The sequence below is a fragment of the Dreissena polymorpha genome, chromosome 3, assembly GCF_020536995.1.
Source record: "Dreissena polymorpha isolate Duluth1 chromosome 3, UMN_Dpol_1.0, whole genome shotgun sequence".
NCBI lineage: Eukaryota > Metazoa > Mollusca > Bivalvia > Myida > Dreissenidae > Dreissena > Dreissena polymorpha.
This window is the reverse complement of record NC_068357.1, coordinates 81188752-81477109: the sequence shown is the minus strand read 5'-3', so window position 1 is coordinate 81477109 and position 288358 is coordinate 81188752. Positions and strand designations below refer to the sequence as shown.

Below are 288358 nucleotides of genomic sequence, written 5' to 3'. Positions count from 1 at the left end.
GACCCATGTTCAGCTATTGACCCATGTTCAGCTATTGACCCATGTTCAGCTATTGACCCATGTTTAGCTATTGACCCATGTTCAGCTATTGACCCATGTTCAGCTATTGACCCATGTTCAGCTATTGACACATGTTCAGCTATTGACCCATGTTCAGCTATTGACCCATGTTCAGCTATTGACACATGTTCAGCTATTGACCCATGTTCAGCTATTGACCCATGTTCAGCTATTGACCCATGTTCAGCTATTGACCCATGTTCAGCTATTGACACATGTTCAGCTATTGACCCATGTTTAGCTATTGACCCATGTTTAGCTATTGACCCATGTTCAGCTATTGACAATGTTCAGCTATTGACCCATGTTCAGCTATTGACCCATGTTCAGCTATTGACCCATGTTCAGCTATTGACCCATGTTTAGCTATTGACCCATGTTCAGCTATTGACACATGTTCAGCTATTGACCCATGTTCAGCTATTGACACATGTTCAGCTATTGACACATGTTCAGCTATTGACCCATGTTTAGCTATTGACCCATGTTTAGCTATTGACTCATGTTCAGCTACTGACACATGTTTAGCTATTGACTCATGTTCAGCTATTGACACATGTTCAGCTATTGACCCATGTTAAGCTATTGACCCATGTTTAGCTATTGACTCATGTTCAGCTACTGACACATGTTTAGCTATTGACCCATGTTTAGCTATTGACTCATGTTCAGCTATTGACACCTGCTCAGCTATTGACCCATGTTCAGCTATTGACCCATGTTCAGCTATTGACCCATGTTTAGCTATTGACCCATGTTCAGCTATTGACCCATGTTTAGCTATTGACTCATGTTCAGCTACTGACACATGTTAGCTATGACTCATGTTCAGCTATTGACCCATGTTCAGCTATTGACCCATGTTCAGCTATTGACCCATGTTCAGCTATTGACCCATGTTCAGCTATTGACCCATGTTCAGCTATTGACCCATGTTCAGCTATTGACCCATGTTCAGCTATTGACCCATGTTCAGCTATTGACCCATGTTCAGCTATTGACCCATGTTCAGCTATTGACCCATGTTCAGCTATTGACCCATGTTCAGCTATTGACCCATGTTCAGCTATTGACCCATGTTCAGCTATTGACCCATGTTCAGCTATTGACCCATGTTCAGCTATTGACCCATGTTCAGCTATTGACCCATGTTTAGCTACTGACACATGAATGGCAACTTACAAGATGACCTCTTCCAGCTCCAGTATGTTGCCATGGTTTGCCAGTCGCCTCATCGCCTGGATCTCACGCAGGTGTTCACCTGCTCCAAGCTGAAACAGAGATAACCCTTTACCACTTAGATGCGTATTTTGACACATTTGTTATCCCTTAGAAAGTTAAATTTAATTAAATACCTTTCTTACTAGATTCAAGTTTTAAGGCTTTATTTCCAACTCCTAGATACTGGTGAAGAGCAAACAGCATAAAACCTGAACAGACTACAAGTTACTCGCAGGCTGTTCGGTTTTATGCTATTTGCACATTGCCATTTTCACTTTGCTTATGAGTGGGAAAGGTTCACAAAACTTTAATTGAACCTCTTATAGAGTGTGCATTGATGAAATAACGTCCACTGGCGTGAATCTTGATTAGAGCCTTGCTTTACGAAAATAAGATTTAATGCATGTGCATAAGTCGTCCAAAATTAGCCGGTGCAGTCCGCAGGGGCTTATCTGATATGACACTTTCTGCTTAAAATGGATTCTTGTTTTAAAGAGACTTCTTTTAAAGGAAATATTCCCTTCCATTAAAGTGGAAAGTGTTGTCCCTGATTAGCTTTTGCGGGCTGCACAGGCTAATCTGGGATGACACTTTACACACATGCAGTAACCCTTTCAGTGCGGGAACCAAATTTTAAAGGCCTTTGAAACAGTTTGGATCCAGATGAGACACCACAGAACGTGGCGTCTCATCAGGATCCAAACTGTTTGCTATTCAGATAGTATTATTGAAAAAAAATATAAGAAAATGCTTATTTTAGAAATTCAGCAGACGACATTTTAGCAGACGACAAATTACCCAGCATGCAAAGGGTTAAGCCCTGTTTTCCCAGAGCAAGGCTCCTATATTTTTACCTGTTTTGTACGGGGTGGGGGTTATAATTTGTTTTGCTTTACTTATTTTCAAAAGGTAGAAATGGATGGAAATGAAGACAACAGTTTTTGTTTTGCATACATAGAGCTTTGTCTTTCTCCGACATCAGAATCACTTGCAGAGGCGTGTCTTCAAATAATGTTCAAACATTTAATTTCTATTATCTACATTCACATTTACTATTCTTTTGGGGCAGACAGATCATATATATTTATATAACTGTGATTAAGGGCTTGTAAGCGACCATCCTTATGTGAATTAATGAACATGTAAACTTGTATATACAATTCAGCGATTTTTTTAACCCACATGAGGAAAAGTACCGGTACCAGCCCATTAGGGAAAAATTAGCTAAAACCCGGACATTGGGAAAATTTGCGCAGGGAAGTCTTCAGGTTGGAATATTTGATTTTTGCTCACAATTTCTTTAAAACTGATAACTTTGTGTTGTCAAGTTGTCAATATTATATTTACTTAGGTTCAAGCCATAAAGCTGCATAATGAAATCAACTTAATGCTATATTTAATTAACAAAAAAAATGTTTTTTTGAAACTTTAAATTGTACAAAAAATTGTGAAAGTGACGTTTTTTAGTACTTTATAAAGAAGTAAAAAAAATCGCTGCATTTGTAATTTAAGTTCAACAATCCTTGCGTGCAACAGAAGCAATGGAACTCACATATACATGAAATATTAAGCAAATTTTAACAAACTTTCATGTGTTAAATATGTTTTTGCACTTGGAAAATGCATTTCAAACATAATGAATGTATTTTCAATAACCATCATGATATTTAATTTTAAAACTATGCTTTTACTCTATTGATTCTCATTTTCTCCCCAAGGCTTGCAGACTTAGTCTTGTCAAAAATCATGCTAGCTAATGACATAATGTATTTGCTAAGGATATATCAATGTGATAATGTATCAGATAACAATATCTTAAATATCACATACACAAATCCATTTAACGCTACGCTAACAAACTATTTCTTAAACACTCGCAAACGTTTAAAAAATAAAACATGACACTCTTCAAAAACAATTACGCTGATAAAATGATGATAAACGACACTTGCTGAATGAGAATTTGTTTTGCTCATTCAATAAATGCATTCAAATGATTTTGTTTCACTCTTTTGATAAATGTATTTTAATTAAATTGTACCACCAAGATGTAGGCAATCACAATTTACATAACAATTCAATCAACTTCAAGCAGAAATACAATAATGACAGATCGATTTTTACAATGCACATTCAAATTTCAATTGCCTCTTCAAACTAAATTGCTTTTTTCTGAAGTGCTACTGATTAAAACATAGTGTTTTAATGTTGTAAAATATATATTTAGAACATATGAGAAACAGATATTAAAATAAAACTCAAACTTCCAAAAATGTCAGAATTAGCCATAAAAAACAAGACTATTGCCAAGCAATATATGTCCCCTACCGGCTCCACCATTGTCAGAAATTTCCACTATTGTCATATTTTTTTGTTTTTTTTTGTTGTTGTTGCCACAGCAACCAGAATTTTTGACGTAGGAACAAAATGAAATGATGTGCATAATGTCCATGTTGCCATCTATCCATGTTTCAAGTTTCATGAAAAAATATGAAGAACTTTTCAAGTTATCGCAGGATCCAGAAAAGTGTGACAGACAGACCGACTGACAGACTGACTGACTGACAGATGGAGCGCAAACCGTAAGTCCCCTCCGGTGAAACCGGTAGGGGACAATAACCAGCATAAAACCACTTCACATTGTAAGTGCTACATTTGTATTAAAAACAATTTTATCTGAAAATGGAAAAGTTATGCAATATTAGAAACTAGCCTACCATGACTACAGTAAGGAACAATTAACCAGCATATTATGAAACAATTTTACAATTGTCCATCTTAATTTTACCTTGTAAGTTAAAATGGTAACGCCATTCACAATACTCAGATAAAGTTGACCAAATATAGGTTTGCGTCAAACAGTGAAAAAGAAACCACAAAGTTCTTTCAATTGCACACAAATCATTAGACAAACAACCTTAGACAAAGGAGACTGTGGCACATTCTAGGGTTTTCAACGGGTGAATCAATGTACCACACATGTCACTTCTCACCTAAACTTTCTGCTTATGCACGTTGTCTGATGAGCAGGCACTACTTTCAAGATGGAGGCAACCACAGCGGGAACAGTTTATAAATATTCAGGCTGTCAAGTGACCTTTTTTCAAAAAGTAGGAAAAAATAGGAACTACTTTTGCAAGAAAAATAGGAAAAAAGTAGGAAAAAGTAGGAACTTTTCCCTCAAAAGTAGGAATACATAATACTTATTTTTTAGACACAGGTCCAGGAAACATAGCTTGAAACAGAGCAGGAGTGCCATCACATGTTCTGTATGGATACCCACTTGAAGCTACCTTAAGGGCCCAGAAGATTTTAGCCTTTTGTACCTGTTCCTTGTGTGATGGATGTACTTGCATACAGATAGATTTATCCCCACAACCCTGAGAGCTGCTTGGCTTTTGGGCACTTCCAAACAAACGCTTTTGTGAATTATCATGCATGTATTTCATGTTTTCCTTGTGTTTTCATCCATCTGCATGACTTATAAGTTGATTAGCACCAGAATTACTACAAGATGGACTTCATTCAGACAGTACAATATCTTGCAAACTCATTGCCGGTATCTCTCTTGCACCATGATCCCAGTGTTTTTCCACTGTTGTCCAACTTCTCCATCCATGAAGGGTTAAACTTTGTTTTCCCACTAGGAATTTTAGCACTTATAGTGTATCTATGATAATTAAGTTTCAAGCAAAGCTACCCTGATAAAGAAGTATACATGTAATTAGATGCTGTTCATTTTGGTGTATCATCAAATAAGTGGTTAGAGGTCTTCTGTGTATCGATATAAAAAAGTAATTATATTGTGCATGTTATATCCTTAAGCAGAAGACCAAATTTATTTAGTGATACACCAACTTGTTGTACAAGATTAATACTAGTATATAAAGCAGTGTAAATGCTCTGCTACAGCTACATTGTGAAACCTTTAAATTGACAATAGGGTGCAGTTATAATGACTTAAGTTACATTCAAAATGACTGGTCATTGCAGAGCAGATTATGCAACTGGAGATAGGACCTTATCACCTGATATCTTTTATGACAGCATTGATTGGGCAATGAAACAGTTGCACTACATTGTTTATTCCAGTTTCAAATAATGGCTTTTACATTATTGATGACTTTGCGGGAGTGTAATAATGCCGTTTAATAATTTTAATACTTCGCTTTAACACCTTGAAGTTACCTCACTAGCTATGGCATCATTAGACAAGAATTGTGTTTGTCCGAAACACAATGCCCGTGTGTGTGTGTTTTTCGTTTTTATCGAGTGCACCGGGATTGTCTCCCATATGGCCATCGCCCCCAGAAAGACGTGTTAGTTGGTTACGGGGGATAGTGCAAGATACAGGAGACACCCCGTTCCAGGGGTGACCCTGGGTCTTTTAGTGCCCGGTGTATAGCACCTAGTACACTGCACCTCGGTTTAACGTCTCATGCGAAAGACGAGTTAGTAGGTTAGGTGCAGCGGGGGATCGAACCAGCGATCTCTGGATTGTGAAGCCAGTGTGTTACCACTAGACCACGGATCCGCTACAACACAATGCCCACTATTGCGCACAATGCCCACTATTGCGCAGCTTTGAAATAAAATTTCAATATATCATTTGGCAGGTTTAGAAATTATCTCCCTTTTAAAGCTTATTACTTCCCTTGGATTGTATTTTTTAACTTTTGACCTTGAAGAATGACCTTCACCTTTCACCACTCAAAATGTGCAGCTTCATGAGATACACATGCATGCCAAATATCAAGTTGCTATCTTCAATATTGCAAAAGTTATGGCCCATATTAAAGTTTTCGGACGGACACACACACACAGACAGACAGACAAACGGACTGACAGTACAACTGCAATATGCCACCCTACCGGGAGCATAAAAATGTATCAGGGCATTTAGGCTCTGTGCATTTATCTTTAATTACTAAAAATGATGTACCTATGATATCAATAGAACATCATATCCGTTGTCATGTAATACAGAATTTATTACATTATATTTGTAAATGATGAAAACTCGGCAAAGCATCAGTTTTATCTTTTTTCCAATAACTTGTGTAATAAATTCCATATTACATAACCACTCATACAATACATGTATCTCTATATCTCTTCATTCCCAACAGCAATATCATGTAAACATGCATAAGGTTTGGTCAAATTGTTGTCAACGGAAACAAAATAAAACTGGAATAAACAATGGGTTCCCTCAGCTCTTGCATCACTGGGAACTGTGTAAGGTAGTGAAGTCTGCAGTGTACAAATGCTAAGGAAGTAAACAAGGCACTATTGTTACTTCAAAAAAAAAAATGTCAATAATTTTAAAAGTTACATAAAAAATAAATATTTATGCTCCTGAAGAGGTGCTAGCAGACAGTCAGCATGGGTTGTCAGGTCTCATCTAGATGAATGCACATTAACAGGGATACAGTCATGCCATAGATTCATTCATCCTGCAAGTTTACTAAATAAACTCTTTAAAAAAAAAAAAATCTCCATTGAAAATGAAAAAGTAGGAATAGTAGGAAGATTTGGTAAAAAAATAGGAAAAAGTAGGATCCTGATGAAAAAGTAGGAAATAGTAGGAAAAAGTAGGAAAAAGTATGACCGCTTGACAGCCTGAATATTTTATATTACTAGTATTAGTTGTTGTTTTTTATCAAATTATTGAGCTTTTTCATGATTTGGGATAGGAGCTTTACCTTCCAATTTGGGGTAAAAGGTATCTACAAAACTGCTAAAAGGATCATTTTAATTGTCTGCGGATCACATGTTAGTGTATGCAAATTTGAGAATTGTGCTAACGCATCCTTACACAGATGACAGTAACATATTTTATTTAGTGATGACATGGTATGTATATAATGCTGATTAATTACTATTGACCATTACTGAAGACACCGTTAGTTTCCTTTGTGTCCAAACTTTATTACCAGACCACCTTAGCCTTAATATAAGTAATATAACAATGCAAGATAATACCTTATACAAAATTAGTAATATTAATTTCACCTGCAATAACAATTTTATGAATGGATTTACAACATATCTTCAGTGGAATAAATCTATAATATAAATTTCCAAATAACTCCTATTGAATTGACCTGTGCATTGACCAGTTACATGCCCCAGCTTTTTATCAATCAACCATTTACCGTAACAGGATTTTCTATTATGTCTAAAGTAAATTAAAAATTCTATACCTATAATGCAAACAAAACTTCCATTGAATGTCCAAATATTGGATCGAGAATTCATATTTACAGAATAAATGTTTTCTTCGTATAAGAACTGGTGTAAATGCTTTCATTTAATCTGTGAATAGCATTTATGAAAAAAAAACACACACCCATTTGCATTTACTAAAATTACATAAAGTACATGGGTCTGAACAATGCATGCAATCTGATTGCTACCGGTATTAATAAACCATGATGTTCAATAATTGGAGTGTTGTTTGTTTAACCTTTGGAGGACAGGTAATACATGTACCATATTTATAGGCTATTTTGTTATAAAACATTAATTTAATACTTATTGCTACAAATGCTCAATTGTATTACATGTATACATGAATTTGCTTTGATTAAAATATAGCTGAAAAGAAGCCCAAAACTGCCTCTAACTATTTGTTTTCCAAATTTAATCATTTGCTTAAAATAAAGCTTAAATTGAGGGAGAATTTTTAAGTCATTAAAGTGGAAAAATATATACCTTTTGAGCAAACAAATCACTGAATTGAAAAGATCTGATTATTGATTTCACTAAATGCAAAAAAATACAGACATTTAAGCTGCTTCATTTTGCTTCATTTAACTTTCTATTGTTACATTCCAATATCATGTGGCAAAAATGGCTAAACATAACTGATTGTATCTTTCTGTTAGATTCCAGGCTAAGATAAAATGTGATCGGTGTCATGCCATAATGTCTATGTCATACGTGTCCAGCGTAGCATTCTCGCAGTCTGGTCAGTGCTACCCTGTTCTCTAACGAGACCACGAAACCCTGCGTGACTTCAAAGCTGCTGAGGAGCTCCTGACCAGGCTGCGTTAGCAACATATGGCATAGCACCAATTTTTGCCTGAAGTGAGTCATGTGATGAGTGTCTGTACATTATGATGCACTGTTTTCTCCTCTGTTTCAATCTAATAGGGCCTTGCTCTTTGAAAAGGGGGTTTAATGCAGATGTGTAGTGTGGTCCCAGATAAGCCTGTGCAGTCCACAAGAGGCTTATTATGGACCATACTTTACGCGTTTATGATATTTTCTGTTTAAAGAAAGTCTCTTTTAGCAAAACTCCCATTTAGGAGAAAAGAGTTGTCTCTGATTAGCCTGTGCAGACTGCACAGGCTTATCTGGGACGACACTTTACGCCCATGCATTAAACCTCCTTTTCACAAAGTGCAGCCCATATTTAAATTACCAGTACCACCATCAGATCATTTATTGTCTGATCTTGAGCTTATAGTTATATGATATCATATGATCCATGCTTATAGTTATATGATTTCATATGATCCATGCTTCCTTAAAATTTGATAATGTTCTCACTAAAACTTCTAAATTCATTATCAATTATAGGCAGGGCTTAGACAAACTAAACACATGTCCAACCAGAGAAATTTTATTTATGGAAAATTTATTGTTTTTCTGTCCACCTTTTCTATACACAAGTACAAAGTCTACAGTACAATGTCAGGGTTGAGTAAGACTCAAAACTCAAAAAGCTCATGTGAACACCAAATTGAGCATGATGGACAAACTCATCTCAAAAATTGAGAAAATACACAAACTTGAGTGAGAATATTGACTTAAGTATGTTCCTGATAGTAGGCCAAGACTCATAACTTCTGCTGGTATTTCCCAACATACAATCCTGTTGCATTCAATACGGGAGCAAAATTGAATGGGGCTTCAAAGAGATCACCATGGCCTATTAATTATGCAAAGAATTACAGGTAAATAGATTAATAGAATCCAATGAACTGGTATAAATATATTGGTATAAATATATACATATCAGTCTATTCATTAGAATCAAAGCATTTAACATAGGTGAATTTTCATTTACAAGGAAATGAAACGTTAGATTGCTGAATTGTCGAGCAGATTTTCAAGATTTGTGGTTGGCTTATGAAGTGGTAGGTGAAAGAAGGCCTGGGTGTAGAATCAGTTTGTTTTTTTCCACCATTTTGGGAATGGGGCCATGTCCCTTTGAATTGTGAAAATTCGGGGCGTTTTGACTAAAATTGGGAAATTAGTGTTGTTTTTGTTTTGCAAAAAAATGCTTCAAAATTGAGAATCCAAGTATTTATAGTATTATATTTACTAAGGTTGAACTTATAACGATGGGAGATGTACAAAATATTGTGACCTAAAAAGCTTCCATTGGAAATTTTTAGCTCTCATTTGGGAAAAAAATATATACTTTTTTCCATTGGGAATGGGTCTGATTAGGGGACCCGATTTTGAATGAAACAATATGTGTTTGTGAAACACTATGTCCCCGTATATGACATTTGACCTTGAAGGATGACCTTGACCTTGACCCTTCACCACTCAAAATGTGCAGCTCCATGAGATACACATGCATGTCAAATATAAAATTGCTAGCTTCAATATTGCAGAAGTGACATTACATGAGCAATTTTGACCCATATATTTGACCTTGAAGAATGACCTTGACCTTGACCTTTCACCACTCAAAAAGTGCAGCTCCATGAGATACATATGCATGCCAAATATCAAGTTGCTATCTTCAATATTGCAAAAGTACTCATAAAATGAGCGATTTCGGCCACATATATTTGACCTCTGACCTTGAAGGTTGACCTTGACCTTAACCTTTCACCACTCAAAATGTGCAGCTCCATGAGATACACATGCATGCCAAATATCAAGTTGCTATCTTGAATATTGAAATATTGCAAAAGTGTACATTAAATGAGCGATTTTGACCCATATATTTGACCTTTGACCTTGAAGGATGACCTTGACCTTTCACCACTCAAAATGTGCAGCTCCATGAGATACATATGCATGCCAAATATCAAGTTGCTGTCTTCAATATTGCAAAAGTTATTGCAAATGTTAAAGTTGGCGCAAACCAACAGACCAACATACCAACAGACCAACAGACAGGGCAAAAACAATATGTCCCCCACTACTATAGTGGGGGACATAAAAAATCTACTGAAAACCATCTCAAATATTAGAAGAGTCTTATTTATGCGAATATATATATATATATTTATGCCTGATTTGGGAAAATGTGGCTTAATGTATGTGCGTAAAGGGTCGTCCTTAAAATATCATAAACGAAGCTTATATATGTTGATAAATTGTAATTAACAGTTTCATATTAAGCATTTTAAACTACATTTACATGGGTGGCACACTTTATATCGATGCACAATTTCAAGACTTAATATTTACTTTCTCATTGCCAGGAAATGATCAGAGGAAGTGTATTCAGGAAGTGTATAAAAAGGGAATATTTAGTTAACATAAGAGAGAAAATATTGTTCACATAACCTTATCTGAACCCTTTGCATGCATAAATGAGGTATTTTTCTGAATGTCATGGTAGCATTCCAATATGAGTTCATCAGGCACCATTTTACATATACATGTAGATGTCTTTTCATCTCTTACACATTTCTAGTTTACATTCAAGGAGCTATTTTTCCAAAACGAAGGGTATTCAAATTGCATGCTTGAACTTTTCAATGAAATACAATAAAGATGTCTAAAGCGAATTATATCAATCATTCCCCACTCTTGTAAACCAAACAGCAAAACAAACAGTTGTTGAGTGGATGTAAACATTATTACACGAACATTTAAACCTCTTCAGGCTTAATAGACTTTCAAAATGATCTCAAGTTAAAATTTAGAAGCTCTCCATTCGTATAAATTAAACGTTTTTGTAAAATTTGTTAAACAGAGATTCAAGAGTCTTCTCCTAAGATTTTAGTATTTTTACATCGTGTCACAAAATGTATTTGCTGCCAAAAACTAAAAGTTGTTAAAATATATCCCCTGTGACTGTCTGTTGAGTTGTGTATCAAGTTGTAACAATAATACAAATTCGACCTAACAGGCCTTGTCCAGGTGTATCTATGAGTCACATAAACGGTCCCAATAAACCCAAAGCAAAATTGTAAAAAAATATCCCAATTTGAAACAAGTGTTGTTTGACAGACAAAACATGGACATTTAGCACAGCATGTATGTACCAGTATCTTGTAATTGTTGCTACACATAAAGCCTAATTCAAACTTGTGATATTGAGTGACGATTAAACGTTTACCAAAGATTTTGCATACAACATGATTGTGGTCTTGAAATTATAATATAAATTTACAATGCATCATAAAAGAAATAGTCACATAAACATCTACTTTCACTTTAACCATATATACTTTCACTTGAACTATATAAGATCTGTGCACGAAATTCAAGAGTCCCCTGTTACCTTGACCTTTAACCTTTGACCACTTAGATATGTATTTTGACACTTTTGTAGTCCTTTTAATTAGAAAGTTCAATTTAATGAAAGGCCTTTCTTACTTAATTAAAGTTTTAAAAGCTTCATTTCCAACCCTTTGATACTAATGAACAGCAAACAGCATAAAACCTTTATAGACTGCGAGTTACTTGCAGGCTGTTCTAGTTTTATGCTGTTTGCAAATAGCTAAGGGTGTCACGATACGCTCACCTTACGATACCATACGTAACGCGGTACAGTGTGTATGATACAATACGTATCATGATATGTATCGTCGGATGGAAACAACATACAAACCATTTAAAACCATTTAAAGACCTCTACATATGAGTCATACAATATACAAAAATACCATATAATGTCATGAAAGTACACAAATTCACAATTAGTTATTATTATTTACAAATCTAAAACTTTGATTAAATATGAACACGAAATTATGAATATGTTTAAACAAGAGCACCGCATAACGGGTGCCAACGCTCGGCTGCGAAAGCTTGTCAGATTATTTTTTTTTAGAGGTCACGGTGACCTTGACCTTTGACCTAGTGACCCAAAATTGGGTGTGGCGTGTAGAACTCATCAAGGTGCATCTACTTATGAAGTTTCAAAGTTGTAGGTGGAAGCACTTCAATTTTAGAGCCAATGTTAAGGTTTTAGCACGACGCCTATGGCAGACGGCTGACCGCGGACCACGAGCTGGCTATGACAATACCTCGGGTTTTCCGAAAACAGCCAAGCTAAAAATGGTTGTAGCGTGTAGAAATGGGGAAGGTGAATGTACATATGAAGTTTAAAAGTTGTAGGTGGAAGCACTTTTATTGAAGCAGCTATGTTAAAGTTTTATATTAGAGGTCACAGCGACTTTGACCTTTGACCTAGTGACCCAAAAATGGGTGTGGCGTGTAGAACTCATCAAGGTGCATGTACATATGAAGTTTAAAAGTTGTAGGTGGAAGCACTTTGATTTTAGAGCGAATGTGAAGGTTTATGTTTAAGTTTTATATTAGAAGTCACAGTGACCTTGACCTTTGACCTAGTGACCCAAAAATGGGTGTGGCATGTAGAACTCATCAAGGTGCATCTACATATGAAGTTTCAAAGTTGTAGGTGGAAGCACTTTGATTTTAGAACCAATGTTCAGTGATTTTTTTTGCCAGAAATTACAACCGATATTCGGCTGCCTCCCAATTGCAAAAAATGACGTTTTTTCCCAAAAATTTGATTAAAATTTCCCAAAAAAAGACAAAATTTTCCGAATAAAGCCAATAAGATTACAATGTAATTTAGCAATAATTTCGAACGAGTGCCGATCGAGTTGCTGAGTCGTCGCCGAGCAACAACTGACTTACGTATTTTTCGCGAATTTAGCCGAATACGATTTTACGTTGCTATCCACATCTCTCTCTATATTGCGGAGGGTGCCGGTCAACTCGTACCTAAGTCAACTCGCACGGTAGTCAACTCGCACGTTTTTTGGTCAACTCGCACGGCATTTCTGGTCAACTCGCACTTTTCAAAGTCAACTCGCACGCCTCGAAAAAATATATAGAAATAGATGAAGGATGTAATATGATCAGTAGTTGATAAGAAGTTTATAAGTAAAAATAATAATAATTATGTCCTTTTTCAATAATCTGAATATACGGTTGTCACATTTAATGGCTCTTTTACTCTTGTGGTCGATGTTTTTCACGGGTTATATGAATGTTTGTAATAGGTGTGAAAGGTCTTATATACAACTCACAATTATTACAATGGCAAAGCATTAATCAATTAAACTAAATTGGTATGATAATAAATCAGTGATACTTTAATGTTTGTCACAAAACGGAGAATGTTAATTGAGCTTGTAATTGTTTTTCTTTTATAATCAGGTGTGAGTTAAATTAAAGAAAATTAAAACGAAAATTAGGTGATGTTTGTTGCATGCGGTTATTTCATAATAGATCAAAGTTTTTGAGTTATGTATATAAATCGACTAAATTAAGACTAGGTTATCATTATCAACATATATGTGCTACGGAATACATATTATAGTGAATTCATGCGTTTTGTGTGTGATGGATTATCCGTGTATATTGTGTTCAAGGAATGTGGGTCCAAGGCAGCAAGCAATTGAATGCGATAGTTGCCAAAAATGGCAACACCGAACATGCGAAACCGGTAAATACCATTCATGTCATTGTATACTATACAGGGGTGTCAATTGGCCAAAATCTAAAATCCTGAAAATAAGCCTATCGTTTTGGGGCCAGAGCAAAAAAGGGTTAATAATTCATGTAACTTTGTAAACTAGTGTTTATAACTTTGTAAACAATATGTCAAAGTAAAATAATTTGTGTTTAAAATAACATTTTGTGACAATAATCTTAAAATTCCAGAAAAAAATCCTCTGATTTATATCAATATCAAAATTGGTCCTTAAGGGCCAAAATCCTGATTTCAGGAATAATCCTGAACTTTGACACCTCTGACTATAATATTTCAAACAAGTGGAAAGTGATACTCATGTTCAATAGCGTGTCCGTTGCAAAACTTACATTTTCTATTTTCGTGTATTATGTTATTATAACGACCTCTTAAGATTTCTAATTAATGTGAAGATAATCGAAATCGTGTTAGTGGTGTGTTGTATTTCTTATTTCTGATTTGTCATAAAGTCAAGTAGTTATCTCAATATACCAGCTTTTCTCAATATACCAGCTTTGCTTGAAGTTATTTAATAACGTTGTTTATTTGTATTGTATTGTAGATGAATGTTTGTTTTTGTGATACTGTTATCACTCGATCCAAGTATTTTTAACCAATATCGGAATATATGTAATTTGCAATGATTAATTCAAATAATTTTAATTGTTCGCGCGTTGATTTATAATAGTGGAAAGTATTAAATTATTTGTATTCTAATTTCTATTTAATTGTTATAAACTTTGTATAAGCTTATATTTTTTACCTTTAATGAGCTATGAAAGATATTGAAAACAGCTGTCACCTAATCAGTAACAATACCCTATTTCTCACCACTAAAATTACAATAAACAGATAATATGTCAGTCATTCAGCGCTGATGAGGGTACTGATTATCGAGGAGTAGATAAGGCTATTACTGATAGGGGTTGTCTAGAGATAAGGCTGTAGTATGGAATACTTAAATAAATATTTTTTATTTTTTCATGCTATACAATTTAATATTTAATTAATTGATGTAGAACCGTAACTCATGTACAAATTTTAAAAATGTTGGTAAATTTTATTGAAGTATTAAATAAATAAATATTTGAGTCTTGTAAAATTGTATGATTGAGAATTATTGTAAAATTAATCATTGTTTCGTACAACCATGTTTAAATACGTGTAGGTATGATAATTATATATGCGCGGTTTATATGATATTTAAAAAAAATACTTAGATGTATCTCTCCTTGTGTATATATTGTAAATCTTTGATTGTGTGAACATTTTGAAATAAGTATTAAAACAAAAGTATATAGATGTATGTCTTCTTGTGTATATATTGTAAATCTTTGATTATGTGTGAAAATATTGAAATAAATATTTATTTTTTTTATATAGATGTATGTCGCCTTGTGTATATATTGTAAATCTTTGATTATGTGTAAAAATATTTAAAAAAATATATAGATGTATGTCTCATTGTGTACATATTGTAAGCTTTGTTAATGTGTGTTAATATTGAAATAAATATTAAAAGATAAGTATGAAGATGTATGTCTACTTGTGTACATATTGTAAAGCTATGATACTGTGTGTAAATATATTGAACTAAATATTACAATAAAAGTATATAGATGTATGTCTCATTGTGTACATATTGTAAGCTTTGTTAATGTGTGTTAATATTAAAATAAATATTAAAAGATAAGTATGAAGATGTATGTCTACTTGTGTACATATTGTAAAGCTATGATACTGTGTGTAAATATATTGAACTAAATATTACAATAAAAGTATATAGATGTATGTCTACTTGTGTACATATATAAAGCTTTGATAATGTGTATTAATAATGTTATAAAAATTAAAAAAATTGTTAAAAAATATATTTTTAAAAGTACTTAAAATGTCAGTTTTAATGTGCTGATAACGTTACCATGGTATAAACAATATTTTGTGATTTTTTTTGGTTATTTTGTAAATATTTTTCAATAAAAAGTATTAACTAAACTCTGAAAGTATTAATCATTTGTTTTTATGCATAATTTACTCATTTAGAACCCAATAATACATCAATATTTTGACTACCGTGCGAGTTGACTTAGGTACGAATTAACTTCCGTGCGAGTTAACCAAAAAACATGCGAGTTGACTACCGTGCGAGTTGACTTAGGTACGAGTTGACTGTAAACCATTGCGGAGGATACCGACGATAGTCGATGTATCCCGATTGTAAATGCCTGTTTTTTGTTTTTACACACGCCCAAGATGGCGGCAGGCAGACGAGAAATTTGCGATGCGCGTCGAAAATGATAAATAACATTCAAATTAACAACGGATATCATATGGTTATTACGGAATAATTTAATGCGTGTGTCAATTAACGCAAAATATAACGTTTAAGATAAAAACAACAAATATTGATTACAAATCTTCACAGTGAATGTGCATCACGGAAATCAGTGTTGGGAAATTGGAGTTAGCATACCGTTACTCACAAAGTTAATGCATTTAAGATGAGTATCGTTCGAAAATGGAAAGAGACAAACATGATATGATTTATATGTTAGTGGATCTGTGTAAAATCAGATTCATATGCATATTCTGCTTTATTATGTTTGTCACGCTTTACAGTTTACTGAAATAGCATTGAAGTGCAAGATGTTGAAAGGTAAAGAAATTAAATAAATTATTTTAACTCCATATAATACATCATTAACATAGCAAGACCACTAAAGCGTTTTTTTTATAAATATGTGTTAATGTTTTCACCATATCATATTTAATTTAAAAGAATACTGAATTAAATTCTTACTGTTAAAGAGGTTATGATTAAATGATATATTTAAGAATCTATATAGATTATTGCAAGTTCAATATGAATGTGGAAGGATATTAACTTAACATTGTCTTCATTGTAAGAACACATTAAATTAGTACTTTATAATATAAAAATGCTGTCAAACATACTTTAATAATTTTAATTCTGTTCTTATAATCATATTTATAATGTTTCCCAATTTCATGGTTTATCGCGCTATTTTTCCCAATTTCATGGTTTATCGCGCTAATTTTCCCAATCCAAAAGGCACAGGCTGTAAGAAAAAAAAGCAAAAAATCACTGATGTTAAGGTTTTAGCACGACGCCTACGGCGGACGGCGGACGATAAGCTGGCTATGACAATACCTCGGGTTTCCTCCGAAAACAGCCGAGCTAAAAATATGGACTGCTTTATGTTTCTTTCACTTCGATAGATTATTTAAGTTAAAAGTAAAACGAGTTTTCCAACTAGTCAAACTGGCTATCTTTGCTTGTGCCGTAAAAAACTCCAAGCGCAATTCATAGAACCAGTCAAATATTGCACCTTGTTTCTTGACCAAGGCAACACAGCACATTTTTTTAGCGTTTGAAATTTAATTTTAATGGTTTCAAAGAATTTGCGAAATTCTCACTGAATCACAAAATTACAGCTCCTGCTTAAGAAATTCGTAGCGACTAAAGTCGTGATATAAAGCAAAATAAACGCCTACCACTTTCTTACTGATAACACAAAATGCTTCCATATTTTTTATTAGAAGCCCGCTGGAGGTGATTTCAATTCAACTTCCGCCATTTTTTGGGCGAATTACAGTTACTTCCCTTGAAATAGGTCATGGAAAATGCTGTACTGTACCGTACGGACTCGGAGGCGTATCGTGAACCGTACCGAGGGAGACTATTACGATATACCGTCCCACGGAGACAGTGACGGAGTACCGTGACACCCTTACAAATAGACAGATTAAGTCACCTAGTTTCTACGTTGTGTGTATTGAATGTCGTAAAACCAGCATTTGTAAACTAGAGTTCAGATACTTGCAAAAAACAAACATGATTATTGTTCGAAAATGTAAAAAGACAAACATGGTTTGATTCATACATGTATAAAATGTGGCTATGCGTGGTAGTTTTAATTTATCTGAACCCTAATTGTGATCATTTTTTGTGTTTTTTTTGTTAAAGCATGTGGATTTTTACACTACATACTTTTAATATTTAAGGACTAACTAATAGCTATGAATAAAAACATGCAATTCATTTAAAAATAAAATTTAGATTATTATTCTTATCATTACCATGGTAACCATGGTAACATATTTATAATTAATTATATTTAGTTCAGTCAATTGATAGGTTGTCACATACACATAACACAGTTCAATTTTCATGCTGATTATGCATGTATTCATAATTTTACATCTGTTTCAGTAAACAAATAGTATAACTTCATTTTATCATAAAACAATTCAGCACTGGCAAATAATACAGTTGAAATCAATTCAGCATGTTAAGGGTTAATGTTGTGCACATTTGATAATGGAATATCCCATGGAATTATGGCTATCGTGTAGTTATATTATTAAATTATTTACACAAACAAAACCTAGAAAGATTATTGAATTCAATTCAAGCATGTAATTTATTCTACTTGATTAAAAAAGCATCCTGTTTGTTTAACAGTTTGCAGAAATTGGAATCATAGGCGTTAAGCTGTCATTATTTACATGTGGCATTATGTTATACCAATAGTTTATTAATCATTATGTAAAACGAAACTTTTCCATTAAAAATGCTAATACATTTAATAATTTGCTTTACAATATACAAGGTATTTACCCAGTAAAGCCAGTTGACAGTGTAAGATTAACTCTTTTAAATGGATTTTAATATTGTCAGAAAAATTATTCTATATTTTAACATGATGAAAAATGCTGTTAAGTGTTAAATGTTAAATTCTTTTGGGCAGTATCTGTTTTTGACAACCAGTAAACATTCATTACAATCAAGACTTTTTTCAAATACAGTTCTAAAGCGTGAATATTGATTCAGTAAATATATGATAACATGAGCTGTGACTTCATATTACAGAGTTTACAAGTCAGTACACTGTCTTCAACAAAAAAACAACAGCAAATGTGAAGCTAAATTAACCATTTTTCTGGATAAATGCTGCTGTCAATCAACTGGCAATCAAGGTTGGTGTTACCAACCAGATGTATACCAGTACATTTTCCTAGTAAATAATTCTTTTCATAATAAAATCAATTTATTTCAAATCCTTGGCCTCACAAACTTAAAAAAACAGAAAGGTAGTTGTTGTGTGTATTTTTTCAACTGATCACTTTTGTTTCAGTTATAATGTATAAGACCTCCCCTGCAAAAAAGCTTTTATTAGTTCATAACTGTTTGTGTGCAATTTGTAAGAACTGTTCGTCAATGTGTTACTGAAATATATTAGCTAAAAATTCCATGAGCTTAAAAGTACATAATTAGAGTACTTTATGATGCAGGTTTTTTTTGGGCCCGAGTTTATAGCCGAAATTCAGCTATGTTCCTAATCCCAAAAAGTATACTTTTTTCCCAAAATGTGGCAAAAAATTCCCAATTTCCCAAAAAAAAAAAAAAAAATTTTTTTTTTTTGAAAGAAATCTAATGTGTATTTTATCTCAATTTTAATTCAATTACATCTAACAAAGTAATATATGATTTTGTTCTTTTAATTTGAATGATTATAAAGGGTTATATAAAATTTAGTATTTCTCTAATCAGTGGACTTTTCGTGTGGAAAAAAAAGGCTAATGAATTTATTTTCCCTATTTCATGAAAATGCCGATAAATTTCCCAATTCCAAAGCCATGGGCTATCTTCCGAAAAAGTGGAAAAAAAACCTGTGATGTGAATTCAATAGTTCCAAATTACCTAATTCATTCTGTTTTTATATAAAAAAAATTGATTTTTAACAAGCAACTTTGTTTAATTGTTTTTCCCCCGCCTTCTGTTCATTAATATCTTTACAACTATGATTTATGAAGTTTCAAGTTGACATCTTATATAGTTTTTGAGATATAGCGCTAAAAAGTTTTGACAGACAGACGGACGCACTGACAGACAGACAATTCCAAAACTGCATCCCTCCACCTTCGATGAGGGATGAAAAGAGGTATAGCTTCATGCACTTTAAAAATTATTGTGAATAATTCTAAATTAAAGATCTTTATCTCTTTTTCTATTCATATAAATAGCATACTAATCGTTCATTAACTATTAGTTCATTAAGTTATGACTGATATAATTCATGAAGATTTCATGGATAGTTCATGCGCAACAAATGGCCACTTGTGTTCCTGACCTTAAGTTCATGAACTGGTTCATCTGCTCTTGAACTTCAGTTCATGAACTGAATCAAAAATGAGACTTGTTGTGGTTCATGGACCAATCATGAAATCAATTTCACGAAAAAACCATGACTCAAACTTAATAAACACATGAACAATGCAGCAATTGTTGTGCATGAACTGTTTAGAATTGGTTACAGCAAAATGATACTCTACCTGTCATACGTCTGTTTCATCTTTTTGCAGGCCCAATATGAGCCGTCTTTTATGTTTTGGCATTTTAGCACCTCCGAAAAGGTGCCTTCACCTTTCTTGCCGAGGATGCGGTATTCTGAAAGAAGAAAACTCAACGATGAAATGAGCATCGCTCTGTGAAAATGGGGCTTAATCATACATGCCATAATTTTTCAGACCAATTCCGGGACATTGAGTTAAATTGTCCGGGACTTTTGCAGATTTTCCGGGACATGTATAAAATGTAGCGATATTTATAACATATGCAATTTTGGTACGTTTTTTTTTTGTTTTGCATCGTTAATTGCAAAAGTTCGAAAGCCTATCCGAAATGCACTTGATCTATTAACGTCAAATTAAACATTACTTCTTCCGTTACTAGATACAAACCACTTGTTTTCAGTGTAAGCGTTCTAAACATAGATGTTGACGTCACTGCGTTATTGTTATTAAGACCGGTGTGTAACGCGTAAATGTGGACAAATCTGCTGGGCGTTTTGACGTGGCGAACGCAATTCAAATTCACTTATTATTTTTAACGTTATGTTTACTGGGGGTTTAGAACAAGACAATAATAAACCTAGTGAGGATGACGTTTTTATATGCTTACTTTTTTACTCGACTTCTTTGTCGGTTAAACGTGCGAACATAAACTGCTTTTATTTTTTTACTCAGCGATGTTGGACTTCAGATGTGTGAACAACTGTCCTTTGCCCTTACGCAGCGGGAAATAACGACGTAGTAGATTAAAGTCAATTAACAACCACATTAAACAATGCCGCCTTTTCGGTTTGACCGCGAATGTGAGACAATTGATATGATAACAGGACACCTGTTAATTGATCGATTTTGACAGGTAGCGTAGTCTGCCTATTCGGGTAGGCATTGTCATGGAGACGCTGCAGATATACACAGATTCGAGGTGCAGTTAAGCCTAAGATAAGGTACATGTATATATGGATTTTGTAAATTCCGGGACATTTGACAGATTTCCGGGACAGTGGGACAAGTTCTTCATTTCCGGGACTGTCCCGGACAATCCTGGACGTATGGCATGTATGGCTTAATTCACTGAGTAAAGTGTGATTCCTGTGAGAAAATGGGACTTAATTCACTGAGTAACGTGTGATTCCTGATTAGCCTGCGCTGTCTGAAACTTTTTCTAACATTAAAATAAAACACTCACTAGGGTGAGAAATAACACTATGGATGTAGACCCATACTGAAAATACTTTTTTCCATGAGTAATCCTCATTTGAAATTTTTTACATTACACAGCTTTACAACACAAAATAATGCAATCATGTGAAGGAATCTTTTTGACATTTTATAATTGATTTCTTAACAACATGTGTGTATCATATAAAGTATAAAACATAATTGTATATTCATGCATACATACATTCAATTCAAATGTGCAATAAATGTTATGTAATAATGACGTTGAATATTATTTAAATATAACCGAGAATCTTACTGTACCTTTGCATTATTTACAAAAAACAAATTAACAAAAAACACAACAGAATTACGTTAATCAGATGGCAAATGGAAAATATATATCGGATAGACATTTTCTGATATTCTGTTTAGTTACTGATATCTATCCGATATTGGTGGGCTGGCTGCTTTATGCGTCATCCTCATCATGTACAGTACAAATGAAAATTGATGACACTTAATTCATATGTGTGATTTTTGTGATTTTTTTAATTATTTTACTTATTATTTAAATATTATTCAAAAGCCAAATATTACATTGTAAAAAGTTGAAATGAAGCACAAATTTCCAGTCACTGACAACCAAAAATGTGTATCAATGTTGACATCTACTTTGGACTGCTTTCAATTCGACGAGCACCTGCATGACAATCATCAACACTTACTTTGTAACAAGATGTTCATTCAGACGACATATAATCATTACTTCCGCTTTCACTGAAATGTAGTATATTCGCTTTAAATCCTAAAGTATGTAAACCGTTTTCAATCTCCCTTTCATGGTTTTAAGTTTAAGAAAATCGTTTTGTCTAAACCACTGAATTTTAATCTAACAACTATGTCCACATTTTCGGAATACCTCGGATCTCTAGCGTTCATTCGGGTCGTTTCGGTGTTCCTTACCACACCGTATCGTAATTGAGGCCCGTACGTGAGATCGTTCTTGACGCGCATCATTCATTGACATCTTAATACAAGTGTTTAAGATATATGTTCATTTTCAAAATATTCATACAAACATGACAAATATGCAATAAAATATAAATCGAGTTTCACCAAAAGGAAAAACCTATTTGATAAAACAATTACACACTGCATCTAGTTAAGTGGCAATTAAATAAAAATAGTGTCAACTTTAAAAATTGTTTTCGCCAACATAATTCAACGGTCATATATATTCTTCTCCAAACTTAAATGTCTGTTTTCGAGACAAAGCAATGAAATCAAACTAAGCCAAAAATAATTGACAATTTATAGTTTTCGTGAGAATTTGTATTCGTATACGATAATAATATGTAACGCCACGAATCACATTCATACGATTTCTTACATCGCTCACATATATGTGTATGTTTTTGTTTTCCAAATTTCGTGCATGAGTTAATGGCAAAAATTAACAAATTTGATTGCATCAATATAGACTGTGTTTTTAAAGCACTATGTGATTCTTTTATAATGTACGTATGGATACACAAGTACTTTTCAGTTATTCTTACTAAACAATGTAACCACAAACATGTTGTTTCTAGTGCACATATACGTTTACTGAATATGTGATATTGCCAAGTCAAATATTCATGAAACTTTGTTAAAACATTAATTTTGTTCTAATGAAATCTCGGCCAAGTTCGAAAATGGTTCCAGTTCGTAAAAAAAACCTTACCAAACAGATTAAACCATTGATGAAATAATGATAGTGTGATGTTGAAGTTGTTTTATGATGCTAATTGGTTCAGAAACATGAACAACAATTCAAATGTCTAATTATATTGCATTACTTCGAATTATTATATTTACATTTCCAAAAATCGCGTAGTGATAAATCCAGTAAAACAACAGATGCATTTGAATCTTATTTGACCTAGCTTTCACATAATATACATGGTATGTCAGGACAAGTAATTGAAATGAATGATTCACACGTGACCTATCGAACTTTGTAAAGAAAGCATTTTTGCAGGAGAGACAACCAACTACTCTCTAACTGTTCCAGTAGATTTGTCCCTCACATACTGATATAAGGTTTTGATATTTACCGGTATACATGGTTATTTATCATATTGCGCAAATATTATGGTGTATTTACCTCGGGCATGCGTCTCCCAGGTTTTATAACCTTAATCCGTTCGTAAAACCCAATGATCAAAGTGTCAAAAGAGAAGCGAATACAGTGCCAAAATCTGTTAAAATAGCGCTGTAAAATATACTGTCCGAAAATTTATAGTCATTAATGATAGACGAAATCGCGCTTGTCAAAAATTAAGAGTCACGAAAAATAATTATTTTGGCCAAAAATGGGGTGTCCGAAAACCTAGACTTAGAGTGTCCGAAAACTTAGAGTAGACCGGTATCCAGAGAGGCGCCCTCCCCCCCGAAAAGAGGTGCTCCCAGGAGAGGTGCCCCCTAATTTTAGGGGGCGTAGAGGTGCCCTCCCATCAAATCTGGAGGGGCGGGTAAGTGCCAACTGTCAGAATTAAGAAGGCGGTAATCTGCCCCCTCACAATAATTCAAGGGGCGTTTAAGTGCCCCCCCCCCTTGGAAGTATCGTCTGTTCAAGTTTGTGTCCGCTTCAACAACCATGAATCGTGGAATGCCTTTATCAGTGGGTAAGGTAGACAATTGTCCGCTAACAGATATGTAGGCATCCGTTTTGCCACGTTTTGCAATATTTAGGACTTGAAGAAAAAGGAAAAAAAGGCATAAGATTGTACTAAATTGCATGCTAATTCATGTTCTTTTTGTTTGAACTACGGGGAAATATGAAATAGTTCAGCCGCAAAAACTTTTTATATTAGCATAAAAGGATTTTTTTTCTTTGGTCACACACGTGCAATGAAAAAAAAGATCCCCTGAACAGACAATCAGGATCAATCTGCTCAGGGTGCTTATAAAGGGGAAGACAATATTTAGGGGGTACTTATCCGGGTCATCAATTCGGAAAAGAGGGCACGTCTCCGCCCCCTAATTTTCAGCAGGAGGGCAGTTCTCCGCCCAATAAAAAACAGTGAGGGGGCCACTATCCGCCCAGTGAAAAATCTTTGAGGGGCACATCTCCGGGGGGGGGGGGGGGTTGCTTATCCTAGAATCAATTACGGTACCTATGTATTCAGGTTTTGTAATATTTTCAATTAACAAAAGTATTTAATAAAATAATACACTTTATAGTTATTTTTGTTTTGTGGATGAAACATATTTACGATCTTTCAAACACGAAGTTTGTTTGACGAATTTCTGCATAAACATACCTAACATAATAGTTTAATATATTTTATAGATTAACCCTATTTCTTTGTTTAGTTATAACTTAAAAACCTACCCGCTAATCGTTTAAATAGATTTCCTATACCTACAACACAGGTACACTTAAATTATGTGTGTAATATTCGATCAGTGTGTCAACGTTTGGCATTCGTGTTTTCATTTTCTGAACGCGTAGGTCCATTTGATTACAAACGTTTTAGATGCGCGTTTGGTCTTTTATTAATTATGAGGTAAGTGTAGGTGGCGTAAGTGTAAGTGTTGACTAGCATCCAAACCAGTTTCAACACACATAACAGTAGAGGATGACACAGTAATTTATCTTCGTATGTAATTTCGGGAGTTTTATAGTTTGCTATAATAATGCACATATAAAACAATTGTTTATGTTTGATAAAGGGCGTCTATTCTTTGGAACTCAGCCTTCTCAAATAAAGTTTAGATCCTTAGGATCTACCGTGAACGCATCAGGGCCCATGTCTCTCGCGTTTTGTTATGTTGTTTTGTTTGTTATGTACAAAGTTTTCAAAACGTCAATGTTAGGTGTGACAAGCGCTTTATTTTAATTGAATCTATGTCTATTGTTGATTATCCAGTAACAAAATGAGTTTATAAAATATTTCTTAGGCATTCGTGTGCATTTGATTTTTCGAATTTATACTTTTAAATGAACCTTTTTGGAATCAATTACAAAATTTGAGAAAAATATTTTGCCGATATTTGAACAAATCTTTTAATTAGGAATAATACACACACGCGCGCACTAAAAAGACAAAAAAATAAAAGGCGCATTGATATTTTTCCTTTTTTAAAAATTATATAGCGTATTTAACGCGAAATGAAGGTTTAGATTTTAAAACTTGCTGAAAACAAGAAGGTACGTGTTGTCTACATAGTTTCCAATGTTACACTGCAAATGTAATACGCATTATGTTTTGGATAAAGATAACAGAATTCGAATCCAATTTGGACACACTTTTTCAATCTGCAATTTATATATGTTTGTTCTCAATATTATACCACACACGTCAAAATATACCACAATATATTAACAAGTTCCTTTAAAGCCCATAATATATATCGAGATTGTTTCAAATAAGTGTTGATTGTTGTTGTGAATAAAATGTTCGTAATATTAACGCACTTCAATTGAAAGAAGATTAATTAAATAAAATATAATAATTACAAGTAACCGACATGTTCGTAGTCTATTTAGTATGTATATACACTTTAAAACATTTTTGTATGATGTGCTAACGTGCAGTAATGAGGCAGACTTGATTTGTTGACTTAAATCGATGTGCAAAAAATACAGAATAATTGCTATATAAAACGGAATATAACTGGTTTTTGAAAATCTATTTTGTGTAAACGTACCGTAAATAAAAAAACACACTAGAATACAAGAATAGTATCGCGTTAATGACAATACAAGTTAATGGAGGTTTAGATCCAATGCATCGATCAAAATCAAACACCCGTTTACATACTAAAACATACTACTTGTGGAGACCCCTACCTCCTTTCCCATACAAAATATCCTTTCTGCGTTTCTCTGTCGATGATTTCGTGTCAGGAACCGGTTCTGTGTCGTCTGTCACATTTTCATTGTCTGCACCTTTGTCAGACTTAGCCATAGTAAAATAAAAAAATACCTCCACGGGTTCAATTATTTTATCCCATCCTTTTCATTTTAAACACAACAATCGCGTTTTCCTGTTTTAGCAGTCATTACCTCATGACCGCTTATTGTGGAACTGTTTCCAAAATCATACATTTAATCCGATGGTATATTAGCTGAAACTAAATAGATTGGCTAATTCCATTATAAAAAACGGATTAAGGATTTTAATCGCCGTAAATTATAATTACCGACATACATGCGTCGTTTTAAAACACACTATTCAGAATTGGTCTAGATCAGTTTTGCATATTTTAAAATTGGGCCATGGAAGATATAAATTAGTTACAAAATGTGCACATTCGCATGTGTATTTGAGTATTTAAATATTTGCAGATAAATTCAATATTACGCCTTGTGAACGATCCAGTAAAATCGTTCCATATCCTCTGCAAAACAAATATTTACATAATTGTAATTAAATTGATAGTAAAACTCTTATAAACGGGACCCTGTGTTTTTTGACAGGACGGTGACATAAACGTGCATAGAACTTAAAGGGTGGGCATTACAGGATTAAATTTTCAGAACGTTAGGAAAAACATAAAAAAAATATAAATGCACTCAACATTTAACGGACTTATTTATACGAATTGGCCTTTTTTGGAATTCGTCATATAATGTTATAAATTCGTAAATGTAAACAGCGTAATAAAAGCGTACTAGTATACATATAATTACAAATGCATAATTTTACAAACAAAGAGAAACACTTTTTTTTACCAAGGCTCGAACCAGTGAAAACTGGCTAAAAAAAGGTTAGCAGCTTAACCATTCGAATATTCGAACACTTACAATACGAACTGCATTTTGTACTTTATATTAGCGATAAACATATTAATTGTCACAAAATAAAGCGAATACAACAGACACGATCAAACTATATCAATCGTTGTAAAGCTTTGACATTTTCTCAGCTTCAAATGATGATTGCTTATAAACTGATGTGTATTTATAAGTCTACATGATTGATGGTATTTCGCTTCCTGGTGTACAGCGTTCTTTTTAATTTGGAACATGTGACAAAAATGGAAAATTGTCATTTTGACAATCTGTTTACATAAGTACCGTAACCATTTGAAATTGTTATAAAAATCGTTGGTAACAAAAAACGATTCAATCAATATGAATATGTATTCATATATTGTTGTCGTTGTTCACAAGGCGACTCACATTACTAAAGGAAATTGCTATATATAGTTTTAACATGATATTTAATGATCATCATAATTATTATATACAAAGCACACGAATATCGTTATAAGGCTACTCGTATCAAGTCGGATTTTTCTACATTTAAATGCATGCTATTTTCTTCTATTTGAATAACTGAGATGATTATTTCATTTCGTTTTATGTACCGTAAACATGGTACTTTAAAATAACAAAACCAGCAAAAACATATTACCGTAATTACTCTAAGTTTTCGGACACTAAGATTTCGGACACCCCCTTTTTTTGCCAAAATAATTATTTTTGTGACTTTTAATTTTAGGACATGCACGTTTTCGTCCATCATAAATGACTCTAAATTTTCGGACAGTATATTTTACAGTGCTATTTTACCAGATTTCGGCACCGTATATGCTTATCTTGTGACACTTTCATCATGGGGTTTTACAAACGGATTAAGATCATAAAACCTGGGAGACGCATGCCTTAGGGCAATGGACCATAACATTTGCGTAATTGGGTAAATAACCATGTACACCGATAGAAAACAATCGCTTCATCCAACAGCATTTAAAAAGATTTTCCTATTAAGGAAGCAGTGTGTTTAATGTCTTTGCTTTTTTGTTCTGTATCATTTCAGGCAAGAGTAAGCAAAGCTGTGGAGTTATTTTTATTTTAAAGTAGAAACACTATTGTGCATTGATTTATTGATTTTATTTAAACATACCGGTATACATGGGCATGGAAAGTTATGAACCAATATGAAATTGATCTTGAAAATCACAAATTATATCAGCCATTGTGTCCTTTCTTTTTCCCGTGTACATTTTGCAAAATAATTATATTCCGTACGAATATACGTGTTTAGCCAATACGTTTGTCACTCGACATTATCTTACAGATTCCGGACTCCAAATACCGTTAGACATAAAATGTACGTCTTTTGTAGTAAATATGCCTGCCTAAAACGGTTATGAATTTACGTGCAAAACCATTATAATGTGAATTGAACTAGATCGAAAATTGGCATAAACTTCATAGTTTATGGAAAATCATCTCTGCCACAATCATCCCAACCTCAGCGCATCCAAAAAGGCAAGTTAACGATAACAGTTTTGTTAAGGTTATGCATTAATTGAAACGCAATAAGGCCTCTGGACCAGAAAAAAATCCCTTGACCGTTTTTATATCAGAATTTCAAGACTGAAGTTGATTACAAATAGCTACAAGATTACATGGAGAACCAACAAGATAGTGAGGGAATAACGCTCATGGACTCATATCCATACAAATATGAGGTATTTCACTTTTCAATAAAGAGAAAAAAAAAACACGTACTTCATTCTTGGTAAACAAATGTCCAATCAAACGTAAAATGCTTGGAACCTATCTTTCTATACAAACGTTTTTGGTACCAACTCATCTACATGAAATGCAAAAACAACGCCATGCCGCTTGTTAACTACGACCTATCCACATAAAAGAGACCATCTTACGAACATCCGTCCTGCAACAGGTTAAATACGCTCCAACTAAATGGGACTCACATACCATCAACCGAGAAAAGGGGCGCTCAGATGCATCTCAGGAGAAGAAGCAGGGTTACTGTATTGACGAAAAACTTGTGTTGGTTTGTTGTTTTGAAGGAGTCACTTAATTCAACGGTCAGCAAAAAGTAGAATAATATTTTTTAATGCTAGAATACCACAACTTCAAGCATTCATTGAAGGGATTGCTAAGTTACATATAACGCGAACTCTTTTTTTTAATATGTAAAGTGTCTCTTCTCAATGTGTAAAAATCTTTAAATTGTTTGCGACTAAACTTGTGCAAGTTTTGAGCTCATTCTTCTAAAGAAGTACTTTGTACGGACGTGGATATTATAGCCTTGTCCAAGCCGGAGGGGGGGGGGGGGGGTCATGAGACATATACATTTCTGAAACAAAGCAACATTTGTTTTATCAAACACAAACACAGGTTGTCAGTGTAGGCATCGCCCTGCTGCTAGAGAGCCTAGCGGAATTATCCTACTATCCTTCAGTTTAATCATATCCTACAGTTTCATCATATAATACAGTTTCATCATCAACTACAGTTTTATCCTATCCTACAGTTTCATTCTTTCCTACAGTTTCATCATTTCCTAAAGTTTCATCATATCGTACATTTTCATTCTTTCCTACAGTTTCATCCTATCATACAGTTTCATGATATCCTACAGTTTCATTCTTTCCTATAGTTTCATCCTATCCTACAGTTTCATTCTATATTACAGTTTCATACTTCTATAGTTCCATCATATCATACAGTTTCATTCTATCCTACAGATTCATCCTTTCTTACAGTTTCATCCTATCATACAGTTTCATTCTATCCTACAGTTTCATACTTCTACAGTTTCATCATCACCTACAGTTTCATTCTATCATACAGTTTCATCCTTTCCTACAGTTTCATCCTATCATACAGTTTCATTATATCATATAGTTTCATCCTGTCCTACAGTTTCATCCTATCGTACATTTTCATCCTATCCTACAGTTTCATCCTATCCTACAGTTTCATAATATCCTACAGTTTCATCATATCCTACAGTTTCATTCTATCCTACAGTTTCATTCTATCCCACAGTTCCATCATATCCTACAGTTTCATCATTTACTACAGTTTCATCATGTCCGACAGTTTCATCCTGTCCGACAGTTTCATCCTGTCCTACAGTTTCATCCTATCCTACAGTTTCATTCTATTCTACAGATTCACCCTGTCCGACAGTTTCATCATATCGTACAGTTTCATCATATCCTACAGTTTCATCATATCCTACACTTTCATCCTATCCTACAGTTTCATCATATCTTACAGTTTCATCATATCCTACAGTTTCATCACATCCTACACTTTCATCCTATCCTACAGTTTCATCATATCTTACAATTTCAACATATCCTACAGTTTCACCCTGCCCGGCAGTTTCATTTTGTCCTACAGTCTCATCCTATCACACAGTTTCATCATATTCTACAGTTTTATCATACACTACAGTTGCATCATATCCTACAGTTTTATCCTATCCTACAGTTTAATTGTATCGTACAGTTTCATCATACCCTACAGTTTCATCATATCCTACAGTTTCGTCATATCCTACAGTTTCATCCAATCATTCAGTTCCATCATATCCTACAGTTTTATCATATCCTACAGTTTTATCCTATTGTAAAGTTTCATATCCTACAGTTTCATCATATCATATAATGTTAGCTATTATCGTAGTATTTGTATTTGTACTTAACATGTTACGATATTGTAATGCATTGATTATATTGAACTGTAAAATGCTTGACATGTATACACAAATAAAATTAACTAACTAAAATCCGTCAGTTTCATCCTGACATACAGTTTCATCCTTTTTGTACAGTTTCATTGTATCAAACAGTTTCATCCTATCCTACAATTTCATAATATCATACCGTTTCGCCATATCCTACAGTTTCATAATATCCTGCAGTTTCATTCTATCCTACAGTTTCATACTATCCTACAGTTTCATTCTATCCTACAGTTTTACCAATTCTGAAAGATTCATCCATCTCCCCATATTTTTTAATTTATGACATGTGGTTTATCAAACTTTAGTTTTTAATCTTAATTTAGAAATTCTGTCATAAATTGTATTTTCGGTCCAAAACATATGAGTTTTCTAGTGCTTGTAAAATTATTAAAGTATATAAAAGTTTGCTAAAATATAGCAAAAATTGCTATAAATGTTGTGTATATGCCAATAATTATGAAAATATTCCTTTTTTACATTATGAAGGTGTTTATAAGCATATCATAAGACATATTTAATTATAAACATGTATATCAAATTTAAATTTAGTATGTTCCTATCAGACTGATGACAAATTTTTTGGAGATATATGAACAAATTAAGGATGTTAGGGAGTGTTCCTATAAAAAAAAATCTGTCACTAAGGAAATATCTGATATGTAAATTGTGTTGCCTTTGTGGCAAAGACATCACATTTTATTTGTGTTAAAAGTTGTTTCATTCAGTATAAAACGTAAAATAAACAATAAAGTATTCGAGTATAGGGGAAACGAGCTTAATTGCAAAGCAATTTAAATGTTATCATGAATGTTAGCATAAGATTATAAGATTATTTATAATATTAACGAACGGTTCAATTTGAAAAAGTATTTTTTTATATAGCTGGGGTTTACTTTGTCCAGAGTACGCTGTCCCTCATACTAACTTTTCAGCGTTAAGTAGGACGGGTATCAGACCAGAGCGAACTATTGTTATGTATGAGTGTAATGTAACCAAATTGTAATATTTCACGAACCAATAATTTTCTAGATAACCGGTATGGAGGTCAATTCATTTTGACCAATGAAATTTCTCAATTGTGAACGACCTTGAACTCAGTTAATTAAAGATAGCGATGGCTCTGACAAGAATCTCCCCAACTTTTCAACGGGTTTGTATTATGTTATTTGTTATAGCGTGACAACTTGCTTGCCGTTATTATACAATTATTATTATTTGCATAACTGTTCGCGCTGTCATCGTGTTTATGTCGTGAAAACTGTTAACCCTTGGCCGTGTAATGTTAGCCCTGATTCCTGGACATTGATCACATAAGAGTTTTAATGAGCAATTGGCAATTAAATCTGCTTTAATAATGGAATCTTGACAAATGAACTAAAATAAAATAATGGGATTTTCTTCAATATATGCATATTTGCATTTAGTTAGTGTGGGGAATAATAAAGCCATAATTGATTCCTGTGAATTTGTACACTTGATAAGCAAAATGTGTTCTCGTTTGCATTGTGTTTGTTTATATAATTTGACCAAGATACATGTATATGGGTTATTGGATGCTCTTTCAGTAAAGCATCTGTTAGTGCAAAGAAAGAAACATAATACAGTGCCTTCCACAGGAATTTAAGCCCCGGGGCTTATTGGGGTGTCCTCGGGAAAGATGTCACCTGACGTTGATTAAAAAAAAAATTAACGTGTCAATTGACATTCTGTTGTGCGTTATAAATCTAAGAAAAACAGCTTCAAAAGACGTCCTTGGTGCGCTATAACTCTTCCTGAAAACCCTCCAGCTATAAAGTCATTTATAAAGACATTTTTTAAATAATTGTTTTAAAACTTTTCCGCAAGGATAGTAAAATCCCGACTCCAACGATTTCCAATACACCCGTATCAATCTGACTCTATTACTGCATACTTACTATATTTACTTTTCAAGTTTCTATTCGTTACCGGTTTTTAAAAGAACTTTCTGGTAAATATTGACAATAAAAGTGCTCAATAATTTCTTTTACAACAAATGTTGCCATTTTTCGAAAGTATCAAATACATTTTGGCATAAGTGACTATTTATAGATTTTATGAAATATTGCCACTAGACATGTGTAAATCGCTTGACATGGTGTGTGCTTGTTAATGCAATGCTCAATACACCCACACAAGTTCAGCTTCTATGCACATGATGCGAGTAGTTCATGCTGCATAATTTTCGCGCCCTTTTTATTGAGACAAATGGTCAACACGAAATAAATTATCACTGTTTATTTGAAGCAAGAATCTGTTAACGTAGAGTTAACATTTACATTTGGATGTGGGTTTTGGATTGCAAATTTAATTATGCTCATTTGAGACTTCAAGAAAACCTTAACTGTTGCGTAATGAATTCAACGATAATTCGTTATAAAAATGCTTTACGAGCCAAGTAAATGTTTTGACAGTATTATTCATGAAATGTACAACTTACACTAGGATTACAGCCATCATCAGTCTTCTAAGTAACTGGCCAAGATTTCTGTGGCAATGAGATGTACGTCACGAGTCGTCTGCATGATTTAACTGCAGGAAATACGTGCCTACAAGTGCTGTTGCTTATACAAAGTGTACGCTCTGATTGGCCAATATTGATTTTCCAATGCAGCGATGCTCCGCCCTTAAGCGGGCTTTAGTTGGGTAAAGCGTTAGATGTAGTTGACAAAGGATCGTAAATCAGCATTAAAATTTTTCAGTTAAGTCGATATCGCTAGCAGCTTTGATTTTAAGAATGGTTAGTTGCAGTAACAGCCAAAATACACTGATCAGGTGATGGGACTCTGATTTCGAAATGCAAGCGCCCTGGTGAGGGAATGTTAAATGGCCTGTGGAAAGCACTGTAATAAGAGAAGCTATCTATGCATTTTAATAAAGCAAAAATACAAAGATGTATTCATATTAAATTGTATGCCTCTAACAAGGAATTAGTGACTATACAGACCATAGACTTAGTCAATATAAAACATACTCCCAGAGCCTTTGATAATTTTTGCTATGGCCCCTCTGGGAGTACATATGGACCCCTTCATAAACACAATCGCAGTTATGCTCACAGATTTCATGTGCATCACTAACAGACGTCGTTCGTTACCAATTAAGGAAAGTGATTCATAAACTTCAAAAACATTAAATTTACCTGCCTACACACTATTCTAGCTGACATTTCTATTTTGAAATTTAGAACAGTGTAAATTATTTTATTTGTATGATGTCATGATACACCATTGACGAAACACAGATATTTGAGGCTCATATCCTAAACGAGTTTGAACATGATTTTTTAGGTATGATTTTGGAAAATATATTTTTTAGCTCGGCTGTTTTCGGAGAAACTTCGAGGTATTGTCATAGCCAGCTCGTCGTCCGGCGTCTGCCATCCGCCGTCAGTGTCGTGCTAAAACCTTAACATTGGCTCTAAAATCAAAGTGCTTCCACCTACAACTTTGAAACTTCATATGTAGCTGCACCTTGATGAGTTCTACAAGCCACACCCATTTTTGGGTCGCTAGGTCAAAGGTCAAGGTCACTGTGACCTATAATATAAAACTTTAACATATGCTCTAAAATCAAATTGTTTCCACCTACAAGTTTGAAACTTCGTATGTAGTGTAGATGCACCTTGGTGAGTTTCTACACGCCACACTTAAATTTATTCAAAACTGCACCCACAGCCGAGCGTTGGCACCTGCTATGTGGTGCTCTTGTTTCTGTTTGGAATGTGTCCCTCTACCCGCCTCAAATTGTAACAAAAAAACACTGCATGTGTCCCACTGTTTTTATTTTCACCATTTTAGGAATGGGGCCGGGTCCCTTTGGATTGGGAAAATTCACTGCACTTTGACTAAAAATGGGAAATAACTTTTGTTTTTGTGTTTTGCTAAAAATGCTTTAAAATTGAAATATAAGTGTTTTCAGTATAATATTTACTAAGGTTGAACTTACATGGATGGGAGATGAACAAAATATTGAGATCTAAAAAAATCTTTTTTGTTTGTTTTGGAAACCTTCCATTGGGAATTTTTTATTACCATTTTGGACAAATATATACTTTTTTCCATGAAGAATGCGGCCAATTACGGGACACGATTTTGAATTAAAAAAACACACTTGTGTCCATACAAACAACTTTTGTTAAAATTGATTCTATTGTTTGAATTTGCAGGCTCTTCAGCAGTCCTGTAGATATTACGCGACTAAAACGGTATGCTGATAAGTTTTGTTTATAATGCGTACAAATGTAATGCCTTTCAAATCATCTACCTGTAGTTGAATTCTATATGTCTATATTGTAAATTAGCAATAACGTTGATTCAGCTTCAACAATTTTCTGTAGTCCTTGCATGTGTATGGTGAAGCACATTTTGCTAAAAAATTCTAGATTGATGGAAATAACTGAAAAACATATGTTATTTAAATCCATGTGTATTTTATTATAAAGAATTTAATGTACAATTGTAAAGTGTCAAATTAATATTGACTCAATATGTACCTAATTATGCCCCCCTTCGAAGAAGAGGGGGTATATTGTTTTGCACAGAAGAGGGGGTATATTGTTTTGCACATGTCTGTCGTTCTGTCGGTCGGTCCGTCCACCAGATGGTTTCCAGATGATAACTCAAGAACGCTTAGGCCTAGGATCATGAAACTTCATAGGTACATTGATCATGACCTGCAGATGACCCCTATTGATTTTCAGATCACTAGGTCAAAGGTCAAGGTCACAGTGACTCGAAATAGTAAAATGGTTTCCGGATAATAACTCAAGAATGCTTACACCTAGGATCATTAAACTTCATAAGTACATTGATCATGACTGGCAGATGACCCCTATTGATTTTCAGGTCACTAGGTCAAAGGTCAAGGTCACAGTTACTCAAAACAGTAAAATGGTTTGCGGATGATAAATAAAGAATGCTTACGCCTAGGATCATAAAACTTTATAGGTACATTTATCATGACTGGCAGATGACCCCTATTGATTTTCAGGTCACTAGGTCAAAGGTCAAGGTCACAGTGACAAAAACGTATTCACTCAATGGCTGCCACTACAACTGAAAGCCCTTATGGGGGGCATGTATGTTTTACAAACAGCCCATGTTTTTCATTGTAGTATACTGGTATCATTGCAATTTAAAACTTTTAACTACAATCCAAAAAAAAAGATTACACGACTTATAAAACTTACTTATATTTATATTAAGGTGACGGTATGTTTATATCACATTTTGTTTGTATCACATGTTCAGCCCACAACAAAGTTGTTCATTGATGGCAAGTTTTTGGACTCAAAGACAGACAGATGGATTGACCTCCATAATCCAGTGAGTATATTATCTTTTATATTCATCTCTAAAGTGATTTACTTATGTGTTCTGACTTTTTGTGTGTTTAACCAGAATGGAATATTTGTAGACAAAATTGATCATTCCTAAAACAATACAAAATAATGATTTATGAGTGAAATCCAAACCTAGGGTGCAGAAACTATTATTGATAAGGTTCACTTTTCTGAAAACCGTAAAAAAAGATTAACTGCTTATTTTAAAGCAGCAACCGTGTTTAACTAGTTTAAAATAACCAGTTTAATCAGTATTTTTCTTAAACATTGTAAAACCTGTATGGTAAATAATGTTTATTTTAAACTTAAATATCAATAGAGTTTGTAACTTCAATATTTTATGAGTCTTTCACTTGGTGATTGAGTGCTATATCTATGGAGAGCACACACAAATGCCAGATTGTATTCAGCGCTTATTTATTCTAGGCTTGAGATAGAAAGCTAACACTTTCAGATACACAAATCTCACTTAACTTGGCTTCAGCTTAATTGTACAAGACATGTTTGTGAATGAAAATTACCTGCAAACTTGTTTGCATAAATGAAGTTTTTACCTGCTGTGTTCAGCATGTTCAGGTCTGGTTAAGTATGAAAAATAACTCAGTCATTTTCTTATTGGTATTTTTGTTCAGTTGTTCTATTACCTCAGCAGGGCTATAGATAACTTTTTGGGGTATATTGGGTAATTCACCCCCTGTTTTGACAACAATTGGGTTTTTGTAAATTTAATAGAGTTTTAGCAAAAATTTTCACCCCCTACTTTTTAGCTTAATTGGCTTTTATCACCCCCAGTTTTTTAACTCCTTTGGGTAATATTAGGGAATGACATTATAATATAATAATAATCTACTACGGTTACTATATTATTTATACAAATGGAAGTCAAAAAGGTACCTGTACATAACAACAAACAATTACTGAATTTCTTATCAAAGTTCATTCATTTTTGCGTTAAGACCAATTTTGTCGTGAAAATCGCTGCACAATTTATGAAGTTATGGCTGTTCAAAGCGATGCACCCTGTTTTCAGGTCATTTTCAGTTGAATACCTTGAAAATGAAAGTAGAAATCGGACGGGTCTACGAATAATTACAATAATAGCCCAAAAATCGATAACCGCTGGAAAGACTGCCTTCTTTTCTTCATAGGACGGCATATAAACTATCGCAAACATTTTTGTACAGAAAATAAACAGTCTAAACAGTCTAAAAAATACGCCTGCATTAATGGTGTTCGTAAGAATTGCGTTTCGAGACGCAAATTTTTTTACGGGAATAACGTTATTAAATTTGTATTTGCGTTTTTGTACGCTTTATTTTGAATTTAATTACGTTTTTGGTTATTTTAATTGCGTTATAACGCAACAACGCTTGTTATCTATAGCCCTGACCTCAGTCATTTTCTTATTGGTATTGTTGTTCAGTTGTTCTACTATCTACGTTTTAAACTGTTCCAGTGTTCTTTGTTTACTACCACTATTACATACTTGTTCTTAAAGTTTTGCACCTTTATTGGTGGATATTTCTAAAGATTGTTTATCTTTCTGTGTTTATACTTGATTATATAAATGTGTATATAGGCATTTTAAACGATGCATAATGTATTCACTTGAAAACATCGGTTGATATATATCTCAAACATACTTTAATTAGTTACCTTCATATTTCCTGCCTCTGAGTTGCTATTATTACCCCTGCCAAAGGCAGAGGGAACAAGAATTGACGTTATCTGTTAGTCCGTCAGTCCCTCTGTCATTCATTTTTTTACAACAGTCTTAAATGTCTTTTGATGGCCAGTAATTAATTATAAAGCAAGTCTTAGTATCCATACTAAACATATGATCCTTACATAGAAAAAGTGTTGGAGGGTAAGAAAAACACCCTAAACTGAATATGAAAATTGACAATTTAAAAAAAGAGATCCAGAAACAGTTGCTTTACACAGAAGCTTGTTATAAAACTTTTTTCAACATCAAAACTTTTGAGGTTTTCTCACTGATTTTAACCTCAAATATTTATTTTATTTTATTCTTTACCAAAGTGAACCTCAAAACCGCAGGTTGTAATCCAAGGCAACCAATTTAAACCTCAAAACCTTTGGCTGTCATCACATACATTACTGTTATTTCAGCAATCTCACAGTCATCCCTTTCCCCATCAGAAGCAAAATAATAATTGCCATATGCAACCAGCATAAAACCAGCCTTCAATTAACACTTAGTATGTTCAGGTTTTATGCTGTTTGCTGCTCATCAGTATCTTAGAATGGAAAAGAACTCTTTAAAACTCGAACAAAGGCTTTTAATTTTATTCAATTTTCTAAGGGACCTCAAATGGACTTCAGCATGAATATCTGAGTTGGAAAGGGTTCTAATGGGATACATACCGGCTAACTGCTGCTACTGTTTTAATGCTCAGTGACCAAGGAGGTGTTTTAACTGGTCCCCCGTTGAATATAGCCGTTGACTCCGTTGACTATAATATACTATATAGAGAGTAGCGATAGATAAGGGGAGGTAACCAATCTAGAAGGTGATCACGCATGTGCCCAGTCGAGTCCTGGGTAAATGGGCCTTAATTTATGTGCTTAAAGTGTTGCCCCAGAGTAGCCTGTGTAGTAAAGTGTTGTCCCAGAGTAGCCTGTATAGTATGCAGAGGATAATCAGGGACAACACTTTCCGCTTTAACTAGTGTTTTGCTTAGAAGAGACTTCTTTTAACGAAAATGCCATGAAAGGGTAAAGTGTTGTCCCTGATAAGCTTGCGCAGACTTGTGATTTTTTTTGCGTTTCTAGGCCACCAATGAGGTGATCACGCGCGTGCCCCAGGCAACTCAGGCTGAGATGCAAGCCGCAGTGGACTCGTGCAAGAAGACGTTCAAGACCTGGTCCCAGTCCACAGTGCTCACGCGCCAGCAGTGCATGTTCAAGTTCCAGCAGCTCATCAAGGACAACATTGTAAGTAGCGTATCCCATATGGAAGGACCGCATAAACTTCACAATACACACACACACTTTGAAATGATTCTGTTCTATTTGGAAAAATATGGTATTTGACATAAATGTTAAACAGGTATGAATTGTTGGTGTGAGGATCTAATAAATATACATGATAGAGCTTTTGGGCTTACGTCTTGCATTCATGTATGAATAATTGCATGGATTTTTATGTCAATGCTGCATTTTGATTTGCGAATATTCACATGTAACCACTTTCTAATTTCTCTATGAACCTTAGTCCTACTACCTGTGTAAATTATCATGTAAATATTAATGTTCCATACTTTTTTTTGCAAATGACGTTAACAAGTGCTTCTTATTTAGGCATAAATATCTTATGTGCAATTGTGCAAATGTGGGGTAGTTTTCTGACAATCCATACACGGCTGAAAAGGAGCAAAAAAACCTTTTACTTCTTAATGATATTTTTGTCACAGAAAGAGCTGGCTCGTCTGATCACCTTGGAGCAAGGCAAGACGCTGGTGGACGCAGAGGGAGACGTGATGCGAGGGCTACAGGTGGTCGAGCACTGCTGCAGCATCACTTCCCTGCAGCTCGGCGAGACCATGTCGGGCATCGCTAAGGACATGGACACCTACACGATACGGGTCCCACTGGGAGTCACTGCTGGCATCACGCCTTTCAACTTTCCAGCCATGATCCCACTTTGGGTAGGTGCATTGGTGTATTTAATTATACATTTGGGGGGGGGGGGGGGGCGATGGGGCTGGGTTTAATGCAAGTGTGAATTGGCACAAAATTTTCTGCTTCAACTGGAAATTCGTTAAGTAGAGACTTCCTTTAAGCAAAAGAATCCATAAAAGAAGAATATGCCAGCCGGTGTGAACAGGCTAACCTTGGATGCACTTTAAGCACATGCATTAAACCAAGGACATGGACACCTACACAATACGGGTACCGCTTGGAGTCATTGCAGGCATCACTCCTTTCAACTTTCCATCAATTAACCCACTCTGGATAGGTGCTTTTGTATGTTAAAGCCACATTACATGTTAAACATTCTATGAAGACCATGATATTGCAGGCATACATTGAGCCTCATTCTGGTAAAACTGGGCTTAATGCATGTCAGTAAGTGTAGTCCAAGATTAGCCTGTCAAGTCCACACAGGCTTATTGTGGACCACACTTTCTGCATTGACTGGATTTTTGTTTGAAAGAGACCCTCTTTTAACAAACAAAATACCATACAATCGGAAAGTGTCGTCCCTGATTTGCCTGTGTGGATTGTATAGTCTAATCTGGGATGACACTTAAAGTACATGTACATGCGTTAACTCCAGTTTTCCCAAAAACAAGGCTTATTTGATGACTAAAATATCATGGTGTTTATTACAAAACAAAAGTATTGTAGAACAGTTAATATTTAGATGCGTTATTTTAGTATACACATTTTGTGGCACATGACTTTAGAAAATGTGCGCAGGAATTGCACATTTTTTTCAAAAGTTAACATATTAAGTGCAGCATTATGCACCAAATGAATTGAGCATGAATTCAGTCGATATTCAATAAACAAAAGGTGTCAGTTTGACACAATGTGATAACATTTATCTATGGTCTATGTTTAATCATACAGAATTGGACTTGTGAATTACTGCCAATATTCTTATATCAGATATGGCTTGACTTTATAAAAGCCAGCAAATCTCTAGGTACAAATAAATCTGGCACATTTTATCCCCTTATGATAGTTTCATTCAATTTTAAAAGTGTTCACTTTTCCCCAAGCTAGCTTAATCTGGAATGGGTCCCTTAAGAGGCAGTCAAATGTTTATTGCCATCAACAAGCTGTCTTTATGGGCCATTCCACTACCTCTTTGCACACTTAATGTTTTCTGTTAGTAAAATACAACAGTTTTTTTGCAATTGTTATTTTTAAAATGAAAAAATTGCGGGAGTATCTCTTGGATTGAAATCACTTGACATTTATGCCCTGCATATTTAAAGGGACCTTTTCACAGATTTTGGCATGTATTAACGTTTGTTATCAAATGCATATATTGATGAATTTAAACATTGGATCTAAAATTCTCCAGTAAAATCTAAGAATAAAATAAAAAATAAAATAAAAAAAGCAACCCTCAACTGGGCTCAAACCACTCACACCTGGAGTAAAAGTCTAACGCTTAGACCACTCGGTTATCCATGCTCATACAATGAGTGATGTATTTTATACTTTCTATAAGCAATCCCTTTTTAGTGTCACAAAGTATAACAACAACAACAGAACTCTCTCAATTATTCAATCATTTTGCGTTGCAACACTTGAACATTTTCAGGTTTTTAAATCGTCAAAATATGCATATAATAGATATTTTAGAACATGGTAAATGTTCAGTATTACTGTTTCCTCACAAATATCATAACTACAATGAAAATTCGCGAATCTGAAACAATTTTTGTTATTTTGTCAATTTACCAAAACGTGAAAAGGTCCCTTAAAGAGAATCCTCAGCCTTAATTTTTTGTGGCTCTGTTTTGCCTGAAACTATTAAAAGAAATTATTATTTTGTACGTTTACTTTCATGCAAATTATCCATAACCATTGTATGTGTCTTATTGGTTATCAACTTAATGTTTTGTTGGACCATGCATGTTAATTTGACGATTGCTTTTTTGTTTTTCAGATGTTCCCAGTGGCGCTGATTACAGGTAACACGCAGGTTTTGAAGCCCTCAGAGCGTGACCCTGGTGCCACCATGTTCCTGGTGAAACTTGCGCAGGACGCAGGCTTCCCTGATGGAGCAGTGAATGTTATTCATGGCGCTCACGATGGTAGGCTTTCTTAGATATGATTTTCTTATGTGAATGATGGGTAATGAATTACCAGTGGATGTTGTTTTGAAATGAAGCATAGAAAGGGAAGGCCTTACAGGTTTCGAATTAGGTTTAGATGTTTATTTGCCATGATGGAGGTTTATTTTTACTGAAAGTTTGACTGTGTTTTCCATTTAGAATTTTCAAAATTAATAGAGTCCAAAGTAAAAACATTATTTGTATTTAAAAGTAAATATTCATGCAATTTTGATTTCATATTCTTCAATAAGGCATTCCAAAACTTTATTTATTCATAAAGCAATTTGATATGAAATGAAATGCCACTTAACCTTCAACACAATCAACCAACATGTTTCTCTGTAAATTTCTTTTCAATTAATTATGTTTTATTAACTTCGTCGTTTTTAAGGTAAGGTGAATTGTAAGTTTTACTAATTTAATTGATTTGCAAATTTGTAAACTCTATAATAATAATTTGGTGTATTTGTTTTGTCTTTCATTACACAGCTCTTTGTTCCTTTTTTCAGCTGTCAATTTTATCTGTGATAATCCTGATATTAAGGCCATCTCATTTGTGGGATCAGATCAGGCAGTAAGTAACTTTTAATAACCTTTAAGGTTTAAAAAAAATAAAATTGAGCCTTGCTGTGGGATAACCAGGCTTAATTCATGTACGTAAAGCGTTGTCCCATGTCGCACAGGCTAATCAGAGGTGGCACTTTACGCTAACACTGGATTTTTGTTTTAAAAGAAAAATTCTTATAAAACATAAAGTGTCATCCCTTATAAGCCTGTGACAATGACAATGATGTTTTCCTAGTCCTTGCATCCGTCTGTCAGTCCCACTTTTTAAAACCACTTACAAAGAAACACAGCTTGTCTTAATTGTGCAGTTAACGCCCCTTATCTTTTCAAATAAATTTTTTAACGACATCACAAATATATTCGCACTAAAATTATGTTTTTGTTTTGACATTGTTACTGAAGTTTGTATGGTTGATCTTCTAAATATGAAGCCATTGTCCTTATCACAAGAAGCAAGTACTTAATTGTACTAGTCGTAACATGTTATGCTATATTTTACAGGGAACACATATTTACGAAAGAGGGTCCAAAAATGGAAAAAGAGTACAGTCAAACATGGTAAACATTTTGTACTTTTTTAGCTCACTTGTGGTTGTCCTATTGAGCATCTCATATGGGTCATGTGCATCCAAAAACTAGGTAACCTGGTCAAATTATAGGAAAAGCTTGTTGCCAGTCAAGAAGCAACATTTATGTCATAACCCTTTCCCACTTAGAAGCAAAGTGAAAATGGCTATGTGCAACCAGCATAAAACCAGAACAACCTGTGAGTAACTGGCAGTCTGTTTAGGTTTTGTGCTGTTTGCTGCTCATCAGAAACTAAAGGTTGGAAATGAAGCCTTTAAAACTTGAATCTAGTAAGAAATGTCTTTAATTATATTTAACTTTCTAAAGGACTACAAATGCGTAAAAATACATATCTAAGTGGTAAAGGGTTGACACATGATCAGAATGTGGGTCTCGCTGTGATTTTGATGAATTTGAAATGAACTTTTACTTGTTTCCTTCTCTTTGAAAGAAATATTTACTGCAAATTGTGTAAATTGTATCTTATTATGCATTTCATGCTTTTCAGGGAGCGAAGAATCATGGAGTTATAATGCCAGATGCAAACAAGGAAAACACTCTCAACCAGGTAATTATGAAATATTCAAACACCAAGCATGTATTTGTGCGTTGAGAGTTTATAGGTCAAAATGTAGCAACCATAGAAAGAACTTAAATTATATTTGACAGGAAAGACCTAAAAGTATCTAAATATCTGTAAAAAAGTAATGCAATCAAGTTGAAATAAATAGATTTAAAAAAAGATCTGAAATAAATACATTTTCATGTAGCTTCAAGAGTTCTTGTAGAATCTTTAAGAAAACAGGTCCCAGCCAACATAAATTTACTTTTATGCTTAAAAATGACTAAATGCTCACAGATATCTCTTACAAACATTCACTTCTCACAATGGCAGCTGGTTGGTGCAGCCTTCGGCGCTGCGGGTCAGCGGTGCATGGCGCTGTCTACGGCGCTGTTTGTGGGTGAGGCCAAGAAGTGGATTCCAGAGCTGGTGGCGCGGGCAAAGCAGCTCAAGGTCAACGCGGGTGAGGTGCATGTAATATCGGGGTACTTTATGGGAAACTTGAGTGTCTCAGTGATCACTTTTGGTATTTTTGGCCTAATCCTCATGTTAAGATCATGTAATGAGCACTGCAATATGTACCGTTATTACTCTTATGTTTTCGGACACTTAAATTTTTAATTTTTTTCGTGTCCGAAAACTTAGATGCAAAAAATATTCATAAAATACAGGTGTCCCAAAACTTAGAGTCGAAAATTGAAGTGTCCGAAAATAGCATCAGTTGTATCAACGACTACCGGTAACAACACGCGCTTGTAAAATACCATGCTGTATAGTATAAATTACAGTTATATATGAATGCACTGCATTTTAAATAGTTTTAAATGCTTAACTTATTTGACAGAAAGTTACAACAATGTTGTACTTTGACCAACGAGTTCAAAGATGATCATGTGATGTACCGATACTCGCTAGTATGAACCTGTAATTAACACAATAAAAAAAGCAAACTATGAATGCTTTGTTTGTTCATTTCCGATAGTTGTTGTCTAACACCTTCCATTGTTCGTAAAACTTGCAATAGGGTGCATCACACTTTGAAGCGTTTAGTATTTGTCACGGTTATTTTACTGAGAAGGGGTAGTACCATTGCGGTAGATAATTGAACTGTTAATTGGCACTACCCCTGGTAATTGTCATAACGCTTATGCTATCGGGCGAAACCATTGTTTAATACCGATTTACAAGGATATTTACCCAATAAGGCAAATGTAATGGTCCGTTGCCCTCAGGCATGCACCTATCATGTTTTATGATGTAAATCTGGTTGTAAAACCCCATGATCGAAGTGTCATTAAATAACGAAAATAGGACCGAAATTTGGTAAAATAGCGCTGTAAAATATACTCACCAAAAACTTCGAGACATTAATTATGGACGAAAACTCGTGTGTCCGAAAATTAAGAGTCACGAAAAAGGGGTGTCTGAAGACTTAAGAGTGTCCGAAAACATAGAGTAATTACTGTAATACAAGGTGGTTGAGCTTTTTAACAATGGTACATACTTAAATAACTGAAATATAACAAAATGCAGATTGACTGCCATCATAATATATCTTCATCCTCATAATGATGTAATCTTTCATCATATTGGCAGTTAAAAGAACATTCATTGCTTGATAGATTGATTCTGATTTTGTATAAATGAAAAAAAACCTTTTCATGTGGAGCTGGATTAAGAAATACAAACAACCTATTTCAAACTTAATATTTGGCAACTAGGTCATGAGCCTGATGCTGACCTGGGTCCACTTATCTCCCCTGCCGCCAAGCAGCGCGTCTGCAGTCTCATTCAGTCGGGTGTAGACGAGGGGGCCCAACTACTTCTGGACGGGCGCAACATCAAAGTGCCTGGATATGACAAGGGGAACTTTGTCGGACCCACCATTCTTCATAATGTTAAAGTATGCTGTAGTATGGTTGATATATGAAAATAATATTTAATTTGCATTGCTGTATACACAAATGGCAGTTTAGAATGGCATAGACATGTCTGTTTACAGTAACCTCCTTTCAGCAAATACAATCAAATACGGTGAAAGATATAAGTTGAATAAGTTTCTTGGTCCATCAAGTTGAAGGTACAATTGCAAATGTTATAATGCATGCTATCTTTTCTAAGGTGGATATCACTCTAAATCACACCATGCATTTAGGGTTTGAGTTAGCTTTAGTTGGCTAGTTAATGTTTTTTGCTCTTTTAGGATCTCAGCAGAATTTGGCAAATCTCAATAAATAGATGCTTGTTTGCAAAATATATGGCTAATGATGAAAAATATAGAAAATGATCGTTCAATTTACTAAAATTGTTTAAAGTGTAACTCGCACACAGTTCAGGTTTTATGCTATATGCTGCTCATCAGTATCTCAGGGTTGGAAATGAAGCCTTTACAACTACAATCTAGTTAGAAAGGTCGTAAATTTAATTTGATTTTCATAGGGACTACAATGGTGTCAACATATGAGCTTTGGTCCAAAAAAATAATGGGCCTAAAGTGTTGTCCCAAATAAGCCTGTGCAGTCTACACAGGCTGATCCTGGACGACACTTTCCACTTTAATAGAAATTCTCGTTTAAAGGAAGTCTCTCTTAACAAAAAGCAATTCTAATCTGAAAATGATATCTCTGATAAGCCTGTGCACACTGCACAGGCTAATCTGGGACAACACCTAACGCACATGCAGAATGAGGCTGATACATGTATATATCTGTGTGGTAAAGTTTTAAACCACTCAGGTAAAAGGTATATATAGCCCTGGTCTGATTTCAGCCTGAGATGAAGTGTTACCAGGAGGAGATCTTTGGCCCCGTGCTGGTCAGTATGGAGGTGGATACACTGGACGACGCCATCAAGGTCATCAACAAGAATCGCTATGGTAATGGAACTGCCATCTTCACAACCAACGGGGCTACAGCCAGGAAGTACACTCAGGAGATTGATGTTGGTCAGGTGGGAACAATGAAATATGTTTTGTTTGATATTGAATTCAAATGATTAATGTGATAGGTACTATGGTTTGAACAATTTATTTATTTTATCAAATATAATTTACTTATTGAATACATTTAATTAATAAATATGAATGGAAAGTTATACAGTGGAGTTCTTGACAGACTCTGCATTCCATACTCCACATAAAGTGGGTCCTGACACTAACAGTTTGACACATCTTGCTATTTCAGATTGGTGTCAATGTTCCTATTCCTGTCCCACTACCAATGTTCTCATTCACCGGATCCCGAGGCTCCTTCATGGGTGACACAAACTTCTATGGAAAACAGGTATAGGCCTTGACACAAGTATCTCCAGTGAAACAAGTATCTTCAGAAGTGTTTTGTGTATCAAAGCAGAAAGGAGTAGGGTGAAGCCATTAAGCTTTAACAATTCTGCAAGGACTTTAAACTGTCAATATGTGGTGCCTAGCTATGCAGTTAATCCCCTTAAAATATTATGTAATCAGAAAATCCCCATTTTCCTCCCATTTCAGGCTTAAATATACTCTCTGATAGAAAGTTCTCCAACTTTTATGGCCCCTTATCCAATGATCTGGGGTATAATGTTTTTGGCCTCTCTGTCTGTCATTGTATGTGTGTGTCTGTCCCAAAACTTTAACCTTGGTCATAACTTTTGCAATATTGATAGCAGCAACTTGATATTTGGCATGCATGTGTATCTCATGGAGCTGCACATTTTGAGTGGTGAAAGGTCAAGGTCATCCTCAAGGTCAGCAGTCAAATATATGGCTTCAAAGCGGCGCAGTAGGGGGCATTGTGTTTCACAAACACAGCCCTTGTTCTTTATGATATGAAATTGTGAATGTGCCATTTTAAACATTATTTCAGAAAAATTAGTGGTATTGCTATAGATTTAATTAGTAAAATATAAATTCTATAAAAACTACAACACCCTGATGTTTCTTATTTGGTTTGTAGCATTGTATGTTGGGCCTCTACTTAGTTTCATCAAATTGTGACCTTAGGATCAACACTGGCTGCACCCAGGCGTGAAATAGATAATATGAACTTACATAGTAAATAAACATTAAAAACTCTGCCTCTGAAACTGCAAGGTCCAACGATTGCCTTGTAACATATTTGTGTGGTTCTCTAGAAAAGTTGTTTAAAAATAATGCCCGTTTGGTCTAAACTTGATACCCACAGGGTCCAATTTTTCATTTAACAATGTGGAGGGGGGATTTTTTTCAATACTGTGATTAGGGCTAGTTACATATAAGTAACTTAATGAGATAATACTACTTATGTGTAAGGACTGACAGAGTAGGAACTCTTGTTAATAGTACTGGGTTTAGCTAATTTAATTAGATTGGACATCTCAACATTTTAAGAAATTGATGATGAAAGCTTAACATGTTTGGATGTTTGTTGTATTTCAGGGCCTCAATTTCTACACGCAGCTCAAGACGGTGACTCAGATGTGGCGCGGGGAGGATGCCACAGTAACCAGACCTGCTGTCGCCATGCCCGTCATGAAATAAGTGCCGAAAAATTGTCATGAAATTTAGCCCCGTTTCTGGGAAAACTGGGTTAAATGCACGCGGGTAAAGTGTTGTCCCAGATAAGGCTAATTAGGGACAAAGCTTTCCGCTTTCATGAATTTTTTTGTTTACAGTAGGTCTTCTAGCCGGAAAATTCAGTTTATGCGGAAAGTTTCTTCCCTGATTAGCCTGTGCCTTTTAGCACAAGCTAATATGGGAAGAAGTTTAACACACATGCATTTGATCCAGTTTTCCCAGAACCAGGCTCAATTAGTTGTCAAATATGCGGCGTATGTTCTGTTCACAACATGAGGGAACAATCATTTTTGAAGACTGGCTGTTATAAGAGTGCTAGATTGTTGTGAGGAATTTTGTTGGCACATTTTGCACAAAATTGCAAATTGTTGAAGATCATGGACAAATGTTGCTGAACAAAAATAAATTATAAGCTTTATTTTACGTTATTCTGTTAGTTAAATTATCAACTAAAAATCTTAGTTTAAAAAAATTATGTTGCATATTAAAATTGTTAAAATAAGACCTTGTTTAAAAATAAATGCCATACATAATTTGTCAAATGTTTGTGTTTAGCATATTGCAACAAGAATGTTTAAGATTTTTTTTTGACATACAGTAAATGATACAATAGCTTCGCTAGCTCTTCTGTTATAGCAAAGGTTCTTAGGGACTTTTTGATTGGTTATTATATATAGATATATATGGCTTACTTGTTTCTTTATTGTTTTGTGATAATTCTTGATACTTCTTATGCCATGAAATTTAATCTGATTGTATAAGCAAGGTTCCAAGTATTTTTCTATTTATATCTTTGGGCATTCCACTATTTCATGGAAACATCAACAGTTGAAATAATGTTAATATTTGTTCGTTTAACCTGATTTGTAAATAAACTTGCTACGATAATGAGGTTGTGTTTTCCAAAATTTCATAAAATCCTATATTACAGTTTTACCAAAGGTTTGTGACCTGTGCAACAATAGTATCTATAAATCTGTTTGGATGCATCCCCAATAATGCACACATGTTAAATGTAAGAGCCAAATCATGCCAAAATGGGTCTTATACCATATGCAGCCAGTGAAGATCCAAACCAGCCTGCGCATAAGTGCAGTCTGCTCAGGAGCTTTTCTGTCTGCTATAAAGCAATGCAAGGTTTGGTGTTTTCAATCGTGAACAACTTGTCTTCTAACCAGTCTGTGGGACTAGACAGGCTGGTCTGGAACTTGGCTGGCCACATATGGCATAAGACCCATTTTCGTATGAAGTGGCTCACACAGGGAGGAAATTCAATGTACTTGCAAGACCCTACCATAGTGACACCAACATGCAGTCAAGACCAAATTGGGTAGCAAAAAGCTAGTTCCAAATCTTAAAAAAGAAATACATAATTGTATTTTCACCATGTTTTTGACATTTTTTATCAATGACAGTATCCATGAAGTTCAGAGAGCACACTGATACAATTTTTTTTATAGTGTTAGGTAATATTGAAATACTCTATGGAAAATTATCAATTGAGAACACCGTTACAATATGCTCCCAAGTGGTAGTCTGTGTTTTATGTGATGCTACCTGGACATGAAATGTTCACCAAAGCGTGAAAACACTAGGTCCCAATCAAGACTTCATTATAGGCAATCAAAAGTGAAGTTTTGAAATAGGACATATATTATGAACACTAAAATACTGGTATTTTAATAAAAACAAGTGAAATTGAATAAATATATATAATTTAGATTTAAAAAAAGAGCAAAATTCTGAATCAACATAAGTTTGCAATAATGATGTTTCCTGTGAAGTTAAAGAGAAATTTGCTCAATACATTTTTTTTGCATGAAACGAGTTCAGCAGGAATGGGCAAATTTAAGACTTTGTGTTCCACCAGGATTGTTAGGCAAACATAATGATATGATGGGTTTTATGTGGAGTATAATTGTTATTCACTTTGCCTGTACATTAAATTAAGAATTTTGATGTATCTGTATATTGATTTTACTTACCTTTGTAAACCTTGTCATATTTTTGAAAAGTTTAGTTTTCATAGCAGACATTTACCTGGATTTCAAATCTTTGCATCTTCTATACAAATTCAAGTAACATTTTGTATACAAATGACAGAACAAGCATGTTAAAACAACAAGCAAAATAGGTATATACCTTTTAATTTTTGGGGGTTAAACAAGAAATTTAACAAAAGTGCATGTAAACAATTCATAGAATGTTCTCAAAGTTTGATGAACTGGTGAAATAATAAAGCTTAAACTTAACAACACACAAATCAGTGAATTATGGAGTTACCATGAGTACAATGAACATAATGAATTTAATACCCGAGGGCCCTATAGGTTTGCCCTATATCTGCGTGTCAACAAAACGTGGTCCTGCAATTTCTCAAAAAGAAATTGAGACACTTGGATGAAACTTGGTACACTAAGATACTGCGATATTCTTTTTTTAAACTTTTTGTATTTTTTACTAGATGCCTAGGCAAAGGTCACTGTTACTATAAAATAAACAAAACTGAATATCTTTTATAAATCAAAAGACATCGTAACGTAGTGACAAGACAATTTAATGTCAATATTCTGACTCAACTTTGATTGTTTTCTCTTTTTTTCTTTGAGGCGAATAATCATGCTAAATTTTGTTTTCACGGAAGAGTTTTTGAGTTTTGAGACAGATGAACAGATAAAGGGATATACAAACTTTTTACAGCATTGCATAGTCTTCAATTGATAGGTTTTTATTTATGGTACGCAACTCCGGCTTTGCTTGCAAAGCTGTAAAGGCCTTGCCACAAATAGTGCTTAATTTAACTGGCAAGTCAATTAGAACAGAGAAAAAACAGTGGTATCACAGGCAAAATATCACAGAAAAATATTCCTGATTTAGTAATAAGTAAGCATATTATTACTTATACAAGATTTCAATATGCATAAAAAAGAATAACTTTCAGCAATTATATATTATATATATATACTCGCATCACAATCTTTACTGGCTATTGTTCATTTTTTCCTATTAGAAACTGAACTTGAAACTACACTTTTCAATACTGCTGATGGTTTGGAGGCAGAAGAAATTTGATTGCTGGATTTAGATACAGCAGATGGTTTAGAAGCTGAAGAATTTTGTTTGCTGAATTTTGAAACAGTTTTTGAAGGCAATTTCTTTGGGTTATCAGTATCAACACTTGAAGTTGATTGCTTTGGTGGCTGTGGTAGGTCTGTCTTGTTGGCCTCAGGAGGTGGATACACCACGCCTCGTTTTGCATTTTCCTCCTTGACCATTGTGCGAAACTCCTCCTACATAAGAAATCAAAACATCATTTTCTTTAACATAATCGCTTAACCTATACCACTCAGATAACCATTTTGGCACATTTGTCATCCCACAGAAAATCTAAATCAAGTAAAAACTTTTCTTTCTCTATTTAAGTTTTAAAGGCTTCATTTCCAACTATAAGATGATGAGCAGCACACCATATAAAACCTGAACAGACTGCTAGTTACTCGCAAGCTGTTCTGGTTTTATGCTGGTTGCAAAATCCATTGTCCCTTGGCTTCTGAGCAGGAAAGGGAGGGTTAACCCTTTGCATGCTGGGAAATATGTCGTCTGCTTAAATGTCGTCTGCTGAATTTCTAAAATTAGCATTTTCTTCGTTTTTTTCAAAGAATATTATCAGAATAGCAAACAGTTTGGATCCTGATGAGACGCCACGTTCTGTGGCGTCTCATCTGGATCCAAACTGTTTGCAAAGGCCTTCAAAATTCGGTTCCAGCACTGAAAGAGTTAAGGTCAACAAATCTGTTACAGCTAAGATTTTATACTGTAAATACTGATTGAATGCTCTAAAGTGACTATATACTAATCAGGAGCAATATTCAACCACTATATCCACTACATTGTTATGTTTAAAACACTATTTTGCCTTATTTTAACATTGTGAAAAACACATGAAGTTTAATCACCTCAATTTGCTGACTGTCTTGTAATGTTTAATTAAAGTAGCAGTACTTCGGGTACATAGATTAGGAGCGATAAAAGATATGTGACCATGAAACATGTCTTAACCAAAGAGTTTGAGAAGTAAGATGGAATGAACCATCACATATTGATAGAGGAAATTAAGAGGACATATTTCCACTATTAATATAGGCAGGAACACACACAATAAGTCTTTTTTTAGTGTTTAAAGAGATATTGCAATCTACCAATATTTTGCAAAACATAATTACCTCCTGTAACTTTCTTGTGCAAATTATAACATTAAAATGGATTCAAATGAAACTTAATATAATGATAAATGGCTTTATTCAATATTTACAGAGTTAATTCCTTATGTTAATACTCATGTGCTTTCTATAATTCCATTTCAATTAATGATCTTAAGATTAAACTTCATGTATCTAAAGAGAAAATTGTTGGTAAGTACAGAGTGCAAGAACTTTAACTCTCTTTTCAATGTTTTGGGACATATTTATTATCAGTATTTGTCATACTCATTGCCCAATTACAAAGAATCATTTAATTGTGAGGATCACATATCAAACAGATTTAAAGATTAAAAAAAATCATACTAGTATAATAATTGTAGACTTATAGAAGAAGAGTGAAATACAAGAACCATAATTATTTCTTCTATACATGTTTTCACTGCTTTTAAAAAAAAAATCTGCACATTTTAGCTATTTGTGTAAAATTGATTGTAATTAAATTCATATTAAAACATATAAGGACATAACAATTTATTTTGTTCAATAAATAAATAACACATTTCTGTTTTCCCCTCATTTGAAATTCTATATGACACTTATGGGTAAAAACGAAAACTTGTGGCATTTGCCACTTACAGTGACAGAACTAGAGAAGAAAGCAAAATAAAATCATGCACAACACAACTATTTGGTTTAAGCAGTTTTCACAGAACTCTGTTTGAACAGGTTTAACTGCAGTTCGTGGCTGGTTCCTACTTACCCCCCACCCTAATCGCTCTGCCAGTGCAAACACGCCCTCATCACACTGGCCTTCCCAGAATACATCCCTGAAACAAGGGCAACAAAAGACGATTTTATCCTATTACCAGATGAAATTGTGTCGTGTTCTGAGAAAACTGGGCTTAATTCATGTGCGTAAAGTGTCTTCCCAGATTAGCCTGTGCAGTCCGCACAGGCTAATCAGGGACGACACTTTCCGCTTTTATGGTATTTTCAGTTTCAAGGAAGTCCCTCCTTACCGAAAATCAAGTTTAGGCGTAGTGTCGTCCCTGATTAGCATGTGTGGACTGCACAGGCTATTCTGGGATGACACTTTACACACATGTGTTATGCCTAGTTTTATCAGAACAAGACACAATTGATAAACTTGATCTTTGTCCAAAACTCACATAATGTTCTCTATATCTACTACAATTTTTTTCCTTAGTTTGGTATTTAACCAAGTTTTAGGAGTTTCATGTAAGAAAATGATTAAGAGTAAAATTGAATAAAGATAATTTAGCGAAATAGAAAACCTGCACCATGAGTCTAAGAAAGTTAAAATAAGTATGTGGAGTTAACAAAGGTGTTTTGAATGAACATTTTAACATTAATTCAATTCTGAGGGTAATTTGTAAATTAAAATATGGGAAAATATTGTCTTTTTAGCAAGAGAACTTTGGTCATATGTTAATCCTAAATCACTGCTGTACATGTCACAGTGGTGAAATTATTCTCCACGAGTACATACCTTTTGTTATCTGGATTGTCAAAGTCAAAGCTACACCCAAAAAAGAGAGCTGACATGGGATGCTTTGGCTGTAAGTGAAACAAAGCACATGACACATGCAGTAAACAATCTGAAATGGAATGCTTTGCTTAAATTGTTAGCAGAACAGAAAATGTATCACATACCGTGTACAAACTGTCAAAGCTGTTTTTCAGGTACTAAGCAGAACAGAACATGTAACTCATGCAGTGTACAAGCTGTTATGGGATGCTTGTATGCAGAACAGAATATAAGATACATGCACAAGGGGGAAAAGCTTTCTGTAGACATCTTCAAACACGCACATAACTCAGAACCATGGTACATCTTCTAATAAGGTGATTATGATATTAGTGGTAAGTTTATATCAACAAGGTTATAGTCTTGCAGTGATATTTAGTTTCTGTTATCTAAATGATACAGTCAAATAATATTCAATTGGAAAAGCAAACTGATCAGACGAGTTAATACACCAACATGCAGCTTTTAAATTAGATATGTGTCCATAGGTCACAGATCCCCTTACATTCCACTTTTGTCTCCAATTTCAGCTTATGTCACAAACAAGCTATTTATGGTCAAATTTGACATTTGACCTTCAAGTGTAAACTTTACCTCTGAGGTAATGTGGCAGGTGATACATGACAAACTCGGTCTCCTACTTGTAGTTGTTTTAATTGCATGATGAATGACAAAGTTAAAGCCCATAACAAGCTGTTATATGGAAAACTATGACCTTTCCCCTCTAAGTGACCTACATGTATCAGGTAGAAAGACAGGCATGCACAAAATGCTGTTTCCGCATAGCGGTCATTACTGGTAAGTTATTTCAAAATAGCATTATTGGTGACACAGCTACAGTCCGGAGAAGCTGTTTTATGGCAAAATTTGACCTTTGAACCTTATGACCTAGACTCTTGCTGTAGAATGACAAGTGCCACACCCAACACATAGTCTTATGGAGAATTGCATTTGTGATTTCAAACTTATTCTAAAATCAATCAATTATGGCAAAGATGTGGCTGAAAGTTATATGGCCCAATTTAACCTTTGACCTAGATAATTGACCTTGACCTTTGAAGTGGGGAGACGGTCGAACTACATGAAATAGTGTCTTATGATGGTTTACATTTAAATTTAAAAATCCATCAATATAGGGCAAAGTTATGGCTGAGACATGAATTTTCAAACTGTTGTATACCCTAATGACCTTGACCTTTGCGGTAGGGAGATGAGTGATACATACGACATATTCTCTTATGATTGTGGACATTTGTGCTAAGATATTTTTAAAAACCATCAATAAATGCTATGCACATTTATGGCTAAGACACAAAACTTTGCACTGACAGACAGAGGGAAAAACAGACGGACAATGTGACATCTATATGATAATGTTATTAAAAACATTTAGAAGTTATCAAGGGAAACAAACTAAAATTACTGATTTCTATGTAACCTCACTCTGTAACAAAGTGACAGAGAGAAACTTTATATACTGGTCAGTGTTTTTTTTCCCAATTGAAAAAAGTACCGATACCAGCCCAACTGGAAAAAATGTGCGCGAAAAACCCTGAAATTGGGAACATTTGTGTCCTGAAGTGTTCAAATTGGGAAATTGGTGTATTTTATTTTTTGCTTACAAATACTTTAAAATTGATATCTTGGTGTGGTCAAGTTATCAATATTATATTTACTAACTTTAAAGCCATAGAGATGCATAGGGAAACTAAGTTAATGTTGCATTTTATTTATTAAAAAAATATTATTATTTTTTGTAAACCTTCAATTGGGAATGTTTTGGACAGCAATTGGGAAATTTGTATTTTTTTCCTAATTAGAAAAGTGCCATTTTCCAGTACTTTATAAAGAAGGAAAAAAATTGCTGCAGGTCACGTACCCCAACTACCTTCTCCATGTTAATTAACAGTCTTGGAACATTGAATTTGGTTCTGAAATAAAGAAGAGCAAACAATTAATTAAGAAATACATTTATTCAGTCTATTTATGACCCGCTTCATGCAAAAATGGGTCTTATGCCATATAAGGCAAGTGTAGCCCAAGACCAAGCAGCTTAAGTCTGATATTTTATCAGTCAACTAGATATGTCAAAGAAACTGATGCCTCAATGACACATGTTTGAACACCGCCATTGCCAAATATCAGACAAAGAAGACTTGCTTCTACCTTACAAGAGCACTGCATATACATGTATAACGGGTGGCAACGCTCGTCTGCGGGTGCATTTTTTAATAAATGAAAGTTTGTCAGAATTTTTTAATTCTTTTTTAGAGGTCACAGTGACCTTGACCTTTAACCTAGTAACCAAATATGGGTGTGGCATTTAGAACTCATCAAGGTGCAGGTACATATGAAGTTTCAAAGTTGTAGGTGGAAGCACTTTGATTTTAGAGCCAATGTTCAATACCTTGAAAAAATGTTAAGGTTTCAGCTCAATGCGGATGGAGGACGACACGACGACGGACATGACACGACAAGACAAGCTGGCTATGACAATATCTCGGGCTTTCTCTGAGCTTAAAATTATCCTTATATATGTAATACATGATACATGTATCAACCACATTGCCATCATTCAATGAAAATTATATAAACTGACTCCATCACAAATTGCTCTAGCCCAATGTTTCAAGTTCTTGCATGAACAATCCTTCATTCTCATATTCCTCTTTCAACACTTTCCATATTTATCACATATACCGGTAATTCTTATTTCTGGCATATCCCCTGTAAACTACTCTTAAAACACACTCATTTGTTGTGTAAATATTTCAGGAAGGAGGGAAACTATTTATGAACAAGAAATTTCTTTGAATTGATATATACTGCCAAAAATATATTGTGTGACAGACTGACAACGCTAATTCTTTATCCCTCCGCCTTTGGCTGGGATGATAAGTCCATTTGTTTCAATACTTTTCTTATGCTGATTGTATTGTGCCTGATTGATGTACACTGTATTTGCCAACAAATAAATATGCTGAAACTAAAATTATATTTATAAATAGTTGCTTATTGCACTACCCCTTAAAGCCCTCTCAAGTTACATGGAGTTTCATTTGAATCCCTACAGTAAGTCCAAACAAGAAGGGTGACAGATGGACCAAAGGATCATGTGATTACTTTATGCCTTTCTTGACGGGCATTAATATTGAGAAATTTAGACCTGGTAATAGCATGAGCCTTTATCACTCGGATACGTGTTTTCACGCATTTGTAGTTCCCTGAGAAAGTTATATTTAATATAAGACCTTTCTTACTAGATCCAAGTTTTGAAGGCTATATCTACAAACCTTAGATACTGATGAGCAGCAAACAGCATAAAACCTGAACAGACTGCGAGTCACTCACAGGCTGTTCTGGTTTTATGCTGGTTGCAAAAGCCATTTTAACTTTGCTTCTGATGGGGAAAGGGTTAAGACTAGTATCCAGGGGCCTTCCTGAGACTATTTCAGCTATACCCACGATCGATCAGTGAAGCTGTGAGTGGGGGGGGTAGGTGCTGGAGGGGGTCTCACCCTCTTGCTAGGAGCAGGGTTGGGGGTGGGTCTTCCCCTCAAAATTTTGGAAAATTCATTGCGGATTGTGCGTTTTGGTGTTATCTTTCAGTCACGTTTTGGCAATTTTATTCATCAATTTCTTGCTTGAAAAAGACCAATAAAAGGAAATATTTCATTAAACATCGTCAACAGCAAATATACTTTCGACCATAATTTATTTGCTAAGTTTAAATGTCAATGCGTAAACATCAAGAAGCCTTATTGCAAGGGAGAATGGATCCGTAGCTGCATAGGTGTGCGAGGGTGTTCAACTCTATTGCTCGTGGGAGTATGGGGTCCTCCGCTAGAAAATTTTAGAAATTTCTTTGCAAAAAGTGTAATTTGGTGTTGCATTTCAGTCACATTTGGCAATGTTTATCCTCGAATTTTAGCATGAAAAAAATGAGAAAAATATATATTTTCAATAAACATTGCCAACTGCAAATATACTTTTGACCATAATTACCCCCGCCATAGGCGGAGGGATATTGTCTTTGCGTTGTCCTTCCATTCATCTTTCCGTCTGTCCGTCCAGTCAGCACTTTTGTGTCCGAAGCCAAATCTTGGAAGTGCTTTGGCGGATTTCATTGAAACTTGGTATGAGTATATATATGGATAAGAGGATGATGCACACCAAATGGCATTGTACACCATCTGTTAATAACGGAGTTATTGCCCTTTGTATCTTGAAAAAATGCTTTTTTGAGTGTCAAATATAACACTTTTGTGTCCAGAAGCATATTGGTGGGGGATATCAATTCAACAAATTTGCGTGTTTATTAAGTTTGAGTGTCAAGGCTTTAAATCAAGAAGTCTATGTCTGAGAGGAAATGATTGACTCTTGCTTCCTCCCCTAGAAAATTTTGGATTTCATTGCAGAAAGATCGTTTTGTTGTTATCTTTCAGCAACATTTGGCAATTTTATTCCTCATTTTTTTCCTCTAAAAAAGTAAAGGAGTTAGCATGTTTTCCATGAAAACCTTTCCCATGTCCGGGTATTTGTTGCGACTCTGTAAAAATGTAGTGTCACGCCCACAGCGTGTGTATTTGTTTTGACGAGTCATCAAACCGGGTGCGACGTGGCTCCAAAAACTACGCCCGTCATTATTATCTGCTGAAACTGATTTTATTTGGGGAATTTGGTATCTCTCAAAACATCTGGATAAAACAGAGCGCTTGCCGACTTTTTGAAATTTTAATTTTGCGCCATCTTAACATAATCTGGTACCCATGTCCGAATATTGGTTCCCAAAAAATTGAACGTCGACAACACAGTCGTAAAACAAGTAAAGTCTACAGTGATTACTACCTCTCATCAGTGAACAAAGACTTAACTTCGTATGTTTGGCGTTATAACTGTGTTGTGTTTTGTACCCATCTTTATTTTCTAAAAGTGGACGTCTTGTTTGCTTGTTTACATAATCATACCCCTAACCCCCTTAGCCCTCACTTTTTATAGCATTTTTCGAATTTAAAGAGTTTTCATTTTTTTAAGTTTGAAACTGAATTATACACACGGGCGTACTGCCGTATGCATAGGTACGCCCCTGGTATCATTATGTTCTTACCTGATTGGTAGCTTGTTGAATGGCGGGACTTTCAATGATGTGCCCAAAATTATCATCATATCACATTTCTCTACATCCTGAAGGAATACACATACAATTTTCATTATTTATTATTTCAGGTAATATTTACAGAGCTTTAGGGTTTAATAAGTTCCTGCTGAACAATCAATTGACCCACATCATATAAGAATAAGTCTTATGCCATAAGCGGCAAGGGTTGTTTCAGACCAGCCAGCACATCAACTCAGTCAATCTAGAGCTACCCTGTCCTCTTATAAGACAACACAATCTTGCATTACTGTAATCTTGCAGACTATGCGAACCATCATCCACCAATAAATTCCACATATTTATTTAACTGTATCAACTAAATAATTACTTGACAGTTGAAATGCAAACAAAGTAAAATAATCATTACTTTCACTATAGGCTGTTTGAACAATTTATTGCTTGGGACATTTTAAATAAACTTTACTACTACCATTGAGGAAAGGCTTTTCATTTTGGAACTACTTTTTCCTTCAGGGCTTTTAAAGGCACTACTTTTCTTAGTAATATCCTGCTTACCTCAGAGTCGACTGCAAATGATGGTTTCATATTCTCTCCAAACATGACAATGTCTGAAATGAACAGCATCCTTTACAAACTAAGGACAAATTACCTGTTTCATTGTTGTTGTTGTTTCTTATAAATAAATTGCAGTGAGACATTCTGTATTGTTTGCTTTTTGAAATTTAAAGCATACTGGTAATAACACAGGTAAAATATTACTGAATTTAGTACTCTTACAATACAAAATAAAAACATACATTCATGTGAAATGAAAATATTTTAAATAAAAGTGAAAACACTATATTTGAACATTTTTACCACATTTTAAATTCATCAACTAAACAACATTAAAATGTATTCAATTGAGCCACTTTCTGGGAAAACTGGGCTTACTGCATAATAGTAAAGTGTCATCCCAGATTAGCCTTTGCAGACTGCCAAGACTTATCAGGGACGGTACCTTTCCCTTTAATGGTATTTTTTGCTTTAAAGAAGTCCAGTTTAGGCAGAAAGTGTCATTCCTGATAAGGCTAATCTGGGAAGACACTTTTACAAAAATTTCGCAGAGGGAGACTCAATGATGTTAAAGCCGCCCCATGGTACCCGGCTTGATGACCCCGCCACAATCCTCCTCAGTGCAGTATGGGACAAGATTGTCCTCGGCAACAAGCATCTGGGCTAGAATAATCAAATCATGAACTGCTAGAATTATAGAAAGCCTATCAATGATAAACAAATAGCAAGTACAGAATTTTTTGTTGTTTATATGAGCAAAAAGTAGTTTCGATTAAATAAGCAAGCACAACCAGGCCCCATATATCCAAATATACAATATACACTTTAAAAGCTTCTATTTTAGTTTTATTTTATCTATCTTTTTTATGCATTTTTTGCTCTTTGTGTATTTACTGGAAATATCTTTCAGAAATCATAATGGCTTGATGTACAAATAATGTTAGCTTAGTTCATCATCATCAATAGTATGGTTATTTCATTTACTGAATCAAATCTGGGAAAATATTGTACAAACAAAATACCAATAACAATTTTATCTTGTTGGCGTTTATCATAATTCTATAATTAAATGAGTGGCGCTCTGAGAAAACTGGGCATAATGCATGCTCGCAAAGTGTCGTCCCAGATAAGCCTGTGCAGTCTGCACAGGCCAATCAGGGACGACACTTTCCGCTTTAATGGTATTTTTCGTTAAAAGGAAGTCTCTTCTACACGAAAATCCAGTAAAGGCGGAAAGTGTCATCCCTGATTAGCCTGTGCAGACTGCACAGGCTAATCTGGGATGACACTTTACACACATGCATTAAGCTATGAAAACATGGCCTAAAGCTTGTGCATATAAGGTCATCCCAGATAAGACTGTGCAGTCAGCATAGGCTAATCAGGGATAACACTTTGCACATTAATGAAATTTTTCATTAAAAGGCAGTCTCTGCAGACTGTACATGCTAATTTTGGATGACACTGTATGCCCATGGATTAGGCTTGGTTCTAAGGGAGACTCATTAGTTAACCTTTCATCTCTTCCTTTGAGTATTGCTTCTCACAGAAGGTACACGTTGCTGTCTCCATTGTACCATGGGCCTCTGTCACTCTCCTAGGGTCCAGCCCCACCTGACGATCCAGGCCATCTATGTTCTGTAGGGAAATGGAGGTCAAGTAAAACTTGATGGATCTTGCAACGGCAGTGTTATGCTGTCCGTTGTAACAGTCATATTAGTTTTTATTGCCTCATTTATGCAGATGGTTGCTCATGACCAGACAGCGCAGATATGAAAGGCATGTTTGGAGTTACGTCATTTTAGCCGCATATGGTTTAATACCCATTTTTGCATGACATGGATCGTAATCCATATAAATGTAATTTACTTTCTATACTCTATAGAACATTTTAGATTCTGTAAGTCCAAGTTGCTCTGTTGCTATTTTTATGATAACACTTCCCAGACCTTAAAATTGTGTTAAAACTCTTCGCAAGTTTTCAACTTACCTGAGTGAAGTATTGCAAGTGTCCAACTTACCTGAGTGAAGTATCGCAAGTTTTCTACTTGCCTGAGTGAAGTATCACATATTTTCCTACTTACCTAAGTGAAGTATTACAAGTTTCGTACTAACCCGAGTGAAGTATTGCGATTTACATACAAGTTTACCTGAGTGAGGTATAGCAAGTTTCCTACTTACCTGAGTGAAGTATATCAAGTTTCCAACTTACTTGAGTAAAGTATTGCAAGTTTCCAACTAACCTGAGTGAAGTATCACAAGTTTCTTACTTACCTGAGTGAAATAACGCAGAAGCTTGTTTTTGTTCTCCAGAAGCTTGATGAAGTAGTGTGTTGGCGTGGGCTGAAATAACGCACATGAAATCATGTAAATCACATTTTAAGTTGATGGTGGTATTTGTTTGGAACAACACTTACATGGGAACTCTCATTGAAAAACAGTAAGTTGATAGTTTTTCATGTACTGATAACTACATTCTCTGTTGCGTTTAGTCATTAAATAAACAATCCAAACTGAGAACAAATCCTGCAGATAACATCGCTCACCCCGACAATTAGCGGTGTTAACATTTCCCAACACTAGACATTCATTCTGCTGATGAAGTCCGTAGTACACAGACGAAAGCTTCAGGTATAGCTTTCAATAACTAGTGTAGGTAATTTGACAGTTTAAAACTTTATTGGATTATCATGGAAACCACACAGTCAAATTTTCATCGAAGATTCCTGCAGTTCTGTTTACTTGTACATAAATAAAATTTGTTTCAGTAAATATTTTAAAATATATTTTAAATAAAACATAACAGACACAATGGTATAGAAAAAAAAGGCATAACTTTTTACATTAATTACCTTATAATCTCCTTGAAATTTTTCCTTGCGTATTTCAAAGAAAGGTTTCGGGTCAGCCTAAAAATAAGCAAAACCAGATCTATGAGCATTTTTATTGTGTTTTTCTGCTATCTTCACTCATAAAACAACAATAATTGTTGTTTAGATCTGGTGCAAAGTAGTTACACATAAGAGCATTAAAAGTAATTAATTTGTAAATTTTCAACGCCTATTTTTTTTTGTGGCTACATAAATATTAGCTGAAAAGGGGTTTCAATGCATGTGCATAAAGTGTCATCCAAGATTAGCCGGTGCAGTCCACACAGGCTAATTAGGGACGACAAAAAACAAAAAATATAAAAGCAGAAAGTGTTGTCACTGATTAGCCGGTGTGGACTGCACAGGCTTATCTGGGACGACACTTTACGCACATGTTTTAAACCCCCTTTTCACAGAGAATGGTCCATATAATCATTCAAACAGTCACCATAAAATAGTTCCAGTCGAAAGCCTTTTGGGGATCATCCATTTTGTATTTGTTCTTCAACATATCGTACAACCCTGTCCCTGGGGTACGGAAGTCCGGTATACCAGCAGCTGAAGTAGACAACATACAGAACACTGTTGAACATAAACCTACTCTGAATGTCTGAAATAACAAAATATTTGTTTGGGACATGTTATTAAAGAATTTGCTAATACAATGGGGAATGTTAAAATCTATAAAAGAGTTTGCTCATATGATGGGGAAATACGAATCTAATTGTATTTTAATTTAAACTTCTTTATTTTAGCTTTATTGCATGAAAAGCATGAGGCTTATAGAAAGACATTTTAGTATGTCAATAGGGAAAAACCTGTACTAAAATAATGTGAAGAGAGATCAGAAGATAGTGAGAACATTCCTACAGTGGATCAAAATCAAATTAGCTATGAAACTGTAAAATAAAATAAACAATGAAATCATACAATTTAGGCAAACAATAAAGAAAATGAACAAACTAACAAACAAATAAATAAATATTCAAAAATCTTACACAAATCTAGTAATCATACATCATTAAGACAAAAAAATATGGTGATAATTTACAGTTTTACAAAAATTGGTAAATTACAATCACAAACTGCTCTAAACTTTATAATTGTTTAATGGTCATTAGGATTTATACATATATATATATAATAGAGTTTTACGATTATGGGTACCATACAGGATAAATTAACATTTACAACATTCACACATCCTACTTACAAGTAGAGATACCAGCCCCAGCAAGAACAACAATCTTTGTGCATTTGTCGCTTGCCATGTACCGAGCGATTCCCTCAAACGTGACTTCATCCAGTAATGGTTCACTTTGTGGTCCAAAGTAGATGCCCATGGAAAAGGCCATGTAATCTTTGAACCACTGCTCTAAAGTAAAAAATATGCCATGAAAGATTTAACCTCCTCTGAAGAAGTACAGCAAACTTTATGTAACACTTAAACCACTGCCCTAATGTATGCATAAGAGATACCATTCTTTATAAGGTCCAAAATTAAATCATACAGCATTTCTTCATAAGCCATTATTTCTTCAAACCCATTCACTGAAGTAAAGAAAAGGCCATGAGTTTTTCAAACCAGTGTCCTGCAGTAAAGCATAAGCCATGATTTTGTTAAACCAATGTCCTTAAGTAAACCATAAGCCATAATTGCTTTTAACCAATTACCTTAAGAAATGCAAACAAACCATGATTTCTCAAAACAGATGTCCTGAAGTAAAGCATAAGCAATGATTGTGTTAAATCACTGCCTTGAAGTAAAGCATAAGCAATGATTTCTTCTCACCAACGTCCTGAAGTAAAGCATTTAAGCCATGATTGTTTTAAATCACTGCCTTGAAGTAAAGCATAAGCAATAATTTCTTCTCACCAATGCCCTGAAGTAAAGTATAAGCCATGATTGTTTTAATTCACTGAATTGAAGTAAAGCATAAGCAATGATTTCTTCTAATCAATGTCCTGTAGAAACGCATAATGCATTATTTCTTCAAATCACTTCCCTGAAGCAAAACATTAGTTATGAATTCACTAACAAATGTATTGAATTAAATCAAAGCCATGTCCTAAAGTAAAATATAAACCATGATGTGAAAAGCACAAGCCATGATTTCTTCAAACCACTGCCCTGAGGTAAAGCACAAGCCATGATTTCTTTAAACCATAGCCCAAAGTAAAGCACAAACAATTATTTCTTTAAACCATAACCCTAAAGTAAAGCACAAGCCTTGATTTCTTTAAACCATAACCCTGAAATAAAGCACAAGCCATGATTTCTTTAAACCATAGCCCTGAAGAAAAGAACAAGCCATGATTTCTTCAAACCACTGCCTTGAAGTAAACATAAGTTGTGATTTCTTCAAAGCAATGACCCGAAGTAAAGCATTATCAATGATTTCTTCAAACCACTGCCCTAATGTAGAATAGAAGCCTTAAAAAGAACTGTCATAAAATTATGAGTTGGGCATAAAACTGTTCATGGGCATTGTTTACAGTTTGGCATTAAAAAAAAATGTCAAAGATTAAAAAAAAAGAAAGCATTATAATTATATTCAAACAAGCAAAATAACAGTTCTTGGTTTAAAAAAATTGTTAGAAATATTGATTTGCTTATTGATAGCTTTCAAGTAAACCCAATAAAATTATGAAGCTTTTAATGTAGCATTTTTAACTCTTTATACTGAAAATTGGGAAAATAGAAATGTATTGCAGAAATAGCTTTCAAAATATGCTGTTAATATCGAAGCCTAAGTGATATAGATGTAACCAGTTAGCTTTTGCTGTTTCAGGTCCTAGGCTTAAATTTCAACGAAGGCAAATGTTTTATTAAACTTTTTTCTGCAATAATTATTATTTAAGTCTCTTCAAAACAGATTTTTAAACAAGGGCTGTTTGTAAAACATGCATGCCCCCCATATGGGCTGTCAGTTGTAGTGGCAGCAATTGTGTGAATACGTTTTTTGTCACTGTGACCTTGACCTTTGACCTTGTGACCTGAAAATCAATAGGGGTCATCTGCCAGTCATGATCAATGTACCTATGAAGTTTCATGATCCTAGGCATAAGCTTTCTTGAGTTATCATCCGGAAACCATTTTACTGTGTCGAGTCACCGTGACCTTGACCTTTGACCTAGTGACCTGAAAATCAATAGGGGTCATCTGCAAGTCATGATCCATGTACGGTGTACCTATGAAGTTTCATGATCCAAGGCGTAAGCTTTCTTGAGTTATCATCCGGAAACCATTTTACTGTGTCAAGTCACCGTGACCTTGACCTTTGACCTAGTGGCCTGAAAATCTATAGGGGTCATCTGCGAGTCATGATCAATGTACCTATGAAGTTTCATGATCCTAGGCGTAAGCGTTCTTGAGTTATCATCCGGAAACCATTTTACTGGTTCGAGTCACCATGACCTTGACCTTTGACCTAGTGACCTGAAAATCAATAGGGGTCATCTTCGAGTCATGATCAATGTACCTATGAAGTTTCATGATCCTAGGCGTAAGCGTTCTTGAGTTATCATCCAGAAACCATTTTACTGGTTCGAGTCACCGTGACCTTGACCTTTGACCTAGTGACCTGAAAATCAATAGGGGTCATCTGCGAGTCATGATCAATGTACCTATGAAGTTTCATGATCCAAGGCGTAAGCATTCTTGAGTTATCATCCGGAAACCATTTGGTGGACGGACCGACCGACCGACCGACGGACAGACCAACATGTGCAAAACAATATGCCCCCTCTTCTTCGAAGAGGGGTATAATTAAAAAATATGTGAGCAATTCCCTTTAAATGCTTACTTGAAGTAAAACATACACCAGGATAGAATGCCCATGTCTGTAATAATTGCACAAAGTTACATCTGTTAAAAGTTAGAATGGCATGTCAATGAAAGCATTCAAGGCACTTGGAAGCCTTGATGCATTTGAGCCTAACTCATGAAAAACAGGGCTTAATGTATGTGCATAAGGTGCCATAAAGGACGACAATTTCTGCTTTTTGAGATTTTATCTTTTAAAGAAAATCTCTTCTGAGTAAAAATTCAATATCGACCAAAAGTGTTGTCCCTGATTAGCATGTGCAAACTGCACAGGCTAATCTGGGATGACACGTTTGCCACATGCATTAAGCCCCACTTTCCCAGAGTGATACTCATTGCAAAGAGTTCACTTGTTCACCTACTGTCTTTCTCTGTCAATTCTGTTGATGTGGTGACCGTTTCTTTTTTCTGCTCTTCTAGCCATTCTTTTTCTGTAATGTCAGGAAAAAAAATTCAAGTCACAGCTTTGCAATGCAATAGAACTTGCATACGACTTTTTCATTGACGCCCCATAATAAATGTCACAATATTTATCAGTATGTAACTGTAGCACCTAACAGATGCAATACATTATTTTGTGTAATGTAAACTTGCACAAGTAACTGATCAACTGATCAACAGTTGCATGTAACTGTTCATGTTAAATTACAATTAATTGATCAACTGATCAAAAGTTGCATGTTAAAGTAGAATTAATGATTATTTACAGAAATACATTGCCTCAAACTATACATGATCAACGCCAATTTTTTTGACAACTTAACAAAATTAATATGACTAAATAATTTAGTAAGGGGTAAAAACATTGTATTAATTTCACATTAGTTTTAGTTTTATATTCAAAATAAAAGTCTTAAGGCTAAAACTTCAAACTCAATAAAAACAAGAGATGTGTTTGTCAGAAACACAATGCCCCCTATTGCGCCGCCTTGAAATAAAATTTCAATATATCATTTGGCAGGTTTAGAAATAATCTCCCTTTTAAAGCTTATTACTTCCCTTAGATTGTATTTTTTTACTTTTGACCTTGAAGGATGACCTTGACCTTTCACCACTCAAAATGTGCAGCTTCATGAGATACACATGCATGCCAAATATCAAGTTGCTATCTTCAATATTGCAAAAGTAATGGTCAATGTTAAAGTTTTCGGACGGACGGACGGACTGACGGACAGTTCAACTGCTATATGCCACCCTACCAGGGGCATAAAATGCATGCTTGGAGTTTAGAAAACCATCATACAACAAATTGTGTACTTTTACTTACCGCCGTCATACAGCTCTGTCTCAAAGCACTGATGGTCTGCATTAATTGTTACATGAAGTTCTTTTTTCGGTGACTTTTCTAAATGGTGAAGACATGACTTAGGCACCTTACCTGAAAAGACACATTTAGAGAGCAAATAAATACTATTGGGCTCAAAAAGAGATTTTTACTCATGCAGTGACTGTGCTGTCACTTCTTTGCCAACTACAAAATTAAATCTCATAGCTATTTAAGCAAAACATTTTGGACTGTTTGCCCAGATTTTAAGCAAATATGATCCAGATGAGAGGGCTATATACACTTTCAAGTTCAACATTTGCTCAACAGAAGTTGTGGGTAAAGGGTTAAAGTATCCTTTAGAGAAGAGTGCCAACTTGTCACAAAATATGTATACCAAGCAATTTAAAAGACTAATAATTCCCTATATGAAGATTTCATGACGCCAATTTTCCCAATATCAGGTGTTTTTCCTCTAATTTTACCCCAATCGATACAGTATCAGTACTTTTTCGAATGGGGAAATAAAATTAGCTGATCAATAACGTATTTTTTTTTTAAATTTTAACTAACAATCACATTGACCTTAATCCGACTGACTGGCCAGAAAGTCCACGCTAGGTCTGCATGTTGTAAGCAACCAAGGCACATTCCACATAAAACTCAAGTTATGTTTTGTCAAGTTTTTCTCTATTTTTAGTAACAGTGACCTCGACCTGGATGTCCCCAAAATCAATCCAATTCTGGGTATGCATGTATGCTACCTACACACAACATTGAAGCTTATACCTCTGTCCAAACTGAGCTAATTCAGGAGAAACTGTTTTTGTAGTTTTAGCATCAGTAACCTTGACCTTTATCTTAACTTGCCAATATGCAATCCCAAGCTTAGTCTACATTTAGGCAACCAGTGTAAAAGCAACTATACCTCCATACAAGCTAAAGTTATTAATGGAAACATTTTTGTCTATTTAAAGTTACCTTGACCTTGACCTGACTGCCCCAAATGAAATCCCAAGTTAGGTCCGCAGGTATCTATCTATGTATACTGCCAAGCGCCCTTTTGAGCATTATAGGCAGATGTGGACATTATTGAGTCTGTTACCTGGGAAGAACAAGTACCTGATGTCTATGGAGGAGATAATTAGAACGCTCCCCGAGTAGGGAGCGAACCCACAAACTCCCGATCGCTATATGGACACCTCATCCACAACACCACCGCGACCTCTAAGGTAAGCTAACTACACACACAGTGGATGCCCTTGTATCTCTTTTGAGTAAAAGTGACCGTGCCCTTGACGTAACTGGTACTGAATGCTATAACATGCTTGGTCTCCATTTGAATTGCCTACACACAAAAGTTGAATGCAATACCACCAACCAAAATCAAGGTATTGAGCAGAAATAGTTTTTCAATTTTTAATAAAATCCAACTTGACCCTTTAACATAAACTGTGGTGTTCTGGTATTTAACACCAACTTAAGAGTACATAAATTAATTAATAATTAATTTAATAAAAAACAAATGCCTTGACTGGAAGCCATTGTCAATTTCTATGGCATTGTTTTCTAGTAAGATTCTTGCATACCATCATCCGTGCGACGGCTTGTTTTAAAAGGTGCTTAAAACTCTCAAATATTGGCCAACGAAAGTAATATCAGCACTCATTCCTCAAAATCAGCTGTTAAGCACTGAGTGATTCCATATTTATGATCCATTTTATGATAATGATACGGAAGTGAAAACGAGTTCAGTGCTCCAGCTAGGCCTAAATTGTAGGGCGCACCGCCCTGCCCTCCCGAACCTCCGCCCTACCCTCCACCCTGCCCTTCCTAGGGCCCCCCCCCCCCTGCCCTTAAAAAAAAAACACTCAAAGTGCATTCCAAAAATTTTTTTTACTTATACCATTGATTTATTGCATTTTTGTGATGTTATTCGAAAATCGCTTTTATCCCTTTTATCAGACAATGGCAGGTTTTAAAATGTGAATTATTGCAGAAAAAATGTATCAAATAATTTTATATGCATACATAAATCTGGCTACCATAACTTTAAATGTCGCTTTTTATGATTTTTGACTGGCGCGACTTTAAATACTATATAAACTGTACGTAGAAGAACTTAAACTGTACGCTGAAGTTTACTTATGCATACAAAACAAATACCTTGACTGGAAGCCATTGCCACTATGGAATTGTTTTCTTGTAAGACCCTTGCAAAACGTCATTTATAAATGGCTGTTTCCAATAATAATCTATGAAATCGGAATGGGAATTTTATATAATTCATTGTTGACAGTTGTTGACAACAAAGTTGATTAATAATCCTATCCCATTCTGACTCAGATCTAAATTTAGTCTTAATCACTTAACGGCTTTAAATACAAGTGTGTTTTGTGTTTTGTTTCAATTCAAGCGTCTGTTGAAATCGAAAGTAGAACGGAACAAAGCTTGGAGTAGGAGTTGGAAATCTTTGCAGTATGTCATCTTCCGAGAAATCAAAAGGTCTGTTTGTTCCTTTGCATTTAACTGTCATGTATCTGTCATATGTCATGAATGTTCTGCTATAACCTATTGCTGTCAGTCGTCGATTGCATTATTAGATGTTCGCTTGCAAACAACTAAGGTTAAAGGGGCATTTTCACAGTCTAGATTTTGGCATGTTTTGAAGTTTGTCATAAATTGATTTATATTGATAAATGTAAACATTAGATATAAAAAGCTCCAGTAAAAATTCTAGAATAAAATTAAAAAAAAAAAAAAGGTAACCCTCAGCAGGGCTCTAACCACTGACCCCTGGAGTACAAGAGTAAAAGTAGTACCCACTTAGACCACTCGGCCATCCTTCCGGATACAATGCCAAAAGTATTTTATACTTTATATAAGCAATCCTCGTAGTTTTACAGAATATTACGACAACAACAGAACTCTCCAAATATTAATTCGTTTCGCCTTGCATCGCTTTATAATTTTCGGGTTTTTAAATCGTCACAAGATGCATATAATGGTAATTTTAGAGCATGGTAAATGTTCAGTATTACTGTTTCCTCACAAATATCATAACTAAAACAAAAATTTGCGAATCTGAAACAACTTTTTTCAATTTTGTCAATTTACCCAAACATGAAAAGGTCCCTTTAAGAGCAAGTTTTGCAATCCAGTTTTGATCATTACACTTAACCTATTCACTGCCTGCAGCCTGCAAACGCGCTGAGAAATAATTTGCGGTGTTGTTTCAGTTCTTGAACTACAATCTTTTACAAATTGAAACGTTAAAGCGGGTGCTCATAATTCTGAACATCTAAGCAAAGAAATCTACAGTTCGGAAACGCAACCACACTTCCGCAAATCAACGCTATTTTTAGAAACAACAAAGCATATGGGACCTTTTAAAAACATCGATTGCGTGTATGGGTCATCATACACTATTATTTTTGGGTTAAAGGAAAGGCAGTAATGTATGCTAAATCCGAACACTGGTTTCAATTCCGAACATTGGTGGATTTAATTCATTTAACACTCAAAGTGCATTCCAAAAATGTAAAATATTCAAAGAAATGAAACAGTCAGACTAATTTATTCCACGAACAATCAAAGCAAGAACATATTTCCAACAATTGGAACAGTTATGCACTTTCAAATTTCAACAATATTTGCATTCGAAAGGAAGTTCATCGCAAATCAACTGATTTTCTATGTCAACACATGCCAAATGAAATCTCCGGCCACAGTTAGTGCATTCAATAAAGTTGTCATACGTCTTCTCACACGCAAAACATTTGTCGGCCTCAACTTGACGTCGCTGTCTGATAATGAATAATTGATTTCCCGAAGAATTGCCTCCTCGTTCTCCTGTTTTCTTCTTTTCATGGTATGTCTGCGTTGTTTTTCAGCCTTTCTTGCCTCACTCTTTTTTTCCTGTTCAGCATATTTTCGTTTTTTCTCTTCCTCTTTCCTTTTCTTATTTTCTTCTTTTCTTCTTTTTCGTTCACTTTCCTGTTGCAGTTCTTTCTCTTTCTTCTGTAGATCTATCTTTTCTTGCAACAGAGAGCGATAGGTAGACCCTGTGATGGCTTTAGGCATGAGAACCCGTTGGACCTTTGGCCATCTGAGTCTTGTCCGAGTTGCATAAAATGATAACGACGGGGTCTCCTTTTTTTGCAACAACTTTACTACTCTTGTGTGCACACAAAGAGAAATCGTCTCATCTGCGTTATAGATTCTACTAGGATCAAGCAGCAGAGTTTCATCTTTGAGCTCATCCTTAACGTAGCGATCAAATTCGGCAAACTAACGCTGAATTTTCTCTATTGTGATGATAGCTCGTTTCTTCCCTAATTGGATAGTTGTGCGGATGGACAAATACGGATGACGCTTAAAAAACCCACGCATTCATCGCCGTCCCGGATTGTTTTCGAGAAAAGGGGTTTCTCTGCCAGCGTCATTGAGAATCTTCTGGATAACCGTACACAGCTCATGTCTTGTTCGACTGTAGCCAACCCTACTCATATGGACCACCCAGTTGGCAATTCGTTGCTCTTCGTCAGCACTGAGGACGGTCTTCGCACCAATATGGTCAGTTGCGTACTTACCACGGACACAAATCATGGAGTGTTGTTTTGGGTATATTATACGTTTTGGAAGCTTGGCCAAGCGTCATTGTACCCGATTTTATTATTTCGACTGCGCGACCAACCACTTCTGGGTCGTACTTTTGACGTTTTGCTTGTAATTGACGACTCATATCTAAAATAAAACGAATTCATGTGTCAAGAGATTAGCCTTTTATTTTAAGTTTTTGTAATTTATAAAACACTATTCTTGTAAGTCTTTGCTTTCTTGCAGTAAACTTCAATGATAAACACTTTTAAAAAATTTGTTCGGAATAATGAACATTGTACATATATGGGTTGTAATTCCGAACACTTGATTTTTACCTTTTTTGTTTGTGAAAGCTATAAGTAGAACATACACACTAGTTGGGAAATGCCTAACTAACAATAGCATAGCAAAACCTGATCGGGGAAATATTTAAATGATGTTATGTAACCTTAGGAATTAGTGAAGGTGAAATTGAGATTTGTGTAATTCAACTCACTTGACTGGTTGGTGAAACGACTTTCCGAGATTCTTCATTAGACGATGTTCGGAATTATGAGCACCCACTGTATATGAATATCGTGTTAAATGAAATAATTGTGAAAGTATCATTTATATAAAAAGTCAAAAGTTTTTTTTGCTATACATTTCGCAGAAGAGTAAGTTTATGAATGATTAAAATAGTTCTGGTAGTACAGCGGAAGGGGGAGGAGGATCTGATATGGCTGGGAAATGTTCGGAGGTTCACAATAGACGGATCCCGGAATTCGCTTGAGTTAAGAAAACCCCACTTATCAGTGTTTTTGAAAGAATTATAAACACACATGCAGCCCATTCCTTTTCTGATCAAAGGGAGACAAATGGACAAACTCAATACCATTTTACTAAGTGATCAATAGAACCATTATTTCATTATGTAAAGCAAAACAAATGTTAAAAGGACAATGTTTTATTGTAATATGCTTATAAATTCTTTTTCATTATGTTTTACAATGATGCATAATACGCTGTTAAATAAGAAAAATAGTGACAATCAGAAATAAATTATCCATATTCACATAACACACATTTCATGCGGTGAATATACGACTAACAAGTGACAACAACAACAATTTCAACCTTTTTGTAAATTGATTTATTTAAAAACGTTATTTTAGTACAAATATTGGTGACGGGGTTGGGGTAGAGGTGTTACACGTTAATGTCAGTACATGAAAATTAATAAAGATGAAATGGAAATAAATTAAATGAAGCATTTAATTTATTGCGAAAAATGTTATAAACAAAATTAATATGGTTTGCTTGAACACGTAGTTTTCTTTCCAAACATTTAAATCACTTTTTCATAGCCGCGTCATGCAAAAATTGGTCTTGTGGAGTTAGGCCAGCTTAGCTCAAGTTTTAATGTGATTTGCTTGAGAATTCAATACAATGCTGGTTAATACCAATACATTTATTATTATAATTATGTTGTGGTTCATTCTTTGTTAGACTCAAACCAAGCGACGGGTAAACTCACGTAGCCAGATACGATAGTTAACATCACAACTTACACTCAACCTGCATTCGCACAAAGTAAAGATCAACTAGGTGCTATATTTCCCTTGTTTACTTCATTTATAGGTAAAATCTTTACATAATTCCATTCATAAGGCCCAGGCTTCTGGATATGTACAGTTTCATTGGTTGGTTATTAATAGTAGTTTACAAAGGCTTCATAGAAGTTTTTGCAATTATTACTTCTCGCGTAAGTGTATATTTTTTTGCATAATAAAAATACGACATCATAGTCGCATGGAGTTCACCAATAACTACAGGTATAATAGAGACAACGACAAAAATGCTTTATAATCGCTTAAAACGATTATATAAAAAAAAAACTATAAATAATAAGAAATATTCTTTAAAAACAAGGACATGCTGACTTTGAAAAAAAGTTTGAAATTTATGTTGCTTAATAATTAAATTGAAAAACAAAAAATAAACAATTGTGTGTTGTTTTTTTTCACATGTTGCATATTCACCACATGAAATGTGTTTTATTAGAGTCAAACCACCCATTAGTGTCAGTAGATTACAAATTATGCTTCAGGAGTTCACATCATATGTGTACTCTCATGGCTAAGTATGAGTTTATTTCTCCACCATTGAAATATATATCGTGCGTTAATATGTAACACGCAGTTTTCTTTCGAAACATTTAAATCACACTTTCATAATGGCGTCATGCGAAAATGGGTATTATGGCGTTTTGTCTGGCATAGCTCAAGCCAAGCCTGTGCATTTGCATAGTCTGTTCAGAGGCGATGCTTTCCGCTATAAAATCACTCAAAGTTTTATGGTCTCATTATGTATCTTCTTACCGGACTGAGACATGCGCAGGCTGGGTGGGCTATAGCTATGATGGGCGCATATGGCATAAGACCCATTTTTTCATGATGCGGGTCTTTTTAAATCTCATGGCGAGTTTCAATTGGTTTATTTTAGCACAATGCATTTCGATATAAAATTGAATTTAAAAAAGCAAATGCAGCAAACTGACAAATAAGGGTAGCCTATTCAGGCCTTCAGGACAGGAACAATTTTCAGACGTGCTGACCGAGTACGACAAACATTTGTGGTTAGATAATTAAACGATTTTCCTCTTAATGTGACACTATACTATTTCTGTAGTGTTTTTTCTCATCTTGAAAGCAAAATTGTGTTTTTATCGATATTCAATTATGTATTACCCTGATGATTTAGTGACCGAGTACAGACTCTGAAATTCAAATCCAATCAAAAATGGTTTTGGATACATTACAAAAGCTGCTCATAGCAGTTCAGTTCCTCGAATTCTCAGATGAGCAACCTCGGGCCTATGGCACTCGTTTTTGCATGATGTTGTCATTATTTTTTATTTATTCAAATATATTATTATTATGTTTATATATGTTGTAAAATGTAATTTTTTAAAAGCTGTGAAATTCTTTGAACCAGTCCCTGAAAGGATACTAGTAAAATATAACTGAAGAAATTAATCAAATTATGTGCCAGCAGCCCTCTTTTCAAATATGCTGATACTACATTCTAGCAATGCATATTTGATATGCACTTGTCGAAAACTTCAGCAAACTTCATATTTCAGAAAAGATACCTGGGACTGGAGATGAAGAGAATGCCAGGAATAAATTTGATGGAGATGCTACTAGCCACAGTGAGGACAAAGCAGAGACGTCTTCATCAAACACAGGTACAGCAAACAGAAATTAATTGCGCTGTGAAAATGGGTTTAAATGCATTTGCATAAAGTGTCGTCCCAGATTAGCAAGTGCAAAGGCTAGTCAGGGATGACACTTTCGTCTTTTATGATATTTTTTGTAAAAGAAAGTTTTTTCTTAGTGGACTGCACAGGCTAATCTGGTACATATAGAAGGTTCTGCTGAATAGCAGATTTTTTTTGCAAGGTTTAATTTTTATGCCCCCCTTCGAAGAAGAGGGGGTATATCGCATTGCACATGTCAGTCGGTCGGTCTGTCGGTCGGTCGGTCCGTCCACCAGGTGGTTTCCGGATGATAACTCAAGAACGCTTAGGCCTAGGATCATGAAACTTCATAGGTACTTTGATCATGACTCGCAGATGACCCCTATTGATTTTGAGGTCACTAGGTCAAAGGTCAAGATCACTGTGACCCAAAATAGTAAAATGGTTTCCGGATGATAATTCAAGAACCCTTATGCCTAGGATCATGAAACTTGATAGGTAGATTGATCATGACTCGCAGATGACCCCTATTGATTTTGAGGTCACTAGGTCAAAGGTCAAGGTCACGGTGACCCGAAATATTAAAATGGTATCCGGATGATAACTCAAGAACGCTTATGCCTAGGATCATGAAACTTGATAGGTAGATTGATCATGACTCGCAGATGACCCCTATTGATTTTCAGGTCACAAGGTCAAAGGTCAAGGTCATGGTGACCCGAAATAGTAAAATGGTTTCCGGATGATAACTCAAGAACGCTTATGCCTAGGATCATGAAACTTGATAGGTAGTTTGATCTTGACTGGCAGGTGACTCCTATTGATTTTTAGGTCACTAGGTCAAAGGTCAAGGTCACGGTGACCTGAAATAGTAATATGGTTTCTGGATGATAAATCAAGAACGCTTATGCCTAGGATCATGAAACTTCATAGGTACATTGATCATGACTGGCAGATGACATCTATTGATTTTCAGGTCACTAGGTCAAAGGTCAAGGTCACAGTGACAAAAAACATATTGACAAAATGGCTGTCACTACAACTGAGAGCCCATATGGGGGGCATGCATGTTTTACAAACAGCCCTTGTTAACTTTTTCTTTTCTGATACCACTTCTTCTTAGATGTTATTCTAGTTTTTTATTCATTACCTTTCTATCAGTTGTGAAAAAAGCAATAAAGCATGTTTATTTGGTTTAAAATCCAATATTTTAAATCCAATACCAACCGGTTCATGAGTTTACAATGATAAACAACATGCTTGTATGAAAAAAAGACACTTGACTTGTTCTACATAAAAAAATCAATCCTTAAATAAACAAACATTAAAATGTATTACTAGTTTTGTAAGTTTTTAGCAAGTGGGTCCTTTTTCATTTTAAAACATGTTAGTTTTGTCATTTTCAGACAGTGACCTGAGTCACATGTTGGAGAGCAAATTGAAAGTGGAGGAGAAGGTGCAGGAAGACAGCCTGCTGGATGAGGTGACCTTTGAGGGAATAGCGCGCTACATACTGAGCGATAGGTGCAAGAACATTGTGACCATGGCGGGTGCTGGCATATCCACATGTAATTGGCTTGAACTTGTTGTGAGCCTCGCTCTGGGAAAATGGGGATAAATGCATGTTCGTAACATGTCGTCCCAGATTAGCCTTTGCAGTCCACACAGGCTAATCAAGGACAACACTTTTTGCTTTCACTTGATTTTTTATGCTCAAATTTATTTTGGGGGGAGCATATAGTCGCCGCTTTGTCTGTCCTTGTGTGCGTCTGTCTGTCTGTCTGTCAGTGCACTATTTTTGTCCGGGCTATTTCTCAGCAACTAATGACAGGAATTCAATAAAACTTTATGGAAAGCTTCACTCCCAAGTGGAGATGTGCATATTTTCAGCGGGTTCTGGTCGGATGATTTTTCACAGAGTTATGGCCCTTTGAAATTTTTGAAAATTTCCATTAACTGTACATATAGTGCAATTCTTGTCCGGGCTATTTCTCAGCAACTTATGACCGGAATTCAATGAAACTTTATGGGAAGCTTCACTACCAAGAGGAGATGTGCATATTTTCAGCGGGTTCTGGTTGGATGATTTTTTACAGAGCTTTGAAATTTTCTATAAAAAAATATTGTCCCCCCAACTACTGTGCCCTTAAGACGTTTCCTTTTATCTGAATATATAGTGCAATATTGTGACAAAAATTCCTTTGGGGAACATCACCCGTCTCCGACGGTTTCTTGTTTATTTAGGAATGGCATTGAATACCTATATCGGTATTCGAATATTCGCAACTCCATTTAATCGAATATTTGAATATTTGCAAATACGGCTGGATTGATTTAACATCTATTATTCAGTTTCGTATCCAGTAGGGATATTAAATTTAAATGACACAAAAACACATTTTAATATACAATGTTGTGTTGAAAAATAGAAAGAAAATGTAGCTTAATTGTAAAAACAAATTTTGAAAAAGCCTATTTAGGCGAAATATATGAGAAAAGAGTGAAACTTATTCTGTGTTAACTTCCATTGTTTTGTTAGTTATATCTGTTTGCTGAATACGAGGCTGTTTATTAACGTCGCTATCGAATAATTGTATCCCTGTTGGCTAATACTAAGACCGATACTGTAATTGGGCTCAAATAGAAGGAAAAACATCATGTCATAGAATTTTATTTTTATTTGAAATTTTAAAGAAGACGGCGGTCTACTATGGCGATGCGAGGAAACTAAATTATTATTCGATAGTCATTTGAATCCTTAATTGGCACCTAATTGACATACAACAGTTCAGGCCCTTTCTTAGAGTCTGTATATTGCATTGCGTATTTTGAGTATGTCACACATTTTTATGGCTGTTCATACTGTGATAACAGAAACTTAATTAGTATTCGCCAGTCAATTGAAGCCATTATTTGGCACCCAATTGACAAACCATTCGGGCCTTTCTTAGAGTGTGTATATTGCATTGCACAATCAGCGCTGATACTGGCCGCGTTATCAGTTTGACACGAAGAACGTCACATCAAACATGTTAATCCCAAATGATTTTGGGTGCCAATTAGTAAGCGGCTCGCAGGTCATTTAATATAAGGGCAATGACGTTTGAAAAAAAATGTGAATATCAATTCTGTTAATCGAATACTGACCATTCAATCGAATATTCAAATATTCCAATAACTTTGCTATCCCTATTTTTAATAGAAGAGACCTACTTTAAGAGAAACAATACATTAAAGCGAAAAGTGTTGTCCCTGATTAGCCTTTGCAGACTGCACAGGCTAATCTGGGTTGACATTTTATGACCATGCATTAGACCCTGTGTTCCTAGAGCAAGGCTCATATGTGTTATTTTAAGCTCATCTATTTTTTGAAAAAAAATTATGAGCTATTGTCATCACCTTGGCGTCGGCGTCTGCGTCCGGTTAAGTTTTGCGTTTAGGTCCACTTTTCTCAGAAAGTATCAATGCTATTGCATTCAAACTTGGTACACTTACTTACTATCATGAGGGGACTGGGCAGGCAAAGTTAGATAACTCTGGCGTGCATTTTGACAGAATTATGTGCCCTTTTTATACTTAGAAAATTGAAAATTTTGGTTAAGTTTTGTGTTTAGGTCCATTTTATTCCTTAAGTATCAAAGCTATTGCTTTCATACTTGCAACACTTACTAACTATCATAAGGGGACTGTGCAGGCAAAGTTATGTAACTCTGACTGGCATTTTCACAAAATTATGTGCCCTTTTTATACTTAGAAAATTGAAAATTTGGTTAAGTTTTGTGTTTAGGTCCACTTTATTCCTACAGTATCAAAGCTTTTGCTTTCATACTTGCAACACTTATTAACTATCATAAGGGGACTGTGCAGGCAAAGTTATGTAACTCTGACTGGCATTTGGACGGAATTATGGGCCCTTTATACTTAGAAAATTGAAAATTTGGTTAAGTTTTGTGTTTTGGTCCACTTTACCCCTAAAGTATCATAGATATTGCTTTCATACTTGGAACACTCACAAACTATTATAAGGGTACAGTAAAAGGACAAGTTGCATAACTCTGGTTGTCATTTTTACGGAATTATGGCCCTTTTTTGACTTAGTAACTTTGAATATAATTATGGTTAAATTTTGTGTTTCGTCGATCCAGTTTACTTCTAAAGTATCAAGGCTATTGCTTTCAAACTTCAAATACTTTCATGTTATCATGAGGTTACTGTACCTGGCAAGTTGAATTTTACCTTGACCTTTGAATGACCTTGACTCTCAAGGTCAAATTATTAAATTTTGCTAAAATTGCCATAACTTCTTTATTTAGGATTAGTTTTGATTGATACTTTGACAAAACTACTCTTACCTGACATACCACAATAGACTCCACCCAAACCATCCCCCGTGACCTGCCCCCCGAATCCCCCCCCCCCCCCCCCCCGAATCCCCCCCTATTTTTTTTTTTTTTTTTTTAAGATCATCTCACAAATGACCACCACACCCTCACACTATACCCCCCCAACCCCATCCCCCAAATTATTTTTTTTGAAACGGTTAAAAAACACAAATATTTATTATTATTATTTTATTTTTGAAATACCGTCCAACCATCGCACCCAAGAATCCCCTCCCCCCCACCCAACCCCCCCCCCCCCCCGCCCCCGATTTTTTTTTTTCTTGCTTTTTGTTTCCCCATTTTTTTGCATTTTTGTAAGATAATGTAATAAATGTCCACACCCCCACACTATACACCCCTCTTCACTCCACCCCTCCCTCCTTTGTGATTAAAATTGAGAGTCCCTTCACCTTTTAAAAGAAAATAGATGAGCGGTCTGCACCCGCAAGGCGGTGCTCTTGTTAGCTTGACTTTTCACCAATTCAATATTCTTGCTATTGAAGTGAGGAGCTGTAATACTTAATACCCATTTTACAGCTTTGGCATCACAGTTCAGGTTTGCATAATGCTCTGGTTAAGGTAATCGACAGAGTTCTATAATTCTGTCTTTCAATTTAGCAGAATTATGCCCCTTGTTAACTTTGGAGACTCTTTTTAATGTTTGCACTCAACAACTCTATATATAGTACAGATATTGAAATAAAAATTTACATAGGTATCCATGATTTTACTGAACATTAACTGACCAAGACTTAACTGTGACCAGCTGTCTGGACTTTGCCCAGTTGTGTACTTACAAAAGCCTAGTTAAGTTTTTTTTGCAAAATGAAGTAAGGTTGTAGTTGACATGTATCAAAGTACATAATTCTGTAACTATAATTACAGATATTTAATTGAAACTTAACACGTGTCTTTAGGATCATCATGTGAGGTCACAGACCAAGGTCCATTACTCTGACCTGCAATTTATCAGAATCATGGCCCTTTTTGTACTTATAAAATTCAGGTTAAAATTTTTGGGCGACTTATCAATATCTCAATATCCACCACAGATTTTGAAATAAAACTTTACATATGAGCCGGGCTCTGTGAAAAGGGGGTTCAATGCATATGCATAAATTGTGTCCCCAGATTTGCATGTGCAGTCTGCACAGGCTAATCAGGGACAACACTTTCCCCCTAAACTGGATTTTTGCTAAGAAGAGATTTTCTTGAAAAATATCATAAAAGCAGAAAGGGTTGTCCCTGATCAGCCGGTGTGGACTGCACAGTCTTATCTGTGACGACACTTTACGCACTTTTTCACAGAGAAGGGTCCATATAATAATCCAAACAGTCACCATGAAATACGTCCAGTCGAAAGCCTCTTGGGACTGCACAGGCTAATCTGGGAGGACACTTTACGCACATGTATTTAACCCCCTTTTCACAGAGCATGGCTGATAGGTGTTCAGTGCCTTCATAAAGAATAAATGGCCAAGGAGTATAGATGGGACAGCCTTCCAAAAGGATTATGCCCCATTTTGTTCTTATGCAATCAGGTTAAAGTTTATGGCTTACTAATTGTTGAATCAGTGTAAATAGTATCTCTGGTTATGGTTCTCAAGCGCTGTGTGAATGTGACCCTATTTCAACCCCAAATTTACCTGAACTTTAAAAAAACTAACATCTAAAAAACAACATAATTAATTGAGCCTCATTTTGGCAAACTGAGCTTAGGGCAGGTTTGTAAAGTTTCATGGCTGTGAAGTCTGCACAGGCTTATCAGGGACCAAACTTTCTGTTTTTATGGAATTTTTCTTGTAATGGAAGTCTCTTAGCAAAATCCAGTGTATGTGGAAAGTGTCGTCCCTGATTAGCCAGTGCTGACTGCATAGGCTAATCTTGGAGGAAACTTGACACACATGCATTAAGCCCAGTTTTCCCTTATCAATGCTCAATTTGTTTTTCTGTCTTTCAGCTGCTGGAATTCCTGATTTCCGGTCGCCAGGTACCGGTCTCTATGACAATCTGGAGAAATACAATCTTCCTGAACCTCACGCTGTCTTTGATATTAGCTACTTCAAGGTTAAAACTGTGATATGACCCCCTGCTCTGGAAAAACGGGGTTTAATGCTTGCATTATGGTCTTTTTGCCTGTTTACAAAGTCTCTAAGTGATAATCCAGTTCAGGCTAAAAGTGTCCTACCAGCCTATTGGGACTGAACAATCTGATACAACACTTAACATATGTGCTTTAAGCCCTGTTTTCCCAGAGCGAGGCTTATATGTGATAAGTTGTTGCATGATGGGGCCAAATGTTTATGTGTTTGCAAGTATTAACCCTTTGCATGCTGGGAAATTTGTCGTCTGCTAAAATGTCATCTGCTGAATTTCTAAAATTAGCATTTTCTTCGATTTTTTTCAAAGAATACTATCAGAATAGCAAACAGTTTGGATCCTGATGAGACGCCACGTTCTGTGGTCTCATCTGGATCCAAACTTGTTTGCAAAAGCCTCCAAAATTCGGTTCCGGCACTTAAAGGGTTATCCCAAATCAGCCCGTGAGTACAGGTAAGTCCAGGCTGACTGATTCCATTTGCATGGTATTCTCTGATTGAAGGCTGTCTTTTATATGCATAAAGTGCTGTAAGGTTTTTGATGACACCCTTAAAATTTCATTAGAATAAATGTGTGTATTTTTATTTGCATGTGTCAGTCAGTCAGCCGATCAGTAGGTGTGTAGGTCGGTCCATAGACCTTCAGTTGCAATATTTTAGAACACTTTGACTTACAACCATGCAAATTGTTTTGATGGCTATTTGAGAGGTAAAAAACGATTTCAAGATCAACAGGTCAAAGGTTAAAGTCACAGATGCTTGTCACAGTTAATTTGTTTCTACACCATATCTTTTAAGATTGTTATGACCTTAGATCATTCATATTGGTATGGTAGTTTCTTCTGAGGAATGAGAGACGCCTCTTTATTGAGGTCAACCCATCAAAGAGTTCAAGGTCTCAGGGTCTGGTTACAGGAAATTATTTTCATTTTTGTTTGTTTTAGAGCACTTTGACCAACAATAATGCCTTTGGTATTATGGTTACATGAGAAGAAAAAATTGCATTTTGATTTTCAGGTCACCAGGTCAAATGTCAATGTCACATGAATTTTATCAAGACATTTTTTGTTCAAGATAACTAGTGAATGTTTGGACCAAGGATCATTCAAATTGGTATGCTGGTTACTTAGAAGGAAAGAATGATGTTGACTGATTTTGAGGTAAACAGTTCAAAGGTCAAGGTCACAAGTACTTGTAAGAGCAAATCGGTTTCCGCTCAATATCTTTAGAATGCTTTGATCTATGATCATGCCAAGTGGTGTAGTGGATAATTGGGGAAATTTTGGATGTCTAAGTTAGAATTAGGTCATCAGATCAATGGTCTAGGTCACAGAGGCTTGTATACTGGAATTTTGGCATAATATCTTAAGACTTCTTAGGCGCATATAAATAAGTTTAACAATTGGTCTTGACTAAGGATGACGCGAAATCGTTTTCAAATCAACAGATTTAAGGACAAGATCACAGGGACGCAAGTGCAGGTGGCAGCACAAATGTTTTACAAACATGTTTTGTTTATGTATGAAACTACAACTATACTTACAACAATGTTTTTATTGACAGAGTTATTCATAAATTTTTCTATTGAGTTTCCATTGTATTTCAAACAAATATGCCTTGAATAACATACGCTAAAAAAAATCTACTAACAATAAAAGACGATCATTTTAAACTTTTGATTCACTACATTAACTACATAAACTGCAAATAATCCACAATCTGCTCAAAATGTTAATAATATAACCAGATTAAGAAGGTGTCCATGTTTGTACACATTGCTCTCATTTCAGACCAACCCAGAGCCTTTCTTTGTCCTTTGTAAGGATCTCTATCCAAAACAAGCCTTCAAAGTAAGTGTTGTATTTGTTCGGCACCTATTCACAGAAAAATCCGAGCTATGCTTCCAGTGATTTTTATTCCCCCCTTCGAAGAAGAGGGGGTATATTGCTTTGCTCATGTCGGTCAGTCTGTCGGTCCGTCCACCAGGTGGTTGTCAGATGATAACTCAAGAACGCTTGGGCCTAGGATCATGAAACTTCATAGGTACATTGATCATGACTCGCAGATGATCCCCTATAGATTTTGAGGTCACTAGGTCAAAGGTCAAGGTCACTGTGACCCGAAATAGTAAAATGGTTTCCGGATGATAATTCAAGAACGCTTATGCCTGGGATCATGAAACTTCATAGGTAGATTGATCATGACTCGCAGATGACCCCTTTTGATTTTGAGGTCACTAGGTCAAAGGTCAAAGTCACGGTGACCCGAAATAGTAAAATGGTTTCCGGATGATAACTCAAGAACACTTATGCCTAGGATCATGAAACTTGATAGGTACATTGATCATGACTCGCAGATGACCCCTATTGATTTTCAGGTCACTAGGTCAAAGGTCAAGGTCACAGTGACAAAAAACATATTTACAAAATGGCTGTCACTACAACTGAGAGCCCATATGGGGGGCATGCATGTTTTACAAACAGCCCTTGTTTTTTGTTTGTTTATATTTTACAGCCTGTGCCTTTTTTATTGGAAAAAAACGCAATAGACCATGAAATTGCGTAAATGTAAACATTATTAATAAAATAATAAATAACAGTATACCTATTGTTTATAAGTGCACATTTAACTGCAAGCTAAAATTTATATTATAAAGTGCTAGGGAAATAAATTGCTGTATAATTAATTCAATAAACCAATTATTAAGTTAATTGGAAAAGTTTAGCATATTTTTGGGGAATTTTGGTCAGATTTTTGGGGAAAAAAGATGACTTTGTGCCATTTGTAAACAGCCTTTTTTTACTTCTTGCAATTGGTAAACAGCCTGTAAGAGGCTGTAATTTTGGGCAAAAATGGCTTCTCACCCAAATGTTTGAATTGGCATCTTGTAATTTTCTGGTAAAGGTACAATGTCTCCATATCGCTGCTACAGGTATTGAATGGAAACTTTACATATGTGTTCTGGGTCATTGTGTGAGGTCACTGACCATGTTCCATAGCTGCTGCAATTTGGTTTAATTATGCCCCTTTTTGTTTGAAGAAATTCAGGTTTACGTTTGTGTGAACATTCCATATCTCCATCCCTACTTGGCATGTTATAATAAAGCTTTACATATGTGTTGATGGACTGTTTTTTTTTTTAAAGTCATGAAGACCTATAACTTTCAGACCTTTATTTGATATCATTATGCACATATTTACTATTTTTGCTATTGCTTTATATTTCAGCCAACACCCTGCCATTACTTCATAAAACTGTTGGAAAAGAAGAACAAACTGCTTACTCATTTTACACAGGTATTGTCTCTTAACATCAACTGGAATCAAAGCAAGATCATTGCTTGCTTACTAAGTAAATTTGCTGTCAATATGTTCATTAATTAATATATACCATTATTGTTTGCAGAATATTGTTTATTTATCCTAAATAATCATCCAAAAATATAGAGGTTATTTGATGATTTCAGTTCATTTTCGTTGTTAATTTACTAGTAATCAATTAATATTTTCACAAGCACACTCACTAGTGAAAATATTAGTTTTCTATCATCACCAGTAAAGAAAAATTGATAATTCACCAACATATTTGATTTTACTTAAACTTTTTACCGCAGTTTATTAAAATGTTAAGAGTTTAATATAAAAATTGTAGTGGAATAATGACGTCACGACATGAAAAATCAACGTCATTTCACAATAAAATAGTGAAAATTATCACAAAATTGATCTCAACTATTTTCCACATATTGTAACAGTGACTTACAGTTTTTGAATCACAGATATTTCAATATAAACCGCAAAAAGACATTTAATAAAATGATTATATTTTTGCAGAACATCGACACACTTGAGCGAGTCTCGGGGTTAAGTGACGGGAAAGTTGTTGAGGCCCACGGTTCATTCAACACTGGCCACTGTCGCAAGTGCAACGCACAATATGAGCAAGAATGGATGAGAGGTGGGTATAATCACTTGAGTCGTGTAATGCAAAAATGGGTCTTATTTCATATGGGGCTAACGTAGCTCCAGACCAGCTTGTGTATCCCGGCAGTCTGGTCAGGAGCTGCATGGTCCGCTATAAAGTCACACAAGGTTTTGTGGTCTTTTTAGTAGACAGGGATGCACATGGCTTAAGACCCATTTTCTTATGCTGCAGCTTATATATATATCTGTACAAAGTATTAAATGATTAAAGATAATTAACGGTTCAATCCCAGTATAAAGCATAGATTTGTTGGCTTTAGTTTAATATCCATTTTAAATCACGAGTGATCATAGAAAATATATATTTCTATTATCACCAGTGAATTAAATCAATATACCGGTACAATGTATTCCACCAAATCCAACAAATTTTCTTTTTATTTCATGCTTACAAATGATTATTTTTGCATTTTTGCTGAAATCATCATGTCCTAACAAAATGAATAAGATGTCATTTCATAGTATAACTGTGAAAATTATGGATAATTTTCACTGTTAATTTTCACTTTTTGAAACAGTGAATTATCAGTTTTAATTCACTGATATTTCTCTTTAAACCACCGGGAAGCATTAAATAGAACTATGTTAGACCACCTGTTGATTAGTTGTGTAAGAAGAATCTAGGATTACATTGGACATGGGAAAATATTGTGCATTATAAGCCATTCATAAAACATAAAGTGTATTATTTGATAGAGATGTCCCGTAGAGAAGCAATTACACTCATATACCTTCAAACGGTCTTTGACAGATTTTGCTGATAATAGATGTAGTCATAAATCTCAAAATTGTTTCATCAAATACTTTTGACTTTTTACTGATGTCTTCTGTGTTCATTTTTATGATGATTAAATCTCCATTATCTACAGGTATATCTCATATGATGTAGAACATTTATGTGTGAAATTATTTGGTGATTCCCCTTTTTCCCCCACACACACACTTGGAAGTAATAATTCACAGAGAATGAACACAAATTTTATCACTTATGTACGCTTTGTTTTTCAGAGCGTATTTTCAGTGAAGATGTTGTCCCTCGATGTACACAGAAAGATTGTGATGGAATTGTGAAGCCAGGTAACCACTGTTCATCTGGCACCATTAATGTGTATTTCACACATTTAGAAGTTTTACATCTATGGATTATTTTTAAGGCCCCCTAGCTCAGTTGGCAGAGCACTTGACTACAAATTATTTCTTGGTTTCATCTCGTGCCTGAGCAAGTAAGTTTTGTGGGGATTGATCATGAAATCATTTCTTTTGCCATCCTCTTCCTGAGTGTTTTTCGTCCGGGGGGATTCCAGACTGACCGTTGTCTGCAGGTGGCCGTTAATTTCAGGTGGCCGTTAGGTCAGTTTCGACTGTATTTCTTTGCTCTAGTCCACCTGTCTGCCAGACTTAAATTTAGTTGTACACTTATTGGCAGCTATTTGTGTCCTAATTGTCAGGCTTATAAGTAGTAGTATGGTTATTGTAAGGCTTATAAGTAGTTGTATGGTGATTTTCAGGCTTATAATTAGCTGTATGGTTATTGTCAGGTTTATAAGTAGCTGTATGGTGATTGTCAGACTGATAAATAGTGGTATGGTGATTGTCAGGCTTATAAAAAGTTGTTTGGTGATTGTTAGGCTTATAAGTAGTTGTATATTGATTGTAAGGCTTATAAGTAGTTGGATGGTGATTGGAAGGCTTATAAATCGTTGTATGGTGATTGTAATACTTATAAGTAGTTGAATGGTGATTGCAAGGCTTATAAGTATTTGTATGGTTATTTTCAGGCTTATAAGATGTTTATGGTTATTGTCAGGCTTATAAGTAGCTGTATGGTTATTGTTAGGCTTATAAGTAGTTGTATGGTTATTGTCAGGCTTATAAGTAGTTGTATCATTATTGTCAGACTAATAAGTAGATGTATGGTTATTGTCAGACTTATAAGTAGTTGTATGGTTATTGTCAGACTTATAAGTAGTTGTATGGTAATTGTCAGGCTTATAAGTAGATGTATGACTATTGTCTGGCTTATAAGTAGATGTATGGTTATTGTCAGACTTATAAGTAGATGTATGGTTAATGTAAGACTTATAAGTAGTTGTATGGTTATTGTCAGACTTATAAGTAGATGCAGAGCTCCAGATAAGGATTTAGTCTAAATGGTATTTTACCCCTGATATTATTAAAGGGTATTTTATTCCGTTGTTTCAGCCATAAAGGGTTTTTAGGAATATTGAGGGGTATTTTCCATTTCTATAAAAAACTGACATGGCGTGTTTAATCTAGAAATATTATTATTCGTTATTAATAAGTGCAAACAAAATAAATATTAAATGATGATATTAACAGACTGTTTTTAAAATATTCAACTTACATGAGTTATATCTCTGTCTTGATTGGGTCTTTCTTGCATATAGTATTCATATAGTACACAAACGTCATTTCACAATTAAACTAAGTTATGGCACTGCTTGTACAATTGAAAATAAAGTCACACTACATGTGGTTCTATAAAGTTAATTATAATCTTCTTCAACAATAAGATCGCTTAAAATTCTAGAAGCATCATTAGATTTATTTCTGTTAGCATATTGTAATATACATTTACTTCCTGCAGGAGCCGCTGTTCGCTTAAAATGTCCCTTTTTCGAACTTAGAACACGATGGGCTGCCATTTTGAGTACATTTGTACAAGGTTCTTTTAGTTAACTTACTTTTGATTGAAAGGTTAACTTACACTAAACACTAAACTAGATTATTGGTTAAACCGGTTACGCACTTTAATCGATCACAAATACGTACCAAGATTTGTATTGTGTAATGTCAGACTTATAAGTAGTTGTATGGTTATTGTCAGACAAATAAGTAGATATATGGTTATTGTCAGACTTATAAGCAGTTGTAATCTTATTGTCAGGCTTTTAAGGAGTTGTATGGTTATTGTCAGATTTATAAGTAGCTGTATGCTTATTATCAGACTTATAAGTAGTTGTATGATTATTGTTAGGCAAATAATTAGCTGTATGGTCATTATCAGACTTATAAGTAGTTGTATGGTTATTGTCAGGCCTATAAGAAGATGTATGGTTATTGTCAGGTTTATAAGTAGCTGTATGGTTATTGTCAGGTTTATCAGTAGCTGTGTTGTTTTTGTCAGACCTATCAGTAGTGGTATGGTTATTGTCAGGCTTATAAGTTGTTGAATGGTTATTGTCAGACTGATAAAAAGTGGTATGGTAATTGTCAGGCTTATAAGTAGTTGTATGGTGATTGTAAGGCTTATAAGTAGTTGTATATTGATTGTAAGGCTTATAAGTAGTTGGATGGTGATTGTAAGGCTTATAAATAGTTGTATGGTGATTGTAATACTTATAAGTAGTTGAACGGTGATTGCAAGGCTAATAAGTATTTGTATGGTTATTTTCAGACTTATCAGTAGTTGTATGGTTATTGTCAGGCTTATAAGTAGTTGTATGATTATTGTCAGACTTAAAAGTAGCTGTATGACTATTGTCAGACTTATAAGTAGTTATATGACTATTGTCAGGCTTATATGTAGTTATATGACTATTGTAAGACTTATCAGTATATAAGTAGAACTATGGTTATTGTCAGGCTTATAAGTAGTTATATAGCTATTGTCAAACTTATAAGTAGTTTTATGGTTATTGCAAGGCTTATAAGTTGTTTTTTGGTTATTGTAAGACTTATAAGTAGTTGTATGGTTATTGCATGGCTTATAAGTAGTTGTATCTTTTTTTGCAGACTTAAAAGTAGGTGAAAGGTTATTGTCAGACTTATAATAGACCAGTTTCACAATACCGCCGCTGTTGCTATGTTTAGATATCATGTGAAGCGTCGAATTTCAGAACGAGGCTGAACGTGTATAGATCTTTGGCGGATGATATTTATGATTATAAACCAGTTGATTTTTATGAAATATATTAGTGATTTTCATGAGTACTGACACTAGTAACAATAATTAACGGAAAACATGCATGTGTTGTTCAGTCAATAAATTGATGAGGGGTTATAAAATAAACATTCTTGCACCTATGTCATATTTTAAAGCCATAGTATTAAGTACCACTAGTATATACATGTATATACATTTTATTTCATCTTTATTAAAATTCAAGACACGCATGATCATCAGAGCAAATGTGGTCTAAAGAAAAAACATTGATAATTGCACAAAACAAGTATATACATAAGTCGTATAATACAAAACATTCTGTGTTCGTTAGTGTATAGAAGAACAAAATTAAAACAAGCATTTTTGTTGACCACAACAGGGTTAAACAATGTTTCAGAAAAATACAGACTTAAGAGATGTATGCCATAAAGTGACATATATTTATCACTCATAATCACGTTTAAAGAGAAATCAAGTGCATGCATAGACAGTTCAGTTTGCTCCACGTTCGTTTTTTTACCTGTATAAAAGAATTTTTCAATATTGTCTTTCACTGTAAAAGAAAATTATTTCAAGTTAAAAGAAAAAGACATAACACTTACATAGTGTCATGTGCTTTGCATTTTATATTGCTTTTTCTTAGAGTCAACACACATCTTACACGGTCGATCGTTCATGAATAATAGTACAGACCAACAAACATACTTTTGAGGATTTAAGTTTTATAAATGGATTTATAAGACTGCGTTATGACGAAGTTTAATGACAGAGTTTAATTTTACCGGTACCCGCTAAATAGGTTTCGTGTTAAGCATAAAATTTTATAAATATTTCATATGCATAGGTATTAAGCACTTATTTATGTATCCGAACATTATTTAACAAGGACAATCGTTCCTATGATAGTTTTGACAATGCGGACATTTGTTCATACGTTGTCCTAACTACCCGGTCATTCATTCCCACGCTATTTAGACATCTGGGTCAATCGTTCCAACATTATTTAGAAAGACCGGATATTCGCTCCTACATAGTTTTCACGCTCCGATTTCTGCAAAGTTTCGCAAATAACAGATCTCAGTGTAAGTCAATTTTTAACGTTATCATTCTCATGATTACAATTAAGTCCCACAACAGTATAAAGTATTACAGAAAATATGATATTTTTTTAATAAAAAAAAAAACTATATTAATAACGACACATTAAAATACCAGATAAAATTCCTGTCATATTATTTTGGAAAAAAATGTTATAATGATGACCGGGATAGCAATTATTCAGGGACATATGTCAGGGCAGTCACAGTTATGTGCAAACCATTATCCGCATTGTCAAAATAATGAAGGCACGAATGTTCAGGTTGTCAAAAAACATAGGAACAAATATCCGCCTGTGTGAAAAATAGGCTAGGACGAATGTCTAGCAATCATTGTATTGTTATGATAAAACTGGCTTATATCTATACTGTTTTTAGTTAGAGTATTTGGCGTAACATTAGTCTTAGAAATTACTACGTAATACTACTATCACCACGATAGACATTGAGTATCATAAATGATGTCAAATGACCAGGCATCTACCACGGGTGGTTTATGACACCATGCTGTTGTTTAGTAATTTGTCTGCACAGTATCTGATCATAACGAGATAATTGGTTTGTGCTACAGGGGCTATTAAACCACAGATGAATTAATAAACAAGATAGATCTTTATTCAAACAGCGGGGAAAAAAAAGCTCTAACAAAGAGTGTCAAATGTGTGCAAAAATTAAGTAAAACAAGTGCTTTAATCAAGTTTTTTTTATAATGTTTTGACACTTAAACTGTGAAGTACATATTTATTACTTATTCTGACAATATAATACTGTGTTTTCTAAATCATTACATCGCCCAATGTTCAAATTAAGAGTGAAAGGTTGAAATCAGATGCGGCGTTGCGTGGGACTATTGTAAATGGTTAAACGTTCAACCTCGTTCTGGAGTTCTGCGAGTCACGTGACTTTGCGCTCTTATCTATTTAGGCCTATTGTGAAAAGAGTCTTATTGATTATTGTCAGACTTATAAGTATATGTATGCTTATTGTAAGACTTATTAGTTGTTGTATAGTTATTGTCTGGCTTATTTGTTAGACTAAAATGTAGATGTATGCTTATACCACTTTTTTAAATTGATACACAATATATGATTTTTTTATTGCATCCAGCCATTGCATTTATAACTAACCTTACTTTAATGTCACATGAATGCCTTAAAGTATGGACACATACATCATATATGTGTACTATGTGTGTGTACACTATAGAACATTATATTGATTATGAAACAAATAAGCACATATTTCTGTTGTTTTTTTTAATTTGATAAGTTTTAGTCCTTCCTTTTTCTTATATATTGTCTTGTTTTTGTGTTTCAGACATTGTTTTCTTTGGGGAGAGCTTGCCAGACAAGTTTAGAATGCATATCAAGGTTTGTTTTTAACGTTTATCAAGATTAAAAAAATATTACAGAATTACATTTTTACCAGTAAACTGTATTTCTGTGAATGTAGCATTTATTTAAATTATTGAGATATATCTGGGGTTTTCTTGAACAGAAATAAGGATAGATTTTAAAATGTTAATAATTTGAGTTTAAATTGTTTTCTGTAAGTAAGTAATGATTTCTTGGGCTCTTCATATAAATAATCTTACAACAAATTTAGTTAACAACTGAATTTTAAGCTCACATGTCAGCGAATTTTTCGTTCTTTGTTAAGTTCCCGTAAAAGGCATTTTTTCATTTGAGAAAATATTACAAAAATTTCCAATTGCAGTCTGGAATTTTTTTTAAATAAAGGAAATTCGCGTAAATTTGTCTAAAAATGCAATATCTGAGAGTAGACAAATACAATTAGATATGAAACTGAATAATTAAAGTAAAAAGGGGTCTAATAGAGTATTTAAATGGATTTGTTCAATTAAGTACCAAGCAATCAAAGAGACCTGTAATTCCCTATCTGAATATTTCACGATACAAATTTTACCAATTTTCAGATTTTAACGCGAATTTTTCCCTACCGGTACTTTTCCCGATGGGACAAATGAAATCGCTGCATATTATAGAAAATGGTCAATATGCACCTAAAATATGTACCTTGCAAAGGATTGAAAGGGAGTAAATAGAATACAGACATTTACTTGTCATAGAGCTTGATACTTAGCTTTTACCAATTTTGTGGCATTGTGTTTAATGAGATGGGATTGATGTGTGAGGACATGTAAACAGAACAGGACAACAACATCAACAACATAAGATAGTTATGCCCCACTTCGAAGAAGAGGGTGTATATTGTTTTGCACATGTCGGTCGGTCCGTAGGTCGGTCGGTCCATCCACCAGATGGTTTTCGGATGATAACTCAAGAACGCTTAGGCCTAGGTTCATTGATCATGACTGGCAGATGACCCCTATTGATTTTCAGGTCACTAGGTCAAAGGTAAAGGTCACAGTGACTCAAAATAGTAAGTTGTTTCAGGATGATAACTCAAGAATGCTTAGGCCTAGAATCATGAAACTTCATAGGTACATTGATCATGACTGGCAGATGACCCCTATTGATTTTCAGGTCACTAGGTCAAAGGTCAAGGTCACAGTGACTCGAATAGAAAATGGTTTCCGGATGATAACTCAAGAATGCTTACGCCTAGGATCATGAAACTTCATAGGTACATTGATCATGACTGGCAGATGACCCCTATTAATTTTCAGGTCACTAGGTCAAAGGTCAAGGTCACAGTGACTCAAAACAGTAAAATGGTTTCAGGATGATAACTCAAGAATAATTAGGCCAAGGATCATGAAACGTCAAAGGTACATTGATCATGACTGGCAGATGAACCCTATTGATTTTCAGGTCACTAGGTCAAAGGTTTAGGTCACAGTGACAAAAAACGTATTCACACAATGGCTGCCACTACAACTGACAGCCCATATGGGGGGCATGCATGTTTTACGAACAGCCCTTGTTTGATTTAGAATGATTAGCTGGGAAAACTAATGTACTAGTATTTAATTACAACATACTTTAAAAATGCGCTCAAAACGTTGTTTTGTCAGTTTCCAAACTTTTTTCAAAGAGTTTATAGTTTAATTAAGCTACAAAAATTTATTTATTTTTATTTTTTATTATTTGCTATTCTTATAAGGCATTTTTCTTTTGCTGCACAGGACATGGAAGAGTGTGACCTACTCATCATCCTGGGGACTTCACTCGTGGTTCAACCGTTTGCCTCCCTGACCGGCAGGTATGAGGAAAAATGAGCCTCGTTCTAGGAAATCTGGGCTAAATGCATGTGCATAAAGTGTCGTCCCAGATTAGCCTGTGCAGTCTTATAAGGGACGACACTTTCTGCCTAAGCTGGATTATGGATTAGAAGAGACTTTCTTTTAACGAAAAATTCCATCGCTGATTAGTCTGTGCAGACTGCACAGGCTAATATGGGACAACACTTTATGCACATGCATTAAGCCCAGATTTCCCAGAATGAGGCTCAAATGTTAAGTTCCATGTTTATTCTATCTTATTTTTAATCACCCCCAAAATTGGCTCTTAAGTCAATTTTTTTGTCCCCTACAGGTTAAACCAGAGGGGACTTATGGTTTGCGCTCTGCCTGTCAGTCTGTCAGTCAGTCTGTGATTCTGTCACACTTTTCTGGATCCTGCAATAACTTTAAAAGTTCTTCATATTTTTTCATGAAACTTGAAACATGGATAGATAGCAATATGGAGATTATGCACGTCATTTCATTTTGTTCCTACGTCAAGAATTCTGGTTGCTATGGCAACAAATAGACTAGAAATATTTCTGAAAATAGTTGATCCTGCGATAACTTTAAAAGTTTTTCATATTTTTCCATGAAACTTGAAACATGGATAGATGGCAATATGGAGATGACCTTACGGCCACCTGAATTTACCGGTCACCTGCAGACAATGGTCAGTCTGGAATCCCCCCGACGAAAAATACTCTATATTACACTTGAATTTAACGGCCACCTGGCCATAACGGCCAATGGCCACTATATTCCACTCCGAAATTCATGTTTGACCTGAATTCAATGGTCACGCGTCATTTGTCTCGAGTCGCGAAAATAAAAACACAGCACATCATTTGTCCGTCTATTTTGCGGTTAAAGCGTCTGAAAGCGGTAATTGTCTTATAAAAGCACCCCGCTGCAAGTAAACAAATAATAAGGTGTTGAGACGGTTTGTTTTCCGGGGATAATTGTGGGGGTGTCTTCAAAAGAAAATATGTCAGAGTTTGCGACACATTTAAAGTAATTATCGCTATTTAAATGACCGCTTATTAGTACATGGTACTTTCAATGGTACAATTACACCGTACTATCGGTTTATGACAGCGAATCCGCTTTTTAGACTTGTACGGACGTGACGTCAACGGCACGTGACAAACTTTATTTACTGAATGAACGAGATGCATGAGTAAACAATTGTTAACGGCAATGAGCCATCGTTTTACACTGTATGCAAACGACCGGGTGGGGGTAATGACGTAGCAATATTACCAACTGACAAACCATCTTAAAATTGTGATCCGAATTCAACAGTCACCTGTGGACAACGGTCACTTTAGTCATTTCCCTTGACTGACGGCTGTTCTCAGGTTTGACTGTAGTCTTGTTGTATCCATGTTTTTGGAGACTCGCAGAAAATGAATGAAAAGAGTTATATGTTTTTTAGCACACTTATATCGGCATGAAACACCCATTATCATTAACCCTTTGCATGCTGGGAAATTTTGCTTCTGCTAAAATGTTGTATGCTGAATTTAAAAAATTAGCATTTTCTTCGATTTTTTTCAAAGAATACTATCAGAATAGCAAACAGTTTGGATCCTGATGAGACTCCACATATTGTGGCATCTCATCTGGATCCAAAGTGTTTGCAAAGGCCTTCAAAATTCGGTTCCAGCACTGAAAGAGTTAAATGTCTCATACCATGTGATGTTGGTTTTCTTACATATGTTAACTGAACACTTATTCCAATATACAGAAACAGGTAATTAATTGCCACTAAGTTTAAAAAATGGCATATGTGATTCTTGTTTTTGTTTGTTTTTTGCAATATTACATACCATATCTTTTAAGACCAAGCTTGATCAATTTTGTGTGTGACATTATATATTTATATTTTCCTGTCTGAGGTCTTTTAAAAAATTAATGTAACTGAAAATATAATTTCTACTCCAGAACCAGAAAAAACGTTCCAAGACTGTACATAAACATGGAGAGGACTAAAGGCGGTGGTGTATGTTTAACTATGAATTTGACCCCACAAAAAATTATACGAGAAATGTTGGCTTCTATCTTGAGTTATTTGTTGTTAGAAGTCATGTCAGCAGTTTGTTGTAAGAAAATGCTTGTGTTGAAATAAACATTTTTCTGGAAGTAGAGTGGTTTTAAAATTAGTAATGCGATAATGAACCTGCCCATTGTAAGTAATAATATGGTTTTGTAATTTTTAGGGTTTTGGGACATGTGAAAGGATTTAAAAATTAATTATTTTTTTAGCATTATGTTTTCACTTGCAAGTGAAAATTTACTGAATAAGTTGAAATTAATGTTTTCAGTGCTGTAGTTTATTTTAATTAAGTTTTACAATATGTTTTAATGATTTTAGACTTACTAGTGTGCTCTATTGAAAAATGATTTTTTTAAACCTTTTTCCTGGTGTATTGAAATCATAATATATTTTTTTGTAGGGCGACTTTTTTTCCATGCTATTTGGAGGAGGGAGCAATTTTGACTTTGATAATCCAGACAACATAAGGTGAGAAAAATGTCTTTATTGTAAAATCATGTTTGTATATTTCTTCATTTTTCTTTATTTTTGTTTCCATATATATATACTTAATACAGACTACAGTTATGTGTATTTTGAAAAATCATGTATGTATAGCCAAACTTGAACATTTTTGGTTATCCATACAATTTTAACAATGACAGACCTTTTTGGACCACAAACACAAAAGTTGTTTTCTTATTTTATCCATAAATATGCAAGAAAAGGTGTGTGCAATTAAAAAAATGCTTGTGCTAAACTGTTTTGTATTTGACCAAAAAAAACACGAAGTCATTGCCCCTTTTCATGAACAAAAATAATCTGTTTTAAGATAGTTTCTTAAGTTGTTAAACTATCATGGTTGAATGATAATAAAATCCCTTAGTTTTCCTTGTCATAAAGTGTATTCCTCCTTGCACTGCAGGAATCTAGATAATCTAAATGAGCAGTTCTCAGGGAAAACTGGGCTTAATACATGTGTGTAAAGTGTCTTCCAAGATAATCAGGGGAGCATTTTCTGCTTTTGTGGACTTTTTCGTTTGACAAAAGTCTCCTCCAAACAAAAATCAAGAAGTATAGGTGAAAAGTTTCGGCCCAGATTAATCATTGTGAACTTCATAGGCTAATCTGAGATGATACCTACACACATGCATTAAGCCCTGTTTTCCCAGAGCAGGACTTATATACATTCTCATTCTTTATGCAAAAAACACTTCATTGGTTACCACTGGTCAATGGAACATGATGTTCATGCTCATTTGCCCTTCTCGCAGTTTTGATAAGGTGGATGGTTGGCCAGTATGCACGTGTCTTGTTTTGTTGAACCTTTTCTCCCATAAGAAGCAAAGTGAAAATGGCTTTTGCAACCAGCATAAAATCAGAACAGCCTGCAAGTAACTCACAGTCTGTTCAGGTTTTATGCTGTTTGCTGCTCATCAGTATCTGAGGGGCGGAAATGAAGCCTTTAAAACTTGAATTTAGTAAAAAGGTGTTTAATTAAATTCAACTTTCTATGGGACTACACATGCATCTTAATACTTATCTAAGTGGTAAAAGGTTAACATACTTTCTCATGTCCTGCAGGGATGTATTCTGGCAAGGCAAGTGTGACGAAGGATGCCAGGCCCTTGCAGATCTGCTTGGATGGGGAGTAAGAGATTGTTACGTGACTCGAGGCTTTAGTTTGAAATTATTGTATCTGTAACTACAATATTAGGCGGATTACTGCAGTTTAATGCTAAATCCTAGATGTATTCACATGTAAAGTCACAATTGTGTAGTGTAATATGGCATCTGCCTAGCAACCAGGAGGATAACAGGTTTAATCCCCACAAGGTGCATTTTCAGGATCTTTCTAAAACAACTCAAACTGGTTCTTCTCAGGACAAAAAGAATCTTTTGATGCATTTAAACTGAAATGAATTATTATGTTAGACCAAACATGTAATTGTAAATGCTTTTGAATGGTGTTGTAAATATTGTGTATTGAAAATTATGTAAATATTGATCTCTATGATGATCAAATGACGATAGTTATGTAAAAAATTTGAGGAAAGCATTAAAAAGGCTTATGCTTAGTACAGTTGAATATTTCTATGAAAGATGTTGTTGCATATGGGAAAAATATTTTGACACAGAAAAGTTGTAAACAACAATCTTAAATTGTTCTCTAACTAACTTATATTTTAAAGTCGTAAAATCCTTTGAAATACAGCTTCAACTCAAGGTGTGATTCAATTGATTTTCTCTATAAAAAAACGTTTTTTGGAGGTTTTTAACACGACTCTTTTATATATTTAGCTTATTTTTATGCCCCTGGTAGGACTGCATATAGGAATCAGACTGTCCGTCCGTCTGGAATTTCATTTTCCGGACTTTTCTCAAATGCTTTAAGATATTGACCTGATATGTGTTGTGTGAGTCTACCTACATGACTTGACATTAGATGATCTGTGAAATTCATATGTGTTTCATTTCGATCCATTGATTTTTGGCGAAGTAATGGGCCTTGGACAAATACAAAAGAACTTATTGGTTGAAATTAATGATGATTACCCAAATCTCCTCTGTAATTGCCTCCAACATTATTTGTTTTTCACAAATTATTCACATCAGCAATATTCAGACCTTTGACTTCCTGTATCAGTTGCTTCCATTCGCTGCTTCTCTTTTCTTGGCCAATTCAGACTTGTTTCATCAACCATTGATAGATGAAGCATTCCGGATCAAAAGGGGATGTTTGTACAAGGCCATAAGAAAGCATGTCCTCTGGCGAGTAGATTAGCGCTAATCCCCTTGTTTATCCGGGACAATATAGGACATCTGCCTTTTGTTTTGAGGGAAAGTGTACTGTGGTCCCTTTTATGAGAGAAAAAAAATCATTTTATTTTAAAAATTCCGAACTCGACAGCCAGCTGGTGATAAGGGGACCCGGACCCCCCTGGGTAAGAACTCGTGACAGTTAATTAGAAATAAAAACAGATAAATATGTGTGGCATAAATGCAGTCTGGACTTAAATTTAAGTTTGAAATAGATATGAATTTTACTTAGGCATTTATAATTAACCGTGCATTTTCAAGTCAAAAAAGAAGGAAAAGAATTGTGGCAGAGAAAGTAGTTTAATATAGTGATACATTCGAATAAATGTTGTTAGACTGCACAGGCTAATCTGGGACAACACTTTACGCACATGCATTAAGCCCCGTTATTCCAGAGCAAGGCTTGATATATATATTGCAAAACTGGTCTCAAATTGTATTCAACTTTTTCTTCCAAGTTTTTCTTCTATTATCAACAGGAGGAGTTGAAGACGCTGGTTTGTGAAGAGCATGCTAGGCTAGAGCTGGAGATGAAGGCTACAGCATCCACCCAGCCCAAGGCGAAGGTGTGAAAACAGTCTGCATAATAAACGATGGTCTCTGTCCACAGTTGGAGGTAAACTTGAGGGTCACCTAAAATTTTCCCACTCAGAAGAAAATAAAACATGGCTATGTGCAAACAGCATAAAACCAGAACAGCCTGCAAGTAACTCGCAGTCTGTTGAGGTTTTATCATCAGTATATAAGGGTTTGAAATGAAGCCATTAAATTTTGAATCTAGTTAGAAAGGTCTTCAATTAAATTTAACTTTCAGATGGACTACAAACGTGTCAAAATATATCTTTTAGTAGTAAAGGGTTAAGGGTCACTTGAAATGATAATATAGTGCCAGGGTTCATAACATGATGTTTTCTTTTGGTACCTTCTACTACATGAACAAAAGTATGGGGAAGCCAATTAATGACAGTCAGTTACTGGAGCAGATGAAGCCAGTGCAAACATGACCCAAGAGCATTGTTTGTTATCATATCATTAATGGGGGGTACCCACATTCATTGTCCATGACGGCTAAATGATATGCACTAACATTTATTATTATGCAATCTTTTGCTCAGTTTTCACAAATTGTTATTTTTCATGACTTTATTTCAGGTACTTACTGATCCTTAACCGGTGTTAACCTCACCTGAGCATGACATGCACCATCTCCATATCTCTGTGTCTGCTACAGATATTCAATTGTTAAATTGAAATTTAAGGCATGTTTAAGGGTTTATTGTGCAGGTCGCTTGCAGAATTTTTACCTGCAATTTAGCAGAATTATGCCCCATTTGTTATGCCTCACCCCCATTATGAGAGGAATTAAGAATTGCACTTGTCCATCTGTCCGTATGTCTGCTTATGTTTTGAAATTCTCTTTATTTACTGGATGCTTCTTACTCAATTTTTCATAGTTGAATGACCTTAATGTGTAGATGATCGTAATGGAATGAATTTTGGATGGAATTTGTTTTGGCAGAATTATGACCTTTTTTATGTTTCCCACTATAGAATTTATAGTTGTCTGAAGCCTGTGTTTTCAACTCCTTTATAACTACTAGGTGGATTTGGCTCAAACTTTTGCAGATGTGAAGATGATGTTAATAAAATGAATTTGTTTACTGAATTATGGGCCTATTTCTGTCGCTTTTTTACTATGGACTATGTAATATCCAAAGTTTATGTTTTCAACTTGTTTTCAATTCTTCGTTTATAACTGACTTGGATCTTGCTGAAACTTTCACATTTTAATACTCTCAATGTATGTGATCAACCAAGAAGAAAGGAATTCTGGCTGCAAAGTTTTTGGCAGAAAAATTGCCTCTTTTGTATTTCCACTATAGAATATTCAGTCCCCTTATGTTTTCTATTTCTCTTTACTTATTGTCTGGATCTTGTTGAAAATATTTTGCAATTGAATGACCTGAATGGGAAGATGATCTTAAAGAAAAAATTATGGTCCTTCGTCTGTTGTATACTATGGAATATATTGTACCAAAATTTGGTGTTTTCAAATCCCCTTTAACTACAGACCGATTCTTGCTCAAACGTTCACTGTTTAACATGATTTACATTTACGTGTATGTGACCATAAAGACTTTTGACTATGTCTAGTTTTGACCTTTTTTTCTTATGTTCAATTGTAGAATAAATAGGTGATATGTCTTTGTCTAAACATGTGATGTGGGGGCATTAGTGTCTGAGACACATGTCTGTTTATTTCTTCTTTCATTATTTTGTTTCAAGAGTAGACATAATTATGCAAACAAAACATTTGTAATACATTTCTTTTAACTAAGCACTTCTTCTGAAAATCTTTCTATTGGTTACCTTGGCAATGACCATGACCTTAGTCAAGAATACTCTTTTGTTAATGACCAAATGTTCAACTATTTCCAATTAATTTAATTATATTGTATTTGTATAAAGAAATGGAATATATATTAACAATATTACCAATACCCTTGCCTACTTGTACTATTAAACACTTGTATATGTTGCAGTTATTTTCTTGAGAATTTATATTAAATAAATAATATTTTATATATGTGTTTATCAGACGATAAACAACAATATTATGTTTGGAGGTGTATGAGTCGCATTCTTGGAAAACTGGCTTAATGCATGTGCATACAGGGTCATCCAGGATTCGCCGGGGCACATTAATGAAGCCTGGTTTTCTGAAAGCGAGGTTCTTATGTATGAACACCCACACATTAGTGTGACAAAGAGTGGTTTATCTAATTAATACAGGTAATGAAGTATAAGCAGAGTATGCACGCTGCTTTATTGTATACCGGTAATCTGCCCATTACAAGGACTGCCAGTTGGGTTGATTATTACATAGTTAAACAGGTACATTTTTGTTGTTTGTCACCAAAAATCACTGAGAATCATGTTATAATTGATGACAGTTTTCATAAAGTTTACTCAGTATTCATTAAACTTCTTGTTTGCTTTTAATATTGATGCATGTACACTTTGGATAGCTATTACTCTAGATACTTAAATTATTTTGATTTGTGTTACACTTAGTGATTTGGTGATTTACAGCCTACATCTCTTTTGCTTACAATACTTACCACCTTAACTGGATTTTTGCTAAAAGACTTCCTTCAAACAAAAAAAAACATAAAAAGCTGAGTGTTGTCTCCAATCAGCCTGTGCAGGCTAATCAGTTTTCCCAGAACGAGGCCAAAAAACAATAATTTTAAATTTGATGATATATTATTTGTAATTAGTGTGTACATGTAGCCACAAAAACATGTTGATACAATAGTTAGAGATAGTTAGAGATGTGAACAAATGTATTTTGTATCTACTATTTGTGTCTTTCTAATTTTCAAAAAGTACTGTCTTCATACATTATTTTTTTTTATGAAATATAGTTCAAACATGATACAAATATGTGCAATTTTTGTATTTAAAATATGACATTCTGTTCTTGAACTCATCAGTTTGTGTTAATTATTCATACAGTAAATTATCTGTTTAAGGTACGTGTTTCCAGGAGATAAAATGAGCAAGCTACTTCATTAGAAGATTAATAATGATATTTACTTACCAAATGTTAACATGTGTTTAGTTATTAACATCAAATTGCATATTCCATATACTATTTTACAATTTCTTTAGATGTGTTTACCTGACTGTAAAAAAATATAGTTTTGTATGTAAATTTAACATGACCTTTCGTTTTTTTCAACATAATTGCTGCTGTGCTAACAAAGTAGGGGTAAATCTAAAGAAATTATTTACAGCAAATAGTTAACTTAGTAATTTGATTGTTTGAACCTGCTCCACAAACACATTTGTCGTTTACAAGGAAAATTCTACTTCAACCAATTTTAAAGGGCCATGTATTATTTTGCATAACATTATTTCCATTGATTTTTATACCCCCATGGAGTGGGTGTCATTGAGCAACGTACATTTCTGTCTTTCTTCTGAAATAAATTGTCAAAAAAAAAGATCATTATATAAAAACCATATGTCACATGCAAAGCCAGGTTGTGTACTTAAAAGTCATGGTCACAGTTGAAACAAAGCTAAAACAAATTGTTGATATTTATTACTTTAATGAATTCATGTGTGCAATAAAGACTTGATTTGATTTTCACTATCAAGATTGTCATAAGTTACTGTGTTAATGGCTGTTGTAGTATTTAAGGGAATCAGAAGAAATATAGGCACACTTTTTCCTTCTTTTCTGATAGAACATTTATTTTAATGACTGTATTATAGTTTTATCATTATAGAACTGTACTTTGTTTGATATATATTAATGTTTTTATTATAGTTTTATCATCATAGACAATAAGCTGTGATTAGTTTCATATGTTAATGTTTGTATTATAAATTTATCATAATAGACAATAAACTGTGATTTGTTTCTCCAGACTCATCTAAATTTGCTGCATCTGAGGACGTCTCTTATTATGCCCCTCTTCAAAGAAGAGGGGGTATATTGTTTTACCCATGTCGGTCCGTCTGTCCGTCCGTCCACCAGATGGTTTCTGGATGATAACTCAAGAACACTTAGGCCTAGGATCATGAAACTTCATAGGTACATTGATCATGACTGGCAGATGACCCCTATTGATTTTCAGGTCATTAGGTCAAAGGTCATGCTCACAGTGACTGGAAATAGTAAAATGGTTTCCGGATGATAACTCAAGAATGCTTAGGCCTAGGATCAGGAAACTTCATAGATACATTGATCATGACTTGCAGATGACACCTATTGATTTTCACGTCACTAGGTCAAAGGTCAAGGTCACGGTGACTCTACACAGAAAAATGGTTTCCGGATGATAACTCAAGAACGCTTACGTCTAGGATCATGAAACTTCATAGGTACATTGATCATGACTCGCAGATGACCCCTATTGATTTTCAGGTCACTAGGTCAAAGGTCAAGGTAACCGTGACTCGAACCAGTAAAATGGTTTCCTGATGATAACTCAAGAACCCTTACGCCTAGGATCATGAAACTTCATAGGTTCATTGATCATGACTGGCAGATGACCCCTATTGATTTTCAGGTCACTAGGTTAAAGGTCAAGGTCACGGTGACTCGAACCAGTAAATTGATTTCCGGATGATAACTCAAGAACGCTTACGCCTAGGATCATGAAACTTCATAGGTACATTGATCATGACTTGTAGATGATCCCTTTTGACTTTCAGGTCACTAGGTCAAAGGTCAAGGTCAGGGAGACTCGAACCAGTAAAATGGTTTCAGGATTATAACTCAAGAACGCTTACACCTAGGATCATGAAACTTCATAGGTACATTGATCATGACTTGCAGATGATCCCTATCGATTTTCCGGTCACTAGGTCAAAGGCCATGGTCACGGTGACTGGAGCCAGTATAATGGTTTCCGGATGATAACTCAAGAACGCTTACGCCTAAGATCATGAAACTTTATAGGTACATTGATCATGACTCGCAGATGACCCATATTGATTTTCAGGTCACTAGGTCAAAGTGACAAAAACCTATTCACACAATGGCTGCCACTACAACTGACAGCCCATATGGGGGGCATGCATGTTTTACAAACAGCCCTTGTTCTTCCTATTTAAGCTCATCTGATAACTGAGCCTTTATGTCCTTTTTCTGTGAGATGACTTCAACATTTTAATTTAATGAATTACTTAACTCATTCCCAGATTTAATTTTTAGCTCATCTATTTTTTGAAGAAAAAAAAGCTATTTTCAGCACCTGGGCGTCTGCGTTGGCGTCCGATTAAGATTTGTGTTTAGGTCCACTTTTCTCATAAAATATCAAAGCTATTGCATTCAAACATGGCACACTTACTTACTATCATGAGGCGACTGGGCAGGCAAAGTAAGATAACTGGCTGGCATTTTTAAAGAAATATGTACCTTTTTACAACTCTGACTGACATTTTGACAAAATTATGGCCACTTTTATACTTAGAAAATTAAAAATTTGGTTAAGTTTTGTGTTTAGATCCACTTTACTTCTAAAGTATCAAGGCTATTGCATTAAAACTTCAAATACTTTGTTACTATTATGAGGGTACTGTACCTGGCAAGTTGAATTCGACCTTGACCTTTGAATGACCTTTATTCTCAAGGTCAAAGTATTATATTTTGATAAAATTGCCATAACTTCAATAGTCTTCATTATTTATGATCAGATTTGATTCATACTTTGACAAAACAACACATGACATACCACAATAGACTCCACCCAAACCATCCCCCACACCCCACCCCAGAATCCCCCCCCCCCCAATTTCGTTTTCCAATTTTTTTCTTATTTTTGAAAGATCATCTAATAAATGACCTCACCCCACTCTATACCCCCTCTTACCCCACCCCCAACCCCCCCAAACAAAAACAACAACAAGAGGGCCTGAAATGCCCAAAGTCGCTCACCTGGGATGCAAATGAAATGAGCTGTTCTGTGTAGCCCAAGATATTATTAGAACAAATGTTCCGACCAAGTTTCATGATAAGTGAACTATAAATTTAACTTTTATAGTGCTAAAAAGGTTTTTCTATAGCCATATAAGGATAACTTCCCCGCCCCCTGGCGGCCATGTTTTTAAACAAACCGGAATTATTTTCAAACTCATCCAGGATATCATTAAAATAAATATTTTAACCAATTTTCAAGATCATTGGAAAATAAATGACACTTTTAGAATGTTAACACGTTTTTACAATAGCCAAAAAGAAATTGCCCTGCCCCCCTGACCACCATGTTTTTCAAGCAACCAGAACCATTTTCGAACTTGCCAAGATATCATTGGGACAGATCATCTGACCAAGTTTTACGAAGATCAGACAATAAGTGTGGACTCTAAAATGTTAACAAGGTTTTACTAAAGCCATATATAACAATATAAAGAAAAATGCTCTGCTCCCTGGCGGCCATGTTTTTTCAACCAACCAGAACCATTTTGGAACTCTTCCAAGATATCTTTGGCACAAATCTTCTGACCAAATTTCATGAAGAACGGACAAAAAAATGTGGCCTCTATCAGTGTTAACATTGCAAATGTTGACGACGTACAATGGACAAAAGGAGATCACAAAAATAAAAACTAGTGTTATAACACAAACATCATAAAATCTTCCTATTGAAGTTTAGGTGTCCCAGGTGAGCGACCTTAGGTTAAGCCCTCTTGTTTATTTTATTCATTCATCCATTTTCAAATAATCTGTATTTTTTATTGTAACATAAGATTATAAATGTCAACAATTTGTCACTAATAAATGACCTGAAATAGGAAATAATTGTGTGGAGGTCCTGTTTTTTTGAAAATGTGTTTATATTTTTGAGTATTACACTACTAGAATTTCAGGAAATCTTTGAAGAGTTTATAGAATGTTAAAGAACACCCAGAGGCAGTGCAATGAACACATATCTGAAGTATGTCTTGAGTATTTCAGTGCTGTTATTATTTGTTAATCTGTTTTTTTAAATATAAAACTTGTCTAATTTTGACCTTCTTTGAATGTCAATATAACACTTTTCATTCAGAACAATACCTTGGGGGCAATTAGAAGTTTCAGTAACAGTTTTTGTTAAAGCATAATGATTTATTTATGTTATAAGTAAAAAATATGGACTTAGAAACAAATTGCAAAATGCATATTAAATATTTTTATACGCCCGTTGAAAACAGTACGTATTATAAGATCACCCTTGGCGGGCGGTGTCCACAGCAGTGTCTGCTCTCTAATTCAAATAGTTTTCATCCGATCTTCACCAAACTTGGTCAGAAGTTGTATCTAGACAATATCTAGGTCAAGTTCAAATATTGGTCATGCTGTGTCAAAAACTAGGTCACGGGGTCACTTAGTGCATTTCAAGGATTTAGCATGGTGTCTGCTCTCTTCATCGTGTTTCCGGCAGCCATTTTGAACAGAGCTCATTTTTTGTAAATAAAGATTAACCGCCACTTCAAAGAAAAACAAAGAGAAACAGACGAACCAGAGAGCCACAACAATACCAGAACATCTATCCACTTCGCCGCACTGTCCCTTACCCGTCCATTGATTCTTTTTTTTGTTTTTTCGTAAATTTCTAAAACTTGCAGCATTTCGGACGTCATTTGGTATTCGGAATTATTTTTGGCTTCTTCATCGTATAAACATTACCAAATGACAAATTAACTACCTTATTTACTTATATAAACTATATTGGGTTGTTTACCGGTGCGGTGCCTGCATTTAGTGTTTTACACGTATTAAAAGCTGTGTCAAATAAAAACCATTATTATATCACACACATAACATCTAAGATTCCCACGAAACTAGCGTTGTTCCTTCTTTATTTCATTTTCATTTCTACAATATGTCGTCCTACAAAAGAGCATCCATCTACCCATCTAAGGGGCAATGTCAAAACCTGACCCCTTTACTAGGGGAGGCACGTTCAGGGTCGGATAGGCATCACCTATCTCATAACACCATGCCCTTTAAGTGCCTCCTCCAGTCAGCTGGAAGTGTAGCCCCCATCATGTCTCTTCTTACCATTTTTCAATTGGCCTCAGGTTTGGCGGGGGTACTCCCCGGACTAGTTGAGCGGGCGGTGCCCCTGGCGTCTGGCTGCGTGCTTTTGCAGCTCAAGTCCGCTCAAGCGCTTGCCACCCTCCTTTCTAGGGGTACTTTCTATCTTGGCAAAGTCGCGGTCCGGGCCTTATCCCCGTCGAACATGAGGACGGTTCATGGTTATATAGCAGGGATCCCGGAAAGCCAGGATTTGATGGAACTTCAGACATCTCTTTCTTTTAAACCTGCAATCTCTATCTCTGATATCCTCATCACTAATTTGGAAAGGGTTGAGCCTTATCGCCCTGCCCCACCTGGCTTTCCGAGACTGGTCGAAATCTCTTTTTTAGCGTCCGTACCAGTCCCAAATAAAATCTTAGTCAAGGACACCAGTATCACCCTTGACATTCGTCCCTGCCCCGTCACACCTGCCCGTTGTTTCAATTGCCAGGGCTTTGGTCATATAGCCAGCAGGGGAAAATGCTCTAATACCACCTCTTGCTGCGTTGCGCCGGCGCTACTTGCCAAAGAAGGTGCACAAACAAATTTCGTTTGTGCGCCAACTGTGGCGGCCAGCACTCCGCATCCTACCAGGGGTGCCCCTCCTATAAGAAGGCTATCCATATAGCCACCTATGCCAATTTTTATGGGGTCACCTGGTCCGAGGCGGAGAGCAGGCTACTTGCACCTGACACTGTCAGCCACAGCGTGGGCGCCCTAAACACCATCATCACAACCGGTTCCGATTTTTCACCTAAACATGCCTCTCCCGGTTCTATCTCGCCCCAAGCCGGGAGGACATGCACCACAGTTGAGGGGCTAGTGGGTAAGAGTACCCCCCCTCAACCTATAAATAGGGAATCCCCCCCCAAGGTTACCTTTGCGGAACCGGTAACCAAACACACCCCCGACTTATGCACCCCCCCCCTGTATCGCCTATCCAGGGGGATCCACCCACTCAGAGACGCCTTCCTGTGGCTACCAGGGGGTCCTCCCCTTCCACCACGTTGACGGACGGTGCTAGCGACACCACCTGTAGTGGTCCTACACTGTCGGACGACTCTATGTTTGATATCACGGGGAGAGACTCTCTGGTGTCAGTGCACTCCAGTATATTGGAGAACCTTTCTATCTCTGGTATCTGTGAAATAGAGGAGGAACCCTGAGTTAGTGTCCCCCCTAACCGTCCCAGAATGGTCGACTCCCAGACATCCCCAATGAGCTCCCCTACCGACAACACCAGCAGACGTAACTCGTTTGCTGGGGACTCATTTATTAAAATCAAGGATCCGCCAGCAACAGGTCCCACATATAGGAAAATGATCCATCATCCAAGCTTTAGTGAAGGATGATGGGCATTATTTGAGTAAAGCCGGAGGCTGAGCATGTATACTTAGCATATCGGGATGACGATATCGAGTGATCCGCATTTTAAATAACGCGCTTAAAAACACCACGTGACTCACCTACATACCCGGATATTCAACCAGATTTTACCATTCTTTAAAACTGTTTTGTTGCTTCAAAATCGTACACAAGCACAAAGGGAAGGGAAAAGAGTTGATCAAACTTCAATCAACCGAAAAGCCATATATTAAATTATATTCTCAGAATACATAATATAATTTCATAAAGAAGGGTGGGAGTATACATGCTCAGCCTCCGGCTTTACTCAAATAATGCCCATCATCCTTCACTAAAGCTTGGATGATGGATCATTATTTTCCGTAAAGCCTCCGGCTTTCACATGTATACTTAGCATCTTTAAATCTAGCAACAAAACCGAACACAAACAAAAACAACGGTGAGTATCTTTAACTAAAGACTTCCATCATAACTATCATTATCAATCATTTATGGATGTAACACTACAGACATTTTCACAGGAGATTCAACCCTGTTAAAACAAATCAACACAACATTTTTGGATATGCTATCTTCATCAACACATTTCATTACTAGTTTAAAATAATAATTATTAACTACCTAACACAGCGTCATTAATTGACACTGATTTCTGTACTCCAGTTATAAAAATTCTTGTCAAATTTCCAGTCTGGAGTTTTGAAAAATGCCCACTAAGGATCATCCTTTATTATATGCTGCAGAAGTAGCTGCAGATGTAAACACACAAGCCTTAAAAATACCAATGTCTATACCAGAAGTAGTAAGACTTTCCTTAGCCATCTAGCCGCAGTACAAGTGGTAACTGTCTTATAGGTTACATAAAACACTAACAAATAATATACATTTCTAAAGGCTTCAGGACATTTTACATAAAAAAACACGGTATGCATAACATACAATTTCTCATAATGAAATTTTCTAAAACTAACAGATAATTATTATGCTTATTAGTGATTATGAGATGATTAGGAAACACAAAACACACATTATTATTACTTGTCTTCATATAGCCTAAGTGTGTTAAGTAACACTAAAGTCTAAGCCCTGGGACGCAGGATAATGCTATTAAAGCAGACACCTAAAGTGTCATCATTTTCATAGTCAGTTTATTTAATGGATACAAAGACCATAAAACTTGAGAACAGTACTCACACTCCATGTGAATATATATATCTAGGAAGAACTGGACAAATATTAAATATTCCTACATAAATTTAGTTATAAAAAATATATTGGAACACCAAATGTAACCATAAAATTGCAATTTCTACAATAGCATTGCATAATGAGTATTTAACACTAAATAGGATTTCTAATCCTCATGGAGGTCATACACCACTACACCTTCAGTCATTTGAAAGGGACTGTAAAGCCATTAAACCACACCATAAATACCACTTTTTCCAGGTCAAACGATATTGATTCCTTGTCCATGGTATATAGGCTGACAGGGCAATTTCTGCAGTTCTTTGTGAAACTCCCCAACTCGACAATGATTGCCGGATATAGTCACCACGACCATCTTCAATGAATGACTGAGAGGATGCACCATGCTGCTGTGCGGATGAAACAATAGGTCCAGATGTCTCAGTAACCTGACTGGCAAAGAAATTATATTAGACAATACCAATGGATACCATGATTATATTAGACAATACCATTGGATACCATGATTATATTAGACAATACCAATTGATACCGTGATCAACTTTTCCAAACAGGACAAACTAAAAATGCCTGTTCTACTTCATTAGAAATAATCATATTGCATATTTTGCCAATCAGATTAAAAGGTTGAAAATATAAGGCTACATACCACTACAAGACATATAAAATACATCAACACCATAAGACCCTAGTTCTGGGAACCATTAAACAAATGTATCTATGTATTAAGCCTAGACGCAAAAAGGTCTGTATCTGTCTAAAACAGGTGTCTTCAACTTCTAGAAAAATGTCAGATTTAATATCCACTATGTGGAGTTTGAAAAACTTTTTAGAATAAAAATCTGCTTAAATATTAGTATTTCCTGGAATATGAATTGCTGAAATAAAAAATATTTGTGTATATTAAAACACCAAATCCAAATGCCTTATACCAAGCAATCCATAGGACCTTAATTCATTGCTCCCATATCTGTAATATAAGACACAGAAGTAACATTAACACTTTGTATCTTAATATGAATATCACAGTTTTAACTCCTCCTTACTTCCATTACTCAAATATGTACCTTTATCAAAGTCATTAATATCCCCATGACCTCTAAACTTATCGCGCTCTAAGCTTCTATAATACAAAGGCGCCTCTAGAATAGCAAAAAATGCATTAACTACATGGTATCTGCCTGTGAAGGAAGCAATTTCTCGTACTCTCACATGCCTTGTATGCAATACAGTTTCATTATCAGTCACAATCCTCTGTGCTATGCCCTCTGTTAAAACACCATAAACCAGACGGTATCAATGACAAAACCAAAATGACTACTAATCACTATTATCTGCGAAGGCTGTAATACAGATATTTAATTATTTATAATTAATCCTAAAAATTTCACTATGTCTAGAATCCAGTTTGAATTTTGTAAACAGGTCTCTTTAATTTGATGCATATTAACTGAAACATCTAGATATAATATAAACACATGATTTCCATAAATCTAAACCAAGCATGTATTGGCTGTAAATTTTATGTTAACAATATTGGAGCTGGCGCTAAACTAGGCGTCAGGCAAACAAACTTATAGAGTTCCATTCAATCCGAAAATAAATTCTTTGATCATGTTCATTCCAAGGTACTTAAAGTATATGTATCCTGCAGATCTATACTCTAAAATAATCATTCTTCTGAATGAGATCCAAAAACATTTATAACATTTCTTATTTACAGTGCTCACAAACAATTAATTCATTAGATATTTCAAATTAATTACTGGTCTATAATTCTCATTTGCTTTAGGCACTATAAAAATATTAGAAATAAACTGATTGTCTTCATCACTTGACTGTACAATCGCTTCTTTTTTAAGTAAAAGATTTACTTCCTCATTAACAAATAATATTGGATCAAAACTAAATGGAATTTCATTTGAAATAATGTTTAGCCAGGAATAGTAAGAAAAATCCAAGAGTCTAGTAAAAATTTCTCCCATTTTTGCACGTGATACTAAATTTTCCCTCAGTGCATACCAACAGTCTATTGACTGGTCAGCCATAGTAACAGTAGCATTGGGAATAGTCTACTTATCTAAAGGCACCGCATGATCGAGTTGCCCCTATGTATGAACCCCTTTGAGGGTATGGTGAACCAAATGGCATTAGGAGGTTCAAAACTACCAATGAAAGTTGCAGGATGAAAAAACTTCTACCCAGAGAGCGTCTTAAGGGTATTGCATAGAACGCTCACATTCTCATATCATTCACAAAGCAACACAATTGTCACAGTTTAGAATTTCTTTGCTAATATTATCACCAAACTGCATTGATGAAACTGGTGTGTTAACATTACACAGATTTGAATACTTTTTGTTTACATTTGGTCTTATCATATACCTGCGCCTAAGAGATAGATTATATAGTACATTATGGTCATATAAGAGACTGAATTAATAACCTCAGGACTATTAGCAATCTGTGTCTTTACCATATTGGCCAACTTAATAATAGGCACAATCCCTGTTGCCACGGCGCTAAATTCTAAATCTCCACCATGTCCTGATTTTGTGACCTTGCCCTTTTTCCTAGGACTTTCCAAATTTCATCGTTAATCAAAGGTGCACCCAGATACAAACAATTCTCTGGTAATTTATATTTTAAAAAACAATTGAATCAGTGTCACACTGAACAGAACAAACGGTGTTAATCAAATTAGCCAAATATTGGGGAATGGCAACTTCCTTTTCAAGTGCCCTTAAAATTAGGCAAATCCCCAAAAACCTCTGAGGTGGGATCATTGTCAATACCATCAAACACGTCTGCTGAGAACTCAGCCCAGTATCCTTTTTATTATAATTATATTATTTTACTATAAGTGAACATTATTGTCACTATCATAATGGTCCATTTTCAAATGGATGTTTGGTCAATTGTATAAATTATGCCCATAATAGTGGGTAATGTCATCATTTTCCGTGACTACGTCATCGGAATTTACTCCAAAAGCAAATTTCAAATTGTCAATTTCTTGCTTGGACAATTTAGAAAAAGAAAACACATTGGAATTCATTATTGGATTGATGCACGTGCTCATAGAAGCTGACGACATATTTCTGTCAGTCTTTTAACTTACTTTTTGAATAAATTACACATATATATAAGCAACCTTTTAGCAAACAACTGCCTTGCCTTTCGTTTTATTAATAACTACAAACTTTAATGTCCTTCTGAGAACAAATGACAATAAAAAATCATCACATCCGAAATCCGAAATTTCGGACAGTATTTTCCGATGCACGTGCTCATAGAAGCTGACGACATATTTCTGTCAACTTACTTTTTGAATAAATTACACATGCATTATAAGAAACCTTTGAGCAAACAACTGCCTTGCCTTTCGTTTTATTAATTACTACATACTTTAATGTCCTGGGAACAAATGGCAATAAAAAATCATCACATCCGAAATTTCGGACAGTGTTTTCCGCGAGCAAAGCTCGTCAGATATTTTTGCTCTAATTATTGCCAGACAAATTAAATACTAGGACTACGTCCTTAGTAAGGCAGTATTAAACAATAAAAACAATAGATACAATCAATTTCAACAGGTATTTACCTACCTGTCCAGAGAACGAACCACTCGACAGAACGCCAAACCGAAGAATGGTAAAATCTGGTTGAATATCCGGGTATGTAGGTGAGTCACGTGGTGTTTTTAAGCGCGTTATTTAAAATGCGGATCACTCGATATCGTCATCCCGATATGCTAAGTATACATGTGAAAGCCGGAGGCTTTACGGAAAATAATATATCTCAGCGAGCTGGCGGATCTGGTTGCTGAGATAATAAAGGACCAGAAAAGGCCCACTGGGAGTCGAGTTATATCTTACATTTATAACAAAATTGATTCTTGATTCAAAAATTGCAGAGAATCAATAACAAAGGTCATCCCCCCTGATACAATTTTAACTAATAAAATCCATTCTGGAACTGGGGATCCTCCAATAGTAGTAGCAGATCCAGGATGCCCCCCCCCCCCCCGGCCAGCGGTACCCTCCCTGCAAATAAGAAACACGTTAGGCTTGCCAGGACCCCCGCGAAACTCAAAGGGGCCTGTGCAGGCCACAAACTAGGAGTTAAATCTCCTCACCACTCAATAAATCAGATTAAACGCAAGTTAATTTCGTACCACTATGGACAGTAACCTGCAAATAATTTCATTCAATGTTGGTGGTCTTTCCGCCAACAAATTTACATAATTAAAATATTTTATTGACTGCAACCCTAATACCCATATCATATGTTTACAGGAAACTAAATTTTCAAATATTTCTGTAAAACAAATACCAGGGTATAACTGCGAATTTAAGAATTATGTTACTTCAAACCAAAATGTTGCTGGTGGTCTTGCCATATATATTAAAAATACAATTAATTATGAACACCTGGGAGTGAACAACCAATTTAAATCTGATGGTAGCACTGCTATTGAGGCATTAGCAATTAAATTGGTTATTGACAAGAACCGGCCTCTTATCCTGGTCAATTTATATTCAAGAGGATGTGATCTTGAAACCCTGAACGGCCTCTTTAAGGAATTAAGGACCATTAAAGGACCCTTTGATGTAATATTCACAGGCGACTTTAATGCACATCACCCTGCTTGGGGTTCCATAAATTCAGATGCAGAAGGTCGGGCGGTAATAGAATGGTTGGACGAGCAAGATCTTATACTGCTCAATGACGGTTCTCCAACCAGGCTTAACCCCACTGGTTTAAACTCCCACATTGACCTTACTGCTGTTAATGCCAGGATAGCAAGTGCGTCTGCATGGGCAACTGTTAAAGATACCATGGGATCTGATCACCTCCCACAACAGGTTACCCTGCTCAACTATATTGCACAGGGAACTGAGGCCCAATGCTCAGGAGAGCAAAAGTTTTTATTGGAAAAAGCTAATTGGGCTCAGTTTAGGGACCTCTGCTCAGATCTCTCCCTTGCAGATGTTCACTCCCAGGATCCAAATCTGTTTTGTATTAACTTAACCAGCAGGATACTGTCCATGGCGGAATGTAGCATACCGGTCTCCTCCGGCAAGGTCAAAGCCAGAAATAGGGTCCCGTGGTGGAATGAGGCATGCTCCAATGCGGTACAGGATCGTAAAAATGCTTTAAAAATTCTTAAAAAGAACCCCGCTGAGCATAATCTTCTTAATTATAGGTCCCTCGAAAATCAGGCAAAGCGGGTTATTTTGGACGCAAAAACTCAAAATTGGAAAGAATTCTGTGAATCAGCTATCATTAATAAGAAAAATACTAGGGATTTTTGGCAAAAAATTCACAGAATTAAAGGAAATTCATTCACCCCTGTACCGCTACTTAAATACAAAGGCGAAATTGCCACTAACCCAAGGGACAAGGCTCAATTTTTGGTACGACATTTCCAATCTGTCTCCAGTGACTCAAACCTTCCCGTTGAAACTTTGAATTATCAAAAGCGGTTTGAGACTGAGCACCAAAATATTTTAAATGAGCCTGGGGATAACAGCACGCCTCTCAATTTACCATTCACTATTACAGAATTATTAAGTGCCATTAACAGCAGGAGCAACACCGCCACGGGGCCTGACAAGATAGCATATTTAATGTTTAAAAATATGCCAGCCATAACTCTAAAAATCTGGCTTAACCTATTCAATCAGGTGTATAGGACAGGCAGGATACCACCCGAGTGGAAGCAGGCCACAGTGATTCCAATTCCTAAACCCGGTAAAGACAAAAATGATCCAAACTCATATCGTCCAATAAGTCTAACATCACATGCAGGTAAATTACTAGAAATAATGGTCAAAAATAGATTAGAACACTTATTGGAATCAAATAATATACTTAACCCCTTCCAGTCTGGCTTTAGGAAGGGGCGATCTACTCTTGATCAGCTAGCTAGATTACAACATGATATTCTTTCTGCAAAAAATCAAGGGCAATCAGTATTAGCAATTTTTTTGGACCTTCAGGCCGCCTTTGATTTAACATGGACCTTCGGCATACTAAAAAAGCTAGCTGACTATGGAATCACTGGATACTGTTTCCACTACCTCAGAGCATTCCTAGAGGGCCATAAAATCCAGGTCAGGGTCGATGGGGAGTTATCAGAGGTAGCCATAACTGACCGCCGAACCCCTCAGGGGTCCGTAATATCCCCAACTCTGTTCTCCGTCATCGTAAACGGTCTACCTGATGCCGTAAAAGACTCAGGAATGGTTATCTCCCAGTTTGCCGATGACTCAGGCACTTGGTTAAAGGGGTCTAACATGTTACGCCTGCAAAAGAGGGCTCAAGCAGGCTTAGACTCCATATGGAAATGGGCAATTGAATGGGGATTCAAAATTTCTCCAACCAAAACAGTAGGAGTACTATTTGGCGAACAATTTCAGCACTCTTTGGACTTAAATTTAGGCGGCACCAAAATTATCTTTGAAAAAGTGGTGAAATTTCTAGGTATGTACCTAGATAAACAGTTAACTTTTACTCACCACTTCAAATATTTGGCAGAAAGGTGCGAAAGGGACCTAAATTTAATGAGAATGTTAAGAGGCACATGTTTCGGATCAGATAAAAATAGCCTCTTAACACTCTACAAGTCCCTTATACGTCCAAAGCTAGATTATGGAGCCCAAATCTATGCATGTGCTAAGCCAAACGCCCTAAAAATGGTTGATGCCATTCAACACAAGGCCCTAAGGATAGCTCTGAGAGCCCTAAACTGTACACCGGGTGCACTGCTAGAGGAGGAGGCCGGTGTGTTACCTCTTGACTTGCTTAGAAAACAACAGTCCCTCAATTTCTGGGCCAGGGTTAAGTCTCGGCATGGTTCAAACCCCGTTAACAAACTTGTCGGGACTGGCACCTTCGTCAAGGGGAAAATACTTAAGCGTAAGCATGTCGCCCTACCTTTTGGTGCGAGTATTAGGACCCTGGTTGAGGATGCCGGTCTCGACAAGGTACATGTAGCAGACCTGAGGCCCTCCAAGGCCCCCCCCTGGACGCTTGGACCCATTGATGTTGACCTATCACTCTCTAATAAAATAACGAAAACTGACTTGCCACAACTCATCAAGTCAGAAGCTCTCTCTCTTATAGATAATATGTATGCTGAGCATCTAAAAATTTACACTGACGGCTCCAAATGCCCTAACTCTGGTTTGGTAGCCAACTCTTTTGTAATCCCTTCAAAAAACATTAGTAAAACGCACAGGCTCAGCAACAATCTCTCTATTTTTACAGCAGAACTTTTGGCAATTAAATTCTCTCTGTGCTGGATATTGGTCAATAAACCTACTAAAACTGCTATTTTATCAGACTCAATGTCATCTCTTGAGTCCATAAAAAACAGAAATAGCAGATCTAGGCCTGATATTTTAGCTAGCATTTTGGAACTTCATCAACAGTGCCTAGATAAATCTTTAAAGGTCACATTAGTATGGTGTCCAGCACATGTCAACATCAGTGGGAATGAACAGGCCGACAGGGGGGCCAAAGAGGGCCTCTTGAGGGGGGCCGTAGATGTTGGGGAACCCCTGGCACCTTCTGAGATCTACTCCTTGACAAAGAAATTTGTTTTGGGCGAGTGGAATCTCTGGACCGACAATTTGTCTTCCCGTCGACATACTTTTACTAGACCTGCGAAAACCCTCAGGCCGCCTGACAGATACTCAGCAAGCATTGTGCTTGACAGAGCCATCACGCGCCTGAGGATGGAAACCACCCTATTACCCGGTGGCGCAGGAAAGTATGTCCTCGGTATAGACCCTGCATGTCCTAGGTGCCAGGAACCTCTCACTGCGCCCCACATGCTGCTACACTGTCCTAACCATAAGGCGCAGAGGGACCACCTCGAAGCTGCATTGCACTCCCATGGACTAGTTTTAACCTTACCAACGTGCTAGACCCCAAGGGAGCAGCTAGGGGCCCGGTCTTCTCTGCCCTCGCCAAATACTTACTAGCTTGTCAAATAACTGACAAAATCTAGGTCATTGGGGGAGGGAGAGCAGCCAACACCCACCTAATTATACAGTCTTGTGACTGTTTTCTTTTAAAAATGTGTAATCTCTGCACAAACCTGATGTAATCAAATAATTGTGTTGGATTTGTGTCGCTTTTACACAACCTTTATTTTAGTTTTTAATGGGTTTATTGTTCTACCCCGCCCTTTCTAAATCAGGCCAATGGCATTGACCTGGTCTTCTTTATTTTAATACATTTTTTATAAGAGTATGACGTTAGTCCACCATTTACATTTTTCAGTTTTTTAATATAATCATATTTTATGGCATTTCTTACTACAAAAAAGGACGAGGCTGTCCAGTAACCTGGGATTGTTGGCTGCATTGCACCCCCTCCGTTCCTCTTTGACACCCCACCCTTTCTCCTTCAAACTCGAAGAACCATGTCGGACTGGAGTGCACGGTGCAGGGCCTTATACCATTATAAACACCTATTTAGCCCTATCTAGGACAAAGTATTGTCGACCTTGTTGAAACTACTAATTTTGTACCTTGGAGTACATTAAGGATTATTATAACTGCTATCTTGTGTAGCAATTTCCTTATTTTTGTGAAAACTGCTATTTTATATAGCAAATTGCCTTAATTTTATTATTATTGCATTAACTCATGTTAAAATTGCTACTTTTATAGCAAATATCCTAATTTTTATATTAAATTGCTATTTTATATAGCAAATTGCCTCGGTTTTACTGTCTAATTGTCATTTTGGATACCATTTAAGGTACTTTAGTATTATTTCCTCCAATGTTATCATCAGTATACTAATAATATTGGATAGATTAGAGCTTTTTGGGTTTATCTTAACGTTTCTAGGTAATATCTGTCTTTTTACCATTTTACATCTTACCATTATCAATTTTCCTTCAATAGTATACAAACTATTTTTTATTTACCGTGCACTCCCTCTGGTCCAGGGGAAACAACCATTGCAGACTCCATCATCACAATTACCTCCCTTAGTACAACTGAGTGACACCACCTCTGCTGGCTCCTCTTTTCCCCCACCCACATCGGCCTACACTTCCAAAAATCTCTCCTTCTTTCAACCCTTCAGGGTGGCAACATGTATTTTAAATATATAAATGCATATAGTCCTGTACATATTGTAAATATTGTACATCTTGTACAAATTTAGCTGTCTTTGTCTCATTTTTAACTGTAAAGTACATTGTCTTACCCTTAATTTTTATGTGGCCCTATGAAGGTGACCGTTTGGAGACACGTAAGTTATTGCCCTTAACATATAAGGGTTTATTACTAAACCCACTTTTAAATATTGTTTTAATGCCACTCTGGGGGGACCTCTCTTTTCCATAGCCCAATCCTCCTTAAGTTCCATACAGACAGGGTCTTATGTTGGAGCATTACGGCTATATTCCCTGTCTGCAAGTGTTCAACATTGAGCCACATACATAAACTTGTACTCATTATTTTTTTTTTTTTTAACAACTCAATACTCAATTGCAATATTAAGATATAATTGAGAGTTACACTCCCTATGTGTTATCATATATTGTCTTTTTTCCTTCCTTCTTATATAATTGCATTTACACATGCAACTTCACTCTACATTTGAGAGCTGTTTAATCAGGCTCTGGAAATCCCTATTAATAAATATTCTTAGATATAAACATATCTCTCCTATGATTAGATCTTGTTGTTTGGCGTTCAGTTTAAACTTTAAACACACACATAAAAATGGTACTTGACTATGCATGTAAACATATTGTGGCAATGTTCAACCACTTTGTGATCTGGAAAACCCTCAAATATTATTATTTTGTTACACAAACATATTACACATCTGTGTATCCCTTTTTCTATAAGTATTATATTAAAATAGTCCTATTTGGATTCAAACATTTAAAACACAGATCACAAAGTCTAAAGACTCCAACAAACCCATTGCAGTATATACTGAACAGTGGGTCTGGTAATGATGCTGCCACATACAACAGTATGTGTGTTTTCACCATCTTTACTTATTAAAATTGGGCTATTCTTTCTCTCTCTCCTCCTTAAAAAACAATACAAACAATAACATACAATAACAACATCATATTAATGATAATAATTAATAATAAGTACAGTAACATAACAAAAACATAATAATCTAATACTATAAAACAACTCCAATTTCTTTTGGATTAACTCATCCTTTTCTTTCATTTATATCTTTGCATATAAACTATTATTGTTTACTTTTTCTTAAAGTACAAAGTAAGCCGTGGGAAAATCTATTTTAAAACGGATTGACCTACTGGCAATCCTTAATAAGAAATTTCGGCCAATCAGCGCCATTGTTTTATAAGCGCATCAACCAATTAAAACGCCGCTTTTTAACAGCGTTAGGCCTATCCACTGTAAAGCACTGCGTCTTTTTAACGCTTCATATAAAGGATATATATTTTTAAACCAATAGATTTTTATTAAGGCACCGCACCAACACTGCAAAGTTTTATATTTATACCAATGGTACAGCCCAGTAAAATCGGGCTGTCCATTTTATGGCCGTTTTCGGCTATTTTATACAGAGTTCTATGTTAAGCAGTGTGCTCGGGCAATGGTTTTTAACCGAAGTCCCGAGGGTAAATAACCCCATTAGTCTGCTCTCTTATTGAAGTAGTTTTCATCTGATCTTCACCAAATTTTGTCAGAAGTTGTATCTAGACAATATCTAGGTCAAGGTCGAATATGGGTCATGCCGGGTCAAAAACTTGGTCACAGGGTCACTTAGTGCATTTCAAGGATTTAGCATGGTGTCCGCTCTCAATTGAAGTAGTTGTCGTCTGATCTTCACCAAATTTGGTCAGAAGTTATGTCTAAATGATATCTAGGTCAAGTTCAAATATGGGTCATGCCGGGTAAAAAACTAGGTCACGAGGTCACTTAGTGCATTTAAAGCATTTAGCATAGTGTCGGCTCTCAATTGAAGAAGTTTTCATCCGATCTTCACCACCATATTTGGTCAGAAGTTGTGTCTAGACACATTTTGTGTGTCAAGTTGTCCAAAACCTTAAAACAGGCGTATCTTGTGACAGTTTGGCACTCTTATTGTAAAATAATTCTTATTAAAATGGTATAATAACATAATATAAGTCATAAGTTATAACATATTAATGGTATAATATTGATAACACTCATTTACAAATCATAAATGTATTACATTATTGTTTTTAATGTCAGAACCCTGTTAACTGATGACAAATGGCACATATATACACAATTGAAATACTGTTTAAATCATCAACTTTACTGATGTACATCTAAATTGTGTTTCATCATCCTTGTCCAACAGTCACTGTGCCTTAAACACCATAATGTTTTTGCTATCGTACATTCCCATAATGAGTGACCCTGTGCGTTTGCTGAAGAAGACAGATAATGGTACTTTTTTCTTACTTTTGACCACCTCTGTCAGTTTCTGTCTCCCATCTCTGCCCATCTGGTAGATTATTCTGCAAAATACTTCACATACCAGAACTTGTCCTGAATCTGTCACATGAAGGCCAGGTGAAAATGTAACAAACCAACACAGTGCAGGGTCAGTCAGTTTGGCGATCACTTTACCATCCCTGGACAGTGTGACCAGTTCTCCAATACATTGGCTGGTCTTGTACAAATAGGTCTTGTAGGCCACATATATCCTTTCTCCATCTGGACTAACTGCACAGGAGCTACCTGCGTCAAGGAAGGTACCGTAGTGAAGATTAGGTGATTATTCATAAAACAAACACAATAAACCCAAATACATGTAGAAGCTTATTACATTTTAGACAGAAAAACACATTTTACTATAAAAAGTCCCTTTTAAGTGTTATTTATCAGTTTTTGTGATAAAAATCAATTAAGAAAATTTGAAAGTACAAATCACCATAAATACAATTATTATCATTTTATTCGGTCAAACAATTTGTTTTGATAATATAATACTTCTGTGTATTTGAATATACTTATAGAAAATGAATTGGGTTATGTGAGACATGATCAGTTTATTATTTACATGTAACAAAACTTAAATTTCTTTCATATTTATTTAAAAAAATATGCAATAACTTTCAAATTGTTGATCATTACTTTCCAAAAGACCTGATCTATCGTCATTAAACTTGTTCAACAGTGTCCCATCTACAGTGTACTGGTACAAGGCTGTTCCTGATGTTATGTACAGGTTGCCATGGTGATGGGCAATACCAGAGCATTTTTGTTGGAGGTTCAGTGTCCTGTCTAGTACCAGCAGACCATTGGTTACTCTAATGAAGAGAATCACACTGCTTTCAAAAGTTATAACTGCTACCAGACTGGAGTCAATGCTGCACATGGACACTGGATGATTAGGCAACTCATAGTGATCCACCACCTTGTAGGTCTGATTCAGCAGCTTCACTTTACGGTTGCTGAAGTCTATGATAAGGAGTTCTCCATTAGATGTCTCACAGACACCATTTATATAACATTTGTCTGAATCACCCTTAATGTGAACATTGAACTTCTTACTACTGGTCACTTTTATTATTGGATCAGGCTTGCTAACTGAACCTGGTTGATATTCCTCGACCAGCTGGTCAGATGAACTTGATTGCTCTTGTGCATCCACGCTGGTCTGAGGCCATTGGCTGATGTTTTCTTTCCCAAAAGTGACATGCTTCATGACAAAATAGTTATGGTACTCCATACATTTACTGCAATAAAATTTGAAACATTCCTTGCAGTAAAATTCAGCTTCTGTGTTTCTTTTCTTTTCGTGGCAGATGGAACATGAAAAGTCGAAAAATATATCTGATCCATTATGAAGCGAGCTCTCATCATTGGAAGCCATTTCTCTCACTCTGGTATTTGAAATATAAGTGGATGAATAAAGTGAACTATAACATCAAGATGCCTACTCACATGGTCGTTTTCAGTAATACAATATTGTGTAAGATAAGCTACATATTTATGACCAGATATTACAGACAGATAAGACATCATATAGTTTGTGTTCTAGATTGCCTAAAGGGATGGTTGATTGGGACAAAATGTTATCACAAATTAGCTAAATGGGCTTGCAAGTGTGTAAATAATGAATGTTCTTCACTTGAAGCTGCTATTTACATATTTTTAAGAGGTTAAAGACAATATTTACGACAGTTTATCACAGATTTGTCCATTGAATATAAAAATCAGGTTCACAACGACTTTTTGTTAAAATCACATGTTTTCATTATTATCAGGGAACTTTCTTAACCATATTTTAGCTGGGTTTCCATCCTCAGAAAACTGCCAGCCATTAATTGGGGCATTTTTTTTACAATGCTAGAGTGGCATAATTCTATAAAACCTAACACTATTTATCACTTTAAACAGTTTAAATCACTAAATGAATATTTAATACATGACATTAAAAAATAGCCAACTAAAAGCCTTCTTGTTTGACTAGCCTTTATAGCACATGGTGAGGTCTGGCCCAGTTCCATGTATTGTGGGACAAAAAGAGTATATTCTACTACCCCTTTTTATTTTTTATTACATATATAAATTGTCAAAAAATGATCGTTACATAAAGACCATGTCACATGCAAAGTCAGGTTGTGTACTAAAAGTCTTGTTCACAGTTGACACTTAAAGTTTGAACATATTCTTGATATGAATTAGTTTAATTAATTCATGTGTGCAATAAAAACTTGATTTGCTTTTCACTATCAAGATTGTCATAAGTTACTGTGTTAATGGCTGTTGCAATGTTTAAGGGAATTAGAAGAAATATATAGGCACACTTTTTCCTTATTTTTGATAGAATATTTATTTTAATGAATGTATTCTAGTTTTATCAGTATATAGCTGTGCTTTGTTTCATAAATATTTATGTTTTTATTATAGTTTTATCATTATAGACAATAAACTGTCATTCCTTTCATATGTTAATGTTTGTATTATAGTTGTATCAGTATAGGCAATAAACTGTGATTTGTTTCTCCAGACTCATCTTAATTTGCTGCATCTGAGGACGTTTCTTATTATGCTCCCCCAAAATTTATTTGTCTGTCCGTGTGTGTGTCTGTCTGTCTGTCCGTAAGTGCAAATGTTTTGTCCGGGCTATTTCTCAGCAACTAATGACCGGAATTCAATGAAACTTTATGGGAAGCTTCACTACCAAGAGGAGATGTGCATATTATCAGCGGGTTCTGGTCGGAAGATTTTTTCTGTGCCCTCAAGACGTTTCCTTTTATCTGAATATATAGTGCAATATTGTGACAAAAAAAGCCTTTGGGGAGCATCACCCGTCTCCGACGGTTTCTTGTTCTTCATATTTAAGCTTATCTGATAACTGAGCCTATATGTCCTTTTTCTGTGAGATGACTGCAACATTTTAATTCAACCAATTACTTAACTCTTTGCCAGATTTAATTTTAATTTATGGGAATGTTCCTTGAGCGACAAATAGTAAACAATTTATTCATTTGGTTCACCCGAGTTAAATATTATTAACTTGTAGAAAATCCCAAGGCCCAAAATCTTTTATTTTGTATTTATACATTTTACAAAGAATATTTTATTTTGTACTCAAAAACTACAAAAATGTCAAAGGCCCAAAAACTACAAAAATGTCAAAGGCCCAGGTCCTCATACTCCGGTACGAGCTACAGGGCAAGGCGGCCATCTTGCTTTTGTCTGCTTGTTGACTATAAATTATGTACCTGTAGATGGTAAACCTAATGGTATTGTATCTTTTACATGTTATATTAATGGATATTTTTCTTGTGTTGTTTGTCTGAGTATTCTTTGTAATTACTTTTTGCACTTTGATAGTTTTGAAAGAAAGTGAACATTATTTTTGCATTATACATTACCCAGTACTGCTCAGTAGTAATAATTGTGAAGATTATGATGAAATCATTCAATACAGCTAGTTAACTGAAGTCAATTTTGTAAAACCGCAGCGATTTTCATTTTTATTTATAAATAATATTGCAAAATCAGTGCATTATATCAATGTACAAGTTAAATACAAAACAAATCTTTAGACATATATAAAATGTGCGATAATTTTTTAAAGTGACCAATAGACAGCCTTCATGATTAAGATTCTAATTTAAAACAGAGTCAGATCCAAAACATGAACATCCAACAACATACAATTTCTTAGTAACAAGAAGGATATACATTGTAAAAATGCCTCGGCAATAATAAACGAGGGAGGCTAGCATAAACAAGAGATATTTTTAAAATGTCTGCGCCCCTGACTTGCAGCAAAATCATTACTGTGACTTTAACCTTAGATATCTTGATTTGAAAAATCTCAGGCCATCCGTCTCTGCAAGACTTACCAAAAAAAATGATTTGAATGATCCTAAGAAAAATCAAGGTTGTTTGGAAACCAATGAGATGACACAATCCCCTGTGACCCTGACCTTTAACAGACAATTGTATTTCCACCTTATGAACAACTACATTAATGTGCATGCATGTAAGTCAAAGGATTCTGGAGATATTATGCATTAACACATTTTCCCTGTTGCCTTGTGACCTTGACCTTTGACATGTCAACCTCAAAATCAATAAGGCGTCATTCTTTCCTCCAAAGTAACAAGTTTAATAATTTAAATGATCCTTGATCAAAGCATTCTCTAGATATCATGAAGAAACCAATTTGTTGATACAAGCTCATTTTGACTTTGACCTGGTGACCTAAAAATCAAGATGTCTTTTTTTCCCCCATGTAACCACAAGATCGATTTGAATGATCGCACATCAAGGAGTTCTCAAAAGAATAGCAAAAACGAATGTTATTTACAATACCCTGTGACCTTGACTTTCCCCAAGATATCACTCGGAAATAAAAGGTCTCTGGACCAACCTACCATTGACGGACGGACAAGTGCTTACCAATATACCCCTGTTTCTTTTTGAATTGGGGAAAAATTAATATTTGAAAAATGTATTCTTAACAAAGCACATAGAATTGAATACAGTTCAGTCTCAATAGTGATTATACTCATACATGATGTTTATATATTCAAAACTGACAATGGTTATACTAAGATTAGTTTCACAAAGATGTTTTTGCAAAAGTAAACTGACTGCATGACACAATTAAATCAAGCAAATGCACAGCGTTTTTTTCTTTTTTTTCTCTACTTGTATGAGATTTACCTACATTTCACCTCCTACAAAAATGACCTAATCCGATTGGCTGAGAGCGGTCTAATGCCCATGGTGAATATTCCATACACCCCAAGTAATCGAGTAGTCGGTTGAGATATAATGGTTAAACAGTTAGTAACTGATGGTATATAGACACTCAGTACTTTCATACCATTCAAGAGCTTTGCTCTCGTATGGTATGAAATTACTGAGGGTGTATATCCCATACACCATCAGTTACTCGCAATGTAACTAATAATACTTTCTTCCTAAATGAAACACCCCACAAGAATGAGGGTACAAAAACACATTGCAAATAGGTTAACTTCCTGATTTGTGTTATAATCCTCATTGCTAGTGTTACACACTTTGCAGTTTTGACTAAAACGCTGCTATTATGTTAAAAAAAGAATACATAGACAATACAAACGTCTGTTAACTATAATAAATGTTTTTCTTTTGCCTACAGTTTTTGGCACTACCCAACAAGAAGTGTGTGTTATCCGTAGAGACTTGCTTAAGGAAATAAATCTAGGAGGTCCTCCATAATCACAAATACTTAAGTTACAAATCGTCTGCACAAACATTTGAGTAGCACTTTGGGAAAACTGGGCTTAATGCATGTGTGTAATGTGTTGTCCCAGATTAGCCTGTGCAGTCTGCACTGGTAAATCTGGAACGAAATTTTCCGCTTTTATGGAATTTTTGTTGAAAGTAAGTCTCTATTAATTGAAAATCCAGTCCAGTTTGAAAGTGTTGTCCCTGATTAGACTGTGCTAATCACTAATCTGAGACAACATTACGCAGACATGCATTAGACACCGTTGTTTCCAGAGCAAGGCTAATTTATCAAAACATGTGACAATTAAACATGTGACAATTAAACATGTGACAATTAAACATGTACTGTTAATGAGTTTTATGTATATACAGTTTTCCAAACCGTTCATGAACTTGGTTAAACAGCACTTGGTTAAACAGCATGTATAACACAACAAACAGTTCTCACCAACATCGTAATTATAATAATTAGATCAGCAAGATGAATTTAAATGTACTTCATAGTGCATTATACAACCTTCTTGGTCTGTGTCGTGCTTTAACAGATATTGTTTACAAAACGTTTCACCTGAAAAACAGGTTGTCATATTTAAAACATAAACATGATTCTGTGATGTTATGGATTAAAATGGTTCAGATCTGTATGTTAGCATATGACATGTAATATGCAAATGAGACTCAAGTCACAATAGTGGTTTTGAAAAAAGAACAAGTCGCTGAATAGAAATATCATGTGGTGTGTGTGGTTAATTATAGAAGGCTTATATTATGACAATTAATGTAAGATTGAACAAAACAGGTGATTTAAAAACAAGACCATAATTTAGAAATAATGCTTTAACAATCATGGGGTCTCTCATTATTCGGCAAACATGCTGTAAACCACTTTTGTCAAACCTGATCAAGTCAGACAACACAAGATAATACTATTTGAGTTGGGTTCTGAGAACACAGGGTTAAATGCAAGTGCATAAAGTGTCATCCCAGGTTTGCCTGCAGAATCCACACTTTCTGCTTTAATGACATTTTTCATTTAAAAAAGTCATTTTTTTAGGCAAAATTCAGGTTTGACAGGAAGTGTCGTTCCTGGTTAGCCTGTGGGGACTGCACCAGCTTATCTGGGACAACACTTTATGCACATGCATTTGACTCTGTTTTCTCAGAGTGAGACTTTGTTTGATTTGGCTACCTACGTGACCTAACACACACAGCACTTAACCCTTTGCATGCTGGAAAATTGTCGTCTGCTAAAATGTCGTCTGCTGATTTTTTTTAATTAGCATTTTCTTCGATTTTTTTTCAAAGAATACTATCAGAATAGCAAACAGTTTGGATCCTGATGAGACGCCATGTTCTGTGGCGTCTCATCTGGATCCAAACTGTTTGCAAAGGCCTTTAAAATTCGGTTCCAGCGCTGAAAGGGTTAAATATAAGAGGATTTTATTCCACGTCATGACTTGCTCAGCATTAATAATATATATATTAAAATTATGGGAGGTTGCTACAGTCTCATGACCAATTACTGTACACTTTGGGGACCAGCCTCGTATAGCACAAGATATGAAAATGTTCTGGGAAAACTGGTTTAGATGCATGTGCGTAAAGTGTCGTCGCAGGGGGACAACACTTTCCAGTTTTATGGAATTTTATATGAAGTCTCTTCTAAACAAAAATCAAGAGTAGGCAGAACGTGTTGTCCATGATAAGCCTTCAAACTGCACAGGCTAATCTGGGATGACCCTTTACGCACATACATTAAGCCCATTTTCCCAGAACTAAGCTATTACAGTCTTGTCACTTCATTTGATTTGGGTGTCAATAGCGTTCTTCTCAAGTCATGAAGTGTTACACTTTCTTTTTCAAATGACCTTAGACACAGTAACGAGGACATCATTATCCTTGTATACAATTAAGACTATTGTGTAACGTGAACTAAATATTTCTCTATTCATTTCCTATTAAAGGAAACATGATGGATCACACGCCACTAACTGGATCATTATCATCGAATATTGCTCTATTCATTTCCTGGTTAAGGTCACATGACCTAAGGTCACACAGCACTAACAGGATCATCATCGTCATCATCATCAGACTTGTATCCCTGCAGGATGTGTGAGGCTGAGTTAGCTCGTCTGCTGGCAGAAAGGGGATAGAAACCGAGTTCATCGTCCACCTGTTGGAACGAAGACTCTGGCACTATAGTCACATGATTGTTGTATTCTGCATCGGGGTCATACGAGTTGCCGTTATACAATTTCGACTTCTTCCTGAAATTGTCATTGCAGTCTCAATTATATTTACAGTTAAAAGAATAAAAATAAATATTAATATAATTTGTGTATGCATATAGTTATATCAATTTTGTTATACATAAATACTTTAAATAATCAAATATTCGAATGTGAGGCATGCGCAATTAAATTAAATGGAATCTACTCTTATTGAATGCAGATTAAAACAAAAACTGCTTAACAATAATAAAGAAATGTTTAGTTTTACACATGACATAATATTGTACAGAAAATAAAAAGAATTTCAATGAAACTGATGGACGTTCCCTTAGCTGTTTTGTTGATATACGGGTTAATTGTGTGGACGACAAGTTATTACTTTAGAGGCCATAACACTCTGAAAAATCACTGGAGCGTAACAAAATGACAATATGGTCATCTCCACTATGTTAGGATACTGCATATTAAAGTTCATCAAAGTCAAATCATTAGTTCCTGGGATATGACATAGAGGCATATATTTAATTATAAAATGTCAGACTTTTGATCAAAGCGCAATAACTTCCTGAAAAATTCTAGAAGCAAAACAACCTGAAAATATATGCATGTCAAACCAATAGAGATGCTGTATATCACATGTTATACAGTTTAGAACATAAGTGTAAAAGATCAAACGCAGTAAGGAATTATTAAAGGGCAATAACTCCCTTTAAACCCAAGAGCGATAATGACGATATGAGCCCATGTCCACCCAAAAAGGAAAATGCATATAACGTTTTATAAAATTCAGATCATTACTTTCTGTGATCTTTCAAGGAAATTACAATTTCATCACAAATTTAAATGAAACAAGAGTAATTAGTAACCTCATGGCCATAACTCCATTAAAAATCATGGGACTGGAACACTATGACATGGTTATGAATGTGCACCTTGTAGAAAGGCTGCAGATAAAATTTCTTCAAATTTGGATCATATGTGTCAGAGATCTCATGCAGAAATGAAAAGTAACGTAATAATAATCAAAGGGTAACAACTCTCCTATTTGTTTTTTGGACTGGAACAAATTGACAAATACTCAAAGGGTAATAACTCTCTAAATTTTTTTTGGACTGGAACAAGGATGCACATGTCCACCATGTATGGATGCTGCTTGACAAGTTTCATCAAATTAACCCTTCCAGCGCTGGAATTTTGAAGGTCTTTGCAAACAGTTTGGATCCAGATGAGACGCCACAGAACGTGGCGTCTCATCAGGATCCAAACTGTTTGCTATTCTGATAGTGTTCTTTGAAAAAAATCGAAGAAAATGCTAATTTTAGAAATTCAGCAGAAGACATTTTAGCAGACGACAAATTTCCCAGCATGCAAAGGGTTAAGATCATAAGTGTCTGAGCTGTCTCAGACTGTGTGTCGGACATAGTACATTAATTATCAAAGGGCAATAACTCAAAGAGTGACATACGGACAGATATCAAGATAGATAGAGACAATTATTGCGAAAAATAGGTTTAGACCCATGCAAAGTCATATCATCAAAATTAGAATTAAGATTGATGGACAAAGCGGCGACCATATGCTATCCCTGCTATTTCAAGGAACATAATAAAGAGTAGTAACAAAATTTAATATTTGTTTTGATGAAAAGAAATGTTCTAAAAATTTAATACAAAAAAGCATATTAAGCAGGAAAACTACCATCAAAGAACGTATTTTTTTTTTTTGAATATTTGACGATATATCACAATCATATTAATCAGAACATGTCTTTGTCTCATGTCACATAGATAAGGATTCAGACAGATTATAAGAAAATACTTAATCAAATTTCATTAGACAAAAGTTCATTCGTAGTTTATTACACTTTTATTCTGTACCTGCTTTTATGTTATTAAACATATACATTATGAACAATTCCTTATTTTTGAGATGGCTTTCGGGAAATTCTGGCTTAATGCATACGCAAAAATTATTGTCACAGATTAGCCTGTGCAGTCAGCAATGGCATATCAGGGATGACACCTACCCCTTTCATGGAATCTTTGTTTAAAGTAAGTCCCTTCTCAACTAAAAAATCCAGTCTACTTGGAGAGTGTTGTACCTGATAAGCCTGTGTGGACTGCTCATGCTAGTCTGGGATGATACTTTGTTTTCCCAGGGACATGCTAATTCAAATTTTTGCTTTACATTAATTTTACCTTTCCATTTCCTTAACAGTTGTATGACTTTTTGCCCAGATCCAATTAATTAAATCAAGGCATCAATGAAACTGAATTACTGTAGAAATAAGGCAGAAAACATGTTTAGATAACAAGAAAAATTAAAACATTGTGAGTCAATATACAGTAGATAGACAAAAGTTAATAAATAGTTAGTAGTAAAAGGTATAAATATAAATATCTAGCCACAAACATGCCAAGCTATGGACATGAAAAATCAATGCTACAAGTGATTTTTATAGAAACAGCATTTTGAGTATTGTCTTGTTGTAGATGAGAATTTGAGCCACCTCTTGCAAATATGAATTATGCGTAAGGCTATGCAGTACCATTTGGGTCAAAAGTACAAATACACCAACAGCTAAAAATTGACAATTTGTCACTGCTGTAACAATTTTGTCACCGCGATGATATCTATTTTGTCACTGGGGTAACAATTTTGTCACAGCGGTGACAAATTATGACTGTTGGTATATTTTTATGCCTGCTGTTACATTTATTTGTTTGGGTCAGTTTTCGACTAATCATTTTTCCCCGTAACAAACCGATATTTTTTTCAAGAAAATAATTAAATATTTAACAATAATTTAACATAAAATCAATACGGATGAGTAAGGATAGTTGATAAGTTTATTCATATGTTTTTCATATGTTTTTGTCATTTTTTTATTTTATTAAGTAAAATAATTTGAAATATAAATATTGACCCCAGTAAATATTCGCCGATTTGCCATTTTGCAAGACGTTATTTCATTGGCCAGTTTGATTTAGCTCTTATCAAACTCTTTGGGTCAGACAAAGTATCACCACAGTTACAAATATATCACTGCAGTGATACATTTATTACCGCAGTGAAAAATATGTCACCGTGGTGACAATGTTGTCACCCCGGTGATATCTATTTTTAGCTGTTGGCGGATATGTACTTTTGACCCAAAGGGTACGTCATATAAGGCGGCAAGCATAGCTCCAGCTACCATGTCAACTATTGGGACCATGAAACCTAGTGTGACATCAGAAGGCATAGCTGGATCAGAATGCACAATTACAACTCTGAAGCTTCACTGACCGCAAATGACATAAGACCCATTTTCACATGACATGGCTCATATTATAGTTGACAGCTAAGTTAAAAAAGCTAAGTGGGCAACTGAAACATTAATAAAATGTGGTCTGCAAAGGGCTTTGATCTAAAAAAATACTTTAAGGCTTCAAGGTTTGTGAGAATATTTTATTTTTTTTTCACAGAAATAAATATCGTTTTCTTTCAGCTGGTAGAAGAATAAGTAATGCGAAAACAAAATAAAATTATTAATTAGAAAGTCATTAGAATAAATATCAATGAACAATTGCATACACAAATTCACAGTCTAACATTAACAATGCAGTATATGATGATACATATGTTATTTACTGATAATCAAGTTGCAGAAAATCAAGCAAGGGATAAAATTCGGGGTAGAAATACAAACTACATATAGACTGGTTACAAAGTGAGGCAAGCTGGATTAGTCTGGTTACATCTTGGATTTTCAAACTACAGGAAATACATACAGCAGAGTATGGGGGTGTACTCAACATGGATCGACTCAAAATCACTGGCGGCCTTTGGAGAAAAACACAAAATGCATACATATGATGATATGATGTACATTCAATTGCATTCCAGACCTTTCATTCAACAATTATTAATATAGCGCTATATTCCTTGTAATGTCTGTAACATAAAGACAGCCTCACTAAATTTGATTTTAGCACTTTTTGTGCATAATATTTGTTTTGAATTTTTAAACCTTTCATAAATTTTTAAAAAGTGTATATGCAAATACTTTCTACTTACAAAACAGCTACTAGTAAATTGAATCTTATGGTAAAGAGTCCGTTCCATTTTTTTTTATGATATCATTTTTTGTTTTCAACCAGATGGAATGGTTACGATAATAAAGGCATTTAAAGCTTTCCATAACAGAAAATACAAGGAGACACATACAGTAATTATATAATCAGTTGAATGCAATGTCTGATATTGAGAGAGTTGCATTGTGGGAAAACTGGGCTTAATGCATGTGTATATAGTGTCATCCCAGAAAAGCTTGTGCAGTCCGCTTCGGCTAATCAGGGATGACACTTACCGCTTGAATGGCATTTTTTGCTTAAAGGAGGTCTCTTCTGAACAAAAATCCATGATGATGGTATGCCAAAAAGTGTTGTCCCTGAACAGCCTGTGCAGACTGCAGAGGCTAATCTGGAATGTCACTTTCTGTATATGCATTAAGCCCTGTTTTCCCAAAACGAGGCTTAAAAAATGAAATGTGAACTCATATTAGTCTATGAGAGATTACAATATGACATTTGAGATAATATCATTAATATATTTAGGACTTTTGCAATGATTTGTTAACTTGATGCAGTCTAATAATTGGCTTTAAATGTATTGAGTAGTGCTTGAACATTTGTGTCCATTCATGCATGTTACTCTACTCTATACGGAAAACTTTAACAATAAAGATGTTTTTTTAAAAGTTCAGTCAGACATTATAATATTTTGATAAAGGAAGACTCTAAATGTCAGACATGTAAATAACATAATTAAATCAAATTAAAGCAGCATGTAATAGATTGAACAATAACTGAAATAATCATTATAAATTTTCACAAAATACTGAACAACACGGATACAAAATACCCTACAAAACTTGCCTTACCCCTGCGGTAATGAAATGGGTCAGTAGTTCTGCTAATTTCATAAAGTTTTATTTAATAAAACTTAATCTTCAGAATTTGTATGCTTTCAATAATTATTGGACCTCTAGGGTCGAGGGAAAAAACATTGCTGAATCTGCTCCGGATTACAATGCAAGATACAAAGGCTTCCGTTTCAACCCATTTTTGGGTGTGAAGGAATTTAATGCTTTAATTACAACATAAATGAACAAAGTACGACCCAATAGGATGTTATGTAAAATGCATTAGTAAAGATTTTGAAATGAACTTAAAAAAGACATACTGAATGTGAGTGCAGAAAACAATACTTAACAATTTTATGAGATATGAAATGGTAGAGATTTGTGATTTGCACAACTTTGACATAAACAACAGCATGCAAATTTCACACTTAAATACCTCATGTGGAAAAGCGGTAAGATTTCTTTCTGTTGTTGCAAAAAAACAAGTATTTTAATTTAACTTATACAATATAAATATTTTCTTTTCAAATTCCTGTCACAGATTTTGTTACCATTAACTTAAATGACTTCATAGAAAATAGAATATTAAAAAGTAATGCTTACCTAACATTAAATTATATATTTTGAAACTACACAATACCATGGACATTATATGGGCAACTATCTAACAAATGATAACAGTTTTACTAATAATACAATAAATGTGTTTATGCTACCAAAAACAGAAAACCCATTTGGTGTATTGTGAACCCATAGACCATGTGAACAAATAGGATTGCAAATCAAATTAAGGCCCCGCATTCATTGATTGCCAACACAAAAGGCAAAGAAAAAATGTATAATTATGAGATTCCATCATACTTACTTTTTTCGTCCAAAGATATTTTTCAACTGGTCTTTAAATGGCGTTTTCTTCTTCAATTTAGAAATATCTTCAGACGACTTGGACAGCATTCCCCCTGATGATTTCTTCAAAACTGGAATTTTGGTTTCCTTCATTGCACTTTTGAGGTTCTGTCCATCACTCACATCGTGATTCCCTTTTGTAAAATCTGTCGTGGACTTTGGTCTCTCACGTTCTGCAGAGCTGCGCGTTGGACTTCCGGATCGCTGAGGGATCAAAGACGTTTCGACTGAATGTCTCTGCGGACTGGTTCCTTTGCCTTTTGGACGAGCCAGATTTGAAGCCTCTACCTGACTTTTAAACTGTTCGTACGGGCTGTTCATGTTTATAGGACTTGGAGTTCTACCTGTTGGACTCGCAGCCCGTTCAATTTTGTGCTGAATTTGTCTGGCCGAAGCAGACGCATCGTAAGAAAATTTCAGTTTATTCTGACTGGACTTCTTGTAGAGTCCAGATTTCGTTTCCTGTGAATCAGTTCCGTTCTCTTGGATGGGAGCAGAATAGAACGTTGGAAGTGAACCGTTCTTGTTCTCACTGCCCTGAGAGGTCACCGTAAGGTCATTGAACTGTTTCTGAATGGACGATGCAGACGTAGGACTAGTAGGGGATGCCATTTGCTGACTTTGTCGCCTTTCTTCTGACTTTTGCTTTTTCCGTTCAAAACTCATTCTTAACTTATCAACCTTCATCAGGACCCGTTCTTTTGCCGGCACTTCACCCTTGGCTGTGGCATCCGCTCCACCATTTGAATCCATTGATTTACTGGCAGTTTCTTCATTAACTGCGTCTTCACGCACTAATCTTCCTGACAGTTTTCTATTTCCATTGTTGAATGAGTCACTTTGATTTGAAGTTTGGAATGGTTTCTGTTCTCTTACAGGAGTAGACGTTTTATTCACACCCAAAAATACGGGAGATCGCTGCGAGTCTACACCATTAGTTATACCCTGATTCAATTTATCACGATTTTGAAAGTAGAAAACAACACTGTCAGTATTCACTTTCTTACTGGGCTCGTTACTAGTTTTATTGTCAGAGTCCATATGATCATCTGCACTGTGTTCTTCTGAAGAACCAGCATTGTCGACTGAGGATACCTTCATGTTGGTATTTCCTAAAATGTCCAATTTTGTTAGTTTTGCACTCTGACCTTCTGCTGATGCCTTCCTGGGCGATTCAACTTGATCACCATCGTCGTCGTTTGTAAAATGTTCATGTTTTTTCAGCTCATTGTTTTCCAAGCAATCAGCTGTGTATGCGATCACATCTGAAAGTTTTGTAATGGAATTTCGTTTTGTCACATCTTTGTCAGACTTGGTCACTGATCTATTTCTCTTATTTGAACTTGAGGCCCCTTCGGAATTAATATCCAAGCTGCTTGGTCGATGCGGACTCACATCAAATGATAAACTTTTTGCTGCACTTTTACCCTTTGAGCCATTTGACATTGGACTCTGTCCAGCAGACGACTTTCTTGGTGATTCTATAGTTATCGTCTGTCCTTTACGTTTCAAGCTAGCTGTCCCTTGAAAGTTATTAGTATTATCTTCACTAGGCTGTCGTTGATGGTTGAAGCTTTTGTCTCTTGGAAAACTGTGATGTTTATTGTTCTCAAACAAACTCTGTGCAAGAGAGGAAGCCAGGTTTGCATCATGAACATCATGGCCAGTTAACTTCCTGTCACCGTTAGTCACGCTTTGGTTATAACTGGGCGGTGATGCAGTTTGGCGCCACCTAGGGACCATGATCTTTGGTCGATGAGATTCTGGTAACAGTTTCATGGGTGTGACATTCTGAGTATCGTCAACATCATTGTCTTCATCTTCAAAGGTGCCATAATCATCCTGGAGCTGGTCAAAGCCCCCGTTGGCAGCCAGTTGTTCCTTATGCCTGAGAATTTTATTTTTGGTTGCCAAAAATTGTTCGTGATAAGACACACGCCCCTCTTGCAAAGTCTGGTCATGATCGCCTATCTCGTCTTGAGTGTGTCCAGTCTCGGCCAGAAGCTTTTGCAGGGAAAGCTGGAGATCCTGTCGGGACCTGTCACTAGACGTGGAGTGTGGAGGGGAAAACTCTAGACCTGCCTGCTGAGCAAGCATGGCCAGATACTCATCGTGTTGCCCATGGAGACGGTATGAATACTCCATCGCCGACTGTGGTCGCTGACTCATGATTTCAGCAAGCTCCTCTCGTCTCCTCACATTCTCAAAGTTGTGAGTACCTGAATTCGGAAAAACCTGCGGCGTAAGAGGTCTTAAATAATGAGGATTTATCACAGGTCGTTGGTTTTCAAACTGCTTCCGGGATCGTGACTTGTGACTGATACCATTCTCCCTTGGCAACGGCAATTTGGATAATGATGAGAACATCCTAGACTGAGGCAACGAAGCAAGGTACGGTGAAATGCGACCTTCTGCTGTGGCGTTGAACTGGTTATGGAGGTCCGGATGGCTACCGTAGCTTGTCTTTTGGCCTCTAGGAGTTGAAGGCTGACCGTCTTGTCTCTCCTTTGCCCGCTGTTCACGCTGCTCACGTTTCTCCTTCAGAACCTGCAGCAAGTGCCTGAAGCACAAGTGTGAATAGGTCAAAGGTTGATAATCATCACATGCCTATGCTATTGTGTATAAGAGCAAAAATTCTAGGTCAAAGGTCAATAATTATAAATCTCATATTATATTTTTGATTTAAATGAATGCATTCAAAACACAGCATATTCAACTTAAAAACAAACAGCAACACAGGTACTAAATAAAAATATTTCTTTTGGCTATTAATTTATATCCATAACAAATGGAAAACATATGGCTTGTTTTATAGCATTTAATAACAAAAGCATTTATAAGAAAACATTTTTACTGCAATGTAAAATTACACATTAACAAATGATTTGTATGTCAAAGAAAGTTCAAAGCAAATATTAGACAATCTAGACATTCTTCTTTTCTACAGTTAATATAAAGGAATGTTTCTTGTGTTCAACTCTTATCTCACCGTCGAGTGGTATTTGGAGACAATGAAGAAGACTTTGCTATCTCTTCCTCATTTGAGTGGACCCCAGAGTCACGGGACTTTTGATTGACCTCCCCGCTACTGGTGCTTGACTTGGAATGGGCTGAATTGCCCGTCTCTCGCGTTCTGAATGGAATCAAATTAAGCAAAAGTTCTCATAAAAATTGATTATACATTGTTGAATAATGATTTGAAGTTTGTCTTGTTTTTTAAATAAATTGTATATAACGTACAGGGTATTTCATAGTTCTGTTGGGATTTTTAATTAAAAAAATAAGTAAGAAATAGACAGTAGCATTAATAAGTTCAACTAAATGTGCTTCATGTTTATAATAACACATAAAATAAAACAAAAGGTTGCAGCATAAATAAACATAAGAAAATAGATGCTTACTGTGTTCAGACCAGTGTACCAACTTCCCAGAATAATATGCATTTCAAGCCACAAATAGACCAAAAAAGTTAGACTACAAACTTTATGTGAAGGCAAGTAAAACATGGCATGAAGTGATACCATCAATGACTTGCCCATAACTTGTACCTAGTAATTTAGTTTAAACCTGTTTTAGCTACATTGCATCAACACCTGGAGGCTTATTGAAACGCTATTGAGTCCATTTCCTGGTTAGAACCAGTTCTTGGTGTCTGTGGGGGAGATCTGAAGAAGGCTCCCACAGTGGGAATCGAACCATCGACCTAGACATACACCTTATATCCTACTCAAAAGCCACATCTTGTACCTGTTCATGGTCGTGTTGTTGCTGTCGATGGCCTGCATGGCCTGTTCAAGGTCATCGTTCATGGAGTTGAGGAACTGCTTGAGGCGTCCCAATGAAGACTCCAGAAAATAGCGGTCTGGGTGTTCCAATGGCGTGTACTTAAGCATCGACTGCAAGACAGCCATGTTAAAACATGCTATGAGTCTGGCTCTGGAAAAGCAGGGCTTAATACATGTGCATATAGTGTTGGCCCAGATCAGCCTGTGCAGACTGCACAGGCTAATTAGGGACAATTTTTTCCGCCCTTATGGTCTTTTTCCTTTACTTAAGTCTGTTGAGAAGCATTTGTAGTGTGGGAGAGTTGGCAAGTCACATTCTTGAATTACATCAATAACAACTATAACAACAACAACATGTAAGTCTGGTTCCCAACTACTCACATTAAGAAGATAGTATTTGGAGACTTGTTTAAGGGAAACCAATGTAAGACAAGGTTAGTGGCGAGTCTCTGACTTGCATTCCAACAATTTCTAAGGCTATGTTCAAGGGCAAAAAACTCAGACATTTTTGGATCACTGAGGATTAAAAAAAAACTTCAATTTTATCCTTGAGAAAAAAGGAAGTAGATTGCAATAAACATAAAACAGTTACCATAATACAGACTGACTGACCAACCAGCTGACAAACCAATAGACAGAGTTCCTCTGTCAAACCCCTGTAAAACTTTGGGGTGGTATAATAACAAAAACTACACCAACAACATGCAATTCTGGTTCTCAGCTATTTGAGCCATGTTCTGTAAGGTGTCAACCCAGATTGGCCTGGGGATCTGCACAGACAAATCAGGGATGACTATTTCTGTGTAAACTGGATTTTTGTTTTTAAGAGACTTCCTCTAAAAGAAAATTTCCATACAAGCTGATATTGTCATCCCTGATAAGCATGTGCAGACTGCACAGGCTAATCTGGGACGATACTTTAAGCACATGCATTTAGCCCAGGTTTCCCAGAACAAGTGGACAGAGTGAATGAACTATAACTCCAACCAAACTTTGTTTAGGGTGATATAACAACTACTACAACAACAACAACATGATTCCCAGCTTACCTTGAGCAGAATTGAGTATTTGGGGACCTGCTGTAGTGGAGCCAGCAGGAGCTGTAGTACGGGAGAGTTAGCGAGGCACTGACTCTGCATGAGTTCACGGAAGTGTGGGGAGTGAGTGAACCATTTGTTCATCGTGTTGATCATTGTTGGGAAATCGTTGATGAACTCCTTGTACAGCATCAAACCTTCGCACTGTCAGTATAGTACAAAACAGTGGTGAGAGTTGAGCATACTTGATGTTTGTTTGTTTTTTTCATTTTCAACAGTATTTCAGTCGTATCATGGCGGTCAGTAAACCAACATACAACCATTTTCTTGGTCAAAGCTTGTTTACTGTTACTAGGTGCAGCTTCTTATGTCGGTAACTGACAACAGCCTTTCTTGAATACTGTGCAGGTACATTGTGAATTCATAAACCTAGGCTTAGAAACCATACTTAGGCATTCTATTTATCAATCATTTTCTCATTTTTCTGTCTAATTTTGAAAACAAACCAAAGATAATGGCTAAAAAACATCATGAAAATAAACAAATGTCATACAAATATTGTGCACAACATTTATATCCCTGCAATGCTGGCATAAAAACCTGAGTTTATACCAAGGCAGTTTGAGTAAACCCTTTACCACTTAGATAACTTATGTAACTTTTCATTCCTAATTAGCCTTTGCTGACTCCGCAGGCTAATCTGAGACAACGCTTAACGCACACGCATTAAGCACCATTTTCCCGCAGCACAGCTCAATGATAAAGTTTATATCAATTACTTTCTTGGGATAACTGGGTATACTTTGGTGGAACTTATTCATGAAATCATTTTAGATTGTAGACACAAATGTTCTAAGTTGCCATTTTTTTGTATGTAATTGGAACAATCAAAGTTATTAAACATTATTAGATATTTTAAATAACTGATCGATAAAGTGTTAATTTATTTAAAGTACTGTGCCTTTTGTAAATAAGACATTCAGATGTGAACAATATTTTCAAAATTCACAAGTCAGAACATAATAATGATATCAACACTTGGTTTTTGTAGTACAACAGACAACTGCCAGCTGTAATATTACTGTTTAACACTACCATGAGAAAAAATAAAACAGCCTCTTACATCCTGTGACTCCGTAAACTGTGCAAAAACATCACCAATGACTCCACCATTCTTCCACTTCTTAATGCGCTCCTCCATCTTACGTAGGATGATGCAGTGTTGTTCGTAGATGTGAGGAATGTACGCGGGGAAGAGCAGATTGAACTCCCCTCTGCCCACGATAGTCTCGTCACGCAGGGGATTCATGAAGTCTTCCATCAGGGACCATAACTGTGAGCAGTACTCTCGTTCTACGTCCACGATATCACGAGCGGCTTCCTCTCGCGCCACTAGAACACAGAACATTAAATTTTCATTCTTCATCCGTTATTATGTATGAGACTGACTCTGGAACAACTGCATCCTCTTAAAGTGGCTTCCCAGATTCGCCTGTGAAGTCTGCACATGCTAATCAGGGACAACACTTTCGGTTTAAATGAAATTTTGTTAAGAAAAGACTTCCAAAAACAAGAAATCCATAAAAACGGAAAGTGTCCTCCCGAAGGATCTGAGACAACACTTTATACACATGCATTAACTCTTTCAGTGCGGGAACCGAATTTTGAAGGCCTTTGCAAACAGTTTGGATCCAGATGAGACACCACCGAACGTGGCGTCTCATCAGGATCCAAACTGTTTGGTATTCGGATAGTACTCTTTGAAAAAAATCGAAGAAAATGCTGACTTAAGATATTGAGCAGACAACATTTTAGCAGACGACAAATTTCCCAGCATGCAAAGGGTTAAGCCTGTTTTCCAGAGCCACACTCATATCTTTCTTATGGTTACGATGATTATACTTGATTAACAAAAAGGAAGACTAGCACTCTGAATGTGATGTTTTGTTTTGCTATGGTTGTGATGGTTACACACATATTAGTAAACACAAAACACCATTACATTAGCATGTATGGTTAAAAAATAGTAACACCTGGATATGGTATAATATCCATAGTAGCTTTATGCTTGTTCAGACTTTAAATATATATTTAGTTTTAGATAAAATAATTTCAATTGCGACCAGGTTAGATGATTATGAATATCATTTTAAACTTACATTTATGAATGCCAATAATTAAATCATACAAAATAAAAGCTTATTTTATTAATAACTAGTTTCATAGGATCACATTTTATAAAAGAAAAAAATTGGATTGTAAACTTGCATAGTCATTCTTCACTGGAGGCTGAACAACATTTTACAAGTCCTATTAAAGGGGCAGGGACCTTGATTCTTGGTAAATTAAAGCTTAATATGAGAGTAAGTTTTAGCCCACCAACATTAAAACGTACATGAGAGTGATCAGTTTTAGCTCACCAACATTATCACTGATATTTATGCATTAGCACCCGCTAATCAGAAACTACACTTTCCTTCCAAACTGGATTTTCATTTAGAAGAGACTTCTTTTAAATAAACATTTCCATAAAAGCACAAAATGTCGTGCGTGATTAGCCCATTAGCTGCACAGGATCATATGGCATGACACACAAGTGCATTAAGCCTAATTTTCCCAGTATGAGACTTATAATAAAATAAGAGTACCTTTATGGTGAACAAATTAGTTTTTGTACTCAGGAATCAATATAAAAAGATAAAAGAATACTTAAAACAATAACTCATCAATATGTTTTCATTTATCTCGAACACAAGCAAGAACAAAACCGAGTAGGATTATTAATAAAGGACACAATTAAAGTGCGTAATTTAAAGAACACAAGTATCAGTGAACCATTTACTTCTCAAACGCGTTTTTGTAGTTCCTTAGAGTACCAAATTAAATTTAAGTCCTTTCTTTCTAGATTCAAGTTTGAAAGGCTTCATCACCAACTCTAAGATACTGATGAGCAGCAAACAGCATAAAACCTGAACAGACTGCAAGTTACTTGCAAACTGTTCTGGTTTTGTGCTGGTTACATATCGCCATTTTCAATAATTATCTGAGCGGAAAAGGGTTAACCCTTTCCCACTCAGAAGCAAAGTGAAAATGGCTATGTGCAAACAGCATAAAACCAGAGCAGCCTGAAAGTAGCTCGCAGTCTGTTCAGGTTTTATGCTGTTTGCTGCTCATCATTATGTACGGGTTGGAAATGAAGCCTTAAAAACTTTAATATATTATGAAAGGACTTAAATTTAATTTGATTTTCTAAAGGACTTCAAATACGTCAAAATAGGTATCTAAGTGGTAAAGGGGTACAGTGTTGGTGCAGACTGAAGAGGGCAATCTAGAGAAGCTTATACCTCCTCCAAGCATTTGCTCATGGGGTGGAACTTTTTGACTGGCTCGCACTGGACTCTCCAAATAGACTGCATGCAGAAAACTAAGCATTAGTAGCGGAAACAGCTAGCGCACTAAACTCAGAAATATTAGGTTACCATGCATGGAGATATTAGGTAACCATGGAAACATTAGGTCACATAAATGAGGTATGAATACAAAACATGCAGGTGTTTAATTAGAAGAAGTAACGACAGAGGCAGATTGTGCACATCAGTATTACTGTTATGCCATCATGTTCATATAAAATCCAAATTATTAGATGAGACGGTCTCTGGGAAAACAGGGCTTAATGCATGTGCATAAAGTATCATCACAGATTTTCCTGTTGCAGTCTGTTAACCCTTTCAGTGCGGGAACCGAATTTTAAAAGCTTTTGCAAACAGTTTGGATCCAGATGAGACGCCACTGAACGTGGCGTCTCATCAGGATCCAAACTGTTTGCTATTCTGATAGTATTCTTTGAAAAAAAAATCGAAGAAAATGCTAATTTTAGAAATTTAGCAGACGACATTTTAGCAGACGACAAATTTCCCAGTATGCAAAGGGTTAAAGGACTCCCCAAAGATTATTAAGGGTCAACACTTTCCACTAAATTCGAAATGTGTGTCATCTGTAATTAGCCTTTGAGGACTGCACAGGCTCATATGGGACGATACTATACACACATGCATTAAGCCTGTGTTCCTACATTGCTGCTCAGATGTAATCAGTTGTGTCTTGTTCTATTATAGCTGGTCATAATGCATGTGTGTAAAGTGTCATCCCAGATTAGCCTGTGCAGTCCGCACAGGCTAATCAGGGACGACACTTTCCGCCTAAACTTGATTTTCGGTAAGGAGGGACTTCCTTGAACCTAAAAATACTATAAAAGCGTAAAGTGTCGTCCCTGGTTAGCCTGTGCGGACTGCACAGGCTAATCTGGGACGACACTTAACGCACATGCATTAAGCCCAGTTTTCTCAAAACATGACCCAGTGGATTCTGTGCAATATCATGTATGGACACAACCCATCAATCACTGGTGTAAACACAAAGTTACCTTAGGTATAATTATCAAGTAGAATACTTTTTCACAATTAAAATTTAATGCATTCCATATGTCAACCCAATGTCCCTTAAGACATGATTCCTACATGACATTTATAAACGATTATGTAGAAACAAAACGCAAACTCAAACATCATACTAAAAGATGAACATGTAAGTATAAGTATATATGTACCTATAAGTATTTTAATGGTTTATACACGCCTTTCCCATGGTTGTTTGTATATTTATATACTGTATAGGTTTACCATAAATACTATATGAATTAAAATAAGTTGTACATGATATAAATAACTATTTTATACAAGTGTTTAAAACAAAAAAGTTAAGTTTATAAATATATTATACAAGATTTAGTATTGTTGATGATTTTTTGGGGGTTTACATATTATAAGTTTACATACGGACAAAAAAAAACAGAAAAAAATGTAAACTAATATTATTGTTGCTTCGTGTCTATTGAAAAGAATGACAAGTTCTAGCTAAAAATGGGACTACATCTATATGTTACATTAAGTAAGTACCAACTGTAGCTGTTATGAAAACTTGCTTTAGTAAACCTATAAAATGATGTTAAATTTGTGTGTGCAGTTTTGCACAAATTTTATTCTAAATAAAACATCTTTACCTGGCTTTCTGTGTCTGAGACCTCTATGACCACTTCCACTCTAAAAGTAAATTATATACAAGAATAATTTGTTGATTTCCAGATTGATGTATACCGTTAGTTTGCTTACATCTGTGAAATAAATGTTGTCCTCTTGCTCTTTGCCTCATGGCCCTCTATGTGTAGGCTTTTGAGGCCATTCTGATTGAAAAAATTGTGTAGGCTTTTGGGGCCATTCTGATGGAAATTTATTTGTAGGCTTTTGAGGCCATTCTGATTGAAAAAAACCCACTTCTTGATAGGTCATGGGAAATACAAATTTGTATTGCACATAGTAACCCTAAGTTCAAAGAATGAATAATATATGAAAAGTATTTAACATAAGTAACCAAGGTAATAAATGCACATGAATAGTTATTTATTCTGGAGCCTCAGCGTATTCTTAACCCCACGAATAGGCAGGTGAATGCAGCTAAGTACTCAAGTTCAGGTCCTACGACTTAAAAAGCTCTTAATCTTAAACTCAAGTCTCAACTTAAATTAATGACCAATGGCACTGCTTGTAACATTTGAGATGTCTACACTTGAGCCCCGCTCTAGGAAAATAGCGCTTAATGCTAGTGGGTAAAGTGTCGTTCCAGTTTAGCCTGTATGGACTGCACTAGCTATACTGGGACAACACTTCACACACATTCATTATACTCTGTTTTCACACATGGTAGCTCATCTGTACTTAAAATATTTAGACCGAGATTGAGCTTAACCCTTTCAGCGCTGGAACCGAATTTTGAAGGCCTTTGCAAACAGTTTGGTTCCAGATGAGACGCCACAAAACGTGGCGTCTCATCAGGATCCAAACTGTTTGCTATTCTGATAGTATTCTTTGAAAAAAATCCAAGAAAATGGTAATTTTAGAAATTCAGCAGACGACATTTTAGCAGATGACAAATTTCCCAGCATGCAAAGGGTTAAAATGATTATAGTTGTGGACCTATCCTATCTCTCTGGTATGTTCGTAAGTTACTTAAAATCAAACACTGAGAGCAGCTTACCCGTGACCTTGAGTGCCTACTGTTATCCTCGTCCTCATCTGTAGAGGTCATGGAGAGGTCAAGGTTGAGGCACTTCTCCCCGAGGGCCTGGGTCAGATTGAGGCTACGAGACACGGCCGCAGTGAGGGAGGAGTCTGAGTGATAGTCCTCCACACCTAAACAAGATATAGGGAAATAAATTAGCAGGAGCTTGCATGTCATTTGACCCCTTAAATATGAGCTGGGCTCTTAGATTTTCTGAGAAATTAAAAACAGTAATCTATTTGAATAAAATTTCTTTTGTTGATCGTACTGTAAAATATTAAATAAGAACATTATTTTACAGTTTGAGTAACTTTTATTCGGTAAATATAACAAAACTATGTTCCTACTTACTGCTTCAATAAAATGTGAAAATAATTACAAACAGCACTTGTATTTGTTGTATACTGTGTCATGTTTAAATAAAGATAAACATCTTGACAAGCACAACATAAGGCCCAGTGTACCTCTATGGTGGTTTTGCAGTGAGTTGAGGTAGGGATGCACCATGGGAGCCACATTATGGGGGATCGTGTTGTTGTTTTCTGTACCACCCAACAGTCTCAATCTGTGGAAAAGAAATAAATTACTGTTTTTGAAATTGATGTCATTGAATACAACAATGCAATAATTATAATCAAATATTCCTTTTTTCTTGCAATAAAATATTTGCATGACTGTTACATAAGAAACTGTTGCCCATGACACTAATTACCTTCTACGTTTATGTAGCAAATTTCCAACATTATCATATTAAACATTACACAAGGTGTAAGCATTATTGAGTTATCATCCGGAAACCATTTTACTGTTTCAAGTCACTGTGACCTTGACCTTTGACCTAGTGACCTGAAACTCAAAAGGGGTCATCTGCCAGTCATGATCAATGTTCCTATGAAGTTTCATGATCCTAGGCGTAAGCATTCTTGAGTTATCATCCGATACCATTTTACTATTTCGAGTCACTGTGACCTTGACCTTTGACCTAGTGACCTGAAAATCGATAGGGCTCATCTGTTGACGGATGGACGGACGGACCGATGGACGGACAGACCGACAGACATGTGCAAAACAATATACCCCCTCTTCTTCAAAGGGGGGCATAAAAATCATGCTTTATATTGATTTTATCATACACTTAACAATGGTAGGAAACATATTATTGAATATGTTAGACAAAGAAACACAAAAAACACACATTTGTGTAAAGAAAACAAATCTGAGATAAAAATAAAGTTATTAATTTTAGAAAAATATCTCATCAATGAGAACTAAATGTGAATGTGTAATCACACTTCTATTGTTTGGTACTGCTGTCTTAAACCGATAGGTGTAATTACCAACCAACAGAAATGGTTCAATACTTGATGATTTTATTGCTATTACTGCTGACAATACAAGTAGAGACTGACACAGAGGCATGACCTGCGACCATAAAGACCATTGAACACTCTTTAATACGGATGTTCCGTGAACAAATGTTTATTCTTTGTTAAAGTTCAAGGGCACATAACTCAGCAATAAGTGGATCACTGTGCATGAAAATTGTGTTTTGCATATCTCCACTTTATGGTGATGACATTTTACAATTTAAGATTATTACTTATTTTTAATTTCTTGTTGTTGTTTTTTAAATTTTGATATTTTTATTCATTTTGTTCTCAATTAAAAAAGAGATTTTAAACATTAATTATGAATAAATCTGAAGGAAAAGCGACTCAAGAGACCAGTGTTTTGATTGGCTGTTCAGAAAATGTGTATGTCAAAGTACAAACATGTACGTCGAAGTACAAATTGTACTTTGGGGTACAAATATATACTTCAAAGTGTATTTCATATATTTGTACTTCGAAGTAAAATTTTTGCACTTCAAAGTACAATATGTACTTCGGAGTACACATTTATGTTTACATAAAAGGCTACATAGACTTTGGACCCAAATGGTAAGCAATAGTTATCTGCATGAGGCGTGACTGTACCTAGTTTGTTCTGATATGGCGCCAGATCGCTCCAGTTCCTCCAGAAGCATGCTTTTGTCAGACTGGTATGCATCAAGCTTCTCCTGCAAGCTTCTCTGTGTCTCAGACACAGCATCCAGACGACCAGTCAACTTCTCTACCTCACTCTGAAAAAAGTGCACAAGAACTAAAACTCTTATTTACATAATTTTTTTTTAGTTTTTGTATTTTATTAGCTTTTTATACATGCGTTTTGTGTAAAGCATATCTTAGGTATGAACTGCAAACTATATACTTTGATAAATCACAATAAGGGAAGGTGCAGTGCAAAAGAAAAATAACTCAAGCTTTCATAATTTCAGAGTTACTGCCCATGTGAAATGTTGTGTTGGGCATATTATCTTGACTACGATGAAATTGAGTAGGTAAAATACTTGGATTGATGGGGATCCAATTCTTTTTGAACTGAACAGAAAATGCACTTTGACACAGTGGGGTAGTTTAGACACAACATCTACAATTCTCGTAGTTGTGTTTTAAGTTCCAGGAATTTGTAGAAAGATTTGGGCAATTTCAGAAAAAAAGAGTATTTTTTCTTACAAAGTTCAAGTTTGGTTAGAAAATATTTCAATGTCAATTTTCTCACACTGAATATAAATATCCACATTGCTTTATAAATATATATTTAATACACAATCCTGTTTATTTGATTGGTTTTTGTCAGGCCTAATTGAATGTTTATAACGTTGTATTTGAATTGTTCACATATTGAATCTTGATGAAAACTTTGGATATTACAAGATTGCTTTTAGATCTAGCTTGATGCTTTTTTAAAGGCAGTGGTCTGGGAAAACAGGGTTAAATGCATGTGTGTAAAGTGTCGTCCCAGATTAGCCTGTGCAGTCGGCATGTATTAAGCCCTGTTTTCCCACAGCGAGGCTCATGTTAATGTAAGATCTCTCAGTGTTATTTCTGAAACTAAACATAAGATAGATAAATGTTTTTTTTTCTACTGACACAAATTCCCCACCCGCTCTTGATGAGTGATTCATGATTGATTACAAATAACTGACTGACACCTGACAAATATAACAGGATTTGGTTCTACACAGGTAACCAGTTAGAACATTTTGGTGAAGTAATAATAACAAATAATGATCCAGCCCAAAGAAAATTGGCACAAAAAGTGAAGCTTGCTTATACAGATATTCGAAACATGGAAGGCTAGTCTGGGAATCCTCTTGACATCATGTATCTGGTATATAAATTACAGACTAATTGATGAACTAGGAAATGAACATTTGTATTGTGATGCATTGTTATAATCTCTGCATTTTAGGAACAAACTTCTAGAGAAACATCCCTGTTCATATATAAACCAAACTTACAGCAGATAAAGCAAATTGCAGACAAAACTTTGGGGTACCACTATTTATGGAAAAACACTCACATAAAGGAATGGTTTAGAATTTAATTAAATGATATATGTGTAAGGTTGGTATAAATGTTATGAATTTACTTAAGAAAATTACAAAACTATTTAAAAGTTGGATTTGTTTTTAACAATTAATGGATTGATCATTTATACGTATGTATGCACACTTCAATGTTTCATATATTCTACTATGCGTATTGCTTTATAAATAGTTCAAATGAACTAAAATACAATGTGATTGTTATTTTTGTGAGCACATAGAATTTATAAAAACAAAACTTTTAGGTGGATTAATTCCAGACTTTTGTCCAAAGTTTGGCAGATATATACCAAACTATAATATAAATGTCTTATATAAATGATGTATGTTAATATTTTGACAAAGGTTTAAACAAAGTTAAACACAAAGGCTCACTCATGAAGTGTGAATCAACTGCATTTTGAAATTTCTAATTAAATTTATAATCAAATATTTATAATTTTCTTTTGAGGAAACTTACAATGGAAAACTACAGCTATACATGCTAATTCTGTCAAAATTAGTCTGTCCCTTTTAGAGATTGTGAACCATATTTATGAAATATGATGAAATATTAAGATTATGAGAAACATTTCATATGCCACTTCTGATTAATCCTATTGACCCTATTGACAAATATTACAAGTTAAACAAGAGCTGTTTGTAAAACATGCATGCCCCCCCATATGGGCTGTCAGTTGTAGTGGCAGCCATTGTGTGAATACGTTTTTTGTCACTGTGACCTTGACCTTTGACCTAGTGACCTGAAAATAAATAGGGGTCATATGCCAGTCATGATCAATGTTCCTATGAAGTTTCATGATCCTAGGCGTAAGCATTCTTGAGTTATCATCCGGAAACCATTTTACTGTTTCGAGTCACTGTGACCTTGACCTTTGACCTAGTGACCTGAAAATCAATAGAGGTCATCTGCCAGTCATGATTTATGAAAACAACAATCAAAGCGAAATGTGTAGTCTAAGATTAGCCTGTGCAGTCTGCACACATGCCTTATAATATTACCTTGATATCGTGAACTGTTGATGTCAGGGTGGTGATCTCTGTGTGACACTGCCTCGTGTTGTCAGCCAGTTGTTGTTGTAAGGTCTGATCGCCATATTGGATCTTTGAGAGCTCTTCCATCGCTCGGGAAAACCCCGTTTTCATTTCCACCACCATTTGTTGAACCTGAAACATTTACGTATATCACCACCATTTGTTGAACCCAACACATACATGTATATTTATTAAACCTAAAACATACTTGTAAATCACAACTATTTGTTGAACCTAAAACATATGTGTATATCACCACCATTGGATGAACCTAAAACATAAATGTATTTCAAAAGGAATATACAAGTACATTTAAAGGGCAAGGAGATCAAATGACTTTGAAAACCTGAAGTCATATGACCCCTGGCTAAGAAATATGAGCAGTAAAAACCCTGTCCTCTTTTCCTTGACCATTTGATGAACCTTCAACATCTGTCAACAGCAATGATTTTAAGGTTTAAGAGTTCAGTAGATTTAACCCTTTGCATGCTGGGAAATTTGTCGTCTGCTAAAATGTCGTCTGCTAAATTTCTAAAATTAGCATTTTCTTCGATCTTTTTTCAAAGAATACTATCACAATAGCAAACAGTTTGGATCCAGATGAGACGCCACGTTCTGTGGCGTCTCATCTGGATCCAAACTGTTTGCAAAGGCCTTCACAACTCGGTTCCCGCGCTGTAAGGGTTAAAAAGCAGAAGCCAAATGATCTTTGACTTCGAAACAATATTGGCCAACAGGTCAAAATACTGAAATACCAAGAAATCACATGCATTTTGCTTCCAGATAGCACAATAATTTTTGTTAATAAAGGTTAACAACTTTTTCGAAGAAAATATTGTGTATTGCTGTTAAGATGGATTGTTGAAATCAGGATTCTGCATGAACTGAAACTATTGTGTCTCCTCATGGTATGCAAAGGCGTAAAGTGGTTTGACCACTAATTTTTTTTAATTATGGGCAAAACCTCATAAGTTATATTATACTTAAAATAAATGATATATTATGGTTTCAACAAAATATAAATGACTTAAAATAACAACAAACAGACAAAACCTAGTTTTTGTAAGAAACACAGCCTTGCTTTAAATACCAGTTATTTTATTTATTTTTATATTTGTAATAATACTCGTCTGCAAATGTCCTTTTAAATAAAAACCACAAATATGTTAGTATTTTAACAGCTTATACACTGATATCACATTGGCATTTTTGCTTCAATACAAATCAAAGTAACAGAATACCTTTTTTTAAATGCCATGCAATGAACTGTTTGACTGTTAAAAGATTATACCTGATCGGTCATATAATGTCATTTAAAGTCATTTGTTTGCAATTTAACTTCAATGACCATCAGATCAGATGTCAAGATCTGAAGAATGTCTTACATTTCACAAATCAAATCCTAATTGGCTTATATTTCAACACTCAAATGTCTTAACAATTTTGGGAACGGTATTGCTGTTATGTACATAACATAGTATTTTGATAAGAAATTATTAAATATTATGATAAGAAAACATTCTGAAGGTAGGTTGGGCTATTATTCAGTTTGGTCAATAGCAAGTGAAAAATAAAATAAGTTCTTACCGACAGATTGCAGTGAATCATATATTTGAAAATAATCATACAGTATTGCTTTTATTGTTTTAAAACTGAATCATTTCATACAAGTAAAGCAGGAAAGCTTTATTACATCTTTAAATTTATTAAACACACATAAAATACAACAAGAACTCTGAAAACAAAACTTATTATATTATGAATTGATTGCTTAATTCAAATAACATATAAAACCAATCTTGGTTGACTGTAATTCAAATTAATTTTATATTAATACTCATGATCACATTGTGCATGATTGTCGACCCAGCAGGATTTCTAAGAATAGCTAGGTACAGTATGATTGTCGACCCAGCAGGATTTCTAAGAATAGCTAGGTACAGTATGATTGTCGACCCAGCAGGATTTCTAAGAATAGCTAGGCACAGTATGATTGTCGACCCAGCAGGATTTCTAAGAATAGCTAGGCACAGTATGATTGTCGACCCAGCAGGATTTCTAAGAATAGCTAGGCACAGTATGATTGTCGACCCAGCAGGATTTCTAAGAATAGCTAGGCACAGTATGATTGTCGACCCAGCAGGATTTCTAAGAATAGCTAGGCACAGTATGATTGTCGACCCAGCAGGATTTCTAAGAATAGCTAGGCACAGTATGATTGTCGACCCAGCAGGATTTCTAAGAATAGCTAGGCACAGTATGATTGTCGACCCAGCAGGATTTCTAAGAATAGCTAGGCACAGTATGATTGTCGACCCAGCAGGATTTCTAAGAATAGCTAGGCACAGTATGATTGTCGACCCAGCAGGATTTCTAAGAATAGCTAGGCACAGTATGATTGTCGACCCAGCAGGATTTCTAAGAATAGCTAGGCACAGTATGATTGTCGACCCAGCAGGATTTCTAAGAATAGCTAGGCACAGTATGATTGTCGACCCAGCAGGATTTCTAAGAATAGCTAGGCACAGTATGATTGTCGACCCAGCAGGATTTCTAAGAATAGCTAGGCACAGTATGATTGTCGACCCAGCAGGATTTCTAAGAATAGCTAGGCACAGTATGATTGTCGACCCAGCAGGATTTCTAAGAATAGCTAGGCACAGTATGATTGTCGACCCAGCAGGATTTCTAAGAATAGCTAGGCACAGTATGATTGTCGACCCAGCAGGATTTCTAAGAATAGCTAGGCACAGTATGATTGTCGACCCAGCAGGATTTCTAAGAATAGCTAGGTACAGTATCACATTTTATGGTGCAAAAATTGCTTTGGAGATTTTCAGGAAAAACTTAGCTAAATGCATGTGCGTAAAGTGAATTCCAATATTAGCCTGTGCAGTTAGCTAAGGCTAATCGGGGATGAAGAGTTCAGCTTTTTGGAATTTCTTGTTTAAAGGATTAGTATCTTCTGTACAAAAATCTTGTTCAGGGGGTAAGTGTCGTCCCTGATTAGCCTGTGCTGACAGCTGGTTTAATCAGAAATGGCGCTTTACTCACATTGCATTAAGCCCTGTTTTTCCAGGACACGGCTTCCTTGAATAATAAAAGCCAACTTTGCGCATATGCTGATAGGATCTTTTCAATGTCACATGACGACATGCGTTTTGTAATTAGACAAAGTGCAAGGTGGAAGGTCAATGTGCATTCAATATGACATGGAAGTGATATCTTTAGTTGCCATGTTTCTGTTAAGAGACCGCAAGCATAGATATTCAGGCATTTGGAAGGTTTCAATAAAAATTGTATTGATATCCTTGGTATCTATGTTTTTGTAAAACCAATGATAATAAATTTGAAGGTCTAATTGAATAGGCAATTGATCAAAGTAATTAATTGTAACATTTTTTTTCCCTCATTGCTACTTACAAATCTTAAGACTACATATTGCTATTCAACTAGAAACCCCGTCATGCCACAAAACCAACTTTCAACATTTTACCAAGGAATTTACCTTTTTAATAAACTCGACAATCCCAAGCTAATTCTGCACTGTATTGCAATATCACCATCCAAACTGAAGAAGCACAGTGCATTTAGGTTTTTCTATTTATAGTAACAGTGACCTTGACCTTCAAAAATGAGAACACAACCCTAATCTGTGTCTGTATGGAAGCTTCCTATTAACTTAATTTCAGCGCCACATGGCCATCCTTATGCAAGTTATTGAGCAGAAACTGCTATTTTCATCAAAGTCACAATGACCTTGACCTGACTAATCCCATGCAATATTGAGCTTAAAGTCTCCCGACCCCCTGATTGTCAAATTGTCAGCATAATCATCCACAATGGCAATAACTCTAAACGATGAAAGCAGGACTTATGGTCCTTATAGAGAAATTTTACAGTTACGATATCTCTTATAATTTAAAAGATATGATACACACACAAAATTTAGGGACAAATACTAGTAAAGGACAATGACTCTGAAAGATGGAAGCAAGAGCTGAAGTTTTGAGAACTTAAAATTCCATCAATTAGATCTGCACACTTATATATTTATAATTTTTTTACCTCTTTCAGTTTTTAAGATATGCTTTGGACAAAATGAAGTAAAAATTAAAGATGAGCAGTCGTTATGGCTCTTGTGCACTGCAAATCAACTCAACTAGACACATCTACGGTACCTATTAAGATTAAAGTTTACTGCTTTTAGTTTTCAAGATATGCTCAGAACAAAATTAAATCCTTTTCTTGAAAAGCATATTCTTATCAATTTATGAACAGTTGTTAACTATTTCCATGGAGTCCTTGCAAGAACTAAAAGAAAATAATTATCTGCTCCACTTACCTGATTTGCAACCACAACGTCTACTGACATTTCAACCATCAACAACCGCTGACAACCATCAACCACTTATAACAACCAATAAATACCACAAATGTTGTTTTACCATGAAATAACAATAATGAATGTGTCTGATATGGAAGCCTATTAAAGTAATAATATGTTTATTCAATGTTTCATGAAAACCAGTATTTGCATACAATTGTACAGCCAAAGCAAGAATTATGCATGTATGCTTTCAATTTTTTACATTAAATTCAATGTTTTTCAAAAATCTTAATTGCAATGCATAACCTTTTATTCCCATAATTTGTTTGTTTTGCTACTACACCATACATACAAAAACGTCCAGTTTTTACAAACAAAAACTACATTTTCCTTAAAATGTGAACAAACAGCTGTATATAAACACGAAATTAAATCTGACCAATCCATTAAACTATTCAACATGAATTTCAGTCACACAATGAGATTGTAGTACCAAAAACACAAAGGTCTGATTTTAAAACAAAGGATTGGTTTTGACATTTATTCCCCCTTATGGGGTAGATTAAAATCTGACTTTTAAGGAAGATACCATTCAACCAATAAATCTACGTTGGTAAAAAATCAATTCACTTTCATTGAAATTTACTACTAAATGTTAGAACAGGTATAATATTATTCAAGATAATATATCACATGTTTTGAAATATAATATCATTCATGTCGTGAACTTTCGCATGACTTTTTTTACCGCTGTATTCTCATAAATATGCTGTACTGTGGTACAAATATTTTTCCTCATATCAAATCCCTAACAAGGTGATATTAATTTCACTCAATTACATGTCAAATTAAGTGTATGTGATATTTATATAAAGGCCAACCAAAGTCATTAAGTGACAAGATAAATACATGTTTGATGAGTTATTTGATACAAAAATATTTGAGTCGCACTCTGGGATAATGGGGCTTAATGCATGTGCATAATGTATTACGTAGTCTGCACAGGCTTGTCAGTGACGACACTTGCTGCATCAACTGGATTTTTGTTTAAACCTTTACCACTTAGATACGTATTTTTACGCATACATGTATGTAGTCCCTAAGAAAGCTAAATTTAATTGAAGACCTTTCTTACTAAATTCAAGTTTTAAAGGCTTCATTTCAAACCCTTAAGCTGGGTTCTCACTGCCGATAAGATCAACACGATCAAGCCCGACCAAGCGGTCGGGTACTGATCTGGTTCGGTCGGCATGAGTGGTCGGGGGCGGTCTGGTAGGTCCGAATTGGTCGGGCTTCCTACCCGATATTTTTTGACATGTTGTTGTGCCGGTGCCCGGTCTACAAAATGCGCACATACCTCGTGATTGGGAACCAGCGACAAATCGGAATAGTGCATGCTGGGCAGCACGAGTTTGTACGGTCTCTTGTGCACGGGTGATTGATGCGAGTGGACGTCTTTTCCCAAGTTGAGTATTGCTTGGAGTAATTGTGAGCCTGAGTGAGTAATTGTGAGCCTGAGTATAGATTATATTGTTTTATATTGTATTATATTGTATTTTATGTGTGTTCAACACGTATTTACCTGGAAGGCCATTCCCAGAAGATATAAGTGAGTCTGTGACTGTGTATGTGAGTCTGTGAGTTGCCTGTGATTGTGTAAATGACACGCATTTCCCTGGAGGTGTATTCCCAGAAGTATATGTGTATGTAAGCCGGTGACTGTGTGTTTAAGTACGTATTTGCCTGGAGGTGTATTCCCAGAAGTATATGTATAGTGCTATTTGTGACGTGGACGAGCCGTAGCCGACGAGTGTCCACCCGCCGAGTCGACGAGTATAGCCGACGAGTATAGCCGACGAGTTCCCTCGAAGACGACGAGGACGATTGGTGCCATCCTGCATTCCAGTTGATGCCCATGTGAGTAGTTTAGTATCTTGTCGTTGCTAGTAATTGCTGTAGTGGTTGTGAAAGAACCCCAAAGAGCTAACCGTGAAAACACTACAATGGCGCCCAACGTGGGGCAAAGTGAAAATTGTGTTTAACGGTTAGGCTAGTTGCAAAATCAATCGACATCGCATAATTTATTTTCAATCGACGGATCAAATTTAATTTAAAGTTTATAGAAACTGTTCGTTTCATAAAACGTGTTACGTGATTTCTGTTTTTAACTTGTTGAACTCAGTGTTCGTCTATTTTAAGAAGTGTGTTACAAACAGACGGCATCGTAGTTTTTTTCCATTGTTGGCATTCGCCGGCCATGTTATCAGTTGGTGAAATATTTCTTAAAAAACGTGATTTTTCAATGCTGTTTGTTACAGTTTAATTGCTTGTGTAATCAACGGATGGCCACGTGTTTTTTTTTTATTTGGCAATTTTCCCGTGATAAGTTGGCGCGTATTCTGTGCGCAGCAGTTCATGAAAAACGTGTTTGGTTGACTGTTGTATATAGCAGTGTAAATTGCTGATATATCGGTAACTAAAGTCCGAGGAAATAGAAGTTTACACGCACGAGTTTTGTCCTTGGCAATTCTTTTTATAGCAGTGTTATTGCGAAAGTAAACTGGGTCCCGGGAAATTAGTGCTTAACGTCAAGTTAAAGCGACGTGTTTCTTACTTTCAGTTTTTATTGATTATTGATAGCAACAACAGTGATAGCGATTTTGTTAATTGGTTATTGTTTGGCAATTAAATGTCAATTGTCTACCAGTAGATACAAAAGTTTTTATTTCAGAATTTCTTGGCCCATTTATTTTAGGTTTTTTATTAATTCAACTTTTTCATATTTACTTGTAAAGTTCTAAATTAACAATGGATATGGGAAGTGGATATACCCCACCATTTTCACCGGTAGCCCCCAGGAAAGTTCGTGTGAATTTTGACACTCACACTAGATTATGCAATATTCTGGGGGTGGGCAGACAACTGGCACAGGCCATTGTTGTGATACGGGAAAACACGGGAAATTTGGTACCAAATACCTTGGGTACAATTATAGGGCGGCCGCTGACCATGGGTGACATGACCGAGTTAGATTTTAGCACTAACCCCGCATTATTTAAAGAAACCCTGTGGTATGGGGACGGTGCGGAAAATGCAAGTAGTCCCATGTACCCACACGGAAGGCGAGCAAATATGCCTGTGTTGGAGGATCCGGTAAGTCGCGAGAAAGCCCAACTTATGGCCCAAATTACAGCTCTTGAGGCTGACTTAAATGCTAGTTATGAACGTTTTAAGTCACAAACAACTTCATCCCGCTCATTAAACTATGGGCAAAATCCCCAAGAGGCAAAAAACTTGCCCCGGCCAGAGTCCTATGTGACATTGTCCCAGACCCCAAGGATATCTAGGGAATTTAATCTGCCCCCGGGACGACCAGATAGGGAACCTGTGCACAGTCCAGTGACGACGCTCAAGACAGAGACCCGTTCCCCAATAACTCGTCCCCGCCTGCACTTGGGCGTGTTAAGTGACGACAATGAGGCCTTTTTGCATCAACTGTCACTTTTAAACGCTGCACGAGCTCTCCCAAGTCCTCCGGTGACAAGTACTCCAGCCACAATTTATCCCCCTGTGGTGTCTGGCCTAGTTACGAACAACCCTCCAGCTACAAACAACACACCAGCTCCAAACAACTGCCCAACTATAAGTAATCCTCCAGCTCCAAATATCCCTACTGTCCCAGCAGTAATGACAATACCAAGAAACCCTCCTGGCCCAAGTATTCCCCCGACACAGAAAGATCGGGATGTTCTGACAAAATTGCCTAAGAGCCTGCTATATGATGGGCAGAGCAATTGGTTTGTTTTTCAGAGCAAGTTTGAGCGCTACGCAAGGGTGCAAGATTGGTCTGACGCAGAATGCGCCGATTGCCTTGGTTGGTGTTTGACAGGAAAGGCGGTCGATTTCTATGCGTTGCTTACCGAAGGGAGAGGGACGGTACCTTACGCAGAGCTAATGCAGCGACTGCAGGAGCGTTTTGGCGCCAGGGAGCTTACCGCCACCGCGCAGGGCCGTTTCCACGTTGCCTATCAGGAAGTAGGCGAGTCCCTAGACAATTGGTCAGATCGGGCGCTGAAGCTGGCAACAGCGGCGTTTCGTGATCTGCCCTATGCATACGCCGCTGAACAGGCAGTGACGAAGTTTTGTCACGGTTTGATTGACGAGGAGGCCGGCAAGCATGTTAGTCTGCAGTTACCAACATCTATGGGAGATGCGATGAACATGCTGAAGATATATTGCCATGTTCAGTCGGCTTGCGCCGCGGCTCCGAGGTATACCCAGGAGACTGAGCAAGAAGAGTCAATGTGGGTTCACGAGGTGAAGAAAGCACCCACTGCGGATGAGGTCAGTGTGTCGGCGGTCGACAAATTGACCCAGGTGGTCGAGAAGTTGCTGGATGCTGTGGAGAGATTGTCAAACTCTTTTGGAAGTTCGGCCGTTGATCCCTTTGTCCGACAACCGGGTAAGCCGTTTCGAAATAAAAAAGGCTATGCCGAATACCCTGTGGAGTGCCCCTACCCAGGGAAGGTCCCGAACCGGTGGTACAACGACCAACGCCAGGTTATGTATCCTGCGGGTGCGGGTGGCGGAGGTGCACGTGGGCATCGGAACCAAAGTTCAAAAGTCCGCCCTGAGGGATCGTATCGCGGCAGATATGGTTCCAACTGGGGACATTTTCATGCCATGTCCTTGCCCAACCATAAGGAGAAGGAGCCCGTTGTGGTAGCTGCGACGACTAAGCAGTCTGGCCAACCGGAAGTGGATCATGTAAACCAGCTAGGTCCGGTTTCCCAGTTCTGCATGAAGGTGCAGCATGCCAAGGACGTGCACGATGCAGTTCCCTTGGTGCTGCCAACAGTGCCAGATGTCGTCAGTGATCCAAGAATGGTCATTGGCGAGAGCACTGAAGGATACCATGGAGATCCTGTGTGCGATGATAAATTTCGCGTGCAGCGCGTTGCGGTTCAGTCTGCGGAGGCGGCTAAAAGCATGGCGACCGACAGGGCCGACCAGGTGGGGGCCAAAATAGCCCAACGAAAAGCTGCTGAAACTACTCCGGCCACCGGAAGGTCAGTACCTGTCAGACGGGCGACAGAAGTTGCCGCGTGTGACCGCCGTAAGGGCGGCGCATGCGAATGCCGAGTTACCCCAGATGACAGCTGGGAAGGTGGTGTTCGAAGACTTGTTAGGCGTAGTTCCAAAGGGTGGCGACCCTCTAGTTCTCGCCGCTGGGAGCGGTCCCAGCGGTGGAAATTAGGTTGGCGACCACCAGAGCGTCTAACTTCCAAAATCTGTACCGCCTAAAATTGTAAATGGCGAGGTTAATTGTTAGTAAAACTAGGAAAACAATGCAAAATACAAAAGACCCCCAATTTAAAAAAATTACAGTAGAGTTGCAGTGACATTCTATTCGCGGTGTTGATAATGTATTACGGTGTACGCGGAGTATCTCTAGTAGTAACACTAAAAGCAGCAGCAGTAGTAGTAGTAGTAGTAGTAGTAGTAGTAGTAGTAGTAGTAGTAGTAGTAGTAGTAGTAGTAGTGGTAGTAGTAGTAGTAGTAGTAGTAGTAGTAGCAGAAGTAGTGGTAGTAGTAGTAGTAGTAGTAGTAGTAAAAGCTGTTGTTGTGAATATTACATGAGGTACGCGGTGTATAAAAGTAATAGTTCTCTTAAACATTTTGATTAGTTTGATTAGATTGTTTTGAATATATATATGTCCTATTGTCTCAGTTTAAGCCCAGTCTTTTATTGCAATATTGTTGGAACTATAAAATTGAAATTAATCTGAGCAGTGCTCTGCGAAATGGGGGTTTAATGAATAGGCATAAAGTGTCGTCCCAAATTATCTTGTGCCGTCCGCGCTTAACTTCCTGTAATTTTTGTATTACCGCGCTAAGAAGTGCTTTGCACAGTCACGGATGTGTTTGATTATTTCCCGTGAAGTCTGTTGGTGTTTTTTTTTCCTTATGGTCGGGTGTGACATTGTCGGACGACCGCTGTCACACCGCACCATCGGATGTGGTAACTACGCAGATGGTGAATAGGAACCCGGTTTCCCCTGCAATATCCCAGTCTTGGCACCTCCGTCACCTTTTATCCTTCCATGTTAAGATTTGTGAGTCGATCTAACTTCAATCACTTCGTCATTGCTGTATCATGTCATTTATTTCCGTAATTTTCTATAAATTCTTTTCTACCAACCATATGCCGAGCAATGTCGTAGAATTTTGTCGAATGAGTTTGTTTTTTATAGGTGACAGTGCTTGACGACTACTGTCACACTCAATACTGTTGGCCGGAAGTGGTATTTCCCGGAGTTGTTCTTTTAAACAATATTTGCACGTCTTTTTAAATTTGTGTGTGACCGTGCTTGACGGCAACTGTCTCGTAGCGTCATTTTAATTTTTTGAATGGCCGGAGTTGTTTCCCGGTGCATGTACACTTTTATTTTGTTTTTATTTTTGTAAAGTACATTATTTCTCAGTGTGATCTCCACATTCTAATACATAAGTGACTGTACTTGTTGGACGAAAGCCAACAAGAATGTTTTTTCTTGATTAAGCAATTGTCGGACGATTGCCGACAATAATGTTTTTTTTTATTTACTAATGTGATGAAAATTTTCTTATGCAAGAAACATATTGGTCACTAACCGCTAGAATGCAGCGGTCTGTATGTACCCCGCTGGGCAAAGGCACTCCCGTGCCTGCGGGAGGGGGATCATGGTCCCATTTGAGTCTTTGTCTCTTCTGCCTTGGGTGCGACCGTAGGGCGGCGGCCCAAGAGGACAAAAGTGGGAGGAATGTAGTGGGTACAATAGTTTTATTTTAATTGTCTTTTCCTCCATATAATGTCAATGATTATGTTGCAAAATGTACGTTCTCTATATAAAATTAAAAGCAATTATATGTATTATTTGGACAAAAATAAGATTATTTTTATTCTTATATTTTTAACCTTTTTGTCACTGAGATATTATTTAAACGCATTTGTAGTGCCTTAGAAGGTTACGTTTCTTGTGATTTTTATTTTAATATAACCAAGCGGATTTTTATTGTATATTATGCAGTCACATGCAGAGGGCGTAGGCCTTCTCATTTGGGCTGCGAGGGGATGTATTTGTATGATATTTTATGATTTTATTGGATAAGTTATTTTATTTCTTAAAATTTGTGAAAATAGGTTGGAAGGTGGGTACACTTGTCCAATTATTGTGCAGACAAGAAAAGGAGCAAGAGTTACCGGACCTTATTGTGAACTTTTATTTTTAACTCTTTATTAACAAAGATTATGGCTCATATGCGTTCATATTTGTGCGAAGGTGCTAAACACAAATGGTCATTTAATGGAGATGCATTAACTTTAGTTGTGGTCTATGGCAGGCGTTGCGCCAAGAGAGAGGTCGGCATGCAGACCTAACTTTGAGGTGTTAGGTCAAGGTGCTTACGCAAGGGGCACTATTACTTCATCGGTTGCGCCGGTATGATTCCTTCGCTGTGTGGCGTCGTCCCAAAAGGAGAAAAGTGGGAGGAGTGTTGTGCCGGTGCCCGGTCTACAAAATGCGCACATACCTCGTGATTGGGAACCAGCGACAAATCGGAATAGTGCATGCTGGGCAGCACGAGTTTGTACGGTCTCTTGTGCACGGGTGATTGATGCGAGTGGACGTCTTTTCCCAAGTTGAGTATTGCTTGGAGTAATTGTGAGCCTGAGTGAGTAATTGTGAGCCTGAGTATAGATTATATTGTTTTATATTGTATTATATTGTATTTTATGTGTGTTCAACACGTATTTACCTGGAAGGCCATTCCCAGAAGATATAAGTGAGTCTGTGACTGTGTATGTGAGTCTGTGAGTTGCCTGTGATTGTGTAAATGACACGCATTTCCCTGGAGGTGTATTCCCAGAAGTATATGTGTATGTAAGCCGGTGACTGTGTGTTTAAGTACGTATTTGCCTGGAGGTGTATTCCCAGAAGTATATGTATAGTGCTATTTGTGACGTGGACGAGCCGTAGCCGACGAGTGTCCACCCGCCGAGTCGACGAGTATAGCCGACGAGTATAGCCGACGAGTTCCCTCGAAGACGACGAGGACGATTGGTGCCATCCTGCATTCCAGTTGATGCCCATGTGAGTAGTTTAGTATCTTGTCGTTGCTAGTAATTGCTGTAGTGGTTGTGAAAGAACCCCAAAGAGCTAACCGTGAAAACACTACAATGTAAAGAAATATCGAGTAGCGGTCGATAAGGGTATCAAGTTTACAGATTTTTCTAAACCTTTAAACGAAATTAAATAAACGAAACGTTACCGTTAAAACGGTATCCCTATGTCCGTTTTAAAAGCATCAGTGCCATCGCATCTCCAAACTGAAAGTAGCAATTATTTCCGGAAGTCATATTCAGTGCATATCCCATTCGCGCAATGACGTCATATTAAAACCAACTGTTCTCGTCGCTGTCGTACTATTGGGTTACACTTTGTTTACTTACATGACGTAATATTTTGTAACAAAGACGAATTAATATCGAACCAACATTCCTTAAATAAAAGTAAACCGGTTTTAAAATTGTCAATGTTTTACTTAACACTATGTACATCAAAAGATGCATACTTCAATTTAGGTAAAAATATTCCTAGACGGAGATTGTTCGCCATATCTCTTGAAATGAATGCCGATGAAGAAACGTCGGAAAAATTTCCTCGTGCACTTCGTGCCGACGCGCGTCGAATGGTCAAGACGATTCGGGTCATGCTCATGCAACAAAAGGCGGGAATTTTGTGATGACGCGCATTAAATATTCAAAACGTCTAGTCCGTACATGGTGTATTGTTATGTTTACAGTATTGTGAATAAGGGGCATGTGGTGCACGTGATACAAATAGTTTTTAATACGAGTCTTTTTCAGCAGCTGTTAACAAGCTTTGCAACGTCGTAACGTAATGAACTAAACTGATTTATATTGATAGTTTAAACGTTTACAGTTTTTGTAAACGTTTTTGACCAAAACACGAAACGCGACCGTTTAAACGTGATACCCTTAGCGGTCGAGTAGGAAATGGATCGAGAAGCGCTCGGGAAGTGGTCGTTTATTAGTTGAGTAGAAGATCGAGTTGATCGTGAAGCAATCGTGTGGCGATCGGATTGACATCTTTTACACTATCTGTACTACCTGATCCGCTTGACCTCTACCCGAGTTATTTTAAATCGCAACACGATCCACTTGACCTTTATGCGATTTGATGTACAGATTTACTAGACTGCTACCCAACGGCTATTGGACCGTACACGATCAATTCCCGATTGCTATTCGACCATACACGAGCTCATGTCACTAAAACAAAACTAACGTGCAAAATGTCGTGTAGTACGACCATCACGATCTGGTCGTGTGAAGATCTGGTGGCAATCGAGCTGAGGTCCACTTGGTCGAGCTGAGATCGTATAGGGCTCAAGTATCGGTCGAGATGATCAAGCGGAAATTGGAAAGATAGTTGAGTGGACATCGTGAATGAGTCCTGTGGGGATCGTGTGTTATCGACTAGAGGTCGAGAAGAAGTCGTGTATACCCTTTTTAGTCGAGATTGGTCGGGAAATTTCGGTAATCAGGATGATCGAGTTGATCAAGTTGATTGGATCGGCAGTGGGAAACCGCCTTTAGATACTGATGTGCAACAAACAGCATAAAACCTAAACAGACTGTGAGTTACTCACAGGCTGCATTCTGGTTTTATGCTGTTTGCAAAAGTCATTCTCACTTTGCTTCTTATGGGGGAAAGGGTTAAGAGAAAATACTGTTAAACAAACAATTTTATAAAAGAGTAAAGTGTCCTCCCTGACTAATCTTCGCACGCTGCACAGGCTTATCTGTGATGACACTTAACACACATGCATTAAGCCCCATTTTTCAAGAGCATGGCTCATTTGAACATTTGGAAAGGGAGATATGCATTAAAATCAATCCTTTAATTCATCCACAAAATATGTTCTGCTGCAACCATCTGAATCAGGATTATTTCAGGAAAAAACAGGGCAATGTAAGGAAGACTTAGTGTTGTCTAACTTTGCACTTGCAGAGCTCCATAAAATTTTCTTTCTATCATTTATCATTCGCTCTGCGAAAACGAGGCTTTATGCATCGAGCGTAACATGTTGTCCAAGATAAGCCTGTGAAATCCTCACAGATCAATCAGGGACACCACTTTCAGCTTGTATGATATTTTTCTTTTAACCCTTTCAGTGTGGGAACCGAATTAAAAAGGCCTTTGCAAACAGTTTGGATCCAGATGAGACGCCACAGAACGTGGCGTCTCATCAGGATCCAAACTGTTTGCTATTCTGATAGTATTCTTTGAAAAAAATCGAAGAAAATGCTAATTTTAGAAATTCAGCAGACGACATTTAAGCAGATGACAAATTTCCCAGCATGCAAAGGGTTAAAGGAAGCCTCTTCTTAGCAAAATTCAAGTTAAGGTGGAAAGTGTTGTCGGACTGCACAGGCTAATCTGGGGCGACACTTTACGGATATGCATTAAGCCCTGTTTTTCAATGGCAGGGCTTATTACTGTCATCTGCTACTCACCATTGACAGCTGGTCGGCTAGATCACCATGTTCCATCATGTCTGAAACAGCAGAATTCAAATGAGCCTTACTGTGTGAAAAGGGCGTTTAATGCATGTAGGTAAAGTGTTGTCCCAGATTAGCCTGTGAATTCCACACAGGCTTACGAGGGGCAACACTTTCCGCTTCTAATATATTTTTGGTTTAAAGAAAGCATTTTCTTAGCAAACATCAAGTTAAAGCGGAAAGTGTTGTCCCTGATAAGCCTGTGCAGACTGCACAGGCTAATCTTGAATGACACTTTACCCACATGCATTAAACACCCTTTTCACAGAGCAAGGCTTAAATGTAACAACAATAGCTTATAATTTACAAATCAGTTGTGTTAATTTTGATCTTTATATTTTATTTTATAGAGATTATTGTAACCTTAAAAATCTTCCTGTTGTAAAATGAGTGTTAAAACACCAAAGCACTTCATATTAGTATTATTCCCCTTTTAGTTTAGTTTTTTCCTGGTTCATAATTCATATTTTTACACTTAAATAATGCTTAAAGTTCATTATTTATGTATATATGTTACACAGTAAAACTGTACTTTTCATGACACTGTAATATGCTATCCTTTCTACAAAATTAATACCAAACAACACAAAAATAAAATAAAACAAGATGTGTTTGTGAAACACAATGTCCCCCTATATGACGTTTGACCTTGAAGGATGACCTTGACCTTGACCCTTCACCACTCAAAATGTGCAGCTCCTTGAGATACACACGCATTTCAAATATAAAATTGCTAGCTTCAATATTGCAGAAGTGACATTACATGAGCAATTTTGACCCATATATTTGACCTTGAAGGATGACCTTGACCTTTCACCACTCAAAATGTGCAGCTCCATGAGATACACATGCATGCCAAATATGAAGTTGCTATCTTCAATATTGCAGAAGTATTCATAAAATGAGCGATTTTGGCCACATATATTTGACCTCTGACCTTGAAGGATGACCTTGACATTGACCTTTCACCACTCAAAATGTGCAGCTTCATGAGATACACATGCATGCCAAATATGAAGTTGCTATCTTCAATATAGCAAAAGTTATTGCAAATTGTTAAAGTTGACGCAAACCAACCAACAGACCAACAGACCAACCAACCAACAGACAGGGCAAAAACAATATGTCCCCCACTACTATAGTGGGGGACATAAAAATAATTCTTATGACAAGTTTATGCGGATTTATTATAGACTTTATATACATTTTGTATATTTCACATACTGTAATTGCTGTCCTGTTTTAGCATTGAATTTGAGATCATTTAACATAAGAGCATTTATACATATTCTATTTCAAACTGAATTCCAAAACCAAGCTTACCACTTAGATGGCTTCAATGTATTCAAAGCTTCACATAAAATTGCATTGTGCACAATTTAAATGCCATTAAAGACCATTCAATACTTCAGAGACATGCCCAAGTTCATTTTTTACTTCAATTTATATCACATTATGTAAACAAAATTCTTCGATCACTGATCACATAAGAAAATCAATATCATAGACCCAAACACAACATAAATATCCACGCGATAGAAAAATAACAACATTTGCATTAAATATGTTAACGTTAAAAACCACAAAATGCATGAAAAGCTGTAAATATTTTGATTCAATCTGCGAAATCTCTTCGTAATTAAAAAACCCGATCATATTTCAGGATTAAGATTAAGCAAACTCATAATGACCTTGTCCAAATATTTTAATCAAAGAGAAAACGCAGACTGAATGACTGATCCAATGTTTGGTATATTTCTGATATTTCTCAAGATGTCACACAGAGTTCTGCAAACATTTACTTACATTGTAAACATACCATAACTTTAATCATGAGGTAACTTACAACTTGTGATACATGTTCAGTTGTGTAATGGCAAATGGAATATTTACAAAGGGGTTCAGAGAGGTTATATATTGTTAACTTAAAAAAGTTAACACAAATTATGACATAACAAATTAGAAATTATAAAATGAGCCTTGTTCTGAGAAAACTGGGCTTAATGCATGTGCGTAAAGTGTCATCCCAGATTAGCCTGTGCAGTCCGCACAGGCTAATCAGGGACGACACTTCTGCTTTTATAGTAATTTAAGTTTTAAGGAAGTCCCTCCATACCGAAAATCAAGTTTAGGTGGAAAGTGTCATCCCTGATTAGCCTGTGCGGACTGCACAAGCTAATCTGGGATGAAACTTTAAACACATGCATTAAGCCCAGTTTTCTCAGAACAAGGCTCAAATATTGTCAAAAACATCACAAAATAACAAGCTCTTTTGATCTAATATTATGAAAAAAAGTCATTAAGAAATGCACTTTAAAGTTAATTTGAAGCACAACTGTAATCAAATATGAATTTCAAGTTAAAGATTTTTCTATAAAACAACAAATATCTTTACCTAAAGATGAATGATAAAACAGAGATAATCCATTCCATTAAAGCAGCACCAAAACTCTCATTGCATTATATAACTACAAACATGAGAGCTTTTTTGTTTCATTAAGCACATTCTGTAAACAAAACCTTGCTCACATCTCCAACTTTATCCAAAGATGAAAAATAAACTTATCAGAGTTGCTTGTTGGCCCAGATTCCTAGGTTATCAGATCACCTGTCTTGATCCTACATTCATTTTAAATAAATGATATTGACATTCTAGAAAATAGCAGCATTTTGCTTGAAAGGTATCAGTAGCTCATATCCACTACCAGTATTCCAAATGTTGTAGTCTAAACCATATGCAAAATGTTACAGTGTCATACCGTAATTGGAGTGGTTTATTATACAGTAGGCCTAAAATAAATTGTTAAGTTTATTAACGCTAAATTGAATTGAAAGCCTTATAAAAGCTTATTGAAATGCTCCTGAGTAAGTTTCCTGGGAAGAACCAGTATATGGTGTCTTTGTGTAAGATCTAAAGAATTCTCCCACAATTGAACCCATGACATCCTGGTCAGGATAGGTGGAAACATTACATACACACGAAAGTTGTCTGCAATGAACCAAAAAAGTGACTTTACACTCATACATTCTTTGGAAGGTTCTTTTCATACATATAGAATATTCAAATATGATTTTTTTATTTGGATATTTGGCCAATTTGATAACACTAAATATTCATTCACATCCCTAAAAAAAACTTTAAACTTATTTCTTTATTTTGCATAATTAAGTTTGGGCCTATGAAAACTGTTTAAGACTCAGACTTTGCAGAGGTTATAAGTACAATGGCCAATGTTCTGGAAATATAATGTTGCAGAGTGCACTTTATGATGGATTTTAATATAATAAGTATTTCTGTTTACACGAATTAATATTAGGATAAATTGCATTTTACTATTTCAATTTATATGCTTTCATAGTCACATAATGTATCTATCTTTCAGATATTATCTTCAGAATTATTTTATTAAGAATTAGTTAAATGCATTATAATGGCCCCATGAATGTCTGCTGTTGGCAAAACCTACCTATCTTAGGCCTCCTGCATGAATTTTACCATACAAGGCAACTTTTTAAGATGAATCTGTATGATCCACAATCTGGGAAAACAGGGCTTAATGCATGTGCTTAAAATGTCGTCCCGGATTAGCCTGTGTACCCTTGTCAAAAAATAACCCACTTTCATACCAAAACACACTTAAACCAACATAAAACTGTGTTTTTTCTGAGTTTTTCTTAGCGGAAGTTGGTTTTTGCTAATAAAAGTGAGTTTTATGTGCGCTTAACTGTGCTTAACTGAGTTTAAAGTTGGTTATTTTAAGAAGATGTGTGTTTAAGCGAGTTTTTTTCAGTAAGAAGTCGGTTTTTTGTGTGTCAAAAGTGAGCCTTTTTATTTATGAGTTGGTTTATGTGTGTTTAAGTGTGTCTTTTTGTTTTATAAGCGAGTCTTTTACAACAGAAGTTGGTCTTTTTTTAAACAGAAGTGGGTTTAAGCGAGTTTAACTTGGTCTTTTTGTAAATAAGTTGAGAGCTGCAACGAGGCTTAAAGACTCACTTTAACACACTTTTCAACAAGTTGGTCTTTTGTTTATTAATATAACTCATCAATGAAACAATAATTCTTCAACTGGGTCTTTGTTTGATGTTTATAGCCATAAATAAAACAAGTCAATTGTAAAGGGGCTTTTTTTACAGCTTGTTTGCCATTGTCCCTATTGTACATTTGTGTGCTCCCCATAATTTTTAGGGAATATTGGATGAAAATGGCTCTTTCAGAACATCACAGGTTCACAGATGGACAACAAGTATCACTGACAAAAACTAACAATGGTCAAGCTTAGTTTTATACATGAAAATGAAAGAGTTTGTGTTTCACTTTGAATTTTTTCTTTATGTTTGTTTTTATTATAAACAATATCTTATGATTGTTTTATGTCTTAATTTTTTATTTTTTTTTTAAACAATCTCATATGATTGTTTATATTTGTTTAAAACAGTATTTACTTGTAAAATCTGCATATTTAAATAATTATGGTATTGGAAACATTATTTTGGAAATAATCTATTTATTTTTGTACATAAGTTATGCAAGATTTTGATATTTGCATATGATACCATCATATCCATTTTCTTAATTTGGAATAAAATAATAAAATGCCAAACATTACCTGTGTTACATAAACTGTCAACAAAATAACAAGACAATACCTAAAAACACCCTTATTTCACACCACTAACAATAAACAGATAACAATCTGTCAGGCATTCAGAGCTAAACAGGGTACTGATTATCTAGGGGTAGATAAGGCTACTGATGGGGTCCTAGAGATAAGGCTGTGTGGAATAAGATATAAGGCTTTTGATTGGCTATTGCACTGAGGAAGTTATCTTTTTGAAAACAACAACTTTTGAAAAACAAGCTGGTGTCAGCAACTGAATATTGAGCTAAATTTAATTCAGCAACATTAATATAAAGAAGTGAAAGACTTATAATGGTAGTGTAAAATGTCTTGAAATTCTGTCAGCATGAAGTATTGTGTGATGAAAACAATGTGTTTTTTACTGCAATGTGGAAATCAATAATAAGTTGGTTGGAAAGGAGGTTGAACTGCCTGTTGTTGTTTTTGGAATACTGAAGAACAGTTTTAACAGGTTTGTATTGTCATTTCTTCACCCCTTTTTTTATTTAGTTTATTGAATTAATTATGATCATTATCATATTTATGTATTGTCACTGGGAAATGTAAATGGATAAGTTATTGTATTGCAATTTAAAGGATAAACAACACATTTTGAAGCAAAAATAGATAAACTTACACATGAAAAAGTGTAAATGTTGTGTACAGTGAATAATTATGGTTGTGTTTCATGGTTATTGTCATCTAAAATTGTATTTATATCTATTTCTGGTTATTACTGAACGGATTTCTTTCCCTCTTACTTAATTAGAACTTATATATTTTAATTTTGAAGGTTAAACTCTTGCCACAAGGCAAAATTGACATCATTGGGAAGATCCTTTGGAAAGAATGTGCATCATCGCCTGCCTGATGTATGGACTTTTAAACCTGGTTTTTACCCTGCACAAGCTGGCAAACTTGAGGGGAACAAGAGTGGGAAAACCTCGCCCTGTCCTTGACCAAGAAAGCTCGATTTGTTGAGAGGTAAACTATACAGGTTATTGCATTTACAATGCCACCAGACCACACAGCCAAATGAGACCACACATCTTGGTACATTTTCAAACTGCATTTTCTACCAAACGCAATTTCTTTTAATAATTGATGAAAAGTGCTAAGTCACATGTGATCACGGGATTAAAATTTCAAAAATAAACAAACAAAAACAACAAGCAAATAACTTACATTTATTATTATTAAAGCAACAAGATTACCATAACAGCAATATTTCATAGTTAAGTGGAACAAAAACATAACCAATCAACATGTTTGAAGAATGCCTTGCCCTTTTGAAAGTGATATGGTATTAATCCTTTGCAGATCAACTGGCATAAGAGATGCTCAAGAGGAGAAGGACACAAGCAGCATCAATGGAACAACTACATGTCGCTCCAGCGCCTGCTTTCCAGGTCTCTACCAGCTGCTTTCCAGGTCCCTCCACCCGCCAAGATCAGGTCTAGGTCCCTGCACTGGCTGCTTTCCAGGTCCCCTAGCGGTCAAGGTCTCTCCAGTAGCTGCTGTGCAGGTCCCAACACCGTATGCCGTCAAGGTCCCTCCTTAAGCTGAAATCCAGGTTCCTCATTCCACTGCGGTTCAGGTACCTCCAACAGCTGAGATCCAGGTCTCTGCAGCAGCTGCGGTCTAAATACTCCACCCGCAGTGGTCCATTGCGGTCAAACTTTTGCTTTAAAATCTTCCATAAATGTCTATTATTTTATAATGTATTGTAAAAATAATCTGTTTGTATCAATTTGCGGTGTACTATTTTTGTCATATAAACATAATTTTCGTACACATTGTGTTTTTTTCCCTTTTAACCACATTGGGCTTATAATGAACTGTTGTAATTGCTTCACAAAAACCATTTTTTCTAGAACATATCAGTCCAAATTTTTTTTTTTCACACTGCAAAATCCCACAAAAGGCTCACAAAAAAACTACTTTCTTAAAAAAAACTCACTAAAACACTGTTAAAACCCACAAAAATCAACTTACCCAAACCCACAAATTGCTTTTGTTTTTTTCACAGATAAAATACTGTTAATAACTAGGTTTAAAGCGAGTTAAAAGCATGTTTTCACTGTGAAAAAAACTAACAAAGGCTTGCTTTCAGCTCACTTTTCGCTCACTTAAAAACCGTGTTTAGCCTGCTTATAGCTCACATAAAAAACACACTTTTTACCCACTTAAAACCAACTCCACAGACAGAAGTTGGTCTAAGCATGTTTAAAAAACCTCAAAAAACCAACTTGTAGAAAATCATACTCACTTTAAACCCACTTAAGATGGTTAAAAAACCCACTATGTTGGTTTAAAGCGAGTTAAACCAAGATTTAACTCAGAAAAAACCAAGTCGGTAAGCTAAAAAACCCAGTCGGTAAGCTAAAAGCGTGTCTGAAAAACCCGCTTTTAGCACAGTGCAAATACCACAGAGTTAAACACAGATGCCTGAAAAAACTCACTTTAAACCCACTTAAGACGGTTAAAAAAACCACTATGTTGGCTTTAAGCGAGTTAAACCAAGATTCAACTCAGATAAAACCAAGTCGGTAAGCAAAAAGTGTGTTTAAAAGACTCGCTTTTAGCTCGGTGCCAATACCGCAGGGTTAAACCCAGTTTAAAACTGGGTTATAACCGGATTTTGCTCACTTTTTTGACAAGGGTAGTCTTCACAGGCTGATAAGGGACCATACTTTCAGCTTTTATTGATGTTTTAGTTTAAAGAAAGTATTTTCAGAACAAAAACCCTCTGTAAGTGGTACTAGTGTTGTCCCTGATTAGCCTGTGCATATTGTACAGGCTAATCTGGAAGGAAACTTTGTGCACATGCATTTATCCCCGTTTTCGCTGAGCAAAGTTTATTTGCTATCCAATCTTCATGTTAAATGACTTCCCTATCTTATCTTGTTTTTGCCATATTGGTAATGGTGCCAAACAAAAAAGACCATAACATTTATTTACAATTATCCTAATTTATAATAAAATATCAACCCAATCTGGCAAATTTGCTGCTGTATGTGAATTACAAATCTACAACATATAACTGGCACAAACTGTGGGTAATTTGCACCAAATTATCATAACTCCATGATTGACTCATTCATAACATAAAAAGCAGATGGATATGTTTTGCAACCAGCTTCAAAATCCAGGATTAGGTAAATCTCATTTCTGGGAAAACACTTTCTCTGTGTTCTGCATAGGGCCTTAAAAACATAGGTAATTGAAAGATGATTATATAATGCTTTTGTTGCTCAGAAATGGCATGGAAACTTATCTTATACAAATAAAAAATATGCTACAAGAACCTGATAAAGATCTTCAAACAAGTCAGGAGTCATTTTCTACCTAAGGCCTTTACAAAATCATAAATTGCTTGATGGAATTTGTTCCCCAAAAAATTGGAGCCAATGAGAAAAATAAAAATAAAATACTTTTATTCCATCTTCGAAATAGTCAGAGGCGAGCGCAAAGCGTAGAATAAACAAATCTATGGTCTAAATTTATAGAACTTTTCTGACAAACACACTCAAAGATTAAGATTTTGCCAATAGTTACCTCTTAATCCAGTTATTGTTCTTTGAATAAAATAATATTGTTTATGATTGTTTAAATAGAAAAAGTAAACAGCATTAGGCTTAAAATATGTAATTTTCAGCAAAATAAAAAACATCTTTTGAAAAAATCAGATGCAGAGCAAAATGGACAGGTGCAGGCCCAATAAAAGAAAATTAAAATAATACCTTTGACCAGCATTTTCTTCAAAACCAAAGTACATGTATTTGTTAAGTTGCTTTTCAGTTAAATGTGACATTAGATGCACAACAACCATCATGCAGTAAAACTTAAATATAACACAGGAATTTGACAATTATTATCAAACTAATGATAAGGAATAAAAGGAACACCTGGTGATTAACTGCTAAAAAAGATTCAGAAATAGCAGGAGAACAACGCCTTTGGCTGGGTAAAATTTTGGCAACAACAAGTCTTTTTCCACACCACTTAGGTGTGATGCAGATATATTGATGATTACCTGTGTTTCTTAGAAACAACTTTTATTCTTGGATAGGTGCACCATGGGTACCTGGCTCTGGTTGCATACATACAGATGTGTTGTGCAACTTGCATTTGTCAGAAATTTGTCAAGATTCCCAAAATAATGTATTGTGTTATGTTTGCATTTACAGCAGGAAAGCCAAATATACTTCAGGAACACAGTGCCAACAATGTTGCTTATTTTACTGATTATTTGTGGGAAAGCATTGCAAAGCATAAGATGTAACAACTTGTTAAAATTAAGGCATTACATTAAAGGGACCTTTTCACAGATTTTGGCATGTATTGAAGTTTGTCATTAAATGCTTGAAATTGATAAATGTAAACATTGGAACAAAAAAGCTCAAGTAAAATAACAAAAAAAAGGTAGCCCTAATTACTGGGCTCGAACAACTTACTTTTTTAAGTTAAAGTCTAATAGCCTTAAAGGGGCCTTTTCACGTTTGGGCAAATTGACAAAATTGAAAAAAGTTGTTTCAGATTCGCAAATTTTCGTTTTAGTTATGATATTTGTGAGGAAACAGTAATACGGAACATTTACCATGCTCTAAAATAGCCATTATATGCATCTTTTGATGATTTAAAAACCTGAAAATTATAAAGCATTGCAACGCGAAACGAATTAATAATTTGGAGAGTTCTGTTGTTGTCGCTATATTTTGTGAAATTACGAGGATTACTTATATAGAGTATATAATACACCTGTCATTGCATCTGGAAGGATGGCCGAGTGGTCTAGGTCGCGGACTTTTTACTCCAGGGGTCAGTGGTTCGAGCCCTGCTGAGGTTTACTTCTGTTTCTTTTTTAAATTTTATTCTAGATTTTTTTACTAGAGCTTTTTAGATCCAATGTTTACATTTATCAATATAAAGCATTTAATGATAAACTTCAAAACATGCCAAAATCTGTGAAAAGGCCCCTTTAAACCACTTGGCCATTCGTGCTCATAGAGTGAGTAGCGTATTTTATACATTATATAAGTAATCCTTGTAATGTAACAAATCATAAAGATAACAACAGAACCCTCCAAATTATTAATTCGTTTCCCGTTTTTAACGCTTTTTAATTTTCAGTTTTTTAAATCGTCAAAAGAAGCATACAATTAATATTTTAGAGCATGGTAAAGGTTTAATATTTCTGTTCACTCGCAAATAACAAAACTAATATACGTTTTTTTCAATTTTGTCAATTTACCAAAACGTGAAAAGGTCCCTTAAAAGCTTTTTTTATAATTATGAATAGTGTAACATATTTAAGTACCTTCAACTCATTTTCTTGTCATAATTATTTTAATCTGTTCTATTATTGAGAAACTTAATTTTGCAGATCATTAATACAGAACTAAAGCATTCTTTGAAGAAAATACATAAAAAATGTATTTGATTTACATTAAGTTGGTGCTATTGGAGCTTTTAAACACATTATTAATTTTACACATGTTCACATTTGTTGTATAATAATAATGTTGATACATATCTAATACAAAACAAATATACAAATACAGCTGTTTCTCAAGAAACAAATGTTGATGATCAAACTGTGTTCGTGATTTACATATATTATTTATAACACCATGTTTAAATAAATTGGTTACACCAGGGGTATTTTTTCCCACTTTTTGGGAAGATAGCCCATGGCTTTGGAATTGGGAATTTTATCGGCATTTTCATGAAATTGGGAAAATAAATTAAATTAGCCTTTTTTTCCACATGAAAAGTCCACTGATTAGGGAAATACTAAATTTGATATAACTCTTTATAATCATTCAAATTAAAAGAACAAAATCATATAATACTTTGTTAGATGTAATTGAATTGAAATTGAGATAAAATACGAATAAGACTTCTTTCTAAAAAAAAAAAAAAAAAAAAAAAAAAAAAAATTTTTTTTTTTTGGGGGGGGGGGGGGGAAATTGGGAATTTTTTGCCACATTTTGTGAAAAAAGTATATTTTTGGGGATTGGGAACATAGCCGAATTTCGGCTATAAAATCGGGCCAAAAAAAACCCTGGGTTACACACATATTTAATTCAACCAAACATAACAGAACCTTACCTGTACTTTTTAGTGAACAAAAGCTGGTGTCGAAGTCAAAGTGATCAAAACCCGAGCACACGGAGGCTGAGTCCATTTCTGAGGAAGGGGTACCATGTGGAGAATCAGCAAGTCGAGGTTCATTGATCCCTTGCTCACATGCTAAGCCCTCGTGCGCCTTGTTCAGCTCATCAAGTTTCTGAAATAGTTCTTCCAAATTTATTCCAATACTTTCGCTAGCTTCGCTGAGATCAGACGCATAAAAACCAACTGACTTAAATTGGGTGGCACCATTTTTGAACCCGTTTTCAACTCTTTCTTCACCAACTTTCACCATTAAATTCCTCGCTAAACCAGCATTATTTGTCTGATTAAGGCATTTTTCGGCTGGTAGACCATTTCTTAACTTTGATTCAACATTCGTCTTACTGCCCAGCTCTGGGTAAATTCTATTACATTGAGCTAAATTGTCCAAATGTGCACTCAACAAGCAGTCCTCTTTGTAATAAACACCATTAGTGTGATTTTCGTCTGATTTGGGAGTCACAGACCCAGATTCTGTTCGGTCTTCTTCGTCATCAGCACTTATTGTCATGTACCCATTTAAAACCCTAGAAAACTTATTATCTGGAGTTGGTGCAGAATCGTTATCCTCTCGGTCTCTTTCCCTGCACTTCTGGCAGGGTTTCACTAATTTACATACACACCACACTTCACAAGAATCCGTATTAACCAGACATGCAGAACCATCCCTGCCAGAAACCCCTTCAAAACCCCTCAGAACCAGCCCCCTCTTTCCAAACACTTTTTCAGACCCGTCGCTCCTTTTATCTCCTCGAAAAAAGGTCTTTTTCTTAATATCTGTGCATTTCTGTCCCCCACAACTCTTTGAAGCATTCCCAGACACTCCCTGATGTTTATGACTCCCCTGAAAAGTTTTCCCCATAGCTTATTTCTCTCAGACTGTATATCTCCAGCAAACAACTTCGCAAAGTTAATTCACATATTTTGCATACAGACTGTACAGAATCTCTCCTTTATCTAGATTCTTAATCATAACACTGAATCCTTATTGTGTCCATCATCAAATTATGAGCAGGGCTGGACACTTACTTCTGTTAGCAGGCTAACAAACACTATTAGCATAATGAGCTCAAGACTCAGTTTACAATTCATTGTTAATGACACCAAGAGATTCCTGGTAGACTGCTTGTGTTTTATGCCACTTCCAGAGAGGCTATGATGGAATGTATAAGCAACACTCACTTTTCCCTTCTGCTAGATTGGTATCACTTTTTTTCTGGCAGAACACCAGACTGGAATTTAATGGTTCTCACAGCTCTCAAAATCTTTCACCCATGGAGAAATGAAAGAAATAAATTGCTCACATGTTTTTCATTGACTTTATTTCACTAAAGGCATCAGACATAATTACATGATACATATATATTAAAAGATGAAACCAACACACATTTTATTTCCAAACTTTGTATATTATATCAAACTATGAACATTAATTAAAAATTTAAACACTATCTGTCTGATCTGTCCGTTCATTTAAAGTACCTATTATAAAAGTAGCACTTGAGAATTCTAAGTGAATCAGCATTTATCATTAGACAAACTATATATAGTTCCATATGCCTTTGTTCGCCCAGGTTAATCCTGTCTTATATAGGGTACCTGCATATCCAACAAAAAATCATCATGTGAAGGCCAGAGCACAGACCAAAACAGCGGACACTGACAGAAGACTTGAACTTAATTGCAGGTTGGAAAAGTACTTTGTCTGTTAAACTAAATATTATGATACAATTGTACAATGGGGGAACCGGCAATTATCTCAACATCTGCCCCACCTATCTAACCTAGCACTTTGGATCAATTATGCAGAACAAAACAACTGTTACAGTAAGATAACACAACTCACTTGTGCTTTTTATGGCAATTTTATAGTAAATTTAATATGGGCCTTGCTCTGTGAAAAGGGGGTTTAATGCATGTGTGTAAATTGTCGTCCCAGATTAGCCTGTGCGGACTGTGGAAGTGGACGCTATGGGTAGATCCAGTTATGTCCATGACTTTTTCTGTATTTAGTTAGTTTTTTTTTAACTTAGATTGGAAAAAGGGTGAACAATGTTACCTTTCAACTTCAATGAATTTTACATTTTTTAAAGTTAATAACTGTAATACTTTTTAAGTACTTTAAACAAAAACAGGGTGTTTGAATATAAAACTAATGTAATAGCTTGAAAATAATCTTAGTAATGAGAACTAATTAAACAAATTATTAGCAATCTTCAAATGTCTTAATATGATTATCTATGTAATAAAGGAACTTAAATACTTGTATATAAAAGTTGATATAACTACCCGGGTATTGTTCCATCTGACATTCCATTAACCAATAAGATAGGTATTTTTACGCATTTGTAGTCCTTAGGAAATTAATTTAATTAAAGACCTTTCTTACTAGATTCAAGTTTTAAAGGCCTCATTAAAAAAAAAAATAAATTTAAAGGCCTCATTTCCAACCCTTAGATACTGATGAGCTGCAAACAGCATAATACCTAACAGCCAGCAAGTTACTCATAGGCTGTTCTGGTTTTATGCTGTTTGCACATGGCCATTTTCACTTTGCTTCTGTCAGAGTGGGAAAGGTTAAACTGGCAAGAACAAAAAAGTCATAAATGAACTACCTTAACTCTTCCAGTGCTGAAACCGAATTTTGAAGGCCTTTGCAAACAGTTTGGATCCAGATGAGACGCCACAAAATGTGGCGTGTCATCAGGATCCAAACTGTTTGCTATTCTGATAGTATTATTTGAAAAAAATTGAAGAAAATACTAATTTTAGAAATTCAGCATAGGACATTTTAGCAGACGACAAATTTCCCAGCATGCAAAGGGTTAAAATGTTGATTGTATGTCAAGTGTTAATCATAAACATGACTCACATAATTCAAAATATTTAAAACAAATCAACAAAAACCAACAAAGTATAACAATAACAAGTATAACAATTTCACGTACCTGATACGCTCTTGTAAGTGTCAGAAATTGATTGCAGTTTGTTCAAACATCCAATGTCACAACATGTTTCCAGGCCGCATTCCTAGAATGAAATAAAATAAACATTGAGTAGAGTAACTTGTGTTGTACAAAATGATTAAGGAGCAAACATGAGCCGAGCCTTGGGGAAAGGGGGCATTAAGTGTCATCTGAGATCAGCCTGGACTTTCCGCACATGCTAATCAGGGACAACACATTCTGCTTTAGGCTGCTATTCCATCTGTCCGTATCGGCATCCGCATCCGCATATCCGCAAAAAAATAGAACCAGTTGAAATGCACTGTGCTTATTCCATTCATCCCCATCCGTAACCACATCTGCATATCCGCATCCGCAAAAGAACGCTCGAGTGAGCATTCTTTTACGGATGCGGATATGCAGATGCAGATACAAGTGAGCATTCTAATGCGGATGCGGACGAGATACGGACGGCATTTAGCACGATGAGGGGAAAGCTGTCATCTCAAAAATCAACTGAAAAACTTATCGAATTGGTGAAAAATTACCCGGAACTATACAATCAACGCAGTTCTTCATATCGTGACTCAGATTTTACCTCAAATGTTTGGAAAAGAAGAAGATGTTTCAGGTATTTACCATTTGTATTCTTTTACAGACAGAATGATGATTTGTACCTTATATCTACTTAAATTCACGCTTGTCCTTCATACCAATTATCTCAATCATAATTTTCAGTTTTATCCATATAATGAAAAGTGTGCACTTCGTGCCAAACAGTTGTCTAAAGAAAGTCAATCATGGCTCCAGTTACAGATTTATATGGACTTGTATAACGCGGAGTCGAACGCTATTTTGTCACCGCCTACATATCCTTCAGGTCTAAACAATTACAGCCAGCCCGTGCCTGAGCATAGATTACAACAATCGTTATTGTCATCTGTTAACCAAGAGCATGGTTTCCAGCATATGTCCACAGCTAGTTATGTGGCCTACCCAGGTGTGGCACAGGCACAGGACAACCAGACCGGCGAACAACAAACAGGACTTAACATTTTGAGTGCTGCTATGGAAACCTAACAGTAAAACGAGCGATTGTCCACAATTTTGTGACAAATTAAAGTGACATATTTTCCTTGTTCGTTTAATGTCTCAAGTACAGTGAAACACAGTTCTTTTCGAGAACATTTTTTTTCTAAATACATTATATGCATCATTTGATATTGTTTTATGCTTATGATTGTTGATTAAGTTTATGTTGCCTATATGTAAGTACATTTAAGTTGAATAAACGTATATAAAAATCAAATTATTGACTCAAACAAAATATTTATAGTTACCGCAAGCAAATAGCTAGGCGTTGTTTGGCTCCAATGGTCTGTCTTGTAACAGATTTCTTTGAAATAAACTCTTCAACTAGAGAGAGAACGTATCCAAATTGTTGTTTGTTAAGTCTAAAGTAACCTTAACTCCTCATCAGCAAGTTCAAGTTCTTTAACTAAATAGTTGTAAGTTCCAAATGTTTGGCGATTACTTACTATTGCACGTGCCCACCACCTGTGCTTTCATTTACACTTCTTCGCATGAGCAACAGCAGCACCAATTAACAAAACATGGGAAAACTCTTCTGCATACAATTGTTTTCAGTTCAGAAGTTTTTCCGAAAAAGAAAGATACGTTTGACGTATGCGGATAAATGGAATATAGCGTCCGTATTATGATTTTGCAGATACGGATGCAGATACGGATGCGGACAGATGGAATAGTAGCCTTAATGGAAAATTTCTTTTAAAAAGAAGTCTCTCGTAAACAAAAATCTTAGATAAATGTGTTTAATTTTATATATTAAAAGTAATTGACTAATAAAGCAATTTAATTTGTTATCAAGGTTATATTAATTTGCCTCTTAATCACAGTATGTTCACTTTAAACACCCAAATATATGGGGTGTAAGTAAGACAGACTGGCTCATCAGCTGCTTATGAAACATTTACTCTTCTATATTGAGTCCATAATATTTTATGAACCTCTTTCTTGGAAAATGGGGCTTAATGCAAATGCGTTGTGTTGTCACAGTAGTGACTGAGAAGTCTGCACAAGCTATTCGGGGATGACACTTTCTGCCTGAAAGTGATTTTTGCTTTGATGATACTTCCTTTAAACAAAACAATACCACGAAAGCACATGCATTAAGCCCTGTTTTCGCAGAGCGGGGTTCATATACAGTTGCAGGTTGAGTTCTATCCAATACATGCATTACAAACACCATAATCATAGACTGGGCGATTGCAAAACTAACATTACTTAAATGTTACACACATAAAGATACCATACTTTAGTTCTTAATCTAGTTAATCAAGGTACAACAATTTAACACAGGGTACTGGTTATAGTGCCAGGAAACGGACACAAGAGTGTTTCAAATGAGTAGTAGTACTTAAAATGTAATGAGCTAAAAATAATAGGTTTAAACTGAAATTATGTTTAAGTATTGAACCATTTAAAAAGCCATGAACAAGGGTACAATATTTACTTGTTGATTTATTTAAAAATTATGGCTAAAGTGCTATTGAATAGCCTATCTATTTGTATGTGTCCTTGCTGGTTACGGCAATCATACAGGCAACTGTTTGTTTTGTCAACATAATATTGCACGATTTGTTTGAACAAGAATTCAATATTGTATTTTCAAATTGTCCTACCTGTTTAACATTTGTGTTGCTTATGGATAAATTCTTTATGTTGCTGTTTAATCAGACGTAATACACTGGTAATGACTAATGTACCAAAGATTTGGGCCGTGCTCTGTGAAAAAAGGGGTTTAATGCATGTGCGTAAAGTGTCGTTCCAGATTAGCCTGTGCAGTCTGCACAGGCTCATCAGGGACAACACTATACGCTTTTATATTTTTCACTTCAAGAAAATTTCTTCTTAGCAAAAATCAAGTTTAGGCGGAAAGTGTCATCCCTGATTAGCCTGTGCAGATTGCACAGGCTAATTTGGGACGACACTTTACACACATGCATTAAACCCCCTTTTCACAGAGCACAGCCCATTTATAAATGCAAAGCACAGAACATCTTCACCATCTGCTCAGTATTTTCTGCCATGCACATACATAGGAGCCGGTCTCTTGGATCACCCAGGCTTAACCCTATGCATGCTGGGAAATTTGTCGTCTGCAAAAATGTTGTCTGCTCAATTTCTAAAATTAGCATTTTCTTCGATTTTTTTTCAAAGAATACTATCAGAATAGCAAAAAGTTTGGATCCTGATGAGACGCCACATTCTGTGGCGTCTCATCTGGATCCAAACTGTTTGCAAAGGCCTTTAAAGTTCGGTTCCCGCACTGAAAGGCTTAATGCATGTGCCTTATTAAAGTAACCCCAGATTAGGAAGATATGCACAAGGCTGCACAAGATAATCAGGGACAACACTTTACCCAATTTAAGGAGTAACTTCTTTTAAGGAAGTCTCTTCTTAATGAAGATTCAGTCTAGGCGGAAAGTATCATCCCAGATTAGCCTGTGAAGCCTGGCTCTATGTTTATAAAGCATAGAATTGTTACAACCATTTTAATGATATTTTCCTGCTCTTGTTTCAAAGAAAATTATCAAACAAAAAAAATCGAAAAAAAAGGTGTAAATTTAGAATAATCAATGTGAATTTTGCAAGTTTTCCCAACCTGCAATCCTTAAAAATGCCCAGGAATTCATTGTATTAGTAAATCTTTTTTGTAATAAAGGTTACAGTACTCAATATTCGTTTTATTTCGTGCTAGGAATGTGAGTCTGGAAACATGTTGTGACATTGGATGTTTAAACTAACTGGAATCAATTTCTGCCACCCATAAAGCTTATACCTGGTGAAATTGTTGTACTTTGTTCTTTGTTGTTGAAATAACTATAGGGAATGCCTGCAAGATGTGATATAAAAGTCTGAGAGCTTTCTTTCCTTTAAAATATGCAGAGATTGTTTCAACAAAGTGGAAGAAATTGAAATTGGCAAATCTTTTTGCCAACATGGGTACATGTCTTATTATTACAATGACATAAGTGTATTGCTAATTTTGTCTGCCCACTATCAAGACCAAAATTAAAATACATTAAGTGGGATTAATATTTCTGGCAGGTTTTCACACTAAGCCAACAAGCAGAGCTTTGTTGAAAATATCAGAACTGATTCATGAAGTGTGGGACACTAAGCCCCTCTTCAGTCTTCTGAATCAATAAATAATCCCTCTCCATTGATTAGTTGAAAGACCCAGATTGTTTTCCTACATTTGCCAGTGAGTTACTGGGGTATAATTGAAAAGGTGTAAAAATATAAACACAATTTTGATTCTTTGTTTAAAACATAATCCCTATCCATTGATTAGTTGAAAGACTTAGATTGTTTTCCTACATTTGCCAGTGAGTTACTGGGGTATAATTGAAAAGGTGTAAAAATATAAACTCAATTTTGATTCTTTGTTTAAAATTTAATATAACAACAAGACGGTAGAGTGGCATATAGCAGACTGTCAGTCTGTTGGGCATTCTTTTTTCTGGAGGTTATTTACACAACACTTTCAGATATTGAGCTAATTTTTGTTATGTGAGTCTACCTACATGACTTACAGATGAAGTGTTTCATTTCGGAAGTTATTTTCTCCATATTAACCGTTTTTCAGAGGATTTTTATGAAACACTTGAGATATTTAGCTGCTTTTTGATTTGTGAGTCCACCTACATGACTTACAGAAGTTTTGCTTCAGTCCATTGATTTTTGGTGTAGTTATGATCTTTGGACTTTTTCTCTTAAATTTCTGCTGTGCGGCTTCAAAGGCCAGTAGGGGTAATTGTGTTGCTGTTGTTATTGTACATTAAAACAGGTTATCAAAGGTGAAAAGTGCTAAAAATTATTAACATGAGTAAATTAAAAAAATTCAGCTAAAATTTGGTAGATAAGTTAAATAAAAAATAAATATGTAAAAAGTAACAAACAAAATAAAACACAGCTTGTTGAAATCACTTTTTTCTAAATTGATAAATAAATAAAAATCAAAACCTTTTTAAATCTAATAAATATCTACTTTTACTTCTGAATGCAATAGGTTAGTTTAACCAAATAATGGATTAAAATGTGTCATTAACATAAAAATGAAAAGCAATTCATTTGGGTAAGTAGGTATTTAAAAATGTCATTTACAGGATAATTAGATATGACGTCAATTTCTGGTGGAAATAATTATTTCATTTAATTTATTCAGTTTTACTGTTAAGAATTTTAAATGGAATGTTTTAGAATAAGTAATGTGGGCCAATACGCAAACTTATTAATAGACTGTGAAAAGTCAATCTGATATATTACAAATACCGCAAATGTGTTCATTTTATTAAGAGAAAATATTTTTTATAAAAGAACATCAAGAACAAAATCAAGATAACTCTACCCTTTAAGGCTTTATAGAACACAATCGGATACAGTTCACTAATACTTAAAAACTTAAACTTTGCAGACATCAATTTTAAAAGACAGCTTGCCAACAATAACAGTTACTTCTGTCAAATAATAGAGATTTGGTAAATGTGATGAATACATTTTCAATACAAGAAACGGAATGTGATGCCTGTATGGTAAAGTCAATGAGCCTCGATCTGGGAAAATGGGGCTTAATGCATTTGCATCAAGGGTCAACCCAAATTACGAGTATAAAGAACATTTTTTTTAAACAAATATCCAGAAGGTGGACAGTGTCGTCCCTGATGAGCATGTGTGGACTGCAAAGGCTAATCTGGGACGACACTTTACGCATAGCACTTCACAGTCTTTTCACAGAGAATGGCTCTTCTCTATTGGCAACAATAACTTTCGAAAATAAATTTAACTTAAAATGTATTTCTAACAAATCAAATAGTTTTCACTGAAACAACTCTCATTTTCTTTATTGTGAACTGATGCAATCTTCTATCATTTCATCATTTTCAGTATACAGGTGCTTTAATCAGCAAACAAGCACATTTAGTTATATGAATTGGCGGAGATAGTAACACGGCGATAGCGAAGCAATATCATATTATCGCCTCTTTCTCTTTATAATATTGAACTAAGAGCCCATCCTATTTAACAATGTGTTTTTGTTGTTTTCTCTAAATTATAAAAATACCCAAACAACTATCAGTCAACCAACTATCAGTCAACTAACTATCAGTCAACTAACTATCAGTCAACTAACTATCAGTCAATCAACTATCAGTCAACCAACTATCAGTCAACCAACTATCAATCAACTAACTATCGGTCAACTAACTATCAGTCAACTAACTATCAGCCAACTAACTATCAGTCAACCAACTATCAGTCAACCAACTATCAGTCAACCAACAATCAGTCAACCAACTATCAGTCAACTAACTATCAGTCAACTAACTATCAGTCAACCAACTATCAGTCAACCAACTATCAGTCAACTATCAGTCAACTAACTTTCAGTCAACTAACGATCAGTCAACTAACTATAAGTCAACCAACTATCAGTCAACCAACTATCAGTCAACTATCAGTCAACTAACTATCAGTCAACTCACTATCATAGTCAACCAACTATCAGTCAACCAACTATCAGTCAACTATCAGTCAACTAACTATCAGACAACTAACCATCATAGTCAACCAACTATCAGTCAACCAACTATCAGTCAACCAACTATCAGTCAACTATCAGTCAACCAACTATCAGTCAACCAACTATCAGTCAACTATCATTCAACTTACTATCATTCAACTAACTATCATTCTACCAAATAGCAGTCAACCAGCTATCAAGCTATATAGAAACAGGTCTCTGTTTATCTCATACGGTAAGTATTTCAGATGAAACAAGTTTAAGGTGTTAGCAGGCGATCTAATGTTGATGGTGCAGCCAGCATGCAGTAGAAGCACATTATTAAGAAAATAATTTGGGACGTGCTCTGTGAAAACGCAGTTTAATGCATGTGCGTAAAATGTCACCCCAGACAAGCCTGTGCAGTTTGCACAGGCTAATCTGGGGCAACACATTCGCGCGTTTATGTATTTTTTTGTTTGAAGCAAGTCCCCTCTTAGCAAAAATCCAATTTAGGCAGAAAGTGTTGTCCCTGATTAGCCTGTGAGGACTGCACATGCTAATCTGGGATGACCCTTTACGCACATTCATTAAACCCCTTTTATACAGAGCACATTTCATTTAGATTAACAGTTTTGTCTTATATTTAAATTTAACTTAACCCTGAAAGTACCATACTTTAACAACACAAGTGTTTATGGGAAAAGGTGTGATTATCTTTAACATTTTAAACGGGGAAACTTCCTGGGCTTTTTCAATTCTATATATTTATTAATTTAACTATGAACTTAGTTTTTACAAATATTCTATGAATATCTTCCTTTTTTAAAAATTTTGGATAACCATGGCAACCTCATTAATTTTGGAAATAGTTATAGTCATGTGCATTTCAACAAGCAAGTCATTGCACATAAATATTTTTTTTAACTTTTTTACTTCAGTTCTATTGCTTCAAAAGCAATTGGCTAACTTGTTAACTCTTAAGTCTGTTCCTGTGAAAAACAAGTACTTGGTGTCTTTGGATATTTTTTTTAAGTTCGATGAGTGAGAATCGATTCTGGGACTTCCTGATTGCAAAATGGCCACTATATTTAATATGCAATACCCCTGCAAAATGTTGTTCTGCAGTTCACGAATAATTCGTGAACAGTTCATGAACTGGTCGTGAACTGAGTTCATGAACTGTTCACGAATAGTTCGTGAACAGAAAATGAGCCACGTCTGTGAAAAGTTCTTGAAATTTTAGTTCATGAACTGTTCATGAACACTAATGGCATGAAGTGTTCATGAACTATTCTTGAAACCTAATGGCATGAAGTGTTCATGAACTATTCTTGAACCCTTATGGCATGAAGTGTTCATGAACTATTCTTGAACCCGTGTGGCATGAAGTGTTCATGAACTATTCTTGAACCATTATGACATGAAATGTTCATGAACTATTCATGAACATCAATGGCATGAAGTGTTCTTGAACAGTTCATGAACAACACAATTCTTGAAAAATTCTTCAGGGTTTTGCTGTTCACAAACAGTTCATGAACATTTTCCTTCTATTTTTCAATGGCTCATTTTCTGTTCACGAACTGTAAGTGAATAGTTAATGAACCATAGTTCTCCAAGAGTTCATGAACTGAGGTGGCATGAAGTGTTCATGAACTATTCATGAACAAGAATTTGTCAATTTATGCAAAGGTTATCATAAGTGTTACTAAAGCTCAACAAACAGGTCAGGGTAAGAAGAAACAAGTCTTGTATTAGCACTTAACATATTGATAGCAACATATAACAATAATTTAAATATAACACTAATAACTGAGATACAAGTGGTTTGATAATACTCTTTAAATTTCATAATACAACTTTGCACTATATGTTCATGAATAATTCATGTATTGAAAAGATTATGAATAGTCTCATTTTCAGTTCAAGAATCATTTACTAATCAATGGTTTCCCTGAAATGGTTACACTAACAGTGCCAAAGAACTTGAAATGGAACCAATGGCTGATCAGTTCAGCCGGTAATTTATTAAAGACTTACATTTTCAAATATAACATAAACCATGTGCCTTCCGTTTCAACTTCCTGTGCACACAATATTCTTTCTTTGTAAAAACAGCAATGCAATGTACATTGAGTTCTTGATATCATCTTAAACTGTTCTTGAAATAAGATGTCCTTAAAACGTTCTTAAACTTGTCTTTTAAGTCTTCCAAGAACAATGACAGATCCTTTTAAGAACATATTGGATTCTTAAAAAGTCCATCATACGTTCAAAAACATTGTGTAGACCTGTTTAAGAACATCAGAAGGAAACATGTTGTTCAAAAAAGTTCTTAAAGTGTTCAAGAATAGTTTAAGAATAATTCAAGAACAGGAAAGGTCCTTAAAAAGTTATTGAAGTGTTCCTGAAGGCAGTTCTTGAACAGTTCTTGTACAAATGTTCTTAAAATTCTCTAGAACAGGTCAAGAACTCTAACTTACAGTGGTGAAAGTACTATGCATATTCATACTAACTTCACAGGTTTCACAAATCTACAAGATTTGTATGCTAGACATTTCAATATTACTTTCAAAAATATGTATGAAACATCTAGCACAAAGGAATTCATGAATTATTCATGATGGATCCTTAAAGTCTGTCTCAGAAAAGACATTAGAAATACTTGTGCATGAAATGTTCATCACTAAGTATTTATGGTTAGACGAAGAACTGTTCATGAACTTTGAAATGTTCAACAATAATTCATAAACAGTTCATGAACATGTCTTAAGACCAGTTCATGTCCAAAAGTTCATGAACCAAGCTCAGGAACTTTTTCAGAACCGTTCATGAACAGTTCTTGATTGGCTTGAAGTGTTCATGAAATCATGAACAACATTTCGCCGGGGTAGCCACCATAGCCTTTTTCCACATTAACTTGATAAATAACAACAATACAAACACAAATTGAACATTCTGCTGCACCAGCAAAATAGAATCCTTATTATCATATAGCACGTGTTCCTTTATTTATGGCAAGGAATCTACATAAGCCGTGCACTGTGAAAGAGGGGTTAAATGCATGTGCGTTACTAAAGTGTCATCCCAGTTTTGCCTGCGCAGTCTACAATATTTAATATGCAATAGCCACCATAGCCTTATTGCACATGAACTTGATTCTAAATAACAACAAAACAAACAAAAATGGAAATTTTCAACACTTTTCGCCTTTATGGTATTTTTTGTTTCCAGAAAGTCTCTTCTTAGAAAAAATCCAGTTTAGGCGGAAAGTGTCATCCCTGATTAGCCTATGCAGACTGCATTAAACCCTTTTTCACAGAGCACAGCCCAATATTATGTCTCATAAATACAACTGGGGTTTAGTTTAGTTTAAACCTGTTTACATGTATTTTAGTTTTGATTGTATTTTTTATGTACTTACTACTTATTTGTAACGCTCTCGAGTCCGTTTCCTGGGACAAAAACCAGTACTTGGTGTCTATAGGATAGATCTAAATTTCAGGAACGCTCCCACAGTGGGGATCAAACCCGTGACCACCCGGTCACTAGGCAGACACCATATCCACTACGCCTCAGCGAACTGCATCTGGAGTGACCCCAATGAAAGGAAAACATTACTACTCGTTAAAACAATAGTCTGTGATTCATGCTGATAAGCCTACCTCAAAGTCTACATATTCTGCTGTCTAATTGTAATAACCATTCAAACCAATGCCAACAAATACCAACCATTCAACCACAATTACTCTCCAATGTTTACCTGATGTTTTGCAGATATCCCTGTAAGACACAGTTTTTGTATACAGATGTTCTTGTCTGCTTGATTTTGAATTTTCATTGAACTACATTGATTCATGAATTATTCATTGGAGTGATACATACACAAAGTTTCATAGCATTTCTTAGTGTTTTGCGTTATTACCACAGACACTTGAAACTGAATAATTTTTGACAAATATATATTTTAATGGACATTACCTTATATTTTTTATCTCGGATAGAAATCCAAAAAATTACAACGCCATCATGACAACTCATACAAATAGCTTATACCTATTGGGCAGCATAGTGACTCTCAAGATGGACCCAATAACTTGTGTGTTTTTTCTAATATTGAGTCATGTTCTGAGAAAACTGGGCATAATGCATGTGCATAAAGTGTCATCCCAGATTAGCCTGTGCAGTCCACACAGGCTTATCAGGGACGACACTTTCTGCCAAATTTGGATTTTTGCTAAGCAGAGACTTCATTTAAATGAAAAACGTCATAAAAGCAGTCAAACCTGGGACAACACCTAATGCACATGCATTAAGCCCAGTTTTCTCAGAACGCGGCTCATGTATTGAACTAACATCCCCCCCCCCCCCCCCCCCCGATCACTGGGATATAGGTCGTCCGTTTACATTTGGTGTAGTATGCAGCCACAGCTCATTTACTTATCTACCTCACAGGCCCATTTAATTTATACTTATGGGTGGAGAGGAGCAAGCCTGAGATTAATTGTTTGCTCAGGAAAATTCCCTGGTCTGAGCGGGATTAGAACCAAGGACCTTCGGATTCCTAAACCAGCATCCTGCCACTAGACCACAGTCCCAAAAAATTCTATCAAGGCAGAAAGTGTCATCCCTGATAAGTCTGTGCATACTACACAGTGGAAAAGTACTTAATGCACCTGCATTAAGCCCTATTTTCCCACAGACAGACTCAAATGTATTTCCTGATGTACATGTTACCATTAATGAAAAAAGATAAAAAAAGATAACAAAATATTTTATTAATTTGACACTTAAGTTCTTCATTACAAAAAGTTGGTAGGACATATTTCTTTATGATTCCAACATGACATGTAATGTAATAATTTTGAACTCCAAGGTCTGTTTGTTCACAAACAAATCTTCAACTTCAGACAAAGAATACAGATAATCCTCTAAACAGGTATTTAAAGACTTGCTTTAATTTTGAGTCTATTACTTAGCAGTTACCACTTTTAAGTACAGCATGACATAACCCTTTCCCCCAGAAGAAAGAACCTACGTGAAAATGGCTTTTGAAACCAGCATAAAACAAGAACAGCCTGCAAGGAACTCTTGTTCAGTCTGTTCAGGTTTTATGCTGTTTGCTGCTCATCAATAATTATGGGTTGGAAATGAAGCCTTTAAAACCCGAATTGAGTAAGAAAGATATTTTAATTGAATGTAACTTCCTAAAGGACTACAAATGTGTCAAAACAGGTATCTAAGTGGTAAAGGGTTAAGCACTAGTACGTTGTAGCTTGAATGCAAACCATTTATGTCTATTTTTTTTCTTAAGTCTATGAATGGGTTGGTGAATACAGGCAATATTTGCATTTATTCTCATTAACATTAACAATAACATTAACCCATTTATGCCTAGTGGACTCTCCCATCCTTCTAAATTGGATCAATTTATTTCCAAAATTAGGGATGTCTAGTATATTTATTTCTATATTTAGAATATTTCTTACAGAAATTCCTTTAAGCAAACAGCGCAGACCCTGATGAGACACCGAATCATGCGGCGTCTCATCTGGGTCTACGCTGTTTGCCAAGGCCTTTTTTCTAGACGCTAGGCATAAATGGGTTAAATGTATAAAAAACAAAAGGAGAAATACAATACAGTCATGACCGTGAATGTTACATTAGAGAATATAAACCATGTATAATCATGAAATAGAGATACTGGTATGTAAATGCAATTAACAAATTATGACAGAAATTCAAACACTCAACAAAAAAACTGTACCATAAGTTTCCATTTGAACACTCAACCAAGTCAAAACTGTTCTAAATACCGGTAATCATATCTTAAATGTATAACAATAAATGAGTATTGTAAGTCACAAAAATGTTTCATTTAGAGCCCAGACAATATTTGTTGTACAGAAACAATGCTTTTTTGTCAACATTTGTTTAAAGATAACTGAATGGTCTTTTCATAATTGAGTCAATATGACATTATTTATATCAATAATTATACCTACTAATTTATACTACACCTATACTATACTATAAACATAAACCATTATTCTTTATATAAAATAGTGTTGTAATTTACGTAGTATAATTCTACACACATACATACCAAATATGAAAATCCAAAATTCTCTATTAATCCAAAGAATGAATATTTTGCTCACAAATTAAATGTCCACCAGCGATGAAACGCAAACACTGACTGTAACTTCCGATCAGAAAATTGGCCACCCCTTCTGTATATAGATCTATTGAACTCTCCGATAACATAAACTCTTCAAAACTCAATCAACAAATAAAGGATAACAGTATTTGTATGTACTTAATTCCCTTTTCACAAATGCCCAACTGACTTAAGATACAATCTATTCATTAATCATTGAATAAAATAAAGCGTCACTAAAATTAATCTTAATGTAACGACCTCCGATCCATATCATACTATTTAAAAATTAATCTCTTTCAATATCAGGCATTAAATTTGTATTAAAATACCTATATAAAATGTAATTAAAATATACAAATGTGTGTTTATGGTTCTAAAGAACATAAAATTTCGGCAAACAATTAAGAGTCTAACTGATTGTGGCGGATAAACGTTAACAATAAGATTAATCAAGCGGTTTAGGATTAACAATGAGGGAAAATTAGGAACGCTCGACCTTCTATTGAGAGAAATTGGCAATTCATGTTTTTGTTAAGACAAGATTTTGAAACCTGCACATGAAATCTGCATTATTGATGTGTTTACTGATAAAAATTCAAAATTTGCACTTTTGGCAGATGAATTGTGAATAATATTGAAAACAATTTACAAACATGTTTTGAATAATTAACTAAAGTATACTCTATGATTGATCATATAATTTTAAATATTCAAAACACAAACTATTTTTCTTGAGTGGAATCACATTTAATGACGATTAATTAAATGTTTTCCAACACTTTTTAACCTGTTTAATTGCATTAAACATGAGTTATATAATTATATATTTACAATTCATGCATTATACTGACATTAAAAACCAAACAATTCATAATGTCACTTTAATTGAGATTTCATAACATGATCAATACATTCCATGATAACCGGTAAGGAATTTCAACATACGTTTTCCTAATATTAATATTGAACATGTAGGTCTGATCCTCTTGTATTACATAAAGTGTTATTTCAAAATTGTCTCATCAAAGGTTATTCATAAAATAGCTTTGAACTACTTTTATGTTAATGTGTTAATGTTAACTAGGACCATTAATTTCTATGGAATGATTTTCTTTGATGGACCATCATTTATATTTTTTTCTGTTAGGTCCAACGATATACTTTGAAAATATAAATCACTGAAGTATTTTAAAATAAAGAGCACTGTGGCATGAAAAAGGAATTATAAATGAACAAATTGAAGATGCTGCATTTAAATAATATTCTTTTAACTAAAATAAATAATATCCTTTAGCAGACGTCTTTCAAAAATAACAAGACATTGCTGTAAACAAGTTTTGTTTATTTTGAATGTCAAGTTTTTTTTATAGATATTATTTTAACAATAAATGTTCCTGTTGTAGAATAAGTGTATAAACAAAGAATGCACTTCATATGAGCACACTTTTATTACACTTCTTATGGTAATATTTTCTCCACCTTTGTAATGTCATGTTTGTACAGTTAAATGATGTTTATTTATATAACAATGTATGTGGTATCGTGAGGATTTCCAATATCTAGCGAATCCTGGAGGAAGTCTTTTGTGCAAGGCTTCAAATGTTACAAGATTTACATTGGAAGAGAAGACAGGTACTACAAATACATTTGGGCTGTGCTCTGTGAAAAGGGGGTTTAATGCATTAGCGTTAAGTGTCACCCCATATTAGCCTGTGAAGTCCGCACAGGCTAATCAGGGATTACACTTTCCGCTTTTATTATAATTTTCAAGACTCTTCTTGATAAAAATCAAGTTCAGGTGGAAAGTGCGGTCTCTGATTAGCCTGTGCAGACTGCACAGGCTTATCTGGGACGACACTTATCGCACCTGCAATAAACCCTCTTTTCACATAGCGAGACCCATTTATACGCACAATGTCAGAATGAGTCATCCCCTTGTAAATGTCATTAGCTAAGTTAACCAGCAGTAAGCCAAGACATGCACTGCACAGCTGCTTGGGAGCTAATTAATTAAACACTCCATGCAGACTCTCATCTTTGTCTGCCTGTTCTTCCAATATATAAACAAATGTGTTATTTAGTATTATTGCAGAACTAAATAATTGAAGAAAAATATTAAAGATTGTTAGGCGAATTACTTGCTTCATGCTTCATGGCACTTCATTGTACAGTTAACTTCTTTGCTTATATTTTTTGTGAAACTAAACATTATCAAACTGATTTGCACACATATTATATGAAAGGTTTAATGAATATTCTGTTTAGGCCTCTTACAAAACAAAAATTGTAGCATTTCTTTCTCAAGATACCCCGTAGAAAATGTTTTTATAAATAAATATGCATGTTTGTCCTTACAGACTATATCAACATTAAAGAAGGCAAGGTTAAAATTATTGGATATTATATTATTTCCTTAAGAAAAAATTTGCAAAGTATCACTCAAAGTATTTACATAAAAATAGATATATATAATGAACTGGAAATATAAATTTTCTTTACTACAATTTTCAAACAAAAATGCACTTAGTGTGTCTCAAAACTCTGTTCACCCTGTTTTAGCAACTTATCAATACATCAAAAACATATGTTATGTCAAAACACTTTCTGCTCATACAGAAATTACCATAAGATCCCCATCATGCAAAAATGGGTCTTATTCCATATGCAACAGTGTAGTCTTGTCACAAGCAATGATGTCCGCTAGAAAGTCATGCAAGCTTTCATAGTCTTATAAGTAGATAGGGCAACTGCTGACAAGACTATGCGAATGCGCAGGCTTGGTGGGAGCTACTATGGCTGCATATGGTAAAAGACCCTTTTTTGCATGACGTGGGTCATAAAGCACAACAGCCATTCATATGGTCATGGATGTTGAGAGTACAGAAAAAAGCATAGGTTGCAGGTTCCATTACACCAAACAAGCCTGTTTCAACTAAGAATAATGCTAATATCATTATATGATATAATTCAAAATCACATTTCTGCTCCATTATAAGACATAATCCAGAAGCAAGATCTGCTCTCATTATGTTTTTAGTATTACAATGAGTAGAGATCAATGAGACGGATAAAGTGTTAAGTTCAATAGCCTGTGGAGTCTGCACAGGATAATAAAGGACAATACTTTCCACCCATACTGGATTTTGGTTTTGAAGAGACTTCCTTTAACCCTTTGCATGCTGGGAAATTTGTCGTCTGCTAAAATGTCGTCTGCTGAATTTCTAAAATTAGCATTTTCTTCGAAATTTTTTAAAAGAATATCAGAATAGCAAACAGTTTGGATCCTGATGAGACGCCACGTTCTGTGGCGTCTCATCTGGATTCAAACTGTTTGCAAAGGCCTTCAAAATTCGGTCTCGCACTGAAAGGGTTAAACGAACATTTCATAACTGCAGAAACTGTCATCCCTGATTAGCCTGTGCAGATGCACATACAGTTAACCCAACTAAATTCATCTTTTAGTCCGAGTGGGATTGTCACATACAATGGACATCAAACTGAAAGCAATTTCACAGATAAGCAAGAATGGATAATTCCACATTGTTATATTGGGGAATTATACTAGGTTCAAGCTAAATATCAAGTTAGTATGGCAGGAAAGACCAGCCGGATAAAGTATACAGGCAAATAGCATCTCCCCTGTGCAGTGATTTTATGTTCTGCATGGACAGCAGATATATATTTATCCAGTTAATCAAAACAAAACCATCAGTCAAGTTTTAGGCAAAGAACTCGAGTCCTGTAGTAAGTGGTTAATTGACAATAAGCTATCCCTCCATCTAGGCAAAACGGAATGTATTATTTTTGGTTCGAAACGTAAACTCACCAAGGTGGACAATTTTCATATACAATGTAATGATCATGTTATAAAATCTCAGACGTATGTAAAATATCTTGGTTCTATTCTAGATGCTGATTTGTCTGGTACTTCTATTGTAAATAATATCGTCAAGAAGGTTAACTCTAGACTTAAATTTTTATATAGACATGATTTTTTAAATAAAAGTCTTAGAAAAAGCTTATGTAATTCTTTAAAACAATGTCATTTAGATTATGTATCCTCTTCGTGGTATTGTGGACTCACGAAACAGCTAAAGCACAAGTTACAAATAGTCCAAAATAAAATGGTTCGTTTTATTAACAATTCCAATTTAGGACATCACTTGTTGTATTGCATTTTGAAGAACTTGGTTTATTGAACGTTGAGCAAAGATGCAAGCAACTTTGGCTTAACCACATCCATAAGATTTTCTACAATAAATGTCCAAGCTATATGAAAGACAATTTTGTCAAATGTACAGATGTCCATCAGTGTGGGAATAGATCCCGATTGAATTTTTATGTACCTCAAGTTGATGGCTTTACTAGTTCTTCATTTTACTACAATGGTATTACGGATTGGAATGCATTACCCGATAATATAAAGTCCATTGAATCGAAATTTACTTTAAAGAAACTTGTTAAGACACATCTATTAAATGATATGAAGGTCGACGAGAATTCCATGTATTTTTACTTTTAGATTTGTTTTATTTTATGTAATTCATTATTTTTTATGTTATTTATTCGTGTCAGTGTATTATCATGTCAACTTTTGAAAGACTCACTTAATTTGTAAAAGAAATCATGTGTAGGATCATGTCGATTCTATATTAAGAACTGAAAAAAACAATATATTTATAGTCACTTATAAGATCTGTTCGACTAAATCCAGGGACCCCGTTGGAAATAAGCTTTTTCATGTTTACATGTCTAAGCTTTACGGGTTATCCTGTGTATACATCATGTCGTAATCTTATTTGGATCTGTGATAAATGGCACCATTCATGTAATGCATGTTTCTGAATATGATAATAATGCAATCTATACGTTATTTATTGCCTTGATTGCATTGAATTGTAAATTGCTTGACATGTATGCACAAATAAAACAAACAAATAAAACAAACAAACAAAAACATAACTTGTCAATAAAGCAAAACAGAAATCGAATAAATTGACAAATGCATACCTTCAGTACAAAATATCCAATTTCATGGCTGTTGCTTGTAGTACTGCAAGATCTCATAGCAGCTGTGACAGATTTATGTCTCAGTCAGCTGCTATAAAACGGACTTTTCTCTCCTGCCTTCATTGTTTATGTGTTTAGTATAAATGCATTTTCCATTTCTATAGTTATTGTGAACACTAAATGTCCTGTTTCGGTAACTCAGTTTTTTCCCCGTTTTTTTCCCTCAAGAAGCTGGTCAACATGGTAAAGTAGGCCCCCTTGATGAGGAAAGCAAGAAAAACATCTCATGGCCCATGTAACTCAATTTTTCCAAGCTTGAAAGGCTTATTTTATTTTATGGCTTTAAAAAAAACAAGGGACAAAATTGTCACAAAACCAGGTTTTCATTGTGAAAAAAAAATCTGATAAAGGGAGAAAACTCAAACTGAACTTTTGAAATGAACAAACAAAATTAACCCCCTTTGTAAGTTTTAAAAAAAAATAAATCTATTTTTAGTCGTGGCGACCTTGACATTGGAGATATTGACGTGATTCTTTCGTGCGACACACCGTCCCATGATGGTGAACAAATGTGCCAAATGATTTTAAAATCTCACAATGAATGACATAGTTATGGCCAGGACAAGCTCATTTATGGCCATTTTTGACCTTTGAACTCAAAGTGTGACCTTGACCTTGGAGATATCGACGTAATTATTTCGCGCGACACACCGTCCAATGATGGTGAACAAATGTGCCAAATGATTTTAAAATCTGACAATGAACGACATAGTTATGGCCTGGACAAGCTTGTTCCGCCCGCCCGCCAGCCAGCCAGCCCGCCCGCATTAGCAAATCTAATAACCAGTTTTTTCCTTCGGAAAACCTGGTTAAAAACCTGGTTAAAAATGTTTATGAATACATTAAATAGTTTTTAACCCTTTCCCCCACAAGAAGCAAAGCGAACATGTCCTTTGCAAACAGCATAAAACCAGAACAGCCTGTGAGAAACTCTGTTCAGGTTTTATGCTGTTTGCTGCTCATCAGTATCTAAGGGTTGAAAATGAAGCATTTAAAATTAGAATTTAGTAAGAAAGGTATTTATTTCAATGTAACTTTCTAAGGGACCGCAAATGTGTCAAAATATGTATCTAAGGGGTAAAGAGTTAAATGAATTCATTTGATATAATTGTAAAAATAACTTACTTAATTGTTATTAAAGTATTTGTTTGCTTTTTTAATTTACAAACAAGAGCAGCTGCTGTGTTTGTGAAACACAATGCCCCCTACTGCTCTTTGAAGCCGCACCACAGCTATTTTAGAAACAAGGTTATATTTTGAATGTAAAGGTCACAGTGACCTTGACCCTTGACATAGTGACCTCAAACCATGTTTGATTAAAGATCTCAATGAGATGGATGCACAAGTTAAGTTTAAAGAACATAGACCTAAGAGTTTACATTTTATGAGCAAGGTTGAAAGTTTTGGGACAGACATACACAAACATGCCATGACAGACAGGCCAAAAACAGTATACCCCCGATCATTTGATCCGGGGGCATAAAAATCATGTTAAAGGTGAATTCTTATGTTTGTACATGATCTGATATATTATATTAATACTAATTTTGTACTGTCATTGGTACTTATTTATAGGAAATGAAATGTCTACAACCGTTTGGTACAAGTCACTTTATTAGCCAGATAAGCAATAAATAAGTATACAGTATTGTGCAAAATATATATTGTAAGTACAACATATCATAAAAATTTATATCAATGCAAAAATATATCATTAACAATGACACCATCAACAATGAGACGGACAGCAGTTTCTAATATCACATAGGTTTCTTCATTTACATATCGAAAATATTTATGTACAGTAATGATGAGTTTATTTCCTTTTAAAACCATCTGTTGTTTCAACAGTACAGATATTTAAAGCACCATGATTACAAAGATAATTTCATGAATACAAATAAGTTCAATAGCTCTATATTAATATTTATTTGGAGCTACTTTATCACGTGGAAATCTGAGAAATAAAATATCGTTAGATAGAAAAAATATTTGATAACTTATCCGTAGTTGAAAATATTCTAATGATTTTTATAATTCATTTATAAATGCATTCCAGAAATTCTTATGACTTCTTTGCTACTGTCAAACCATCAAAAATCTGCAACCAGGAAGTTAAAACTTCCATCAAATGTAATTGTTAATAAAAGCTCTGCTTGACTCTTATGGACAACAACAATCTGAAATGCATTTGTACAAATAACTTATTTTAACAAAAGGGAAATTATGTCCAAAAGCGCTCACCTAAAGTACAAACCAATATGGAGGCTATTTACTTTTGTATTGAAAATTAAAGTGCTTTTTTTTTAAGAATACACATCTATGCGTAGAGTGAGTGTGTGTGGGGGAGTAAAATTGTATTTAATTTATGCACCCCTCATGAACCCCTTTGCAATGCCCTTTGTAATGTTAACAAATCTGGAAAAAGCAAATCCGCAAGATTTAGATTTGTATATAAATTAATGAGGCACTTCTTAAAAATACTGATAATTAATACCTTTAAATATCAGCAGTTCATAAAATTCAAACTTTCAATGACTCTTTACACCCATGTTTTTTTACATAAAACTACAGTGTTAGAGGCAACGGTACTGGTACACGGTTAAAAATATATAATAACAGCAGTATTTATGGACAGTTAATTAACCAAATAAATGAGACTTTGATAACTTAGCAGAATGCAGCATGCAGATGTAAATAAAAACTCTTTGAAAACCAGGCTGAATGCATGTCCGTAAAGTATCCTCCGAAATAAGCCAGCGCAATCCTCATGAGCCTACCTGGAGAGATAGTAACTTTCCGCCTAGACTGGATTTTCCTTAACTCTTTGCATGCTGGGAAATTTGTCGTCTGCTAAAATGTCGTCTGCTGAATTTCTATAATAAGCATTTTCTTCGATTTTTTTCAAAGAATACTATCAGAATAGCAAACAGGCTGGATCCTGATGAGACGCCACGTTTTGTGGCTTCTCATCTGGATCCAAACGGTTTGCAAAGGCCTTCAAAATTCAGTTCCCGCACTGAAAGGGTAAAGAAGATAATTTCTGTACACAAATAATTCATAAAAGTGACAGTGTTGTACACACATGCATTAAGCCATGTTTTCCCAGATTTCAACTCATATATAAAGCATGCTAAGCACAAGTTAGTACTATAATAAACAGAGATACTTGTAAAACACTTATCCCCCCCCCCCCCCCCCCCCGTCCTCCAACTTGAATTAATTGTAAATGGTTTAAATACACCGCAGCTATCCATCAGCAAGCAAAAACAATCAATTTATGACTAATTACAGGTTTTTAGGCAAACATCATAAGAGGATTACATGGCTGAAGGCATGTACCCCATGCAGTAACATACTATGTCAAATAATGAGGGTATACAGTCTCCAATGTACAATTTGAAAGTTGACTACTGTACAAACTTAATTCCATGCTACAAGACTCGGAAACTTAGACCTGTGAACAGTTGACCTAAAAAACAATATGCCTGTTCTTTGTTACCATCATAACAATGTGCATGATTGTAGGTCAAAGCGTACCCTAGATATCATGTGGAAAAGAAATTGTCAACAAAATGACAATCCAACATACTGACCTACCAACAAGTGCAAAGCTATATATCCTTGGTTCTTCAAACAGAGGCATATTTATTTTCATTAACATTTGTGTTAAAACATGTTTGAGTAATTTCTAAGTGCGGAAAAGGAACAGAAATGAAAAAAACGGAAAGACAGCAAAAGACAACAATAAATAGAATCACGCAATAACAAGTTGTAAATGTTTGTAATATAAGTGCATCATATGCTAATACTACAAAAAACAACAACACTATATATGCACTCTTTGTACATGAATGCAAACATGACAATACAAATAATATTTTTGTATATTTAATGAGCATACCATTTTATTGTATGCATGTATTTATAATGACAGCTATAGTGTAAACATTAAGGCATACATAAAATTATCTTGATCTTTTTAAATACATGTATACTGAAGTAAATTGACATAAGTAAGAACAATATCTATTTGAACAAAATATAACATTAATGTTTTTTTAAAGTTAATATTTCTAGATTGGTTCAACATTTTGTCAAAGACTACAAATGATTTATGGCCCCATATACTATATCTGGGGTGGGTGTTGGGGGTTCAAAATAAATTGTACACAACACATCCTACAGTCAACATTGCAATAAAAGGCATTTTCAGTATTAGTTCCTAAAACTTCATATACGGTAAAGCAGCTTTTGATCCCATAAAACACATGCTTTTTTAAAACAAAAATTCTTAAATATATATTAGTTTTTTATATTTATTAAATGTTATTGAATAAAGGAATAAATAAGAGATCAGTTTCAAGCCATATTGGTTCCACTGAGAGACTGATAACAGGGCTATTAAATTGTTACCATTGTTTGACCCTTTCAGTGCAGGAAACGAATTTTAAAGGCCTTTGCAAACAGTTTGGATCCAGATGAGAGGCCACAGAACGTGGCATCTCATCCGGATCCAAACTGTTTGCTATTCTGATAGAATTCTTTGAAAAAAATAGAAGAAAATGCAAATTTTAGAAATTCTGCAGACGACATCTTAGCAGACGACAAATTTCCCAGCATGCAAAGGGTTGACTTATCTTTATCACATGTGTCCACTCTTTGCATAAATATACCAATCTACTCCTTTGGATTTGAAGAAAGCCTGTCTAACATGCCTCAAAACGAAGCAGATGAATTATGTCTTTCAATTAAAAAGGTGGCAAATTGATCATGACAAATTAAAACCATCCTTATATCACTTTTATCTCAGTAACAAACTAGCAGGCTTTTTTGTCACAGATACACTGAAGAATACCGGACCGTGGTTTATGAAATCTTCAACACTGTCCTTGTAGCAGCTTCCTTAGAATTAGAGATTATAGTCAGTCAGTCCTTCTGTTGACATTTTGCTGTTGCTCTTGCTGTAGAGCTCAGGTACTCTGGATCTACTGTCACCTCTTTTGAACTGGAACAAATATCCACAGGTATTCATCAGTTTCATGGCTGGGCGAGATGACAAACAATTTTGAATCTTGAAATGAAGTTGCAAGCTTTATATTGTGTATTGTGTATACTTGTGTATAAATTGTCTGTCTGTCTGTCTGTCTGTCTGTCTGTCTGGCTGGCTGTCTGTCTGTCTGTCTGTCTGTCTATAACCCTCCATACTTGTTCACAATCAGTTATAATTTTGAAACTATTACAAGGTGCAAATTATTTTCCTCTGTCAGAGTTAAAGAAGTCATTTTCTTTTGAAGTATTGACGATTTTGATCGGGCTATGATATTTGATTGAGTAACCACTTATGTAACAGTTCTGTGTATTCAAAGGCGTTATTTAAATTTTGAATGGTATATGCTGGGTTTGGACAATTATATAGAGGATATTTGTAAGATTCGGTGGAATATCGATTTTGATTCATGAGTGATCATAGAAAATAATATGCGCCACGAGTGAGAATATATAATTTTTGTGATCACAAATAAATTAAAATCGGTATTCCACCGAATTAAACAAATTTTCTTTTTATTTTATGCTTTTTTTACCATTTATTTACAGTGTTAACGAATTCAACTGGAAAATCTCATTGAAATAATGACGTCATTTCGTCACAAAAATGCCGTCATCTCACAGTTACACAGTGAAAATAATTTTCACTGTTATTATTAATTGTTTGAAACAGTGAATTAACACTATAAACCACCAGAAAGCATAAAATAAATATAAATAAACTTAATAAAATGTTAATTAATCATACAACAGAACATAAAAATTGTTTATTGAACTCTTTCCCTCATAAGAAGCAAAGTGAAAATGGCTGTTGCAACCAGCATAAAACCAGAACAGCCTGAGAGTAACTCGCAGTCTGTTCAGGTTTTATGCTGTTTGCTGCTCATCAGTATCTATGGGTTGGAAATGAAGGCTTTAAAACTTAAACGTAGTAAGAAAGTTCTTAAATTAAATGTAACTTTTTAAGGGACTAAAAATGCAGTGTAAATACCTATCTAAGTGGTAAACACAGAAAACAGTTCGACAAATGTAGGACAAAATCTCACTTGAGTATAAGCTGACCCATCCATTTTGACGAAGGAAAACAAAAAAATCACCTTTAACAAATGAAACAAAAGCTTATTTTAAGTCCTGACAAAAGCTGACCCACCTACGTTTAAATGCGAGACAAACTCATACTGACTTTAGGTAGCTATGTTAGCATACCAAGTTTTATAATTATAAATTAAATTTTCTCCCATAAAAAGAGCAAAATACTTTTTTATGATTCCTTTATCAATAACAACCAGATGTTCTGTTACACTCACCTTGCTGAATGATATTTTGCCTTGCCTTCACAAAGGCCATGATGTCTGCGTCTGCTTGTGGATCCCCTGTTAACCTGATGCCTTGTGGGCTCGGAGTGGGTCTGAAATGGGAAAAACTTTCATACATTTTGAACTGCAAACCATATGAGCATTGCTCTGGAAAAAAGGGGCTTAATGCATGTGTAAAAAGCAGTCTGCGCAGGCTAATCAGGGATGAAACTCTCCACTTGTATGGCAATTTTTGTTGAAAGTAAGTCTCATCTCTTTAAAAATCCAGTTGAGGGAGAAAGAGTTGTCCCTATTTAGCCTGTACAGACAGTTTAATGTCTCTTCTCAAAGCGTTATAAAACATCCACTGAAACAACAATGACAAAAAGTTAAAAACAAAAGCACCCCCTTGCGGGTGCAGACCGCTCATCTATTATATTTTTAAAGGTGAAGGGACTCTCATTTTCAATCACAAAGGAGGGAGGGGTGGAGTGAAGAGGGGTGAATAGTGTGGGGGTGTGGACATTTATTACATTATCTTCCAAAAATGCGAAAAAAAATGCAAAAAAAAAAAATAGGGGGGGGGGATTGGTTTTTTTTTAACCGTTAAAAAAAAATGGGGGGAATGGGGTGGGGGGATATAGTGTGAGGGTGTGGTGGTCATTTGTGAGATGATCTTAAAAAAAAAAAAAATATTTTTTTTTAGAGGTTTAGAGGGGGGGGGGGGGGGATTCGGGGGGGGGGGGGGGGGAAGGGCACGGGGGATGGTTTGGGTGGAGTCTATTGTGGTATGTCAGGTAAGAGTAGTTTTGTCAAAGTATCAATCAAATCTAATCATAAATAAAGAAGTTATGGCAATTTTAGCAAAATTTAATAATTTTACCTTGAGAGTCAAGGTCATTCAAAGGTCAAGGTAAAATTAAACTTGCCAGGTACAGTAACCGCATGATAGCATGAAAGTATTTGAAGTTTGAAAGCAATAGCCTTTATACTTTAGAAGTAATGTGGATCAAAACACAAAATTTTACCATATATTCAAAGTTACTAAGTCAAAAAAGGGCCATAATTCTGTAAAAATGACAACCAGAGTTATGCAACTTGTCCTTTTACTGTACCCTTATGATAGTTTGCGAGTGTTCCAAGTATGAAAGCAATATCTAGGATACTTTAGGGGTAGAGTGGACCAAAACACAAAACTTAACCAAATTTTCAATTTTCTAAGTATAAAGGGCCCATAATTCCGTCCAAATGCCAGTCAGAGTTACATAACTTTGCCTGCACAGTCCCCTTATGATAGTTAATAAGTGTTGCAAGAATGAAAGCAATAGCTTTGATACTGTAGGAATAAAGTGGACCTAAACACAAAACTTAACCAAATTTTTAATTTTCTAAGTATAAAAAGGGCACATAATTCTGTCAAAATGTCAGTCAGAGTTACATTACTTTGCCTGCACAGCCCCCTTATGATAGTTAGTAAGTGTTGCAAGTATGAAAGCAATAGCTTTGATACTTAAGGAATAAAATGGACCTAAACACAAAACTTAACCAAAATTTCAATTTTCTAAGTATAAAAAGGGCACATAATTCTGTCAAAATGCACGCCAGAATTATCTAACTTTGCCTGCCCAGTCCCCTCATGATAGTAAGCAAGTGTACCAAGTTTGAATGCAATAGCATTGATACTTTCTGAGAAAAGTGGACCTAAACGCAAAACTTAACCGGACGCCAACGCCGACGCCAAGGTGATGACAATAGCTCATAATTTAAAAAAAATAATAGATTAGCTAACAAGAAACCGTCGGAGCAGGTGATGCTCCCCAAAGGTCTTTTTTATCACAATATTGCACTATGACACAGTAGTTGGGGGGGACAATATTATTTTTATAGATAATTTTAAAGGGCCATAACTCTGTGAAAAATCATCCAACCAGAACCCGCTGATATTATGCACATCTCCTCTTGGTAGTGAAGCTTCCCATAAAGTTTCATTGAATTCCGGTCATTAGTTGCCTGAGAAATAGCCCGGACAAAAATTTTGCACGGACGGACAGACAGACACACACACGCACGGACAGACGAAGCGGCGACTATATGATCCCCCCCAAATAAATTTTGGGGGAGCATAAAAACTACAACACTTTTTCACCTTGTAGATGTGTTACTGACAGAAGACCTCTGAGGAGGCGTGTCATCATGTAACCTGCCATCAGCACTATTGGACGCCCGAAGCTGTGTCGCGATGCTTCCTGCCACACTACCCCTCACACGACCTAGTTTGCCACCACCACTAGGGACGGAGAGGTCAGACGCCGGGGAGGGGGAGTGGCCCTTGGACATAGTTGTTGGTGGGGTCTGCCAGGCGTTGAGGACTGTGCCTGTGCTGCCACTGCCTGGCACCTGATTTTCCTGCTGAGATGATATATCATAGTTGTTAACTCTTTACACTTAGATATGTATTTTGACGCATTTGTAATCCCTTAGAAAGTTACATTTAATTAAATACCTTTCTTACTAAATTCAAGTTTTCAAGGTTTCATTTCCAACCCTTAGTTACTGATGAGCAGCAAACAGCATAAAACCTTAACAGACTGTGAGTTACTTGCATTATGTGTTATGAGTTATGTGTCTCCATAGCTCAGTGGATAAGGCGCTTGCTGAAATCCAGAGGTCTCGGGTTCGATCCCGGGTCGGGGCACATACATGCCAGTCATGTTTCAGCGGAATGCTGACTGACAAATAAAGGCTTAGCTCGGCATTAAGACGTGTTTGTTTGTTTGTTTGTTTTGCAGTCTGTTCTGGTTTTATGCTGGTTGCAAAAGCCATTTTCACTTTGCTTCTTATGGGGGAAAGGGTTAAGATTATACTTTGAGTGTGCTTTACCTAAAGTTTTCTTCAATAGAATGAATTAAAATAATGTTTAACTATCAGTTAAACTAAGACACAAAATCTGTTCATGTTCCAACACCTCAAATTGCGCTACAAAGACTAAAGAGTAACCCCATACCTGTGAGAGTGCGACCTGCTCAGCCCACCAGAGTTCAAAGTCTTTCATGAGTTTCACCTTGGCCTTCTCCAGCAGGTGCTGTAGGTGCTCGATCTCCGTCTTGAGGACACGCAGGCGATTGAACGTCTCCTTGTAGCTGCGTAATGCGAAAATGGGTCTTATGTCATATGCGGTCAGGTTAGCTCCAGACCAGCCTACGCATCCACGTGGTATGGTCAGGAGCTTACCTGCTAAAAAGTCATGCAAGGTTTTGTTATCTTATTCGCAAGCATGGTAGCTCCGAACCAGACCGCGTAGATGCTGAGGCTGGTATGGAGCTATGCTGGCCACATATGGCCTAAGAACCTTTTTTGCATGATGTGGCTTATAGAATATGAGTGATATCATTACAGAAATATTTGCTTAAATCAATAGGTTGCAAGTGCTATGTCTGAGTTTCCAGGATACTCATTTCATAGTTGAACCTTTCCTTGTATATGTACAAACTAAGTAATGGCTTACTATGCGTTTAGTCAAATCAACAAATGCTACAAATTATCAACTTTGGCTGAACAAAATTTAATTGGGCTACAAGTCTTTATTAACAAAATCATAAGAAATATCCAACATAAAAATATTTTTTACATTAAAGGGCAAATTTGATTAAAAAAGCCAGGGGAAAGCTCTACAACAGACTGAAAAGGAAAGGCTAAACATAAAAGTTATTCAACAGCGGTGGAAGCCCTGCTACAGACTGAACAAGAGATGTGTTTGTCAGAGGCACAATGCCCCCTACTGCGCCACGTTGAAGACATATATTTGACCTTTTACCTTGAAGGATGACCTTGACCTTTCACCACTCAAAATGTGCAGCTCCATGAGATACACATGCATGCCAAATATCAAGTTGCTGCCATCAATATTGCAAAAGTTATGACCAAGGTTAAAGTTTTGTGACAGACACACACAATGACAGACAGACAGGCCAAAAACAATATACCCCCGATCATTTGATTCGGGGGCATAAAAAGGAAAGGCTACACATAAGTCATTCAACAGCAACCTCATAATATCGCATGATTGTTCATTTGTAGGTTTTTGTATATTTTCAGTACCCAGGGTACATTTAAGTACACTTAAGAGTACTTGCCGTACATTTAAGTAGTACCCAAGCCAACAATGACCAATCGTGCAATAATATCCGTATGTTTTCTATCAGTGACCACAGACATTTATAATTCACATATCACTTATGAAGCACACTATCTCCCATCGTACCTGTTTTTCTCAGCCTCCATCTGATGTCTCAGCTTCACTTCCTCCTCGTCCGGTTCCAGAGTCTGGGACTCCGACAATCCTGCATCACATACAATGGAACCATTGAATACATTGTACATGTACATACATTGTATTTTTTTCTAAGAATCTTATATTAAGTAAATGAGTACTAACATGTGATGCCTGTTTTGTTTTTAAATTAATGATGCTATATTGGATTTGAGTACAGAATAATAGGCTTTATACACAACTCAACATAACCTTATTTATGCGTATTACCTATTTGCACAGATCTTATGTTTATTTTAACACCTATACACGTAATTATTCCATAAAAATGTTGTTTGTCATATAACTAAGTTTAGTTTTTTTTACTTTAATAACACTCAGGAGTATATGAAGAGGTCGCAATTTTCTTAAAAGGACTTCATATGCTGAGTATGGACCATTTGTGATCAATATTGACAAATGACATAATTGCCTGCTTTAAAGCCCCATAAACACTCAAAATTAACGAATATTTCGTATAATATTTTGTCAAATAAAGTCAACACGTATACGCTATTTAAATGATGTGAACAGGTAACATTGAGATTTTTTTGTGAAAATATATTCCATGTAAATTTTCCACAAAGATATCCAAACATTTATGAGTGAACATGACATTGGCCTCGGGCAGCTTGAGAACTACATCATGCTTTTGATGAAGCCAATGTCGCGTTCGCTCGTAAATGTTCAGATATCGTAGCAGGAAATTTGCATGGAATATATTGTCACACAAAAAATAAAAACGAGCATTCTGTATCCCGTTTTTTAATACCCCATCTAGCGTTGCAATATTGGCTATTGCTATATGGAACACTGATTTTTTATGGGTAAACTTTATTTTACAAAATATTTTACGAAATATTCATTGATTTGAGTGTTTATGGGGATTTAAGCATATCAAAGTATCACTGTGCGGCACCAATTTATTTTATTTTGCTGTTGACAATTGCAGATGTTTTAAACTGAACAATTATTTGTAAGATATTCTTATTTGATTTTTTTATAACATTTAAACATATTTCCCAGAGTATGAATATGTTCTAGATCAGAACTTACTTTGAGAGAGGTACATGTGAATATGTTCTAGATCAGAACTCACTTTGAGAGAGGTACATGTGAATATGTTCTAGATCAGAACTCACTTTGAGAGAGGTACATGTGAATATGTTCTAGATCAGAACTCACTTTGAGAGAGGTACAATGTTTGTAAATATTGGCGCTCTTAAAATTGCTCATAATTCACTGTTTGGTACATAGTATCAAAATGTTAAACAAAAAAAAACACACTGACTTTCATTAACACTCATAATCAATTTTAGTGAAACATTTTGACATACTGATCCCCAAAACTATTTATTGGATTGGTGTTTTTTCTTCAACATGTGTTTTAATAAAGTAAATTACCAATGACCATCAGTAAAAAAGAGATGTGTTTGTCAGAAACACAATGCCCCCTACTGCGCCGCTTTGATTTTTTCAAAACTTTGACCTTGAAGGATGACCTTGACCTTTCACTACTCAAAATGTGCAGCTCTATGAGATACACATGCATGCCAAATATCAAGTTGCTATCTTCAATATTGCAAAAATTATTGCAAAAGTTTAAGCAAGGTTAAAGTTTGTGACAGACAGACACATACAATGACAGACACATACAATGACAGACAGACAGGCAAAAAACAATATACCCCCGATCATTCGATCGGGGGGCATAAAAACAAACCCATCAAGTAGTTGAAATCCTAAAAGGCTGTATTAATGAGCTTCAGACATTAATATTGGCATTTTGGCAAGACAAATTAGTATTGACAAGACCAATAAGAATGTAAGTTATTAATACTAATTATAGCGTTACCTTTCATGGCAATGGCCATATTAATACTACATTATAGCGTTACCTTTCATGGCAATGGCCATATTAATACTACATTATAGCGTTACCTTTCATGGCAATGGCCATTCTGTGATGTTCAATCTGACTCTTCAAATGATCTGAAACAAAAGAATATATGGAGTTAGACCACAGTCACAATGTCAATACAGTATCTGTTAACCTGTATGTAACACGGGTCCACATTCATACATACTAACTGATCAAATCCACAGTAGAAATAGTGTCGCTACATCAACATTTTGTTTAGTATAACCTTCTAAATCACTAAATTAATATCAACGCAACAATATTTTCTATATTACAATCATGAAATCTGTTCACTTCAACTAATTAATTCCTGTGGCAATGAATTTCAATAAACTAACCTTTAGTCAGGGTTTTTAGTAAGTGGAAAAGAAACTAGGGATGGGAACAAATATTCAAATATAAGAAATCAGCTAAATATTCAAATCCAAAATTAGGATTCGGATATTTGATTTTTATAAAAATGTTAAAAAGGCATACTTTCAAAGTTGCATATTTGATTCAGTGCAGATTAACTTTTTACATTAGTCATTGTTGTGATTACTGCTACCATCAATTAAAATACGGGAGGATAGCTGGATTAAAGTTTAAGAAATTCACAATTCCCTCCTCTCTTGTTTGATATTTTGAAAAATGCTAAAAAATGCAAAAATATGATCTATGTGAAGTTATCCAAATATTTTACATGAAGTAAAGCATTTAATTAAATCGGAATTACGATCATATGTTTATCAGAAATATCTTATACCTTATGAAATTAAAATCTATAAAGCTCTACATGGCAAAAATTATAATAATAGATTCTTTTTTTTCCCTTTTTTTTAAATGATGACTTTACCTTATTTTTCACAGATGCATCTAAGATTTTAATGGTATTTGTGGCAATCAGAAACAGTACTTTGTTCTGGTAGCTTTTAAGTTGAGACATTTCTTTGGAATCAAAATTAAAATGTGGATTTATTTGCATAATGACAGATGAATATTTGATTATCATGTAAGTATCCTTTACCATCCCTAAAACAAACTATAATTGCATGGTAGAGCATTACTTACTGATGTTGTGTCTGACCCTGTTGACCCTTTCCCAAAACTTGAGATTTGTACAATGTTAACAAATTGTACGGGAGAAAGTAACTTACTGATTTTGTGTCTGACCCTGTTGACCCTCTCCCAAAACTTGAGATATGTACAATGTAAACAAACTATACGGAAGAAAGTTACTTACTGATGTTGTGTCTGACCTTGTTGACCTTCTCCCCAAGCGTCTTGGCCTCAGCATAGCGCTGTTTGAGCACCTGCTTGTTCTCCTCTATAGAGTCGTTGTGCTCATAGTCGCGACGGAACAGCTCAAACGCCTCTTGGCGCCCCACCGACATGTCCCCCACTGCAAGAAAGCAAGAAACATTGTACAAGTTGTTGTCACTTATCAATGGGGAAGACTAATAGAGAAAACTGTAGATTCTAGAATTTTCACTGATATAAATCTGTGTCTATTTGATTTTACTTGCCTGGCTATTCCTTTTTTCAGTCAGAGAGTTTCAGAACCTTATTGAAAGGACAATCTTCTTTGATTTTTGTGCAAACAATTATTTGGCTTTCCAGTCTGATTCAAAATGAATACAAGAAACACACTTATTCATGAAAAATAAACAAGTCAATATTATTTATAGTTGAACATCAATATCTTCAAAACATTAAAGAATATTTATATGAAACATGGCAAAGGGGTCTATTTATATTAAATAGGCACAAAATGGGACAAAAATGTTTTTGGCAACCACAATTATTTTGCAAACTGTGATTTCTTTACAAAATATGTGTTTTAACTGTTTACAGTATCCTATTATCAACTGCTGTATTTGGATTGTTTGTGACACGGTGATGGTTTCACAACAATGACAAAAATATATTCCATAAATAAAACATTTAAACCATAAGCATACTAAGATTAAAATGTATTTTTTGCAAATTCCATAAACACAAACTATGCAGTCTGCATGCAGCAGAGCACATTTTTAAATTTTCCATATTTACTTGATAAATCAACACAAAGTATATGAACTCATATACTTTAATTGCATATTAAAAGCTCGTTATAAATAATTTGATGTTTTTATACTTGCTTCTGTTGTATGCGTGTTTATCATATTTAAAAGAGACTTCTTCACAGCTTATAAAAATGATAATTTTTCCAAAAATTGTTATATATTTAAACAAGAGGGCCATGGGCCCTAAGGCGCTCACCTGAGACCCAAAAGAACTAAACTATTCTGGGAAGGTGGAGTTTAAAATAATAAAAGTACTTCATACAGACGGGCGAACATACTTAACTTGCACTTTATAGTTTCATTATTTAGTGTAAAATCTTCAAAAGAGGACGAGTGCTGAGCAGACAGGCGGTGGTACAGACTTGGTGTGCTCTATTATTAAAATACGTTTTCACTGTTTTTCCATTCAAAGTTATTTAGAACAATGATACTCTGATTTTCAAGTAATTCTGCATTTCACATATCATACATGACGTACGTCTGTATATAAAATTAATTAGAATAATGGTATTTCTGACTTTCACATAATACTGTATTTCACATATCATCCATGTAGGCCTACATGACTTTTGTATATTAATCTGTATTAATGATTTAAAATGAAATTTCATACTTCATTTAAGAGTTAAATTTTGTTAATTATTCACATTTGTAAGTGTTGTTTGTAAACAATTCCTCTTACGCTTCTACTCTTTATTTACAACCAATGAAAAACTAAAATGCATATTAATTGTGAAATTTATTCTCAAATACAAGCTGCATTTAATATCAAAAGTATCGCAAATAGTTGGTTTTAAGTACATTTTCTCTATTTCTTTAATTCTTGAACAAAGTATATCTGTGATATGATATGTGTACATGTAGACACGATAGTTTTTTGTCATTAAATGTTCAACAGTAAAGTTGGAGAATACTTCAATCTATGTTTTATAGATCAATATAATTGAATTTTGACAACAGTTGTTGCCTTAGCTGTAAAGAATATTTTTACGTACATATCTTTACTTTTTCTTCTTGATATTCATAATATACACTGGGACTTTGTGATAGTTATAAGTTAAATAATAGCAATATTGAGTAAGTTCAATCAGGCATCACTGTACTTAAAGCTAAGAAATATGAAATATCACGCCCATTAAATTTATATATATTGTATAAACCTTTCTTGGAAATATATAAGTACATAATTTTGCTATTTCAAGAGCTTGCTTCAATGTTGTAATCTGTTCTTTTTATGCAGTCAGCATGCTGATTTTTATACGAAAATAAATGCCAGACAGATGTATTTATGTGTTTATCTCTATATTGATACCACTGTAAAGCAAATGCTGTTCCATGCTGTTCAATGCAAAGGGCTGTAAACAAGGGGTTAGGCATCAAGCAACTGTCAGAGATAATGAGGTTCCTGCTGTGGCTAATGGTTATTTCATTGGTCTGCGGTCATTAAATTACATGCAACAAAATGTGTGAAAAGTGGCCAGCACAGGAATTTGGGGCCTGACTCTAAACTGTTATATACAGTTGTTTCTCCCCTAAGTAATTTTCTGTGAAATCAATATTACTACTGAAAATTTTGAGATTATTTAATAAAGGGTTTTCAGATGGCAAAAATACGTTTGTTGCACTTCATCCCCAACCAATTATCAACATAATAATCCTCTGTAATTATGGCCATGTTTTTCAAATGTTCACGACTATTTTCAAATTCGTCCGAGATATCCACATAACCAATGTTTTGACCAAATTTCATGATGATTAGGCAAAAAATGTGACTTCTAGAGTGTTCACAAGCTTTTTGACTATATAAATATAAGGAAAAAGACCCCCCCCCCCCTGGCAGCCATGTTTTTTTACCGATCTGAACCATTTTCAAAGTCAACCATTGTATCCAGGAAACAAATCAGACCAAATTTCATGAAGATTGGACCAAAAATGAGACTTCTAGAGTGTTGAAATGTTTTCACTATATACATATAGAGAAAACTGTCCCGCCCCCTGGCGGCCATGTTTTTTCACCGATCTGGACCATTTTCGAACTCATCCGAGATATCAATAAAAACAATGTTTTGACCAAGTTTCATGATAATTGGGCAAAAATTGTGACTTCAAGTGTTCACAAGGTTTCTATATAGCCATATAAGGAATACTGCCCCGCCCCCTGGTGGTCATGTTTTTCAACGGACCGGAACAATTTTTGAACTCAACCAACATACCATTAAGACAAACATTTTGGCAAAATTTACATGAAGATTGGGCATCAAATGTAACTTCTACAGTGTTCACAAGGTTTTTCTTTTTTTTTACCTAGTGACCTAGTTTTTGACCCAGCATGACCCAGTTTCGAACTCAGTCGAGGTATCATCCGGACAAATGTTCTGACCAAGTTTCATGAAGATCGGATAAGAAATGTGGCCTTGAAGATGTTCACAAGGTAAAATGTTGACGACGCACGATGGACGGACAAAAGGCAAAATAACACTCCTGAACAGGACACAATAAAGATCCATTGCTTCCTGTGAGGAAAATCATGAATCAAAATTGTTAAAATAATAAAGCGTTTGTAATACTTATATTAGATAATTTTGAAAAAAATGTATCACTAAAATAGGATTTAAAATATGCTATCAATATAAGAATTCTGCAGTGGTAGCGCATTACATTTTGCTCCTTAAGGTCCTTGGTTGAAATCTTTGGGATGACAAATTTGTTTATTGAACTTTTGTCTTGCTATTATACTAATTTTAAGCTATGCCAAATATTTCTTAGTAAATGTATTTAAATACATGTATGCAATAAACCAGATAATTAATCAGTGAAAAAAAAACGCAGGAAAAACATCAAAATAATATTATTGCATCACATTCATAAAAATAATGTCACTTTCAAAATGATGGCATTTTTATAATTTCAGTACTTTGTAATTGTTACTATTTTTATGAAGATGAATATGTTTAACTTAATAAATGTTTAGCAAACACTATCTTAAAAAAAAACATTTATCCATCAGACATAAATCATAAAATGCCCCCATATTCCACTTTTGTTTAAAAAAAAACTCCACAAATAATTAAAACAAGCTATTTAATAGTCAAATTTGACTTTTGACCCCTAAGTGTAACCTTGACATTTGAGTTAGGTAGACAGGTGATAAACAAGACTCTATCACCTCAAGGTGGTTATTTGTGGTAAGTTATTTTAAAGTACATTGAATCATTAGCCTACTTAACGCTTTCCCGCTCAGACACAAAGTAAAAACAGCTAAATGAAACAAGGGCTGTTTGTAAAACATGTATGCCCCCCTATATGGGCTATATGGTGGTGGTGGTGGTGGTGGTGGTGGTGGTGGTGTCGGTGGTGGTGGTGGTGGTGGTGGTGGTGGTGGCAGAAGAAAAGTAGTAGTAGTAGTAGTAGTAGTAGTAGTAGTAGTAGTAGTAGTAGTAGTAGTAGTAGTAGTAGTAGTAGTAGTAGTAGTAGTAGTAGTAGTAGTTGTAGTAGTAGTAGTAGTATAGTAGTAGTAGTAGTAGTAGTAGTAATAGAGTAGTAGTAGTAGTAGGTGGTGGTGGTGGTAGCAGAAGAAATAGTAGTAGTAGTAGTAGTAGTAGTAGTAGAAGTAGTAGTAGTAGTAGTAGTAGTAGTAGTAGTAGTAGTAGTAGTAGAGAAGTAGTAGTAGTAGTAGTAGTAGTAGTAGTAGTAGTAGAAGTCGTAGTAGTAGTAGTAGTAGTAGTAGTAGTAGTAGTAGTAGTAGTAGTAGTAGTAGTAGTAGTAGTAGTAGTAGTAGTAGTAGTAGTAGTAGTAGTCGTAGTAGTAGTCGTCGAGTAGTAGAGTCGTAGTAGTAGTGGTAGTAGTAGTAGTCGTAGTAGTAGTAGTAGTAGTAGTAGTAGTAGTAGTAGTAGTAGTAGTAGTAGTAGTAGTAGTAGTAGTAGTAGTAGTAGTAGTAGTAGTAGAAGTAGTAGTAGTAGAAGTAGTAGTAGTAGTAGTAGTAGTAGTAGTAGTAGTAGTAGTAGTAGTAGAGTAGAAGAAGTAGTAGTAGTAGTAGCAGCAGCAGCAGCAGCAGCAGCAGTAGAAGTAGTAGTAATAGTAGTAGTAGTAGTAGTATGCATTACAAAAATGCAGTTAGCCTTACATTTGGTAAAATTTTAAATATATTACAAGGGAGGCCAAATCTGTAACAATAAATTTAAACTTATTGCATTTGTTTCCCCTGTAGTGTATTACCTCCCCTGTCCTGCTTATATTTATATTAATCAACAAAATTTAAACATAAACACCAATATTTATATACAAAATATACAAAAAATCTCATATTCTGATAATATTTTTACTGATCCACTGTATTTTACTAAAAGGATGATGTTTCATTGGACTGATAATTATAGATTTAGGATTACAGACCAGTTGCTTCAGTAATATTGTTCAGAGTGTGCCCTGTTGGCCGCATATGCATTCTTGAATTATCATTCAAAAAATCATTTTACTATTTAGAGTCACCGTGACCTTGACCTTTGACCTAGTAACCTCAAAATCAATAGGGGTCATCTGCGAGTCATGATCAATGTACCTATGAAGTTTCATGATCCTAGGCCCAAGCATTCTTGAGTTATCGTATGACAACCACCTGGTGGACGGACGGACGGACGACCGACCGACCTACCGACCGACTGACCGACCGACCGTTATGAGCAAAGCAATATACCCCCTCTTCTTCGAAGGGGGGCATAACCAGCATGAAACCAGAACAGCCTACAAGTAACTCGCAGTCTGTTCAGGTTTTATGCTGTTTGCTTGTCATCAGTATCTTAGAGTTGAAAATGAAGCCTTAAAATCTAGTAAGAAAGGACTTAAATTTAATTTGATTAAGGGACTACAAAGGCGTCAACGTGCTTATCTTGAGAGTTACATGGTTACCAAACCCTTGACTACCAAACACTTACAGATCTTTTTCTTCACTACTGCATCATGCTCCCTTCTCTGCCTCTGTTTCTCTTGACTAATCCCCGCCCCTGATGGTGGGCGTCGCCAGTCGTCGGAGTTCCCTGTGTTTGCCCTCGACCCAACAGTTGAACTGAGTGAGGAGTGACCATTCTGTTTAGTATCTGGAGTTGTGGAGAAACTGAAATGATAGGCTCACTGGTCACTGATAGCAACTCAACGGTTCATATGAGTTTTTTAGGTGGTCAGCATTCCATACAGGTTGGGTTTCCTCTGGGTTCATTGGTTTTCTGCTTTATCACAAGACCACAGTAAAATTAAACACCTCTTCATAAACAAGAGTGCCATGATGACCCTTTAGCAATACCCTAACATAACTGACACAACAGATTGAAGAAGACTCCACCTGGTGATCTAGTTTTTGACCCCACTTGACCCAGATTCAACTCATGGTCTTCATATTTTCAAGATAATATTATGCCAACCAGTATGTTTCAGAGTCATAAATATGGCCTCTTGAGTAATAATAAGTTTTAAAAAAAATGACATGGTCACCTTGTTTCTGGACACACATGACTAAGACAGACTAAGATTGAGTCATAAATGTGGCCTATAGAGAGGTAAAAAGGTTTCCCTAATATTTGATATGGTGACCTAGTTTTTAGAGGTGAATGTCCCAGATTCAAACTTAGCCTAGATATTGTCAGATAATCATTATGACTATGTTTAATCACAATTAGTTCATGAATGTTTCCTCAAGAATGCACAGGACCCGGATTCAAACTGATTGTAAATATTTTCAAGACAATAATTTTGACCAAGCTACATCAAGATTGAGTCATACATTAGTTTTCGTTTATTGACCAATTGCATTTTGTTATTTTGCTGAAATGACGTTGCAACATCAAATGACGTCAAGGAATGTAAACAACATTCAGGATTTAACATTATGTTTGCGTAAATATTTATTTGATTCGCTCATTTAAAAGCATGTGATAAAAAAGATCTGACACTCGTTGTCATATCATACCATATTTTGTTAAACTCGTCCAGGAAATTCGTTAGTAAGCGAGCCAAAGGCTCGCTTACTAACAAAATTCCTGAACTCATTTAATAAAATATGGTATGATATGACAACTTGTGCCAGATCCTATATGTGTTATATAGATTGGTATGGATTTTCTCAGATTTAATCTGGTGGTTTTTCGAAACAATAAATGTTTGAAAGATTAAATGCAAAATGTGGCCTCTAAAATTTGACCATGCACACCGCAAGAGGACAGACAGGCTGATAACAATAGCCTGAGCCAAAAAAGGTTGCCATCGCAGCTGTAATAAGAAATTTATCAAAACTTTCATGAAAGAGTGTTGAAATACACTCTCAGTCCTCATACAGTTGATACAAAACAGTTATAAACAAGACTATTGCCAAGCAATATATGTCCCCTACCGGCTCCTCCATTGTCAGAAATTTCCACCATTGTTAGTTTTTTTTTTTTTTGCCATAGCAACCAGAATTTTTGACGTAGGAACAAAATGAAATGACATGCATAATGTCCATATTGCCTTCTATCCATGTTTCAAGTTTCATGAAAAAATATGAAGAACTTTTCAAGTTATCGCAGGACCCAGAAAAGTGTGACAGACAGACTGACTGACAGACAGAGCGCAAACCATAAGTCCCCTCCGGTGAAACCGGTAGGGGACAATAATGTGATCACTTTCAAATGATAACAAGTCTTTGCCTTTCAATGTATCTAAAGTGCTTGCCCCTACCTTTCACTATACCCCTCCCCTCTAGCACTGGACGGGGGCCTCTGACCCAGTTTCTCAAGCTGTCGGGAGGCGTCCTTTACTCTTTTCTTCTCCTTCTTCAACATGTTCACAAGAATATCTAGCTTGTGTCAAGGGATTACATACAAGTAAAACAACTGATAAAAGATCAAAATTTCACCTTATAGAAATTGTAAAGAATGTTTATATGCAGAACAAGAGCTGTGTTTGTGAAACACAATCACCCTGACTGCTGCAATTGAAAGTATTCAGGTTAAATGTCTGAGAAACTGTTATTTTAGAAATAATTCCAAGGTAAGTAATTAAGGTGGACTCACACACAAAAACTAAGGTCAGTATCTGAAAGCCGTTTGGAAAAATTCCAAAAAAGTGTTATTTTTAAGAAAGGCCAATCTACTAAATTTGTCAAAAATCAATGGACAGGAACGCAACTCAAACTTGATTTGTAAATCATGCAGGTAGACTCACACACACACACACCAGAAAATCAGGTAGGCATCTGCAAGTGTTTAGGTAAACAACTCCAGAAACAAAATGCAGGAAGGCTAGACGATGTTATTGCTATATTCTACCCTACTGGGGGCATATTTTTTGTATCATATTACTAGTATGTGCAATATTGGGAAGATAAAACCCAGTCCAAGTACAGTTAACAGTGTATGACATGTGTAACATGGGCATTATATGGATACTGATTTCATTATCTCTCTGTATCACAAGCTGTTTGAGCCTGCTGTTCTCTGTATCACTGTAGGGGCCGATATCAGGGGCAGGCTGGTCTGGTATCACAGGGGCAGGGGTGGGGGCCTTCCGGGGGGAACTTGCCGGTCTCTCCAACACCCGTTTCTGAAATATAGGTCACAGGGTACGCTAGCATCCAAAATACTAATGGCTAATGAATCTCAAATTGTCTACTAAAATTATAGCAGATTTTCTATCTTTCTGAGCAAGCATTGTAAATAACATGATTTTGGCTACTAATTCAGATTTCTTATTCCCAACCTAACAAAGGTATACACAAATTATGGACAGTTATGTTACTTCTTTAAGTACAAAATGTATAAGGATATAAATTATATGGTATCTCAGGTTTCATTAAAATGCGCTTATAACTTCCATTGTGGGAGGGAAATTTTATTTTACTTTCACAATATCTTCAATAAGTAGCCTCCATGATGTTGTTCAATCTTTTGGTAAAAATAACAAAATAATTTACCTGTCTACTGGGTTATAATAAAAGCCCTGAAGTGTGCAATCGTAAACACACAAGGGATGTTTGTGTAACGGCATACCTTCATGATGCTAAAGCAGGTGTGTATTTTCCTCATGTCTCCCCCAACACTGATGATGGCCTCTGGGTCTGTATCTGCCAGGTATGCCTTCACTGCTGCCTCACATCTGCAATAGAAATGTAGATTAATGTTTTTGTTTATCATAATTTCACCACTCTCCATAAAGGGCTGCACAGGCTAATCACGGATGACAATTGCCGCCTAGACTTGATTTTCAATTAAAAGAGACTTTCTTTGAACAAAAATCGAAGCCAAAAGTGTTGTCCCTGATAAGCCTGTGCAGACTGCACAGGCTCATCTAGGAAGGCTCTTTACGAACATGCATTTAGCCACGTTTTCCCACAGCACTCACCTCTGCAAGTCTTCCTCAGTGAGCTCATCGGTGCGTTGCTCCCCGGTTGCCATGGCGAGCTCCTCCTTCAGTTGCTGAATCTCGGCCTTCAACTTCTGGATGAGAAGTTTGGGGTCCATCTCTTCATTGAGTTGCACATCGTTCTTGATCATAGCCACACGCTGCGCGAACCGACATGTTGATATGGACTCCTGCAATATTGAATGGGAATTCAGAGGATTATTAGGCTTTGATAATAAATGAACATAAGAGCTTCCTTTTTACATTTATAAATTAGCCTTACTTTGAGAAAATGGGGCTTAATGCATGTGCATAAAGTATTGTTCCTTATTAGCATGGCAAAATGTAATCAGGGATGACACTTTTCGCCTCAACTGGATTTTCGCTTCAAAGAGACTTTCTTTTGAAGAAAAATGCAATACAAGCAGCAGTCCCTGATTATCCTGCGCAGACTGAACTTTACGCAAATGCATTATGATCTGTTTTGCCAGAGCATGGCTCAGTTGTATTTTGAGTTTATTAACTGCAAAATATTAAGAAAATAATAACATCTTTCTTTCTTTAACATGTTTGTATATTTGAATGCATGATATAAAAACTAATACATGCAGGGGAGCAACATTTCCCCCCATCCACCGTACAGAGTGAACTAAAAAGTATTTGAACAGATCATGCATAATAAAGAATAAAATATCAGGTCATTTTGTTATTGGAAAGGAGGAAATAAACTGAAAGTAGGTGCAAATTGCAATCACACCCATCTTATACATTTATTTACATTTGGCACATGTAGCTATCTCACCTCAATATTTCTCTTATCTTTGGCAAATGTTGCTATCATACCTCAATATACCTCTTATCACTATCATACCTCAATATACCCCTTTTCACTATCATACCTCAATATTCCACTTACCACTATCATACCTCAATATACCTCTTATCACTATCATACCTCAATATACCCCTCATCACTATCATACCTCAATATACCCCTTTTCACTGTCATACCTCAATATACCTCTTATCACTATCATACCTCAATATACCCCTTACCAATATCATACCTCAATATTCCTCTTATCACTATCATACCTCAATATTCCTCTTATCGCTATCATACCTCAATACCCCTCTTATCTCTGGCAAATAAAGCTATCATACCTCAATATTACTCTTATTGCTACCATACCTTAATATTCCTCATATCAATGGAACATGAAGCTATCAAACCTCAATATACCTCTTATCACTATCATACCTCAATATACCCCTTACCAATATTATACCTCAATATTCCTCTTATCACTATCATACCTCAATATTCCTCTTATCGCTATCATACCTCAATATTCCTCTTATCTATAGCAAATAAAGCTATCATACCTTAATATTCCTCTTATTGCTATCATACCTTAATATTCCTCTTATCAATGGCACATGAAGCTATTAAACCTCAATATTCCTTTCATCTATGGCACATGTAGCTATTATACCTCAATATTCCTTTCATCTATGGCACATGTAGCTATTATACCTCAATATTCCTTTCATCTATGGCACATGTAGCTATTAAACCTCAATATTCCTTTCATCTATGGCACATGAAGCTATTAAACCTCAATATTCCTTTCATCTATGGCACATGAAGCTATTAAACCTCAATATTCCTTTCATCTATGGTACATGTAGCTATTTTACCTCGATATTCCTCTAATCGCTATCATACATCAATATTCCTCTTATCTATGACACATGAAGCTATCATACCTCGATATTCCTTTCATCTATGGCACCTGTAGCTATTATACCTTGATATTCCTCTTATCGCTATCATACCTCAATATTCCTCTTATCTATGGCAAATGAAGCTCAATATTCCTTTCATCTATGGCACATGTAGCTATTTTACCACGATATTCCTCTTACCTGTGGCACATGAAGCTATCATACCTCAATATTATGTTTATCTATGGCACATGAAGCTATCATACCTCAATATTCTGTTTATCTATGGCACATGAAGCTATCATACCTCAATATTATGTTTATTATGGCACATGAAGCTATCATACCTCAATATTCCTTTCATCTATTACACATGAAGCTATTATACCTCAATATTCCTCTTATCTATGGCACATGTGGCTATCATGGTGGTCATGCAGTTGCCCCCTAGACTGTCACGTAACACAGAGGTCATCATGGAATTACGGTAAGGGATGTGCTGGCGGTTCTTGTCAGCAAGGGAGGTTATCACCTAGGAAATAGACAGCAAATGAGCTTTGCTCTGGGAAAAGAGTGCGTTAAGTTTCGTCCCAGATTACCCTGTGCAGTTTGCACAGGCGAATCAGGGACGGCACTTTCCGCTTATATCATATCTTTCATTCAAAGGAAGACTCTTCTTGATAAAAATCCGGTTGAGGCTAAACTTAATTCCCTGATTAGCCTGTGCATACTTTATGCGCATGCATTTGACCCCGTTTTCTCAGAGCCCATCTCAAATATTACTAAATAGTTAAACATATATGAATATCCAATCAATGCTGTTTCTGAAAGAAAAACACACATTAATTGTGATTTAAATCATGCAATATGTGTAACACAAGAATCTACATTGTTGTCACTTCAGTTCAATTTGATGCGTTTTTCTTTAAAAAGTAGAGTGATATTTGCTTTGAACAAAGTAAATTATTGTTGCTTACCAAAAGGCATTGAGCCATTCACCTGTTATTGATATATGAAGAACTTCATTATTTCAATTAATTATCCGAATTAGTCGTGTAAACCTTTAAAATCATCTCACTATTAAAAGAACCTGAGATAATGTTAGCCCCGTTCTGGGAAAACTGGGCTTAACCCTTTGCATGCTGGGTAATTTGTCATCTGCTAAAATGTCGTCTGCTGAATTTCTAAAATTAGCATTTTCTTCGATTTTTTTCAAAGAATACTACCAGAATAGCAAACAGTTTGGATCCAGATGAGACGCCACGTTCTGTGGCATCTCATCTGGATCCAAACTGTTTGCAAAGGCCTTCAAAATTTGGTTCCAGCACTGTAAGGGTTAATGCATGTGCTGTCCCAGTCTGCACAAGCTGATCAGGGACAAGACTTTCAGCTTTTATGGTATTATTTGTTAAAAGAAAGAATATTCTTAGCAAAAAATCCATTTAAGCTGAAAGCATCATCCCGTATAAGCCTGTGCAGTCTGCACAAGCTTATCTTGGTCGCCACTTTACACAAATATTAAGCCTAGTTTCCCAAAGCCAGGCAAATACATTACAACACAACTCTTGTTCCTGATCTCCACAACAAAGCAATACAGTAAGAGCCAGTCACCTGTTCAAGGTAGTGCAGGGACAGATTGATGTACTTGGCCTCCGTCAGTAGCAAGCCATTCACACCGGTCTTGGACACCCTCTCAGACCTGTACAAGATAACAATCATCTCAGACCTGTACAAGATAACAATCATCTCAGACCTGTACAAGATAACAAGTATCTTAGACCTGTACAAGATAACAATGATCTCAGACCTGTACAAGATAACAAGTATCTTAGAACTGTACAAGATAACAACCATTTTAGACCTGTACAAGATAATAATGATCTCAGACCTGTACAAGATAACAAGTATCTTAGAACTGTACAAGATAACAACCATTTTAGACCTGTACAAGATAACAATGATCTCAGACCTGTACAAGATAACAACCATTTTAGACCTGTACAAGATAACAAGATAACAATGATCTCAGACCTGTACAAGATAACAATGATCTCAGACCTGTACAAGATAACAATGATCTTAGACCTGTACAAGATAACAATGATCTCAGACCTGTACAAGATAACAACCATTTTAGACCTGTACAAGATAACAATGATCTTAGACCTGTACAAGATCATAATCATTTCAGTTACATGGCCTCAGTATACACTTCACTTTTCCAACTCAGAAGAAAAGTGAAAAATGGCTATGTGCAAACAGCATAAAACCAGAACAGCCTGCGAGTAACTTGCAGTCAGTTTAGGTTTTATGCTGTTTGCTGCTCATCAGTATCTTAGGGTTGGAAATGAAGCCTTAAAAAAACTTGAATCTAGTAAAAAAGGTCTTTAATTAAATTTGACTTTCTGATGGACTACAAATGCGTTAAAATATGAATCTAAGTGGTAAAGAGTTAAATAGTGTTATTATATTTTTAAATTCATTAAATTTGATACATAAATAATTTACCAATAAAACACATATTTTAAATTATTCAATAAACCATATAACATTTAAAATTTTATTTGAAATATTAAGCTGATGAAAGATCTAAGCTCAAATGTTACAATATTTTCAAAGATCAATAATATTAATGTTCAAACTTAAAGAAATTTGAGATTATTTTTCCTGTCATGCAACTGAAATGTCCATACCCTGCCAGGTCCACAAGATGCAGTTTTGATCGGCGTATGGTTGCAGAACCGTGTTCCCTCGATGTGAGGTGCACTGTGAAGATACAGTGAGATCTTGTAGAGGCTTGATTCATGGGGGTCTGGAAAAAACAAATATTGGTCGTGCTCTGTGAAAAGGGGGTTTAATGAATGTGCAGTGATATTTTTACAAATTTTCTCATCTGAGTCCTGGGACTCAATAACTTGCAAATTTATGAGTCCCCAAATTGAAAGAATGAGTCCAAATATTAAACGATATTATTTTTTGAGAAATTTCAATGCATATTCGGGACTCATATTATTCAAAACTTTGCATCCCCAGAGGTTTTTGTGAATCCAAGAAGCAGGACTCGCAGGTAAAAAAAAACACTGCTGCATAAAGTGTCGTCCCAGATTAACTGTGCAGTTTGCACAGGCTGATCAGGGACAACATTTTCTGCCTTAATTGGATTTTTGCTAAGAAGAGACTTTCTGTTAATTAAAATTATCATAAAAGCGGAAATGGTCATCCCTGATTAGCCTGCGCAGACTGCACAGGCTAATCTGGGACGACACTTTACGCACATGCATTAAACCCCTTTTTTTGCAGACCACGGCCCATTTATATCCTATTCAATTGCTGAATATTCCTTTCTATAAGGCCCCATCCTATAAATCCACAACTTAAATTTTAAACAAGAGGGCCATGATGGCCCTTAAGTGCTCACATATGTTCACTGACAACAACTTTTGCAGAATTGACCTGAAGATGTAATGTTTGACATCAATTTAGCCAGATTCAAACATTGCCTTCATATGGACAAGATAAACATTCTAACCAAGTTTCATCTAGCTATGGCTTGTAGAGTGGAAATCAGTCTTTTTTAATTTGACCTGGTGACCTAGTTTTTTAGTTGCACCTGACCCAGATTCAAAATTTGATGAAATATTATCAAGATAAATATTCTGACCAATGTATATTAAACATGAGCAAGATGCAGCACAAGAATGTCTGCTTTATAGATCCCATTCCTTCATGCTGATGTCCCCACCTCTCACCTCGGCTATCATCCTGTTGGTGTCGCCAAGGAAGAGCAGGTTGAGCGCCTCCTCCTCATTGGCCGCCTGGTGAACAGACAGGTTCTTCAGGTGGATGTTCTGGTCTGAGTCCTCCATAAGGGACACCTTCCTGCAGGGGCATAAGAAAATGGGGCTTAATGCATGTGTGTAAAGTGTCATCCCAGAGTAGCCAGTGCAGTCTGCACAGACTTATCAGGAATGACACTTTCTGCCTAAACTTGTTGTTCTGGTTTGAGTCCTCCTTAAGGGACACCTTTCTACAGAGGCAAAAAAACATGAGAATAAACTCTGAGCCTTGCTTTAGGAAATTAGGGCTTAATGCATGTTCTTGAAGTGTTGTCCCAGATAGGCCTGTGCAGTCTGCTTAAATGATATTTATAATTATAGAATATCTCTAGTTTTCAAAAAATCCAGTTTAAGTGGACAGTGTTGTCCCTGACTGCACAGGCTAATCTGAGACATCACTTTACCCACATGCAGTAAGCCAGGTTGTTCCAGAACAGGGCACAATTGATAGACCATTCTTGCTTGAACACATGACAAGGCAACTAATACATTTAATGTTTTTTATTTTTGATTATTTTCATTGCTACTTAATGGAGAGGTTTGATGGTTACAAACATATGAAATACAACTCGACATATAAAGTTGAACGCTAAATGACATCTGATAAAACCACTCTGGCATCCAAAGGGTGCTTTTAAAAAAATGAAAACATTGTTAACTAATTATAACTAAAGATATTGTGAGCATGTAAAAACAATAAGAATGTTTAATTAGGGAAAACACCTAACTCTTGTATTCTCGTTTTTATTAACTAAAGGAATTGTCTTCGATCTTAGTGAAAATCCAGTTTAAGATGGAAAGTGTCATCCCTGATTAGCCTGTGTGGACTGCACCAGGCTAATCTGGGACAACACTTTACGCACATGCATTAAGCCCTGTTTTCTCAGAACAAGGCTCATTTCAAAATGTAACTCTCCACTAACGGCAAATCCTCCAATTTAGCAGCTTCATGTTTTGGGTCCAGTAAGTCATAGCCGTTGTCATTGTAGATCTCCAGGTAGGAAATATGGGCCGTAAAACTGCGCTCCGAGTTCTGTAACATGCAATTGGGTGAAATTGTTATACTGAGTCTGCATGATATTAATGGCTCTCTTGTTATCATTTATGGATAAAATTTATGATTAAGTTGAAGATTTTTGCAATTGACAAAATCAAAACAAATGAAATTTTGGGTTTTGTTTCTTTTTCTCTTTACAATGATTTATTTAAGTAATCTGATATAACAATACTGAAATTTATGATATGTTATAAGTAAGTCTCTAACCATTGAGTTTTTTAGTCACTTAAAATGACTTAAAGCAAAATGAACCTTATTAATTCAAGATTCATATGATAAAAAATTACTGTACAAATTACATAAACAAGTATTCAAAGTATTTCTAAAGATGCCTGCATACCTCTGTCATATATTTTTCAACCGTTTACTAGTATCAAACAAATTCAAACAGAAAATAAACAGACTATGCAGCTGCCAATCACAAACCTGTTCAAAATATTCAAAGATGTAGGACAGCATCCTCGGTATGATACCCCTGTCAATGTATCTTTCTGCCCCACCTGTGATGGTAAATGTCTTGCCACTTCCCGTCTGAAAGGGCAGACATGTAACTTGCTAAATTCTTATAATTTGACATGTTGCCATACTATTAAAGATCATCCGATATCTTTAATTACGAAGTTTCATACTCGGATTTAAACTAAGAGTTTGCATTTGTATTTTAACTGAGCTATTTAAACATCTGACACTTAAAAATAAAACAATCAATACTTATTTTATAATTATAATTACAAGTTAAAAACATGTTCTCAATTAAGTCCAAGCATAAACAGTGTTATATATATATCAGATTTATCACCAGCCTGTTAGTAAACATACCATTATATTGAAATATAATTGAGCTGTGCTCTGTGAAAAGGGGGTCTAATGAATGTGCGTAAAGTGTCGTACCAGCAGTCCACACAGGCTAATCAGGGACTGCACTTTCCGCTAAAATGGATTTTTGGTGAGAAGTGACTTTAATTAAATGTAAAATATCATAAAAGCGCAAAGTGTCATCCCTGATTAGCCTGTGCGGACTGCACATTCTAATCTGGGTTTTCACTTTACAAACATGCTTTAAACCCCCTATTCACAGAGCACGACCCAATGTCAAGTCATCACTTCATTGAATCTTGGTCCTCTTACCTGTCCATAGGCAAATATAGTCCCATTGTAGCCTTGCAGCACACTGAAAACACCGAACAAGGAAGTATGATACACATATTTGTACAATCTGCACGTATCATACACAGATTTGTACAATCTCCATGTATGATGCACATATTTGTACAATCTGCACGTATCATACACAGATTTGTACAATCTCCATGTATAATACACAGATTTGTACAATCTGCACGTATCATACACAGATTTGTACAATCTCCAGGTATGATACACAGATTTGTACAATCTGCATGTATCATACACAGATTTGTACAATCTCCATGTATGATGCACATATTTGTACAATCAGACCGTATCATACACAGATTTGTACAATCTCCATGTATGATGCACATATTTGTACAATCTGCACGTATCATACACAGATTTGTACAATCTCCATGTATGATGCACATATTTGTACAATCAGCACGTATCATTCACAGATTTGTACAATCTCCATGTATGATGCACATATTTGTACAATCAGCACGTATCATACACAGATTTGTACAATCTCCAGGTATGATACACAGATGTGTACAATCTGCACGTATCATACACAGATTTGTACAATCTCCATGTATGATGCACATATTTGTACAATCAGCACGTATCATACACAAATTTGTACAATCTTGATGTATGATGCACATATTTGTACAATCTGCATGTATCATACACAGATTTGTACAATCTCCAGGTATGATACACAGATTTGTACAATCTCCTGGTATGATAAACAGATTTGTACAATCTCCATGAATGATGCACAGATTTGTACAATCTTCATGTATGATGCACAGATTAGTACAATCTCCACATATGATGCACAGATTAGTACAATCTCCAGGTATGATGCACAGATTTGTACAATCTCCACATATGATGTACAGATTAGTACAATCTCCATGTATGATACACAGATTTGTACAATCTCCACATATGATGCACAGATTAGTACAATCTCCACATATGATGCACAGATTAGTACAATCTCCACATATGATGCACAGATTAGTACAATCTCCAGGTATGATGCACAGATTTGTACAATCTCCAGGTATGATGCACAGATTTGTACAATCTCCACGTATGATGCACAGATTTGTACAATCTCCAGGTATGATGCACAGATTTGTACAATCTCCATGTATGATACACAGATTTGTACAATCTCCATGTATGATACACAGATTAGTAAAATCTCCATGTATGATGCACAGATTAGTACAATCTCCATGTATGATGCACAGATTTGTACAATCTCCAGGTATGATGCACAGATTTGTACAATCTCCATGTATGATACACAGATTTGTACAATCTCCAGGTATGATGCACAGATTTGTACAATCTCCATGTATGATGCACAGATTTGTACAATCTCCAGGTATGATGCACAGATTTGTACAATCTCCATGTATGCTACACAGATTTGTACAATCTCCAGGTATGATGCACAGATTTGTACAATCTCCATGTATGATGCACAGATTTGTACAATCTCCATGTATGATGCACAGATTTGTACAATCTCCACATATGATGCACAGATTTGTACAATCTCCAGGTATGATGCACTAGATTTGTACAATCTCCAGGTATGATGCACAGATTTGTACAATCTCCACATATGATGCACAGATTTGTACAATCTCCAGGTATGATGCACAGATTTGTACAATCTCCACATATGATGCACAGATTTGTACAATCTCCAGGTATGATGCACAGATTTGTACAATCTCCATGTATTACGCACAGATTTGTACAATCTCCATGTATGATACACAGATTAGTAAAATCGACACGTTTGATGCACAGATTTGTACAATTTCCATGTATGATGCACAGATTTGCACAATGTCTACGCAGAGTTTTCGTTCCATTCTCTCACATACAATCTTTGCCATCACAAGAAAATTCAGATCTGGAAGGAATTTTTTAAGAATTATATTTTTAAAAGTATTATTATTTTTCTATTATATTTTGAAAAGTGTATAAGTTAAGGCTCATTAAAAAAATAACCTAAAAAAGGCTAAATGCAAAAAAGGAAAAATAACAAACTAAAAATTATTTAAACATATGATTGGTTATAACTGCTGGGATTTGATCCAGCTATGCTAGTTCCAGTAAAATCAATGATTTGGTTGAGAATTTTAATAAGCTTATCAAAATAAATATTCATTTTAATATTTTCTGCAGCTAGCCTGCGTTCATGGAATAGATTTGTAGGTACTGTTTCTGAGCCTGGTGAACTAAATAACTACAAATTTATAAATGAAAAGCTGATCCAATTTAATTTGTTATTCTGGTGTCATATACATAATACGATAATACACATTTGATGTTACTATCAGCAACCATAAACAAGAGCTGTCAGAGGACAGCGCGCTCAACTATTCAAGTGCTTGACAGTATAACGTAAGCCATCATGGAGAGAGGGGGGGGGGGATATAATGTGGGTGTGTGATCATTTAATAGATGACCTTTAAAAAATAAGAAAACAATATTTTTAGGGGGTGGGGGGGGGGGGGGGTTCGGGGAGGGGGGGAGGGGGGTATAATATGGGTGTGTGATCATTTAATAGATGATCTTTCAAAAATAGGAAAAAAAAATTGGGGGGGGGGGTGGGGGGGGGGGTTCTGGGGGGTGTGGGGGATGATTTGGGTGGAGTGCATTGTGGTATGTCAGGTGAGTGTTGTTTTGTCAAACTTTTACATAGATTTATCAATAATTATTTAATATGCATATTCTAAGTATAAAAGGGGCCATAATTCTGTCAAATGCTTGATACAGTTGTCTGCTCTTGTTTATAGGTTGCGGTCATCTTTGTTAACAAGTATGCAAAATATGAAAGCATTATGTCAAGGGACACAGTAAATATTTGGGGTAGTACGCAAACTTTAACATAGATTTATCAATAATATGCATATCTTAAGTATAAAAGGGGCCATAATTTTGTCAAAATGCTTGATACAGTTGTCTGCTCTTGTTTATAGGTTTGGGTCATGATGGTAAACACGTATGCAAAATATGAAAGCAATATGTCAAGGGACACAGGGTAGTATGCAATTTTTAACATAGATTTATCAATAATATGCATATTCTAAGTATAAAAGAGGCCATAATTCTGTCAAAATTCTTGATACAGTTGTCTGCTCTTGTTTATAGGTTGGAGTCAGTATGCAAAATATGAAAGCAATATGTCAAGGGACATTGACAATATTTGTGGTAGTACGCAAACTTTAACATTTGCACGCACACGCCAACGCACATGCCGACGCCGGGGTGAGTAGGATAGCTTCACTATATATATTTCATATATAATAGTCAAGCTAAAAAGGGACTTCCAACAGGGGGGGGGGGGGGGGGGGGGGAGGTCTGTAGACAGTCAAAAATGACAGAGTCAGACATCACTGACAACCAAGGCCTGTGGTTTTAAAAGAGATCATAGCCAGAGTTGATCATGTATCTATGGACATAAGTCCACAGGTATGTAATGAACATCAAAGAAATTATAATTATATCATTTCATTTTTTTTTTTGACAAATCAATCATTTGAGTTATAAATAATCATAATAATAATATGTACAGTAACTGTGAAAAGAACTTCAATTGTAAGGAAATATATAATATGATATTTATAATTAATAAATAACTTCCCTTGAAAATAATTGTCTCTAACAAATCTCTATTTTTAGTAGCAAATAATTAAAAGCCACTACCGTGACTGTGATTGACCACTCGAAATGTGCAGCTCCATGAGATACACATGCATGCCAAATATATAAAGTGGCTATGTTCAATATTGAATAATTTTCTCCCTTTTTAAAGCTTACGACTTCCCTTAAATTTGTATTTTTTACTGTAGACTGTAAAGGATGACCTTGACCTTTTACCACAATGTGTTTGTCAGAAACACAATGCCGCCTACTGCGCCGCTTTGATTTATTTAACAAAAATATATACGTGGGCAGGTCGGATAACTATGTCCATTTAAAGCTGATTACTTCCCTTGACTTTGTTTTTTTGACCCTAGACCTTGAAGGATGATGTTCACCTTGAAATTTTACCACTCAAAATGTTTAGCTCCATGAGATACACTGTGCATGCCAAATATCAAGGTGCTATCTTCAATATTCAAAAAGTTATTGCCAATGTTGAGGTTTAGGCACGACGCCTATGGCGGACGTCGGACGACAAGCTGGCTATGACAATAGCTCGGGTTTTCTCTGAAAACAGCCTCCATAAAAATTAGAGGCCACAATCATGAAAACACCGAAGCTTGAAAGCTTATTACAAATAAACTATTACATTTGGACGCTGGGTTACAAAATGTTTATCTTATTTGGGATCATTGTCATTTCAGCTGGGTAAATATCACAGCATTTGCTATTAAATTGGGTGATTTTTAAATGGGGAAAATACATGTATAAACATAAGGCAACTCTGTACAGCCATGTTACTTACTTATCAATAACAGGTTTAGCAACATTGTCAAATATTTCATCTTGCTGTGCATTCTGATCAAATACTTTCTGGAATCTGAATAAAAACAACAGCAGAACAACATATAAAAATGATCGCAAAAACTATTCTGCAGCTAACAAACACTATTATTCAATTTAAAATCTAATACAAATAAAATACAATGTAAACACCAGAAAGAAGTTTTAAAAAGACATACCGGTAGGCAGTTTAATAAATGCATATTTTTAAATGAATTTTAATTTAAAAAGTTTTTAAACCTTTTGTTTAAAAAGTTATTTCCATTCCAGTTCAAAATCAATAATATCCTTTTTCTACTACATATAGTATAAGTATTTCTTGAATCAAAATATAAATATAGGTCGTAGCTAATAAATTGTTGACTAATAAAATAACAGTTTAGCAAGTTTCATTTTTATCATGCAGGAGTATATGCTCTAGCAAATTTGTTTGATAGTAAATTGTGTAATTGTTAAAGAAAGCAAGACAATTATCAAATAATTAATACCTGAATTTGAAGTTTTCCTTTTTATTGTTGATAAAACCTTCAGCAATGTCTCTAGGGATGTTAAATGTAAGACGAGGACTTCCTTCACCATCCTCATCAATGTGATACAGCTGAAACAATGATCTAAAATTGCTTATTTTTTGTTCTTGCTGTTCATACTGTATGATGAACAGTCAAAATAAATAAATATTTAGTCTCAGAGATAGTCCAAAAACCACCTATGGTCAAAATGTTTGTCAAACACATAACTATTACTGGCCATCATTACAAATTACTAGCCATTAAAGCACAATTAAGTACTGGACTTGAATTATTTTACCAGCCAGCTGGGCAAGCATTCTAGCAATTATTCCTGGACCTTGTGAAATTTAAGTGGATTTGTCTGACAGAAATTCAAAGCAACACACATAAGTTAAAGTCTCATTATATAAACAACAAGCTTAAGATATATTTTTATAATAATACATTGTTGACCCAAAACACTTGATATAGCATGGGAAAATCACAATGTTTATTATTTTTTTATAAATATAATATATACATGACGTCATATTACGCTCATGCAGACTATAGATATTGGTACAGGATGTACAACATGTTTGTTATATTTGAGCATCATGGTTAGAAGCTTCATGACTTTGGACACCCCTGGTCCATGAGTCAGACTTCCAAAACATGTTAAACCTGCACTCAACATAATTATGGAACAGTTTAAAGAGTGATTTTTGTATGAATCCTTAGCGAAGATTCCAACATGACAATCAGGGACCACTTGGCTCTGTCTAAGAATGTACACATATTTGTGCTTACCCACATATTCTTCACATATCTAGCAACTTTTGGGCATGGTTGTTTATGGACTTTTCATACACTATTGTTACAGCTACTAAGAAGTATGTAGTATACAAGAAAGAGAAGACAGTTGTGCATTAGTGTGTAAGGCTCACTTTAAGTCAATGTTACCTTGAAAATTGAATCTGCATTCAAGAAAACTGGCATTTATCCACTAAATAAAAAAGCAGTGCAATCAGAACGACTATTGTCATTTTGAGGATGAAAAAAGAACAAGAGATGTGTTCGTCAGAAACACAATGCCCGCTATTGCGCCACTTTGATTTTTTTTTGACCTTGAAGGATGACCTTGACCCTGAACTTTCACCACTCAAAATGTGCAGCTTCATGAAAACGTCGCTTTGAAAATATTTTTTTGACCTTTGACCTTGAAGGATGACCTTGACCCTGAACTTTCACCACTCAAAATGTGCAGCTTCATGAGAACGCCGCTTTGAAAAACTTTTTTTTGACCTTTGACCTTGAAGGATGACCTTGACCTTGAACTTCCACCACTCAAAATGTGCAGCTTCATGAGATGCACATGCATGCCAAATATCAAGTTGCTATCTTGAATATTGCAAAAGTTATGGCCAATGTTAAAGTTTTTTTTTGACGAACGGACGGACAGACTGACATACTCATGACACTGACTGACGGACAGTTCAACATTTTATGTTGGATATTAATTTCTTTCATGACTACGGTAACTCAGCCTTTAATTCTTGTTAACATTGGACACAATTATTGGTAACAAACTTAAAATTTGACAATCGCTCTTATGAAGAAAAATACAAAAAAATTAACATGTGGGGAATAGTAATGGTTTCATAGTATTTGGATTTATGATGCTGATTTTTTTTACAGTATTTCAATAATATATCATGGTGGTCAGTTAACAAACTCATACTTAATCTGGAAAAGCTGATTTTCAGTACCAAGTGCACATCCATTACTATGACCATTTTTTGAGGGGTTAGAGCTCAGCTGAGATGTTATGGAATCATCTCATGCAAAATATCTTATTATGCAGACTGCTTTTCTTATAATTGTTATTTGCATCAAAATTATGTCCATAATTATGGCATAAACTAGACATATATACTTTTTTTAAATAAATCATTGTTAAATACAGGGATTTTAATAGATTCTGAAAATATGGAGTCAAATAATTCCATGCTGGTAATTTTCATCAGTAAAATTATTGAAGTCGGGCGTTCAATAGTTTGTGATTGTTAACTGACTGTTATCGTTCTGTCTAGTTCAGTAGATGCAAGAAGAAATATCGTACTGTCTTACCGCGGCTTTTGATTTGGTAGGCTTTACTCGCGCAAAAATTTGAATAGTTTGTTTCACCATGGCTATCTGTTATATTTTATACTTAATTAACATTAAATGTTACGTAAATCTACATAAAACAAGAAAAATTACGCCGCAAATGTAATTTGTTTACATTGACAGTCAGCCATGTTGGAAACTATGCGGTGCGATGTTAAAGCGCAAATTCGTGTAGAGACAACAACATTGTGGTTACATTGTACTAACATCATTCGAACATGAAACACAGAATTAACTATAAAAAAAACAAACTGAAACATCAATGCAAACTAATGGAGATTACGTGCTTTCTCGCGGACCTCTAGCGTTATCATACGTTTAGATCAACTTGATTGTAATAAATATGATTAAATTATTTCGCACAGTTTGAACACACGCAAAACATGAAACTACAGCTTTGATAAATAAGGTGATATACGACTCATCATAAAAGATTTATAAAATATGTAGCTCTGCAGCAATATTGTTAAGCGACGTTATATTTAACGCTGAGTTAGCTTCCAAAAGTACATCTTTCAATAACGCCCTTGCCTTAAACTTAATAACGTCTTTATAGAACGCAATTAATAAATTAAACGTATTAATTTAAGGTGATATAAAATCTAAAGTCTGAAGTGAACTTTGTGATTAAAAATTAAATGTCGTACAGGTCTTTATTAGCGAAGATTTGAAAGATTACAAGTCGCTGCAATTTGATTGAAAGGTAAGCTTTTGTCTAAAAGTTTATAATTTCTTTATAAATATTTATAAATTAGTAAAAAATAAAAATCTGAAGCCGGCATAAATGTTGTGGTTTTATACGACATACGTTCGGAGACATTTATTTCGCATCTTCGTAACATTTCAGACCGAGGCATATCTTTTGATTGAAAAGATAATATGAAACCTTTCCCGTAAACTTTATCATATTGTATTAATATTAACTTTATATTATTCGTTTTCTTTCACTATAAAATGCATTATGGACAATCGTACGCCTGAACAAAGATCTATCAATACAAATATATAGATCATTGGCCTGAACTAAACTAAAATTCTGTCCATGTTCTCTATAATGTCTAAAAGGATTAGCCTGGTCATACTGTCTACCAGTGTATTAAGCTGTTGTTCTCAAATATACATTTTGTAATTAAATGAATCAAAGAAACAAAATCAAGTTGACGTAAATAAACCATTTTCATACAGAAATAAACATTCGGTTTGATTTGATGATAAATTTTTGCTCACATTACGGCTGCATTCTACACCTGATCAGCTTTCAGTTTATTTGTTGGCATGGTACTGTCTACCAATATTATTATTGATATCCGATCTGGATTGTTACTAGAATAACTTTCAGATTTGACTTTAGCTTAACAGACAAGAGTAAAGGATAGATGAACAAAATACGTAGTGATTTACATTTCATTTCATGTATTTATGCATAATTTACTAAACGTCAACATTCCCTATTTAATCCTTAAATAACATTAAAACATTAGTGTATATCTCGACCATAAGATCATATTTTGTAAAAATAATTTTACCATACTACCATTATGAAAGTGATCATTGAACTTTTAAAGAAAATATGCCGTGAGAAAATATAGCCTAGCACTTGAACCAAACACAAAAAGTAAATGAGCAGATACAGGCCCGAACGCAGGGGGGGGGGGGGGGGGGGGGGAGGCATGGGGCCCAGGCCGTCCTGCCGGCTGGCTGAAGTTAGGATTTTTATGTCCCCCAGTCTATACTGAGAGACATATTGTTTATTCCCTGTCTGTTGATTTGTTGCTGTGTTGGTTTGTTTGCCTCAAACTTTAACACTGGTCATAACTTTTGCACCTATGAAGAAATACATTTTGAGTGGTGAAAGGTCATGGTCAAGGTCATCCTTCAAAATCAAAGTTCAAGGTCAAATTGTGAAATATTGAAGATAGCAACTTGATATTTGGCATGCATGTGTATCTCACGGAGCTTCACATTTTGAGTGGTGAATGGTCGAGGTCAAGGTCATCATTCAAGGTCAAAGGTCAAGGTCAAACATATGGAGGGACATTCACAAACACATTTTGTTTTAATAATGAACCTACTGCAATTTTTCTCTCATGAAAGGGCCCAAAGTACACTTCCCCTCAATACAGGAGAGGAGATGTGTTTCATTGTCCCTAATAAACAAGGGGATTAGTTCTTTTTTACTCGCCAGTGGAGATCAGCCCCATAGGCAATGTTTTCTTATGGCCTTGTACACAAATCCACTATCAGTCAATTCCCCCTTGTGATCCTGAATGCTTCATCTATCGATGGTTGATGTAACACTTTGGCCAAGGAAAGAGAAGCAGCGAGTGGAAGCAAACGATACAGGAGGTCGTAGGCCTAAATATTGCTGACGTTACTAATTTATCAAACACAAATAATTTTGGAAGCAATTAGAGAGGTGATATGGAAAATTATTCATTACTTTGAACCGGCAAGTTTCTTTGTCAAAGTCCAAGGCCCATAACTTCGCCAAAAATTAATGGACCGGAACAAAAAGTCCTACTTTTTCCTTAAGTCGTGTAGGTAGACTTACATACAAAATATCAGGTCAATATCTTAAAGTGTTTTGCAAAAAGTCTTGATAATTAAATGCCGGACAGACGGACAGTCAAACTGCCATAATTATGCAACCCTACCTTGAGCATAATAATCAGCTTAATATCTGAAAGAGTTACGAAAAAACCCCTCAGGAAAACGGTTATCATAGTGGAAATTTAAGTCCAAGGTCCATAACTTCGCCAAATATCAATGGGCCGGAACGAATTTCACACTTAATCTTTCGGTCATGTAGGTAGACTCGCATACCAAAAATCAGCTCAATATCTGATATAGTTCCGTAAATAAAACACTGCGGAAAACGGTTATTATAGAAAAGTTTCAAGGTCCAACCTTATACCACAGTTGTTGACAATGTTGATGGTTTATCTGTGTTGATGTTGGTGAAAGTAAAACTGTGTAGTAGATGATAAACATTTTATTAGGAATTTACTTTGAAACTTAAGAGCAAGCTTGAATTCAAAGAGAAATTAGTATTATGGTTATATTGCAGTCATACTTCATGATACAATTCTTTAAAAAGGTATTTGATTTCAAAGTTTGCTTTTCTCCTTCATGAAATATACACTTCAGAAAGGTGCTGATTTACTTGTTATAATCCATAAATTTTTATAACAAAATAAGTTGTGTTAAGCATTAAAAGTCATATTGAAAAGTGCAAAATTAAAAAAAATAGGGAGGGAAGACCCCTCTGGCACACTCCCTGGATGGGCCCCCTCAGTCAAAAATTCCTGCGTACGGCCCTGAGATATATGGCATGTTTGTGATTACACTGGTAGACAGTACTTGTAGGATAATCTTTATTGAATTTTCTAAAGAAAGTCTACATGTAAGAAAAACACAACAGTACAAATTCAATACGGGTAATCAATTAAATCAATAAATTGGTCTTGAATAAACATCTGTGATAGAGGCATGAACGCATTCTCTCCACGGAAGATGATGTCATTAGTTTGCACAGGGACGTACACGTTTGTATATGCATCTGGTTCGGATCAAAAGCGTGTATTGATATGCATATCACACTACAGGTCTGCACATGTGTTGACATGATGACAAGCACCACCCTCTCAATGAAAACAAGACATAGTTCATGCCGAGTCAATAAAGCATGCTCAAGAAAAATGCCGATAGTAACCGCCATTATTTATGAATCATAGACCTGATGACTGAAATCTATCACGTGACTGAAATCTGGGGGGGGGATTGAAAGATCTTTGCACGAAACAAAGGGAGTTATTGTACGATTTTAAATGATCGTAAACCAAATGCACCTTTAATTAAGGACTATCTGCCTGGGCGGTAATAGGAACTACTACATAATCAAATATGTTTCATATATTCATATACCGTAAACATTGTATAGATTTAGTCTGAACACAGGACTTTTTTATAATTAAGACATACAATGTAGATCGAAATGTCACGTGCTTATAAACTTTGTCACTTGGTAAACATATTTTTTCCGGATTTATTAATTATAGCATCGTAAAAAAATTCGTGGTTAATGTTCGGTCACAATTAATGCTAATGCAAGTTTACAAGCAAACTCCCGACCTCAACTGTAGCAAATATAACGTGATCAGGTTACTTTGCTTTCTGGATTTTAAAACACAACTATACTTAACTAATAAAGTAAAAAACTGGTTTGATTTTGTGTGTGTCAACTCTATCTTCTATAGACTATCAGCCACTTTAGTTTCGGCTGTGTATCTCGCTATATTGTGGTTTAGGAAACACTCTTGTGTCTGATATTCTACCGCAAATGTGGATCGAATTACTCAGAGGGCAAAAAGCTATGACTCTCACTACAAGTAAAACAAAGCAATGTTGACATCCGACCGTCTTACTAAGGAATAAGTTTATGCATCATTTGAAGTTTATTGGGTCGCACTTTTGGTTGAACTGCGTGTTTCCGTTGCTCGTGTTTACGCAGAAATTGTGGTTATACATTTACCACAAAATGAACACTTGTCTGTTTTGTTCCATTTGACAATACATCTTCGGTGACATTAGAATGTTTTAGCTCAATGTGATTACACAAGTTCAGCTCGTTACTGAAGACACGCTTGCAAACTTTGCATTGCCTTTTCAGCATCTCTGACTTGATACCCAATTTTTGTTGGTGTTTCAGTTCGTGTTGCCGAAGCTCATTTTCGAGACAAAATGACTTCTCACAGAATCTACATTTGGTTTCGCCGTTAAGGACCCTCTTATGGCGACCTAATTCGCCCGGTTGCCGAAATGCTTTCGTGCATAGGTTACATCTGAAGGGATGTTCGCCTGTGTGGATATATAAGTGTCGCTTTAAATCAGTTTCACGACTGAAATTGGCTTTGCATTCGTGACATTCATATTTCTGCGTCCCATTGTAAGTTTCGTTGTGAAGCAAAAGATTGGCAAATTTTGAAAACGACTTATTACATATCTCGCATTTGTAAGTGTTGCCGGGTAGCTGTTTGTTTGTAGCATCTTTTACAAGGTGAATCCTTTGGTGTCCCTTCAAAGTTTCTGCTGTACTGAGGAGCCGTTTGCAGACAGAACACGTAAATGTGCTGTTATTGCTTCTCTTCACAAATTTCAAATGACATGCAAGATTATTTTGAATGGTATACACCTTGTCACAATGTGGACACGGTAAGTATTTTTTCACATTGATTTCTCCCTTATTGCGATTCCTTATGTTTCCTTTAAGATTTGATTTGTGTATAAACGTTTTATCACAGCATTGACCTCGCCATTTCTTTTTCCCCTCTATCCCTCTATCGGCATTTATGATTGGACCGAAATGGGTTTCCATGTGTTTTACTAAACAGTAACGATCTTTTAAAGCTGTGTTGCAAAAATCGCACACATAGTCTGATTGGGAATCAACAACACCACCCTTAAAAACGGTATGATGCCGCTTGGTTTCATCAGCTTCCTTATTACGTTCCACAGTTTCATCTGCTGTAGATAGTTCATTCGGATCTATTATTCTATCGTTCTTTACGAAATGTCGCGTATTTGCAGTTGTGTTGGTATCACTGCTTTATTTCATGTCAGGACGAAACACATCGGTCAATAAACTGCATTGTTCGGTAGAGTCGTGTCTGAGATTCTGTGACAGGTACATTTCATCAATACCATCGACATTAGTGGCAAATTCTTCATCCGATGTATGAATGTAAGACTCATCATCTTCGTCCTCTGTCTTCAACTCCGCTAAGATTTCGTCTCCAAAGTTAACTAAAATGGATCGTCAGGTATATGATTCGAAATATTAAATGTAATTTATTATTCATGTAAAACTTTTTTTATGTATTTTAATACATCAACGTGTGTTATATTATAAAAAATCGCTATGTTTGTATGTACTGAGTAGGAAGTGTACTTTTAAAGGGGCCTTTTCACGTTAAGGTAAATTTACAAAATTGAAAAAAAGTTGTTTCAGATTCGCAAACTTTCTTTGTAGTTACCGGTATGATATTTGCAAGGAAAAAGAAATACTGAACATTTACCATGCTCTAAAATAGCCATTATATGCATCTTTTGACGATTTAAAAACCCGAAAATTATAAAGCGTTGCAACGCGAAAGTAATTGATAATTTGGAGAGTTCTGATGGTGTCTTTGTTTTTTTGTGAAACAACGAGGATTGCTTATATAAAGTATACAAGAAATATCTTTAAAAAAGATATACGGCGTTGATTGTGGTCGATGTTTATGAACGATCAAAAGTTATCTCTATGAGATAAAAAGTAGCGGATGCCTTTTTTCTGCGCAGTTCTTAGCTACATCATAAGCAAATCAATTACGGGGTGTTGCGCCAGATTTCGTGGCTTATTATGCTTTATGTGATATTATTACTCAGATATCTATATTTACAGAATAGAAAAACACAAGAAACATGAAAATAAACGAGTGCATATAGGTCAGCCGGCAATACTCGAATCTTATTTAATTGCATAATTATAGTATAGTGAATTATTGTGCTCATGCTTAATAAACTGGTCTAAATGGATAAATATTTCTAATTAATTTTATCAAAATTGGTCCTTATCATGCCAATGTTGAAACCATATTAAAAATCGATGATTGACATACCACAATAATATCGCCGAATATCTTTATTTAGTATCTTTCTGATCAAAACAGACTTCAAGTGCACAAAATTTACGAGACGGCGTTTATATAAAGATTTCTGCAACTGACCGCAAACTGACAAACTGACCTTGATACCTTGCGGATTGGAATGCAATGCATTACAGTCACTACGTTATTGTCAGTAAGACCGGTGTAACACAATGATCGCAACCCCTTCTGCGAACTTGGACGATGAACTGTATATAAACTATGACTTTCACAAATAGCCGCTTATTGACCCGAAACCTCGCGGGTTGAAATGCAATGCAAGTAAGTACTAAATATGACAACATAGCCTTTAGTATAAACGCTTTTGCGCTGGTAATTCTCTGAAAATAAAAGGTGAACGCACAAACTGTATTTATGTCGAAAATTGATTGTAAAACTGTTCTATCTATTGAGCCTTTTCATTAGAGATAAAATTGTTTCATGCAGTAAAACAGTGTTACAAAGACGCGGATATGTTTCCAATGTTCTGGTGTTATACTCAAATCAGCCAATGGAATAAATGAAGTGTATTCATTCGTACCTAGCCGCGGGAAATTTTATTTGTGTATTATTGGACCCTTACAAAGGTCAAGTCAGGGTGAAAAGCTGGCTTAATACAGCTTACGCCGAAAAATACATGTGCCATTGTATCCGGAAGGATGGCCGAGTGGTCTAAGTGGTAGACTTTTTACTTCAGGACCCCAGGGGTCAGTGGTTCGAGCCCTGCTGAAGGTTACCTTTTTTATAAATTTTATTCTTGATTTTTAACTTGAGCTTTATATATCCAATGTTGACATTTATCAATTTAGAGCATTTAATGACGAACTTAAAAACATACCAAAATATGTGAAAAGGCCCCTTTAATTTTCGGCCTATCTACAGTACGATATCTAGTTTCGGCTTTTCTACAGTACGGTTCCCACGCTCCGCGCAGAGATTTGACTGGAACCAGCATAGCTGTATCAAACCTACCTCCATTCTGTACATAGATGGTGACGTCACTACGTTATTGTCACCTCTATACTAAGACGCATCACATTCCCCATCGTCGGATACCCACGGCTGCTGATTACGCTCCGCTCATACATTAGGAATGAAAAGTAACGTAATGAATAGACCGGGTTGTCCGACGATGCACATTCCCCTGGTTTGGGGAATTATGCTTCCGCCAAAGTAGTTCTGCATAGGAATGAAAATGTTAATAATGAAAGAAAAATCGTTTTTTATTTGTGTTTAAAACGGAATGTTGCTTAAAGAAATGTTATTTAATTATGTTGAAATGTGATTTTGAATCTCTATTAAGACTGATAGCGATTATCAGAAGCATGATTACCTGACCTATTTTCGCTTTCACTTTTCATTCGTAAAAGAAGTGCTACCCACAATTCCTTTCGCGTTAGTACACAGGTCAGTAAGACCGGTGTGTACGCAATGACCTGCCTTTATAACCAACCACGTGACGATAGACTAGCCACGTGGTACAATAATTTAAACGTTATTATTATTATTATTATAATTATTATTATTATTATTGTTATTATTTTTCAAACTATAAAAGAAAACGATATTTCTTTTCTTAATATAATTTGGTAGATCGTTTTTGTGATGGCAGTGATTGCATCAGAAGGCATGGGACGACAAGTTTGCGCAGAGATTGTATGTTCGTTTCCTTGTTATGACTGATCTACAGTAACACTCTATTTCATGTACATGCTGCTTCATATATACTAGTATCTTGAGAATGTGCCTCGTGAAACGAGTTTTGTTAATGCGTATTAATACCATGTATTGTTATTATAAACATTTTCATAGGAAGACTTTATAATGTAAAATACAGTATATTTCATATATTGCAGTAATTGAATTATCTTCCTTACAATTAGATATATGTTTACATATATACTTTACATAGTTAAAATATTCCAATCATTTAATAACAAATGTATGTATTGTTGCAATTAAACGTATTACTACTTTCTCTAATTTGTATAACCATAAACTATTCACTTTGTAAACAGCTGCCGTGTTCACTTAGGGTTTTTACCTTCTAGATGTATGTTTTAATAAAACATTATTCGAATAGTGTCTTAAGCATAATTCAAATGTTGTTTACCGAGCATTAAAGGGACTGTCAACCACGTATGACGAAAAAAGAAAAGTTCTAAAATGCTGTATTTTTTACAATTATTAGTTTATATTTATTAAAATATCACGAATGGTATATTACATTACTTAAAGAAAGTTCATATTTTCAGTATATTCGGTAATAAACTTTTGTGATGTGAAATCGGAAGTACATCGCGAAAATAGGTGACATCAAATACCTATCAATATACATGTATATTGATAGGTCTTTGGTGACATAACGATATTCACACCATAAATAACGCAAGTAGATTGATCATTTTATATATAAAATATATACAATTCACTACGCATGCACAATTTGCATTCCTGGGTTTACCACGTGACGATGATGATAAATCTACTGGCGCTATTTATAGTACATCTAGAGATGTACTAGTATGAAACCCAGGTAATTCTCGCGTGTATCGGTGTTATACCCTGAGCACGTAAAAGAACCAAGGTATCTATTCGCAAAGAGCTAGGGTATCGCACCCGGATTCCTTGTATCCAAATACTGTCTCTTCTGCTTGCTGTCTCTTCAGCAAAAAAACCAAATGACCCCATTGGAAATAAGTGCTTGCACTTTCATGGGTTATCCTTGACCGCAAGGTCAAAATAAATACATACATAGTTGTGAACCATAAAGGTTCTTAACTTATGAGTAACATTTTAAGACAAATCTTCATGAAATCCGAATAATTTATTTCTCTGGAGTTTTAGATAAGCGTTTTGGGGAACTTTTGTTTTGTATCTTATTAAATAGTATCGACATTATTTATTACGATGTTTTCTAACGAAACAAACGGCATATAACCAGAAATCAATTAAAACATTCACACACTTTGCAAAATATAGTTAACATTAAACAATATTATAAACAAACAGTCTAACCCTAATATAAATGGTATAGTTGTCAAACCAGGCGATTAAATCAAACAGTCATTATTCGCCGATGACGCAACTTAATTTTGCAATAATAATCATAGCTCCTTTAATAATTTGATAGAATCACTTAACCTGTTTGGAAACGTATCAGGACTAAAACTATACTTATGTAAATACACTGTGCTAAAATTAGGTAATTACAGGCATACACACATTCATCTTAAAACGGAAATGAAATTCATTTGGACATCAAACGAATTATCAACGTTAGGCATAACATTCACAAACAATGAACGTGAAACAATCTTGACAAACGTATTACCCAAACAATAAAAAATAAAAACTGTCTTAAATCATGGCAACACCGAAAACTAACCTTAATTGGAAAAATAACTGTATTAAAAACATTTGCACTACAGAAATTAATATATGTACTAACCGTTCTTCCCAACCCAGCTAATAAAAATCATCGATGATATAAAAACGTCTATTTTTTACGTCTTGTGGGATGGAAAACCCGACAACGAACAAAATAAATACTTACTGTAGAGCTAGGAGGTCTCCAACTGACTGACATTTATTCGTTCATAAATTCCATCAAATCCACCTGGGTCAAACGTACATTAGATACCACAAATTCAAGTAAATGGGCATTGTTTTGTCAAAAAATACTACCAAAATTTGGTGGGTCTGTACTTTTTGAATGCAAAATTAGTGATTCCCTTATACTCGATATAGCAAAATATATATATATATTCATATCTCATATACTATAAGCATGGACTCAAGTAACAAATAAGATGGAAGGAAAAAGCAATAGTAAAACAATTTTATGGAATAATACAAACATAAACGCAAACAATAGTACATTTTTTATAAAGGCTAGTTTGAAAAAGAGCAATAAATATGTCGAGCAACTATTTGATTACCGAATAAACGATTTTTATTCCGTTGATAATACATTGTATATGCTACTAGTATGAAACCCGCGCAACATACTTCTTGATGTATTACACGCTAATAAAAGTATTCCATGACATATACAATCTAGTTTAAACACAAACATCACGCAAAACACAAGAATCCAATTTCTCGAAAAACTATACAAAAACCGAACAAACTATTAAACAGTATTCAAATAAACAGCATAATTAACGAACCACCAAATTCCAAATAAAATGGCAAAATATATTCCAAGAGCATGAATAAACTGGAAATACATATTTATTATGTCATACAAAACAACAATCGACATCTCACTTAGAAACTTTCAGTTCAAATACCTACATCGAATAACCGCGACCAATAAATATCTTTTTAAATGCAAATTATCTAAGTCTAATTTATGTGACTTCTGCGGTGAAAACATCGAAACTATAGAATATCTATTTTGGGAGTGTTGACATCCTTTATAGAACAACAACCACTAAACGTTCATCGATCCTTCTTAAGTGTTAGTTTTGGAATTTACTCATTTAATAGACGGTTATAATATTGTAAATTATTATCTAATATATTATCTTTAATATGAAATACAGAAAAAAGAAACGCAATTCTGATTGTTTTATACATAGTCTGAAACTAAAAATCCAAATTGAATTAGAAAAAGCCCTCAGTAATGATACATGTACATTTCATATCTTTGAACGAAAATGGAATCGATTTAAATTTTCATAATGCTTGTCCACTTATATGCTATTCACTTTTATGTTAGTTTATCATTTTAAATGTTTATCTGAAGGTTACATCTGAAACCTAAACGCAAAAGTGTAAAAAACATTATAAGGCATACATAGTCCAACACGCCACGCACAAACTTACTGTGGAGATCAAGTGCAGGTTATTCTACAATAAGGATGAGTATTCTAAGCATGCGCTTATAACAAACAGTTGTGTTAATGTGTAAAAACCACATATTTTATCAATGAACGCCACTTGCTGAAATACCATGTAAATAAATGCAGCGTCTCCTCAGACCTGAATAATTTCTAGTCCAATAAATATAAACATCCTAAACTAAATGTATCAATAATATGAACACACAATTTAAAAATGCTCTGTAGTTCTACACTATATCTATATTTCACAAACTTCAAAATTTGTATATTAGTGTTCTCCGTTGGTGTTACACATGCATTGATACTTTCACAGTTCACTTTTAAGATTGAAAATTAAATACTAACAAAAATGAGCAAGCTTATCGATGGAACAGCCATTTATTTAATTAACATCGCACAAGTTAAGCGTTTAATTTTTATGTTTTTTTTTAAACTGAGACACCGTAATTTACAAATATTTTACTATCGATGTACAATCGTGTGTGCTGAAATATTGGCAAGAATGGAATCCATTCGTGTTCCATTAAACAATCTGCTGGAAAAGTAACAAGACAAAACGATACCGCCTGCGATTCTCGAACCGAAGACATCGATCCCGCCCACAAAAATCCCCTTGATCATTGCACCTTTGTCTCTTAGGCAGGTTCATGGTTGATCAATAAAACGACAATTTCTACATCAATGTTGTTTTATGAACACATTATATGTTCGTCCGTCATGTATAAATATAATCAATCTGCGATCTGTTATGAAATGGTATGCTCATACCAAAGCAACATCAAGAGGCACGAGGGTTTGCACAAATTATATTTATTTACAATAGATTAAGTATCCCAGCAATCGGAAAAGATGCCAATAAGCGACATTATACCGTGGAACACTTTCCACAGATGTCGTGTAGGTATACCACGCACCCAGCAAGTTTTTTTCCAACTCACAAATGTGTCCTATCATGTTGAGTGAAGTTTTGATATGTTCTTTATAGCGAAAACCTTCTATCTTCGTTGTAATATTTGCCAACAGCTTGGCGAAAGCCATCTGCTTCACTTTAACATCTTTCGATGACATATACTGAAGGTAGTATAAGAATAATTTCGCGTCAACACGAATATGTTTCACATGTTGAAAGCTGTCTTTCGTTCTCTGACACTGCATTCGTATCCTGTGCTTGTTCCATACATCTCGTACACAAGATGGACTGGCATGCAACTTATCTCCCCCGTGTTAAATTCTACGTCCATAAGAATCTTTGAAACACAGCTCATGAACATGTCTTTCGATGAGTAAACTCCAGTTGTATCTAATGCTTGTTCTTGTTTCAATATGTCAGATTCTTTCATAGAGATGGGAATCATATCCGATGAGAGCATGCCTTCAACGTGTTCAAGCAGAGATTCTGCTCGGGTGAACTGTTGGGTGCAAACGAGCATTGAAGCGTACTTCAAGTAATTCGGGATGTGCGTAGGGCTAAGAGACAATTCGTACATGGTGACGATGTCTTTGTTTAGTGGTATCTTCATTGCAATGATCTTAGAAGCGTTCATGGAAGCTATAGTGTTATAAATATATTTTAAAATCCAACCCAGTTCTTCAAAATATTCCGTTTCGTAACGATGTTTTAATAATTGCTGCACAGGAATGCAGCTCGTTTTCGGTCATTTGAGTATTGTGTGTAATTTTAAAGATCGAATTCTTTAAATCTGTCAGAAAAAGAATCATCAGACGAGCTATAATCAGCGATACATTTTCATTCCTATCCGAAAGCCTTGATTCTGACATGCTCGAGCTTGAGCTAACTGATACAAGTAACCTTTTTCCGATATTGTCCATGCGCAGAGATTCGATGCACTTCATTTGAGAGTTAATAATGACTGAAAGTGTGTCAATAATCTTTGGGTATTAATAGACTTGAAGTTTGTCATAAAACAAATTGACACTGCTAAATGTATAGTGAGGACACACTCGACGTTTCAGGAAACGTCGAAGTGTGATAAGACAAAAGAGAACACATTGGACAAGATTATCTTTCGTCCATATGTCTTCGGGAAATGTTTCGACTGTGAATAAAAGCGCGGTTTTCATATGAAATGTACTCAAACGGTCTCCTACTATAGGTTTCAGGAACTCTATCCTGATCATTTTTGTTAGTATGTAAGTCTTCATTTGTACGATGTTAAGATCAAACATTAGCAACCGCTCGATCATGTTGGTTGACATTCGAAACTGGCTATTTAAGTAATCACTCGCATAATGCACATGCATTATACCCGCTGATCTGACTGGATCATATCTAAATGTGCTACTAAGGTTTCCGGGTGCCATAAGGTAAAGTCCCAACTTATTTGCCTTTATTTTTGTTTCAGGTTTGGGCCAATGGCCAGGCTGGTTTAGTGCAGTAAGCGAAGCTCGGTAGTCATCGGATATCGATGAACAGTTTATTGAAAAAACAATGTCCTGATCACCATATAATGTTATTGCCGGGCCGTGTTGTTTCGCTGCTTCATAGTCCGACGCAAAGTTCGACAAAAGATCTTTCAAAAATAATCTATTAGTAAACAAGGCACGGCCTTGATGGTCGAATACACAAAAATCATCAATTTCTGCCTTGATGTGTTCAACGGTTAACGGAATTATTTTACCATCATCTCCCAGCATCACAGGCTGTAAACTGCAGCATTGAGGCAACGACATTGCAGTCTTTATGACGAGAAACATGTTGTTAACCAATGAGGCGTATCTATATGGCAAATGCCAATCTATACGGGCAATATATTTGGTTGAAGTGAAAAGGATATCCTTGTCAGACTGCATACCTAGTGTTGTTGATCCCTCACTCTGACTTCCAAATATTCGCACATTGACTTCCAAAGGCCTTCCCAGCATTGAGCTAACTGTTTCTTGAAGAAGGTGAACGTGCCTTCTAAAGTATATTATTTCCTTTGTAACACCTATGTCCTCCATTACTTCATCTAACTTCAGTGAGGTCATTTTTTTCTCCATCGCAAGTCCCCAAATGCCCATATGCGTGTTAACGATTAAAGTATAAGGTACACAATCACTACCTTTCTACATCACAGTGCGCTATTAATAGTCATTATAACGCGTTTATTACTGTAAAACTATTTATTTTCGTGGGCTTTAAATCTCGTGGTTTAAAAAGGACTATTTTGAGGACCAGTTAATTAATGGCTTCCTGATTTTGGACACACACAATTGGGAATTTGTGTCGGTAATTGTCCGATTTGTTTGTTATGCTTGTCCGCGCTAAAATGCTATGAGGTGATTGTTGTTGTTGTTGATCGTAACTGTCCATTTGCATTGCATGCCAATGAAATAGTTTATTGTTATTATTAACGTATTAGGGGGCAGTATGATCGTTAACGTGTTTTTGAGGCGACGAAGCCAATCCCCAAGTCTCTGTAATATGTAATAGGACAGGTTTTCGCCTTTCATTTAAAGTATTGTCCTTTAATTGAAAATTATCTTGATTTGTATTTACCTTAAGTAAATTTGCCAAAAAAATATTGCAATAATAATATGTTGTGGTCGATATATTATTTTTCACTTTTTTATTTTGTATTATGTTGTGGAGATACATGTCTATTGTATAACTATTATATTTACATGGGAGACGGTTTTACCTCTCAATACATCATAGTTTGTAGTGAGACGTGTTTGTAAATTGGAGTCAAGCTCCTTGGTGTAATCCTTAACTAGGAAAATGTCCGGAATGTATATAACACGTTCATAAAAATTAAGTTTCTTAGTTCCTCATTAGAGTTAAATCCCTTTTATAAACGCCTTGTTAAGTGTAAGATTTAGGAACCCGTTCTACAAGAAATAAAAGCACAGAAACTATTCGAATCGGGTGTCGATCACACATCGGCATTATTGAATTACATTTATTGTTTTCAATCCAACTCATTTTGGCTGTTTAAAGGGATCTTTTCACGCTTTGGTAAATTGACAATATTGAAAAAAGTTGTTTTAGAATCGTAAGTTTTCGTTTTAGTTATGATATTTGTGAGGAAACAGTAATACTGAACATTAACCATGCTCTAATATAGCCATTATATGCATCTTTTGACGATTTTAAAACCTAAAAATTATAAAGCGTTGCGACGCGAAACGATTGAATAATTTGGAGAGTTCTGTTTTTGTCGTTAAATTTTGTGAAACTACGAAGATTGCTTATATAAGGTATAAAATACGTCAAGAATGCGTTCTCGGCGGAATAGCTCAGTAGGCTAAAGCGTTTTTACTTCAAGACTCTGGCAGGACTCCAGGGGTCACTGGTTCGAAACCTGCTCCGGGCAATGTTCTTTTCCTTTTTTTAATTTTTTTCTTGATTTTTTACTGGAGCTTTTATGATCCAATGTTTACATTTATCAATATAAAGCATTTAATGAATAAGTTAAAAAATGCCAAAATCTGTGAAAAGGCCCCTTTAAATTCAACACCCTTTCAAAGTTAACTCAATACAAACACTTGGCATGAAAGTTGTTAACAAGTAGACTAAAATTTCCTATTCGACCTAAACGAAGTTAACGGAATCAATACAACTTAACTGCACTATTTTTTAATAGGAAATGTCAAGTGTAGGCTAAGTACTCAGTGAACTTTGTACTTCACTTTGTGTAATATATGGGGTTGATCTGTATTGCGAAGACGCAAGATGTGGATTACGTTCTATATATTACTGTATTTCATGCCCACGATAATTCAGTCTTAAACGGGCCTTTTCACGTTTTGGTAAATTGATAAAAAAAAAAAAGTTGTTTCAGATTCGCAAATTTTCGTTTTAGTTATGATATTTGTGAGAAAACAGTAATACTGAACATTTACCATGTTCTAAAATAGCCATTATATGCATCGTTTGACGATTTAAAAACCTGACAATCATAAAGCGTTGCAACGCGAAACAATTAAATAATTTTGAGATTTTTGTTGTTGTCGTTATATTTTGTGAAACTATGAATATTGCTTATATAAAGTATTATACATCCTTCATTGTTTGAGCACGGATGGCCGAGTAGTCTACGTGGTAAACTTTTACTCCTGGGGTCAGTGGTTCGAGCCGTGTTGAGGGTTATTTTTTTCTTCTTTTTTAAATTGTATTCTTGTTTTTTTTTACTGGACCGTTTTAGATCTCATGTTTACATTTATCAATATAAATCATTTTATGACAAATTTCAATACATGCCGAAATCTGTGAAAAGGCCCCTTTAACAAGTGTAAACAATGTAAATAAATATTCGTTTCAAACATAAATTCGCGGATCGCTTTACTTATGAAATACATACATGTATAAAGTAATGCCCCACGAAAACTGATCATTTTACAGTATTTTTAAAAGAGATAAATCAATTGTCGGAGTACTAGTCAGTAAATGTGTGATACGTTAACATTAAATTCTTATCAAGATGTTGAAATCGTGATATCAGTGTTTTAATCATGTCTGAACGTGATTGTGAAGCTGCGTTGTTGCATTGTACAATTGCTATCAATTGGCACATCATATCTCGTTCTCGTGAATACGTCGTTTTTCCGACGCTGCCCGAAGCCATTGCGTTCGCTCGTAAATGTTCGGATATCGGATTGACATTGAATATATTGCCGCACAAAAAATAAAAACGCGCATTTTGAATCTCGCTAAATCTATGTTACCATACAAATATAGCGTTGAAATTTTGGCTATGGCTGTAAGGAACACTTATTTTTTATGGGTTAACAATATTTTACAAAATATTATGCAAAATATGCGTGGATTTGTTTTTTTTTATGTTACTTTCAACAAAACGAGCATATTTTAACTGTAAAAGCGGTTAAGGCCTGTACGTTAGTTAAAGCATAATATAACAAATACGGTTTACATATAGTGTGGCAATTGTTGTGAATTTAAGACGTATACGTCGCCCCATATTTCTATAACCATTGTGGATTTGCTGATTAAAACACACCTTCTAAATAATTATGTATTTTGCAAAGGATTGGGAGTGTCGCTTTTTCATTCAGTTGCCCGAGCAGTGGCGACATATTGTTTTGCACTGGATTTGCATCGTTCAAGATGATTTCCACAGACACCATTTTCATCAACTACGTCTGAACTCGTTTTGGACTGAAATATTGATAATGTTTGAAGAACATTACACACTTTCAGAGATGTGTTCTAAACAGCCATTGCGTTTACGAAAAGAAATCGTGTTTCTTGTTCCCACGATACACGACGAAAAGAAAACATACTGCTAGCTATTTAATTGCAAATGTTTCTGGTCATAATTTGTAATTTGTGGACAAACATTAGCATTATACAGAAATGAAAAAAAGTTATTTTAAATGTTCACATTCGCAAAATGCTTGATTTACTTTGTTCTGTTTAACTCCACTTGAGAATGACATTACCACTTACCTATGTGCCATTAAAAATTGTCCGAAACTAGTTATATGGACATGTTACATGGAAAGTCCCGCGAGGTTTATGGAACATATATATGAATTGAACAATGTTGTTCATACAAATTGAATGTCAAAAAATCGTTATCGTTATCGTTTATTTGCACTTTACTGGTATGAAACAGGCAACAGGCTGAAATTCAATTTTAGGCGAATTCTTTCGAAAATACAAAATCTCCAGTATTCTTAAAAACAAGATATTGAGCATGAAAATATTATGCCATTAAAAGAGAATTGGAGGTTCTAATCATAATCATGTGTTAAATGAAGCCTGTTTGTTTTAAAGACGTTTTTAACAACAATGCTTCAACTAAAACGTCGTGAATAATAAATAACGGTAACGCATGACAACCTACCGGTACTTGACAGCAAAGTTCCTGCCCTTGCTGTCACATGCCACGATGAACAACGTTTCAACGATTGGCGGATGCCTGACACATGTCAGACGCGTGTTACTGGACCCGCTGAGTAGTACCTGGCTTTTGTTGAAAGAAACTGATATGTGTGTTAAGTTCGCATTTATTTGAGCCAAGCCGGCATTTTTTATGAGTAAGTTGCTTTTATATTGGGTCAAGTTAATTTACCGTTTAGTCCAGTTCGTTTTTATTATGTTGAGTTAAGTTCGTATTAAGTGTAGTCAAATTAGCATGGTGTTGTGTAAAATTGGCATTATTCGCTTTAAATTTGACATTATATTGGGTTAAAATGGCATAACGTTCAGTGCTATGACTTCACGTTGAGTCATTGGCATAACATTTGGTGAGTGCAGTTTATATATGATTGAGTCTGTTTGGCATTTAAGTTCAGTTAATATGACAATAGATTTATCTAAGTTAATGTTTTGTTGTTGGTGTATTCAAATTTTCATAATGCTTTGATGCAACTGTAAAATCCGGACACATTCGACATTTCAGAAATGGTTTCTTAGTAAAAAGACAATAGTTGCACATGTCAACAGCATACAACTTTTCCATATTTTATGTACTGGATATTTTAGACTGTGAACAATAGTGCCGTTTTGAATAAGCGGTACTTACGCAATCAGTAACATTTGTTCTCAAAAATGCTTGATGAATCTTAAAATACTGCACGCATTCATTTGAAAGATATGTTAAGATTTAACATCAGCAGTCGTCCAATGATGTCTGCAGACATTCACAAGTGGATATAAACAATAACTTGCCGGATATGTATTCCGTGTAGAGGCGGATTTCACATGCAAAACGCATGTAAGGTTACACTTAGAGGTCAAAGATCTAATTTGCACAAAAGCTACTTTTACTGTAATTAATCGTTCTTCAGGCAAATATAATATAATTTACATAATTGTTCAGCATGTACAGATAACAAGGTGCGTGAAGACCGTGTGACTCTATGTCTAAGTTTAAGGTCATATTTAGAGGCCTCTGTCAAATAAGGACACGATGAAACTTATTCAGACAGCGCAAGAAATCATAACCACTGATGTCACAATATAATTACAAGTGAAGGAATGGATAAATACCGGATCTTCGTTAACAAAAAATACTAAAAAATAATGACTAAAAATACTCCGTCCTGGAGTAAAAACCCTACCTTAGACCTCTTGACCTTTCCTTCCTCATACGTATGTATTTTATACTTAATATAAGCAATCCTCGTAGTTTCACAAAAACAGATATCTCCAAATATGCCAATAACTGGATAGGATGGAAATGCCATAATCATTTTGCCCTCAGTCTAGACCGTAAACACGTATGTGTGTGTGTGTGTGTGTGTGTGTGTGTGTGTGTGTGTGTGTGTGTGTGTGTGTGTGTGTGTGTGTGTGTGTGTGTGTGGTGTGTGTGTGTGTGTGTGTGTGTGTGTGTGTGCGCGCGCCTGTGTGTTTGTTTCTTCAACGCAGTACCGAACAACTTCAATGCCTTCAGCTGTTTGATTGATTTGCGACGGAATTATTAAGTCCGACTGCATCACAGTATCCTTATTTAATATATTATATACTAGATTTTAAATAAGCGAAAATCAAAGAGACCGTTCAGTAAGGTTCCGCTGCATGGGTTTTATCAGGAAGTACTACAAAATAGTATTCATATATGTTATAAAGCGTATAGATTTAGTCTGAGCACACAAGTTTCTTTGTATTTAAAGGTACGTTTTCATAGATTTTCGTATATTTAAAAATGTGATTAAATTTGTTAACAAACAAATGTGTAATGTTTTGAATAAGTTTAATCAATTAAAATAGCAAGAAAAAAGTTGAACACACAATTTTTGTGAACACAAAATTTTGCCTTACATGGTAAAGGAACCTGGGACTTGTGAAACAAAAGCTTTTGCGTTCCCACTGCGAAACGCAGCCTTTACTACTATTGGTGAAGCATAGAGGCTGTATTAGCTATAGTAGCATTCAACGTATTTTCCAATTTATAGAGGAAAAGCGTGAGGAATTCGGATTTCGCACGACGATTATCCATTAATGAACCAACGTTTTCGACGCAGACGTCTAATCCAGCTTTTCACCTTAAATGACCTTTATTAACAGCTTATAAAATGTTGGAAAAATCCCGCCAATAGACTCGTGTAAATAAATCTGGTTATTTAATTGGTTGATATGAGAGATATCGTCCAGCACATTGGTCACATCACTTTTGGAAACGAGTGAGTACATCCTGACTTTTCTCTGCATGTTCATAAGACACATGGACACAGATTTTGGACCAGTAACTATTACGCATTCAACTCCATATAGCAGAATGTTCGGTTCAGTTCTCGGTCAGTAGATAGTCAAGAGGAGACAGAGCGGACTATCAATAAACGCCTTATGATTATTACACAGTATTGCTTTCAATATATAAAATAACGTGAAGTTTTCTACGGCAAGAAATGAATGAAATTATCTAACCAAACATGTGTGACGTTCCTCTTCGATTGCACGGATGAGTGACAAAAGATTGTGTTTATTTAGTAAATAGACACAGGGTTGGTTAACATCAATGATCTTTTCCAATATAAACGTGAAAACATCGCGAACTGTACCATAATTAGTCATAAACGCTTTATAAACAGTGTATGCAAAATTCCATGGCAAAATGAAATATGCGAAAAAAGAAAAGGAAATCAGAATGTCGTATAAGAGTTCTGCTACCTTAAGAAAACAATAGATGAGTAACGATACTTTACTGACTACTGAACATGTAATATATATCGCGGTACTTTAGTAATAAATTATACTTCATTAATTACAAGTTTTCTTGTACTACATGTTTCTGTCGCTCGTGTCGACGCAAATTGCTAATTGTAGACATTGCTTTATCACATAATGCACACTTGTAGTTTCCTTTCGTTCTACTCGACAATACATCTTCGGTGACATAAGAATGTTGAACTGCATGTTTCCGTTGCTCGTGTTTACGCAAATTGCTTATTGTTGTTATATATTTACCATAAAATGAACACTTGTAAGTCTGTTTTGTTCCATTTGACAATACATCTTCGGTGACATTTGAATGTTTTAGCTCAATGTGATTGCGTAAGTTGAACTCGTTACTTATGATCCGCTTGCAAACTTTGCATTGCTTGTGCAGCATCTCCGACTTTATCCCAAATTCATGTTCGTGTTTCAGTTCGTGCTGCCAAAGCTCATTCTTGCGAACAAATGCCTTCTCACAGAATCTACATTTGTTTTCACCACTATGGACTCACTTATGGCGACCTATTTCACCCGGTTGTCGAAATGCTCTCGGGCAAAGGGTACATTTGAAGGGTTTTTCGCCTCTGTGAATATATAGGTGTTGCTTTAAATCAGTTTCACGTCTGAAACTGGCTTTGCATTCGTGACATTCAAATTTTTGCGTCCCATTGTGAATTTCTCTGTGAAGCAAAAGGGTGTCCAATTTAAAAAACGACTTCTTACATATCTCGTATTTGTAAGTCTCGTCGAGTAACTGTTTGTTTGCATCATCATTCACAAGGTGGATCATTCGGTGTCGCTTCAAAGCGTGTGCTGAACCGAGGCTCTCTTTGCACACTGAACACGTGAACGCGTAAGTGCTTCTCTTCACGTATTGCAATTGACAGGCAAGATTTTGTTTACTGGTATACACCTTGTCACAATGTGAACACGGTAAGGATTTTGTAAACATTAAATCACCGATTGGAGAGGTTTTAGGTCGCTCAGTTTGCGGTATGATCACTTTGCGTTCGGCCTTCTTTCGATTCCTTATATGCCGTTGAAGACTTGTTTTGTGAACAAACGTCGTATCACAACATTTACATCGCCAATTTCTATTCCGCTCAATTTCTCGAATAGTTGTATTGGTCGCGCCGTAATGGGTTTTCATGTGCTGTAAGAAGTTACTACGATCTTTCACAGATTTGCTGCACAAATCGCACACATATACTGACTGGGAATCAACCACAACACTCTCGATAGCTTTCTGAAATCGCTGGGTGTCATCAGCATCGTTCTTACGTTTCACAGTTTCATCTGGTGAACCGATCTTTTTATAGTCTTGTACGAAAACCCGTGTATTTGCAGTAATGTTGGCATCAATTCTTAATTTCATTTTAGGACGAAACACGTCATTCGATAAACTACATTGTTTGGTAGAGTCGTGTCTAAGATTCTGTGACAGGTACATTTCATCAATACCATGGACATCAGTTTCAAACTCTTCATCCGATGTATGAATGTACGACTCATCATCTTCATCCTCTGTTTTCAACTCTGCTAAGATTTCGTCTAGCTCCATCATCTCCAAAGTGAACTAAAATTAATAGTAATGTATATGATATGAATTTTTCATACAATGAAGGGTCATATAATCCATAATTAATATGATTTTTTCATTTATTTATTAGGTAAAACTGTTTATGTTTTTCTATACATCGACGTGTATTTACGTATCGCTATTGCTGCGTATCCTGACAACGAAGTGTATTTAAAACTTTCGGCCTATCTACAATGCGGTGTCTAGTTACGGATTGTCTTCAATACGATATCTTATTTTTGCTTGTCTACAGTGAGATATCTAGTATCGACCTGTCTACAGTACGGTATTTAGTTTTGGTGTGTCTACTGTAAGATATTTTGTTTCGGCTGCTCTTCCATTGAATATATTTTATCGACTTTTCTTTAGTACGGTATATGATTTCGGCTTGTCTGTCATACGATATCTAGTTTCAGCTGTTCTAAAGTACAATATCTAGAATGGACCTGTCCACATAGACAATATTATGTGAGTTTTGGATTAAGATCAAGTTTATCATGCGATGAACCACGGTAGCGCGTGGCTTGCTTCTTTTACTGGAGCTTTTTAGATCCAATGTTTACATTTATCAATATAAAGCATGTAATGACAAACTTCAATACATGCCAAGGCCCTTTAAGTCTCGTCTACAGTAGTGTTGCTACTTACGGGTTATCTACAGTGCGGTTCCAAGTTACGGCGTGTCTACGGTACGGTTACTAGTTTTGGCTTGGATACAGTACAGTATCTTTTTTTTTGCATTTCTTCGGCAACACACAATCAGCTTCGGCTTGTCTGTCGTACGTTATCTAGTTGTATCAACAATATAGTACGATATCTTTAGTTTCGGCCTTTTATAGTAATATATCTAACTTGTTGTAGAATTTTCCAGTTTTTTTTTTACTATATTCAGTCCGATGTTATTTTTATGTTTTTTTTTTATCAAATTCATTACTTAAACTTAAACGCCTTAAAGGGGCCTTTTGAAAGATTTTGGCATGTTTTGAAGTTTGTCATTAAATGCTTTATATTGATAAATGTAAACATTGGATCTAAAACGCTCCAGTAAAAAATAAGAATAAAATTTATAAAAAAAGGTAACCCTCAGCAGGACTCGAACCACTGACTCCTGGAGTCCTGGAATAAAACGCCAACGCATCAGACCACTGGGCCATCCTTCTTTAATCACAGATGTATTTTATACTCTATATAAGCGATCATCGTAGTTTCACAAAATATAACGACAACAACAGAACTCTCCAAATTATTCTATCGTTTCGCGTTGCAGCGCTTTATAATTTTCAGGTTTTTAAATCGTCAAAAGATGCATATAAAGGCTATTTTAGAGCATGGTAATTGTTCAGTATTACGGTTTCCTCACAAATATCATAACTAAAACGAACATTTGCGAATATGAAACAACTTTTTTTAATTTTGTCAATTTACCAAAACGTGTAAAGGCCCCTTTAACATTTATGTGTAAAAAGTATGCCATGATTTTCTTTCGAATGACCGCTTGAGACGTAGCTTCAGGCGGTCGATGTTTCCGCCTTGGACGACGCAGACGGACATGACTACATATCGGCAAAACGTGCAAGGTGCATAATCTCGAGTCATTTTGGTAGTCAGCGTATTAATAAAAACACGTGCTTAAAATAAAAAAAGCAGTACGTAAGATAATAATAGATTGCTATAGATTGTTTTTCTGCTATGAACGAGAACACATATAATTTGCGATTTTTAGAATTCAGAAGAGCTCCTGTGAAAATCGTATTTCAAACAGCAAGAAACAAGAAACAAGTAAGTTATTTTTGGACATGTATATTGTATTAATTACATTACATATAATTACTCGATATGCACAATTTACATTGAAGAAGCGCAACGTATCATTTTACAATAAAGAATGTAAATAACAGTGTATTATAATAACACGCATGCATATAAGTATTTTTTCGACGGTTAATGTGCGAACCCATTTTATTTGTAGCATTTGAACGTGCCATGTATTGTCATGCTATAGATTGCAAATAATGGCATAATGGCAAGTTATCATCCAGTAAGTTAAAATAATATTAAATGAAAATGCATTACCTGGACATATACAAGTGCATATAGCGTTGTTTCTTTCCTGTTTTCAGCCAAACTTTAATTAGATCTGGATTTAGATGAGTTCTAAGTTTTCGGGTTAGCGACAAGATGATTAATTTCTACTGTATCACATTCTCAGCATATGAATTTGTAGACGACAGTTTGTCCAGGTTTTCTTGCTTTTACATGTATATGTTTATAGTTAGTCTACAGCTCAAAACAGCTAGAGCTTCATACAGCATGGATTATTGCAACTCCCAGTTTCTCCAGCAAACATGCTGAGATAACATCAAAAGATTGAGCAGATGTCAAAATGTTTAGACACTGAGTGACAAACGGATGAGTACTCAGTATGTATTAGTTCTAGGTCGGATGGGATTTGTTAATTGCGCAAGTAATTGATACATCAAAGGCGTGAACACAATTATCATCAATATGTTTGAACATGATTTGCATTGTGGCGCGAGATGGACTTCGATAAATGCTATATTTTCTCATAAATACTTTAAATCAAACTCTTGGATAGAGAATACATATAAATGTAAGACTTATTATTACGTTCATATCATAAATGTTTGGGCAGAGGGTCATAATTCATGAAGCAATTATAATGTTGTCTCGAGTAACTAAATTTTATATACTAGCTCTAGTCTTATTTATAAGACGCGCAAAGAATTTAGAGATACTTTTAATATGGACTAATTTTTTCTCCAAATATTACCAAAATAAAAAGTAGCTTAATATTTGAGAGCGTCAACAAGTTGGACTAATACTAGATCTAAACAGCAAAATACGTATTCATAAAATTATTTCTGAACTGACATCATATGGTTAACTGTATGCTGCCAATATTGTGTTATTTTTTAGGTACTTGATTCAGGTTTTAAAGTATAATTGTAAATTTATAATACTATTTTTATCCTCTAATTACGAACAGACGATAGCTTACATCAAGGGAGGCGACTGATACGAACCAATAATGAAAACGAGGCTATGTAAACTACAACAACAACTGAACACACGGTCAAACATGGAGGCCGTAACAGATGGGCGAAATATGCCGGAGTCTGTACTGGACACTCTGTTTCAACCAGGCTACAGATCGCTGTCTTGGTAAGGATATTTGTGTACCACAAAACAACTTTTGCATAATATCGCAGTCATTTATAACACTGATAAAATAAATGACGAGTCATCAACTTTCGTTTTCATGTTCTCGAAAACGAGCCTTAGAACTAATATGATTATAGGTGCTACCTAATTTACGGGCAAAAGCTTTTTAAGTCTTTTTGAAAACCATGTATTTTTAATATATATAATATATATGGACATGATTGTGTTCAAAATATTTTAATTGTTGCAATAATTAAGTAACGCATCCAAAAAATCTATCTTAAAACGAGTTACATGTTCTTAGCTTAAGGATCTAGCATCTTATAATTTTTTGTTTTCTAGCCACAGGAATTTAAAGCTTGTTCGGTGGCTGTGGTATAGTGGATGGGGTGTCTGCTAACTTGCTTAGTCACTGGGACTGGGAGGTCTCTGTATTGATCCCTCAAGTGGGAGCATTCTTAAGGTAACCCTAAAAACATACTATGGCGTACCATTTGGGTTGAAAGTCAAGAAGACCTACAAGGTAAAAAGAGAAATGTACGTCAAAGTACAATAATTGTACGTCAACATACAAATGTAAAATACACTTCGAAGTATATATTTGTACGTCAAAGTAGAATTTGTACTTCGACATACATGTTTGTACTTCCACATACACATTTTCTGAACAGCCAATCAAAACATTTGTCTCTTGAGCTGCTTTTCCTTCAGATTTATTCATAATAAATGTTTAAAATCTCTTTTTTAATTGAGTACAAAATGAATAAAAAATATCAGAATGGCAAACAAAACACATAGAAGTTTCAAGTATTTAATGCCTTGAAATAGATTATATACAAATTTTGAAGAAGATTAAATTGTTACCTTTTTAAAGTTAAAATTCTTCAGCATATTGTGAGTATTTATTGATCATGCGGGGCGGAGTATCACGACTGTCCAGCGCATTACTGTGTAGGAAATTCCCAATGGTAACCTAACAGTTACCAAACATGAACGGGATAAATAATGTATAATAACCTCCCCGTTGGTCGTATTTTGTGATAACCATAACTTGCATAAGTCAGAGGTTAATTCCGCCATGCCAGGTCAATAAATATGCACAATATCTATGAGTTAGCGGTTGATAGTCGCATAATTTGGTATAAATTATAATAATAATAATGTTTAATAAATACACACAATATCTATGAGTAAGCGGTCAATAGTCGCATAATTTGGTATAAATAATAATAATAATAACGTTCAATGTCAAATATCTCTATAAGCAACAGATGTAAGGTGTCTTCTGATTGGCTAACACTCAAGGGTTGGTGAAAATTGCACGTCGAAGAACATTTCTCGTTCTACCTAGTAGGTCTTGTAGACTTTCGACGTCATGGTATATCGTATAGACACTAAGTACTGGTCCTACCCAGGAAACAGTTTGTTTCATCAAACGTCTCAATTCAACTTGACAGCTTGCTAAAGCAGTTGCATTTAGCATGCAGTACGCTGATTTAACATAATCAAACTCATGTGATGTGTCAAATCAATTTTGATTGACAAATTTGATAGGATTTTTTTTAATCCAATAAGTTTTAGACTGTCAAATAATACACACTACGTATTGAAAGCCATACCTGGAGCTTTCGTCTGTATACCATTTACTTCATCAGAAGAATGATTTCTACTGTTGGGAAACGTTAACACCGCTAATTGTCTTCTTATTTATTATCAATGAATAATTATGTGTAACAGCATAACAACAAACTTGTTTCGCAATTAAAATATTTAATAAATACAGGTATCTTGCAGGTTTCTAATTTTCTTTCGCAAACTATTGTTGAATAGTTTAAATTTTGTCGCCACTAAAAAACTAGCCATTTTGTAGCAATTCTTAAATCACAGTCTAAACTGCATACACTTAGCTCTATAGTTACAATTTGAATGCAAATATTAGAATGCATCATGTTATATCATCCATATATTTTTATTTAAACATTCAAATAACACATAACACAGTACATATATAAAAAGGTATGTGGTATTGTGTGAAGATACAAAACACTTCACATCATTTATTTGCACATAAAATAATAGTTACAAAATAGGTACTACTAAAACACTGTCATCAACCTACAGTACAAGAATATTTACGTAAATGAAATTACAAAGTGGTGTTATTTTATTTCCTTTTACAAAATTAACAATGCTGGTTTTCTACTAGCCATAAAACATTTATCATGGATTAACAAGTAACAACCACTTTATTAATTACACAATAGAAAGGAAATCATATTAATTGCATTATGCATTTACTAAACAAGCTATTTGCTACTGTTTAGAATTACACTATCTTACTAAAAATGATCACAACAGGTACTTAGTGCTTTTACATACTTGTGGTAAGTTTTGTATTACTAGTTTGACATTTATTGGCAGACACTTGTCGATATACAGACTAAATTTGCATGAAAACTTTCATATTTTTTCAGCATAATTGCCTTCAAATTGTTAATTTAACAACCCTTTGACATAATGTTTGCACATCTGATCTTATTATACCATAGCTGATTTTTGTTTATAGATAGACAGATATAGACTTTTCAAAGTTCTATAAAAAGTTCACACATGTTCCATCCAATTAAACCAACAGAACCAATAAAGACCACCACGGATAATAACTGTGTGTATAGCTTGGAAATTTTGATAGTTCAGGAATCTCTCCTTTGTTGATTTCTGTAAACCAAAACTGTCAGTTTTGCTGGATAGAATGGCTTGTGTGATGCCCAGCTCTTGCCTTGGCAAAACAGCTTCTAAAAACGGAAAACCGACAAATATCTTAGAATTTGATCAATAATGCAGACAATTTATAAATGTCTTGTTTTTTGCTGATTTCGAATCTGGAAGATTTTTACTAAAGATTGTGGTACGAAAATCCAACGGTATCGGATTTTGTGGTTTTAGGCCTAAACTTATTATAGTGATATGTAACCTTTCGGGATATCGGTAGAGTGTGAGCAGACGAGGTGTAAATACGTTAAAAATTAAAGCTAAAAGACTAAAAATTAGATCAGAATATCTTTAAATTTTGTGAATAAATGTGTTTCTGATGGATAACTACGGCAAATTACCAGAATATTGCTTATGATCACACGTAAAACTTCTTTCTGAGAGCGAATGGAAAATGCGTTATGAATTCTGACAAATAAACAGTAGGGTGTCGTTATTGGAATATCGCGAGAATACTGGAAGAATAGAGATGCAAACTATAATGTTTAAAACAAATAATTTTTTAACAAGCGTTTGTGATTTGTCAGGATAATAATAACAAAAAGATATCGAAAAGATCAAAGCAAATAAATTCGACAGAAATCTGAGATTCAGCAATATATTTAAGACGGGTTATGTTCACGTAAATTGTGTTTGGTAAAGACTGTCACTATATATATAGTGAACCAGTCTTCGGCTTATACCCACTATAGATGAGTATTCAGGGGAGATAATTGAGTAATGACTTAATTCAGGAACGGTTGCGAACAAATAATGCGAGAATATTTAGTGCGATTCGCTACACAATTTTGATGTCATTGATAAAAAATTTCCTGATGTATGTATTTACATGTGATTTAGCATATGCCAAAGTGTTTTTGATTTGTTCAAGGTCATAAATAGCATCGCGAAAATATATGTCACGTGGCAAATTTATTTGAGACGCATCCCTATGTGACATTCTTATGTGATTTTATGTCTAAATTTCCATATGTATGAACGGTCAACGCCCACTTTGCGGGCTTTTGCCGGTATAAAAACTTACAGCAGAAGAAAATTCATGATTTAAGAACTCTGAGTTTTCATTTATTACTACAAATATTGACAGACAATGTATCTTAATAGTCCAAATATTTGTAATCTGAATTTGAAATTTAACATTGAAAAGTTCTTGACTAAAATAAGCTCAAACCCGGTTAACTCACAGGTTGGGTCAACTCACGGTATTTCATTAGTGTCCTCTGGATTTTGTTAATAGACCAGTTGACGAGTGACGTCACTCGCACCTGCAAATATTTGACTCCGCCAACTGGTTGGCAAAAAGAGGTGAAATTCATATAAGCGCATATAGAGAAGGTTGAAATAATCATCGTTTTTATTGATAAACATGCACTATATCAAATATAAATTTACTAACTATAATGTCTGAATAAAACATAAGCGGCAAGGAAATGCATTTTTGGAACGATTATATTGTTGTTATTATTTGTTTTTACTATAAATGAACTTGGGACTGGAGCACTATATACGAGCTTCGGTATGTGGTTACCATAAAAATCTCAACTTGGCACATCTTCGCGACCATTTTTTAGATAAAAAAATCTCAGATATTGAAATTCTTTCTGAAAGTTTCAGAATAAATCAAATTTAATGAACAAACACAAATAAGGATGTAAACAAACAGCAAATAGATCAACTTTATGTACGCAACATATAGTAACTGATTTGAACAGTTATGCCTGTAAAAACTTGCCTTGTTACACATTAAATAAATTCTCTTGATAAATGTAATTGTTTTTATTTAATTATTCACACCAATTTTGACACTCTTTGTTTCAGCGTTTTTAACTCGGTGTTATATTGCACCTTTGTTCATCATAAAGCGATTATCTCGTTATGATCGGGTACTGTCCAAACAATTACAAAGAACACATTTCATAAATCTAGGGACCTATTCTTGGGTCCCTGCATAAACCACATGTGGCATCTGGTCTTTAAACACAATTTATGATACCTCCATGTCATCTCTTGGCATATTGAGCGATTATCTAAGTAAAATTGTAAAGCCAAAATACGACACAGTTGCTTTAATAAAATATTTTAACATATTTAAAAAAATGCAGATATTTGTCCGAAATGGATTAACAGGAACTAGTGTACATATATATTAGCCTGTTTAATCATAATAATACAGTGTTTAATAACTATAAATTAAAAATATTGTGCAATTTCACTGCTACACAATTAACATATTTAACAAAACGCAGACTCTAATGTAGTCCATATAAACGGACTCCCAGAGCCTTTGATAATTTTTGCTATGGCGACTCTGGCAGTCCATATGCACCCCTTCATAAACATGGGTGCAGTTCAGCGCAGCGAATCACTGCGCTTCACTAAACAGAAGTCGTTCGAGACAACTTGAGGAAAAAAATGAATAAACTTCATAAACATGTTAAATTTACCTGAATGGCAACCTTTGCATGCACCTTATAAAAACACGACAATGTTTCAACACACTTTTCTCGCTGACATGTTTATGTTTAAATTTGAAACAGTGTATTCTGTATCGAATACCACTTCGTTATCGACTTTATAGGCTGGAGCACATAACCCGACGGGCAAAATATTGGTGTTCTGCGACCTAACCAATATTGGGTCAATTTTCCAATATGGCGGATACAGCGTACAAAACCTAAGTCAATAAAATCAATTATTTCTTGCTTTAATGGTACCATTTGAATGAGTTTGTGGTTTAGATAGGTAAACTTTAATAAGTTCTTGCAGTTTCAGTGTTCCTTAACCCTTGCATTGTTGATAACATTTTGCACCCATGGACAAGAGAGAGCGCATTGCAACTGTAAGCAGCCCATTGGGCTATAAAGCTTAGAGTTGAATTATTGCAACTTACTCTAATAATATAATATTTTTTATAGTTTAATTGATTTTCTTAGCGAAAAAATCAGACAGTGGGTGAAAATAACTGTGAATCATAGTGATAGTTATTTTATTTGATGTCTTAAATTCCATATATGAAAATTGTTATATACGTTATTGATTGTTACTCTGAATGGTGTCAGATATTTGTTTAATTTAATATAAGTGATCATCACTGATGATTAACCTATTAACGGGGAAGCTACCAGGCTAAAAAATAAACAACAATGGCAGACAGTGTTGTTGTTATTGTTTCTGATGCAGTCAATATTGAAGGATTTTCGCCATAAAAAGGCAATTATCAAATAAAGTTAAGTTGAATATGATTTTCCTTTATTATGCCCCCCTTCGAAGAAGAGGGGGTATATTGCTTTGCTCATGTCGGTCGGTCGGTCGGTCCGTCCACCAGGTGGTTTCCGGATGATAACTCAAGAACGCTTGGGTCTAGGATCATGAAACTTCATAGGTACATTGATCATGACTTGCAGATGACCCCTATTGATTTTGAGGTCACTAGGTCAAAGGTCAAGGTCACGGTGACCCGAAATAGTAAAATGGTTTCCGGATGATAACTCAAGAACGCATACGCCTAGGATCATGAAACTTCATGGGTAGATTGATCATGACTTGCAGATGACCCCTATTGATTTTGAGGTCACTAGGTCAAAGGTCAAGGTCACGGTGACCCGAAATAGTAAAATGGTTTCCGGATGATAACTCAAGAATGCATACGCCTAGGATCATGAAACTTCATGGGTAGATTGATCATGACTCGCAGATGACCCCTATTGATTTTGAGGTCACAAGGTCAAAGGTCAAGGTCACGGTGACCCGAAATAGTAAAATGATTTTCGGATGATAACTCAAGAACGCTTTTGCCTAGGATCATGACACTTCATAGGTACATTGATTGTGACTCGCAGATGACCCCTATTGATTTTCAGGTCACTAGGTCAAAGGTCAAGGTCACAGTGACAAAAAACGTATTCACACAATGGCTGCCACTACAACGGACAGCCCATATGGGGGGCATGCATGTTTTACAAACAGCCCTTGTATCATGTTTTTGATATATGAAGATGGTTCCTAGACGCAAGTGAATATCCTTACATAATGGAAGTATCATGAGACTACAGTGGTGCAGGCTACTTGATTGGCCAACAAGAGTCAGGATACTGTTTAACTTACTAATTAATTTTATTATCGGTTGTCACTATTTTTTTTAGTACTTCTTGAATACTTTGATTTTTCATCATATGTGCAAATGTAACTGGAGCGTCATTTACTGATTTAGATGGGCATTTGAATATTGCAACTATGATTGTTGCTCACCATAGAAAAGACCATATGACAATAAGGGATACCAAAAAAGCAGTCAATTTCAAGAAAACATTGATACGGTAGGTTCTTGTTCAGTCATGGGTTCTTTTTGAGTCGTGAGTATGGAGATTGCGTAAGATCCTTGAATAGAACTAAAGCATATGATGCAGTTCACTACAGAAAATGTTTTGACACAGTCACCATCGTTTTGCTGATCAAATATTGGACAAAACCAGGTGCATTATAAATTCATACAATATCATAGTTTCAGTTTTAAAGAGATTGAATTGATTTCTGTGAATATGTTTGAGTATGATTTCTTTGTCTACTGAATGGCAGTAGTACGGTAGGTTACTTGGAACCACATGTTTAACCCTTTCAGTGTGGGAACCGAATTTTGAAGGCCTTTGCAAACAGTTTGGATCCAGATGAGACGCCACAGAACATGGCGTCTCATCAGGATCCAAACTGTTTGCTATTCTGATAGTGTTCTTTGAAAAAAATTGAAGAAAATGCTAATTTTAGAAATTCAGCGGAAGACATTTTAGCAGACGACAAATTTCCCAGCAATCAAAGGGTTAACTTGATATTGATTACATTGTGTTAGTTACAGTCTTGTTGATTACATTGTGTTAGTTACACTCTTGTTGATTACATTGTGTTAGTTACAGTCTTGTTGAATTCACACTCATGATGTAGACTCAGACTGTATGCTTATCAGCTCTAGCTACATGTATAAATAATGACTGGCACTAAAGATCTAAAGATTCTTAGACTAGGTGCTAATTAATTACAGTCTTAACCCTTTGCATGCTGGGAAATTTGTCGTCTGCTAAAATGTCGTCTGCTGAATTTGTAAAATAAGCATTTTCTTCATTTTTTTTCAAAGAATACTATCAGAATAGCAAACAGTTTGGATCCAGATGAGACGCCACGTTCTGTGGCGTCTCATCTGGATCCAAACTGTTTGCAAAGGCCTTTAAAATTCGGTTCCCGCACTGAAAGGGTTAAAGAAGTAAAGTACTGTATGATTGGTGGATGAGAGATAGATATGATTGGTCAGTGAGATTTGTGGATGTGACTTGGTATTAGGGATCTGTATGATCAGTGGATGAGGTAAAGAGATGATTGGTCAGTGAGGTGTGTAGGTGTGACTTGGTATTAGGGATGATAGGGTTTCAAAAAAGGAATGAGAAGTGAGTTAAAAAAGGAGAGTTAAGAAGTCAATGCAAAGTTAGGAAGTCAGTTACAAGTTAGAGAGAAAGTTGGAAATAGGTTAGAAACAAGTTGGAAATAAGATTGTATAGGAATTTAATAGAGTTAGAAAGGAGTACATAAGAATGCAATATAGGAGGATGAAATTTGTGGAGAAATTATATGAGAACTATGAATGAATAAAAGAGTAAACGCAGCAAGCCAGTTGTGTTGTGCTATCAATAGCAAAGGCACAGTTTTCCCCATGTCCGGTTACATATTTATGAGAATTTTTCATAGTACATCATAATTATTATTATGTTGACATTTTTTCACAATACATTAACCTCCCCTTCAATGTCAGTTTGTAATGCTATTTATGGTATGCAAATCTTGAAATTGAAATAGCCAATCAGAATGCATGGCTCAACAAGAACCTTCTTTCAAGATGGCGGTTTGACACCATCAACACAATCTATTATTTATTATTATTACAGACGATTAAAACACTTGAAAAAAAGCAAGAAATATAAAGACCAAGGGTTAATTATTTTATTTATAATGATTCATAGTCTTTTTTTATATATAATATTTGTGATTTATCAGTTTTTAGCTCACTTATTGCTCAGGTGAGCTTTTGTGACCGGTCTTTGTCCGTCGTATGTCCGTCCGTTAACATTTGCTCGTAAACACTCTAGAGGCCAGATTTCTTGTCCCAGCTTCATAAAACTTGGTCAGAAGCTTTGTCCCAATGAGATCTCGGCCGAGTTCGAAACTGGGTTGTGTCGGGTCGAAACCTAGGTCACTAGGTCAAAAAAAAGAAAAACCTTGTAAACACTGTAGAAATCACATTTCATGCCAAATCTTCATGTAACTTTGTCAAAATGTTTGTCTTAATGCTATCTTGATTGAGTTCAAAAGTGGTTTCGATCCAAGGAAAAACATGGCCGCCAGTGGGCTGGGAAGTTTTCCTTATTTGGCTATAGAGAAACCTTGTAAACACTCTAGAAGTCACAATTTTTGCCCATTCATCATGAAAGTTGGTCAAAACATTGATTCAATTGATGTCTGGAGGAGTTCGAAAATGGTCGAGATTGGTGAAAAAACATGGCCGCCAGTGGGCGGGGCATTTTTCTCTTTATGTATATAGTGGCAGTTTTCCCTATTTGGCTATAGAGAAACCTTGTAAACACTCTAGAAGTCACAATTTTTGCCTAATCATCATGAAAGTTGGTCAAAACATTGGTTATATTGATGAGTTTGAAAATGGTCAGGATCGGTGAAAAAACATGGCTGCCAGTGGGCGGGACATTTTTCTCAATATGTATATAGTGAAAACATGTGAACACAGTAGAAGTCACATTTTTGGCCCAATTTTCATGAAATTTGCTCAGAACATTTGTTTCCGTGATACGAGAGTTGAGTTAAAAAATGGTTCCGGTCAGTTGAATAACATGGCTGCTGGGAGGGGGGCAATTTTCTGATTATGCCCCCCCCCCCTTTCGAAGAAGAGGGGGTATATTGTTTTGCTCATGTCGGTTCGTCCGTCCACCAGATGGTTTCCGGATGATAACTCAAGAGCGCTTATGCCAAGGATCATGAAACTTCATAGGTACATTGATCATGACTCACAGATGACCCCTATTGATTTTCAGGTCACTAGGTCAAAGGTCAAGGTCACGATGACCCGACATAGTAAAATGGTTTCCGGATGATAACTCAAGAACGCTTATGCCTAGGATCATGAAACTTCATAGATACTTTGATCATGACTCGCAGATAACCCCTATTGATTTTCAGGTCACTAGGTCAAAGGTCAAGGTCACAATGACCCGAAATAGTAAAATGGTTACCGGATGATAACTCAAGAACGCTTAGGCCTAGGATCATGAAACTTCATAGGTACATTGATCATAACTCGTAGATGACCCCTGTTGATTTTCAGGTCACCAGATCAAAGGTCAAGGTCACGGTGACCCGAAATAGTAAAATGGTTTCCAGATGATAACTCAAGAAAGCTTAGGCCTAGGATCATGAAACTTCATAGGTACAATGATCATGACTCGAAGATGACCCCTATTGATTTTCAGGTCACTAGGTCAAAGGTCAAGGTCACGGTGACCTGAAATAGTAAAATGGTTTTTGGATGATAACTCAAGAACGCTTATGCCTAGGCTTATGAAACTTCATAGGTATATTGATCATGACTTGCAGATGACCTCTATTGATTATCAGGTCACTAGGTCAAAGGTCAAATTCACAGTGCCAAAAAACGTATTCACACAATGGCTGTCAAGGTCACGGTGACTCAACTTAGAAAAATTGTTTGTGGATGATAACTCAAGAATGCTTATGCCTAGGATCATGAAACTTCATAGGTACATTGATCATGACTCGCAGATGAAATAATGATGAAACTTGACCATGATGTTTGTCTGGACAATATCTAGGTCAAGTTTGACATTTGGTAAAGATTGAATGAACCGACTCCTCTCAGGTGAGCGAAGTAGGGCCCTCTTATTTGGAAATTGCCCACGACTCAACATTGAACAAGCATATAGCATACCTTTATTCTAATGTTGGTAAACACCCTGCCGACCTAAACAAATACTGAAATCTTGCACACTTTTTAATTATTGCATATTTCAGAAAGATTTATTTCTTTTAAGTTAAGGGTTTTGTACACATCTGATCTGGAACCAGAGAAGAACCTGAACTTTGAATCAAACAAATACATTTGATTTTAAATTCTAGCAATATCATTTTGTTCAAATCGAACAAAAGTATCTACCAGTTCATGTATCAAGAAACATGTATGGTTTTTTAGCTCGGCGTTTTCTGAGAAAACCCAAGGTATTGTCAAAGCCAGCTCGTCGTCTGACGTCCGCCGTCTGACGTCCACCGTCATCGTGCTAAAAACTTAAGATTGGCTCTAAAATCAAAGTGCTTCCACCTACAACTTTGAAACTTCATATGTAGATGTACCTTGATGAGAACTACACGCCACACCCATTTTGGGGTCACTAGGTCAAAGGTCAAGGCCACTTTTACCTTAAAAAAAAGAGAAAAAAAAGACAAGCTTTCATTTATTCAAAACTGCATCCGTAGCCGAGCATGGCACCTGTTATGTGGTGCTCTTGTTTTACAAAATGTAACACTGACTAAATTTATTCTATATATCAGTGGTATGAACCTTTGCAGAAATGTGAAAAGTAATCATTAATGTGTGCAACAACTGAAAGCAAATGATGGTAGAGAATAATTCTGATCCAAAGCAATTATCAATTTTATAATTGTTTTGCAAACCCATAACTCTAAGAGCATGCCAACATGTAGGAACAATAAAAATGATTCATTCAAATATACTGTTGAAATAGACTCATAGACTAAAAAAAAATCTTCTTGGTCACTATATAAAATGTAACACGAAATTCATACAAGGTTAGATTGTTAAAGACAAACAATACCATACATGTATATCTTGACACTTTAATGGACACAGCCAAAACAAATGTTATTGAAAAATGCACCTGCAATCTATACATGCCAGACATCCCAATCTTGGCAGGGCCCGTATCCACCAACCGATTCTTAGACTTAAGAATAAAGAATAGACTTAGAACTAAGAAAATGTGTTCAGTGTTTGAATATATACAGGCCTCCACTGGTGATTATGTCATTAACAAAATGTTCTATACGAAGAATAATATAGATAGAGATGTTTACTGCAGAGTTTGAATCAAAATTAAAGAAATTCTTCAATATTCTAATTTAAAGAATTTTCTTTATTCTTAGACTTAAGTCTAAGAATTGTTTGGTGAATACGGGCCCTGAACAGTCCCGCTTTTGGACCTTTACATTTTGTCATGAAATATCAGAGGCTCACAATCCAAGTTAGATGAAACTTGATATACACAGCGGTAATCTTAGCTCAAAATTGTTGTGACAAGTGACTTTTCCTAGTGTGGAAATAAGAGAGAAAAGACCCTACTTTTGCATAATTAAGGAAAAAGTTCAATGACAAGTACATGCATCAAAATAGTTTTTATTACCCAACCTATAAATGCAGTTACTTGTGATTAATAAATCATTATGAACACAAGTAAAAATACAAAGAATGCATTACAGAATATAGAGATACATGTAGCAAAAACATCAAAAGATTAATGGCATCCATGTTTGAATCATGTAAAATTGCTTTGAGTTTCAGACAAAGCGCGACTTTATAATTTATTTATATATTACCGTAATTACTCTATGTTTTCGGACACTTAAAAATAATTAATTTATTTCGTGTCCGAAATCATAGATACGAAAAATATTCACAAAATGCAGGTGTCCGAAAACTTAGAGTCGAAAATTGAAGTGTCCGAAAAAAGCGTCAATTGTATCAACGACTATTGGTAATAGCATGCGCTTGTAAAATACCATGCCGTATAGTATAAATTACAGTTATATATATTTGCACTGCATTTTAAATAATTTTAAATGCTTAATTTATTTGACAGAAAGTTACTACAAGGTTGTACTTTGACCAACGAGTTCAAAGATGAGAATGTGACGTACCGATACTCGCTAGTATGAACCTGTAATTAACGTAAAAAAGCAAACTATGAATTCTTTGTTTGTTCATTTCAGATAGTTGTTTTCTAACACCTTCCATTGTTCGTAAAACTTGCAATAGGGTGCATCACACTTTGAAGCGTTAAGTATTTGTCACAGTTATTTTACTTAGAAGGGGTAGGACCATTGCAGTAGATAATTGAACTGTTCATTGGTACTGCCCCTGGTAAGTGTCATAACGCTTATGCTATTGGGCGAAACCATTGTTTAATACCGGTTTTCAAGGTTATTTACCCAATAACGCAATGTAATGGTCCGTTGCCCTCAGGCATGCACCTTCCATGTTTTATGATGTTAATCTGGTTGTAAAACCCCATGATCGAAGTGTCATTAGATATCGAAAACAGGACCGAAATTTGGTAAAATAGCGCTGTAAAATATTCTGTCCGAAAACTTGGAGACATAAATAATGGACCAAAAATCATGTGTCCGAAAATTAAGAGTCATGAAAGATAATTATTTTTGCTAAAACAGGGGGTGTCCGAAAACTTAGAGTGTCTGAAAACATAGAGTAATTACGGTAACTCTGATAAAAGTAACCTCAGCCAGTTGCTAAACAGTTGCTTTATGAGTGATTATTTTCTCAAACCATGTAATTAATTATGGAAAATCTCAGACGTATTAACTTTACAATCAGAGAACATGCCAGTAATAATGTAAGTTGATAAAATTTGAAATTATCAAATAACACAGCTCAAACTTATTTTACATTATAAAAACAGATTAAGTCTATCCCTTGATCTTTTTTTTTTATGCCTCCGGATTGAAAGATTCGGGGCATATTGTTTTTGGCCTGTCTGTCTGTCATTCATTGTGTGTGTCCCAAAACTTAAACCTTTGCAATAACTTTTGCATTATTGAAGATAGCAACTTGATATTTGGCATGCATGTGTATCTCATGGAGCTGCACATTTTGGTGGTGAAAGGTCAAGGTTAAGGTCATCCTTCAAGGTCAAAGGTCAAATTTATGGCTTCAAAGTGGCGCAACAGGGGGCATTGTGTTTCTGACTAACACATCTCTTGTTTCAATGGTATTATACACTCTATAGCAACCAGCTCATAAGAGTGTTTGTGAATTATTCTTTTCAGAAATTTGACGATTTCTGAGCTTAAGATAGGTTACGGCATAAACAAGATGTATAATCTGATTGTATCATGTATACAGTATAAAATGTGGCTGTAAATGTTATAAAGTAAAAGTTACAGTTGATAAGAACAAATGCTTTTTTTGAACATATAAAATTGTAGACAAATTTTCACTGTTAACCAGTTCCCACACTTTCATTTTCTTGTATTTATATTGAAAACTTGTGATTTGTATTTATTATCTTCAGTGTCACCATGGTCAAACCTCGGATAAATTACCTTGGTGTCTGCTACACAAAACCAGACTCTTATGCCGATCTAAGCCCATCAATGTATGACAGAGTTAAAACAGGGAGAAGGCAACACAAATCAGCAGAAGACCAACAGCCCGAAGATATGGAAGTTGAAGAATCTGGCAGTGATAATGAAAAAGAGTTGAAGCTCTTTGTCAGTGGCAATAATCAGGATCGGAAAGTGTTTAGCAGTTCTCTTGCTTTTAATGGCCCAATGGTCATGTGTGTTGATAATATAAGGGCACACTCGAATGGAATTCTACCATCACCTACAAAATTGACCAGAAAACTTGTTGAAAATCTAAAGACTACTGAACGAATGGAGACATCAAATGATTTGCTTAAAGATTCTACCAAGTTTTCTGGAGTTTACCTCGATGTTGATGAAGTTGTGCATGATACAAGTATTGGAGACTATGATGTTAGTTATCCCGACCTAGAGACAATAGAAGAAGAAGATGGAAAGGATGAAAGCTTGCCAGATATATTTGCAAAGAATAAGTTGAAATACATAAATAACAAAGAGCGCAGTTCAGAAAGAAGTAAATCTGCAATAAACAAACATTTAAGTAATTGTGGGATGATGACTTCCAATGAAGAATCTGAAATACCTAGCTGCCAAAGTGATGAAAGTATTTATGTACAAACATTGAAATCCGTCCAGCCAGAAAATAGAACGACAACTACAGTCAAAGATGTAGAGGTGTCAGTATACAAAACCAATTCTTTAAATATTTTTGAACAAATGTCGAGCTTAACATCAAACTCAAACTTGTGTGTAACTGAGATACATACACCTGAAAATAGTGACCATCAAGACAATAACATTGCGTGTATTACTACTGAAGAGACTTTACAGGAACTTAAAGAACCAAACATTAAAACATCTGTGGAGCCAGATCATGATACATTAGATGAGCTTAACAGTGAAATCATCACCACTAAGAAAATGCCATTGAAAGGGAAGGTCAAAAGTGGTAAAATAGATGACTCTGTTAAAGACAAATCTGAATATTTAAAAACACAGCTTCTGAATGACAAAAGCAAAAGAGAAGGCTCTTCAAAATATTTAATGAACTGTAGGTCCAAAAGTTGGGATACAACATTTAAAAAGCAGAATGATAAAAACATTCCCACAAGTACTCCCTCTGATAAAATAGAATCTGTCAGTCTTTCCAATGACCAAGTTGTTTATGCAAAAGAAAATGAAACTGATAATGAAATAATTTTGCAGCAATTGGGTAAATGTACCAGCATTGAAAAAAATTGTTCACGCTCTATGTCTTCTGATTTTGAACCGAGCAGGGAAACCTCAAAGAAGGCACCCATGAAAGAAAAAGATGATAAATTGAGTAGACAAAGCGAAAGAAGAACGAGTAGTGAAAAAGAACAGCTAGTATCCAATAATCAAAAGGTGTCAGATGTGTCAATAAGGTTTAAAAATAAACACGGGTCGACTTTAAATTCACACCAAAAACACGAAGATTGCTTACCAACAGAGATAAAGAAAAGTAGTGAAAAGAACGAAAGGAAAAGCGATGTGGTGAATTTGAGTATTGAAATGATGGAAATAAACAGTAACAAGATCCAATCTTGTAAAAACAGGAAAGTTATTGAAACAGACAAGCGATTTTTATTAAACAGTGGTGGTAGATTTGAAACGGCAAATAAAACGGGCAGTGGTTGCAATAAGTCAGATGAAGATGAACCTAATACAAAATCCAAAAAGTGTAGTTTTCCTTCAGGTGGCAAGGGAAATTCTAGATGTTCTAGTAAATCCAATTATAACACACATACCATAGAGAGTCTGGCCACATCAGAGAATCCTGAAGAAATAGTTGTATCAGGTGAAACAGCCCACACAGTAACTCAAGCTTCAGACAGTTTGAACAAAAATGAAGGTAATGTCAGTATTGTAGAAGGGAAGAAGGAGGAGATTGAAAGAACATTTAAACAAATAGATATTGAAACAAAACAACTTTCAACTGCAAATGAAGTGTCTCCAGATGTAGATGATGGTGGAAGAAGTTCTGAGTCCGCAAAAATATCTTATTCAGTGCCAGTTGAACCACTTACAAACAAGGTTCGTTTTTGTCCTTGTTGTAAGAAAGCTCTTTATTTGTCTGCTCACAAATTTGATAATCATAAAGTTTACTGTGAAAAACATGTGAAACAGTTTGAATTGAGAAAAGCTGAAAAGAGTGAAAGCGCTATGGCTCAGTCTTGCAATGCAAAAGAAAGTGAATCAAGTGCGATGAATGAATCAACTGTCAAAGTCAATGGTAAAGATAATACATCAAAAACACACTCGCAAGATTTGAATAGCGAACCAGTAGGAAAATCAGAAGTTGTGATGAATGAAAATAGCAATACTGTTCACAAAACTAATAATAAAATACAGCAAAATGTGCCATTAGATATTAAAGCACAGAGCATTATTTCTAATGATAATGAAGATGAGAGATTAAAAGGTACCTCAAATAACAGGAAGACATCAATGCTGTTATGTAATGTCTGTAAAAGAACTTTCTGCAAAACAAATGAACAACTTGCCAAACATATGGAACGTGTCCATAACATTAGGGATGTTAAAATTGTTATGACGGAAGAAAAAGGGGCAAATGCTCATGGTGAAGTTAACAAAATTTATGGAGCAAGTTCTAATATTGGATATTCAAAGAGTGAAAGGGTTAGGAAATGTGAAATTTGTACCAATAAGTATTTTCTTACCCAAGAATGTTTAGATAAGCATTTTAAAGAGGTTCATAAGACAAACACTGAAAATGTTCAGTTGAAGATAAAATGTGCAAAAGTAGCTGAGAAATCTCTGAATGAAGAAAATACAAAAGAAGATAAAAAAAATGTCCATTTGAATAAAGAATTTACAAAATTAATTGACAAAACTCTAAGTTCGAGTATACCTGAAAACAACACTAAACTGAATGCTCCCTGTGATGTGTCAACAAAAGACATTGTTGTTGATACTTCATCAGCTAAACAGGAAAATGTTGTTGAAGGAGCTAAAGCTGATAACAAAGATATTCCACATGTTTCAAATAGTGCTACTTCAGAGCAGTCTTCAATCAATGTTTCTCCTAAAAAGTACACATGCCAGACTTGTGGTGAGACATTTAGATATATAAGTCAGCTTAAATGCCATATACACCAACAGCATAGAAATGCCTTTTCACCTGGAGACTTGAGAAATAATAAAATTTCTAATTATAAAAACAACAGTGCCAAAAAGCCATCACCAAACTCTAAGGTCACTTCAAAGCTAGGTATCAACAAGCCATCAAGTGAAATAGAAATCCTTAAAGTCTCAACTAATGAGTCAGTAACAAGCTCTTTGCATGTAGGTAACAAAAAACCTCGACAGGATGTCGATACTTTGAAGCGGAAAATAGGAGAGACATCAAGTGTTTCAGATCCAGCTAAGACTATGTTGCTAAGGAATGACACTGTACACGACAAACTCAGGGAAAACGATTCCTTTAATATTCCATTTAAGTCCAGGGAATCAGAACATAAACAAGGCAATGAAGAGGATGAACCACCAAGAAAAAGGAGAACATCAAAGGTGGAGCTGTACTCACCAACAGGACAATCCATGTCAAATATTGTCTCACCAACACGTCAATTGATGGATCTTCGCTCGCAGACAAGAAAATCAATTGATGATAGTCGCTCACCATTAGGACAATCAAAGACTGGTTTGCGCTCGCCCACACGAAAATCAATAGGAGATCTTTGCTCACCAACACAACAATGCAAGAAAGATCTTTGCTCACCCACACGACATGATTATGCAGACCAGGATGAAGAAAGCACAAAATATTCATCAGATACAAGCAGCGATAGTAGGGAAAGATTATCTGACAAACAGGAAAGAAGCTTGTCACTGGAAAGGGAATGCAGCAGTAGGGAAAGATTATCTAATGAACACGAACGGAACCTTAGGGCTAAATATAAACATTCTCATAGACAAAGACAGAGCCCAAACAGAAAGTCTTTGAATGTTTCAAGAAGAGGTGATCCAAGTTTCAGAGGGAACAACACAAATTTGCCTAATGTGCATAGTGTTATGAACCCTTACAGGAGGGATATGTCAGGTCAAGGTCGAGGGTCAGATAGAGGTCGTGGTAGAGGTCGTGGAAGAGGTCATGGAAGAGGTCATGTGGGGTATGGTAATCGTTTTAAACGAAGTGTAAAACAAGATGGCTATTTTAGGTGCAGGAAGTGTTCAGAAAGATTCCCAAACCGTGATTTACTTATGGCTCACATAAATGACAAAAGACACTATTGCCCGACATCATGGAGACCAAACAGGGCTTGACACTAACTTTTTTTACCTACTGACCCAAAGGACCACCAGCTTTCAGAAAATTACTGGTCCTCCAAGATTTCAAGTGGTCCGACAATTTTTATGTTATTTTACCTAAATTTCAACTTACTTTCCGGACTATACACAATGTATGATGACTATCATGCATTTATAAAAAGAAAACTATACTGAATTAATTTAATATTCATTGTACACATGGTACAGTAACATAACTGCTATTTTTATCCCAGTCTCGAGTCAGCCCATAAAATTATGATGAAATTATCGGTTTATTATGAACATGTAAAGTGGTTTTATTGATGAAAACAGCTTTCCACCAGTATTTCACAATTAACTGGACAGGATTTTTAACTGGTCCGACATATCAATCAAATTTCTAGTTTCACTGGTCCTACCTATATTTTACTGACCCTGGGTCAACGGACCACCGTTAGTGTCGAGCTCTGCCATATTGATTGAGAAAAAAACGTTTTTGTAGTTTGTTCACCTGATTGTGTATAAGGCTGCTTTATTTATGAATTTTGTGTTTTAATCTGTTTGCTGTTGTTGTTGCTGTGATGATGTCATTCTTTTATACATGTACAAAACAAGTAGAAATCAGCATGTAATTATTTTATATCAGGGAAAAATAGTGCTTCCTATGTTGTTGTTTTTTACAGAAATTGCTTATGTAAAACCTCTTTGTACACTTAATCATGTTTTTTTGTCTTCGTGTACTAGAAATTGCGTTTCAGTTTTTATTACTTACCAATATTATTATTTCTATCAAAAGATTTGCACATGTGTATGTTGATGGAACTATTAAATAACAAAGTTATGTAAAATAACTTATTGCATTTTAATTATTATTTAAAAAATAGTTTGTGCACACATGGATTCTTCACTTACCGGGGGGGTAAATGGACACTTGATGTTACACTTAAAATGTAGCAATTATTGTGATCTTGAAGTTGATAATTTTGGTTGATCTCATATGCAAAAACATACATTGTACATGTAAAAACAAAATGAGATGGTATCAAACACATTTTTTTGTTGTGTGCATTTTACTTTTACCAATAGTTGCATATAATTTGAGGTTTATTTGCTGCATTTTTCTTTAAACAAATGAGGCAATTTTAAACAAATGAGGCAATTTTATTAATTTCAAAACACCTTTTAAACAAGTGAATTTATATCAAAGTTCAAAATTGTTATTCTTGTTAAGTTTTGTAAAATAAAGTTACTTGCCACATTGTCATTGTGCCATAGGTAATAATTGATTAATTATATAACAATATCACTGTCATAACAGAACATGATAGTTTGTGTTTTGTTAGTACATGTATGTTAAAGAAATATGTCGGTTGAATGTAATTATATACTAACCACCAAATTGTTATGGTTTTGTTTTTTGTTTTGGTAATAATGTCTAACTTTTGTTCCTCTAAAATGCATAATACTTTTTATAGTGTGTGTAGTTATAACTTACATTATTGAAAACCATATTTGTTTTTTGTTTTATTTAAACTTATGTATTGTTCAATTGATAATGTTCATTTTGAATTTTTAAGTACTGCTGAAATGTTTTTTTGTTGTCTCTTTTGAACATTTTAGTTCTCGTCCCATAATTTCTTTTATATGTGTATATGAATTGGCAGTTTTTTAACAAGTTACGTGAATGTGGCTTAACGCTCATTGAAAATGTAATCAAACAAATAATCTTTCTTTTATTAATTTTACTCTAACATTTGCATGCCCATTATTATTTAAAGTTTTTTTTAACAGTTTTATGTTAAACTGAGATTTACATGTGTATTTGCACAAGAATGTGATCGTATACATTGAGGTAACACTATACCGGTACTTGTAATAGTATCAGATGGTGTCAATGAATTGTTCAAAATTTATTGACATGCTGGAAAGAAGTATGAGTGGTCTGAAACGTTCCAACTCATTGAAATGGAATGAAATACCCCAGCTCACCACTCATGTATACAGTATACATTTCCCTAGTTCACCAGACATTTATATCAGTGATTCAAATTTGTGTGTAACCTATGAACTAACCATTTCTTTTGACATTTTACTCTGATTATTCCTTCTATACTATTTATTTAGTGTTGTTAATATTTTGAGGTTAATTTATATTTTGACAATAAGAGCTGATTGCTTTTTCATTTGTTAGTTGTCCTTGTGGGATTTTTGACAGTTTTTAATAGTATATCAGTCATTTCAAGTTGGGCAGTTAATCAACACACTTTTTTTCTTGGGAAGCTGGCTTACACGTACCATGTGCACAAACTACTACCCTGCCCTTCTTGATTCAAAGGAAGGGGGATAATGGCCGTATGAAAATTTCATTAGCATTACCACATAAATTATGTTATATGACTGGGATAGAGACAGCGATCCTCATATTTGTTGTTCATTATCTACCTAGTTCATAATGGTTTTTTTGCCATTAATGTGTTATAATTAAAGTCATGGAATTTCCAGCATGTACACAATGCTTGTATGATTACGCTCAAATATAATGTACTTTGGTCAATTTTCATTAAAGAATCAAGTGGTATTTTAGTTCAAGATGAACTTAACTCAATGGTCGGTGTTTTGTTGCTTCATTTTAAATGCCTTTATAAAACATTTCATAATGTCCTTCTTGAAAATCTGCAGTGTTGCATCTTCAATTTACTATTCGGGCCCCAGGACAATGACAATGGTTCAGCTTATTTTGAGGCTTCTTCTAAAGCATATGAGCCTTTCTGTGGAAAACTAGGCTTAATACATACCGATAAAGTGTTGTCCCAGATTTATGTGTGCATCCCCAAAAGCCAAACAATGACAGCACGTTCCTCGTTGATGGGATCTTTATTAAGCAGAGACTTCCTCTAAACAAAAAAATCCTTAAAAGCCAAAAGTGTTGTCCTTTATCATGTGACCTGATGTTGCAATACTGTCTAGTTCTTAGTTTTGTGTACCATTGATAATAATAGTTGGGCAGGTAAAAGAGTTTCATTATCATGTACATGTACATGTATATACACTGATTACCTGTATATCAATAACAATGGCTTAGTTTCATTTCGTAAAAATATAAGAACGAAAATGGCCCAGGGTGTTTAATTGTGCATAAATGTATGAGGGTGTATAATACATAAATATTTATGACCCCCTTCGAAGAAGAGGGGGTATATTGTTTTGCTCATGGCGGTCCGTATGTCCGTCCTGTCCGTCCACCAGATGGTTTCCGGATGATAACTCAAGAATGCTAAGGCCTAGGATCATGAAACTTCATAGGTACATTGATCATGACTCCCAGATGACCCCTATTGATTTTGAGGTCACTAGGTCAAAGGTCAAGGTCACGGTGACCCAAAATAGTAAAATGGTTTCCGGATGATAACTCAAGAATGCTTAGGCCTAGGATCATGAAATTTCATAGGTACATTGATCATGACTGGCAGATGACCCCTATTGATTTTCAGGTCACTAGGTCAAAGGTCAAGGTCACAGTGACCCGAAATAGTAAAATGGTTTCCGGATGATAACTCAAGAACGCTTAGGCCTAGGATCATGAAAATTCATAGGTACATTGATCATGACTCGCAGATGACCCCTATTGATTTTCAGGTCACTAGGTCAAAGGTCAAGGTCACGGTGATCCGAAATAGTAAAATGGTTTCTGGATGATAACTCAAGAACGCTTAGGCCTAGGATCATGAAACTTCATAGGTACATTGATAATGACTCGCAGATGACCCCTATTGATTTTCAGGTTACTAGGTCAAAGGTCAAGGTCACGGTGACCTGAAATAGTAAAATGGTTTCCGGATGATTACTCAAGAACGCTTATGCCTAGGATCATGAAGCTTCATAGGTACATTGATCATGACTCGCAGATGACCCCTATTGATTTTCAGGTCACTAGGTCAAAGGTCAAGGTCACGGTGACTCTAAAATGGTAAAATGGTTTCCGGATGATAACTCAAGAATGCTTATACCTAGGATCATGAAACTTCATTGAGGTCATTGATCATGATTGGCAGATGGTCACTAGGTCAAAGGTCAAGGTCACAGTGACTTGAAACAGTAAAATGGTTTCCTGATGATAACTCAAGAATAATTAGGCCTATGATCATGAAACTTCATAGGTACATTGATCATGACTGGCAAATGACCCCTATTGATTTTCAGGTCACTAGGTCAAAGGTCAATGTCACAGTGACAAAAACATATTCACACAATGGCTGCCACTACAACTGACAGTCCATATGGGGTCATGCATGTTTTACAAACAGCCCTTGTTTAATTAGATTAGGTATATCTCAATGAAATGTTATACATGATTTTTATGTTGATATAAATGTTTTTATAAACATGTATTTTTATATAATTATTATTCAATTATTATGGAATGTTTATTATAACTCATGTATTCATGTTAATGCAGATTGCAATTGTAAACACTCAATATATTGATAACTATGTTAATATTCAGATGTTTGAACCCATTTCTTATCTAATCAGACATATTAACTAGGATGTTCATAGTATGGAGAATAATTGAGTCGCATCATGCGAAAATTGGTCTAAAGCCATATGCTTCCAGCTTAGATCCACAAGAGCCATCTGCGCAGTCTGTTCAGGAGCTTCCCTGTCTGCTAATATAACTGCATAACCATGTGTGAGTTGACGCTATTTCACTGGCTGGTCTGTTGCTACGCTGACTGCAAATGGCATAAGACCCATTTTCGCATGACACTGCTGAAATTATGTAGTAGGTACACACATCCAACGATTTTTAAGTTACATGTTTGTAATATTTTGCAGCTTCATACATGAACAACATTAACAGAGATTCAATAAATACTACTGAACTCCAATAGATTGAGTTTCTGTTTGAAGAATGGTATGGTGTTTGTCATGTTTAAATTAGCTACATTTGTGCAGTTACAATAACCATCGTTACGGTAATATTCTCATTCTTCCAATCGGGAGGTTGTTTAATTAAATAAATCTTTTTTTTTCACTTTGCATTACCATGGTACAGCAGTTGTCACGAGAGGCTGTTGAAATTCTCAATGAAGTATTTTCATGTACATATTTCAAAGATCACTGATCTATATCATAACATCTAGAGCCGAAACGGGTACTAGTTCTCTGCATAGGATTGTTTGGAACCTTGGTTGTACACTAGTTTCTCACTGAAACTGCCCGGGCTGTGGTCCCCCCCTATTGCAATGCCTGTCAGCTGAGAATGGTCCTCTTCCATATCAAAAAGCCGAGTTGCATCAGTTGGGGGAATAACAAAATAAGTTACTGAAAATGTGCCGTGCATTGCGAAGATCTCGTGTGTACTTCGGTTCAATTGGTTGTTGTGTCTGCTCAAGTAGAACACATTGCATTTGGGCAAATATGTATTAACATTTTAACTACATGTAATTAGAATAAACACAAATAAGCATTTGGTTCCATTGGTTGTTTTTTTTCTTTCTAAAAATACAACATACAACATTTTTGCAACAATATATATTAACATTTCTACTACATGGAACTAGAATAAACTCAAAAGAGTGATCAGTTCGATTGGTTGTTTCGTTTTCTGAAATACAACATATAACATTTGGGCAAAAATATGCATTAACATTTTTACTTAATGTAATTAGAATGAACATAAATGGGCGTTCGTGCACGTATGCACATGTGTTCATTCAGTCGCAGTGAAAAAAACATGCGCACACATTATTCAGTTTTGATTAAATCTAAGATTAACACGTAAATTCATTGAGTACTGGTATATATCCTTCCCCCAAATACAATTTTAATTTATTGATGGGTGCATTTCCTTAATGTATAGTAGAATTCTTACAAAATAAGGCACATTTAAGGAACACTTGTAACATTTGACCTCAGTGTGTGACCTTGACACTAGAGACCTTTGTCACATTAAGACTCAATGCACAATGCGGACGATGAAAGATGTCAAGAGAAAGATAAAAATGTAATTTGGAAGATAAAAAATGTCCATGATAAGATCGAATATCTTTGGAAATAAAAAAACCTTATATAAACATCGCACGTATTTTAACAATGTGCATATTACAAACATTATGATAATTTGTTTTTTGACAAAACTTAAAGCAGCATTATACATTTTAGTGATGTTTATACTCATCAATGAAACTTCGTGTTGAGGTAAATTGATTGTATTTATTGGCCGGCATTATGCAGGAATGACAAAACAGTTACATATTACCAGATGTTTTCTTATATAATTTTACTAAAATGCCAATAACTATTAACATTTGCATGTAGATATTTGCAACAACAAAAATTCATTGTGCATCTTGCACATGTTTGCTTAGAGTAAATGCACTCGTATTAATCATTTCTAACGTCATATGTGATAGTTTTCAAAAACTGAACTCAAACTATTGTACTCGTGTACACTGTTCACCGGACTAGAGCGCTTTACCTTTTCCTTAATTTATATTGCATTGTTCGTGTCTGGGTTTAAAAACAATACAACCTTGTGTCTGAACCTTTGGTTCGTAAGATTGCACCCAAAACGAAGAAGCTGTTGGACTACTACGAATTTCCCAACCTCCGTCGGCAACACAGAATACTGTCTACAATAAAGCGTCTGAACTCCGTGTTGAAGAACCCAATAATGAACGGGTTCAGGGTGCTGTTGATCACGAATGAATATTTGGCGAACACTACCCAGGCATTGCTTGTATTATCATACGTCTGCGACAGGCTGATGGCAAAGTACGGTACAAAGCTCACCAACGAAGCAGCATTCATTACAAATATCATTATTGTTATGCGTTGTTCTGTTCGTTTATTCTTTTCCCCTCTTTAAGACGAATGCAGTTGTCTGTCAACATGTTGTATGGCGGGTAATGTGGAGATTGTATTTTCTTCAGTAGACGAAACGGATGTGACGTTAACACGTTCCGTTGCTTCGACCTGTTGACCTCTATCTGTGTTACCATCGGAGAGACTTATTGTATGTTGTTGACCGCATTCGATTGTATAAACATGAGGGGCTTGTAGCCTAGAATGCTTGGAGTAATAACCCAGATAGTTTCGAACAGAAGCAACTTTCCTTGCAATTAAGCTATATATCACAATTGTGAGAATCAATACACTAACTAGAGTACTCAGATCCAACATATGGAACAATGTGATGGTTCCCTCCAGTTCCGGTTGCCTGGAACGCATGCAATGTGCGCCAGTGATTGTCCTGTTGTTAGACATCATGTGCACATCTACTGGCGTGCTTTCTGCGAGCCAAATATTCCGCAGTGCAAAGACAATCGACATCATTAAACATGCACAAATTACGTACTTAATAGAACTCAATTGGCATAAAACCTTCGGCCAATGCTGCCATTGATAAATTAAAACTAATCTATCGAACATGATTGCACACAAGAAAAGTAGAGAATTAACGATGAGCACGTGAAAGATAAAATAATATAGTTTGCACCATACATTACTTGAAAAAGTCAACGTATTTAAAAAGTGGTAAATCATTGTGAAATTAGAGAACGACGTTAACATATCATTAATTGTCAGTGCTATTATTAAAATATTAGTGACAGTTTTCTTCTTTTGCTTGATATAGAACACTAAAGCACCGGCGTTGCCTAATATTCCTAGAATTGTAACCAATGTCACATATACGACAAGTCCTATATATTGGCGACTCTTCTCATCGTTGAGCTCTTTAAGCACACTCTCATCGCTAATTAATACCTCTGATTGGCCTCTATCTGCCATTGTGTAGCGTCTGTACATCTACAGAAACCGGTTGATAATAAATGTGGCAATTTCGACCGATTATTTCAATTATATTTTCTTAAACAACTGATAGTGTCAGTATATTCTATTTAATGTCATTATGTTATAATTCCGCCATAGCAATAACTCACTTTCACGAAACAATTTCTTTTTAGACGTTTTTTTTTGTATCCGCTTTCAATAGACACCGATACGCCTAATGCGTGTTTCCCTCCGTTTTGTTCACAATAACAGTGTTCGACACTAACGGGAGTCCGGTAGTCCGAGACTCGTGGAAATGAGACTCGGACTCCTTGTTTTTGTGTCAAGGAAGTTCGTCGGACTCCTTCAAAATCATCTGTGAATTATAAAAAAAAATCCTTTCGTTTATTTATTTGTTTCCCAAAATCAGAATGTACGCACAAAGAAAATTTTACTCAGAATAATCATTGTCGATCACTGTCTATAAAAACTTTCAGTTTCAATTGTTAATTGTCTCATTTCAATTGTAATAATTTAATATTCACCCTCTACATACCGCAGAAGGAAGTTTTCAATACCAAATCATGACCTTACACTTCAACCACAGTTTAAAAGTTGTAAGAGTTCTTCTTAACAAGGAAGATCATAGACAGCTGGTCTATTGTTAGTGAGAAGTATTCATTCAAAACTAAGTGATGTCGGAAGCATATAGAAGACAAGAACAATACCATCATTTTCACTATGCACTTGAATAAGTATTTTTATGTTTTCCGATGAAAACCCCTGTCTGGTCAACAAGTTTGTTGTCAGAAGGTGCATTGTGTATACTTATCATTGTATTATTATGTGAAATACTTTGTCAATTTTATAATGTATGTAAGCAAAAACGAAGAAATTCCTATTAGTTTTAATCAAACGACTTGAAACGCAAATGACCCCAGTCAATTAACAAAATCGTTGAATAAAAACCCTGTTCCCAGTGCTCTGTCATAGCTTACACACAAGTACATAGCAGAGTCCATATTATATCAAATGAGAACAACTTGCTTACAGTGAGCTTTTGTGATTACATTTTGCCGATTGTTAATCATCGTTTCTGCACTTTTTCGTTGTCGAAATGTTCATCGTTAACACTCTAGAGAATATAA

General features: G+C 35.3%; 8 protein-coding genes and 1 long non-coding RNA gene across 22 annotated transcripts in view; 3 read left to right on the top strand and 6 right to left on the bottom strand.

The window, feature by feature from the left end:
• Window positions 1-26801, bottom strand: part of LOC127874963 (MAPK/MAK/MRK overlapping kinase-like) — a 105394-nt gene extending 78593 nt beyond the window's left edge. For 2 of the 6 annotated variants that reach the window (XM_052419686.1, XM_052419687.1), the window contains exon 1: window positions 1243-1308. In XM_052419686.1, coding sequence (XP_052275646.1) covers window positions 1243-1295 — 53 coding nt within the window. In that variant the 5' untranslated portion in view covers window positions 1296-1308. Of the gene's footprint in view, window positions 1-1242; window positions 1309-20347; window positions 20463-22251; window positions 22441-26363 lie in introns of those variants that run through there. The other 4 variants (XM_052419680.1, XM_052419685.1, XM_052419679.1 and 1 more) reach the window with 4 other exon arrangements.
• LOC127874962 (methylmalonate-semialdehyde dehydrogenase [acylating], mitochondrial-like) overlaps window positions 1-49328 on the top strand; it is a 56920-nt gene extending 7592 nt beyond the window's left edge. The window contains exons 1-14 of one of the 3 annotated variants that reach the window (XM_052419675.1): window positions 32060-32185; window positions 35222-35260; window positions 36306-36380; window positions 39191-39352; window positions 39832-40065; window positions 42045-42192; window positions 42723-42787; window positions 43282-43338; window positions 43856-43915; window positions 44243-44372; window positions 45631-45812; window positions 46679-46858; window positions 47092-47190; window positions 48303-49328. In XM_052419675.1, the coding sequence (XP_052275635.1) occupies window positions 32150-32185; window positions 35222-35260; window positions 36306-36380; window positions 39191-39352; window positions 39832-40065; window positions 42045-42192; window positions 42723-42787; window positions 43282-43338; window positions 43856-43915; window positions 44243-44372; window positions 45631-45812; window positions 46679-46858; window positions 47092-47190; window positions 48303-48404 (1569 nt within the window). In that variant the 5' untranslated portion in view covers window positions 32060-32149 and the 3' untranslated portion in view covers window positions 48405-49328. Of the gene's footprint in view, window positions 1-32059; window positions 32186-35221; window positions 35261-36305; window positions 36381-39190; window positions 39353-39831; window positions 40066-42044; window positions 42193-42722; window positions 42788-43281; window positions 43339-43855; window positions 43916-44242; window positions 44373-45630; window positions 45813-46678; window positions 46859-47091; window positions 47191-48302 lie in introns of those variants that run through there. The other 2 variants (XM_052419676.1, XM_052419677.1) reach the window with 2 other exon arrangements.
• A 1243-nt stretch (window positions 49329-50571) lies between these two features.
• LOC127874966 (NAD-dependent protein deacetylase sirtuin-2-like) lies at window positions 50572-70182 on the bottom strand. Of its 2 annotated transcripts, XM_052419692.1 has the most exons (15): window positions 69992-70182; window positions 67829-67939; window positions 66924-66992; window positions 63949-64110; window positions 63184-63293; window positions 62718-62774; window positions 62140-62208; window positions 61380-61503; window positions 60454-60528; window positions 59866-59918; window positions 59299-59375; window positions 56071-56122; window positions 54153-54220; window positions 53403-53469; window positions 50572-51730 (listed from the first exon to the last, which is right to left on the bottom strand). In XM_052419692.1, the coding sequence occupies exons 1-15, from the start codon at window positions 70005-70007 to the stop codon at window positions 51434-51436; spliced, it is 1407 nt and encodes a 468-aa protein (XP_052275652.1). In that variant the 5' UTR covers window positions 70008-70182; the 3' UTR covers window positions 50572-51433. The 2 variants fall into 2 exon arrangements, with proteins under 2 accessions (XP_052275652.1, XP_052275653.1); XM_052419693.1 differs by lacking the exon at window positions 56071-56122 and having other exon boundaries at window positions 51587-51730; window positions 69992-70139.
• LOC127874969 (NAD-dependent protein deacetylase sirtuin-2-like) lies at window positions 70183-103633 on the top strand. The gene is made up of 15 exons (XM_052419695.1): window positions 70183-70330; window positions 75552-75656; window positions 77075-77236; window positions 82011-82117; window positions 83940-83999; window positions 85378-85446; window positions 85984-86107; window positions 87142-87210; window positions 92455-92507; window positions 94247-94323; window positions 96290-96347; window positions 96802-96869; window positions 97965-98031; window positions 99680-99816; window positions 100353-103633. The coding sequence occupies exons 1-14, from the start codon at window positions 70306-70308 to the stop codon at window positions 99770-99772; spliced, it is 1137 nt and encodes a 378-aa protein (XP_052275655.1). The 5' UTR covers window positions 70183-70305; the 3' UTR covers window positions 99773-99816; window positions 100353-103633.
• Window positions 103634-109355: 5722 nt separating this feature from the next.
• On the bottom strand, window positions 109356-114089 carry LOC127874973 (uncharacterized). Its single transcript, XR_008047200.1, has 2 exons — window positions 113961-114089; window positions 109356-110784 (listed from the first exon to the last, which is right to left on the bottom strand). It is a non-coding gene; the product is annotated as an uncharacterized LOC127874973 (long non-coding RNA).
• Window positions 114090-120531: 6442 nt separating this feature from the next.
• Window positions 120532-123348, bottom strand: LOC127874970 (uncharacterized). The gene is made up of 2 exons (XM_052419696.1): window positions 122487-123348; window positions 120532-122090 (listed from the first exon to the last, which is right to left on the bottom strand). Exons 1-2 carry the CDS (start codon window positions 123226-123228, stop codon window positions 121708-121710), a joined length of 1125 nt encoding a protein of 374 aa, XP_052275656.1. The 5' UTR covers window positions 123229-123348; the 3' UTR covers window positions 120532-121707.
• Window positions 123349-125328: 1980 nt separating this feature from the next.
• On the bottom strand, window positions 125329-197126 carry LOC127874955 (uncharacterized). Of its 5 annotated transcripts, none has more exons than XM_052419663.1 (16): window positions 197002-197126; window positions 179243-179324; window positions 176232-176409; window positions 165454-165494; window positions 150509-150673; window positions 148053-148198; window positions 146541-146641; window positions 146053-146207; window positions 145022-145061; window positions 143307-143372; window positions 141086-141354; window positions 139975-140166; window positions 138888-139036; window positions 138130-138273; window positions 135100-137700; window positions 125329-129364 (listed from the first exon to the last, which is right to left on the bottom strand). In XM_052419663.1, exons 3-16 carry the CDS (start codon window positions 176305-176307, stop codon window positions 129148-129150), a joined length of 4362 nt encoding a protein of 1453 aa, XP_052275623.1. In that variant the 5' UTR covers window positions 176308-176409; window positions 179243-179324; window positions 197002-197126; the 3' UTR covers window positions 125329-129147. The 5 variants fall into 5 exon arrangements, with proteins under 5 accessions (XP_052275623.1, XP_052275624.1, XP_052275620.1 ...); XM_052419664.1 differs by lacking the exon at window positions 197002-197126 and adding an exon at window positions 191935-192034; XM_052419662.1 differs by lacking the exons at window positions 179243-179324; window positions 197002-197126 and adding an exon at window positions 133102-133153 and having other exon boundaries at window positions 129199-129364; window positions 176232-177441.
• Window positions 197127-198657: 1531 nt separating this feature from the next.
• Window positions 198658-235123, bottom strand: LOC127874959 (kinesin-like protein KIF6). Of its 2 annotated transcripts, none has more exons than XM_052419669.1 (22): window positions 234951-235123; window positions 232821-232930; window positions 232295-232369; window positions 227797-227839; window positions 227095-227199; window positions 226535-226644; window positions 225525-225654; window positions 224469-224587; window positions 223387-223474; window positions 222164-222307; window positions 220048-220238; window positions 219696-219801; window positions 219096-219249; window positions 218386-218503; window positions 216612-216790; window positions 210858-211016; window positions 209656-209706; window positions 207667-207745; window positions 206410-206545; window positions 205552-205814; window positions 203418-203518; window positions 198658-202069 (listed from the first exon to the last, which is right to left on the bottom strand). In XM_052419669.1, exons 1-22 carry the CDS (start codon window positions 235008-235010, stop codon window positions 202056-202058), a joined length of 2535 nt encoding a protein of 844 aa, XP_052275629.1. In that variant the 5' UTR covers window positions 235011-235123; the 3' UTR covers window positions 198658-202055. The 2 variants fall into 2 exon arrangements, with proteins under 2 accessions (XP_052275629.1, XP_052275630.1); XM_052419670.1 differs by having other exon boundaries at window positions 205552-205811.
• Window positions 235124-260287: 25164 nt separating this feature from the next.
• On the top strand, window positions 260288-284323 carry LOC127874957 (uncharacterized). Its single transcript, XM_052419665.1, has 3 exons — window positions 260288-260337; window positions 260734-260909; window positions 275069-284323. The coding sequence occupies exons 2-3, from the start codon at window positions 260776-260778 to the stop codon at window positions 279447-279449; spliced, it is 4515 nt and encodes a 1504-aa protein (XP_052275625.1). The 5' UTR covers window positions 260288-260337; window positions 260734-260775; the 3' UTR covers window positions 279450-284323.
• The last annotated feature ends 4035 nt before the right edge of the window (window positions 284324-288358 follow it).

Excerpts from the sequence above, each read along its gene's own strand:
- LOC127874957 (XM_052419665.1), top strand. The coding sequence starts at position 260,776 with ATGAAAACGAGGCTATGTAAACTACAACAACAACTGAACACACGGTCA. Across the intron at positions 260,910-275,068 it reads GGCTACAGATCGCTGTCTTG|TGTCACCATGGTCAAACCTC; the intron begins GTAAGGATATTT and ends TATTATCTTCAG.
- LOC127874959 (XM_052419669.1), bottom strand. The coding sequence starts at position 235,010 with ATGGTGAAACAAACTATTCAAATTTTTGCGCGAGTAAAGCCTACCAAA. Across the intron at positions 226,645-227,094 it reads TCTTTGAATATTTTGAACAG|AACTCGGAGCGCAGTTTTAC; the intron begins GTTTGTGATTGG and ends TGCATGTTACAG. Across the intron at positions 205,815-206,409 it reads AGCAGGTCGCACTCTCACAG|CAGGAAAATCAGGTGCCAGG; the intron begins GTATGGGGTTAC and ends ATATCATCTCAG.
- LOC127874966 (XM_052419692.1), bottom strand. Across the intron at positions 64,111-66,923 it reads AGAATTGACAGAGAAAGACA|AGCAGTGGTTCAAAGATTAC; the intron begins GTAGGTGAACAA and ends TTTTTACTTTAG. Across the intron at positions 63,294-63,948 it reads TGGGGCTGGTATCTCTACTT|CTGCTGGTATACCGGACTTC; the intron begins GTAAGTAGGATG and ends TGTCTACTTCAG.
- LOC127874969 (XM_052419695.1), top strand. The coding sequence starts at position 70,306 with ATGTCATCTTCCGAGAAATCAAAAG. Across the intron at positions 86,108-87,141 it reads TGAGCAAGAATGGATGAGAG|AGCGTATTTTCAGTGAAGAT; the intron begins GTGGGTATAATC and ends TTTGTTTTTCAG. Across the intron at positions 94,324-96,289 it reads TTTGCCTCCCTGACCGGCAG|AACCAGAAAAAACGTTCCAA; the intron begins GTATGAGGAAAA and ends TTTCTACTCCAG.
- LOC127874970 (XM_052419696.1), bottom strand. The coding sequence starts at position 123,228 with ATGGCTTCCAATGATGAGAGCTCGCTTCATAATGGATCAGATATATTT. Across the intron at positions 122,091-122,486 it reads TAGATCAGGTCTTTTGGAAA|GTAGCTCCTGTGCAGTTAGT; the intron begins GTAATGATCAAC and ends TCCTTGACGCAG.
- LOC127874955 (XM_052419660.1), bottom strand. The coding sequence starts at position 177,156 with ATGGGGAAAACTTTTCAGGGGAGTCATAAACATCAGGGAGTGTCTGGG. Across the intron at positions 150,674-165,453 it reads TAGCCGACCAGCTGTCAATG|GTTCAACAAATGGTGGTGGA; the intron begins GTGAGTAGCAGA and ends TAAATGTTTCAG. Across the intron at positions 141,355-143,306 it reads TGAGCAAATGCTTGGAGGAG|TGGCGCGAGAGGAAGCCGCT; the intron begins GTATAAGCTTCT and ends TCTGTGTTCTAG.